Source organism: Falco rusticolus, chromosome 6 (genome assembly GCF_015220075.1).
Source record: "Falco rusticolus isolate bFalRus1 chromosome 6, bFalRus1.pri, whole genome shotgun sequence".
NCBI classification, from domain to species: domain Eukaryota; kingdom Metazoa; phylum Chordata; class Aves; order Falconiformes; family Falconidae; genus Falco; species Falco rusticolus.
In genome coordinates, this window is record NC_051192.1 from 6,934,823 (window position 1) to 7,223,180 (window position 288,358).

Genomic DNA, 288,358 nt, shown 5'->3' on the forward strand with positions numbered 1-288,358 from the left:
GGACAGGGACACTGGTCCTGCCTCTGCTCCCCTGCTGACACTGCTCTGTCCAGGAGAGCTGCTGGGGCAGACCAGCTCTCGGGTAGGGTCACCCTCATCACATTTACAAGCTACCTACAACAATTAGGAAGGAGCCCTCGATTTTCTACAGACAGTACAATTTTTTTGGTGAAACATAAGAGAAAGTGATTTCAAGCTACCCTGAGAGGTGGGAGGCACCTTATTTCTCAGGAAGGTGGCAACACCAATAGTGTGCAGGCAAAATCCTTGCAACTGGGAGCGAACTTGGGCTACTCATAAAAAAAGATGCATTTCCAACCAAGCTGTGAGTGTCAATGACTGATAAGTGCCAGGATGCACAGTCACCTCCCTCAGGCCAGAGCTAAAGCCCTTCTGCCACAGGCAGGTGGCAAGGAGACAGCATCTACTTCTGTAACACTCTCTGGGGATTCAACATACAAAGGTATCATCCATCTTAAAACTCCAAAGAAACAAGAGATTTTTTGGGGGAAGTCAAGTAAGTGATATATTGACCGTTCCCTAAACAAAACTCCCATTTTCTGAGGTTCTGAATTATGTACAGACATGCTTATTGAAACAATTCAACCCCAGTTATCATGGAGCCTTAATTGTAAGGATTTTAACCTACATCTTTCAGCCCTGTCTGTCTCCTCTCTCAGCTGTTAAATTGCTGTCATTCCCACTCCTCTTCCTTCCGTGTATTGTATAGGGGTAATCAGGTCATTTGAAAAAACCCTCATTTTTACTGAGAGCTGGCAAAGCATAAAACCTCTTCAAATGTATCAAAAGTAGGAAACACACTGATACTTGAAAATCAAAAGCTTTAAAAAAAAAACAAACCCCCAACTTTAAATTACACTCCTGAGGACCAGAGAGGATGAAGTCCTTTAAACGCATTAATCTTTTGGAATCAGTTTGCAGTTATTAAAACCATGCCTGACTGAAGGTTTTCTTCATAACACTGACTTATAGAGATACTATGCAGAATTCAATAACTTTATGTGCTTAGTTCAAAATGATGCTCTAAAGGGGGGGGGACGGGGACGGGACACCACAACAAAAACAACCCCAAAAAACCCACAACCCCTTCTCAAAACACAGACAAAACTGCCCCCAAAACACCAAATCCCCCAAAAATGTAAAGACAGGGAGTAGCCCACAGGCCTGGCTTTGGCTTTCTCTGACCCCTTGTCCTGGGGTCAGGATTTTGGAGGACTCACCAAACTGGCTGAAGAATATAATGAAGAATATATCAGAGACGATAAGAACTGGAAATCTCCACATTGAGATGAAAATATTCAAGTTGTTCAGGGGGGAGGGGAGCCCGGTGCTCCTTGAGGGCTACAATGCTCTAGATTTGCAGGCATCGCTGAGCATCGGTGCTTTGGGCAAAGGAGGGCTCTGCTGGCAGCACTGCTGGGGGGGTCCCAACCACAGCACTTCACCCCCCTTGGTGGGACACTCTCTGGGAGCAGGATGCATGAGTTCCCTTCGAGCAAATGATTTTCCTCAAACCTTCGTGAATACTTTAACCAACAAGCAAAAGATACTTTTTTGCTCCAACTGCAGCGTATGCCAAAGGCTGCTGGCTGCCTACAGCAGAAAATTCACGAGTGCAAGATGATGTTTCACTTTACCCTGCATGAAAGGTGTGCTGCAGCCCCCATCTCCCTCCTCAGCATTTCCTGGTAACTCCTTTAGGCAGACTGCCATGCAGTGTGATGCCGTTCTAGGTGCCATTTCCTATATACTGCAGAAGACACTAGATTCACAGTTTAAGCTCACACAAGGAAATATAGCATCCAAAATTGCAGTTCTGCAATAGTCAGTGTTCTGCAGTGAAGTGCTGGTAAAGACTTGATATGTCTAGGGCTCATGCCCTTGCCAAAAGATTATGAATACAGCCTGAATGAAAAGTCAAAAGTAACTATTTAATATGACTTTAAGCACTCTGAGCTAGGAAATATTTTATATACATATATTGGATATATTGTATTTGGTGGAATAGTAAAAAAAAAAAAATTATTTGTATCTCATGGCATTTAAAACCATGAAGTATTATAAAATAGTTCATCTGACAATAATTTTCTCCTGATAATTATATAATTATTCCCCCAGTGATTGATCAAAAGATAGAATTAGCTATGAATAATCCCTAAATAAGCTACCTTCAAAACATGTAACTGAAAATATATACGATCCAAAGCAGCTCATCGTAACTGAAAAGACAGAAATAAATGGGTTTAGAGAAGACAGAAATCTTCCATATTTTTTTTTTTTTTTGAAGATTAATTGTAGCATCTGGAACAGATTAAATATAACCCGATAAATTCTGAGATTAGGGAATTTAAAACCTTTCTTATTATAGACAACATATAATTTCATGAGTTAAGTTTTGGCTTTCTCTGTGTCCTTATAAAGCAATACCTGTTCAGTTTCAGTGAAATAAACTTTCATTTATAACAATAAGTATTACTTGAGATATCTACCATAGATTACTGTCTTTACTGCATATATGTACTTTAATCGTGTCCTGAATTTTCTAGGCAGAAGGAGAAATGAATTTGCCATACTAGGTAAGATGAATGAATGAAAAATAGGAAACTAGTGATTGTTGGTTATAATATTAATTTCTTGCACTGTGTTGTCTTTTAAGCTCCCCCCCCCCCCAAAAAAAAAAAAAGTGATAACAGTATAAAATTAATGCCCATAAACAAAAGCAAGAGCGGTAGGAGGTCATGTCAATTGTAAGCCTCGAAGTATTTATAAAAAAAGTGGTGTTATTATTGAACTAGGAACAACCTTACTGTAAATGGCTCATTTATTCTATAAAGTTGTTTCAACATGTTGTCTGTAACATGTAAAATCCCGGAAAATGTAACTTTACTTTGTATCTTGACATACATTCTGACGGCGAGTTCTGCAGGCACATCACAGAGTTTGGTAAAGTCTAATTTCCTATTTATATTTCTGTGGTTTTTTTTAATCCAGAGTAGGCTGTTACGAATGATATCTAAGGGAATGAAAAATGCCAGAGTTTTGCACAACTGTGGATACAGCAACACCACGATGTACCAGCTGGGTCCTGCAAGAGCAGGATTGGAATGTCATGCTCATGACCAGTGCCCTGCTGACACCCGCTACTGACACCTGAGCCCTCTGTAGTGTTTCTCATCCCAGAGATGTTTTCTGCCCCCTGATTCCTTCTGCTCTCCAGTTACAAATAAAATAATGCAATAACTTAGATGTGTTTATGTAATATCAGCACATAATAAGTCCTAACAAATAAAATCAAACAACGAAAAAAAACAAAACCTGCCCCAGAGGCAATATTTAGGCCAAGTTCATCCTTCATCAAAGTCCAGCAAAACAGTGGCTTAGTTTAAGTTTAAAAATGTTGTAATGTTATATAAACACATCTGAGTTAGCGAATTTTTAATTTGCAATTTGATATGGGAGAGCAGGAAAGATCAGTAGAAAGAAGAGAGTTTTATATATCAATTTTGTTTTAAGACCACAGTTTTCCCTTATTTGTACCCAGGGAGAAGCATGCAGTTGTTTTATTCCCATTTAATGAGAGCGAAAGGCGTAAATATGTTCCTCAGAAATTGAATTTGTAAAGTGAGAGGTTATTTGGTATCAATTGCTGTTGTATCAACAGAAGCAGAAAATAAATCGGCTGTCTTGATGACACATATGCAAAACATGGACCTAGAAGAGTTAAGTGGTTTTCAGTGAGAATGCTAAAAAAATACCCCAAAACCTAAAAAAAAAAAAAAAACCAAATAAAATGTCCAAATAAATCAAACATAGATGCTCTTCTAATTTGAAAAGGGTTACACAGGAATTCCCCCTTATGCTGAAGCTGAGTTCAGCACATATTTTGTTATTAATTCTGCTTAACCGTATCATGGCATAGGATTACGAGGGGAACTAACAGAGAACTTACTTGTCCAAGCAACTGTGCGTAAAGCACTGCATGTATCATGAAGGGACAGCTTCTCCTGAAGGGGACTAAGCAGGGGTAGTGAAGATGCAAGGCTGCAACTTGCACACACCACCCATGTACCAACCCTCAGCAGCCATACATACAGCCCAAAAGGCAGGAAAATAAATGTCTCCAGGGGTGCGTAAGATCACAGACCAACCTCCTGCTGCAGCACAACTCTGAATCGTGTTAGTGGGTGCAGTGTTTCTGTGATTGCTATGTAGTTGATTAGCTGGCAAAATCCAGTCTCTGCAGCCTGAAAACTCCAAAAGAGTCATCTTCTACTCAGCCTGGGCTTCCTGCTGGAATAACTCAGATGTGCTCTCTGGACACAGATAACAACATCGTTCACCTTTTGTAGTTTGAGGTGGCAGACCCTAATTAAAAATGCATTCTGGCTGTGCTCAGAATGTAGGTGTATTATATGAATGATAAAAACCAGGCCTTGTTATATATTCCCTTGACTTGGCTTTTCAGAGCCAAAGAAATTGTAAGAGAAGCTTGCAAATACTTCCATGGATTAAGGCAGTGCCGAGTAATTGGCGTAATTTAAAATCCAATATGGCTAATGTCAGCATGGTTTGCAGAGCACGCTGCTTTAAATTAAAAGGAATCCGGTGTATTACCACACTAAAGACTCTTAAGGGATGTTTATTCATCTTGCATCTACCTTTAAGCATAGCTATAAAGTTTGAGATTAACCAAGGTATGCAAAAGTATTTTATTACCTTTTTTAGTTCTAATGTCTAAGCTAATGAACAATAGCTATCTGATTTCATTTGGCCAAAAATCCATTGGTGGAACGGTAAGTGCACATGCCCCATAAAATCAATGCAAAGACCAAGGCTGACAGTCCATTTTGCGTTCCCTGTTCAACTAAAAATCCAGCAGCTTTAACAGTTACATGTTAATGGTTGGACTTGATGATCTTAAAGATCTTTCCAACCAAACCGATTCTATCATTCTATGTGCAAAGAGACTTCAGTTTGATGGTACTGAAGGTTAAAGACTGCTGTGACAACACAAACCTCAAGGTCAGTTAACACACTGACTGCACAGCCTGTCTAAGAAGTTGGGTAGATAGGTAGGCTGCTAACCTGAACTGAACTCTCTAATTATCCCAGATTCAGCAGTTCTAAGCCAGCAATGAGATGTTTATATGAGGCACATTACCTCAAGTGATTATACTGTAGATATAGCCATCAGTTTGTCATAGTCTGGTAGATAAAAACTCCACAGCTAATCCTGAAAATAGACCAATATGCATTTTACAGGATTCTTCATGATGCCACCGTTTTTATTTCCACCTTTCTAATTGAAAGCTAAGAAGGAAAAACTAGCAATTCAAAAATTTAAAGTTGATCTTTCAGATGAACTATACATGTAATTTTTTAATCAATTCTTTAGTTCTCTTTACCTTAAATATTAGTGGTACCAACAAAGAAGCTTGGCAAAATGGAACCAGCTCATCTCTAAAAAAAGATGAGATATAAGGATGTCCTCACCTAGGCAGGAACAACGCTGGCTGTAATTATCAATAGTTTCTGAGAGGATGGCACCTCTGAGGAGGCCACTGTACTGCTGCCACCCAGGCTCTCCTGATTGCTCTCCAGGATAGCTTTTATTCCTCCAAGGAGCTTCACACAAAGAGCATGGCAGGGAATTGTTGATTCAATGAACTCAAGTAGGAAACAAGGCTGAAAACAAGTCTAAGTACCTGAGGTCCCAATGACACCTTGGAAATGCAGGTTGGCTTTATGCACTTTGCAGTTCTGCATTATCTGCAGTACCAGCAGACGCTGCCCCTTACTGTCCCACCTCCAGACCTGACAGTGCTGCAGGAGTTTATGTTCCTCTTAAGATGTGTTTGCAGGTGGCAGAATGGGAGAATCGTTCTTGGTGGGCCAAGAAGAAACAGAAACGCACATTGCTGAGAGGAGACAAAAATGGATGAGTAGATATAGTGGGAACCAGGTATGAGGAGGAATCCAGCACTCTCTGGGGGCTCCGGCTTTGTCTGGAGTAAAATCTGCATAAAATTTATTATTGAGTTTTCTTAATTTCTGCAAAATCTGCAAGAGGTTATGTCACCCAGAATATCAGATCATTGACCCTTTCGGCACCTTTCGGCACCTTTCGGCATTAGTTTATGCTAAGCAAGAGGAAAATCAAGACAGTTCCCCACTTTCTTCCCTACTCCTCCAATGTCATTGTATGTCTTTGGCTCAGCTACTTTGATTAGGTGCTGCCATAATGTTTTATTTAGGGAAAAAATCATAGTAACGGATCAGAAGGTCCACAAATATAATTTAACTGCTATCTAAAGCAGATGAAAATACCGCAAGAAATTAATCTGGAAAGAAAAGTATATGTGACAGACTAATCTAATCACTGGTGCAACTAGCCTTAACTCCGGTTAAATAGAGATATGCTCTTTTGGGAACTGTCTTCTTGTTCCTGGAATATCTCTGCAAGCATAGAAAGATAGAAACTGACAATACCTTTCAAATGGCTTAATTTATATTAAAAAACCCAAACTCTAGCAACAACTTACAAATCGTCAGAAGCAAATGTCTTCACAGTCCCAGGGATTAGGACATAATGAAAATTATATTTTAAAGATTACAGCTATTGATCCCAAAGGAAAAACAAAAACAAAAGTTTCCCTTACTTATATATTTTTTAAAAAAAAAAATAATCTGATGTTTTACTTTTTTTTGGTCTGTGTTGCACACAGAATATTCAAGTTAGGATAGGTTACTGTGTGTAAGATTAAAAGAACTCAACAACAAACACCCCAAAAAACCAAACAGCCAAAACCAAAGCAGGGTGGTGATTTAGGAATAAGATACCAATGACTGCGTTAACTGTATTACCCAGTTATCTCTGTGGCTGACAGAATGGAAAAGATGGAAAATACAGCTGAAAACATGGATATCAATATTCCTCACAAAGGTCAACAGGTGCAGGGTCCCTGTTGCAAATGTTTTGATTGAGCACATGTTAATCCATTTAGCACATCTACATTAAAATGATAAAAAAGAAAAGTAGGAACAGGAATAGTAAAGCTAAGAAATGCTTTGAGCTTTGAAAGGCAGCCAGTGTTTTTCCTTAGCGTAAAAGGCAGAGCTGTGCTTTAAATGGGCATAACAATATAGATTTATAACTTTATCTTGAGCCCATCTCTGAAAATTTCTGGAGAAACTGAAGGTCTTGGTCTTAAAATCTCGTAAATTAGGAGGGTTTGTTGCATCATGTAAGTGCAGCATCCTTGGTCTGTGAGGAGAGCCTGAAAACGGCTCTCACAGAAATGGAGCAACCGGGGGATACAGTTTCATATTAAGCCCTCACAGAGGGTCTATGAAACTACCTTTGAGTGGGGGTAAAACAGACTGGTGAATAGTGATTGTCTCAAAAGATAAAATGGCATAGATGTAAAAATCATTATACAGATCTGAGAATGCATTTCCTAATGAGAATTAGGGTAATACGAGCAAATGTAGTAGTATATGACTCAACATTCTCTGGAGTTCTCTGGGAGTTCATAAATGATATTACTGTGTCCACCCTTCAAATCAGAAAACTGGGAAAAGAAAGTGAAATGTTCTTTCCTGTGCTGAGATCACCTTTGAAAACAAAAATGCATATGGAAGTAGATCTTATTGGAAAATGTCCCCACACACCCAAAAACATTTGAGGTCATGGCTGCATTTTTCTGTTCTTCATTAGCAGAGAAGTGGAATTTATTTTCTAAACATTATAAATAGGATACACTGACACATATTTACCAGAATATCTACTAACTCAAGATCTGGAGGTTTTATGTGAGAATACAATCAATTCAAACCATTGCTTGGCTGGTTTAAAGCAAAGACTGTCTCCTACATAGAATCATAAGATGAATCGCAGAACAGTTAGGGTTGGAAGGGACCTTTAAAGGTCATATAATCCAAGTCCCCTGTCATGGGCAGGGACATCTTTCACTAGATCAGGTTGCTCAAGGGCCCATCCAATCTGACCTTGCACACTTCCAAGGATGGAGCATCGACAGTTTCTCTGGGAATCTTGTTCCAGTGTCTCACCATCCCTTTTAGTTAAGGATTTCTTCCTTATATCTAATGAAAATCTATTTTCATTTTAAACCATTACCCCTTGTCCTATCATTATAAGCCCTGGGAAAAAGTCACTCTCCATCTTTCCTATACACTCCCCTTAAGTACTGAAACATCACAATGAAGTTTCCCTGAAGCCTTCTCTTCTCGAGGCTAAACCACCCCGGTATGAATGCCTTATTTTATTTTATTTCCTTATGAGGTGGACCAACTTCTTCGGATTCCTGTTGGTACTTTCTGAATCTGTGTTCTCCCTCCCTCCCCCTGCTTCCCCCCCCGAAAATTTCATTGAAACCAGTTTATTCTCTTTTTTTTTTTTTAAGTACAACATAGCCATCCATTCACTATCTCTAATCTTTGATACACTGCCTACATAGAATTAAAATCGTTCAGATTGATTTCCTTCTTTACTTAAAATATATATATATCTGTATGCATATTTAGGCTGAAAAAGGTTCTGAACTTTTATAAAAGATTCTTAGCATTTGAAGGTATTTAGCCCAAGCCAGCTCTGAAACACATTATATTAAGAATTCTTCGGTAGCCCTAGTGAAAATCATGGGTATAATTGAAGACCGCATAAGTAGAGAATGAATAATAATGGATTGACAGTAAGTTCAAAGAGTCTCAAGTACAGGTGATAAAGCACGGAAGATAAAAGCATGGAAGATGGAAGGAGCTTACTTTCACTACCTGAAGAAAGTTAGCGGACTAAGAGATAGCAATAGTCTTTTGGCAGACTGAATAAATGTGTTGTGCAGATTGACAAGGTAACAACTACAATATCATGTTGATGATACATTTATAAAGGTACGTTTTAGATATTGTTTCACTTTTAAGAGATGGGAAGCCACAGTTAGTATTTTGCTTATTTAAAAAGTGACCTTACTCCAACAGAAACAGCAAGAAATAGAACTGATATAAATGTAAAATATCCCTTGTTTAATTATTTATTTTTGCAAAAATATTACATTTCTTCTCCACCTCATCAAAGATTAAAATCTGGTGGAAGAAGACTTCTTAATGGCTGAGTGACTGGCAACAGCATTTGCAGCATATCAGAGATTTTTTCCAGACATATAATAAATTTTGAGTAGGGTGGAGGTTCCTTATGCCTCTCAATGGGTGAAAACTAAGCAACTTTCTCCATCATTCAGAGTATCTCCCTCCTGCATGCTCATGAGCAGCAGCTGAGCTCAATGAGAGTTCATCTATTTGCTCACCAGTTTCCTGAAGCTCTTCATCTGCTTCCACTGTGATGAATTCCCTTAACTTGTTCCCTTTCAGACTGACTAGGAAGGGACCGACAGAATGGCATAGGCTTTATTTTTAAAGGAAAGCAATTTACAGAGGAAACTTCATGCAGAACAAAAGAGACTACTTCAGTGTTACAAGGCATGCAGGAGTGAACAGAAAAGAATACCACATGCTATTTGCAGCTGCACAACAAAAATGTCATAAACACTACTGGCAGTATCGCTTAATGGGCAGGTCTCTAAACATGGTAACATTTTGGCAATGCATTGTTCAGGCTGATCCATCTGGGAGTAATATTTCAAGTTGTCCTCTAGGGACTAGGTCTTTTTACAAACATATGGCTTCTTCAGCATAATAGAAATTTCTATGAAGATAATGTTTATATGGGAAGTAAAAAAACTTTTCCTAGAAATTAGTCGGAACATGAGGAATTAATTCTCACAGAAACAAAGAACAAGCACAATCCCTTGCCTCAACGCTTTTCGTCCTTCCTCAGGAGTGTCGGTGCTTCAGGAACCCCCTTCTACAACAGAACACAATACTGGACATGTTTCTTTACTTATGTGATAAGTGATCAGTTCATAGCCAAAAAATATTACAATATTGCTATGGGAAAGGCAGCACTAGAAGTGATGGAGAACAGCATCTAGCAATCAATCAACATGTCTACAATAAAACAAGAAGTGCTTTGTGTTTGCAAACCCTATTGTTTACTAGATAGAGTATTATGATCCATATTTAGAAAAGTCTCTAAACAATGCCTGATTAAGAGTTTTGATGTATGTTCTACTGTTTTACTATTTCAGCCTTTGTAACAGGAAATAGTTTATTAAAAACTAAATAAATCATACATTTAGAAAGACCAATCCTGATTGTAGAGATCAGGAAGGACCCTGGCCATAGTATTGTTACTGTTTGGGGTTTAATGTTACACCAGAATTTACTTCTCAACTATTAAAATGGAATAATGAAATCATATTGTCATTACACCTCTGTACTTTCATGTTACAGGATTTTTGAGCTATAGCAATCTCTCTTGTATTGGCTGCTAACTTGCTCTGATGCAATCTGCTGTAAGAAGTCACACTCCAAACAGATCACACATCCGTCCTGTTGATTTTGTAGAATTTCTTCCTTGCAATACTGATCTATGACAATTATTAAACTCCTTTAAAATCATATTGAAGCTTAGAGCATATCCACTCCTCCCGCTTGTCATATACCTCTGTGGAGGGCTAAGCATAGCAACAGATACCTTGATACAGACATCTGCACCTGTGGATAAGAGAGCGCCGTGCTTGCCTTCAGACAGCTGCGCTCTCAAGTCCTTGCCTGCTGAACTCCAATCTGAGCTGCCAGTCTCCCACAGTTTATCCATGCTTCCTATCCAGTCATTATCAGAAGTTGTAGATGATAGCCACCCGTACTGTTCTGAGATTAACAATATCATATAAATGTTCTGCTTCCTTGGTCTATTAATTTGTGAAGCAAGGTATAAGTCCATTCAGTCCCTGTCAGCCAGATGCCCATGTTTTTCTGAGGTGTGTTTGCATACATAAAAGCACTGTTTGTGCTTGGTATTTTTGGATCAAAAATAGATAAGGTGGACTATTGTGACACCCCTGCTTTTCATACATCTGCACAAAGGTGAGAAATGAAGGAATGTACAGATTTTCCTAGTGTAATACTGCTGCTGCTACTCAGCTCCCTGTAAACGGGGCAGAAAAATCCTGGTTTCACATCCCTCCCATGGGTGCACATCTTAGAAATCATGTACTTCGCTCTGACCCAATCCTCACTTAAAACTGAATTTACAGCCATTACCAACGACTAGTTAGTTTGGTATTCTGAAGAAGGAAACCTCTCAGAAATAGGTTAATTTATTCTAAAAAAGAAATATCTAAAACTTCTTGTTGAATGTTTAATCTTCAGACACTTCCAGAAACCCATAAACTAATGACTCTTTCAAACAATTGTCATTAAGATAGTGTTATTACATCTGCCTTATAAAAAAAAGGCATAATCAATTTTAATTTTTTAAATCATTTTAATAATTTTAAAATTTAATGAATGAAAAGTAAAGACCTGGCTACTATTTGGCATGTGCTTTCCATCTATGACAACAAGCACATAAAGGTGGGAAATATAAATCTATGTGTATAGCTCACCAACAGCCAGACCACCAAAAAATGCTGAAGAGAAAGCAGTACTGAAACCAAAACATTAAAGTCTCATTTATTCTATCTGCTGTTATGCAGAAGAATGTTTGCTGTTCTTCTGAAAATTGATGTAACTAGATAGCTCACAGAACAATTCATTCCTAGATAAAAGAAGTCACTAGTTTATTTATATCACACTATATGAAAAATTCAGAGTAAATAATAATAATTAAAAAACCAAAAGCATTTTAAAACTTAAAAAATTGCAAAAAATTATATTCTTATTATGTTTAACTTTAAGTCAGTTTGTGATGATAGAGAATGCACAGATTATCACTAAAATGAAAATATGTGCTATTACATTTAATCATAAATCTCAAGAAAAAAAAGATGTTTCCATTCATATTAATTGTATACAATACTATTAAACTAAAAACAAACAAACAAAACATACTGCATGTACATATAAAACTCTGAATACAATGTCCAGCCTTTTTTAATTATTAAGATAATAGGAAAGAAGTCACCTGGTTTTCTGTGTTTTCATTATCTTATGCTTATTTAAGCCTCACGAAAGTGGAACAATAGAATTCCACTAGTTTTAAACTTGTAGTCATGAAGGCAAGTACAACAAATAAAAGAAACAAATGCATACATACATAAATATACAGATCAGGAAAGAAATCCCTTTGGCTTAATCTGCAGGGAACTTTCTAAATCTGATACGTAAGAAATATATAACCCCCAAATTTGGGATCTTTACAGGAGAAACTGAACTGGAAAATCAAAGCTGTATTATTTGTGTATACTGTAAGTATCCTAAATGGAAAAGGACTGAGTAAGAAGAAACCAACCAAGAATAGTCTGTTTTTCTCAAATACCTGACTCACAATCCTCTTGGTCCTTGCACTGAAATAATGGAGACTCCTCGCTACCTCATGAAGATACAGTCAGTTTGTATACAATTCTTTAAAGCAATGACTTAGAGGGATTTATAGACAGTGAAAGTAAGTTTGAGATCGGATCACTATGGTAGAAAAACCCAGACTCCCTAGAAGCAGAGGCTTAAATTCTGGCAGGCTCACCTCATCCTTTCATCTTTCAGAGGCAGATTAAATTCTGTGTAGTTTAGCATATAGGGGTCCTCCACAGGACTTTTAAAAGATGAAGTCCTATATCCTCTGTGTTGTTAAATATAACATCTTTTCTCTCCCTCCCCACCCCACCTCCTAGAAATAAGTTGCAGCAACTTCAAATCATTTTTCTAAATATATTCCTCTTCTCTAGGCAGCTCCCTACCTTCTTGTCTTGAAGGTTTTGAAGCTTTATTTCCTTGATTCTCTACTTTAGTATAAGTGATAGACACTCTCCTGTAGAATTGCTCTACTCCATGGGCAGCGTTAGCAGAAATCAGGGCCCAGAATGCAGATATTTCTTCCCAGTTCAATATGTGCTCTTTTCCTTCATTTACATTGCCAAAGCTAATCAGACTCACTGAAATAACTGAAATAAAATTTTTAAACCATCTTTAAAAAGAGGAAGAAACTTCAGCAAATATTCCACTAATTATTGACCACCTTCAATGAATCCCTATATGTACTGAGAAACGGTCAAGCAAATTAATGACAGTGGCTACTACAGAGCTTGAGCTTAAATTTTTAGAATTAAAACTGTCGATACATATTAAAAGCAGTAATCATCGTACATGAGTGCACTAGGGATCTAATTCAGGTATTTAATGACATCTAATGCATTGCACAACCCTATATATTTTTGGTAGCTACTTGGTAAAGTTTGTCCCAAAGGCCTCCTCAGCAATTACAGATAACCAAAAAATCGCTAATAGAACCACTGGTCATGCAACACATGTTGGCTAGAGAGAAAAAGGGATATATGGATTGGTACTCCTTAGGTTTCTGAGTTTTCCCCAATTAAAAAGAAGAGTAGTAAGAAAATGGATTTGTCAGTACTTTAATCTTTCTTAATCGTGACTGTGTTTTAGGCATATAATCCAAGTAGTCCCCAAAAGACAGATGCATAAAGAAGATGGATAATAATGACTAGTCAACCTTGGCTGCCATTTAGAGGAAAAGGGATCTCTACAGATGCATGCATGGATCTGAAGCAAAAATGCAGCTCATCTAAAAGTCACTGGCTCACACAAACAAAAGACCAGAAACCTAAAGGTCCACATCCTCTCCCTGAGACACACTAGGTAATACTTGGGTATATAGAATGCAACGTTTTCGATGGAGAGAGAAATAAAATGATATAGTATATTACAGTCAATCTTCAGCTTGATGTTCCCCATATGAAAAAAACACAACTGACACAAAGCACCTGTTTCTTTCCTCAAGGGCCTTTTGGTACACCTAGTTCTTATTAACCATGCAATGTCCACTAATGTTTCAGAAGGGAAGAAACAGTTTTAAAATTTATTCAGAGTAACACAGCCTGAAGATCTAGCTCAGTACTTTTGATGGCAGAAATTATATCCATTTAATACAAATGCCACTGACAATTTGCATGTCAAAACGTTGCTTCTCAAGTTTGCTTTCACAAGTCACTCAAGCTGGTAAATGCCACCCAACGAGTAGCCCAATACATCTTTTTCAGCCTGCTTGAGCCTCTTCAAAACCCTTCGCACAGTCACACCGGGGCTGCAATAACCTTAGATGAGTAGTACAGGATGGTGCCTAGAGCTCCCCTGAAAATCAGAAATCATGCTGAAAAGTCCTCTCTTGCAAGCTGTGTTGCCTGCAGCTCTGTCACCTAGCGATCACGTAGGAAATGGTCAATGATTACACACCAGACTTTGAGACCGTGGTCGTCAGACCCCACAGCTATCGCATAGCAGTGGAAAAATCTATGAGGCAAATGTTAAAAAGCGAGCACAAACTGAAACAAATCTTGAAAATGCTTGGGAAAACTGCCAGTTACAAACAGAAATACAGGGCATGGGGGTTACTGAGTCCAAGTCCTTGTCACCATGCCACAGTATGCTCTGCTTTCAGTTGTACTTCTCTATCTTTCCCAAGAGCTGCAATACCATCTTGGGCATCCCTTGGCCCACAGTGTGACACTGCAGATTTTCTGTGCTGTTGTTGAAAATACTTTTCAGTTCGCTTTAAGATAAGCATCAAAGCAACAACAATTCTTTTAATTAATTAAATGAATTATTTAATTAATTACTTTTGAGAAAACTGAAATTGAAGAATTCATGGTGAATCATTCATTTTACACCTAGGAAAAAATCACTCATAAGCTCCACTCCTTAGTATCAGACTGTCAACATAGTCAACCTGTTAATATAAATAACATAAGGGATGGAATATCTTCCACTTAAGACTATAGAGGCATACTATGAATTTCTGCTTTTCTATTAATCACTAGGATAAGTTTTACAAATGCATCAACAATGTAATTACAGGTTGCAGTGAATGTGACTCTTAACTCTTCTCCCATGCACACTGTACCAGTGCATGCTGCGAGCCTACGTTAGGACCTGCTTCATTTGTTCTGAAACAACGAGATTCATTCAAGGTCACCTATTCAAAATCCTCACTGAACAGAGATCCAAGAAAGATTTTAAAATGCTTTGAACATCGAGGAATCTTTTTTTTTTGTCACATACAAACAACTGTATTAAGTTAGATTTAAATCAATACAGGGACTGACGTTAAGAGTCGCTACACCTTAGGGAATCAGCCCTTGGCACCTTACTTGGTAGGATCAGCTCTGCAATAGTATCCAAAAAACACATGGGCATTTTTCAGAAGATATCCACTGGAAAGAAAGCATAACCTTTGAATTCACCCAGCACCAGGCAAATCAGCAGTGACCATCTTGCTAGAGCTAACTGTGAACCCCTCTAGCTTTCATGCACAAGCGATACACTGTGCCCAAGAACTGAATATAAAGCTCAGTTTTATAATGACTTACTCTTCTGATGTCTAAAATAGAAAAAGCTTGAAAAATCCTAGGGAAAAAGTATAAACGCAGCTTTTTTGTTTGGATCATTTCTTTTCCTCCTACACTCTCTGCTTCAAAGCAACATTGATTACTACTGCAGCTGGACTGACACCTCCACTATGATAGCTTTTATTACTTGTATTTTGATAGCAGCCACAAACACATCAGACACAATACACTCCCCAGAAAACTCCCAGGCTAAGTAAGAAAACAAGAAAGAGATACCTAACATATTTATAAAATACAGTATGTTTTACATTACATATGTGTGTTAAAAACAATTTTATATGTTTGAACCTTGAAGTATACCTGACTTTAGTACTGCAATCTTTCACTTATTCACTACAGTGTTCAAAACAATAATAATAAAAAAGGAGATATTTCAAAACAGTGCTATAGCATCATGAGATGCTATATAATATGAAAGGCACAAATGTGAGATAAGATTGTTGCTCAGAGCAATGCAACTGAAAAAGCAGACCAAGCAAGATGTTATCATACGTAAAAAAGGTTGAAAATACTCTGTAATGAAACTTTTGGACCTTTCAGAATTAAAAGATTTTCATTTCCACATTAACTGTCCATTTGAAAGGTGATTTTATAAATTACATTGAAACAACAGGTATGGTGGACTTGCAACTATGCTCTCCTGTGACTTGTACTCCAAATAAAACATGTGAATCTAGTGCCTTGGTGTTATTCAGAGCATGGCTGGGTGGCAACTCTGGGTGTTTGAAGACAGAGCACGACAAGTGCACAACTAGTCAAACAGACACATTTGCAAACTCCGAACAAAGCCTCATCTCAAAACCTTGCAGTTCCTTGTTAAACTCCAGTTAGCTCACAGCTTTAGCTATGAACCTCTATGACAACTATATCTGGACACCTCAGCAAGATCCTCAGATTATATCACTACAATAATGACTAGAAAGTCCTCCTTAAGTCCTTGCACGTGAGAGGTTACAAAGAGAACATAACCATCGCCTCCTATTACCGTGGCTCTGGAGAAGAGTAGGCACTGTGAGGGTGACACAGCTGCAGGAAGAGCTGGGAAAAGGGACCAAGTGACTGCTGCCCTCCCAGCCCACCTCTCCACTGTGTGCTACCAACCTGAACTACTCCAAGGGATTTTTTTCCTTTGTTATGACTAAGCAGTCAGCCTTAAGAGTAGGACCTGAACTACCTTGGCATGTTGCAATATACAAAATACAAGCACACATTTACCTACAGACAGATGGACTTCCGTTGCACACAACTTTCAGATTTTTAATGAGGAGCTACCTTTTTGCTCAGCCTACCACAAACCATCTGTCATGGTTTAACCCCAGGCAGCAACTAAGCAAGACAGAGCAATTTGGTCACTGCCCCACTCCCCCAGTGGGATAAGGAGGACAATGGGGAAGAAAAAGGTAAAACCCATGGGCTGAGATAACAGTTTAATAACTGAAACAAAGTAAAATATATTACTACTACTACTACTAATGAAAAGGGAGATAACAAAGAAAGAGAGAGGGGAATAAAAGCCAAGAAAGACAAGGGATGCACTATACAATTGCTCACCACCTGCTGACCAACACCCAGTCAGTCCCCAGTCCCCGAGCAGCGATCAGCCACTCCTGGCCAGCTGCCCCCAGTCTATATACTGGGCATGATGCTCTATGGTATGGCATAGCCCTTTGGTTAGTTCAGATCACCTGTCCTGGCCCTGCTGCCTCCCATCTCCTTGTGTGCCTGCTCACTGGCAGAGCCTGGGAAACTGGAAAGTCCTTGACTTGGGGTAAGCACGGCTTGGCAACAGCTAAACCATCAGTGTGTTACCAATATTACTGTCATATTAAATTGAAAATACAGCACTATACCAGCTACTAGGTAGAAAATTAACTCTATCCCAGATGAACCACGACACCATCCCAGCCAGAGAGCTAAACAACATACATGGTGATATATGTATTTATATTTATTAAAATCATAAAATTATTCTCCATTAACTTTAAAGTTGGTGGAAAGGGATAGGAGACAAGAAAGAAAAAAAAAATCAATCATGGTGTAATTTAATTGCAGAATCATACAACAGTTTGGGTTGGAAGAGATCTTAAAGATCATCTAGTTCCAACCCCCTGCCATGGGCAGGGACACCTGCCACTAGACCAGGTTGCTCACAGCCCCATCCAGCCTGGCCTTGAGCACTGCCAGAACTTCTCTGGACAGCCTGTTAACAGTGTCTCACCACTTTCACAGTAAAAAATTTCTTCCCGATATCTAATCTAAATCTACCCTTTTTCAGTTTAAAGCCACTACCCTTTGTCCTACCATTACATACCCTTATAAAAAGCTCTTCTCTTAGCTTTCTTGATCCCCCCCCACCCGAAGGATGCTTTAAGGTCCCCCTGCCTCACTGGAGCCTTCTCCAGGCTGAACAACTCCAACACTGCCAGCCTGTCTTCATAGGAGAGGTGCTCCAGCCCTCTGATCATCTTCATGGCCAATTCCTTACCCTCATTATTTTGAATAAATTTCAGAGTCATAGAAAACAGCTGGGCTGGAAGAGACCTTTAAAGGTCATGCAGTGAAAGCCCCCTGCAAAGAGCAGGGATATCTTCAAATAGATCAGGTTACTCAGAGCCCCATCCAGCCTGGCCTTGAATAGATCCAGGGATGGGGCACCTACCACCTCTCTGGGCAACCTGGTCCTGTGTTTCATCACCCTCATCGTAACAAATTTCTTCCTAACATCTAGTCTCAATCTACCTTCTTTTAGTTTAAAACAATTACCCCCTTGTCATATCACTACCTGCCCTTGTCAAAAGTCCCTCTCCTGCTTTCCTGTTGGCCCCTGTAGGTACTGGCAGGCTGCTATAAGGTCCCCTGGAGCCTTTTCTTCTCCAGGCTGAACAACCCCAACTCTCTCAGCCTGTCTCCACAGCAGAGGTGATTCAACCCTCTGATCACTTTTGTGGCTCTCTGCTGGACTCACTCCAACAGATCTGTATCCTTATGTTGGTGGCCCCAGAGCTGGACGCAGCACTCCAGGTGGGGTCTCACCAGAGCAGAGGGACAGAACCACCTCCCTCAACCTGCTGGTCACGCTGCTGTTGATGCAGCCCAGGATACAGTTGGCTTTCTGGGCTGCACACCGCTGGCTCATTTCCAGCTTTTCATCCACCAGTACTCCCATTTGGAGAAAGTGAAAAACAGTATAGAAAAACTCCGATCAGTTCCTACTCGCCACAGTACAGCATTTGGTACTTCATTACAGAGTTTATTACCTCTATTATTTAATCACCATTTACAGTAGGAAGAAAAGCTAGTTTTAAAACAGACAAATAATACTAGAGGGGAAAAATTCTTATAAAGCAGAAAGGAAAAAGAAATGTTTCATAATGAAACTGTAAACTTAGTTAAGCCTTAATGAAAATTTTAGAAAATACAGAAGTAATTTCTTTAGACTTTTTTGACTAAGCATTCTTACTTTTTTCATATAAAATTTAGATTCTGAGTCTCAGCTTTGATTTTGTACTACTTTTTTCCCCCTCAAGGTTTATTCAGTCTAGCATGAAACTCTCAGGTCAACAAAGTTTTTATTCAATGCAGCATTATTTTTAATTACTATTGCCTTTTGAAAGTACTCTTTAAGAAAAAAAAATAAACATTTTATAAATTAGGGGGAAATTTGTGCATGCCTTCTTTCTTTTTCATATTTCAATATTGTTAACATTTAGCTGTAAAGATTTTTTTTCCTCATGGAAAAAATACTCTATCACTTGAAATTAATTTGTATGAAACACAAAGCTTGTGCTTCATATAATCCCCTTAAATGGGGATTAATTTGAAGTTAGTGACTGGTTTAAAGCTGAGTTTAAAGTAGAAATAAACATTGCACATGGGACTGACCTGCTTCTATTATAAAACCTGCTTCAGCTTCTGTAAGCTTGTATGTGCTCAGACTGTTTCTACAGAAACCCTTATTGCAAAGCTGTCAATATTAGAGGAGCTTGACACTACAGATTTACTGCCTTCCATGCTGTTAAGAACAATAACCTGATTTAGTTCAGCCTGGATGGTCTCTTGTCATGGAGTGAAAAAGGAAGTGGAATAAATCACCCTTACAATTAGGTCGTTCACTGAGGTTTTCCAATACTATCCTAGTCACCCTTCTCCTGGAAGTCATCTTCATATGACTTAAAGTGGAATGTCATTATCAGGTTCCCATATGAAACTGAATAGGCATAAATTTATGGCAAGAAAAGAAAGGAAAACATGTACACCAGCAAATCACATGCACACGCAAGTATGACCTTAAAACCGTAGATACACAAAATACACACACATGCATGTACGCATGTATGCATGCATGTACAGCATATCCTCTTTGCCTCCAAGTTACATTTATAAAGTAAGGAGACTAATGGTTCTCTTGCTTGTGTTGCAGCTCCTACTCAACAGTTACCCCTGTGAACATACTGGAAGAAGCAAGCTGCACGGTTTGGATGAGCAGACCCTAAAATATTCCAACAGAAGAAAGCCTCACGCTAACTGGTTTTGATGCAAAACAACAGGCTGGTTAAGAGTCTCAGGTCAACTATGAGTTTGATTAAGTTGAACATGCGTGACACAGCGATGGTAATCTTCTGTCATACACTGATGCTCAGAGAGTTAGTCACCAGGAATAAAGCAGTCAGAAATGAAGAAAGGTAGACAAATAAAACTATACTGATCTACTGAACAGAAGGGCTTGGAACGCAAAATGGGAAAAAAATCACTCTTGTTATAATGACAATACTTTTAATTATACATATTCAGTGAAAAATAAACTATTAAAAGACAGAGTAAAATACTTCCAATTAATGGAAGTAAGGTAATGTTGAAACTTAAATGAAGTATTTTTCCCTTGAGGGTTTTACTGTACTATATTATTTAGCTTAATCCAACTTAAATTATAAACAGAATGGTTTTGTAAGCCCCCAGAGAAACGTATTTTATTTATAATGTATTTCCTTTGAAGTGGTTATGGAAATCATGTTCTTCCTGAAGTCTGTATCTCACATACCACCTACTGCTGCAAACTAGTCAGTCCTCAAAAGTTAGACATGATCAGTCTTGTGAAGTACAGTACATGAAACCCCAAGATTTTTTTAAAATGCCAGAGGAAATACAAATTTGTAATTCCAAAACCTGATAGCCTTCCCTCCATAAAAAGGTATGGAAAGATCTTTGTTGATTAAAAAAAAAGTGGTTTTTTTTCAGAGGGAATGGAACTCAGCCATAATCACTCCACTTGGCTTTTCAATGTATCTAATGAAAGAAGAAATTTGTACACTATACCCTAGAGGGACTTTCAGCTGAGAATAAGTATATTTTGTAAACTTAAATTTAAGTATGTAAATATTTCCATCTTTCATTTAAATCACAAATCCTCCAAAAAATTAATTCTAGTACAAAAAGTACACTTTCTTTCAGGATGCGAGTTACAAATGACCAGTTTGCTTTTATCCTCCAAGTAATTAGTCTATTTACAAATATGTAAGAAACTATGAATGAATAAATTGAACCCCAGTCTACGTGGTCTCCTTACCATCAATAGGTACTGCATAGACTCAGTTAAATAACTAGGAACAAGAGGAAATTGTCTCCAGAAAATTAATTTTCGTTATTGATCTTATTTTTAAAGCACAATAGTACCCTATCTTTATGGATGAACCAATAACTCAACAAACCAGCCACAGATATACAATTGTCTAAGCTGTGATGTTTCTGAAATAATGTCAGGCCAGGTCACTTCAAAGGGACTAGGAAAATAAGCACTGTAAGATTTGGCTGATTGTGCAACTGCTTACGCCATGAACTCATGACAGCCGCAGTCACTAATTACGTATGCTTTGAACCGGTTGTTCTTTTTGTCAAAGCTACTCTTCTACTCTAACCTACTACCAAAATCTATAAATAAAAGAACAGATAAATAAATAAAAATGCAAGTTCTTATTAGCTTTGGATTAAGAGCTTGAATAATTTTTCAAGAGATAAGGTATAGGAGCAAATATTTCTGCGTCACTACTGTATAAAAAAACCCACCAGTGCCCTGGAGTTAAACTTCTGTTTGAGATAGCAGATTCTGTCAATATCACAGCTACAGATGGATACTTAAATGCAGAAAAAAAAAAGAAAAAAAAAAAAATCACATTTATGAGTATTTAAAAAATACAAATAAATTTTAACACTTTTTTAAAAATAAATAATCAACATAAATATACTGCTGTAAAACATTCTAAGAATGGCCATTTCCTCTGGCTCTTCTTAGATCAGACATCATCTAGTTCCTCCTTGAAAGTTACAGCAATTGTGTTAGAATTTGCGTTTTGTACTAGAGAGCCGACCTGTACCACAACCTTTGCAAACATCTATATTTTGCTAAAAGCTACCAAAGCAAAAGCATTACTTGTGTTAAATGACAAATGCATGTCATAGTGACCATCACTCTTGCATTTTGAAGAGGAAAGATTTTAAGATTCTGACAGCCCGAACAGCTTAGCTAATGTACCTTTGCTATGCAAAATGATGATGTTCTTCTTGACTAATGTAATGTGTTCAGATGAACTGACAAATTCTGTTTAATGCGCTGAACATTTGTGGGCAGTAAAGCACATTATTATTTCTTCATACATATAATCCCTTAAGAGGTAGCATGACAGTGCAGTGTAAATCTAAAGCAAACCATTAGATTTACTTGCATGAATGGCTTTGTTCTTGTTAACTTGGTATCAAGAAGAAAAAAGAAAAAAAAAAGATAATTTAATTTCTGTCTTTCTGAAAACTTTGTTACTATATTGCAAGGATTATAGGTTTTGGTGCTTTAACCTCTTACTTTTTTGCTCACTGTTTCCCCACTGCCACATCAGGGTCTAAATGGCAAATGTTTATATAAGGAAAGAGATGTGGACTGTAATAAAATTTGCAGAAGTTAATCATATGAATTCATGTATTTTTTTTTTCCTTTTAGGCCAAAACTGAATACAGTTCACTTCCAATTCCTTTGGGGTACTCTGAATTTTGGCACCAATTTAAAAATGTCCTGCCAAGGAATAGCTGTGCCACTGGTATCTGCAGAAAAGGATTCTCCTCAGACTTGATATCGTCTCCAGCATGATAAATGTCTTTTGGGATTGTTTTCCTGCCCATCAGTTACGACTGGGGAAGATTTTTGATACAACAGGGAACATGAATCTTTTCTCCAGTTCAGAGCTAGTAACCCACTTCTGAATTGAGACAATTTGCTTTTAACTACTAAACCAGAAAATTTGTTTTCAGTATTTTATTAATAGAAAATCTGTCATCTGAAAAAAAAACCCCAACAAACAAAAAAAAACCCAACAAACCCACAACCTTTCACCTTATACAAAATACCTGAAAAAAAATCTAAGTAAAGTTGGAATATGGCCAACACATAATGAAAGGCAACACCAACTGTGACTGAATATGGCCAGCTGTGTAACAGCATGCAAGATACCATGTCCTAATTTCAGGATATGAAAGCAGGAGTCAGCATTGTTTCAGGATTCATCTGAGGCACCTTTGGTAGTATTGAAGCCATAAAGATCCAGCCAGCATGAAAATGATTTCCTGAGACGGCTTGGTTAGAAGCTTTCTCCAGATAGAACTGAGTGACTGAAATCTCAGGGCACTCCAGAAACAATCACAATAAGCTGTCAGCGCCACAGTCCCCAAAGCAAGTATGTGAGGAGAGCTGTTTTCTGCGTAAGGAGAGTATGTCAGCATGTGTAAATACAGGTCATTTTAAACCACTGCTATATTTCCATGTTTATAGTTCACTTCCACAAAATTAGAAATGCAAACCAAGGTGGAAGTTTTACAGAAATGTGTGAGGAACATAAAAGAAAGAACAACTGTAACACAGACATAAACGCTGCAGCCTACCGACTCATAAATTATTTTAAATGCCACTGCAACTGAGACATAAACCAGCATAACATACAAGGGAGAAAGTAGTAAAATGATAATGAATGCTGGCAATTTAATCAGAACAATTTACTTCTTTCCCTAGGTTTACTCTCACAGAGGGAAATGACTTGTTGAAACTAAACCCAGCCAGCATATCAAACTCAGAAGGGAAACCACACTTTTCAAGAAATTGAATTCAAATTGTTGGATTCTCACTTCTGCTATAGAAAGACTGAATTATTCTGCAGGGAAATCCTGGAGGTAGAATATTGGCTGCATTTTTTTATTTTTTCTGAAACTCATAGAAAACTTGAAGGTTTGTGCAGAAGCTCGTGGTGATCAACAAGAATAACCTGAAGGCATCTTTCTCCTGATTACCAGTACCATGCCACTGCACTACTCTTCTTAAAGACAAGCATAGGGGTTCATTCACGTAAACCTGTTCAGCCTACCTCTTACAGGGTAGGTCTTATTCTGCTGGCTGCGTAGCTGTAATAACAAAAAGCTCAAGATTTGCCAACTGCTTGAGAATTTATTCAATATCTCTGCCACATTTTATGTCTAAGCTGAAATGTGCGCCGCTGCAGCTGCTGTTAAGAGTTAGCTCAGGTACACCTACAGGAATGACAGGCATCACAGTGTTCCCAGAACCCTCAAAAACTTAAAATTGATGTGACAAGGAGACCAAACACATCGTGACATATGACGGTCTACACTTGTGTGCCTGTTGATGATAAAACACATTGCAAAGTTGGAGGGCCTTAATAAATGATTTTGTAGTCCATGAATTACAAAAGGCCATGACTTCACAAAGTGAGCACTGTTGCCAAAAATCAGCTGTTCCCTGTTATGCTTGGAAAGATGTAAGTGACTATATATGTTTCTTTGAAGTTTACCTACATGGTCCAGTGAGGAACATCAAAGTGGCTAGTTGGATCAGGCACTGTGTAGCTCTGTGAACTTCTCTTTTGGAAACAAAACTGGTAGTATGTCAGCATGTAGGCTGTGAACAAAACAAAAGAGAGAAGAAAAACTATTAAAATAGGTTATGGACACACGGGGGAGGCACAGCCATACAAGCCAAAGGCCTCCTTTGGACCAAGAGAAGGCAAAAACTATTAATACTTTCTATTGCTAAATATTTTATTCTTTTTAATCTTAGAGACCTAGCCGAAAATAGAACAATTAAACTGTGCATGTATCACAAATCTGGAGAAGTGGTACTGACAAGCCTTTGGGCTGCTCACACCTACCCCCAAAGGGCTACGCATGATTTTTCAAACCCAGTGACCAAATTGGAATGAGGGTAACAGTTTCTCCAAGACAGCACACATAAGTCTGCAGCTGAGTCAGCAAGGGAGCTTTGCTGGCTTGTGCCTGGAAATTGGCACCTCTGGGCAGAGAGAGAGATGGGATGCTGAGTTTGCCCAGACACCAGAAGCAGCTCAACAGTCTCTCAAGCTAACCAATTTAGAAAGCTGGTTTGGAATATTAATTTTCATATAAAAAATGTAAAAAGCTAGAAAAATAAAAACCCCTAACGTATTCCATACATTACATTTTCAGCTGCATTTAATATACTGTTGCTTTTAAAAGTTGACACAACTACAGAGGAAGCAAAAATAATAATAAAAACCTAAACAACACACTTTCCTCTGCAAAAATGGTAAACTACTAAAGCCAGAAGTGTAGGAGACTGATTAACCACTGACTACCATGTTCCCTTTCATTATATATAATTAGAGCCAAGTGGAACCATGTGCCCTCACTCATTTATTGCCTGCCATTGCAGCCTAAGGCTTCAAGACCCCTCTGAATAACAAACGCAGAAGAGTGATGCTGAATCAACAGATGCTCCATGTGTTTGCTCAGTGTCTCAGCCTTTATCAGCATGCCGAAGGATTTCACTCCCAGGTGTTATAACAAGAAGCAGCTGACCAGAGAAGGGAACTGACTGGCTATGCTGGATGCACAGTTTCCTGGGGGACAAAAAACCCCCAACAAAACAAACAAACAAACAAACAAACAAACAAACAAACCCAACCAAAAACCAACCAACAAACACACACACAAAACCCTGAAACTGAAAAACCCAAACCCACAACAACAACAAGGCTGAGATTATTAACAGAACTAGACTGAGATTATATTCCAGTTCATTTGCAGAACGGAAGAAAATACACATTTACTACCCAACACAGCACTTATAAGACAGCTCTGATACATCATGAAGCAGGAAAGTCTCTCCCTCCTCTGGTAAAACGCTCTCTTGGAAGACAGCCATGCCCTCTGTTAACCCTGCACAGCCAAGAAGCACAATGCATCAGAGCAGAGGCAAACCTTACACCAAATGAAGACAAGAGAGGCTGTATTTGCAAGAATGAGTGGAATGGAAGCAAGATCAGATGAAATACAGCCAGGAAGGAAGGAATACAGATTATTTGTTTTAGAAAGAGTGCCATGCAGTTCTTAACTGGAAGGAGCCTGGACACATCAGTGGCAAACTGTCATAAGAGCAGACATTGATACCCTTCTCCACCCAGGCCAACATTTAGGTGAGATACAATCACTCCAAACCCAGTTCCTGAAGCGTTTTTTTTTTGCTAGGCATTTCTTTGCTGAGCCATTACACTGCTACTCAAACTCTGTTTCTGCCACTGCTCCCAGACCCACAATGCAGAGGACGTGCAGCACCCTTAAGGAAACATGTCTGCACCGAAGGTCACCAGCAAAGAAAGCAAAACTCAGAGGCAAGGAGCAGCCACGGAGCTCACGTGCATCATTTAACCACCTCCCACATGGAAAGAGCTTTCACTCTAAAGCGATGCAGGTCTGTACAGGTGTTGCGGAGCCTTTGGTGGCAGAGCTCAATCTTGTGGATCAGGAAAGATGGTTCCAGACTTTTCAAAATAGCAGCTCTGGTTTCAATACTTCAGTGATGTGGCAGTGAATCTACACCTTAGTCATTCACTCTTCTATTAAACTACAACTTGCACAGCATGTGCTGGCTATTGTTGAATTGAAGTTCTAAAAGGTCCTTGGTGGAAATCTTATGTATGGTCACCCATGAAACAACAATGAGAATTAGACTTAGAAACACTTTAAAAATTAATAGTTCAATTACTTTTTTTTATATAGAAAATAGAAAGGATGAAAAGCATTACTCATTCACACTATCAATGCAGAAAAATAATTTTTAAAAATCTGCTTCATTGCCAAAGCCAGTTTTAAGTCACTTTTAAGACTGCAAATTCCTCCTTTTAGTTGAGGAATTACAGCTTCTGACAATTAAAACTGGAATTTTAATAATGTTTAATAATTTCCCTCTTATCAAGTTATTATGTTTTTAGCTTGAAATAAACTAACTCATTATTAAATTAGCTTTTCAAGCTATTCTCAATAAAGAAATTTTTTCCCAGTAATTTTCTACTATATTTTAATTTTATGGCATTACTATCAAGAATCCAGTTTTACTCCCCCAACAATGCAGGTTGTGACTCATAACTTTGGAATTCATTGCCCTAATTTACAATAAACAAAGACTCCTCAAATAAGCTTGTGCTGTTTGTATATTCAGCTACAAAACTAATAAACTCTACCCTCTATGAAAAGCAATCAAAATCTGTTGGCAATTCAGCTTGTGCGTCCATTTGAAGCAAACACGTCAAAGTTTTATCCCCACACATCTTTCCATCTTGGTCCAATTTGATTCTTTCAGAAAAGAAAGAAAGATTGTTATCTGACAGAAAGCATTTGGAAGTAGATGCTTATATGTTAATAAGAGGGTGGACCTGTAATACACATCATAAAATGTGGTTGCTAACATCTTAAATACCCAGGATAAAATCATGGAAGGTTGATTTGGATTTTACACCTGGAAAACAACGGTTTGAACTGTTCTGAGTTGATATAGTTCATTATTCCTCTATTCCTTCAGGGGCGCTTGTCCAAAAAAAAAACAAACCCCAAAACCAACCAAAACCCAAAAAACCCAGGCTGAAGATGAACCTGCACTTGGAAATTGAGTTCCTGTATATCATGAAGTAGGTTTCTCACAATCAGAAATAAATTTCACAGACTAGTAAAACTATGTGTATGATAAGATGGATATTTCACCTGAGTGTTTATCAACAGGTCAAGGTGACTTTATGGGACCTTTTTTTTTTTAAATGAACTTTGGGCAATTTTGGTCTTGCCCTGAGGAAAGAAAAAAAATTGGAGAGACGTAGTTACATATTTGTACTTTCTTGCCAAAATGATCCATGCCAAAATTAAATCAACACTGTACAAATCACGCTTATCATCCTCAAAAATGCCTATAGGTTTACCTTACACAGATGAAAGGCATTTTAATAGTTTTATGGCTATAACCCTGATGACTTCACAAAATCAGATAAAAGGCATATTGTAATATCAGCCTTGCAGTTTCTATTTCCAATGGACTTTAAAGGGCAGAGAATCTTTTGATTCTTGAGTTTCAGGTACAAAAAAGGCTGCAAGCTGAAAGAGGTGTCTCTGCCTTGCATGTCTTTCACTAGATCTCATTAGACAGAGGTTAAAATCATTCTGGACCAAGACAAGATCAAAGCTGGATGGTAAGAGACTGCAACTGCAATGTATATACACTGAAAAGCACCCCTGCACTGATACGAGGAAAACATGCCACACCTAGCTCAAAACAGCATTGCTTGCTGGGAACATGTTTTTTGTTGTTTATTTATTTTCACATTCTTAAGAGTTCGTTTTTTACCTTAAGGAAAGAGTCCATTCATAAAAAGAGATTTTTCTTGTACGACTGACAAAAAGAATCAAGCCAGTTTCCAAGCACAAGCTGCCAACTCAACTCAAGCCAGCACAGGTCAAAAGTAGGTAAGAGATCTGCAAAGTTGAGGTACTACAGAACTGTACAGCTTTCTGATTAGATAGCTCAAAAATGAGCACTATCAGTATAGTAATCATGGCTCATGCATTTAGAAGAATATATGGTAGAATAAGAAAAACACATTAAAAATAGAACTCTTTTTTAAAAAAAAAACCAAAAGTGAAACAAAATTGTTTACAATTTTTTCTGGAAATGTACTGGAGAAGTATTTTCAGGGTTTTTTGGGGTTGTTTTTTTTTTTTTTTTTTTTTGCCAATGTCTTTGTGAACTCACTTCTTGAAGTTTGGAGGCTAGACCTGTCAAATGGAGTTTAAAAGAAGCACAAGATCAATTTAAGTTCCATGTTTGTTATGGAAGTAATATTTAAAATGCTGAATCGCTTGATGTGCTCAAAGACCTCATTGCAATCACTGGCTATCAGTGGTCCCCTTCACACAATCTGAAACAATGGGATCACCATCTATAGCCCAATAAACATGTTAATATTGCATTTTGCGTTGAACTGCTTCAAAAGGCTACATTAAGAAAGAACAGTTCTAGAACACCCTATACATTAAATGGAAGAAGAAGGCACAGTCTCATTCTAGGAACTTGGACTTAAAAGACAAATTGATGCCCTGTGTCTGCTCTAAACAGTAGCGACAAAGAAAGTTCTTCCTGTATTGTGCAAATGTCAACTAAGTCACCACTGAACTGTATCATCTTCTGCGTTTCTGAGGTTGTAGCAGAAATTCCATAAGGCCAAAATAAAAGGACAAATTTAGTGTCAGACAACGGTTTGTTCAATTTATTCAACTTGTATTTTTAGAGGATGACTGAAAATTATAATTATAAAAATAATCCAGTTTAACTGAGATAAAAATTAATTATTAACATATTGAATTTAGACAATGTTCTCAAAAAAGAGGTGTCAATTCATAGTACTGGCTCAGCCAAATCTGTTTCAGCTGCTGAATAACTAGAAGGTTTAACTGTATTTTGAAATTCTGAGGAGTATGGTAAAACAAAATCAGGCTATTTCAGGTATGATTTTAATTTGGTAGTCTTATAGCTCAAAAATTGTTCAGCCTAGACATATCACATTTGTTTGACTCTAGAATCGTGACTTCAGTGTTTTATTGGCAAATTGAGTGGCTATTTTGGAAATAGATCTGCTCAGTGTAGAAGTGTTCAACTCAGTTCAGCTCATATACAAAGCATCTCATAAGTGTACTACAGTGTCTGAATACAGTAGCACAAGCAGTTAGGAAAAAGGAAAACATTCAGGAAAACACAATGACTAGAAGAGTACTTCAGTTTAATTGCTCTTTACCACTTACATATTCTATGTATCTGATATGTAATCACAAGGGCTTTTTAAAATCTGAGAAGTGATTAGAATCTCTCTTAGATTTTGATTCCTCTGGGTGCCTACTGAACGCCTGACTTCTAGCACATCTGTTTTTAAGAAAACAAAGATTATTTTTTTAAAACCAGTTTGTTAAATGTCATGTATAAATTTACATGACGTTGCAAGATTATCATGGCTAAACAGATGAAATCAGGAAGCTCACTTATTTGGTATACAGTTATCGGCATCAATAATCTAGGAAGTGATCCCACTAACTATAGATATCTTCACAGTTATAGGCATGTATCTCTGAGCTGTACAGACTGTGCAGTCAACACAGGAAAAGCTGCCATCAAAGGATGATTCAACAGAACTGATGTATTTCAGTTGTTGGCTCGAGGATGCGATGAAGTAAGCCTTAGAAGTAGCTCATGACTTCCATCCATTACACAGCACATTTAAATCTGGTTTGATGAATCCATCCCAATTGTTCGCTTCTCACGATCATAAATCAGTAACTGTAATAACTGTTTCTTGAAATCCCTTTCATCCACTGTTCAGACTATAAATATTCTGATCCATCCAGCCATTCAGGCTCCACTAAAGATATATACACATGGAAAAAACCCACATACTCTTTCTCACAGAAGTCAACCTTATCTGAAAAAAAAAAACCCCGTCCTGAGCAAACATACCACTCTGTTTCTTCCATACAGAGTTTCACTGTTAACAGTTAGTCAAAAGTTTTAAGCTATTCATGAGTCCCTTACAGACAGCCTTTTCTCCACCTATCACTGAAACTGAGAAAGATGTTTCCCCCTCTCATGGTTTTCAGTGTCACTGATTTCTCTAAACAACAACAATAACAAAAAAATCTCATAAACCAAAAGAAATTTCAATATTTCAGGAAATATTTGGCTGTGACATGTACACAAGATACATACCTGGTGTGTTAAGTCTGAGAGAGTAGAAAAGCGTAAGTAAAGTTTTGAATTATCATATGAGGCAGTGGAATGCAGTGCGATTAATATGCTGCTTTATAAGTTGGAAGCAGATGGACATTCCTGAAAAGGGATGGCAAGTCTGTTAATGGAAATGTGCTGCCTGTGCAGTGGGGTACCCAAGTAGGAGATGTCCCATAACTTGCTCCTTCCCAACTATGCCTGCTAGGCAAAGAGGAAAATCTCAATAATAATGAATTCCTTCCTAAACTCCATTTTGTATGAAGTATACACAAAATTACCCAACAATTGTCTTAATGAAACTTCTTATGAGAAATTATGGGGTTGATAAAGATGTTTATAAGCACAGAGAAGAGAGAAATTGTTGGCAAGAGGCAATAATCTCCCACACTCACCTACCAAAATCTACTCTCCTACGTCAAAAAAGTTAACAATATGTACACGCAAACCATAAACCACCCCCTAAATGAACCCAGACAGTGGCTGCAATGCAGCTTTTATATTCAAACATATAAAACTATGTCTCTGAGCAAACAAAAAAGGTCATGAAATATTAAATGTTCAGCTCCTTCCACACCCAAGAGCTACAGACACAACAGCTGCATTTGCATCTGCTGGAATTAGACTTCTGTATCCAAGAAGTTTTACTGAATCTATTTGTGGACCTGAAGAAATCACTTTTCGTTTTAAAATGTATTTTAAATTAAAGAGCAATTTTAAATCCTTACAGCTCAGAAAGGAACTGATCATTGTAAAACTGCCACAGGGTGAGGGCATGACCTGCGGCCAGGGCCACCTTGCCCACACACTGGCCAGGCCTGGCAGCCCTGCGGGACTGGCAGCCCGGCCGGCGGGCATCAGCTCCGGCCTGAATCCCAGTTCCCTGTACAGCGGGTGGCTTCCTGGGCCCAGGGCAGGACCCTGGCACACTCGATGGAGGCATCTGCACCATCTCCTGCCACTGTGGCTATCCCCTGGCACCCCAAGGGAGAGGCACAAATGGCGTCCCCGAGAAGGGGAGAGACATTCCTGCACACCTCAGGGACACAGCAAACGTGGTAGCGGTGGCATGAGCCACGTACAAATCTCACTTTGAATATGAAATAAATTGAGTGAACAGGGCTTGGGTTTACCTCTGCTGTGGGTGTGCGTGCCCAGGTGCCAGCGGGGGCTCTGTGAGGAGCGGCAGGGGCTGCCCCGGCTCCAGCGGCTCTGAGGTGCCACCGCAGGGCATGGCGGGGCCCGCAGCCGCACCTGGCTGCCTCACGGGAAGGGCAGCTCAGGACGGGCAACACACTTTATAACTTTTAAAAAATTGTGAGACGCAACAGTGTGAACAGCCCAGGGTGAGCAGGGTCACCCCGCAGCCCCGGGGGGGTCACAGCCACAGGACGTGCCCTGCAGGAGCTGCGGCCCGCGCAGGGCCCAGGCTGGAGCAGGGTCACGGGGCAGGGCAGGGCGGCCGCCCATGGAGGCCCCACAGCAGGGCAGGCAGCAGCGCCAGGGGGACGGGGCGGCACAGGGGAGCCGCCATGGGCTGAACACAGGCCTTGTCCCCGTCTCCCAGCAGCACCACAGAGGTGGCTGCAGCAGCTCAGCCATTCTGGTCCACAGCAGGGAGCCCTGAAGGGTTGCTCTTTGGGTGAACTAGGATCGAAACAAACTCCCACAGGCTACAGCTCCATACAGTGTGAAATGTCCAAGCTGTTGTGGGCAACAACCTCAGGCTTTAGCAGGATGCTTCTGCTACCTTGTAAAGGGAGTTCTGCATGGCCTGGCAGCCACTGCGCTCTCTGATGCCCATGTCCAAAGACACAGGTTGCCCATTTTGGATGCTGGTGCACAACAGGGAGATCTGCACTTCTGTATATGACAGCCTAACTCTACTTAAGCCCCAGGACTGTATATATATCTAGTAAAGTACCATTTACAGATGACAGCAACATCTAACATAACACAAACCAGTGTAGGAAAAGCTGCTGATTTTGACTTGTAAGTAAAATTTCTCATTGCTAAGGAATGCAACTTATCGCTCACTGCTTTTCTGTGGTGGTGTGAACAGCCATGAGGCATCAGGGCTGAGGAGCAAAAACGGAGAGAAGTGCTCACTGCAGGGACATACTACTGATCCCCTATGGGTGAGCATCACAAGGAAGCTCTGGAATTGCAAGATGCCTTTGCCCATGTCTGAAAATGTGCCAACCTCTGTAGATCACCTGCATTATGGCTTTCTGTGCAACTGAAGTTAAACATCTGTTACTAATTTTTTTAATCGAATTAGCATACAGAACTTCAGTATTGGAAAAAGCAGCTCAGCCATTTCTACCCTATCAGTATCTTGAATTTTGTTTGAATGTTTATACAAACTAAAAGATAACCAGTTTCGGCTGGTGGGGAGAAGGGACGAGGAAGCGAGGAAAGAAAAAAAAAAAAATATATATATCTGGAAGGAGAACAACCCTGACATGAAACCCTTATGTCATGCCACATTCTGTCATTAAATTGACAATTTAATCAACAAATCAGACTCCTAAAATTACAAAGTATATTATGTCACCCCAATGCCAATACTTTACTAAAACTAGACAGATGGCCCAGGAGAAATAAGCCAATGGCTTTCCTATCACCATTTAACTCTTCTGCTCAGATAATACAGGTTTGACTTTGCACAGGATTTATTTAATTCTGAGTATCGGAAAAAGCTTGCAACTGATTACTCCTGAGGGCAGTAGTAATCAACATTTGTTGGTGATATATGTTTGCTCAGGTGGGTTAATGTGAGAAAAAATACTGTAAATAACTCTGGAAGTATATAAACTCAGTTGGTGGTATATGAGATTAAGCTCTAATTGAGATGTTATCTATGAAAGGAACAGAATCACATATATCCTACCAGGACAGAGAGTAGGTGAGGACCAGAAGTTGTGTGCACTGTATGTAGGCTCTGACTTCCACAGTCAGTATCATAAGAACAGGCATAAGAACACTCCTGTGTCACAGTGCTGCTTGGCTATTCTGTGATTTTTCAGGTGATTACAGTAATGGAAGTGCTGTCATCTAGACAAAATGTAGAAGTAAACATTTCCCTTGAGAACTGAGAGCAACCCCAGTTGCATTTTCTAGCTGGGATAACCATGGGTTTTTTGCCTATACACATTTCCTTCTCTATTGCAATTTAAATCAACGAGCAGTAGTATTGTTTCTATACCTTCACAGTAGAAGTGATGTGCCCCAAAGCATAATAATTCTGGTTTTCCTGTATATACAGTTTTCAGAGTGATGCTTTGGGAAGCAAAGAAAACAATGGGGGTTTTTTTGATAGATGCTAAGAGCGGAGATGACTCTAGATTTTTAAATATTTAAGAAAACTAAGACACCTCAGAAACTGGGAAGAGGATTCATTATCTGTTTTCTTTCCCATTACAGGCAGAGGTGAAATTATAGTGAAAGCCCCTTTTCCTCCTCGAGGAAAGGTTAACTATATCAGACCAATCTCAAAGTGATGTGAACCAATGCTGCCCGCAATACTAAAGTTTTCAGGAACCTAGCTAGGTTCTGTGTAAAACAAACAAACAAACAAAACCAAACCAGACAAACACACACACACAAAAAAACCCCCACCAAAACCCAAACAAAACCAAAAAGATCTTTAAGCCAATAAACAAATCTGAAGGTAAGAAGAAAAGTCCCCAGGTTAGACTGGCAGGGACTGTTAGTTTTTATTTTATTATTGCCTTTCCCTGGAATACAGGATGCTGTGTATTCCCTACAAATATGTTTTATTTAATGTATTTTCTGCTTCTACAGGCACTTAGGCTCTTGGCAATAGCCTTCATTTCTTATACTCTGTTTCTGAGACATCCTATAATTGTGGTTTTTGACCTTTTATTGTAAGTCATAAGTTACATGTAAGGTCTTAAGTGGCCCCCCGGAGCATAAGAGCAAGATGTACTGTGAACCTTCTGAACTACACATTCACTAAATAATTGCAATGTTTGGGGATAATCCTTAAAAACACAGGTGCTTCCATTCCTATGGCACACAATCACATTACCTTTATGTTTCTGCTGAAGTAATGCAATTCCAGACTTAATAACAATATTAAATTGCCTAATTAATTTAGAAGCATTAAAGCACACCAAGATGTATTGAGACAATTAAAGATCTTTAGCAGCATTGCCTTATGACAGTTGCTGCCTCTGGAAGACGACATGTTAGCATACAATCAGCCCAAAGAAGGGCTCTCACTGGGACAAGATTTTAAAATTACTTCATAACAAAAATTCTATGATCATCTTCATGGGGTTCATGAGTCAAAAAAAGTCCTGATTTATTACAAGCTAACAATGAAATTACAGAAATTATGTATCTTGCTGACAACACAGAAAATGAGACAGAAAGCTCAGCTATTTTTCTAAATGCAGTAAGAGGAATTATGTCAAAGGCAGAGTTAAACCCCCCAAAGTCTGAGCTCAGGTAACAATCTTGCACTAGCATAATAAAATGCCAATGCAGAATACCCAACAGAACTTACTGTGTTGGGCTTTTTCTTGCAGAAAATGTGCCTGTATGGGTAACTTCTGAATTAATGGGTGTGGATTCCACCCAAAACTAAGTCAAGAGTCTGAATAAAAATCCCGCATTTTCCTTCACTAGTGATACAGTGAAGATCTGAAGATTTTCCAAGCCAGCAAATATCACCCTCTTTACAGCCATATGAAAGTGGTCTGAAAACCATTGATTGCTAAACTAAACGGCTAAAGCTTGTATGAAGGTCTGTCAGAGCAACATGGCTTACTCAGTAATTCCTACATTTCTACTTGGTTTGTTTGTCTATAGTTTAGTTAGCAACATTTCTGCTCAGAAATGCAAGCATCAAGGACATATAATGAGAAAATGAGTTTGATGTTAATTATTCCTGTGTATGACATTTTATGGTTTTCTATCATAACACCCCTAACCTTTCTAAACATACGCCAATGGAGAAATCAGTTGGCTTCATGATTCATAACTAAAGTTTGGCTTTGCCATGATCTCTACCAAGGACAGCATGTTGTTGAACTGAGCCCCAAAGCTGAGCTGAGAGCAAGGCATTACTCTACACATCTGCTCCAAATTCCTCCTTGTTTCAAAGATAATGCATCCCTTAACCATCCTTATCCATGGGAAAAAGACTGACCTTGTATTGAACGGATTATTCTGAGCACACAAAGCTACGCTACCACCCATTCAGCACCACTCTTTCAGCATGGGTCTTGGTGGTCCTGCAGACATCTTCCCCTCCACTGTACACCCTGGTACAGCATAGTTCAGCTCCAACAGGCATTAAGGCAGTACTTCATTCCCTCCTATTTTATTTTTTTTTTAAAAGTGCTGTCAGCCAAGCAAATATATTGCTTGCAGACAGCAACACTAGCTGTTCCAACTCTGAATGTTATCATATTCCTATAGCTATTCATCTCTTTAGAAAAGAAATTGCCTGTATGTGCTTTTTTCAGTTTAGGAATCAGGTCATAATCTCACTCTGCATTAAGTCAATAAAAGAAATCTAGCGTCAACCTGCATGAAGCAAATATAATGTAAAAAGAGAAGGAAGCATTCCTAGTTGCTCAATATTGGTCCTATTCTGGAAGAAAAGCTTGGCCAAGCACTAATGAAACTGCTTCTGATGTCATCTATTCATTTGAGTAGTACAGTTTTCTTATGGGGAGCTAATTTAACAGGAGTATCAGTTCAAACAATCGGATGGTTATACTTTAGTCATTTTCAAGGACAGTCTTTCTACCTTGCAGCAGATAAATAAATTTCATCTACAAAAATTTTTTCCCTACCGCATAACTTCAAAAAAGTGAACTTTTCAAAGCCCTGCTATCTGTATGGTTACACAGAGTAGCTCTTTCTCAGCCCAGCAAACACAAGGAACAGCTGGGACGGGAACATTTTAATAAGCCTGTAAATTCAAAAAGCAGTGTGAAATTATGAAAAGTGTGTTGATGCCTCAAACACTATTATATATGCATTAGATGTAAAAATGTCACTTATTAAAAAATATACCACTCTGTGCTCTGAAAGAGAAGAAAGCAGAGTAAGGAAATGTGATGCTTAAGAGTAAAGGCCCAACAATGCAAGCTCCCGTGTCAGGTAAGCCTTCAACCAGGTGGAATCGTCGCCTTTTTTCAGGCAGAAAGAGTGGCTGTTGCTTGTTTACTTGCAGATTTCAATGAGACACTTTTCAAAGCAATGTTAGCTGAAACAGAGATTTGCTCTGGTGCCGAGACTAGAATTTTATAATGGAAATGACTCTGACAATTGCTTTAACTTAAAAGAAGCTTATCTTTTCACAGCTGTCTAGCATTCAAATGACTTGGTAAACTCATGATACTCTCCTCAGTACATCAATGTACAACCAATCTGTGTCCATTTAAATATAACCCTTTCTCTAAGTTTTTATACTTTAATGGAGAAGAAGCATGTATCTTGTTTTGCGGTAAGGAGGAAATTCCGCTCTGAACAATAGTTTGTTTCTGGTCTTTTTAATGGTGCAACAGTACTTACTAAATGATAGGGCAAATTTGCTGGGCTTTACCCTAGTTTTTTCTCCCAAGTGTGAGATTCTAAAAAAACATCTTAAATACACATGAAGTTATTAGAAAAATAGCTTATCACCAACATACTCTGTTGCTCTGCAGTGATAGGTTATTGCCCATATCCTTGCCTGCCAGTAATCCCAATTAGTAATTAAAGCTGCTCCAACACGACTACACTACTCAACTGAATTCTCAACTCAAAAGGAAGAGATACAAGGAAAGAAGTCACTCCACTTTTGAATGCATCTTGCTCAAGATGAAGAATCCATGATGCTGGTATAATTTCTCAAAAAATCTATGCACAGCATTTATACTAATTCACTCTTAGACACTAAAGCTTTTAGGAGAAGAAAAAAACCCAAAACAAATAAACACCCAACTCAACTAAAAAAACCAACGAAGTATCGCCAGGAGCCAAGATTTTAGGGTGATCCCGAATTTGCATTGCACTCTTGGAAGGAATTTGTATGCTTTGCTGAAATAATGCTGCTGCACCAAGCACCCCGCTAGCCTCGGTGCCAACCAGTTTGTAGAGCACAGCAGTTCCCCTGGGCTCCTCACACAGACCAGCGAATCTCATGCGAGGATTAGTCCCTAAGTAACAAAGGAACCACACAGGTGGCTCCAAACCAAAGCCTCAAAGAGAAGTTTCCAGCTACACTTTTCTTTATTTCCCTTTTCTTGCCTTTCTTAAATATAGGCACAGTTTTCCCATAACTTATAGCACACGATCTATATACATCTATCTCTCTGTTTAAGAAACTAGTTTGCCGAATTCTCCTACAAGGATTGATAAAATGACAAGATTACTACATGCTCCATGGCAGCACATTCCAGAACATTGCACTGCAAGTCATATCAGAAAAACATGTTGAGCTGTAGCTCATTCACTAAAAGGAAATGAAATTTTTCTTCTTCCAGGGAACCACTACAATTTCTTATACCCAGATTAATTTGTATCTACTTTAATTTTCCAGCCACAGGATCAGAAGATCAGCTACTTCTCAATTCTGTATCTGTAAGAATTCAAGTCAAAATACAAAAAGCTTCAAAAAACCTTTTAACAAATACATTACATCAAGAGTAAAATACAGATACAGATCTAGTGATAAAACAAAACACACCAAAAAAAAGATGATTAAATTCTAATTTGTTACAACACCTCAACTGATGCTGAGGACTGTTTTTTTCCACTCAACAGAGAAAAGTCTAACTGAAATCTTGTAAGAATTTTAATAATGAAAAGCCTTATTTGCTGTAACACAGAAGTCCTTTTACTTGTTCAGAAATTTGAAAAATAGCAAATTCCTACCTGAGGTTGACATATCTTCAAATACATTATAGCAAGGAAACGAAAAAAGGACAATTAGAAAATGGTCTAATTCCTCCTAATGCAATATCTGTAATTTCTCTTATTTCATCTTTTTACTTGTAACAATAAATCCCAAGTTCCTCTTTAAAAGAAGGTATTCTTACATCAATGTACTGTCTATGTTGACATTTTCAAGATTACTTGAAGTTCTTTTTATTGCCAAAGCAATTCAAAGAATCCAGCAGATGCAGCCTGTTCGATTCAGGTTATTTCTTCAAAGAGAATCCAAGTAGATGTTAAAAGTATTCCAGGTTTATATGCTTACTCAAATTGGAATGATTTATTTTTTAGCTTTCAGATATTTAGTTATAATCAGGTATCAATTCATGCAGAAAAATACTACATTGTGAAAAAAAGTAAAAGCCTTTTGGAAAATAGTTGTTGAAGTGTGATGTGGGTTTGGTTTCATCTCCACATTTTTACACTTTTTTTTCTTTTTTTTTCTTTTTTCTTTTTTTTCTTTTTTAACGTGATATCTAAACTTCCTCAAATTTTATGTTCTGGTTTTCTTTTTTTCCTGACAAATAGTTATCAAGACAACAATCTTGATTATCTATGACAATAATCAATGACAAAAACCAGAAACCAGGTATTTTACAAATAACTGTCAAGTCCACTTGTGTGGTTAGATAACGATTTAATTTAATTGTCAAAATATATGCTCTCTATTTTTAGGTTTCCTGTTACCATTGTTAACATAGTAGGCTGGTACATGTTTTGAAATCTTGAATATTAAGCATTATATTTACTTGAAGCTGAAACTCCATATCATTGAGAAAATACTCTTGAGTTGTACTTAGCGGTAAATATTTTCCTTCGGAATGCCTGAAAGCCCACTAGGCTATAAAGAGCCCCTGATTACCTATTTGCAAAATAGAACCTGCAGCCTAAGAACACCTACCAAAAAAAAAAAAAAAAATCACATAGACAAAAGTCACATAAAGCATATTTTTGTTTCCAATTTAAAATCAAAATATCTACTTGTTCTTTCCCTTTGCCTCCACTTTGTGCCTTGTAGCTCCCAAGCTTTGTGAAATTATTTGCCACAACTCAGCTGTTTTGGCTTTTCACATGCTGATGTGAAACACAGCAGCCATCACAACAGACTACCCACAGCTGTCCACTCGCCTTATGATTATGCAGCACATTCAATTTACACCATATGTTTGTACTTTCTAACTGTATAATAATCTGCATCTTTGGACTCTGTGGCAAGATATAACGTGCAGATCATTTCACATCTGAAGGGCACTTGGAGGGGACACCACATTTAAGAGGCCAGGAAGCCACTTCATTATGAGAACAGCTCAGAAGTTCTTCCAGTGCATCTAGCCCAGCTGCCTGAGGAGCCCATCAAGAACCAGATGTTACAAAATATCTCACAAGCACTTGCCATTTGCATCCTGTGATTGCCATCCAAGAAGGAAAAAAGGTGGAGGAACCATCTGATGTGACAGCATAGCTGGCAACCCCTGCAGAGCTGTATCCTGATCAAATGATTTACAAGAGTGTTTGAAGTAACAGATGAGTATTAACGGGTAATTAATGATGGACAGCATGTTTGCTAACAAAACATAAACATTTTTAGCCAGGAAAATACAGATTGAGTTATTTATTTAATCTTCCCAATTAGTTACAATTTTGCAATAACATAAATTTAACTTGCTTGTTACCACAGCAAGATACACATAGCTAAATTCTGGGACGTTATGAATAGCTTGGATGGCAAATGTGATGGGAGTAATTTATTTTTCATTTGCATTAGTCTTGTATTTTATTTTGCAAAATTAACAGTTGGGGTTTTTTTCTTTCATTTGTGCCTGGGGATACATACCTGTATGGTTCACAAGATCCATTACGTGGTTTACAAGTAGGTAATAAATGAATAGTGAAATGGACAGATTAATAATGTAATTTAAAAACTCAAGACAACTTTTTGTTCAACTATCAGAAATAATAACTATAAATGTGCACATGCATTAAAGGACACTTCATAAACTATATTATATTCAGGTTATTTTGTGTACTTTATAAGGTTTGTTGAAACCTAACAAAAGTATGTTTTTCTAGGGAGCTGCTTCTGAATTCTACGGTTCATAGATCCAAAATAAGCAGCTGGCATAAAATTACTTTAAATTCATTAACCATGTGATCCCCTCATACATTCATGTTTCTGACAGGAGCATCTACTGCAGAAAGCAAAGCTTAGAGTAAGAAAATATCCTAGAGAGTAATGAGTAAATTATTGTCTACCCTGTGTGGAAATGGTACTTTTTTTTTTACTTTTTGTTTGTTTGTTTCACCAAGTAAGTTTCAAACTGGACAAATTAAATTGAACTAAACTTCTATAGGAGATTGTACTAACTGGATCTTAATACTACTCTGGCTGTAATCTCTGGTCTGCTCTTCTTGCCTCTGTAACTGCCCTGAACATCATCAGATGAGAGACAGTAATCACAAAGAAGCTAAGCACAGCATATTATCTGTCCTCGGAGCATCACTAAAGCAGAAGCATCCTCTGTTAGCTACTCTTACACAGTATCTGCTGTGTATTACCTCTAGCAGATGCAGACCAAAGAAAGGTCATTGCCTCAAAGGGTAGTAGAGATGAATGGAGAAATGGAGACAGGCAGTTATAAGAAAAGCCAGCAGCCTGACCACACTTTGCCTTGGGTGATTTGTCTTGTATAAGTTCCCAGAAATATATACGGAACTCAGAGGAAGAGACAGTCCATAACCCATGCACTCTTCTTGAACCAGCATTCCCATTCAGTATTTTACTCCTCATCCTTAAAACAATCAGATAACTTTCCCTTTGAATTGTGACTTCAAAGCAATCAAAGTTTGGATCCAAAAAAGTTTTCTGATTATATACTTAACCTAATAAAAAGTAGCACACAGGATGATTTACAAAGTATTCTCCTATAAGGGATGACAATTTCTTTGGAATCTTTCCTGTCCCAAGCATCCCTGGGATGATCATTAAACCTTGGCAGTTTAAAGACTACCTCTACGTATTTATCAAATCCTACTCCAGCTCCTACAGGATAAGATGAAAGGATAGCATTACTAGCCAGGCTCAAAAGTTATGGCAGTTTCAAATGCAGTGCACTTAACTTGATGACAGAATTTTATTTTATTCTAAATAGAATTTTGAGTGTTTTTTCATGCTGTTGTTGTGGGGTTTGTTCTTTTTTTTTTCTTTTTCCCCTCCTTAAAGTAGGATAAGAAGTCATAAAACACTGTAAGTAAATGGAAGAGGGCAGTGTTTTCTAAAGAGACAGCTGCAATGGTCCAGTAGCTATATGAACAAAAAGGAATATTATAAAATGCATTGGAGGAAAAAAAAACCCACACCTCTCCAGTTTTTTTACAAGAGTCAACACAAAACATAGGTGACTTCTACATGCACTGTAACTGATGACCAAAACCTGGCTTTTATTCTCAAAAGAACCACCACTACCTCAAAAAAACCCCCAAAAAACCCCCAACAAACCAACACCCCCCAGCCTCCTGCCCTCCCACCCCAGGTTCTATAGGCGTTTGCTTGCAGTATTACAAGCTACCTCAGCCTTTGCTGAGAAATGTGTTTTAGCTTCAGATCCAACATTTCCTCGCTGCAGTTCTTTGGTTTTTCTTCCCGAGAGCAAGTAGGTCTCTCCTGTGAGGATGCTTACACTAAACTCATGACCAATGTGGCTGCTGACTACCCCACTGTGGTAAGGCAAAGTGGCAAAACACTCCCCTTTTCCTCCCAAAATTACATAGGATATAATATTCAAAGAACACTTTGAAAAGAAAAGCAAGCAGCAGCCTGAACCCCACTATATCAGATTTCATGCTACATTTAGGAGGGGGGTGTGTGTCTTGATACCCCTCTTGATGATCTTTTTTTCACAACAAGTAGTAACTGAACTGCTACATCAGCATCACAGTAGTTTGGAAGTTTCAGATGTTTAAATGTTGTGTTCTGAATTCTTTTGCCACAGTCTATTTTGTTGCTTTATACTTTAAATTTTGTATTCTGAACAGGGCTTTGCATGGGGATTTTGGAGGTTGAATCATGTGGAAGCACAGACAAGTAAACACCATAAAAAAGCTGGAGACAGTTTGCAAACAGCAATCTCAGAACAAGAAAAACCAAACATATTACTTTCATTCCCAGACAGCTTCCACTGCCAGGTGCCCTCAGAAGGGCAAGAGGTGGCCTCTAACCAGGTCACGGTATGGAGACCCACCACCATGGTGTCCAAGGGAGCAAGGGCAGAGCAGAGCTCTCCTTTGACTTCCGGTAGGGAGTAGAAAGGACACTTAGAATCTGGACCTACTTCAAAAAGATGCCCTATCAGTACCAGAGAGAGAGAGACAGAGAGAAGGAAATGCACCAACTGTGCTCTAATTTACTTTTCCAGTTATTATAAAGTATGATATAAAGCTGAAAAGTATGGTAAGGAGGGCATGAACCTGGTGATGAGGCACAGTAAGTTGTGACCTTCAACTATGAAAACCTGTAAAGAAAAAACATGTGAATCAGTGTTAATTGAAGCACAGGAAAGAGAAAAGCAAGTCCAAGAACTGTGGAATTTATTCAGGGATATTTACAGATTAGTAATATTTTATAATATAACAGTTGAATAGAAAATTAGGTATGTTATTTGCTTTCACACACTTTAAAAAAAAATAATTACAAAAAAAACCAAACCAAAAACAACAATGAAGAAAGGAAACTAAAACAACCCAAACACTCGATTCCTGGGATAATTTTTTTTCAGCCTTGCTTGGGAAATAAATAATAAAGACAAGGGAATACAATTCAAGTTACAAGTAACGTATCTACTTCCTCAGTTAATAACTAATTATGATGAGATATTTAACTTTCCAAGAATATTCATATATTCACAAAAAAATGAAAGTTACTATATCTTAGCCAGGAAAGGATCTTTCAGCAAGAGCAAAACACCCAAGTGGATCAGAAAAAAATACCAGGTGTCACTAAAACGTCTAAGGAGATTTCTTTCTAAAGAAAGTTACAAAAATCAAATGCGTTGGTCTGAAAAAAAGGTTACTGAAGAATCTGAGATAAGTAGAAAGCTCTGAACAAGCCAATCACCTAGCTGATGCTCTTCCTTAGTCTTCTGACATTTCTCTTCTCGTTTTAGGCCACAGATTTGTACAACCATGCCCTTGGCTAAGTATTTACAGTTTTATTTACAAACATGAAAATAAAATAAATCTAAGCCTCATAGCTATAGATGAACAGCAGTCCAACGCATAAAAAGATAATGTTACATCTCATTTTCTATTTTCTCATTTTCAAAGCCAGCTCCGTGATTTTTTTTTGAGGGGGGCTACTTCATCATTCTGATTAGACTTGGGCAATCCTGGAAGATTTAAGGTAACACACTTTAAGGAGTTCACAGAAAGAAAACCACCAGTGAAAGGAAAACTGTTTGAAGCCTGACTTGGCTAGAGGAAGGAAGAATCTGCTTCTAAACAGAGGATAAACATAGAAAAGAACATCTTACATCCCATCCTGAAAAGCATGTCTGCTGATAGGAACAGTGCTTACGTGGACAGCAAGGTAACACCTTTAGTAATTGCTAACAACCATGGTGAGGTTAAGGAACAAAACTGGGAAAGTATGTTAAGCCTACTCAGTTCTTTTTTAGCTATTGCCAGCCTTTTGGGTGATAGCACTGCTGGAAAGCAAAAATACATTTTTTTTCTGCAAACAGACTAAAGAAAAAAATGTATTATTCTTTGTGCAACTTTAGTATTACTTCCATTGAGAGACGCCTATTAGAGCTGGAAGCTCCACACCACTATAAAGATGACTAGGATTTGGTAATCTATCAAGCAGAAGAATGTCTACAGAAGCATCAATTATCTATAACCTTGTTTAGTTTTATTTTGGTTTGGGTTTGGGGTTTTTTTCATATTTTACTTAAGATTTAGGCGCTCTGATCTGCTCTAAGTGGTCAGGTTAGATGATGAATACTTCAGGTAGCTTCAGTGCAGTACACTCCATATCTGAATGGCTGCAAAATAAAACTCATCAACAAAGTTAAGCCAGAATAAACTTTCTGACAAACTCCTCCTTCCCAAAGACCTTTCAGCATCTGAACTAGACAGTACTGTCAGTACTCTCTCACCATCACTCTTGTGAATTTTCTTCTATTCTAGATAATTAAGTCTCTTGTACAAACCAAACCAAAACTTTTTCCAGTCAAATCCTGAGTAAGCAGCAAGGCAAATCCTGTGCAAAAATGCTTGTAATTCACATTTATCTCAAATGCTATTTCCAGAAGAAACCAACATTCAAACTCCGCAATTTCAATGTAAATTAAGACTCTTCAAGCATAAGAAATGTCAGAAATTTTGTTTTGACACAAACAAGTCTACTTCTGATATCAGTGGACTGAATTGTTTGCATTTAAAGCAAACTAAAGCACTTAACCAGAAGATACCAGTGACATGACTGATTCCTATTGGAAACTGATATGATGTTACTGAGCACTTCAGTTGATACTATTGCTACAACTGTTTTTTGATGAAAATGACTTGATTTTTAATTCCTAGCATCAGCTTTTCAAACCATTTCAAATATTATGGAAAAGAGATTACTTCCTCCAGTGCCTGACTGGCTCATATTAAGTCTCTTTAAGTTCCACAGCACTACGCATGTCAAGAAGCATGCTAGAAAATTACCATCTCCTTTTACAAGATTTTATAAAGGTGAAATGCATGCTCAGTTACAGATTCTGGCAGTGCACACCATTTGGTCTAATTCCAGTTCTCCAGAACGCAGAACGTGACAAGTAGCAGCTTCTCCATTTTTCCGCAGAATAACAGTAACCATTGAACTTTGCAGGAAAAAGGTATGATGGTAACTTGTTTTCTGAAGTGGGATCAACAAAAAAATGTCAGCTCCAATAGATACAAATAGACAGCAAAATATTGAAATGAACCTAAGAAATACATGGCACTGACACAACTGCATTAGCACCCAGCCATTACTCCCTCCAACAGGCATAAACTATTTTTCTCTTTTATATTCCATGCAAGACTGTTACTTGGCTTTCTGAGCTTTGTGTTTGATGCTGACTTTTGCTACGCAACCAACTGCACAAATTGTGACATGCTTATTACTGGACTAGAACTGTCTTAGGCTAATGTGTTTAACCTTCTGCTTTCAATTCCGTGTGTGTCTCTCTGCTTTTACACGCTGGCTATACTGTTCTGATGTACTGTGATATACAGAAGGATAACAATGGTAGAAACTCCCTATCACACGGGTTAATAAGTTTGAACAGAATGAACAAAAAGAGGTTTGCCTCTTGGTGCAGATTATACCTGTATTTCTGGGTGATCCTGAAAGGCACAAATCTATTATTAATGACTATGAAAGTACAACCTGAGATGCTGAATACAGAAACACCTCAATACAATAATAGAATTTATAGATATTTTTTTTCTTTATAAAAAGAAAGTGCTAATTCCTGGTACTTAAGGTATTAACATTTTTATGAGCACTGCAAAGCTCTGAAGTGTATCATTCACTTCCACTTTTGCCGGTACTGCTCCACACCTGAAGCCAGTTTTCTGTCAGTTTGGATTAAGAGCCGCTTTACCATTAAATGGCAGCAGCAGAGTCATTTACAATGTGACAGCTACATCTTTTATCAGGAGAAACATACTCAGAGCATTTAACCAGTTTTTAAATTCATACACACTATTCTAGGGTGAACTACAAAATGCTTCTGAATGATGCTTTAAATCTTGTGACTTATTTTGCTTTTGTCACATGGAGGTTATAACAGGTAAGCAATCTCTCTGGATATGTGCAGAAAGATTTAAAGTACAGCTTGTGATGTAAAACATTAGACAACCTCTTTGCAATCTCCTTTCTTCCTTTTTTTATCTCTCTCAAGAAAAAAAAGATGGATCAGTTTTCCAATCTGTTTCACCACATAGCTGCACAAACAGTTCTGCGGTAACACAGGAACGTGTGACAGGCAGAAAATACCAGGCTTCAGCATAGCTGGATATCTGTACTGTGAAACCCAAGATTAATACTGCTTTGAAGTTGTTGGTGCTGCTGAGACCGCAGAGTATCCTTGCCTTCACGTGACATTACTGGAGACGAATTATTCACAGTTCTTAAAGTTCAACATCTATCTCTGCAGAAACTGAGACCGCACAATTAAGAAACAACGCAGAACCTTCTCACTCAGATCTATCCTTTCTTTACTGTAGAAGCAATATTACTATTAGCACGGTTATTAACTAGTGTTAATAAGTCATATTGACACTGCAGAACCATCGTATCCACAGAAGATGGAAATGGATAGGAAATAGTTAGCAACTGCCTAATTGTTGTTCATGATTAGATACAGAAGAGAATCCAATTTAAACTCTTAAATCCCAGGATGAGGTAGACGTAACATCAGTTGGAAGAGATCTCTATTTTAAGAAACTATAGATATATTTCACTAGAATTATTAAACACCTGAGTTTATGTGGGCTTCACCAGGAGAATTTCCATAAGAAGCATGATAGACAATTTTTTACAACTGGGAAAATAATTTGTGCATGATGCTTTCTGGATGAATCTAATGTAAATCAACTTTTCCTTTTAAACCAGAAGGAATAAGCCAATACTCTTGTTTAATCAACGAACACCACGAACTTCACACCTTTGCCACAAGGCAAAAGATTTTTTGAGCTAAATTGTGAAGCACTGCATTTGATACAGTGCCCTGTGGAAATTTAGAAAGACGGTATCTGAAAACCATCATGAACATTAATTCTGAAAATTTACCCAGGATATTTCCCAAATGATAAGTGAGTCTTTTTTTCTTGTCTTGATCACTTTTATTGGACACTAAATGCCAGGCTCGGCCCTGTTGACTTGTTGAGTGCAAACACTGAATGCCATATACATGCACAAAGCAAAGAAATAGTCATTTTGAGAAGAGTTTTAGAAGCTTTTCTCTGAGTTTCATACACATAGATAATGACAAGTAAGCTCAATAGCTGAGAGGGGATGAAAAAAACATCTACTCTGTTCAAAACTAATCTAACAGAATCGTCCTGCACATATTATGTATGAAAGATTATGACAGATTGTTGAGTTAAAAGCTTTTATTGCCGTGAGATTGGACTGCATGCATCACTTGCTGATGGAAAAATATCGCAGGAATGATGAGAATCACATCAAAAAGTACATTCAGCTCTTTACATCACCTTAAATTCCATGGTCATTTTCTTTGCCTTTGCCTCCTCATTTTAAAAAGAATGAACGGTAATGGTTACTATAGCAGTAATACTGTACTATATATGTTTCCCCCCACCCCCAACCAGAAATATCCCAAAACTTTCCTTAATAGCTGGTTAGGAAATTTCTAGTTCATATTTTACTCTTTGAACTTGAAACTAGCATAACTGTTACATCAGCCAGAATAAATCAAAGCAAGTCAGAGGCCTGGTCTAAGAGCTGAATTGGGTCTTGGCTGCTTCTGAGCATAACTACGGATGGAAAGTACTTACGTACGTCCCCTCAGCGTTGCAGCAAATCTCATACACGCCTCTGGATTAAGCATTTAAAAACATCAACTACATGGCTTGTGTAATATGTTCACAGGTAGCACAGTTGCTAAAATAATTTGAATCTATCCAACTGTACTAGATACAAGTATTTAATAATGCAGCATTACCTTCAGAACAGCCTATTTAATAGCATACATTACCTAAAAAACAGAATGCATTCTAAATACATCTTTTTAATAACTTTCAAAGTTGTGAACAATTGCAGTTCAGTAAGTCACTCTTGTCCTACTGGTTTGATCTATATAAAACCTAATTAATATTCAATGTTTCACTGATTATTGTTGCATTCAATGGTTACCTTAACCCTTGCTACAACTGTGGAACATAATACATATTATGGACATAACTCACACATAAGACTATACTTTATAATGATATGCTGGTAAAAAAGTATGTCAGATCACAGCATTTTTTTTAATAAGAAAACTATTCATTCTCCCTTTCAGTGCAATTAAACAAAAAGGGTATACTTGAAAATCTATCAAGGTTCTAATTAACTTGACTGTCTTCTTTCAGGTTCTATGAAAGGAAACATACTAAATTGCAAACTCAGTAAATTAACATGGATCATTAAAAATATCTGCTAAATTCCTCAAATCCAAAAGCCATCATTTTACGCTTCAACTAAATTGAAATTTGAGCATTCCAAGTTGGTGGTAACTTCTGCCTTGTCAAGTCTTGGCAAGATTCAAAACAAAACCAAAAAATATGGCACCAAGAACTGCTCACGTATTAAAAAGAGAACAACATTTATTCACATGACTATATCCTGGCAAAATTCTTTTGAGCCTTCTGTTGGAGCAAAACACACATTTCTGATAGACAAAATAAAACTGGTCTATTAAATATTTTTATATCAGCCATGCTTAGCAAAAAATCTTTGACTGCAGCTAAGTTACTGAAATTTTAAATCTGCCACGTATCATTTCAATTAGATAAAAATTTGGAGAGTAGCTAAGCCTTTTTTTTTTTTTTTTTTTTTTTTTTCCCCTTTTCTTTTCAATCTTGACTGCTTATATGCTGGCTGTGCCAACAGAGTGGATAATGGGAGAGAAATGCTCTGTAAGAAAAGAACAAAAACCCCAAACTATATTGAATAGCTTCCACTTTCTATTTGTTGGCAGGAGGACGTGAGGAAAGGGTGCCTTAACCAAAAGGTGACAGAATAACTCCTTAAAACTAGACAATGGATTTCTTCTATCTAATAGAAATTGAAGGCTTAGTTTGAAAACACCTCACTATTTACGCAATTCTGTTTGGGTAAGGAATTTACTAACTACTCTTCACACTTATCTCTGATTTTCCACGTAGTGGTGGTTATATTTCAAGCTCTTAATGCTGCTCTAATATTTCTTCATGTGTAATTGTACTGCAAGGTTACATATCTCTAACAATGTGCAAATCCCTGTTAATGATGAAAACATTCTAAGAGGTTACATATCTGTGACAATGTGCAAATTACTATTAATGATGAAAACAGTCAAAGATGTGAAGAATTCCCCAACAGTAATCTCGGCAAAGAGAAAACTCGGCAAAAGAGAATTATCCAAAAATCATCGCCATCCAAAATGCTTCCTAGAAGCAATTTTCCATTTTGTTAGAGCTGGGAAAACCCTGAAGCTGTAAGCACAAGTAAGACTCAAAAGTATCATTCCCCACCTTGATGCTGTTTTGCTGTTGACATCCCTCCCTGACCTCCTAAATGAGGCACCTGACCAATTACCCCTGTGCTGTCACTGGTCCCCCTTCTGTCCACCCAGTGCTCACGTTTGGTTGTGCAAGAGGAAAAACAGACGAGATAGGAAGAGCTATGAGTTTTGGGAACAGCTGCGAAAGTCAATTATATTTGGAAACACAGAGAATAGTAAGTGGGACTACCCCTTTGATAGGACGTACGCTGTGCTCTCGGTGCACCTCAGGACCGCCATACTTTGAAATGACAGCTCTTCCATCTGCCTGAACTTTCAATGAACTAAAACAGGGAGTTCATGTATTTTATATCTCTTTTTATATATACACATAGGACCTAAAGATACCATAAAAGTTACAGTATAAATCAGATGTCACCACTTGTCATCTTTAATATCGGCGTTGCTTTACCGAAACAGAGCAACCTGCTTGACAATGACAGCTGATCTTCCCTTACGGCATGACTTCCATTTACTTTGCCCCTTCCTCTTTTCCGCCACTTTCACTCACTTTAATTTTATTCCCATTGGCCAGAAAGAGCACTCTAATAAAACTCAGGTAACCTGTGCTTCACGTTTAGCAAAGCCAGCAGGAGCCCCTGCAGTGAGCCAGAGGGTGCTGGGGAAGAACCAGCAGATGAGGAGCCTGGGGATGCCAGAGCAGTCCCCACTGCCGCTGCTGCCACACCACAGCAAATTAATCCCGTGGTGAGCCGGTGCAGTTTACTTTTTGATCTCTTGACATTAGTCACACCTCACTGTCACACCCACTGCTGACTACAAGGAATTAACATGAAAGGCTCCGCAGCATATATTGTATACTTACACCCAACAGCTAGATGTGACATGTTAATACTCTTACGTACAAAGAAGAAAAAAAAAAAAAAACAACACTCAGAAGGCAAAAAGACAGAACATAAATTCATACCAACTTCAGGGCAGTCAGTGAGCTTACATCATCTCAAGAGTTCAAAAGGAAGAGTTTGGAGTCCTGCCTGGTATTTTTTTAAGACTGAAATTCACTCTGGCTAATATCAGACCAGTGTAAATTCTGAGGAAGCCCACTGAATAAATATATATATCAGCATAACACAGACTAGAAACCTATTTCAGGATCTTCCTGCACTGGCTATGGAGACAGAAATGAAAATCACAGAATGGTCAGGGTTGGAAGGGACCTCTGGAGATCATCTAGTCCATCCTCCCTGCTAAAGCAGGGTCTCCTAGAGCAGGTGGTGCAGAATTATGTCCAGGTGGGTTTTGAATGTCTGCAGAGGAGACTGCACAGCCTCCCTGGGCAGCCTGTGCCAGGGCTCTGACACCCTCAGGGTAAAGAAGTTCTTCCTCATATTCAGGTGGAACTGCCTGTGTTGCAGTTTGTGCCCGTTGCCCCTTGTCCTGTCGCTTGGCATCAGTGAAAAGAGCCTGGCCCGTCGTCTTAGCACTTCACCCTTAAGGTATTTCTAGACCTTGATAAGATCCCCCTCAGCCTTCTCCTCTCCAGGCTGAACAGGCCCAGCTCCCTCAGCCTCTCCTCATGAGGCAGACGCTCCAGGCCCCTCATCACCTCCGTAGCCCTCCGCCGGACCCTGCCCAGCAGTTCCCAGTCTCCCTTGACCTGGGGAGCCCAGCCCTGGACACGGCGCCCCAGGTGCGGCCTCCCCAGGGCAGAGCCGAGGGGCAGGATCACCTCCCTGCCCCTGCTGGCCACGCTCCCCCTCACGCACCCCGGGGTCCCGCTGGCCCCTTGGCCACCAGGGCTCACTGCTGGCTCACGGGCAACTTGCTGCCCACCAGAACCCCCAGGTCCCCTCCGCAGAGCTGCCCCCCAGCAGGTCAGCCCCAGCCCGTACTGGTGCGTGGGGCTGCTCCTCCCCAGGGGCAGGACCCTGCTCTTGCCTGTGCTGAACCCCACGAGGTTCCTCTCCGCCAGCTCTCCAGCCTGCCCAGGCCTCGCTGAAGGGCGGCGCAGCCTTCGGGTGTATCGGCCGCTCCCCCCGGCTTCGTGTCACCTGCTGAGGGCTTGCTGCACAGGCTTTCAACTTAATTTTTTTTTTTTGCTAATACCATCATTTAGCATGTCATATCTAAATGTCACTTTTTGTTCATACAAACGTCACCCAGAATGTTCATTTAAATACTTTTTGTGTAATTTCAGCAGCCTTAAGTTTTTAGAAAGGTCAAAACTGATAAGCAGAAGCACATACATTCTGTCTGCCCCGTTTACAGGTATTCTGCGAAAATACCAGATAGAGAATGTTGTCTTTGGTCCATAATATAAATAAGATGCCCCTGAGACAATGTTTAACGCAGACACGTGTTCTCACCAGTCCTCAGTGGGGATACCCATTTTTCCAACCAAAACTTAAAAAAGTAAAAAGCGCCAAATATTTTCACACTCCTTATTTACTAGCCTACTTAATTTCCTTATTAGAAATGAGGAAAAAAAAAGGCCCCATAGCTTCTACATTGAGTCTTCCTTTAAGTATTTTGACTTCTTCCTTTTCCAAACACATAGCGGTTTTTACAAATAAAGAAAAATTTAGATCATAGAAGGAAGTGCTTTGCTGAATTTCATCTGCCATGTCAAGTCCTCTTCTTTACATTTAATACATCTAAATACTGCAGGAATTATCTTTTTGCACTTTAAATCTGTAGTCTGAAAATAAGCCCAGAGTGTGGACTTGTATCCCAACAATGCATCCTTTGCAAATGCTGATAAACAGGCCACAAAGCACCGCAACAAATATTTCTAATCCTACATCTATTATATCAAAACTCCGATAAGAGGTTTTATAGTCTTTAATCCTGCATATCTCGAAACTTAGATAAGAGGTTTTGTTGTCTCCAAATACATACAGATATTTCAAGACTGATTACAATTTTAATTTGTCTTACAACAAGGCTTGAAACAATTGCTCCCATTATTGGTTTTCAGATAAATCCAAAATTTCAAACCAAAGACAACAGACAAAAGGAATAAAAGAATGTTTAAGATTTCAAAATGCATCATATTTCTTGTTTTCAAGACAACACTACTCTGAAGCCACAGAAATAAAGACTAGGAATCATATAGATTTTTAATATTAGCTTCAGAATATTTCTAAAATGAAAGGCTTCATAATGGGACATTCTTAATTTTAATAGGAAATGAATCTATCAATCAAAAAATTACATAAAAGACCTTTTGTTTTCTCTAACAAAATCAATTGCTAAAGTCATTCATCAAAGAGTTAAAGAGTTGGAGACAGAGAAAAGCTAATTCCGTTCTCTACTACATTAGCCTAAAACAAAATATCGTGGAGCAATATAAAAGAACAAAGTAAAAAAGAGGTAAGTAAGCCTAGATTACTACCAATGCTTCTGTGGTTTAGGGGTGGGTTGGTTTTTGGTTTTGTTTTTTTAATTATTATTTTTATTTTATTTTAAATTTGTTTAGTTTGCCTTTTGTTTGGTTGGATTTTTAATCTCTGTATTTTGCACGCTGATCATCAGCTAGCAATACCAAAAATATGCTACATTTGATTTTGGACTAACTTCCTATCAGGTGCTTTCTGCTTCATTGCTCAGTGGAGAGATTCAAAGTCACAAGTGGAGCATTTTGAGAAAGAGGTTACAGTGAATTAAACCCCATGAAATATACAGAATCTCCAAAGTCCTTTACTTACAATTTTGGCTTCTAAACTGTATTTTTCTTCCAGTGTAGTTCAACCACATGCATCTACTTTGCATGCACCAAGATGACTTTGAAACACAAACTGCAGATCAGGAGATTTGCTCCAAGGGTGAATTCTGAACTAAACTAAAACTCTTGGTAGAGCAAGAGTCACCAAAAGGACACAGTTTGTTTCTGTCAAACACCTTCCTCCTACAATTATTCTTGGGTTATGGAAATTGTAAACAAGCTAGCTGTATATATAGTCACATTAGACAGTTACTATAGTAGAGTGTGTGAGATTTAATATTTGCTTTTGACTCTGCTGAACTGCAGAGTCAAAATCCTTGCTGTTATGTGACTATAAGAATATAATTTATATTTGTATAAACTCGCCCACTGAAAGCTACTTGAGGAGCAATGAGAAAAGAACGATAGCTACTTCAACTGAAGACAGTTCAAATGAAACAGGGTTTCTTTTTTGGCAAGACAGCACAGTTACATTCCATGTCTTCTTCATTTCTTTCTAAAACTTGGAAGAAAAAAACCAAACAATGTATTCTAAGCTAAAAAGGCAGAACCTGTGTCTTTGGTTTAGATCTATGCATTCTTGGAACAATAAATGTTAACGCATCTCTGTAGGTGCATGAGAAAATTGGAATTATATCTTAACTATGCTCTGTTAAAGCCCCGTATTCAAGGTATATACTTAATACGTAGGCAGATGTTCAGTCTTTGTTCACTATAAGACTTTTATGGTGACACTGCCTCATATGAACTGAAGTTACAAGCTAGCGTACTGATGGCTTAAAACACTGAAGTAATAAACACAACACAAAAATGTTGATTCTTCAGCTGGATAGGACAGTGACGTTTGATTTTTCTCTTGAAGAAGGAGATATCTAACCAGCAGGTATACAATTCTGGAAGAGGCAAGATCCCCTGAATCTGCAACAAAAAACACATTGTCTCTGGAGTCCAAAGGAAGGCAACTGTAAAAACAGCCTGGCACCCTGTCAGGAAGGCAACGTTAAACATGTTCAATATGGGCTAATACTCTGAGTATGTTTAGCACAGATTTAAGATTCTTAAATCTTCAAGTTTGGTTTTGGTTTTTTTTGTTGTTCTTGTTGTTGTTCATGCAGCACTTGATCCTCGTTCCCATGTTTTCCTCTCTCCTGTCCTTCTTTTCTTCTGCGTAAATCAAGCAGACAAGCTTGACAAGCTTAGCTGAACTCTGAACCGATATAATTGCTGCGATAGGCTAAAACGCAGTAAGCAGCCTTGCTTCAGGCCAGGATCTCTAGGTATAAGTGACCAAACTATATTAAAGTCAGCTCAGGCGTGAGAGGGGTTCAGGAGCATAAAAGCTAAAGCATGCTCTCTTGTAACTGATAGCCTGTCCATGGCATTTCCCTCCTCTGTATGGAAAGCAAACTTTGGAGACAAACCTCTCCTTTCCATTTTCTCATCCCTTCACACTTTTTTCTAAGTGGTTAGGCCCTTTGGAAGAATAAATTTGAACAGCCATTTAAAAGGCTAAAAATCTATAAAGAAAATCTATATGGAAAAAATGCTGACACCAACATTGGCATTTCTTGTCTTTTGGAGATAACACTTTCTAACAAAATGAGTGCAGATCCATAAGGAAAGGAAAGTCTTAACTTCCGAATGTCAGGAATATAATCTTTGTTGTTTATCTTTTCTATTTTCACATGCCATTAACATAAATGGGGGATGTCTACATAGAAGGAGGGCAAATTCCTACATGCAACCAAACCAGCTTCACAATGAACAGTGATGTGATTTCTCAACTAGAAAATGATTCTAATACAATACTGAACTTTGTAGCTCCATATAATTTTCCTATATGGGTCATGAAAGGAGCTGATGGACTGATTAGCAAATGAGACAGGTCAAAAAGCCTAGCCTATTCTTTAAGGTAAGAAAAGGAAGAGACACAGGAGTCCTCACATATTTTTTTGCAGGCACCTGAAAAGGAATAAAATTGGCTTGTTTCAGACTAGCTGGACACATACTTTGAATTGTTCTTTCTCTCTCTTTGTAATAATCTCCTAATAACGTCAATTCCTAAAATAAAGACCTACTATAGCCTTACAATACAAAGGTTATGAATTGTAACTGTAAAACTATGTAAATTGTATATAATTTACTTTATATATGAAATATAAAGTTAATATCTTTATAATATAAAGACATAGTGTAGCTTTATAATTTTGTATAACTAGTATCTATAAAAATGAAGTAGAAATTTGAAGCATATTGGAGAAAGTTAACAGCAAGATGCATGCAGTTATGGCAGATGCTTGCATTTCCCACTGCTTGCTAAAAATTGTCAAATGGAAGTACAGGGACTTTTTTTCCGCTTTGTTTCTTTTGAGATTTCCATGGATACAACTGTTTTACTACAGCTGGTTAATTAATATAATGCTATAAAATTTTCTGAGGGTAAATACTACATGCAACTATCACTAGTTATTTATTACATAGCCAAATAAATTTTCTACAGAATATGTAAATATATAGATATATCTAAATATATGTATGTCACAAAAGCAAGAATTCGTAGCAGGATCGAATATAAGGAAAACAAAGAAAACTCTGCAGTGCAGAATAATGTTTCCCCAAAAGAGCAAATGTACTACAGCAGGTCACATGGACTGCTGAAAGTCAAAGGCTCAGTGATGACAGACACTATAAGCACCAGGCAAAACTTCAAAAGCACTATAAAAGGTCTAGATAAGAGCAGTTGTTCTGGAAAGCAAGCCTTTGTGTGTCCTTTGCCCTGGCGTAAATAACTCTGCAAACTAACAGCACAATCTGCTCTTTCTTCTGCCCTTACCGTTTGTTCTGCTCTTGCATAACCATGATAGGCACCTCAGCTCTGATGGGTGAGGTAGGGGAATTTTTTATTGAACAGAGGCAAAGAACAACATGAAAAGCAAAACAGATTTTAAAAAGGAATCTAAAGAAAGGTCAGAGGAAAAAAACTTGCAGGTTGGCTTCCCCCCCCCCCCAAGAAACAAACAGAACCAAAACCACCAAGACAATTCACATGAATTATGTTGCAGTGCAAGAAAAGTTAATGTCCTGGAATTATTAATCTCAAGCATTTTCCAGGACAAAAGAGGTTTGAAATACTGTGCTTTACAATAAATCATTATTCTCCTTGCTTACTTTCACACAGGTTTCTGTTATCTTAGAATCACTTCATTGCATTTTTCTTTCTTTGCTTCTTTTCTTATGTTTTTTATGCTGATTATACTTGCTACTACTGGGTTTGCTTACTTGAGTTATAGGTTAATCTTGCTAAAAAGCCAAGACAGTGAAGTTTGGTTCTGGCAACACAAAATTCTCCAAACATCTTATGTGTAAAAAAAAATAAAAAAAAATATGATTACCTTCTTTTGACATTTAAGAAACAAAGAAGTTTAAAGTGGAAGGCTTTTCTGCGAATCAGTACTTTTTGTTAAACGTAGTGAGGATCTCTAAAGGTATCACAGATATCTAAAATATCCCAGATATAAAGATATCTTTTCAGGTTAAGTTTGACAGAAGTTTGTAGAAGACATACAAGGTTTCTGAAAGTCGCAGTCTCACTCGCATTTTATCTGTAGGTCACACTCACAGGAAGTTAGTGGTGTATAAGGCTGTGGAGTGCAAAAAGACCAGAAGTGGGAAGAAGCCTCAGCACCGTAACACTAATCAGTAGTGGCATGTCTTATACGTAATAACTCACAACATCATTGCTCTATTTTTGAGATGCTTCTCCTTCTAGATCAGGAATCTAGTCAACTTACCCTTTCAAACCGACTGCTAAAGTAGCCATGAGATCATATAATTTTACTTCTACGAGTAACTGTTATACAATTAATGTAATTGGGTTTACACTGTTTTTCATCTCAACTTCAGATGAACTTCTCATGGAAACCAAAACTACCTTAAAACTCATACATCAATCAATACTAACTAGATAAGCAGCCTCTGGTATGCAATTCAACTTACTAGGTTTACATGAGTTATTCCATTAGGGACATTTTTTTTGTAATTAAACAATAGCCAATAGTTTATATATACTTTTAAAAATACAGTTATATGCTCAGATTAAATTCATATCGTCCACAGTTCAAAAATACATTATTGAAAACATCCCAAAATATTTTAAAGTAAAGATCTATGTTGACAGGATTAAAGGCTTTTTCTAATGCATTCTATCCAAATTTTAGTAGAAATCACTATTATTTTACTGAACAGTCATTAACATTGCCAGATGAATACAACCAAGTTAGTGTATATTTAATAAAAAATACAAGCTAACCAATACAAAATAAACTTTCCTTCTAGGGAAAAATCTCCAGCCAATCTTAGTCACTACATAGAAAAGCAAAGCTTTTCAAAATACCTTAATGAAGTAAATTGCAGATATTAAAAGTATCAGTCAACTTACTATAACTTATTAACAAAACTTACTGAAAAATACTCAAGAAGTATGCAGTCATATATGATGAAATTCTAGCAAAGTTAATAAGCTCTCAGTACTGATTTTTGTTTTTTTGTTTGTTTTTTATCACAATGTGCTAAGGTAACAGTGGGGATCCCACTGTGCAGTACACTATAAATACGCATAATATAAGAAGGTGGTAGCAATTCCTTGAACAAATTAAATGAAGTTAAAGCATCATGCATCTTTCCAACCTATTGGCTTCAATGTTTTAGTCAAAACACTCCATCAGCTGCAGAGAAAGTGGCCACATTTACTTATAGCTAACAAATACAGGAAAGTTTCATACCAATTGGAGACAAATACAAACTCCTCCATGATTCCTTAAATACCAAATCCAGTATTTTTCTTTTCTTCACCAATTACTGCTATAGAGCTCTATTTCTTCTCTATTAATTCAAAGTGCACCGGAAATACTAGCAGTGTCTTTGCAGGGTGAGAACAAGGGCAAAGACCCAGCCGAAGAGTGATGGGCAGGTTTCTCAAAGACTTTAGAGAACTTTTTTTAAGAATACTTCTGGTGGCATGCACAAATTTAAGTTTCAGTCGACCTTTTTTTGTGCTCACTGCACCACTACTACTGCTGCATTCTGTGTTTTTCCTGGTCACGACCACCTTTTGCTGCTTCTCTTGTGTGCTATCCTGCCCTCTTCTCCTTTTGCTCTGCCTTCTGGACATTTCTTATATTATCCTCTTAGCCCCTTCCTCCAAGCTCATTAAAGTCTAAAGACAAAGCAGACAGCTACTTCAGCAGCCACACAACAAACAGAAGAAAAAAAAATAATCTTTCTTCCATAACTTCAGTTGACACCAGGTTTACGGAACCAAACAGATCTTCAAAACCCCTGAGACAAGTCACTCACAGGGCAGCAAAAATAAAGCCGACCAATGGCCCTAAGTGGTGGGCACCCACACACATCTTGACTACAACACAGAGAAGGGACAGGCTCACAGTTACTAGATTAATGTAACTTGCCTCTGAGTACTGAGGTTAGGGACACAGAAGGCACTGCTCCTTCCGCAGTGTAGCAACTGCTCTCACACTTGAAAATCAGCTCTGACTCTATAGATTGTGCCATGATTTTCTCTTTGCTTGGTGTGTATGAATTACTACTAGGAAACGTCTTCTGGGTCACGGAGGGCCAAACCCCTTGAAGCTCACAGCAAATCCACAGTATTTTACTTGACTTTTCTAAACTACAAAATACAGAAATGTTGACAATCATCCACCTGTTTTTCCTCCGTATTTCCCTCTGGCCATTCACTAAGTGGACAGATGGATGCTGTTCAATAGCTCACTTACCCTCTGTCATTATACCCATAGAATAGATAATAGGTACACGGTACTAATGAGACCCTTAGAACAAAATATTAAATGTCAGTCACCCTTGGAAACATGTAGCAAATTAAAACTACTTTCATGTGTACAACACAGAATTACAAATTGATTTTGATGTAAGCAGAGTAAGATAAAAACCCTGTAACAGAAAGCAGGAGGATCTGGACTTTATAATCAAATAAAACACAGATGCAAGTTAGAAAAAATAAACCAGCTTGGTGACTCAGCTGCATCTCCTGGGTACTATTATGATGAATGAAGACGTCTGCTGGATCAGTACAGAGTTCTTACTCAGACACTCTCCCAAATCAAATTACAAGTCAAAACAACAGGGAGGCACCTCAGAATAGCCCATAGTCTGATGATCACAACGAACACCCAACCTACAGTGAGGTGTTTCGATTTCACTGTATCCTTTTACATTTAACTCCCCCTTTTCTGCCCACCCCAAGGATGTCTAGCAGGCAAGGGGTTCCTTCCACCAGCTGCTGTCCTGAGAGGCTCTTGGATCAGACATCACTGGAAGTATCCAAGATCAGGTTGGACGGAGCTTAGAGCAACCTGATCTAGTGAAGGATGTCCCTGCCCATAGCAGGGGGGTTGGACTAGGTGACCTTTTAAATGACCCTTCCAACCCTAACCATTCTGTGACTGTGATCTGTAGGAAATAATCCTACATGCACCCATACGTTGCCTGCCCTGATAAAGATTTGGCCTTTCATGTGACAAACACAGTTTCAGACTGCTACGCAGAGCCCCTGAAGGGTACTAATAAAGTCTCTGATTAGCATCGTCACCGCGTAGATGTTACAGTACACTTTTCTTGTAATAAACCAGAAGACAGCTGCGTGTATGCTCAGAACAACCAAATGTGCTTGGGGACAGATTCTCCACTACCCCAGAATTACACCCGTATGACTCCACTGAAATAAGACTGTGTTAAACAGAGTAGAGATGGACCTGGTTGTCTTTAACCCTCAGCTAGCCTTGTCACCCTGTATTTCTTTTATAGAGCTACTGGTGAGTGATCTAAGATGAAAATGTTTTCTTTCCCATCAAGGCAGCACAAAAATTACCAAGTCCTAGCAAGACTCATGTTGATAGTTTAAGAGGACTTCTATGGCTTGCATGCCCTATGCTATCACTGTTGAAAAGAGCATTTCACTGGGAATGCATGCATAGCTGCACTGCCAGGCTGAGAGGTCTGGAAAACCTGGTAGTTCTGAAATATTTTAAGCCACTTCCTCAGCCTTTCTAAAGAGGAGGAAAAAATTTAGCAGAACACTTTTCCTGAAGTGAAAAGAAGTGTTAATAGTCATAACATGTGCAAAACGAGGGCTTCTTAAAGAAAATAAAGGAATAAAATATCAGTTACTTCAAAGAGCACACCATGCTTTAATTTGAATTCTTCCTCTTATCAGCTGGAGTGATAGACTTGAGCTATGATACCATTACAGAAATGGACAATTTGAAAACTGCTACAGTTTTGGTATCAAAGCAGGAACTGTAGTATTCCTTCCATTCCCTGGCAACGCAGCCTGGAACAGTCAGACCTGAGATGAAATCATCACCTGCATTCAACGTATGTCTTCCTAAATTACCCACAATGAAATTATCGACTATAATGTACTCTCAGGATTACAACACATTGCGATGAAGTGCACAATGCTAGATTTGAAACACTAGCTATCAGCGCTAACTTTTCAGCAAACACCAGTTGTAAAGGGAAGGGAAGAGGGACCGTAGCAATAAACATCTTGCCTTCTTTGGAAATCACTGTAAAAACATAGTTTTCGTATATTTACAACTACTGTTAATCTGTTCAGCATGTTTCTAATTAAAATCTTCCCAGCAACCCAAAGCCCACACGTGCTTGAGTGAATTAGCACAAAGGATAAAATTATATGCAGATGAAAGTATCAAACCACAGAATTACCTGATTTTCCGCTTCTTAGGACTCAATGTCTCTCCTGAGGCATGAGCGCGTCTCTCTTAAATCTTAGTTTCAAGGTTTTCTTTCCACATTTATGGCTTCAGAACGAAGTAGTACGCTACTGGCCTTCTATTCCTTTCCTGCAACACTGTCCTTAAATATTTGGAGCCCAGGACATCAAAGGGAACTGTCACTCCCTCAAAATGACCCGGACTACTGAACATATTAGGGAAGCTCTCATCTGCTCGAAAGCTGGTCCTGCATGTTTGGATTTACATCCAGCAGCATTTGACTCAAAGTGCTTCACACTCACTTTTCAGCTTCCTAGGAAAAAAAGAAAGGATAAAAAAAAAAAAAAAACAAACAAAAAACACACACCCCCCATACCCTTAGAAATGCTCTTTATCTCCTGGGGTTTGAATGTACCTGTCTCCAGAGAGCAATCAGAGTCGATGCCGACATCACTAAGTGGCGTGGCACACAACAGCTGGCATGAGTAGCAGCACAGCGAGTGGGCACCTGCAGGCACCAGGGCCCCTGCTGCCCACCTGCCCCTGGCCAAGCCACCCTGCTCCTGCAGCCACCCCAGCAGCCTCTACCCTCCTTCAGGAGAGGGTGTGCTGCCAGCTCTGCCCACAAACACAAAGCAAGAGCCGCCAAAATACATCCTAAGAGGGAGTAGTTCTTTGAAAACATTATTTTAAGGGCTAAGAGAGACTTTTGTTCAGAGCTGCGAAGGGGGGTGAGCCCGGTCCATGTAAACAAAAACTCAGCCATGAGCACTGAGAGTAAAGAGATGTCCATTTGAAAGAGAAGTTTGGGTTTGGGGAATTTTAAAAGGCAAAGGTACTCCTCCCCGCCCCAGCACACCCCCCCTCCTGCCACGCTGCCCAGCTAAGAGGAGCCCATTCAGCCTGATCTAAACGAGGCGTAAGTCAGCATTTATGTCGCTGAGCACAGAGACTACGGTGCTTCAAACCAGCCGCTTTGATTCTCGTTCTTCAAAGAGAATGCTTTATTATAACATGTCTAAGGGAACACCCTCTACAGTGGCTAACTCAATTATTTCTTATAAAATGCAGGGACATCTGTCAGTCTAGGTATATTAGACGAAACAGGAGGGATTTCCCACACACACACATATTTCCACGGTTCCATCAGATCCCCTCTTTATAATGGCAAACAATTTTTTAAATCACAGTTTAAATGTGTATTGTGCTTCAAAAGTCTGCTTATCTGCATTAAAATATCTCTACGTTGAAAGAAACTTTTCTCCTTTAAGTCAAAAATTAAAACAAAAGTTAGAGGCAATTACACTAATTCCCTAATCTCTTTGGGGGAGATACAATGAACTTTCTTCTCCAACAAATAAAATACACTCAAATGAAAATAGCTTAAATTGCCTATTAACAGGCTGGCAATGGCACGCAATGGAAGTAACAAAAAGCTTTGTTGTGTACTACTTTACATATTTAAAGACACTTCATATGCATTAATTCTGCAAAGAAAATTCTGAGGAAACTAATAGAGAATTCCTAGTATGGTGTAAGGAACATTACAAGGAAGATGCAAAATCACTGTCCCAGGACAGAGACAAAGTCTGGATACAAACTCCGGGTTAGAATTCATCCTTCAGCATCCTGAGATGCACAGGACCAATCACAATTTACAGGCCAGCGATGGGCACTTCACCTCCCCAGGCTCTGCAGCCACCAGCCTCAGGAGCCACACACGGCACAGCTTCTTGCTGGGAGGTGTTGAAGGTACCCGGGAGAGGGTAAGGGAGCCTGAAGAAAAGGAGCGTGTGTGTGATCGGGGGAATGGGAGAAGGTAATCATGCATCCTTGCTCTCCTTTGCCCGCAGGATGGAGAGTTGCCCCAGTAATTCGTTACCAGGTCTCCAGTGAGATCTTGGAAGTAAAATGTGCCTGCAGAGCCTGTTGGCTCCCGTTGTTGGAATAAGTTAAGTTCCACACAACAAGAACATAAGTTTGGTCTCATTTCTTCAAGCCTTGCTGAAGCCCTGAGGGCATGTTGCTTCCAGTGACTGGTTTTAAAATATGACACAGACCACTGGGAAACACGAGCTATAATTGATACGAAAAATGAGTGATACTAACCTACCTGCTTTTCTGGCCTGAAATGAGAGAGATCAGATTTATTGACTGGGACTTGCCACATCAGCTTAATTTTGGTAGCATGGGTAATTTCTCTAGATAAATTATTCTCACTGTATAGGCAATCAAAAGAGACCAAGCATCTAAAATTATGTAGTCAACTAGACCATTCCCACCTGTCTCAGTCAACCCAATCTTCCAAGTAAGAAATAAGATTAAGAGAGTGATTAGTTTGTACTGTTTGTTCTTATAAAAAAAAAAAAACAACACCAAACCAAAACAAAAAACACCAACACACACAACCAAAAAAAACCTCAAAAACAACCCTCACCAAAAAAACCCACCAGTCTTGTCATCTCAGTGACAGCATTTAACATAGACACGATGTGCAAGGTGGTTTGTCTTCAAACCAGTTGGGCAATATGATGCCTCAATAAAATTAATATACATTCACCACCACCAAGTTTAAAAATCAAAATTGGCCCTGTGTGTGAGTGGTGACCAAGTTTAAAAATCAGAACTGGCCCTGTGTGTGTCTGAGTGGTGTCTAAAATGTTTTCCAGTGAGGGTGGGGAAAGTACCTCTGGTTCATTTGAAATGAAATGAGGATATTGGTACAGCCTGAGAATTTGTATGATTTCAATACTCCCTCCTGGCTTCCATCTATGAATGATCCTCATATTCATTTAGAATGCAAATAAGGATATTTTCTATGTGCAACAGGACTTTTTATTGATTAATTCACCGTTTTTTCAGTGTCCAGGAAGATGCCAGAATGAAGCCTGGATTGGTGGAAGCTAATAGAGAGCTATCCCACCTTTCCAAAAAACAGGATCTTGTTCTGTGCTTGTTATTCTGATCCTTCAGAAGTCATATTTAGGCATGAGAATTACACTGGTGAAAAAGCATGAAAGATACTGACAAGGCTGATTGTTAACACTAAATTAATGATTTTTTTAATTATTATTAAAAGTTTACTGTTCATCCCAGCTAAAACTTTTAAAGCTGCACTATTTCTCCCTGATGTTCATACCTTTAATAAGTAACTAGTCTCTCAGTATTTTATGAGCTGTGTTAATAGTTCTCTAAGGTGTTCTGCATAGTTACAGGCCAATGTTTCTTAAGCAGCATTACAAACCTACATCAGGCATACAATACATGTCTCAGTGTTCAGAAATGATGCAAGTAGATGATGGACTTCTCTGTCCCTTTTATTTCCTGCATAATTATCCCTACAATAAATTATTAATATGATCCAGCAGTTTATTGACTCGTCTGTGCACTCATTTTGGGATTGGAGATAAAATACTTTGAACAGTCCAATGCTGTAAGTCATTGTCATTGCCTAATGTGAAAATTTTGGTGAATTATTTCTCCTGACAGCCACACTGAGGAGGATAGGGAGCAATCTCAAAGACAAAAGATGAATATGCTTAGGTACTTCTGGGATTATCTTTGCCACATGACAAGTCAACATATTTTTCTTTTCGTACAGAGAATCTTGACACATTTTATCAGTGCAATACAGAAAACAGTATTGAAGCCACCAGCTTTGCAGGATCAGAAAGCACTCCCTGAGCTGCTGACCGGGGTTCCCGGTTACTGCAGCCACTTTATTACACAAGATCTGTAAACACGGTCAAGATGAGTAATTGTAAGGGCAAATCTTACTAATCATCTATTGAATAGTACTTTCAGAGCTTGTTACACTAGCAAACCAAACTGTGTATGTAATTAGTAAGAACCAAATAAACACCAGTAAAATACTGATATGATGATAAAGTCAACTCAAAATCTAGTGCTTTATTGCCTAGAAAGGAATAAAAATAGGCAATGCTTCAAATGAAAAACAAAATAAGCTTTTATTTTAAAAACTAACTCAAAACTATTTCAAGATACATCCAGGACGAGTGTGTGTCTGGATGTCTGAATAAATTGTCACAAATCTTATTCTAGATCTATCCTACAGAAGGGTACTCCCTTCTATACTTATATTACAATAAAAATATCTGTCCTGTATGGCATAGCTCTTCAAGTATCCAGAGAGGGAGATGAAAGTTAGGGATGGCATCCAGCTGAAAGTCAGCTTGGATGTCACAGCCTGGAGAGAAGTGCCCAGGCGCGACCACAACACTGACAAGGTGCCTGGATTAACAGAATAGACACCAGAAATCAATTAATAACCTCAATGACGAGAAAGGCAAAGGCCTCGAGAAGGATGTGGTGTTAGAGCTGATACACAGGCAATAGGAGAAAAGCCACTGCCCCTTTTCAAAGGAAATAATTTCTGAAAGGAAAGGTGGTGCTTGGCTGCCTGGCATATGCTTTTCATCTCTGGGATTCCAGAGGGAGCCTGCTGAAGATCAGAGCTAGGCTTGGGAGAGAAGTTACGCACACGCACACAAGCAAACACAGCAGGAGGGAAAGGAAAAACTGGCATGGAAGAGACCATTTGCTTTCAAACATCTTATAAAAAGCTGGACCAGGGAGACTGAAGAGGAGTTAAAAGATAATTTGGGGTTTGATTTTGTAGTGTGTGGTTGCAGCATTACCTTTGACAGATGAACAGGACTGCAGCAGAGGTGAGGGATCAGGAAAAGGTGAGAGAGAGCATCATTTGTACTCATCAGCCCAACCCTTCGGCGGTAGGAAGGCCAAAGGAGCTACTGGTTTTTGCTACAAGAATGCGATAGCAGGCTCCATGCCTCCGTCTGAGATTGACTTAATTTGTTGTAGCTCCCTTGCCCTCTCCTGGATACCTTCAGCACATGGCACCAAGCAGCTGTGCCTGAGGAAGGCATCTCCCAGGGCTTTGGGGGAGAGGCAGTGGGTGCCCCAGGGCAGCGTGTGGCTGCCCAAGGCAGGGGGCTGCAGAGCCCCAGGAGGTGAAAACCAAACCATGGCTGGCCCCACGCACCTCAGGGTAGGACAAATTTTAAGCCAGGGTTTGTATCCAGACTTCTTCTCTGACCTGGTACAGCATTTTTGCATCTCCCTCGTAGTTTCCCTTGCTCTATTGTAGAAATGGTCGACTGAGTTCCTCCAACTTTGCTTTTGAGAATTATTGTTACGGACTGTTGTTTTATATCCAAATCAGTACGGAAGGACAGGGACTTGACACCTGCAGGAGTTTCACAGAGCTGAATATTCTTTCCTCCTCACTCTTTTTCCCCGTGTACCTTAATCATACGGACACTTCTCCTTCTCGGTGTTTTCCAGAACAGGCTGCAGAATTGCTCTGTAATTAGTTCCCAGGTATCAAGTATTTCCTATACAGCCTCTCTGCTGTAACACTGACTTGTAAGAGACCTGGGCCATTTTCTGCATTGCTTGACAGCGATGGAAAGTTCAGGCAGGAGACTGGAGTGCTGCCATGCCTCCTTCCAGACAACTACTGCACCAGCTCTCCGTTTCTGAGCAATCCTCCACCACGGAATTAAGACGTTTTTGTGCTGGATGCCCGAGTTCCTGCTCAGTACCTCATTTAAGTGAGATCTATGAACTCAGCTCTATGTAATGTGAATGTGTACGTATGTCTATAATCAATTAAGGTAACAATTATGCACAGAGCTAAAAGTTTTGAACTCTTTGATCCTAAGCAAGCCTGAAAGTTTCCAAAATGCTTAGTCACAGGCAATATATTATCCTGATCAGAGCTGCAGACTGCAAGATTCTCATTAAAGATAGCATGCCATGAAAAGGCTTTATAAGCATTCACCACTTCATCAATACTTATTCTTCTGCAGCAGAAAATGACAAACTAGGATACAGCACTTTGTGAACAATTACAGGGAACTTATCAAAGGATAAAATAGTTTAATTCTAGATGTTGTTAGACTCTAACTGGCATTAGAGATATCTCCCTGTATTAGAGATTCTGCCTGTCTTCAAAGTGATTTATTATGAGAGATATTACACGGATTATTAAAATTACTTTCTCTCCCCTCCCTCCTCAACACCTGGTAGAGGACACATCCTCAGTATACAGAAATCAGAACAAGCTGCTGATACATTGTTAGAAACCTTGTACGCCTGTTATTCTCATAAGTGCGTGCAATGGAAGATATAAAACCACACAAGCCTGCAGAAAACAAAGGAAACTTTGAATGCCACTACTTAATGCTGTCTGTCCTTTTTGTGCTGCCTAGAACAATGTTATAATTATAGACTTTATTTTCTCCTTTGGTTGGGCTTACTTTTGGTTTAGATTTTAGTGCTATTTTATTGAACAAAAGGAAAAAAAACAAACTTAAAGCCCTGTAAAATAACTGCAGCACAAGGACTTGAACAAATACAGAACTACTTCTCAAAGGTTTGCATTTGGTCAGGCTCTCCAGCTTCACTGAGGTACCTCCTCGCCATCACATCTGCATGGCTATCAAGGAGCATTTGCACAGACCATTTCCAAATAAGTTATTCTAAGCACAGGAGACAGTTCATGATGCAATTTGCTGGGAAGAGTTAGCCAAATATCCTTCCCAAAGCACCCAGCGTCACAAGCAGCCTCGGGGCTATCTTTCCAGGACAGGCACAAGGGGACCCTGGCTATGACCATGCATTTAGATGGCCACACAGTATGATAATCTGCTCCTACCGGACTAGAGGCTTTGCCCAGTGGTCACCAAGGAAGGATGTCCCCTGGGGGCAGCCCTCTTCCCTCCGAGGGACAACCCTTTCCCTGCCATCAGCCCCATCCTCCCTGGGCTCAGCACGCTGTCCTGCTATGGCCAGAGAAACCCCAGAGATGCTCCAGATGATTCAGCAAGATGCTTTCATAAGCATCGTCCCCTCCGATTTGGCAGCACAGGTTGAGGCATGTATGGAGCAATGGAAGGATTTAGCTGGATTTTAAAGCAAATTCAGAAAAGACACAGAAGTGACACAAGCTAATCGAGCGGAAGCACAAACTGCTTTCTGACATCATTATTCCGTGGTTGCTGAGCTCCTTCAGAGGGAGCTCAGTGGAAAACACATCTGAAGCCTGTCATTATGCTCCATAAAAAGAAGGCAATTGGCAATCCTCCCAATCAGTCTTGTGTAGGATTACTTACATCCACAAACATCGGCTTACTCTCTCAAAAGCATACCCTTTAATGGTAATAAATCTTAACTTTTCAAATCACAATCATCAATACAACAAGAAAAAGGTGATTATTTCCATATATTATCTAAAATGACTATTGCAGTACCATGTATCCTGAAATACCTTGTAGGGTGTTCGAGGGTAGTTCAGTAAAAAAAAAAATAATTAAAAATATGTTAGTACCACAGTACTAGAGTGAGTTACAATGGCTTGTGACACAGAGCAGCTTTTGACTATGGGCAGCGATAAACCCACTTAGCAAACACATACTACTAGTGAAGACAGAGCTATGCTCTACGTAGTCACACTTCATTGCTACCTTGAAAGACATCACTTTGCACACTATTCCACATCACTACATTACATCACTATTCTGCAAGGATTTTGCCGTTTAGAAAGCTCTTAATCTCCATCACAATTAAACATGAAACTTTGTTTCCTCTTTGAAATATGTGAGCTTTGCTTTCTACCAAGGTAGCAGTGCATACCTTCCAGATTTTAATCAAAGCAACAGCACTTGCTACCAGAAGTGGAAGAAACCTGCTGATTTAATTGACTATTTTGCTTTTCAAATCTTAAAGGAGGATTTTTGTTCTCTTAGCTCTGAGGTCTTTGTCTCTCCATCTCACAGGTTTCACGTGGTCCTCCACAAGTAGGACATGCCTCATCTCTCTGCCTCCTGGAGGTGCTGGTAGCCAGAGGAACCCAGCAACACCCGGTTGGGACCAGGATGCTGAGCAGAGGCAATGCCAGAAGCCAGGGAGGGTGGGGGGCCTCACCCTTGGACATTTTCAAAATCTGAGTGCCCAAGGCTCAGGGCACAGCCCAGTCAAAGCATGAAGTCAGCCCTGATTTAAGCAGTGGACTGAAGAAGGTACCTCCAGAGGCCCTTTCCACCATAAAGTTGCCTTTGCTGGATTTTTGTGGGGGTTTTTGTTTTGCTTGTTTGTTTTGTGTGTTGTTTTTTTTTTTTTCTTTCCTCTCAAAGTGCAAAGGTCTGAGCATAATATCAGCTCTTTTTGTTTTCTGCATACTTCTATGTCAACTTCTCTTCATGCTGAGTGTAATAGCTTTTAAGGACTATTTAAATATTGTCTCAACAGCATACAGGAAGATCTCCCTAGACACAAGAATGTGTTTCGCTGTTAACCTCCTAACCTGTAGATTTTGGCAAGCACAGAAGTCCCATATATCTATCAAGCAGCATAATGTCCAATAAATACCTTTTGGGACCTTTTGCCTATTTTAGGTTTTGGACCACTTTTCGTCATCCTTTATTTTTATTGGCACTCTACAATAAAAGTTTTCCTGCAAGATCACTGGAGTTCACATACATGACTTTTTTTTTTTCCTAAATCAGTGAAAATAAAAAAAAAATGTAGAGAGAAAGGATTTGATCTCTGCTGAAAAAAGGAACGGGGCGGGGGGGAAGACAAGTAACAGGCTTCAGAATTACTTTGGAGAAATAAGTATGATTGGCAAGTACATAATGTTGCAGGGGATAGAAAAAAAACCCACAAAACCTGGCTTAACAGTTTTTATTTCACTACCTACAATATCTGAAGAGAGGCAAACTGTATGCTCTGTTTATTTTCATTCACCATAAGCACTTTGCACTTAGCAGATGCCAGCATATGTTTTCACTAGAAACACACAATTAAACTTGCTTAGAAATAACCAACTGCAGTACGTAGGGGAATAAACAGTGTCGAGCCCCTTCACGCTAGCTCACAGGCAGCGGAGCCACCCAGCAGGGCAATCTATCAGCTACAGTAGCCAAGGCAAGTTTAGGAAAGCAAAATGTTTGTATGGAAGTTCATTTGAGGACTGAGCTATTACTGTGAAAGGGGGGAAAATAGCCCCCATCACAGAACAAAACCCATCTGTGATTCTTAAACAGAGAACCCGCTGCAAGCCCTCTGAATTGCTCCTGTATTTTCAGTATTATTTATACCTCTCCATCACCACAGTTGAGACTGCAGATATTTTTTTTTCGTTTGGTTGAGGGTGTTTTTAAGAAAATCCCCAGCACTCTAGACGTTCAGCTGTGGCCCTCTACCATGTTGCATTCTGCAACTCCCAGCCCTTTTGTTTACATGTTTTGGCTTTCATATTTGTAAGCTTTACTAGCTCCATACATTCCATTTTATTTTTATCCTACACCCATTATTTCACCTTCTGTCATCAAGCCAAGAGATTCCCCTCAGGGGACTGGAAAGCCACTTGCCCCTCTTCCATGCTTTATTGACCCAGTACACACAATTCCTGAATTTTGCTTGTGCAGCATTTTAAATGCCCCCCCCCCCGAGATTCCTGAGCACCAGAGCGAACTTGTTCAGCCCAGTCAGACTTGAAAGAGGCCAGCACTGGCAAGCATAAGGGAAAAAATATCCTCTGGAAACCAAATGTGTGTAACAATTTATATAAAACTAGCTGACTGGGGGGGGGAGGGAAAAAAAAAAAAAAAAAAAAAAAAGAGCAGGAGTACACCAGACAACGCAGCAACAGAACCAGCCATCCAGAGTTCAGCGATCAATGAAAAAAAAATAACCGTACACTAGTTAACTTCACTTTTCTGTCTCTTGGTACCTTATCCAAAGCAAAATAACCCAGAATTTAGTTCAAATGAAAACAATTTTTAAAAAGTGTATTTCAATTATCTCCAAAAGGAAGAAGTTCTGTCACAGAAATTGATAGAAAAATAGAATACACATCAAATTACATGTTGAAGTCTTATTTACCAAATAAGAACTGTCAAAATGCATGTCTGAACTATATCACACTTTATGTCACTATAACCATGGAAAAAACCCACATAAACTGCTTCGCTAACAAGGACCCTGGAATGCCTCTGTGGTCTGATGAGAATAAAAAAAAAAGAGAATGGAGATCTCCTACCTGCCTGCCTCTGCTTCCTCAGCAGCAATAATGTACTCTATGAGCAGATTAAACCACAATTTCCATTTATTTTACATTAGCGTGAAGGCGTTTAAAGCCCTTATAATGGGAAAGAAGGTTAAGTTAACGCCATCTTCAATGACGTGTGAAAAGACAAGAGCAGCAGGAACAAGTTTGAACACAGTGATGAGCAAATTAACTGACCAATTAATTAGCCACAAAACGCCACATGTTTGAAGACCACCTAAAAAAGCATCACACCACGGGTGCTGCTTCTTTTGCACTTGTATTTGCTAGGAGCTTGAGCCACCCTCCATGAAAGGAAGGTATTTTCCAAATCCTTACAGCACTGCAACACTTCCTATAGAGTTAATCCAGATTTATCCCGGGCAGGAGAAGACTATACATTAAAGCAGCACGCACTTAGGGCTCAGCCCTGCAACGTGTTGAGTGCTCTGGCCCCCAGCCACCAGAGCACTTAGGCACATGTTTTATTTTAAACACATGGGCAGTTCCGCTGAAATTCAGAGAGAAAGTCACAATATGGAAAGAGCCAGATTACGCCCTGAAAATGTGAAGCTATATTAAAAACAAGAGGAAAGCACAATTTAAAACCAACGCAATCATGTCACTATGTCAGGTGAATCTATCCGAGCAGACAAGTTGTTCTACAGCACATTAACAAGGTCAGGGAGGTCTCTCAGCCCGCTCACGGCTGAGGTACGCTCTGAAATGGGCCAAGCATGAGAAAATGATTTCACGGGAAGTACTGCGAGCATTGGGAGGGAAGTTCAGCAACATCATTCACTGCCACCAAAACCAAAAAGCGCGGCAGAAAGCCAAACCCGAAGGATGCCCTCAAATCTCGTCCGGCGGACAGGGTTCTGCGCCGTGAAGGACTTGTGCACCCTTCATGAAGTTGTTCAAGCTTACAATGCCTTTTAACGGCTACCCAGGTCTGGCAAATTTCTTTCCATTTTGACAGTGACACAAGCAATAGAACCGCATGAATTATTTCCCTGAAAATGCTATTAACATTTCAGCGTTAAAATTGCACTCTGTCAAGCTGCAAACAAAAAAAACCAAAAAAACAAAAAAAGTTGCATTTCCAGAGTCTGGAAAATTTCTGTAGACTGTGTTGTAGCATAGCATTATAAAAAAAAAGGTCAAGATCACTTCTATGTGTGCCTAAATATTAATTTACCTTTCAAATGAGAAAAACGAAAGTTTTATTGTATCCTATTATGATCAGATATTCTGAAATACGCACCTTCCATTAACACAGCAATTTTATTTGAAAATAAGTATTAATTTCAAGATCATAAATTAACGTTAGCATATTTTATACCTCTTGCTCAAATACATGTGAAACAACTTAATTTTGGTTCCATACTCTAATCTGTATCTTGAATGACAACCTCCACACTGGTTATCAGCCTAGACGCATGAGATAATAAATAACCCCCGTGCTTCAAGAAGTATTTCATAATGCAAAATGTCACAGCTCTGTAAAGCAGTGCTAGCGTACCTTAGCCAACACTTACCAATGACATTTTAAAACTTTAGAGAGAAGGAACTTTAAGCTAAGAGATCAACAACATACTGATCTTGATTTTCAGCACATTAAACTGTAATGCCTCCATCACTGCAGCTGAGAGAAATCTTTCACTGGTTTCAGTCACTGCTAGTGCACACAATATCTCTGCCTTGTCCCTCACCAAAATTCTCATTTGTTTTACCAGGTGTGGTGGGAAACAGTGATTAAGAAACTTGGTTCGAGGCTTTGGGCTCCTGGATGAAAGTACCAAGTAACATGCATCTGAGCCACAGGTTGCACAGACCACTTGGATCTACACAGTGGAGCCTAAAGCTTTGCAGCTGAGATGAAAGGTTGGGACAGGATCCTGAGAAGAAAGCTCCAGACGGCAGATCATGCCGGTCCTTGGGACAGCAATTCTCCCACCTAGCCGAGCTGGAGTTGGGGGGCAGACCCACTGTCCCAGGATCGGGCAGAAGGCAGGAAAAACAATCACAGATTCATACAAGCATTTAGGTTGGAAAAGACCTCTAAGATCATCAGGTTCAACTGTTAACCCAGGACTGCCAAGCTCACCACTAAGCCATGTCCCTGAGCACTGCATCCATGTGTCTTTTAAACACCTCCAGGGACGGCAATTGCACCACCTCCCTGGGCAGCCTGCTCCAACGCTTCACCACACTTTCCGTGAAGAAATTTTCCCAATACCCAACCTAAACCTCCCCCGGCGCAACCTGAGGCCGTTTCCTCTCGTCCTGTCGCTCGTTATCCGGGAGAAGAGACCGACCCCCCCTGCCTACGGCCCCTGTCAGGTGGCTGCGGAGAGCGATCAGGCCCCCCCTGAGCCCCCTCCTCTCCAGGCCAACCCCCCCAGGTCCCTCAGCCGCCCCTCACAAGGCTGGTGCCCCAGCCCCTGCCCCAGCCCCCTGCCCGGCTCTGGACACGCTCCAGCCCCTCCACGTCCCCCTGCAGTGAGGGGCCCAAAGCTGAACACAGGGGTCCAGGGGCGGCCTCACCGGTGCCCAGCGCAGGGGGACGGGCACTGCCCTGGTCCTGCTGGCCACGCTGTGTCTGCTACAAGCCAGGATGCTGCTGGCCGCCTTGGCCACCTGGGCACACTGCTGGCTCCTGTTCAGCCGGCTCCTGACCAGCACCCCCAGGCCCTTTCCCACCAGGCAGTTCCCAGCCCCCTGCCCCAGCCTGTAGCGCTGTGTGGGGTTGCTGTGACCCACGTGCAGGACCCGGCACTGAGCCTGGCTGACCCTCATACAGTGTGCCTTGTCCCATCAGTCCAGCCTGCCCAGCTCCCCCTGCAGAGCCTCCTGCCCTCAGGCAGATCAGCACTCCTGCCCAACATGGTGGTGTCTGCAGACTTACTGAGGGTAAGCTCTGCATTGCCTGACCTGCTGGGAAAGAAAGTGCTGCCATAAAGTAACCTCAGGGCATGTAAGTACAGCCTCCAGATCTGAGAAAGAACACAGCAAAGTCAGAGGGAATAATTTGTTTGTGCCCCATCAACATAAAAGAAAAGCTAATGAGTAAATTAATGAATTGTGTCTATGGATTGCATTCAGCTGGCAGTCTCATGCTACAGAGGAATCATCTTTTGCCGTGGCTGTAGGAGTGGCTGGAGTTCAGAAAGCTGACAAATCTCTGAGTGGGAGAACAGAGACTTCAGGATAAAAACGAGTTTTAAATGTTCCAGAGTCTGAGAAAATAATGGGAGGAGGAAGGGAGGACTTAAAGACAAAACACAGTCAAAAAATGAAGAGAAAGAGAACAACTTCTTCATGTGTTCAGCTGAACAATTAAATGCAGGAATAGCTCAGGAGAAGGGAACTGTCTGCACAAGAAAGGACAGGCATGAGCAGGAAGGTGATGCTTGTCAACACATGAAGGTTTTTGTTAGATGCAAGAGTGGTTCAAAGCTGCAATAAAAGGCATGTTTTCAAAAATATATTTTAACATCTTGATTTAAACATCTAGATTTGTTCATCTTTTTGTGCTAAGACTCTTGTAACGTACCTCTGAGGTGCTGAAACATTCCCAGCCATTCCCGTGACTCCGGCAGTTGCAATGCACACTGTTCAGGAGGATGATTTCAATCTATTTCCCCAGTGCTGTGAGACCTCTGTTTATAACCTCCTTTCTGGCCCTACCCCGTAGTGCTTAAGTCTATCAGTTATCATCAACACAACAAATTAGATTACTGAGCACTGATAGCCTGTAGAAAAAGACTCGGTTCGAGGTACCACGCTATCGGTTCTGCTCTTCCTGATGCCAGTAGCTGCTCTGTAAAAATAAAAAAGCTGCAGCTAGGAAGTTCGTATTTGCTTGTTTTAAGGGGGTTCCCATATGGATAAACACCATTCTTCAGCCATGATTAGATTGAGCTGACAATAAATCAGTCCTGTTATATTGCTATGCCGCCATGTCTCACTGATGTCTGATAAATTCCTGAAGCAGTTACACTTCTAAAAGCCAGCCTGTGAACCACTGGTTGTATATGTATGGATATATATGGATGCGTATGTATGGATTCAAGTTGATCTTCAGCTACCAAGGTGCTCAACAGCAAAGGGTAATATGATCCATTTAATATATTTATCAAACTCATTATTTATATTTCAGAGTCGCACAGTCCAACAGCCCTAACGATTAAGAGTTTCCCTTCTAACTCCTCGACTACATTTATACATAGTTTATACCATTTGGTCCTGTGTAAAAATTACTCTTCCATTTAACGAGGGTTGGTCTTCGTTATTCTTTCTCAAGGATAATGACAATGAGAGAAAAACAAAACAAAAACCCCACCCCAGAACAGTACCAGCACCTCAATAAAAGCAAAAAAACACTTTGAGAAGCAACTGGTGGCAACAAAGAAAGCAATAATCACTTTGAATCCATAAATAAATCCATCAGTAAAGCAGTAAAACACATCCTGCAATCTCTTTCACAGGCAAGTAGAAACAAGTGCAGTAGTGACCAAAACAGCCTGTATAAAAGCAGAGACACAGATAAAGGAGAGACATAAGTAATCAGATTTAATTCATGTACTCCTACAGAACTAAGTATATACTGAATAGGTCCATAAAAAAAAAAAAAAAACAAAAAAACCACCACACAAACAAACAAAAACCAAAACAAAACAACAAAGCAAACAAAGCAACAACAAAACCAAAACCAAAAAAAAGGGTAACTTTCTGTTTTATTCAAGCCCACTCAACCTCATTTGGACATCAATTCAATCACTATTTTGCCAAATCGCTAAATAAAAATAGCAAACAAACCCAAGCCCAATCAGAACTGACAAAGCATATTTAAAGTAACTATCCACTGGTACCACTGAAAATTTTGCCCCTTTCCCACCAAAACTGTAGGACTCTGAATGAACTGAGGAGCGAGCGACACAAGCCCTCAGGGGCTGCTAGCAAACAGGGGGACGGGAGCCGCAAAGCAGTGCCAAGCCTGGACAACATCCCCTCTGCACTACACCTGCCTGGGAAACTAGCCCAGGCACCTGGTGCAGAAAGCCAGGATACAAATCATGCCTTCAGAGCACCCTTTAACCTCTTTTGTTGGAGCACTGCATTCAGCTACACTGGCATTGCAGGGCTCAGGACTTGTTCTCCATGTCCTGCTATGCCTGCTGGGTGACACAGCTGTACCTGCCACTGCACGGCAGCCTGGGAACAGATTTTGGGCAGGCAAGCCTGCAGACAGCTAATCCTGACCTCGGAAGAAAAGCAAGGAGATGGTGGGCTAAGGAAAAACGACCATGTCAGCTTCATAGCAGATGCACGGTGAAACCAAGAAGTTTTGTTTTGCTAGTGCTGGGACAGGCAGAGATTTTAGTGCATGCGGACACAAGTAAATGCTAGATATATCGTATCATACCTTCCACTACACATTGCTGTATTTCCTTCTGCAAGCAATATGAGAACAGTTCATTTCCAGAAATAAAGGACACATCCAAACTGATTTTCAACGGACCAACTGTCCAAAAGACCTTACCTAAGGTTAATAATTGCTCTCCTGACCACAGTAAAAGATCACTATCCTAAATCAGAGTAGGCATGTCTGAAAACCAAATCATAAGGAACATATTTACAGATTTTTACTAAAGAAAAAGCTGAATAGCTGCATAATTCAAAAACATCTCCACATTCCACTTGATCTATATTTGATGAATTTACAGATTGTAAATTTGACACACAGCCGGTTTCTCCCATTTAGTCCTGAAAATCACTCCTGTACCTCTCAATATTACTCCACATACTTTTTACTGTTCAAATTACCTGGAATCCATGTTGAAGCACAAAAAAGTTGATAAAAACACCACCACTCTGGGCCAGATTAACTAAGCAGAGTTAATCAGAGCAGTCTGCGCATTGGAACAAGTAGATTATAAAACAGAGATAAGTAAATATGCATAGTCAACTGCTTTGATTGTGTTCTGTATGACCCACAAGATGTGTCTAGAAAAGACTCACAGCCCGAAAAACAATAAACAGAGAGCTCAGACAGCTAATTAATACTGCTAATTTAACTTGTACCTTAACACACCACTTACTGTCGTCTGCACTCCGTCAAGGAGTAGATGGGGAAAGTTCTCAAGCATTGCTAGTAAATAATTTTCATTTTGCCCTTTCCCTCATAAATGAAACTCCACCGTGACAGAAGCTGCTTGACCTACTTTCTGAGGACGGGATTTCCAACGAGGCACTCTGACCCTCAGAGACAAGTAACAGAAAGCCTTGAACGGCAGAAACTGTCCGACTTCCAAACAAAGGTCAATTTATTTCAAAGTACATGTGCACTTTTTGTTTCTCTCTTTGCAATGTCCTTCCACTTCCATCTCCCCCTGCCCCCCATTATTCCAGTTTTCTGCTGTTGTCTTTATTATATATTATATTATTTATAATATATATTGCATATATACACTATATATAATAGTATATATGTTTATAATATATAAAATAGATTGTATATTATATATTGATATATATTATTTTTATATATGTATATTCTTTGTAACTCCAATATATGTAAGAGCATACCAACTAGGTACTAAACTGACTTGCTGGCCTATTCCCACCATGTCACAGATCTCTTAAATTAACCTCACCTGTTCTTTTCCTGGATTACGACTTTTAATTTATCCATATACTCTATAAGTAGAGGACAAGCCCCATAGATTCACTGAAAAGATAATGCTGGTTTATCACTCATCATGGTACACCACAAGATAATGGTTTCCCCAAATGCTCAGGGATCTGTGGAACTTTAAGGGACAGCAAAAGAGCTCTGACAAACTTTATGTGGGTATCAGAGAAGTGAAGTAACCTACTGGAAAAGTCTGCTTCTCTAACTTGTAAATAGTTTTCTTAACTGCACTATTTTACTTCTAAACAGCAAGTCCTAAAGTCATAAAACGACACTCTGCCATGGGGCATCCTTTTGAAATCTCAATGTTAGCTATGCCTATGCAACTACAGTTTTAAGATGGCCAGCTGTGTTTTAGCCTTGCCTTTCGTTTCCCTGAATGCCTGTCCCTTCCATTTTCCTCCACTTGAAACCCTCTGAAATGACGACAGCCCTTTCCTAATGAGCTTCTGCTGGGGCACAGCTACCGCCGTCCTCTCAGTTGAGTCAGGGGAGTATGATCTCTGCAGAAATGAAGTGGGTTCCAGCCAAGAGATGCTCATGTATTTGGGAGCAAAATTCTTTTGTCACAGTAAAGGAATTTTGAAGCTCTAACTTCTTATGCTTAGTGCAATTCCTCACATAAACTGGGTGGCCATCCATGAAGACCCACAGGTAACAGCAGTCATGGATAATGGGGTAGTGACACTGGGATCCCTACCCCTACATTAAATGGCCCGGAAAAGTGAAGGTTTATTGTTTTTAATTGGCATAACACAAAATTCCCCTTTGGCAAAAACCAACATAGTTTTAAAAATTAATTTATTGGAAAGGCAGCATGGATTTAGTTAGTGGGGAGACAAAATATTCACAGAACTTAACCTTATTTTGGGATGCCGGAAAATTTAACATGAGGTCAGGAAACTCACAAAACCCCCTCAATTTTCAAAAATTTCTTAGAATCTCCCAGTTCCTAAGAACTAGTGGGGACAGGCAAAATATTACTGGAAGTTGGTGCACCTATGCTGCCTGGGGATCAGAGACTGGGAGAAGGGAAAGGGGGAGCACGTTCAGCTTCAGTGCAGAATGAGCCCTTCTCAAGTTGATGGTCCAGTGCTGTTCCTGGCCGGCACGGCCAACCATGCCATCACAAAAACATTTCTTCATTTAGTTGATTTTTCACGTATCACATCATGAAACTAAAATCTTAAGGATTAACTAATGTATTTGAAAAAATAATATATAGTTCATCAAGTTTGAGAAGTGTCCAATTGTTCCAACAATTTATTCAGACTGAGCACAGACAGCTTTTTAAGTGCATTGTATCACACATGTTCAACAAGTTAAAGCACTCTTAGCAACAGCATAACCAGATTATGACAAACATTGTGTACGTTAATATTGGTGTCTTTGGCTTTCTTCTACACAACTACAGGGAGAGGAGAGGAAGAAGAAAAGCGAGAGTGCTTTATTCCAGTCCTTTCGATAGTTAGGAGCTTATCAGTAATCAGACACCTTATAATCATGAAATCAATCCAAAGTTCATAGAACACTAGAAGCAAAAATAAAAGTCAAACATAATCAAGAACTCTGTCAACAACTATATGGCTCACAGAAACGTAGTATAAAAGCAGTTGTGCAAAATACAATTTACAAGCAAGGTTTATAGCTTTCTTTAAACAAACCAAATAGAGAGGAAATCAATGTTAGCAGTCTCATAATACTCAGTGAAGTGACGATAATATGACAGCATTATTTATCCTCTGAAATAACAATGACTCTTCAGGAACAGCTGAATTAGCTCTTATCTTATAAACAGCTCAGGATTATAGACATACATAATGGCAGAGGATGCATGCAGCCCTCCCATGGATAACATCAGTTACAAGCTTTTTCTTTCTTTCATCTGTCACCCAGAAAAGGCTAGGAGCACTGGACGGCGTCACCCCACGTGGAGTCACCACGTCCATTCTGCCCACAGAAATTGAGTCACCCCTTCCTAAAGCCACATCCTTTTATAAATGGCCAAAGGTTCTCTGTCCCTCTTGTCCAGCTGGGTTACACCCAAAAACAATGAACAAAAGTTCCTACTTGTGCAAGAACATTGTTTCTTCCTTTCTTTTTTAATAAGATTATCTACAATGTTAATATCCTTTAAAAGGATTTAAATAGTGTCCTCTACATACAGTCCAAGGCTCTATTTATGGGTTTATTTGAAAAAGCTCTTCCTTACCGTGCAAAGGAACTTCTTGTAAAAAAAAAAAAAAATCTAATTTGATTTGTTTATTCTCAGGTTCTAGTTCTTCTGATTTTAAAACTCTGTATTAGATCTTTAACAAACATGGCGAGCTTGTGCTTGAATCAGATCAGGTATGTAAATTTTCCAAACAAATGCAACAGAAGAGTATTCCTGCCCATGGCTGACTGACATTCAGAACTACATCATGTGCACTGCTATTTTACAACCTTACCTGGAGTTAACACAAAGCTGAGTTGCACTGCAATTTCAGTTACCTCCAAACTTCTTTTGGCAAGAACAATCCCTTGACAGTAACTAGCACCATTCTTTAGAGAGAGACCTGATTTTCTAACACCAACACCTGCATTCATTTAATCTGAGCTTTTCAAACTCATTGGCATCACCTGTTGTAGATACTAATGTGTTGCTTTAGGTTCTTGTTGGAAAGGTTATTTGAGGCCTCAGTTCTCACAGGATTCACCACTTTGAGGCAGATCCTTCAAGTCCTTCCACTCCCCTGAGTGCAGTCACACCCACAAATCCTCTCTCTCAACAGTCTTTAGCTGCTCTTTGATAGCTATGTAGCTAGGCAGCCTATAAAGCAATTAAATTATTTTCCTAACATGAAAAATGCTCCCTCTATTTTCTAATGTAGTAAAGCCAAAATATCAACAGTCTTTCAGGCAGAAAAAGTGAACCATGAGATATTTAAATACCTCTTACATGTTACTGTGGTGTCACCTGTTTCTAAGAGGATTTTTTTTTTTCCAGACATTTGAAGCGAAATCACCTGGAGGAGGGAACACAGCAGCTGCTCAACTGTGCCAAGCAACAAAACAGCTTAGAGGAAGAATTAGAGAACCGCAGACTATATAACTGAAATGCAGCAAGAAGGTTATTATGCAAGATGTAAAACAACTGAAATCTGGTCAGCACAACCCCAAATGGCACGTTTTCTATTAGTAGAAATGGTTGAAACTTTGCTGTTATTTTTTATCCAAAAGTTTTCAGCTTTAATGCATGGCATTGATTAATTATCACTATACAAAAAGGTGTTGTGTAACACAGAGTCAAGCCATTAACTTCACATGGCTGAAGATGAAACTCAGACTGTAAGTATTAAGTCCTGAATAAAGCTATATATTCTCCAGTGGGAATTAATTTCCACACCACTAAAATGTCCACGTTACTGTGGTGAAATGCTAACTATAACAGAGCACCACGATACTCATTTCACTTTGGGCAGAAAATGAATACTGTCCGATCTGTGGAAAACTACACATGTAAACATGTTAAACTGGTAAAGCTCTTGCCAAAGAGAGGACATAGCAAAGACAGTAGATAAAAGCTACTGTAATGAGTAAACATAGGCAAGACTCTAGTTTGACGCCATGCTGAAGCATCCCTGTATTTCCATAGTTGATCCTGTGTTGGGCAAAATAGTCTAACAGAGGCAGAGATTTTCAGTAGTTCAGTTAGTACAGGCAACATGGAAGGCAACGAGAGCACAAGCTTGTCCAAAATAGAAAAAACAGTAAAAACAAATTAAAAAAACCCACAAAAACACAGTAAGATGGACTAAGATTTTTGAAAAAAGAGGTGACGCAGGAGTCAATATAGAGAAGTTGCACAAACCAGTTAAATGAGTATCATTGACAGACATTACTCTTCCAGTAACAAATAGAAAAAGTAGAAAATGGTTCAAAACCATCTCGCTTGTCCTGACTTTTTTTTTTTTCCAAACTCCTAATTTTAATGAAGTTAACAGTCTGCTCTCTATATAAAAACAGTATTACATACACAGCCAACTTCAGAGGGTAATAGATCCCCTTCTAAGATAAGTATCCAAGATCGATGTGGGAGAGGAATTGCATTCTGGAGATGCCTGCATCTTCCCATTGACAACTGAGAAATACCAGATGAATCCTATCTTTACTATAAAGATCTGTGTAATAAGAGATGCACAGTAATGGCTTCAGAACACGGATAAAGCATGCAATTTACCAAAAAAAAAAAAAAGTTTAAGTTTTATTTTAAAGGAAAGAAATTACTTTCCAAGTTTGCTTATCTCTCACACGAGGACGATCCTCTTTCCCCCCCCCCCCCCCCCCCCCCCAAACGACTTCTTTTTAGTGTCTCTGGATAATTTAAACTATTATTTCACCTTTTGATATATGTGCATGTTATGTCTATATGCATACACCACACAAAAAAAGACATCAGTTAATGACACAGGGCAAATTAACATTGAGATATAACAGCATATACTAAAATTTTTAGAATAATAAATATCGTGTCTCACTAAGCCAGAAGTACCAATTATTCAAAATCAGTATTCTGATTTACCTAAATTATTATTTCCTTAATAATAGCACGGAAAATCACTCCTTTTGATACTAAATCTATTCACTACAACATTTAAGCAAATAATATAGCAGAAAAAATTAAAATTTGCTGAGAGAAATGCTTACCAACAGAAATTTATAGCCCAAATTAGTGCTACAAACCGCTGTAAAATGCACTCAATTCACATAAAATGCAGCCAGAAGACATGTTTATGTAAAGCTGTAGAAAACAGTATAATACAAAGAGAAAAAAACAAGAGGAAAGCTGATAAGGGGAAGTGTTACCTGGTTTTACGAAAAGCAGATGTTAAACCTAACAGGGAAGGATATTAAAGATTAAGTAGCTGTTGTCAAAAGCAACTCCACAGAAGACGTTCCTTGAAGTTTTGAGGATTTTGTGCTGGTTTACTCAAACTTTGTTATTTTTCTGGTAAAAAAGGGTATCAAATACCATTTCAGCATAACCAGAGCGTCTGAAAAGCTGAACATTATCTACAAACAGTAGTTACTCTAGCAGAAAGTATGACAGATCTACTTATAAAAAACTGCACTGCTCCAGTTTTCTAGCAACAGGTCTGATCTCAATGAGATAATTCTATCCAAGCTAACAAACTGCCAATAACTAGAAGCTTTTAAAAAAGAAAAAAAAAAAATCTTATCTACATTTCTGAATAAATTCACTGGGATTTAATACAGAACTCATCTAAAAGCAATGAATGCAGAATTGAACTGTGGATGCCTGCTGTAACAGCATGAATTAAACTTATGAATCTCATTCCTCCCCTTCTAAACACTTCATTAGTCCTTTAAAAAGCCCAGATTTTGTTTCCCTGAACTGAGAAATGTAAATTGCTTTTCAGAAGCTATATCTTTTCTCCTAGTCTCCTCATTCTCCCATTTTTCCTATTGCTGATGCTGCCTACAAGAATAATCAAAGTTAGAGGAGATACAGATACTGTTTGCATCTGATCAGCTGGAAATCACAGAACCACAGTGATTCCTACCTGTTTTCTAGATTACGTTTTGTGACGCTACTTTTCAAATTAGTCTTAAAATGATATGCTTAATTACGCCACGTGTTCTCATAACAATCCTCTGCTATTTAGGTGAATTACACAGTAACATTGGTATGTTGAAAAAAATTAAAAATAAAATGAAAAATTTATTCATACTTCAATGTAAAGATAAATTTCAGTGGTCTGTATTGTTCAACAGTTTCATCTGTTGACCTGCTGGTTGCCAAAGAGGTCCCACTGGCAAATACGCAACTGATAGTAAATTAAGGGGAGTGCTGATACGGCTGATGACAGTCACTCTAGCTGGAAAGACCTTTATCCTCTTGGTGTTTGGGCCAACAGAAACCTCATGACGTTCCCCAGGTGCCAAGGTGGGTTTGTGGTACAGAATAAGCCCTGGTGTGAGTAGGGACCAGAAGCAGTGGGGATGGGCAAGGGCAGAGCTGCAGCTGGCTTGTCCGGGTGATGGTCCTGCCTCGAGGGGGAGGAACACGAGGGCCTTACAGCCAACATGTCCCTGGGCTTCATAAATACTCATGGGTATTCCAGTTACTTAGGTGATTGGGGGGAGGGAGTAATTCAGTCTTTGTTAAACTGCTTTTTAGAAAAATATTATTTACTCTATCAAAGGCTTTCTTTCCTCTCCCACAGTTGGGCCTACGTAGCTTTTAAATATCTTAATATTATCTTGTTTATTTCAGAATTATACTCACATAAAAACTTAGTTCCAACATATATATTTATGTAACATAAAACTCCAAAAGCTCCGAAATAATAAGCATTCAGAAAGGAACTTTGCTGGCTTACTATGAAAGGACAAAGAAAACATTACAGATCACTCAAAGCAGCATTTTTTTCTTCAATCTCTCTCTTTTTTTTTTTTTTTTTCCCCCCCCCAGAAGACCCCGTTGAATCCTTTCTGTGAGAAACTCTGGGAGTTATCAATCTCAGGCTTCTCAGGGATACAGGACGTACCACCTGACTCCAGCAGCCAACGTCCACCAAACAAGAGATAGACATATTCAGTTTTTCTTAAAAAGAAACAAAGTTCCCTTTTCTAAGCATATTTTTGGGTGACTGATCTTATTTGAATAGGAAGCATTTCACATATTTTCTCAGGCTAGGTATCCAGAATTAAAACTGTGTAATTAATTACACTGTAAAGCAGGGTGCGGTGTAAGCAGGCAGGAGAGGTGACACCACAGGCAGTGATGACAATGCCACCTCCTGCCAGCCCAGCCACCCTGAGAACTATGAGAACACCTGGCAGCAGATCTAACACTTACAGATGCTGAAGTAACCAAAATTCTGAGGTGAAGAATCAAAATACAGCAATCGTCGTGTCCTATGTCATAGAAAAGAGCTTCCCCAAAACTCACCTGTCACCACCAACCAAGAGGAGCCGTGAGGACGTAACTGCTGCATCTCCTCACCTACAGACTGGTACACCAGTGATGCTGGCCAGACCACCTGGACATATATTTCAGTGCTATGAGCATGCCAGTGTGAGAACAGAAACAGGTAAAATCAGCTTGATTATGGATTATCGAAAAATAGAGCCACCTTTCCCTTCAGAAAGACCTCTCACTGAGTTACCTGCACTAATTTCCTGCAGCTCAACAAGGTCTACCTTTGAGGGGAGGAGCTGGTGCTACAGGGGCACCGGAGGCAGTTGATTACTGGGATGGCTCTCCTAGACTTCACAACATTTAAACCCTTCCAGCTTTCCAGGATCTTCCCCTATCAAAATGGTGAAGGGTTGGATAGTTCTGCCCTGCATCTTGGTTTTCCATTTGAAACTTTACCTTCATAACAGGACAATAGAAAAACAAACAAACAAAAAAAACAAAACCAAAAAACCCAGATCTGAAGCACTTGCAGTATATTCTTATACCACTAATTGTTATTGAGAAAAACTAACAAAACAAACTAGATTAACATTCTAAGGACAAAACCAAATAGTTTACTAGTATTTGCATGTTGCTTTTTTTTTTTTTTTCACCCTAGTAAAACCCAAGCCTTTAGCTGTTTGTAGAAAATGGCTGCCATTGCTTTTTTATAGTAGCACAGTAGAAAGGCTAAAAATTAAATATTAATTCACTGAATATATTTTCAACCAAGTTTGCTGGAGCTTTAAACCCAGCACTTTAAGAAACTGGTGCAGCTAAAGAGTATAGAATTTAACCACAACAATAATGTTACCACGGAGCCTCTTCTCATTCCAAGCACCTTTACTCAATCACTATATTTTTAAAAAATGCAAAAAAGCCCAGAGAGGTAGTTACATGGCTCAAATAATTTAACAACTCAGAAGAAAACTATGCACAAATTCAAACCTATAGAAAGTGAAAATACATTCCTGTCTCCATTCAAATAAAAAAATTGCTTGCAGCAGTTCATTTGAAGCCAAATCCTATCACACTCACATTAGAAGGACGCTCTTTAAGAGGAAATAAAACGAGGCACTGATCCATTGACTAGCACATCAATCAGGACACACCGATAGAGAATCATTAGTCAAGATTCCCTACTAATAGAAAATGATTAGTAGGCAGCAAATCAGCAGTAATGCCTCTTAAGTTACTGAACCCTCTTTTAGCCAATGTCTAACTCTGAAGCTAGTTTCTCTGCACCTTCTGAAGCTTTTGTGGCATAATTTATTCAAGAATTGACATAGTGCTGCCCTTCTGGATCACAATATAAGCTTGAAAATGAAGTACAGAGAAGTGCGTGGAAATGAAAGTAAAAGGGCAAAGGGGAGCTCTTATTTTATTTGAATGTATTGAGGCACCATTAAAAACCTCGTTTAAATTCACCCAAACCAGAAATTTTCAAGAAAAACACTAACCGTTATTCTTTTGTTTCTGTTTATTAGCTGCAGGCATCTCAGTTCAGGATCTCTCTCAGCAGGATTGTGATTACTTCCATAAAGAATCCATGCTTCATTTTGATTCTTTCAGTGTACCTGCTATGCCATTAATTCGGGCTCCCAAATGGAGCTGACGATGCGTTTCAGAAAGCCTTGCTAGCAGGTGGCAAAGCGGGATGGACCCAGATTCACTGAAATATCTGTGTGAACTCTGACGGAGCAATGCCCTAAGCAAAATCAGTAGCAGTCTAGAGAACCCTGAATTTCCACAATAAGGAGAAAGCAGTACAAATAAAAAAAAAAAAAGGTATTGTTTTTAACACTTATTAGCGATGATTTCCAGTTAAAATGGAGCACTTCAGTTACTATCTCCACACTGCGGTGAGCCATTAAAAGCCATTCAAAGAGGTTGAAACAAGAGTTGAGAAGCAGAAGCATCCAAAAAGCAAGCTTTCCATTACCTAGTGTCAGTACAGCAGGGTCAGTACATGGGGTTTGATAGTTTTGAGTTGAGAAAATCAACTACTTTCTGTAGCAAGGGTAGAAAATCCTCTAGGTTTCACATCATGCATGGTGACATTCAGTTTACTTCCTGATGTTCACCTCAGCTTTAATCTGGTTAGAAAGCAGCAGTGGGGTAAATCACTGGGGTTTGAGAGCCTATGCCAGTCTTGACCGGATACAATAGTGAAGGGGGGATGAAGATGCCCTTCCACACAAACATCATCTTTGCTTGAAGAGTTTGACTGCAAAGAGGAACAATTCTGACAAATAAAGACTGCCAAAGCAAGCAGAGTGGGTTTTGAATTATCAGGGTAACATAAAACGACATTTCTTAAACAATTTCAGATGTGACCATTTTTTTTTTCCCCCACTTTTTGGGGGGGGTGGGTTTTGGGGGCTTTTTGTTGGTTTTTTGTTTTTGGTCACAAAGGAAACACTGGCCTGGATCCAGTTCTCAACCTGGTGGACACAGGGAATAATTGCAGTAAAATGTGGTGTGGCAGACCTTTGGAAAAGCAGACAAACTCCTGCAGTGTTTACACATTTGGGACAGACATTCTTTTCCCTGTTTAAAGAAGTTAGTTCTTCCACCAGACCTGTCACAAAGCCCTTATTTCATCATGAATCATGCACATTCAGGATGCAAAAACAGGCTCAGAAATGTATGGCACATTGCTGATAAGGATGAGGAGAAAAGAAAAGGTCAAGTCTTTGAAGCAGGTCGGCTAATTCGGCAAATAAAAAGCCTGGTTAGGGAACAACACAGAACTCTATGAATACCCGGGGAACTGCCTCGCAGAATCAACAGGTGCTAGATAACCCACCAAACAATATTTTGTTTATTTTTTTTCTCAATAGTTTGCTAGTGGAAACAAGTGAGATGATGTTTTCTTTGCTATTTATCTGGCTCCCTTATTTCAGGATTGAATGGTTAGTACCTGGGAGAGACAGTATTTGAAAGGCAAAGCTAGCTGAAATTGGTAACAGAGAGACAGGCAGAAGATGCCCTCTGAAGGATGAAAAAGATGCGCTTATGTCTGTGCATTTCACTGTGTAAATACCTGCTTTCACCAAAAATAATAGTAGCCAGTTTTGCTGATAAATATCTCTATGTATTTACATGGGATATTTAAACATATCTTTCCATTACCAAGGGCAAACGCGCTTCTGGAAACTGTATTGCCTCTGTCTTAGTTCATCACACTAGTTAAGCATATCATAAGAATGGCTTTGACTAACGTCATTAATTTGCCTCTTCTATTCTCAGTGCTTGCATCCCATCTTTTCTCACTACTTCTGTGTACCTCTAAGGACTCCAAAATCTGGAACAGGAATAGAAAAGGAAGGATACCTTCCATGCTGTCATGTCACATCCTTTCTAACTTGAACCCGAGACACAGACTTAAGGTAACAAACATTTAGAGACAGACTTAAACAACAGCTTAGCAACTATTCCAGAAAAAAACTCAGTACCATTCACAAACAAACTTTTGTGTAAGAGCAATCCACCTCAAAAATCCTTAAAAAGCAAAAGAATGAGAGAGTGAGGATTTTAACCTCAAATGCTTAACCTGATATTTGGACAGGAGACTGGGCTGCTATTTCTGGTGTGTTAAAGAGCAGTCAGTGGAACATTTTGATATCCAAATTTGGTTTGTCAATGTGTTTAGCCAAATGAACAACTAGTTCTTTGGATCTCATTATTGCATGTCTGGAGACTGTAAATCAGAAGTGATAGTTCAGTTACACTATGAGGAGCCTTGCTGTTAATATTATTGTTTATACAATACTTAACATTGCTCACGGATACTATAATCAGATTAATTGTAGGCACAAAACATAGCAGCAGTGCAAAAATAAAACCGAAAACTTTCTAAATATTTCCTCCAATATTTCTTTCCCCTGCATTTTGAATTATATTTGTAACATAGTTATAGTTATTTTGTTCTTAAATATGTTGTGGTGTGTGTCATACCAAAAAGAACATTTGGCTGGAATCTAATTGGAACTAAGACAATCTGCAAGGAGATGAGGATGCTTTCAAGCTGAAAGAAAAGATAACATTTCAAGCTACGTTATCAGGACTTTTGCACAGCTCTAAAATCACCCAAAAGAGACAAAAGTTTAATACAGTTATTTTTTTTTAACTTAAGTTTTGTGAAAATCCTCAAACAGCTTACGAAAAAGCATTGGGTTTAATGTATTCAGTAAAAGAACTCTAGGCTAGTCCTTATGGAAAAACATCGGGAACGACATCCAATGCGGGTCACTGCAAACTTTTAGTTCCTTCTCTGAAGTCAAGCATTTAATAGGTATGTACAGGAACAAAACTTACCATGGACAAGGAAGAGAAGCACATATCATGTTTCAAATGACTGTAAATCATCCAACCGGTAGCCCACTATACCATATGCCGATGAAAGACTTTGCCATAACCATCAAGATCTTCAAAGAAACAAACAAAGAACAAAACACACAAAAGATAATCAGACATTGAAACAGTAAAACCTGAGTGTTCCTTATTTAAAATACAATTTACACTCCTCTTTAAAGCGTACTTTTAAAAAGACAGTTAGAAAAGAGACTTTTGCACATCATTGCCATGCAGCAAGAGCTTCTCTTACAACCACTGCAATGCATTTTGCTCAGATACTTCATTTGAGTACTTTTTGCAGGTTTTTATTGGCTTTTAGCTGGATTTTCAGGATTCAAATATTTTTTTAAAAAATTATCGTCATTTAATTACGATAGTTTTATAGATTTAATAGATAATTTAATAGATTTATACATCAGCATTCTACTCAAAATTTTCAAGCACTATATATATATATACTCCTTTTTGTTTCTTTTATGCAGGACTTCCCAGTGCACATTGCACCACTGTGTAACACCAACACACCAAAATTAACGCCCAAGTTGCACGCCGGGGAAGAGCACGCGTGTGAGCGGGCAGCTGGCTGCCAGTGCAGCCCGGCACACGTGTCAGCAGGCAGCTGACCATGCCAACACCTCTAACAGAAGGACGCTGCTTAACTGGGGTTAGGAGCGCACGCAGCACGAGGAACACCCATCATCACACCAACCAGCAAGGTATTCCTACCAATTCGTTGGTCCTATACAAAGCTCATTTGAGGATCTGATCTCAAAGTTGTCTTTTTAAACACAGGCAATGGGCAGAAAGGCAAAAGAGGTGGGTGCCAGGCCAAGTGCCTGTACAGCACTGAGGTAAAAGTCAATGAAGTTTAACTGAATAATATATGATGTCAGCAATTATCAGTCATCTTGTTTTTTCCTTGATAATCCTTAGTGGGGCTTCTCAATTTTTTTCATTTTTTATATTTTCTTTTTTTTTTTTTTAGACAACTGTTCTCTCGTGGTTCCTCAATTCCTAGAAAATGCAGCAAAAAACCTGAAACTCTGGCTCACACTGAAAATTTGAGAAATTTGTCTTTGGGTGTGGTTTTTTTTTAGGTTTTGTTTTGGTGTTGGTTTTTGGTTTTGTTTTTGTTTTCTTTTCTCAAAGCAAAAAAGAGATGGGAGAGTTCTACCATTTTTGAAACATGCCATTTCAATAGTTTTGTATTCAAGTATCTCCTCTCAAAAGAGTCTTTTTTTGTCTCAGTTATATTTAATGTCAAATCTTAAGTTAAAAGAAAGTCAGGACTAAAGTGAAAGCGTGATACGAGCATGGTGGTTTCTTTCTCATGAAAGGTTTTAAAGGCGGGGAGTTCCAAAACATGCTTTTCATCAGATAAAGACTGAGATTTCAAAGATCTCTCTGAAGTGACATTTTACATTTTTCATAGAACTGCACAGACCTTAAAAGCTACGGAATTGATTTTCTTTTCACCTTTAATGAGCAAAGCTTAGGTAAAATGAATAAAATTTTCTGACCATTTCCCACAGACTATCTTTGCCTGCATCAATCACACTCTTTTGCCACCCTCTGTTGAAATCCTACATCTAAACTCAGTTAATAGCTTATGTGCAGCTACATGACCCTTGCAAGCCTTTAACCTTTCTGTTCTGCATTTCTTCTCTAAAAACCCATTAGAAATGCTGAATTACAGGCTCAGCCAAGTGATACATAAGTTTATGAAAACTGGATGGGTAGAAAAATGTCATCACACAAATCTGCTACAATCAACTCTTACCCAGGTTAATTTTACAGGGAAAATAAATTCTTAATTGTCTTCAACATTAGAATATTTTATCATGGTGGAGACTTGCCTGAAACTCAAAACAAATATGCTTAGGAAAATGCATTCTACTCAGGTACAATAGTTTTTGATGTGTGTTCTTCTAAATACTTTTGTACTCATTTTCTAATGCCCTTTCCAAGGACAAAAATTACCCATTTTCAAGTATAATCGGGCTTTGTTCAGACAATCTGCAACGTTCAAGAGATCCTACACCAGGCTGCTTGCTACTGCTACAACTCATGTCTCCACTATCAGCACAAGGGAACAGGAGTGGGGAACTGGTCCAATTCAAAAATAACTTGTCAAAAACTTTTTTTTTTTTTTAATAAAAAAAAAGGTAGGTTTGTTTTCCACACTAGGTTCACCACTTGCCTACAAAACCCACAACACTGGTGTAATGAATGGGGTAGCGCACGTATAGGCACAGAGAGAAGAAGATAAACTGCTTAACCTGCCACTGCTACTACTGAAATGCATGTCAAACTACACCCTTGTTTTGAAAAATATTTTAACAGTGAAGACAGTATTTAGATGAATACATTAATATTTTAACACCATATTGCAAGTTTACAGCTTTGGTATGTCAATGTATTATGCAGTACAAACTTCTAAAATTTAAGGCTTTTTAAAGACAAAATTAAATTCAAATAAAACGTGAAAAAAGTCGGACAGAATTGACATGATATTTGGGATCTTTTACAGGATATTCTCTTTTCCCCACAGTCTGCAAGAACAAACATCTTTATGATAAGCTCTTCCAGTAATTATTTAAAGTGATCGATTTCTTGTTTTATTCAAATTACTTTCTTTTCATCATTTCCAGCTCTGAACTTATGAAAGGGCATCAGTCTGGCCCTGCCAAGACAGTGAGGTGGGTAATCAGATAATTACTTTTTTCCCTACATTGCTCCTTGAACAGGTTTAGACTTCATTAAATTACTTCCTTCCAGGTCAAAAAAAAAAAAAAACCCCAAACAAAACAAAAAAAAAAAAACCACAAACCACAAAACCAACCCGGGGGTAACCACCAAACCAACCACACAGCAAGAAAACCACACACACACAAAAAACCCCAAACCAACAAAAAAACCCCCAATAAAAAGTATAGGGAAAAAAAAGTTAGAGTTTTAGGGGGTTTTTTTTATATATTTAAGGAAACTGTAAGGAGAAAATTTTCCACTCTCCCAGTTCTTTCCTTTAAAAATATAAAATTAATGTGAGAACTCCAAGAGTGTTGTTTTGTTGTTTGTTTTTTTTTTTTTTATATTGGCATATATTCCCCTTTCCACTAAAGCAGGATCTTCCCCAAAATTTTCATAGACTTCCAATATTCTTCTTTGCAGTGTGAGAAGCTGCAGAATGTAGAAAGTCATCAAGTCATCAGCAGGGCCTGGGCAGGTAACTGCTGCAGTCACATTATAATTTCTGAATAACTACACCTTTATTTAAGTGATTACACTGTCTTAACTCAAGGTAAACTTGTGGTTAAAGCAAATGCACTCTATTTAATATGTCAATAGACTAGTTACATACACATGATCAGTCACTGGGTCTCAAATGCAAGAGAATTGACTCACTGCTGCAAAGTGCGAAGTTACGAAAAGGTTTTAGCCGAAGTCCCTGACCGTCACTCGATAATGCGACTGAGGGCTCTGCCTTGCAGGACTAGATTCCCTAGCTGCTCTTAAGGATGCTTTAGTGACCAACTTAAGAAGCTGGAAATGGTGTTTACACATTCTGCTGACTGCCTTAATCCCTCAAGACGATATCTGCAGAGCCAAAACAATACAAGTTTTGGCCTTCCTGTGGTATTTTGACTGCCCATAAAATTAAAAGCCATAAAAATACTTTGATGTTTTCAAATACTTTAAGAATATAAAAGAACAATAAACCTTGCAAGGATTAACATCCTTATATTTTTTTCGAGTACACACAAAACCAAATAAAGTAGTATTCACATTACAGAGGCTTTTTAAGGAAGCTACTAAATATTAGTGAAAGTTACAAAACACCTGAAATGCAAACAACTAAGAATCTGCTCATCGTAGCCAGAGCCTTGATCTTTCCCAGCACTCCAGTGGCACAAGTAGACAGTTAAGAGTTCATTTATGACTTTACTGCTGGACACAAAAATCTGGTTGAAATTACAGTCACATGTACAACTACATGAAAAAGAGTGGCCCCTGTGCATCCCCGTGATACTGGGACCACATATCCCTGCAGCCAGCCCTCACAAGGTCACCAGTGTCCCAGTACGGGCGCAGGGATGGGCACCAGTAACCACCTCCAATATGAAGGGCAGCCTGCTCTGAGAGGTTCTAAGGTCAGTAGGATACAAAAAGACTTGGATGATCTCTGAGGATGAAGTTAAAATTTATCCCAGATTCACACCTCAGAAATGCGGATATGTTTTTAGACTGTATATATGTCTCTACCATCTCCCCAAAAGCCAGTCTAAAAAATCACAATTTCATGAGGGTCCTGTGCAGAGATACGTGTGTCCAGGTGGCACATGAACCAGCAACTGATTTCATTAATTAGAAAAGTTGCTTTGAAGGAAGTGAACATTGTTGACAGTAGTAGTTTGCAATTATTGTTCTCTATCAAAACCTAAGCTGTCATTTAAATAAAGTCAAAGTTGTTTTGTGTTTGTTTTTGGTTTGTTGTTTTTTTTTTTTCCAAACAAGCAACCTGCACTGAAAGCTAATTAGAAACTACAAGTATTTTGCATATTGCATAGCCGCTGAAAGACTCATTTTGAATTGCTAACTGCAAATGGCTCAGCTTGTACAGACAAAACCCAGAGTCACTTGCACACCCTTTACAGTCAGGTTACACAAGCCTGTCCCAGCCTTGCTCACCTGCAAGGGCAGAGTGGCACGTGGTCATTCACTCCATGACTGCCTCTGCTACAACGCGTGCATCCCTCAGAGACAAAATACCTATTTAGTATCCAATACGTATGTAGATGTTGGATACCTAACTTTTTGCTCAAAGTGTTTCACAGAGGAGAACATTCTGTGTACCTCAAATTCTAAACTCAGTTCTTGATCCTCATTCTTGCTTTTTTTCAATGAGTCAATCCCACAGTTACTACCTGGTACAACATAACAAAAAGAAAACACAAAACCCCAACGAAAAAGTAGCTGCCAGCTACACATTGTGCAAACCAGCACAGACACACTGTAAATGCATACAAGCGCTACTAAAGAGCTTTCATGATAAAACACTCAACGTACAGCTTGTTTTAAATCATTTACTATATTCAGGCTGATTATTATTTATATATATATGTTCGGGGGGTGGGAGGGTGGGGTGTATTTGAATTAAAACCTCCCATTAGGTTTGGTTATGCTAACATTTGCACCAGTGACATGCTAAATATCAGTTGATTATTATAACACACTGAAGAATAACAATATATTGTTTACAGCAGGAAGAGAAACTGGATGCATTTGTCCCCTTATAATGAACAAAACTGGATCATATCCAAACGGCCAAACATTTTGACCCCTGGCAACTATTGTAACTGTTGTTTTAATCAAACTTTGTTTAATGTTATGAATATGCAATATTTTAAAATTATGGAGTAGCACATTATTGCTTGAAACTCTTGTTTGTTTTAACAGTTAGACCTTATAACCACAGTGTCTAATGAGTACTGATAAAGTGCTTTTTAGTCCTTATAAAAACTCTACTAGCCACTGACCTATTTTCAAAGTGTAACCAATTCAACTTACACTTACAACAAAAAAAATCTACTACTCAGCTGAAGAATACTATTTTCCACCAAAATGCAATTTTCCAAAGAGAAAAAGATGTCCAAAAAAAATAAATCTAATGAAGCTGCATTCAGAGCACTGTTAATTAAAAGTGCATCTGGCAGCATGTACTGTTCAAAAAAAAAAAAAAAAAATCCCACAAAAACAAACACCAAACCTGAATTTTCACAAATAAGTGGCTCATACTAACTTTTCAAACAACAGATTTTCAGTCTCAGGAAGGAAGGACTGTTTACCTGCAATCTCTGAACAGTGAATACTGCTTCTGGTAGAGCAAGTTGAACTGTGAAACATAATTTACACTTCCATCTTTCTTTACTTTTTTCTCTATAATGAACCCCCACCTTACTAAATCCTCATCCAGTGCTTGCAATGAATTTAAAGGTTATTTGCCACAATGCTGCAATGCTGTATGTAAAATTATTTATGATTTTATTGTAATTTAAACTAAAAATTCTAGTAACAAATTACCGATGACCAGTGTCAATTTGGTTTGAAATTTAGGTAGGACTCCATGTAGTCACTACATACACAGTGGTATCTGTTTTTTCTTTTGCGTACTTTCAAGGAGTAGTTGGGTTAATATTTTGCTCTTGATTTCCCATTCAAACCATGGTCTTCATTTAGGCTATTTATTTCATATCTGCATGAAGTCTTGCAAACCTAAGTCCATATTTGTCTGCATACTTATTTTAAGATGCTTGTGGGGAAAAATACCATTTTGCTGCTGTAAGAGAACAGAACAGAGAAATTAACATGTCAGTTTATATTAAGAGGTTCTGCATATCACTTCTTGTACGCACGGTAATAAACTGTGCATTTAATACCATCTGAGTATAATTTTTAAGAGCTGTGTAATATTAAAAAGACTTCCCTCCTAAATCAGTCCATGAACTTCCCTTGTCACTCACTCTCTTCCATTAGCAGGACATCAGGCAAAGAACCAGGGCTAATGCGTTTCCTGCGAGAGCTCTGTTCTGAGCAAATACCTAATGAGGACGTGACGGTCACTCGCTCTCCAGCGCTGTGGTGCATGTCCTTCCTATGATGCAAGATTAACTTTCACGGCAATATACAGACTCTCACAGATTCTTGACCAACAGCCATCAGGAAAAACCGTGCTCTTCCCCTGTCAACTTACCTATTTTTTTCTTTTTACACTAGAGGAATAGCGTTAGATTTCTTTTCCACCTTGCAGAAATAGGGTTGACCCACCAGAATACTTTTACCATATGAGCAACAGAAAGGAAATGTCACATGTCAAAATACTGCTTCTCAACACATTTAGACTCTCTGAACTGCTGTTGATAGTGCTTGGCAAAGTAAGCGTTTGTATCTTCATATCCTATAAAACACATAATATTTTGGGGAACTACAGAAGTTCCTGCGCAGTCTGTTGTGCTACACAACAGTTAAAACCAAACCAAAAACTTTTTCTGTACTGTTATTTTATCACCTTTCGCCTGTGTGAGATATGAATAAAGAAGAAGGGCAATGAATAAAGTAGAACTGATGGTTTGAGCAGATATTCTACCATCTAGCAATAACACTTCAAAAAAACCCCAAACAAACAAACAAAAAACCCACACAAAAAAAACACACACCCAACAACAAACCACCAAGCTAAGAACAAAAGAAAATTACTCTTTCTCTAAGAAATCCTTCTCTAAGAATCCTTATCCGGGACTGTGGATGGAGCCTGAGAGCAGAACACGGTTGCCTTGGCCTGCTTACCCTCACACAGCAGCCATGTGGTTGTGCTTAGCATGTGCCCGCAGAACTAATCCTTTAATGAACTGGTGTTAATTAACAATAAAACTAAATATGCCAGCCATATCATCACTCGTGGAAAAAATAAATAAAGCCTGAAATATCACCTATATTATATTGTAATAAAACCTGCCTAAGAGAAATGAGGTTGGAACAGCTTCATGGCACCTCTTCCTCAACACACATCAACACCAGCAATGTGGATGTGGACCCAGGAGCGAGGGGGGTGACAGACTGCTTTTACCTCCTCAGAAAGGTCATTCGCCCTCCTTATCACTGGTAGACAGGACATGCAACTTGGTGCAGCAAATACGCACCAAACACGCTTATTAGGATTAAAAATAAAAAACCAACCCGGGTTTTTTGGGAGCAATGATAAAATTTAAGATGTAGAGGAAAGAAAGCAGCCATTTCGGAGTCTGTGGATTACAGGATGAAGTCCCACTATACAAGGTAATTAAAGCAGTCAGTAACTGGCCATTATGCAGTGCACAGACTGATGTTAATCATGACCTTATAAATAAAACTGTTCAACTGTCTTTCCATTCATGGCCTTCATATTAGTTGCGCCGGTTGTCTTCACCTAGCAACTTCTGACGCTACGTGTCTGTCTGGTGTTCATTAGTTCCGATTCCCTTATGGTCATATACTTGGGTGCTCTAAAGCCTTCCTCTGGACCCCCTGATCTCACTTAGTGTTTTCTTCTACAGATGTAGGTGTGAAATGCTAATTCCTAACCCCCGCCCCCAACCTCCCAAAAAATACAATGAGAAGGAAAGAAAAGTTGCACTTCAGAATGGAAAATAACTCATCTGCATCACTGAAACTCAAAAAAACGCAGTAGGGGTGGCGTAAGAAAGCAGCTTATTGCAAAACAGAAAAATTTCAGGACTACTGACAAGACAAACTGCCCCGGTATTTTTCCTTTCCAAAACACAGAAGGTAGTCAAATATGTTCCCAAAACTTCACATCCTGCTCTGCTGACTGACAATAAGAGAGGTACTGAGCTCTCAAGTCTGGGCATTGGTGCTGCTTTCTGCTGAGCCATACCAGCAGGTGAAGCACAGCCAGCATGGATGCACTTACAGTGGTAGTGTCAAGCATCAGCCAAAACCCCTCAGGGAACCTTACAGGCAGACAGAGGTCCACGCTAGAAACATACAGGCACTTCTCAAAGGATGCAGAAGACAGCACCAGAAAAAATATTTTTTAAAACACGATTGGAAAGAGCTTGAAAAGTGTTGATGCTCTACCTCACCCACCTTGTACCTGGATGAGTTACTGAACATTTGAAGTGTTGCTTTACCCTGAATCTTGCTAGTGATGCTCTAAGTGATTCACAGGCTGCCTGTTTGGAGTGGCAGGTTTGGGGAGAGCAAAGGTTAGAACCTCAAATCAGGAATTATAGGAGCCAGGAAAATTACTCTCTCCCTCTTGGGGAAAGGAGTCAGTTGGCTCATTTGTCAGAGCTTTTCCCTCTGAGGGACCAAAAAACTAATGGAGATACCAGAGGCATAGTGAGCAAATTGCAAGAAGAATTGTATTGGAGGTAGCATCCTAGAAGTAGGAGGAAAATCACAAAAGATGGGAAGAAAGTAGAGTTAGAAAGTTTCATTACATTTATTTTTCTGTAAAAAAAACCTGTATAGCAAGATCTCTAAGTAACAAGTAATTTTGCTATAATGAATAAGACAAACAATGTTCAGAAGGCTTTGAGGTAACAGAATATTCGGTTCACAATATATGCAGCTCTTTAAATTGCGAAGCAAATTAGTTCAGCAGATGTCTTCTGTTATTACAGCATAAGTACATATTGTACAAACCCCAGAGAGTCAAATTATATTACTGATTTTTATACAGGTGATAAACCTCAACGTTTAAAAACCTATTTTTACTACTGTTTTAGTATAATTCTTACTGTAACTTAACCCTAGGCAACAAAAAAAGAGGAGGAAAAAACTCCCAGCTCAGCAACCTTTTCCCTCAAAATTAACACTGCTTCCCTGACCAAGATGTCAGCCAAATCTGAATATTCTTTCTCTATATTACTCTTGCTCTGTGCTATTATAGTGCCTAGGAAGGTTCTTTTTTGGGGGGGAAATAAAAAGAGACAGGCACTCTTTGTTTATATCTTATTAACAGCAAAAATAAGATAAAGAATTCTGATACTACAAGGATGTACTGTACTTTGCTATGCGGTAGCTTTATTGGTAATAATTATAAGTTACACACAAAAATCATTAAAGAGAGATTAAAGGCTTATGCTAAACCTATAAAAACTATGAGCTAAAGGCTAACCATCAGATATTAGAAAAGCTTCCAAAAGGCAAGCAAGGACAAGCTATACATGGAGGGATAATCACTTCATAAACTTCAAGTAGATGTCTGAAGAACTGTATCATTCTTCTTGTGCTTCATTAGAATAGGAATTAGACATAGAAATGGAAAGAGAAATCGTAGTTTTCAGTCCTGATAAACTTCTGTAAAACACCATCCTCTGCTTTATCCTGTACCTTTTCTGTAGATGAAGCAAGTACAAATGCTTGTCTGTAAGAGACAGCAATATAAGTACAGTCAGAACAAAATAACTCCTGTACCTCTCTTCTCAGTGGGTAACTTTGCTAATTCAACCAGTTGGTAGGCTTCTATGCCAATGGACCTTTTCTGCATCCAAAGATCCAGAAAGAATGCTTTAGTCATTGCAAATTTATACTTTGAGGAAACCCTAAAAAACCCAGCCCAAATGCTGACTTTATTTCCGCGGTAACCAGGCTTGAAGAGTTCAGCATGTGGCCCACATGCTCCGTACCATCCCTGTGAGCGCAGCAGCAAAGCCTCGCTCCTCCTGCTATGGACGGGCCGGCAGATTTCCACCTGCATCAAGGATGTCAGGCAGTGTGGGAAGAAATCTGTTTGAACGGTAAGCATTGCTACGTGCTGTCACACGTATTCACCCACACTATCCTGCCTTTCCCTCTACCCTCTGAAACAGGCGACTGTTGAAGGGGAAGAACAGAAACATTCAACACTTGCTGTCAGCTAACAGTTAACTCAGAGGAGAATGATTTCAAGGCTGGTTAAGGCTTAAAAGACAGATTACACTTTTTCTGCTTTCTGTTTCAACATCTCATAATGAAACAATCAGAATTATTCAATAGAACATAAAGATAGATAGATGTTTTCATTAAAACACAATACTCTTCTATGGTCACAACTTTATCCCTCTGTCCTTCTTATTCATGACCATTATCCCACACTACCCACAGAACCATGCAGCTTTATAACTGTGCTTCATACAAAATAACAGGATAATTGTGATCTTAACAAATCCTACAAGAGTACAAAACCGTGATCCTGTATTGCAACTGGTAGCAAAAGGGTAAAGGGGGGGGGGGAGGTGGGAAGCAGCTATGATTGTTTTACCCTGGTGGAATATTAGGAAGTATTTATTTCATTTAAACAAATACAATTTATTTTCTCTCCCCCTCTCTCTCTTTTTTTACAGATCTGATTGTGTGTAACATGTGATCTCTATTTCATTCAGGCACATTCCAGAGCACATGGCATCCTGGAACTTGCAACTTCTAAAAAACTTCAAAATTTTAAGACATGTTTTTTGCTTAAGAGCCATCCTTTTCACATAGAAGATGCTTAACCATATTGCTTTCTCAGATCTAAGCTTTTTAAAATATTAGAGGCTTTTGAAAAACTACTCTGGGTTTTGAACACACTCAAAACAGATTTGTAAGTTTGTTTCCACAGTATAAGTTATAAGGGAGGATGGGGGGACATGTATTTTACTCAGGTTTGTGTTTTGTAGCATTTGTCTTTAAGAAAGACTGGAGGCCTTGTTAAAAAAAATAATTCTGATAACCAAGAATGCCTTATAAGTGTTTCATTTTCATTAGTATTTTGCTACCACTGTTGTTTTTAATAAAAAGATTATGTTATTCCCAGGCAATCTTCACAGAAAGCCTGTGTTCATTCACTTTGCAATTTGCTTTTTTAAAAAAGCAAATTGCAAAGTCATGTAAACTACAGGAAATCAAGATTTCAAATACTACAGCATTCTATACGATACATCTATAATGCAAAAATAAAACAACATAGAAGGGGGGCATCAAATTCAACCCTATTCTCCACTGTAAATGATTAGAAACATATATCTTAAATTCCTATTAATCTTCTAGGTACTCACGGAACGTCCATTGCTATGGTGTCAAAATTTGAGTTCAGTAGCAAATTTCAAACATTTAAAATAATAGAAACACTGCACTAAGCTTAGCAAGCTTTTAACCAAAATGTGCAATGCATAGCTGCAAGAAATTAAAGCACTGACTGAGTTCAAATCTTCTGATTTCTCCATCCAAATCTTATTTGCATATACTGCAAATGTGACAAAACTATGACAAAATGAGAGAAAACATAGATTACGTTATGGTAAAATAAGTTTAAGGGTAGGCTTAATACTTTTTACTGACAGCGATCATGACTTCACTGGACAGGTGTTTTTTTTAGTTTTAAAACCTGTAGTTCAAAATCAGACAGATTAAAGTATATGAGAGATAGAGTAAAACAAGTCTTGAGTGACACAATTGATGCCTCAGAAGGGACTATTTGGCTGTATTTAAAAAAAAGAAAACCACAAAACCACAAAACAAACAAACAAAAAAAAAAAACAACCCACAAACGCAAGGAGTATTCTACAGTAGAAAACTCCTAACTTGAAGTGGTAGATTTCTTAGTTGCACCAGTATCTTCATCAAACAATGTACCAGTTATACAGAGAAACAGAAGAGCTGAAGATTGTATGTTCCTTAAAAAAAAAACACCAACAACAGCAACAACAACAAAAACCCCACACACAACACCCCAAACCCAACACCAAACCAAATCATTTGTTTTTAAAGCAAATCAGCCATGAATCAATGAAAACAGTGAGATGCTCAACCATCCTGAACAAAGCTGATGAGGAAGTAGATACCAAACCCCTAACAACCCTGGGGTGATGTCTGAGACTGGCTTCTCCAGGTAAAAAAAGCAAAAGACAAAAAGAGAGGGGGAAATACATTTTGCCTATGTGGAGTTTAGTTGCAAGATACCTGGATGTAATCAATAAAGATCAATACCATCCACACCTGTAATTCCAACAGTACTTGACAATTCTGACAGGGTGAGCTCTGGAACACACTGACTTCTCCCTCCAAGCAGAGTTAACCAGCAGTTCCTCAGACACTCTGGTGACAAGGAACTGTGCTTGTATTTTAGATAATGACCATGATAAATCAACAAACATTAACGACCATCTCTGTCCAGGCAAAACAAACTATTTTACTTGTAACAGATTTTGTTTCTCAAGAAGTTTCTAAAAGACAGTAAATGTAAATGTATGATTTTAATCTCATCTTGTGGAATTTGTGCTTAAGTTCACTTTGTACATCTAGCCAAACTAAAGATTTTCCTGCCCAGTGACCTGAAAACATTTAATTCTCCCAAAGATGCTAACATCTTCCTTTACAAAACAGGGCACAGGCCACCAAAGTAAGACAGCTGAAGACCTACTAATAAGAAATAGAGGCTTATACATTTTATTGCATAGAAAATAGGAACTACATCATAACTTCTCCATATTGCAGTTGCTTCTCCCCCAGTAAAATTTACACATGGATGGTTTGTTTGTTTTGTTTTCAGGCTTTTCCCTTCCTTAGTTCTTTCTCATGCTTGAAACAGCTTTTCTGGCTTTTTAAACGCATTGCCTTTTCAGAAACTTGTAGGAACATAAGGGTACTGCACGGCCTCAGAAATGAGTCCAGTGACCTCAGCCTGTCACTTCCAACAGTGGCCAAAAGCAAATGTTCAGGCAGCAACATAAGCCACCACCAAGCATACCCCACCTTTTTTCCAGCCTCCAGACACCTGACAAAATCACTGAGCCCCATGTGGTGGTGGCTTCTGTGTATGGTATTATCTCCATCTCCTAAAATCCCTCTGCAATTCTTTACAGTTCCCCTCGCTATCCCAAATAGGTTTACACTATCAGCAAACTTTGCCACTCAGAGGATTTGATTAAGTATGTTCACCAGAATGAGCAGTTCTAATGTCAGGTTAATCAATTTTTGTAATATCAGATACAATGAAGTTGTCATAATACAAAATGAAGAAACACCCTCTTTACACGGTGGCGGGGTTTTTTTCCCCAGTTTTCAGTAAAAACTCTCCAAAATGGAATGCAGATATGAATACCCAAATTGTGAGGTTTCCATGAGTTTCAGGATGAATAGGTAAACAGACACTGGTAATGAAAGAATGCCTAGAGAAAGCTGGGAAACACTCGGCATTTATCTGTTTTGCCTTGTATCCATCCCACCTGCTGGCACCAGACACATCTGCAGTTCTGTTCTAGCACTGCCCTTTTTGAATTGTGTCCATCCTGAGAGAGGAGGATAGGAAGATGGAGACGGCATAAGACAGGAAAGAAATCCCCTCTTTGCTTACAGAGCAAACTGTTTTAAATTCCAGATCTAATTGAACATCCTTATATTGGGGGGGGGGGGAAGGTGTTTTATACACTAGTCTATAAAGCAGCCAAAGGGAACAGCAGTATTTTAGTAACGGATGATTTTTATGTGCAAGGACGTGAGAAAGGTATGCAACTGAGCTTAAAAAGCACATTTTTATTCTTCTGTAAGAAAACAAGTCACAAAAGAAAAAGAACATTGCTGTGAAGGAAGAAGAATGGTCTGTTACTATTCTCCTATGTACAGAGAGTTTATTGACTAGATATTAGATATTGAGAGAGGGGAAGATCTATCTCTACACTAAGCTCTACCCAAAACTACATGTCCCCAGGGCTGGATGGATGACCTGCAGAATGCTCTTCATCTTACCCCATCACAGCCATCCTGGCAGTCTCTGTCAGCAATCTAAACAAAGCATCCAGTGGCATGTCTGGTGGTAGCAGAGCTCATCCATGTGACAGCCTTCCCAAGCCAGATGATCTTCGCCTTCCCAGTGAGATCTGGAGAAATTTTGTATTTCCAGTGGAGGCAGAATGGCTCCAAGCAAATGTCCTGCAGGAGCAGAGTCGCACATGGGCATCAGGAAGGAGTAGGACTGACTGGGGGTGTCAGATGGCAGAAACCTTTATCCATGTCTGGAAGTTTTTCTCAGCTTTTCTACTCTAATATTTCAAGGAGAACAAAGCATTTGAGAACTGAAATAAGCAAGTTAACTTTCTTAAAATCTGAAAATTATTGCAACACAAAAAAGAACATCTTCAAACTTGTATCAATGCATATTGGATATTGTATGGGACACTTCTTGTTTTCCAGGGTTGGTAAACCTTCAGCTGACCTGCTTTTCAAGATACCGTGTACAACCTCTACAGTGGCTCATTCTGCAAGAAATTAACTCCTGTTTTGGCACAACTCAGGAAAACAAAATTAATTAGGCAGTTGTGTTACTTCTTGCAGAACTGCCTCTTGGACCTCCCCATAAGCTACTGAATACACAGCTTACTACAGCTGCATCATGTCCATGTGCCCATAAATATGCAGAAAGTGTTAAGAGGAATACAAACAAATAAATGCCAAATCCCTAGCTGGGAATCTGTAGCCTAACTTTTCAATTCATAGGCATCTCCCTGATTTCTAAAGAGCTAATATCTCCTCAAACTAAGGGACCCAAAAGATTAGCACCCTGAAGGAAGGCCACAGAAAATGCAAGCATGGATACAAAGGCACAGGAAGCAACGGCGTGGTAAGAGGGAAGGAGAATTACAAAAAGAAAGGCCGTGAACAATATCTAATCACATTTTGTGTTCATCTCAACAGCTCTTTGAATTCAGGAAAGTAAAAACCAGTGCACGCTTCAGGGTGAAGGGAAGGAGAGGAGGCTGCTACTGAAATGGAATGTCATTCTCTGTTCGACACAGAGACAGAAACGGTCACCTCATCCCCCTGTTGGCAACTGTTTTGAACAAGACACACAGCACTACCATGGAAGGTAGAAATGACTTAAAGCTCTGGAGATCAACACCTCACTACTTGTATGGTATTTACAGGGGAATGCTGCCAAGACATTGACCTCCAACAAAGCCGAGAGTGTGTGAATCGTGATGTTCAGCATAATCCCCTCGTAAAATCTGATGGTGAGTCACCAGGCACAAACAGTTTCCTGCTCGTTTTGCAACCAAGGAGGAGGCAGGAAAGGGATGAATGAATGAATAAATGGTTTGTGTATTTCTCTGCTCCGAAATGCTGGCTCTGAAGAGGATACAGGCAGAGGGAAGGCAGGAGTGGTATGAGCATGGGTATCACATATGGAAAAGGGTAAAGGAAAGGGTCACAGAGAGAAGAAACAAACCTAAGATGCAGTCCAGGCAGGAAGAATAATGCCTTTTAAAGAGAGACTGAGTCTCAGACATATTTTCAGTTTAAGCATTGCTCATCATTCTTAGGCCTGAATGACTAATGTCTGTCTTCTCCATTGCAGAGCTTTTACAATCTTTCTTCCCTAAAAGATAAGTACTTTCTAAAGCGTAGCATCATAGTGAGCACTGAAAAAAGCATCTTCTTCAATTATTACAAATACTCCAGGTTTCCAGATAAAAGTATTTAAATGATCCTGTATATCATAAAGGGCTTTACGAAATAAATGGCTGGACAGACAACTCCAGTTGTACATACCCATAAATCAACAATGATAATAAAAAAAGTAATCTGTGTTTACTAAAATAATCAAAAAGTCTATAAAATCCTTTAAACTTTCATTTTAAGGTACAAAGAGGACCTACCAGGTATCCACGTACAAAGCCACCTTCAATAACATGCAAGAAAGTGAGTCTTGTGAAGAATGATTTTACCCTATGAATAATTCAAAGGCAAAAATTTTCCTTACAATTTGTGCCCGGTAGGGAGCTACAGCCATACAATTTCCTATGAAGTGTGCTAACTAACATCTCCCAGGTAACTTAGCTATTTTTCAGTTCATTGCTTGGCTAGAGATACCCAAATTAAATTTGGACGTGTTACGCCCTTGGAGTCACCTGTTTATACCAGGAGAGTGTCAGGAACAGATCTACTTCCAAGGATAGCAGTGTCAGCAGATGCTGTTGTGATTATGGTACCAGAGTGACTTTCACCAGGAAGATGGTCTACTCCTGTTTCAACACACCATTCCTGCAAGGGCTTGAGAAAGTGCCTTAACCATTTCATGCTCCAGCCTTGAAGAGGATTCAGGTGTGTGAACACCATATAAGTTATAGAAATTATATCGAGAACCTCATTTAATCAAGTTGCACCCAGATTCAGATTCATCAAATCTCTCTAAAAGGGAACCCCATTTTTTTTTTAAAACATGTATTTTGGCTTCTGAGAAAGGTGAAAATTTAAATTAATATTTTTAAATCTTTATTACTGCTTCATGCTGTAAATGTGTTGGTCAGTTCTGAAGTACTTAAAATGCTTTGGCATGTAGCCAAATAATATGAAAAATGAGACTTCATTTATGTATTTTTCCTTTCTCAATTGTCAAAATGCAGGTTTTTTATGGTTTATCATTTTCTGGGAATGGCCAGTTTTACTAGTCACAGATAACTACAAAATAGCCACATGAGCTTTCTGAATTCCCTTGTGCTCCATAAAAGGCAATTAAAATAAAACTTCATGTTAAGATGTCTTTATCTCATCAGATGCATGGATGATTCATTTCTGCTTTATTACTTTGATGTCCAACTGGAATAAACTAGGTTGAGGATGCAGAAAGAGCTAAAGGAAATGAAGCAAAAAATGGGCAAAGGAGGGGAGCAAAGGGACCCAACACTTCCATCTCAGAAATGCAGATGGATGTTAGAGGGACAGGAAGTCTTCACGTATCAAATCATCTTTAACTTTCCATGATTTTGCCACAAAGCCACAGGAAGGAGACCTGAGCTCCAGGGACAGAAAGTCAAGAAAAGTTAAGACTGCTGTGCTCCATTCCAGTACAGGAACTTACGGTGCTTCCAGGTGCCTTTGCATAACCATGGCAATTTAGGGTGGAGGAGCTGAAGTCACAGTTAAGAATTCAAAGACTAAAAGTAAGGGTAAAAATTATTTTGCAATCTTATTTTGCAATAGAAAACAATATGAGTTTGGGGAAAAGTTCATTCAGTGAACCTGTGTCTCTGCCTACCAAGGCAGAAAGGTGCTCCAAGGCATGTATATTCCTCCAGATTTGTATAAGTGATGTGACAATCCAGAATTACTTTTAAAAATGCTTATTAAAAAATAACAGATCATAAATCTTAAAAGAAAAGAAAAACCTAAAGGTGGATCTCATTTGCAAAAATCCCACATATCATATTAATTGCTGCATTATCTGACCAGCATTTTTATTACTACTTTGTACTCTGCTATTTGTAAAGCAGCAATTAAACATCGTGGATCCATTTTCGCTCATTCTTGAAAACAGCTACAGCCACCAATAATCTTTGAGGTACAGTTATTGGCGGTACACAACAGGGGGTTCAGCCTTACAACCACAGGATAACAGATGGAGCTTTCTGCATTTTTGCTGTTTAATGCTGCATTTCATATCTATTTTATTTTGAAGCATCTTGCTTTGTAGAAACCTTTTCTTCTTTTGTCCTCGTCTATTTTCTCCCCCATTTTCTGTTGTGTGTAATAAATTACAGTTCTTCTTGCACAGATTTATGCCATTAGACTTGTCTCTATACTGCAATATAAAAATATTAGTAATAGGAAAAGAATCTAAATTTGTCGGAAGTTTTCTAAATAATCTACTGACAGGCATAAATCAACTACACCAGTCTCTAAAACTTGTTCTTTGAACCACTAACCATTCAATAATGGGATACTGGGACACTGTCAATATCCCATACAACAAACATTATTTGTTCCCTAGAAGTTACAATGTGAAGTCCAAAAGCAAGGTTTCCCTTTATAAAAAAAACAAACAAACAAACAAAAAAACCCACCCACTATAAATTACATTGCACTTTCCGAAAATCTTCAGGAATGAATCTCAGGCAGGGAATGAGGATCAAATATTAATTAGCTTCCTCAAAATCCCCTTACCAGTTGGTGGCAGAGGTAGGGATACAGGGAGCTTCCCCCTCAATCTGGTGCCAATCACCTGGACTACACCAATCAGTGTCTTAAATTATTCTGTACTTGTATTCTTGTTATAGTACATGTCACTGAGGTGTGGGGCAACCAGGAAACTAAATAAAGGACATTGTTAAAACACACTGTGCAGCTTACACATAAAACTCAGAATCCTCAGGATTACTATGACTACTGTTATTGGTACCGCTCAGAATTTGTAAGGTTTTTCGGGTTTTTTTTTTTCTTCTAATGCAGAAAGAGACTGGTCTGTGGTAAAAGCGTAACAGCACTATTATTAATGGAGGGATTCGTAGCAGAAGAAAGCCCTCCATGTCACTCATTCCTAAACCAAGTCTTCAGATAAGGACTAAAAATACACTCTTTGTTTCAGACCTTCAACATGCATTTCACTCTAGGTTTATGTTAGCCTTTGTGAACATAAACCGTGGCTCTGGAGCAGCAGCTGTGGGGGTGAGCCCCCACTGACACTGCAGATGACAGCAAAGCACCCAGCATGAAAAAACATCCAAAGAGGGATCTTTTGTTTTGTCGTGCCTTCCCCAGGACCATGCCCTGCCCATGGCTTCCACCCAGTGAGCCCTGCCAGCCTTGGTCATCCCAGATCTGCAAGGCACCCCCAGCATCACACCTAGACGCCCAGGCACCTCATCACCCAGCCAGGGGTCCACTCAGAAAGTTTTGTTCTTGTCTTTAGGCCTGAGCACCTAGGGAAAAGAGGTGCATGAAGTGCGTGGATGTGGCTAGGGTGACATGCGGACCCAGAAACTAACCATTTCTCCCAGGTCCTACAGCGTAAGGCTATATCTGTCTTACCAACGAATACTCACAGTTAGCTGCTTTTGAAAGAAAACTGGAGAAGCTGCCTGATGGGGCAGGAGGGGACTAGAAGCCACAGAAGAAGCCGGAGTAGGGGGCTTCTTTAGCAATAGCCACCTGTTGCCCCCGTGACACAGGAAAGGCCGGCTGGCCATACAGATGGGATATGGCCACAAAATACACTTAGTAGAGCACGCTGATGGGAAAAACAGAACTAACAAGCAGCCAGTTAAAAATATGGGGGTATGTCAGGGGATATGTCAGTGTTAAAGACATAAGCAACATTAGCAAAGCCAGTTTAAAAATATTTGCAAAGCAGAGAGAGAAAAGCCCGCCACACTTATTGAAATAAATGGTGCTGTCTCCCTTCTGACACAAGCCACGACAGGTAAAAGCCCTAAAAGCATCTTGCAGTAAACTAGCCATTGCCCAGAGACTTACTCATCTGCTAGAAAATGCCACCGCTCAACAGATAGCAGACGGGTCGGAACTGGAACGGTTTCTTTATGATGACATTTCAGCTGTCAGTTCACAGCAACCGAAGCATAACGCATGCACAGAGCGCTGCTGCAGAGAGGCTGCCCACCCGCTCTGACCACAAGGTGACCCTTACCTTACGTGTCCTTTCTGAAGAAACAGTATGGACTTTCCCCACCTCCTCCCAAAAGGAACTGACATGTATTTATTCATTTCTTTAGAACATTGCCCATCAAACACACTGTTGCAATGCATTCAGAAAGTCTTTCATTTTACTATCGCTTGATTTCACATTAAATGTGCATACTGTCCCAAACCACACTTGTGATTGCTTGGTTTATACTACTAGACCAGCTCAGCCCATCAAATGTATTAAAGCCATACCCCCTCCTGCTTCGGTCCTTGCGGAAGGTTTCTAACTGCTTCTTCCACACAAAGTGCAGGGAGGACAGAAGAGAAGATGAAAAGAGGTTTAAGTGCAACCACCCCCATCCCCCCCAAAACCCCACAACCAAACAACAAAAAAACCCCACGTCCTAATAATTCCTAGCAGAAACATCTTTAAAATGACATTTTCTTTCCCTGATGTAGGTATTTGTCTGCTAGGAACTTTGAGAAGACTCTGAAATCTGTAATTCACACAAGCCACCACCGCGTACACCGACATAAGGCAGAGCAGGACAGGAAGCACGTGACTGGATGCATAAGGATAAGAAGAAAGTTTTGAACCCATACATCCCTCACTGGAAAGCGTCCCTATACTCGTATTTTCTTGCAAATTGTTTCCCAAAAGACAAAGCACATAGGCTTGGCAAAGCAGGTAAGGGTGAGACCAGCTGCACAAAGCCCAGAACAAGGACTCCACCAAAGGGCAGAAGGACTGAGAAAGTGCATCCATCTTCTATCAAGACCAAATGAAGACTTTTAATCTTTCGTTTCCTCGCTGGAACAAAACCACAATTTTGAAAGTGCTTTCTTAAAAGCAATCTTTTTGGTTTTCACCCAGTGCTAGCAACAATCCCTTACAACATTTATACCAAGTGTCAGCTCCAAGCATTTGAAAGCTGTAGATCATATCAGATGTTTGCCTTTAAATGGCAAATTGCTGATTCATTCCTGACCCACCATGCTCAATGTTCACATCCCCTCTTAATTATAGCCCAACCCTTTTGTTTCTCCCCTGCTCTTTCTTAAATAAACTTAAATTAATTGTCCATTAGATATAATAAGTGTTGAGGATAATACTGCAGCGTGTTTCAACTGCTTTCATAAATCAAAGGAAAGAATGATGCTTCTTTATCTTCTTAAAAGATTTTTTTATGTCTGTGTTATTGTTTTACTTCTACAATTAGCCTACCAATTAATTTTCCCATTTAAATGTGCCTTACAACTAACCAAACGCTAAAGATTAAATATGTATGTTATTACTGAACCACTATAAATTGAAACTTTAGTTTCCAAATTTCAAAATAGATAGGCAGAAAAAAAAAATCATTTAGAATACTTTCAAACAACCCACTGATGATATATACTATTTTAAAAATATAAATAGTTGCCTGTACCATTTTGAATTCTACAGAAAGCTTTATTCTCTTTAGAAGTACTTTCCATATAGAGGGAATATCTCAAAACTCAGTGCTAGGAAAATGCTGTAAGAATCAAAAGATAAAGTTGTCCAACAGGGGGGAAAAAAAAGCAATTAATTTCAATACAGATTTAAAAGCAAACTACCAAACGTGGAAAAAAGAAAATTATGAAGCACAGTTCACTGTTTTCTGGTTTACCTGCCTTTAAAATTTTTGATAAGCCAGATTTAAGTTTTCAAACAATTTTATAATCCAAGTCATGTAATTACCCTATGTATATAAAAGACCAGGATAAACTCTATTGGTGTGGATCTGAAATGGAACTTCTAGGTTAATTTCCTCTGAGAAGCTGCCAGTTCATGCTTGTCAAAAACAGGTAATAAAGCAACATGCACTAAGTAGGCAGTAAGTAGGAACCAACAGGGAATTTGCCTCAAAACCACGCCACCGATCAGAAACAAACACCAATGCATATGCAGCCAGAGGTGGATAAAAGAACTGAAACACCGAAGCAGAACAAAATTATTCTTTCATTCAAAGAAAACACTAAAGCCATGTAAGAAGTAACAGATGCTCTTTTGTTCTTTAAAGAAACTGATTTACATAGAATCAAATTAGCTTTATTATTTATTTTCTTTTAGTTGCATTTGAAGAGGAGCTAGATGACTGGCACTGCGCTCACTGCCTTCTAACTAAATACCACTTCTCTGCACAGAGGAGGAAAATTGGAAATACCATGCCACAAATCCTGCTGCATGACTGGTTTTGTAGAACAGGGGAAGGTGTGGGACCAAGAGTAGATCTCTTAATGACAGAAATATCAAAGAGTCATTAACAATTCGATTTTTATTTTATTCAGATCGAAATTCATAGAAATTCAAATATATAACCTGGATAGGGGCAGCTTTTAGCTTTTTACCTGTTACTAGATTTTATCAACATAGAATCTGCCTGCTATCAATGAAGAACAGCATCTAAAAATGACTATTTTGTCAATCTACCTAAGCAGTCAGATTTCTAAGATAGCTGTGCTCCTTAGAGATGCCTTGATTCTCAGCAAAGTTGCTAGTTACTACAAAAGTTTTAAAATATAACCAATTATTTTACGGCAACATATTTTGCAAAGCCAAAATATTGTTCCTTGAGGGTAAAAAGAAAAAAAAAAAAAGCAGAGCTGACAAAGAGTGAGGCTTAAGCAAGTCAATCCCAAGGCTACTGGCTTTGAACACTCCCACAGGGAAATAATATCAAACATCAAAGTTGTGTGTAGAAGAGCTTGCATCATCCTTTGAACTTGGTTTTTTGGTTTTTTTTTTTCTTAACTTTGTTACATCTTTTCAGCTTTGTCAACCTGCTATAATTCCTGTTTCATAAAATTGATAACATTGCAACTAGCGCTCAACTTGGCACTTTATTAATCAGAGCAAAGCACTCTTTAATCTCCACACTTAGGTTTGTGTCAATGATCTTTCTGTTTCGTCTTTGATAATTAAAGGAAGATTAGGAGGATTGTCTTCTTTTGGTATACGGTTCTTCTAGAAGCTTTGCAGTTTAAATTTCATAGAGAATGGGTTTAACTGAATACATGGAAGTAAATTGGTGAAAATACATTATTTTTAATTTTCCTGGCATATGAACAATTGCCATCCTTCTCCCATTCAGGACACATGAAGATTTATGAACCATCTTTGTCTGAACTGCAATTTGGAAGAAAGGACTCATAATTACCACAGCTTTCAAAGTAGCTATATTAATCCAAACTGAGTAAAGGCTCAACACTAAACGGTACTACTACAGTAGTTTACTACAGCAAGGAGATGGAAAATATGCCACGTGTTAACAAAGTCTAATATTTAACATTCTTTTAAAAATAAATGTTATTTTAAACACAGAAGAGCCTCTTAAAAGTAGTTATGTGGGAATAAGAAAGTTCTGCTGGTTTGAGCAAATTTATAGAAACACTACAACTAATACTTTTTTCCTGTTTTTCCTCTCATTAAAATAATTTTACCACAATCTGATGATCATTAGAATTTTAATTCTCTCTCAGGTGGGCACATAACACAAATCCTGCTGTCCACCATTCCACAGTAACTGAAGAAACTTCCACAAGAGAACTCTCCTATTTCAGTTTTCTGGTAAATGTTAATTGTCATATATTAAATCAAAACCAAAACAACCAAAACTTTTTGACATTGAATAGCTTTAGAGATCAACTATGAAATACTGTATTCTCTACTAAACTCATTAGTTTCAAAATTAAGTCAGATCAGTAATGACCTAAAGCTAGATGAAATACGGATCACAATTTTTATGTCAAGTGTTCACAGAAAAGGAAAAAAAAAAAGTTCTATAGCACAAATACCCAAAGCACTGTGAATTTTATTTTGAAGAGGCGCTTCCACACTGGTCCAGCCCTCGCTGTATTGATCAAGGGAAGCTCTATGTGACAAAGGCAGCACTAAAGTTAAATTTAACTTTACCAGAACTGACCTCGAGAAGGTGAACCCTGCTAAAGTACATCCACTGGGCAATGCCAAGTTTGACATCAAACACTACTTTTTCCTAATTATTTCAGCAGCCTTGGAACTTTTAATACACATCTACATCTTCAGTAAATAAAAGTATTTCAATACTTTTTCTCTCCTTCTCCAAATGAATTTCATTACAAAAATTCCCTAAATTGCCCCAAACGGTAGTCTTTACAGGAACTGTTCTTCTCTGAAGAGGGATAACAATTTCATCCCATCCTGAAAGCCATCCCAGTTTCCATGGTCCTTCCCATCCACACTCCCCTTACACTTAACATGAACTTAAGCAGCTGCTCTAATGACTTAGGGTAAAAATATTTTTAACGTATGTATAGATGCTATCCATCAATGCTGGCTCTGTTTATACTCAGCCAGCTAGCTTAATTAAGTGGTAAGCCATTACAAAGGTAGAAAGTTGACGAGATTCACCAGAAGTACATACAGAAATGTCATGTAGAACTGCAGTGAAGTAGACGGGTGATATAAGAGATGCTGATTGGCAAGAGGTTTTGGCATGAAAACATTTTCTCCTGCTAATGGTATAATTCAAATTATCTGGCTGCATTAAAAAGAGGCAGAAGCTAGTGTCTAAAACGATGAAGCTACTGAAACTATAATAAAGATTTGCATTTATGAGCAGAACCATTAGATAATGCTACATGCCATAAATTAGTCTGCCCTTAATACAGCACTTGGAAAGGCAAGACTTATGATCTACCACCCTTTTTATGGCCTGGCTTGAGCTGTTTCGGTCTCCATCATATACATCATATACCTTCCCAGGGGATGCACACAGACTACTGCCATTGGGCCCTGCATACATAGCATGACAGTTATCATCGTTTCTCCAATACATTCCTTAGGATGAAAGATTCTTTGGTATGAGCATGGGTGTGATATCAAGCCTCTACTACTTTTAGGGAAACAGTTATCTTGCTTTAAGTTTGTTACTTCTAGTTGCTGTCAAGTTAGAAAATACGGCTCTCGCTCACTCCTCAGTACATTGAAAAGACACCCAAAATATCGTTTCCTACTATCTCTGGCTTACCCAACATGTTTTGCTTCACATTGAGAAGCTGTCCTTTGCCCACTACAATGCCACAATCTGAATGAACAGCAGATTTCCTCTGTTCCTCCAGATAGGCCATCCCTAAGCAACTTTGGACCATAACAGAGAAGGAAATACTGAGAAAAACATTATCTGACCCTGCAGTTTGGCAGCACATGAAGATTATCGGGGCACCTGACCACAATCGCCCCAACTGGCACGTTGACAAGGGATTATTAGGCAGCCTACACTGTCTCAACCACACACCCGTTATAATAAGAGATACGCTGCTTGCTGCCACGTGTAGAATGCCACTTTATGGCACCATGGGGCTGTCACATAATACATAAACATTTGCACATGGCTTAAGTTGGGAAGTTTTTCAATACTTAAACAGCAGATTATAGGGTCAATAAATCCTGGATATATTTTCCTGAGCTGCACCATGACATCAAATCGTGCCAGCTGGAACTGTCTAGCAACTTTTCTAAATGTTAAGGGCAAAAATTAAATGTAAGTTTTGAGAAAGGAAAGATGGGTTTCTCATCTGAAGTTATGGCTAGAAGGCAAATCTGATTAAACCTAAATCATGAAGAATCTTGAAAGAATTTATTTTGCATTTTTAAAGAAATATTCACAACTATATCAAGTTAATGAAACATTACAAGAAATCTGAAATTTAAAATAAAAGGGAAAAAAACATCAAGATTTTAGTCTACTTTTCTAAGAAGCTGGCCCAAAGCCACATAAAATGTGTGTTACATCTTCTCAGTGTTGTGGATCTTCTTGAGGATGATAATTTTAGCCTTTGGTCTCTTGGCTCCGGTTCTAGATCATAAATCTAGGATTAACACAATGTAAATATATTAAAAAATCCATATAGTGTCAAAAACATTTGTAGCTTTATCCAGTCAAATACACACTTACACGTCTCCTAGAAAATGTAATATGTAGAACTACGTATTTGAATTTACCTTGTTAGTCTCTTCTATCAGAGTAAGAAATACGATTTGACTGACGGCCCCTCAGCTGTTTCTTATGCTGGTCGAAAAGATACATCTTAAAGCAGGATTTTAAGTAGATAGCAAGAAACACAGAAGAAGAAAACTAGGAAAAGGTACAATTACTAAGGTGTTTTTGTTTGGTTTACTTTCAGGCACACAGTACTGTTGCACACTTCCAAAAACCCACTGATGTATATGCACATGCTCTTAATGATACCAAAAAAAAAAAAAAACCAAAAAAACCAACCAAAAAACCAGAGAACAATTTTGAATGCTTAATTATTTCTCACAGAATGATAACTGGAAAGTGTCCTGAACTGTATGGAAATCCAAAGGCCCAAAGTCGCTGAAATTGAGTTGAATCGAAAGCGCCAGGTCACTAATGTGAAGGCGGCAGTTTAGTTAATATTAGTGCAACACTCCAATTAGCACTGCTGAGAAACAGCATTTAACCTGCACAGAGCACACATCTGACAAGGCTACACTGCTTATTCAAGGTTAACTCAATTATTTCACATGGCAGAACACCGTGCACATATAGATGTACCAGGAGTGCTGCAGAACAGGGAGGCGGCCATAACAATAGTATTTTTACTACCTGTCTTTGAGAAAGTCACATGTCACTTCCTATAACTATATTGTAAATTATTTTTCTCTTTAGTCCTGATGTTTAGTAGACAATCAAGGTAAAAGATAGCCCAGCTAAACCGATAAATAGAAAAAATACCATTTTCTGGCATTTTCCAGAAGCAAGGAACCCATTTGCAATGAACACTAATCTGTTCTGATGTACAGAAACTCTAAGCATAAAATTCAGCCAGCCGTAAGCCGTATCTCCCCTCCTGGAGACCTTGCTGTGGGCTTGGAAAAATCTTAGGACTAAATTGATATTTTGCCACTGCTTTAGGATGGTACTCACCATTGGTCCCAGAGGGATCAGGCAAATGGTGCTTTGAGGAGTACAGGCTCAGCGCCAAACACTAATCCTTATTTAACAGCGTTCATTTCACTCTTCTGTCTCATGTGTGAGTTGCCTTGCGTATACAAAATTAGACTTTGAGTCACTTGAGCTATTTGCTGAGAAGAACCCAAGCCTGTGGAATTAGAACTGAGAGTGCATTTCTCATCGGGTTTATGGTTTTTCTGAGAAACCAGGAGCAAGGAGCTAGAAATGGTGATTTCTTTTTCTCTTTGTCTTATTGACTGTTCAATAATGTAATGAAAGTTGGTTTTTTTTTTCTTTTTAATTCTCGCCCCAACCTTTGCTTTAGTCTTTCTGAAGAAAGCCACAGCTCCTGACACTGCTGCGTTCTTGTCAGACTGCTCCCTTCAAACTGGCAAAGTTCTCTCAGCCCAGGTGTTTAAAACAAAACATTTAGGCTCAGTCAGTTTCCACTTTCCAAAGATTCTCACAGTTTGCCTGTTTTCAGGCAAATCTCTAACCAGCTTTAAACAGTGTGCATGTCTATACAGTGGGCTCCTCAAACTGTACTCGAGCATGATGTCAGGTGTTAAATAATAAAATTATGGAATTAAATAATACATCAAAGCCAGGAAGAAGTATTAAGATGAAAGGCAAAGAAGACATGTTTTTTCAAGTCATATTTGGAAAGAAATTTCACTAGGAAATCAATTTGATGAGGCATTACATACAAAAGAAGTTAGAAGGGAGGGGGACACCCCCCATTTCAACCTGCAGAAGTATATGCCATTGAGAACAGAAATACAGAGAAGTGCAAAAAGAAAGCAGAGGGGAAAAAGGTTTCTTAAACCAAATCAAAAGAACCCTACTACACAGAAGCAGAAGTACTATTTTCAGGATTCCTGTTTGCACGTTTATGCTCCACGGGAGAGTGCTGGCAGCTGCATCTCGCGCATACTGGAACAGAAAGTTTTGAGCTCTTGCAGGAAGCTGCTGAGGAAGCAAAGGCAGCCAGGCCAGCAGCCACTTCCCACTTCCCCAGCAGAATAGAAGGGATGCGTTTCCAGACCCTCTCCCGAGAGACGGCCGGTTCACTGGTGCTGACTGGGTAGCAGGATGCTGCTGCCTCAGATGGAGATGGGACAGAGCTCATTCAGCATATGGCACCACTTCTCACAAATTTTCTTTCAAATAGCCCACAGTTTCACAACTGATGGGGGTGTGCTAACCGACTGCAGCGAGGCAACCCTTTTTTATCTAAAGAAAAGTGGCAACATACCAAAACAAAACCCAGAGTGAACCTTAACTAAGAATTTGCAGCAGAAGTACCAAACTGAGTTTGGAAATCATCTTGCCCAGAACTATTTTTTTTCTTTTCCTTGTTATTTAATTAAAAAAAAAATAAGATAAAGGTAATCTGTACAAGAAAGTCACAGAAATCTAAGCAGAGTTGAGTATCATCTGAATAAGTTACATGACAATAAAGTAGGGACATAAATACAATTGAGTCAGAAAAACTTCTTTCAAAAATGTATCTGGGAGACAAGATTTTTGGAAATGATGAAGCTGACGCACAGCAAGACTGAAAATCACAGCAGACATTTTGCAGAGTGTATCGCACACTAGTCCACGTCCTTCCTCACACATATGCCCATCTTGCAAATGAAATTCAGCTAGATTTTATGTGCCAAGAACATACTGTGATCATAGAAGGGAAACAAAAGGTAAATCAATCCCTTTCTACAGCACTCAAAGATACAGAACTGTAATTAAAAAAGAAAGAGACAGCTGTCAATCATAAATAGTCGAAGTCTTTCTAACCAGAAATATCCATTTGTTGGCACGGATACTTGGCAAGAATGCTTCCATTTTGACACTACTTTCTCCAAGGTAAGTTTCTCAGATACCGTATAAACTCCAATCCCTTTGGTGGCCAGAACAAGAGACTGAAACACCTGTTAAAAATATAACAACGGGTATACCTGTACCCCAAAAGTACTAGCCTCAGCATCACTGCAAAAACACTTTCTAGGAGGAAAAAAAAAAAAAACACAAAAAAAAAACCACACCACACAAACAGCCAGGCACGAGTGTGGGTCCCACTTGACATGACATATCTTGTGCATTACTAGGTGACAGAAAAGGGTTACCCTAGATCTAATTTTCCTCAGACAAAAGGAAAAATTGGGGGGGCGGGGGGAGAAACAACACACAAACTAATAAACCATTCAAAGTGCAAAGGTTTTTTAGACACTTTGCTGTGGAAAACAGTTCAAAGGGATAAGCAAATGGATGAATGGGATTGTCCTGGGGTAAAATGAGATGGCCATTCCTGCAAAAGGAAACTTCTCATATTTGAGAAGAAAAAAGACATATGGAAGGCAAGAGGATGTTTACAGTAGCTGCTAAGGCTCTAAATAAGAACTGTGGTATCTTTTAGTACTTAGTTTATTGTTGTGAATGGCAAAACCACAAAGAACTGCTGCTTTTATGAGTGACACTCACAGTTTCTTATTTCAAACATTAAAAAAAAAACCCACACACCAGTGATCTACGGCTAAAATTTGTGTCTTTTAAATTAAAACCCCACACCAGCTAAATAAGCACCATGTATGGCTTCCTGCTCCATTTGTATTTTCAGAGAACAACAAAGAATGATCAGCTCTCCTTGGAAGAGCATCTAAGAATTAACATTTTCTGAAATAAGACCCTTGATAAAGAGAATGAAAATAATGTTATTACAGATAGTGTGGGTGAAACATAACTTCAAGCCCAGTCTCTGCATATGCATTGTGCACAGAATAAGAAACCTCAAATGATTAATGCATCTACATTCAGCCTTAAACTCACTGTTTCTACTAATACCACAATACTTCTGACCTAACTTCATTTTCACATACGTCTGTACAACACTGTAACAGCCACAAATGGTTAGATGCATTATCATATTTACACCCGGGTTCACATAGTAAGTAAACTTACAGAATGGCACTGATTCATGCATTCAAATCCATGCCGGATTATCACCCACATCTCCTACAGGTGATAATTCCCAATAATGATGCAATCAGTACTGGTATCCTACTTAAATATTGTATGTGTTCTGGCATCATATATAATATAATATTTATATTATTAATAAGAATACCATTGGAGTATGTAAAAGAAAACAATCTGACCAAGAGAGAAAAAAAGTAATTGTTTTTTTCTTTTTTTGAGGGGGAAAAAAAAAATAACCGTTCCCATTTTTGGCTGTGGTATCTCTTTGAGAATAAAAAAATCATGTCTGTCCCAGCTGTCTGAAGGAATGTATCCACATGATGCTGTCCAAATTTATATTATTTTAGTCTAAATAGTATGTTTCCTTTTCCTTACTTTCCTTATAAGCATCTGAAATCATATGCCTTTAGTCACTTGAGCCATTTTTTCCTAGACATTATCTACTGCAGTGATGTCGCCACCACAATCCTGAAACTGCAGGTTTGAGCTGAGAATGTGTGTATTTCATATATATATATGTAATTTATTTTAAATGTAATAATAATAATTTAGGGTACCTGCCCAACTGGACATAATTTTTCTCATCTTTGACTGCAAGATGAATTCACCTACGCTGTTTACAGTGAATCTCTGCCATAAGTAACGACAGACTTAGATGCTCCAAACCCCACAATATTTAGCCACCTTGTATGACAGCTCCCCTGCCTCACCGGAGTGCAACAGAGCTGCAGTGTTTCATATATGAAGGTTTTTATTACCAAAACATAGCCCTGCAAATTAAAAGGTACTGCTTAAGACTGACAAATCCAGTTAATGTCTTTCAATTGTACAGACTCGAATGCAGTCCTGCCTTGGAACACCTTGAAGTTGACACCCCTGGGATGTGAAAAGCTGAAAAGCACTGGGTTTCTCCAGGCAGAGGCAGGTCTTATCCCCAGGCCACAGGGATCACCGGCAGGCAGGCAGGCAGAATGGGGAGCTGGCATGCTGTCAGCCCTGTCTATACTAGGGGTTGTCAGGACTCCCTCGAAGCCAAAAAAAAAAAAAAAAACCAAACAAACTAGGGTCTGGCTGAACCTAAGCCAAGCTAGAATTAAAACCAAGAAGCCCTCTAAATGGGAAAAAAAAATAATTCCTAAAAAAGCCAAAAAGAAAAAATGGCAAACTCAGGAAGAAAAGAAGCAAAGAGTAAAGGGATGGGGAGCAGGAAAGAGTGAAAAAAAGTAGGGGGGGCAGCATGCAACCTGGTCACACAGTGGAAGGAACCGGAGCGGGGCTGCCTGCCAAACTCCTGCGCACCTCTGCTGCAAAACGTGCGCTGACACTAGGGAAGAGGGATAAGGAACTGGCTCTCTGTGAGCATCCAGGCTTTGCTCACCATCACAGGAGACAAGAGGCACCTGCCCAAACGTCCTTGGAACTGCTCCTCCCGCTTGCATACCCACCCCCCCCAACCCCACCGCCACCCCCTTTGCAAAGAGTGCAATAACAGGAACAGTATGACCTGCAGAAATTAAGAGGGCTGCCAACTGTAATCAGCCTTTAAAAGCACCTGAATTTCCTATAGCCTTGCACTCACTGCACCGTCCCAGGGAGGAAATACCTTTCAGGCAGAGGAAGGAACTGAGCCCAAATTACAGAATTACTTTATAAAAAGAAGACAATTACTTAATCTGTGGCAGTTTTCTTAACACATCCTTCCTTTTCTGTTGCTTTTTTTGTAACCAGAAAGATAATTATTCACATTAGCTTTATAAAGCTCTTCTAAAATACCAATGGCTTCCTTAAAGAGACAACAGCTTGGTTGTAGATGGGGGAAAGGCAACCACAGAGCATACACTAGGTCTTCCTTCTTTGCTTAACATTAGAATAATCAACGTGCATTTAAAATACATCTCTGTCATAAAACATTCCCCATGACTGACCATAAAACTCCTTTTATTATACAAAAAGGAAAAGAGTTACTTAGTCACAGGTTACTCTTTACTTGTTCTTAGGCACAGTAAGTTAAAATATTAATCATAGCTGCTAATTTTAGTACAAAAAAAAAAGAATATTTTTCTTTCTGAATAAAAGCAAAACCAGCAAGGAAATAAACTACTGAAAGTCTTGTTGGTGAAAGGTTAAGGTTGCCATCCATGGCACAGGCCCTTTCAAATACCTCATTTAATGATAACAGAAAAATATATCCAGAAAACAAAGTTTACGACCAGAAAGCCATTTAACACTACTCTTTTTTAATAATACTATAATAATGACCATAATATTCATAACCACCTACAGTCACCCATTTAGATCAGTCTTTGGATGACGATATTCCTTTGTCAGAAATATTTGTCACCAAGAGATTTCATTATGGAGAAAAATCAAACTTAATTTCTATTTAGTCATATAAATTTACCTATTTGCATTAACAAAAGGATAATTTTGGACGTAATGGTAACAAAACTCTTTAGTGCCTTCTATCACAGAAGAAAATACAACAGTCTAAATATTCAGCTATTGAAATTTCTGAATTGCCCAACTGCATGGGCAGTCTCTGGAATTTACTGGGGGGAGGGGCAGCAAATACAAAACCTTTCCCCAGAAAAACAACCCTAAACCCACACTTCAGATGAAGAGAGAGAACTGCGTGAAGTGCATGCAGTGAAGCATTCTAACCCATATGAGCAAAAGTGGTAAATCAGGTGGGCTGAAAAATGGCAGGGCACAGAACAGTGATGCAAGAATGACCCCCCCGATGAGACACTGCCACCTGAGATAAGACAGAGAAGCTTTTAAAAGTCTGTCCTCTGCACAGGTATCACTGCCTTCCTGTGTATTTTAACTGGGAAGACAACTGGTGCAATTTACACCATCACACTGCTTGTAACATTTCCTCTTTTAAGTAATCAGCTCACCAGCACCAGCTACTCTTACAGGAACGACCTGCGAGATGCCATCTACCCTCTTGGCTCTTCCTCTTCTCTCTTTGTAAATTTGTAGATACTTGTCTCGTTAGCAAGACTTCAATGTCTCCATCATTAACAGCTGCAGCTGGCTTCAACATTTTCTGATATCTATAATTATACTTTGCATCATTAGAAAACAATGTTACAAGTACAGTATAAGTGAGAAAGCATCAGGATTCGTCACCAACAAATGAAAGGCTGATCTGTTTTGCTTTGCGAGTTCAGATAACAAGCCATGCTTAACTGGTTCATTACATAGACGTGCATAATAAAGCTGTAAAACTAAATGAATTGCCAATACAAGACTAAACATTTTGTATTTACCCTAGATGATGGCATTCAAACAAGACGACTGCGTTGCAATGCAGATTTAGTAATTAATGCTAAGTATTTAATATTATGAGAAAGTATCTATATTTTATAAGCCCTGAGTAACGTGCGCAACTGTGAAACAATGCATTCGTTAATAGGCCATGTACCAACCAAAATGAGTTACCCAAGTTTAACGTTATAGTTTAAAGGATCCAGTCCAAAAAGATGAATACATAGTGGAAACTCAGGAAAGGCTGATGAAAATGCTGTTTTTCATGGCTCCAGGGATTCAAATGGTGGCACAAAAATGGGATGATTTGTGCCTGTATTTCTCCTCATGAACAGTTCAGCTTAGTATTTTCTTTTTGCTTCAAACAATCTCAAGAAATACATTAAAATAAATTTAATGTGGTAGGACAAACGGTAGTGATGTGCTGAGCAAGCTTTTATGTACTTCAGCCTTGACCTGCAATATCCCTGACACTCATACCAACTGAAGCAGAAAAGGACAATTATTCTGCATTATGCTTTATTATGGGACAGAAATTTAAGAAAAGACCTAGTTAAGACTGCCAAAATTATTTTAAGCCTGCCTCATAATGGCCTTGAATGCAGATTTTAGAGACAGAAGATTCAGTACATGAATATACTCTTTCAGCAAAACTCCCAAACGGTGACAAAAAGGACAATGACAAGGTTATTAGAATTGCAAATACAAATAAGAATTGTATAGTTTATGTATAAGCAAGAATATCTTAGATAATTTTGTGAATGTATGACAGGCACTCAAAGTGGAAAGTTTTCTAAACATGTAATTTATTCATTGATCACAGTGCCTTAAAACAAATCTAATGAAAAGATGACTCTAGGAGAAATTCCTATTAAAATGACGGACAACATGAAGGAAGACCATGAATTAGAGATATACCAAACAACTACATTCAAAAATTATTTCAAAAATGAAGAAATGCCATGGAAAGATATATTGATACTTGAAGACATCAGAATCCCTGGAAAGATACATAAAGGACAGAAAAGGGCAGCACATGGGATTGAGATTTTAAGCTTAGGGAACACTCAGAGGTCCTTTATAGAAATATAAAAGAAAGATTAGGTTGAACAGCAGGCCTATTTCTTAGAAACACTTTTAAAAAGGCATGTGACTACCTAGTTACATGGCTAAACCCCTGGCTGGTCTTATAAGAAATCTCATAAGAGAAGCAATGTAAGAAAGTTGCACAAAAAAATTGATTTTTCCATTCTTCCACAAAATTTAGATGTGAAATTTTAACTAGTTAAGGAGGAAATATATGATAAGCTGGTGTATTTATGAGTTAATTAAATAAACTGGGAAAACTGTCCATTACAACTTGTTCCTGAAAATCTGTGGAATGCGATACTAAGAATACAATCAAATGATAAAATAATAGTTACCACCTGGTTGTCTTCATGCAGATGTGAAGGAGAATGTGTTTGCGGGTATTTTTATCTTTGAGAATGTGATCAATTTGATGTCCAATTTTAAGAGTTAAAGTAATTCTACTAAAAAGGATCAAATTTAATCCAGTACTTTATTCATAATTGAAAAAAATCTTTCAAATGATGGGCTGCTGCTCCAGGAAGTACATACGGGCTACTATATATACATACTGAGAAATCTCTGACAACACATGATCCAGCATTCTTTACAGCGTGGAAGAAAACCTAATTTTTAGTAAAATGTTAGTGCTTTAGCAAGTATTAATAGACAAGAAAAGTTGCCAATATGTAGCTTCAAAGTCAGGCAATATTTATTTCATATGGATTTGCTAGTATGATAATATGTAAAAAGAATGCTAACAGCAGCTACAAACTGGTACTTCTCACTAGCAAATTCCAACAACTACCTTTAAAAAACATTACAAGGTCTGTCCAAGAAGTACTCTACCACTTGGAATTCAGCAACACTTCCAGAAGACTGAAAGCAAGCTACGGTATGTTTGGCAAGGGTAATGAGCAAACTAAAAAACTGCAGTTATTATGAATTTACAACAGAAACAGTGATAACAATCAAAAGTGGTAACGGAAGTGAATACAGTTGATGTTTACTCACGATGAGGTTTTGGAACATTACTTTTGTCAAACATAAGATTATAGACTTGGTTAAGTATATTGCCACTGTAACTTTGCTTTTATTGAGACCGGGTACAACACAGTATCTTGATTAAGAAACTAATGCAACATAAAAAAAGCATCACTTTCACTGAATTACTTATATACCTGAATTCAGAAAATATGCTACAATTAGTCCTAGTAGGTATTCGGAAGTTTCCATTTCACTGTTTTCTTTTCCAACTTGCTTTGTCAGCCATAAGAAGCCAGGTTTTTATCACTTGCTTAATGACTAAAGAGGAAAAAAATAAAATGTTATAAAATAGTAGTTCATGATGAGGTACTTCTTGATATCAGAAGTATTTCTCTCTTGAAATAGGTTTTAAGCACCTATTAATCTTTAAATTTTTGCCATAGTCTCTCTACCTCATATCCATGTTACAGGCGGAGTCCTACTCGGATTTGTGATGTCCCAATACCACTATGAAAATAAACACATTAAAGACTACAAGTGGAACTGCTGGCTACTGCATCACTTTGATCAACTTTTGTTCTAACTTTTTTAAAGTGAATGTTTCTTCTAAATACAAATATTGTGGTTATGTAATACTGGCCAACTTACCGGGGCAGCCTTAATGGAACCTAATGTTATAGAAGTCAGGCAACTTTACTCTTAAGAGCTTCTAACCAACCCTTCTGATACAGAAAACTAAGTATTAAGAATTTTACATGATCGGTTGGATTCTGAATGTTAGCATCCTGTAGGATGCATATAACACAAAGCGAATGAAAGCATGTGCTTTACACCAGGATACACTTATGTCTTCTCAAAATGCTAACAAGATAATATAAAAGCTTCTAAAAATTTCTGAAAAAGTATGAAAGGAAACAAAATTTTAATACAATTGGAAATAATGCCATTTGGCGGACATTTCCCTGTAATTCCAATTTAGACATCTCTTAGGTCAGGGAAACATGCACACTAACAATCTTCCACTCTCCAAGCTTAAGAAGAGTTTCTTCAATACTTTATACAACACTTAACTCGGCCAGATGTCATTTTCCAGTAATGCCAGAAGCCCTGACATGCACAACATAGAAAAGTAATGTTAAATGCCTTGCTCGCTTATTGTAATTTAACCTCGCCAGGTCAGATACATGTACAAAGAAGAGCCTCAAAATAAGTTGTTTTTATCTCAAAGGAAATTTAACAATTACTTTGCAACTTCCCAAAGCTGTACTACAGAGATACAGCTATTGTTCATTCTATGGGTTTATTACTTACACCTTGTTTAAAAGAGGTTTTAATATGGTAGAGATTCTCATTATTTTCTGTAGACTGGAAAAAATGTCACATAAATGTTGGTTTTAAAAAAAAAAATATTATGGGCTGACCACAACTGACAAAGTGCAGAGCTCTGAAAGTAAGACATCTGGTTCCTGAGACTGACACACTCATTCAGATTAAAAATAAAGAGAAGATTATGAAAAATCTGGTCCCTGATTCAATAAAGTGTTCAAGTATGTCTAGCTTTACATATTCAAGTTATCCTACTAAAGCTAATGGAATTACTCACTTAAATTATCTGTATGCTCATAGACGATGCCAAAGAAGAGACTGAAAGCGACTTCAGGGAGAAAAAGTAAGGCAAAGCATTTCAGGGGGTCAGACCACACCTTGCATTGAGGAGAAGCTCCACGAGTCCCTGTGGATTTAAGAAGTTTGCTGCTGCCCGGCTCCCCTGCTTTCAGATAAGCAACACACCCCACCAGTGCAATGATCATTGCCAATATCGCCTAACAGACGGTCCAACGGCCTCACCGAGGGATAAAAAGCAGCAGAGGTTTGAAAAGGAAGCTGGAGAGACAAGTTGTTAAGAGACTCCAAGATTTCTTTCCTTGGGAGGACCAACAAGTTGCAGACACTAATTTTCTATATATTTCAGGATATATCAAAACCAAGATTTACCAACATCGGACACTTCTTGCACAGCTTTTTCTCCTTAGGGAAAGTAAAACATACATGTGAACAACTTGAAGAGTTAAGGTACGACCAATTGCTAAGGGAGAATTCAAATCACTGAAGAAACATGTTAAAAGCAGCCTACCAGGAAAAGAAATGTTAGAAAATAAATTAGCCAGATTGCTACTGTAAAGTTATTCAAGGCTGCAGAATTAAGTTATTACTATTCCTGTTTCTAATGTGGTAACATTTCTGTATGTTAAAAAAAAATGTTGTGCAACAGAAATAAGATAGTTTAGAAACATTTAAATAACTTGAATTTTTTGATTGAAATAATAAATATTGCTTGATATTTCAGATAAACTGTTCAATTTTCATTTATTAAACTAACTGACAAGTTTGAAAGGACCTCCTCTTGAAAATTAACTAAAAAATAAAATAAAATAAAAATCAAGCTATATTGTGTTACAGAAAATGCAGTTCAAGGAAGTTGAAATTAATCTTGGGAGGCCATCATCAAACATGTTATTGAACTATAATAAAATTCATAGCCATATTCAAAGAAGGAACTATCTTGAATTAGGTTAGGCAGAAATTAATTTTCATTTTTTCATCTACACTTTCCAGCAAAGTTGAAACATAGCAATCAAAAAAAAACCAGGAAATAACGTTCAGCCATAAATTATTTCAGTGGAAAGAATTAAACAGCTCCCAAGAGCACAAAGGCAGGAAAATCAACAACAAAAGGAAAAAGAAATACTTCAAGGAAAACATGGAATTGTCTTAAACTATTTTCAACCGCTGAAATGAAATTAGCTGACATTGACTCAAACTGATGTCAAACAGGGCCATCATTTCCAATTCCCTTAATCTACAAAGAGAAACTTCAGTAATTCAAATGTTGCTATTTTTACTGATTTTATTCATTCTATTATAATTTGCAACTAACAGATAACACAAGCATCGAGAAGCTCTACTCTGCTTATACTGCTTGTTCAGCTGTTGCCCACTATTTTCTATTACTACAAAGTAAAATTATGATACATATTGAGGCAATATGAACTAACTTATCTAACAATACAGCTCTTGAACGTTCCCTTTTTTTAGTTGGTTGCTTTATACAAGTATTAAGAAAGGTTGACAAAAAAAGTATTTGTTGGCCATCAATATTGCTTACTCTGATACTTAAAACCTTAGGAGTCCCTCAGTACCCAGCTTCCAGGTAGCCTAAGTGTCCTTTGAATTTAATAGCTGAAAATCGTCATTTTCTTCAGTTTAGCACCTGTGCTCCCTTTCTTCCTATATATACATTCACATCTTCCACCTGTTTCTAACCTCCTTGTAATAAAATACATAAAACATAGATTTTTCCTTTCTCAGTTCATCTTTAAAAAAAAAAAACCTTTTCATTACGTTCCTCATTAATGAACTTATGAAAGCACCAAGTGTAAACAAGCAGCAACTATGCTGTCCCAGCCTGCTTCTTGACAGCTGCTAAAATGACACAATTCATTTCCTTCAATCAAGATAAATGAAGGAACAGATTCATTGAAAGGAGGTAAAATGAAAAGCCATAAGGATATTCCTTTTTTGGAATGTAGTATAAGTGAGGCTTTAGCTTTTTCTTTTTACAATTAATATCAAATATCATAAAACACTTTAAAGTGACAGAACTTGCCACTCTAATCTTATGGATGTGTTATCTCATTTACTAGCAAATCGGCTAACAGAGTCAATAAACTTACAAACACTGTCTGCTATAATCAAATATTAACCAGCCCCCTTCAAGGTTTGTCTTCGTGACTGATGACTTAGTCTTTAAGTTATGATGTGAAGTTTACCCAGGCTGTATTACCTAATAATAGAAAGCAATTCAGTTTAATAAAACGGGAGGAGAAGGATATTTTTGAAGGAAGGCATTTGAAAGATGATGTTCAGGACTCACACCTTGCTGTGTTGTTGGTGTGAATCCCACAGCCTGCTGTATTAGGAACTACAGAAGTCTTCACTGGAAGAATAGAAAATACAATTGTGAAAGGTAAAAATAAACACTTAGTTACACAGAAAGGCACTGGAACATATTCAGAGTCACAACAAACCCAGGACTCCAAATCATGACACTTAAATTTTGTACAAATGAGTAAGATGACAACTTTTAGAAATATGGTTGCTGATCATAGAGTTAATAGATACACACAACTTGCAAACTGCATTCAGAAATACAACAGTATTTCTTCACTCTATTCCCTATGGCATACAACATTTCGTGTCTACATTTCCATACGTGGGCTGTAGAGCCTTTTCCCCCCGACAGCAGCGCAGGCACGAGGCAGCCCTGCCTGCCACTCGGCCGCCACAGCGCTCGAGCCAATTCAAGCATCTGGGGCTGGCAGGGGGCGGGGGGCAGGCAGTGATCCGGGGCAGGGAAGTGATAAAGGTTGACAACATCTCTGTAAAAATGTCTATTCTTAGCCTCCAGCCGTGCCTTATTGTAGGCCATTGCACAGTCCTGCCAGCCATTCTGCATCACCACCGAGGTGGCCGCGCATGGGGACAAGCAGGATGCGGTAAGTGCCAGGTGAGCCATCAAGGAACTTCCGAGAGGAATGACCCCAAACCTTTCACTCACAGACACACACACAGAGTCCCAGCCTGCCTGCCTTTGACTACAGAGAAAAAGCCTGCAGTGGCAGAGGGCTCAAACCATCACAACCAGATAGTAGCACACGGAAATATCGTATGTACTACCATTTCCCAGGCAAAGCCTGCCACCATTAGGGACACTAGCCAGCTCCAGCTGAAAGTAAACAAGTACTTCTCCATTGAGACCTGTCACATTTTACACTAGCCGTGGAAGACCAGATCATGGAGAACTGAACATAAGCAAAAAATCAGCAAGATGTGTTTTACATTCACATTTTTGAATAGAACCTACAAAAGTATTCTTTCCTTGAATATATTAATGAAAATTCATTTACATTTTTCTCTGTTGAAGCCTCATTTATAATTGCCACTTTAATGACACCAAACATCAGGGAGATAAGTGGATTCAGGAAAAGAAAACAAACGTTACTACAGCTTCTCCTCTTCAAATTACATACTACAGTTTCCAGTGGTTGTGTGCTGGGAATGAGGACTCACATCTGCACATGCTTCTCCTTACTGCTGCGGCATTCTGGGACTCAAAAGTCATCAGGGTAATACTGAAAGGAACTCGCTTCTTCCACATTTTTTTTTAAGCTTTTCTCAAAAATTTTTTTTCTTTTTTTTAATTTTTTTCCCTCCAAGAATTACTCTGTCTATAGAAGGAAAACCATGTTTCAAGTCACCTGCGTATAGTGTTCAGACTTAAAGGGTAGATTCTTCTGCCATCTAATCCCACTATCCCGAAACCAAGTACAGGTCAACACACGGTAAAAATCAGCATTCATTAAGGAAACTTCATTTCAAACAAATGTTCAGAGTTTATCTAAACTCTGAAAGTTTCTTGTGTGTTATGTAATCACACTAATACCATCAGTCTAATTGGCTTCTGTTACCTACAAATTTAAGGGAAGACTGCATTTTTGTTTTAACTTCTCAGGTTTACTTTTGGGTTTGGTTTGTCACTTGGTGTTTGGTTTTGTGGTTTTTTTAAAATACAGATTTCACATCTTAATCTGACAGAGTAAGAAACCTAGGTACATGATGTTTATATAGTCAATGAGTACCTGTGAATAAGGGAACAGAACAGAACAGAGAAACTGAAGTCAGAAGAGGCCTCTGGAGATGCCTAGTCCACCCTCCCCTCTCAAGTAAGGTCAGCTAAAGCAGATAGTCCAGGACCATGTCCAGTAAGGTTTTGAATATCTCCAGGGATGGAGGGGCCAGCCACCATCACAGTAATGTTTCTTGATGTTCAGACAGGAGCTCCAGTGTTGTAGTTTGTGCCCATCGCCTCTTGCCCTGTCACAGGGCACCACTGAAAAGGCTCCATCTTCTTCATTCCCTCCATTCAGGTACTTGTCCACACTGATGAGATCCCCCTGAGCCTTCTCCTCTCCAGGCTAAACAGGCCCAGCTCTCTCAGCCTCTCTTCATAGAGGAGATGCTCCAGCCCCCTCATTGTCTTTGTGGCCCTGTGCTGGACTTGCTCCAATATGTCCACATCTCTCGTACTGGGGAACTCAGAAATGAACCCAACACTGCTGGTGTGGACTCACCAGTACCAAGCAAAGGGGAAGAATCACCTCCCTCAACCCACAGGCAACACTTCTCTTCACGCAGCTCAGGAAGCCATTTCCTCATATTCTATTCAGTTCAGACTAGAACTGAAGGTCTCCTGGCTCCTTGAGACCAACCACAAGGGCTCAAAAGTTCCTCAGATAAAGCAAACAAAAATAAAAAGAATTTGTCTCTGCAATGGACCATGCAGGTCTTGGTACTTGACCTACTAAAATATCTTTTGGCTACTCACTCCCACCTGCACTTGAATTAGGCATGGTCCAGCTATACCCTGTGGAAAATTATATGCCAGTGTGATAATGACTGATGCTACAGACCAACTGGAACTGTCTCCCGTGTATAAACTAACTGTATGCAAATGGAGGAAAGGAGGGGTAATGAGAAAATGCAACACTTTAGCCTGGTGGCTGGATTAGTCACTTGGGAAATGAGACATCTGGTTCCAGTCCCTGCTCCCCTGAATGTTTAATTTTGTATACAGAGCAGCACAACAGACCTTATTTCTGAGTTATTTCTAGCCTGGTTAACAAAGCATTTTCTTCAGAGAGGGGAGATAGGTGTTCAAGTGTCCTTAGATAAAAAAAGTGAGTTGAATCTGAGTCTACTAAGGCTAGCAAGATCACCCCCATCAGCAGGCTAACAGTTTAGCGTATCATCAAAAGAGGTACCCAGCCACTTTGTTCCTTCCCTGTTTCACCACTTTTATAATATATATTATTTATATAACTATTAAAAAAAAAACAAAACAACAAACACCCGACCCTAATTCCTCTTCTTCAGATGAATGTCATATTTGACATTTTTTCCAGCAGTAATTTTGAAATTTGACCTCTTCCAAACTGAGTGTGTTTGGTTTATTCATAGGAAGAGGGTCATTATATAGCTTTGGTATTTACTTATCCATTATGTTGAATCATTGGTGGACTTAATAGGATGAGCAGGAGGGACTTCCCCTTCCTGAACACTACCCTGCCTCCTACAAGCCCCTGAGTCTGACACACACCTTTCCCTGCAGCGCCTGCCCATCCTGCCTGAAACCTTGGATTAAAGCTGGTTGGTGGTGGTGCAAAATTAGACTTGCACCCAGATATCAAAGCCTATCTGCTAGCTCTTTACACATGGCAATGAACAGGAGAGCTTGCTTCCATGCAACCTGCAATTTCCTAGAATAAAATGTAAAGAAAAAAAGAATATGTAGAGAAAATAATAGGAGTATATGCTGTTGCATCAGATCAAAAATTTATGGTAAATGCTTCAAGCCTAATATTACGTGAAGTATGAGGTATAAAAAGTAATAAATCAGGGCACTTGATACAATTAAAAAATAATGTCTTTACGAACAGGCCATACATCAACAGAAACAATTTTTTAAAAATGCATATATAGTACACAGGCAGCATCTTCTTTCAGAATTATATGATTACGCATTTTATGTAGAATAAATGGTTCCGTGAAGTCTGATTCTTTCAGCTTTAAAAACCAGCACAATGAAAACCCACTTTTTCAGCCAGAGAAATGAATATTTAGGGCAAGTCTCTTCCCAAGAAACAGTCAATCACGCCTTAAAATTTTAAAACTGGCCTAAGAGATTCTGGCAGCCAAATCCCATTAAAATTTACAGGCATTTGCCACTTAACCCTGAAGCATACCATCTGTAACCGCAGCAGCGGCCCCATGTCCTCGGGGGAGGCGAAAGGCTGGGATGATGGCAGTGCAGCCACCCACGGTTCCTCCCAGCGCTTTGTGGGTGATCGCACCCACACACAGCACCTTCCTGAAAAGCATTTCACATGATCAGTTGAGGAGAAATGGGAAAGGTGACTTTTTAAATAAAAATAAAAAAGAAAGTATCTAGGTGAACTGTCGAGCCTGATGTTGACAGTGGTGATAAACAAAGCCTCTAGATAAGAAGGAAGTTTCTTATAAAATCAGACATACATTGACAAGTTAAAATTATTTTGGGTAATAGCATCCTCTAAAGATTTTGGATGCATGTTCACTTTTAATTCTTACTAATATTCTCAACAAGTTGTATTTTTACACCAAAGCCAGAATTAAGAGAAACAAGAGTTTATCGCTGGCCCAGGCAGGGCTTGATGACACCATCTAAAAGGCTGCTTAAGCCACAGAGGAAATTTCTTCTTGGCGCCTGTATGTGATTCAAATGCAGTGCACAAGGTAACCTTTCCTCACAGCAGTGAATAAGCAGGGGGGGAAAAGCATGCCCCAGCCCCCTCCCAGCACATATGCACAAAGGCTGTCTCTGCTGAGCTGCTACCACAGGAGCAATTTTTAAGTCAGTCACATCAAAACCTCTGCAGTATCCATCAAGGAATGTTATGGATGAACTCATTTTTGGTTTGTTTTCTCCCTGCCTAATTCCCACTTTAGATCATGTCCTTATATCACCTTATGCTTTCTGCACAGGAGCTGGGGCAGGGGCTGGGGCACCAGCCTTGTGAGGGGCGGCTGAGGGACCTGGGGGGGTTGGCCTGGAGAGGAGGGGGCTCAGGGGGGGCCTGATCGCTCTCTGCAGCCACCTGACAGGGGCCGTAGGCAGGGGGGGTCGGTCTCTTCTCCCGGATAACGAGCAACAGGACAAGAGGAAATGGCCTCATGTTGCACAAGGGGAGGTTTGGTTGGGTATTGGGAAAATTTCCTCATGGAAAGGGTTGTCAGGCACTGGAACAGGCTGTCCAGGGAGGTGGCGAAATCACCATCCCTGAAGGTGTTTAAAAAACATGTAGATGTGGTGCTCAGGGAGATGGTTTACTGATGGACTTTGCAGTCCTGGGCTAACAGTTGAACCTGATGATCTTAGAGGTCTTTTCCAACCTAAATGATTGTATGATTCTACCACCATCCGCAACACTAAATTCAATGGAAAACAACAAAGTAAAAGCCACGTTTATAAATTATAATCACTTCTGTGATGTAGAGATGGACTACATTAGATATTGTCATAAACATAGTTTTACAGCTTCACATAGATTGGCTGTTTTGCCTTTTCATTAGGTACTGATACTGTACCAGAATTAACAGCTAGGGGAAAGGGTTAAGAAGTTAGAAAAGTAGTCAGATAATAGGCATCTCCCCAGGGTATTCACCAAAAATCTCTTTTATAGGTAAAATATTACAAATAAATGTTTATACTTTCTAAGAATTATAAAAAAATCACCAACCAACCAATTGAAACAAACAAACAAAAAAATACCACCAGCCACACCTAAAAACCCCACAAAACAAAACCAATAATAAAAAAATAATCCTTATTTCCTTCATACAGTGAAATGAAGGTCTGGTAAATCCCTCACCATTTCACTTAATCTTAACATTATCTATAGACACCGTAAAAATTTTATAGGTATTTGTCCAGACACTGACACATCTTTACTATGTCAACAAGCTACATATTATAACAGATTATTTTTTTTATACATACTGTTTGGACTGAAAAAGTCCACTGGCTAATATGAGGGGGAAAAAAAAAAAAAAAGAAAAAGAAAAAAGTAATTACATTTCCTAGTACTCGTGTTTGGCCTTTCCCAGGGGGTGGGGGTGGTTGGGGTGGGGGGTGTGTGTGTGTACATATTCAGTAATTTTGCAACACTTAAAGTCAATGTTACAAACCCAGACCTCCTTAACAATAATGCCTTTAAATAGTGATTTAGATATGAAAGAAACTACAGCAATGGCAAAAAACCCTTGCTTGCCAGGCCAGTGTGTCAAGAGTTTTTAACAGCTCCCTAGTGCCTTAACCCTTTTCTTGCTCCCCACGTAAGACACACTGTTTCCCTGCTGTCTTGTTTTCTAGCACTACCAGGCCTTTCTTACCTGAGGGTCTTCATAATAATTTAGCATACAGGGAGAAGCTGAAATGCAAGAGGAATAAGAACCCTGGGGGAAATTAATTTGAAACCTGAATGTTATGCAATAGGACTACCGAACAGCCAATATCATTGTAAACCAAATAAAAGCATCATTAAGTATAAAAATGGAACCATACATAAATAAGTATATTTCCATCCCACCCATGCTAGCATAGCTGAAGCTCGTCTCCACTAGAGATGTGGCTGGAAAACTCCTACAGAGAGGTCAGAGCAAAAAAAAGGAGCAAAATGATGGGAGAATTTGCTTTCAAAAAAAAATTACACATGCACAGAAATATGCCAGCTTAGACAAACGTAAACATATCCTAAAGTCATCTCAGTGCAAGAAGAAAACTTTTCATTTAAGTACTGTTGGTTTAATACTGATGATAACGAGATAAAACAAAGTAATGAAAAAAGATGGGGTTTCTTTTCTTTAATTCTTCTGAAAGGATAAAATCATAAGATAAGCAGTGAAAAAACCAAACTTTATGCATGTATATGTCAAAGTACAGTACATAAGGGGGATTCCGAACTAGATGGCAGATGCCCTGGGTCAGTTCCTCAGTGTTTCCACATTGATGACACAAGCTGCAGTCCACACTTTTGTCAGAACAAGGCAGGGGAGAGGGCAGGAATGGAAGTCAGTGATAAATCTACAAAATGTATTCACATTCAGAAACACCGACAGTAAACTTGACCTTGTGCAACAGTTTTTAAGGAGAAGAAAAAACAAGATATTCTTGCTTTATACTGTAATAAAAAATGTCAAGCTCTTACTGCAAAGTCCACTTTGAGATCTCCACACCTATACTTAGGTGTCTATAGGTATGTTAAATAAAATAGATATTGAAAAGCCATTTCTGTTGCCTAACTGTTGGTATGTGGTATTACCTAACACATCCTAAGGCAAGTGAAACAACTTCCAGGGCTTTCAGAGATGGTCTGGATCACAGGCAGCCTCACACCCTCCTATGGACACACCGATATAAAGACAGACAGACTCAATACCAGAAAGCCAATCTGTCTACATTACGCTTTCAAAGTCTTTTAGTCTTCCACGTTTGTCAGATTCAGAGGTTTTTGTAAGCATTATGTAATAAATGCATAAAGCCTTTCTACAAGGCTCATTAGTATTTTGCCAAATGGCAATAAAGCATCAAGCTGTCCTTTCAGTTCAGTCTTCCACTGACAGAGAAGCTACCAAGAGAGGTCAAGTAGTATCAATTTATATCTGAATTACAGCTTAAAGAGCCGCAGACACATTGTACAAATCATTTCAGCTAACCTTCACCAGAAATAGCAAAATAGTAGTATTTTCTAATGAAACTTCAAATCAGCAGTGATTGCTCTCAGATAACTTGCAATTTCCCAGATAATTCATCACTGTGCCCAGCTCCAAACACTAAAGAGTAGCAGCTTTCTCAATTACACATCATTGCTTGCTATTTTCTTTTGTTGGTTGTTTGGGGTTTTTTGGTGTGTTGGTTTCCCTGATTATTACCTGATATTCAGCACTAGGGACTTTGCATAACTTTTCATGCAAAAAACCTTCAATGTAATATTAATAACTACTAAATTAATATAAGACAATGTGTTACCATAGCTAAATAGTCCATTTTTAATTATGTAAGAGCCTCTCTATAAACTAGAAAATATTTCTTTTAAAAACAGTTTGCAGTACTACTATAACTTTGCTACAGTAATCAAAAAAAAACATCGTAACTCTAACATGCTTTCAGACAAAGTAGATCCACTAGGTTAGAAATGTTTAAATCTTATTATGGTAATTTCTAAGTTTTCATGTGACTTTTTTTTTTAATCAGTATTCTCTGCAACTTTTTGTTCCATTGAAAACTAATGGGAGGCTCATTCTGGAAATAAAGAAAGCATAGGATTGGATTAGCATTTAAGTGTTAAATAGGGTATACAGTTGAGAAAAGTTTACAGAATTGCAAGTGCAATTGCTCCATGCTGCTGCTTCAGGAAAAGATGAGGGGAAAAAATATGAAAAACAGAAGAAGGAAAAATATAAGTAAATAGTTAATAAGAGTAACATTTGCACTGCTATCTGCTAGCAGGCTTAAGAGTAGTGCCTCCTCCTGCTCCTACTTCCCCACTTATTTAGAACTATACTACTATCTAGATTTTTCCAAATGCCAACACTTAGTTTCCACGGGCATTATTCCCACCCACTTTAGTGCCTTCTACAGGCGTTAAACCAAACCTGAACGCTGCAGGAAATTCTTTGAAAACAGACTGCACAGCACACAGGACCTTGAAACCAATGCCATCACACCACAGACGCACAAAACACAAAGTTGTAACCAAGAAATGCAGCCAGCTGGGAAGAACAGAAAACACGAAGTGTGGATCATAGTACAATCAACTCCGCATAGCGGAGCTGGCATTTCTCTTGTGCTCCTACATATACTCGAAATAAAAGCATGAGTGTTTAATACCATTTGCTGTAAGTGAGGGGAGCTTCTACAGACAAAAGGGCTACACTACTTACAAATATCTTTTTTTTTTTTTCTTCATTTATGAGATGAATTAAGTCTGTAAGTGTTTTAGCTAAATAGTTTATAACTTCAAATTATGCTGAATTTGGTGGCCCAGAATACCTGATGGCATGTGCCCTCATGGGGAGCACTTTGCCATATGGTGTCCAGCACAAGAAGTCAGCTGCGTGCAAGTGTAGCATCCCTCTCCTCCCAAGATCTGGGCTGAGAGCTCATAATGAACAGGAAATGCATCAGGTTGAGCAACCAAAGGAGGAAATGTTTTAAAAAAGAAGAGGTTACCCTGTGTTTTGTCAAACAGCTTTCAGTGAAAAAAAAAAAAGGTAGAAAGAGGAAAACCTTAACTCCAAATACTTACATCAGATGTTTCAAATTGATTCTACCTGCTCTATGCTTATATGAAATGAAATTATACTTGACACTTTTTTTTTTTTTAAAGGAACAGATGTTCACAGGAGTTATACCCATATCATGTCGGAAGTATATATCTTAATGAAAATATTATATAAAAACAGACTGGATTGTGATGTTCTACGGCTTTTGTAGCTGGAGTGCAGACAACATCTGTTCCTTTATTTAAACAGAAATACTTCTTCCCTGCCCTCAACCCCCCAATTTTTCAGCACTGCAAATTATCCTGGGACTGGAAGTTCAGATTCAGTTTTTCCTTCACAGCTTACCTATCACCACCAAAGCCACCAATACTACAGGCCAAATCATTCACTCAGCTGCACCTGTTCAGCCTGAGCAAAGCTGAAGCATAAATTCACTGACTTCCGACACAGTACGTTTGTACAACGTAGAAGATTAAACACTCAAAGCTGTGTGTGAGATTGTACTGGCTCTCTTAATTTATTTCATTTTGTGGCTGTTCATCTGTTATTGCAGGACAGGAGTATATTTTACAGGGTTATTCAATACTGTTTGCAATAGCACTGAATTTTAAATACAGTATTTAATATTTGTCCATCCATTAAGTATAGGAACAAGAAGATAAGACTGACTTTCATCTACTTCCTTTCTTAGATGGTAGGTTTGATGGTGCACCAACAAAAAAATTTAATGTAACCACTTCAAGCAAATATGCTTAAAAATATTAACGTTTTTCAGTCTGCAAGGAGAAAGTAAATCATACTGTCATGAGTTCCCTTAATTTATTTGTATAGCAGAATTGTAAATGCAGCAGAAAACAGCTTACTGTAATATAAACAAAGCCTTGCACGCAGCGTTAACAGGCAGGACAAGTTTATTTAATACAACATATTACACTAAGTCATCATCGCTACCTTCAGTTTATACTTCTATGGTAACAAACTGTTATAATAAACAGAACCCTTGTGTTAAAATCCAATACAAAGTAGCAGCTCTGATCTTATTCAAATGTTACATATTGTTTAGCTCTTTACTTTGTAGTTTTACTTACTAAAATTAGAATTATTTTGGTTATTGGAAATGATAATTTAGTTTATCTATACTAATAGTTCAGTTTAATCCAGGGTGGGCAGGAAAAGCAATGAAGCAAATAGCAATATCAGCCATCACACCAAGAAAGGCAGCGGCTGCAGGCAGGGACCTACAGGCTGCCTGGGCAGGGGAAGGCTGAGCAGAGGGGGAGGCGCCAGAGCTGGGCACCCCAAGGTGTCAAGTGGCTGCCCTGCCATCTGCTGCCAGGTGTCATCACCAGGAGGAACCACTAACCACCTGGCATGCCCAGCCTGCTTAGTAAACACATCTCAGGTGCGATCACCGATCAGCACAGCTCTGCTCCTGCAGGCACACACACACACACACCCGCCCCAGCCACCCCAACACAGGTGGTGGGTCAGCATTTACACACAGGTGCAGCCAAAAGGGAGTTTTCACCAGGGAACCAGAGTGACCACTACAGCCTAACAGACCCTGGCATGAAAGAAAACGTCCAAACCCTTCAACTGTAGGTATTACTTCCAAATTACCAGCCCTGGAGACCACAAATGAGCAACACTGCACCAGGCAGGGGCTCATGTACTGGCATGTCCCTGCCTCCCACCCTTCCCATAGGGCTCAAGAGAGCTTTTCCCAGGCCCTTCCCCCTCTCCCCTGGCTGCTCTCACCATACTCTGGATATGCCTGAAGGTGATTGCAGCAATCAGGGCACCACTGATAACACCTTGGTGGGGGGATGGTGCAGAAAGCAAGCTGCCCAAAAAGTGAAGAGTAACTCCAGCCCTCTGGGTTACAGGAGAGGCAGTCAACTAACCAAAACCATGTGAATGAGTAAAGATCGCGGCTGCAGCAGAGGTGGACAGATGGAGGAGAGGACCAGCCACCTGCTGGGTTTCCCCATACCCCAGCCACCTCCCCCCTGCCCAGGCACCCTGCAGCAGTTTGCAGCCAGGGCTGAGCCAGAGCACCAGGTAGAGATCAGCGGCTCAGCCCTCGCCTGGGGCTGGCAGAAGGAAATGAAAGTGTCCCTTCTCCAACACCATCTATGAGGACACAGTTTTAACTGCACAGCAGCATACCTCTCAAGTATTATCTCACAAATAGCAAAACAGAGCCAATTATCTTGTTTATATTTGTCTTGTGTTTTTAAACTATTTCACAGTTTCATTCTCAAAATATGATGGCTTTCTTGACGGCAGATAACACCTTTTTAGTAGAGAGAATGTATGGTTCATGCACACCTGGTTATTGCACATAGCCTGGTGCAGAAGAAAGCCTCATTCTTTAAAGTCAGACAGGCTTGTTTTGGAGTTTTCAATTGATATTTTTTTCCAAATAATATATTTCTTCAGAGGGAACTGCAAAATTTTAGTCCGTAATCAGACAAAAATAAAAGTTGTTAGTGATCGCTTTCTCATCAAGAGGGAACGTATACCTCTCCTAATTTTCTGTGAAGTATTTACAGGAAGTGCTGACCAGCAAATCAAAGATGGTTGTAACACAAATCCTGTTTCTATGTATTGTACAGTATGTACAGGACAGATATGTTTTTTCTTGGGGAAACAGCCCAGGACACAAACGGTCCCTACATCTCTCAGGGCAGCTCTCTCCCTCTCTTTGAAGCAGTTTACACGTGTCACTGGAGTCACTGTGTGGAAAAAGCAGAAGCAAGGGAAAACTTTAATCATGTTAATTATATAACATGGACAACATAATGAATGCCACCTTGGACTTTCAGAAAATTGGCTATGTCTTATTAAGCTTAATGATAAAAAGAATTATCTTTTTATCACTCTTCTCTGCAACCAACCTTCTCTGAACCAGAAAAGTTCACCAGCTGCTACAGAGAGATCAACATACAGCAGGTGCAGTGGTACAACTTCAGCTTGCAGTGCCCAGAACAACCAACACTAGTGCTTGCTTTTACTCCAGAAATGGTTGATAAGCACCAAACAGGTTGCTTACCCCACATCTGTCAGTGTATGTCAATAAAACTCATGTTGCAGGAGAGCAGGGAATTGTCACAGCAATCCTTTACTTGAAGCTTCTCAAAAAACAGAGTATGGCTACTCAGGTGGTTTTTAAAGAGGCGAAAAAGTTAGCAGTATTACAAAGTAGCAAAACAGCCTAATAGCTATGGTCTCACATAGCGGCCCAGCTGTACTACAGACCTCAAAAACAGTTCAACAGCGCTTGTTGAGAATAATCTGTGGAGTTTCGATAAACTGATTTTAAGTCAGTACTTCCTAGAGTGTTTCATACTATCTCAATACACTTTTGTTTTTCTATTTCCTTAACAGTGAACATTCAACCAGTATTGTGCATTGTTGCCACAAAGGCATGCAAAACTAGAAAAAAAAAAAAAGTATCATAGAGTTCCAGTATCCCCATTGCCAGGGAATAACAGAACTGCTCTTGGTTGCAGACATTGCAAAACTTTGTGCAAAAAAAGTCAAACTTTCAAGAGACACTGGGACTAGAGGGTAATTACAGATACAAACACCATACCACTGGGTAAATAAGATCCTGAACTTGCAGCTTGTCAATAGAAAAGTATACTCCCTTATTGTCTAGTACATACAGTCACCATGTTTGTATAGAAAGATGTTTTCCTTATTTTTTCCTAGGAGGCAAGGCAAGGAGCCCTAGATACCTTGCTCTTGTGGAGACAAGTTAGCCTCCTTTATCATACTTCAGGTAATCAAATGCATTTGGACGCTGTTGTCTCCAGCTTTTTAGAGAAAGGGCAAAATATTACAGGTTTGTTATATTTCTGTAAGTTTCAGCATGAAAAAGGAAGCACTTAAATTTTGCTCTTGCATTAGAACTGCAGTCCCAAGTAATCAAGTTTATCTGCAACAGGAGCTCTGACAACATCTTTCATAAAAAAAAAATCTACTGAAAAGACACTTCTCCAAAATAACAAAACCAATTCATCTTTAATTCCTTTTTTCTTTGCATGCTCACCTGCCAGCACTTTTCATCCATTTATAACAAAACTATTTTTGGGATAGGACCCAGTATCTGGACATGGACCTAAACTTATCAGGTATTTGCAAAGGTCCCCAGAACATTCTACAGATGATGTGGTAAATAATTTTTTTACATGCGGTTTAAAAATGAAGCTATGCTAACCTAACAACCAGGCCCAGAAAAGTAATAAAGGAGTTAGACATTTGTTTTGACAAAAAAAAATGCTGCTTCTTAAAACACCCTCCTGAAGAAAGAACTGATTGTTGCCCTTCCACTATCACATAAAAGTCTTATATTTTCCATAAACACATTTGTGCTAAATGCTTGGGACAATGAGCAGCTGAAACATAATTACAAAGGAATTAGTCCTGCAAAGGGTGCAATGCATCCATAGCCTTGTTTCTCAGGGAGGGTGCTGTGCAGCTCCAAGAGCACAGGGAGAAAGCAAAACAAGCAAATCCTTTTTGCAACCACTAACAAGCTTTTTCCGTGCCTCACTGAAACCCAAAGGCTGCCCTTAAACAGGCTCTGTGAAAGACGCACTGTATCCGTGGCTGGTGCTTCTACAGCGCGTTCATGAGGTTCCTTTCCAAGGAAGGATCAAAGCCCCCCTTCCCTGTTGTGCTGCCCCGTTCTCCCCAAATACAAGCTCATGCGAGGAGTTTGGCCTAAAACAAGCCCCATGCCAGCCTTGCTTACCTCAGTTTCCACTACATGCCCAACAGGATCGCCAAACTAAGCTACTCACAGAAACTCAAGTTAAAGAAAGAAAGTAAAGGTTTTAACTAAACAATTCTCCCAAAATCAGAAAACCATACAATATACTTTGTGATCAGTTCTCGACTTTCAATCCTGATTTAAGTGAAACAAGAACACCAAACACACAGCTGTAACACACACACACACTAGTTTGGAAAAAGTCAGCCAACCATACAGGTCACAGATCACTTGTACAGCTTTCCAGGTTCAAGGATTTACTTTTATCAGGATAGTGACTGTACCTATTTTGTTTAAACAGTCAACACCACTAAGTTGTTGCTATGACTACAAGGCAATCTCCTTTGTTAGTCACACAAACAATTTTAAACCAGTCTTCATTGTTCAGTTTCTAAAGGCCCTTAAAAATCTGTGCCTTACCACTTACTCAAATACATAGAAGAACGTAACCAAAATGTACAATCAACTGTGGTCCCTAAAATGAACAGCAGGGCTCCTATTGGCCACAGTCAGTCCCATTTATCTTACCTGCTATGGCATGAAGGGAAGGTGGCTGTTACTGGAAATAACGTATGAGGAAGAAAACACAGTCTTAACAAGATTAAAAGCAATGACTTAGAGCTTAATTTTAAGATCTTGCTAACTTTGTGCTTCCTGCCCTTCTTTTTTCTATGGTTACAATACCAGAGGAAAGACTCCTGTGCTATATTAAAGTACTGACTTGGGAACAATCATTCCCAAATTGTGGTTCCAGCTCCAATACTCACATTCTGCAGCAGGGCAATTCAATTAACCTTCCTCTGTATTTGCTTACCTTCCTGTGTAATGGGGATAATATCTGCAGAAAAGGGCTCTATAAAGCTTAATCTTTATAAAGGTCTTAAGATGAAATGGAAGTGTGCCATACAAAATAAAGCATGCACAAATAAAAAGTGCATAAATAAGCCACTTTATACTAGAGCTAGCTGGAAAAAAACTACAATCAAGCAATTATGCACCAGAGAATGCTGTTTTATTGAAATCAAAATGCTTTGCAAAAATCGCATTCACCGTGCTGGCATTTGATTTCAAAAGATTTCTTTTTTGACAGTTTTTGAAGTGTGTGTGTGGGTTCATTTGTAATCTGAATTAAAAAAAAAAAGGAAAAAAAAAGCCACCCAATATTTCAAAGTACTCCATAAAATGGCTTTTATTTCTAATATTTATTTTTTAAATACTGATATGCATTATATACTTGGGAAATTTTTCCTCAAAAACTTTTAACTTTCCTTTAAAACCCTTTGTTTTCTTCCAAAGTAACTTTTGAATAAAGTTCTTTATAATCTGAACACATAAAATACTTAAAGTTTAAGTGTTAACAACAAAATTTTCAATTACATGCTGCCACAACTTTGAGTAGGAATCAGGGGGAGGGCCAACAAGGCAGATATCCTGGTGGGAGTCCGTTGTAGACCACCCAACCTGGATGAAGAGACAGATGAAACATTCTACAAGCAGCTGGGAGAAGTCTCAAGATTGCTAGCCTTTGTCCTCCTGGGGGACTTCAACCTACCAGATGTCCGCTGGAAACACAACACAGCAGAGAGGAAACAGTCTGGGAGGTTCCTGGAGTGTGTGGAAGATAATTCCCTGGCACAGCTGGTCGGTGAGCCAGCCAGGGGAGATGTCCTGCTGGACCTGCTGTTTTCAAACAGCAAAGGACTGGTGGGTGATGTGGTGGTCAGAGGATGTCTTGGGCATAGCAATCATGAGATGATAACGAGTTTTCTGGTTTTGGAGAGGTAAGGAGAGGGGTCACCAGAACTGCTACCTTGGACTTCCAAGGAACTGACTTTGGCCTGTTTAAGAGCCTGGCTGACAGAGTCCCTTGGGAGATAGCCCTGAAGGGCCAAGGGGTCCAGGAAGGCTGGACATTCTTCAAGAAGGTAGTCTTAAAAGGGTGTAAGAGCAGGCTGTCCCCATGTGCCAAAAGACAAGCTGGTGGGGAAGACCACCGGCCTGGCTGAACAGAGAGCTTTGGCTGGAACTCAGGGAAAAAGGAGAGCTTACCAGCTTTGGAAGAAGGGGCAGGCAACTCTGGAGGACTGTAAGGATGTCATAAGGTTATGCAGGGCGAAGATTCGAAAGTCAAAAGCCCAGCTAGAACTCAGGCTGGCCACTACCATAAGAGATAACAACAAATGTTTTTACAAATATGTTAGAAACAAACGGATGCCCAAGAATAGCCTCCATCCTTTATTGGATGTGGTGGGGAACATTGCCACAAAGGATGAGGAAAAGGCTGAGGTACTTTAACGCTTTCTTTGCCTCATTCTTTAATAGCAAGACCCGTTACCCTCAGGGCACTCAGCTCCCTCAGCTGGAAGCCAGGGACGAGGAGGAGCAGAATGGAGTCCCCACAGTCCAGGAGGAAACTGTTAGTGACCTGCTGCTCCACTTAAACATGCAGAAGTCTGCGGGACTGGATGGGATCCACTGAGGGTACTGAGGGAGCTGGACAAACCACTCCATTGTTTATCGGCAGGCCTGGCAAACTGGAGAGGTCCCAGAAGAATGGAAATTAGCTAATGTAATGCTCATCTACAGGAAGGGCAGGAAGGAGGAGCTGGGGAACTGCAGGCCTGTCAGCCTGACCTCGGTGCCAGGAGCAGATCAGCCTGAGCCATCACGTGGCATGTGCAGGACAACCGGGAGATCAGGCCCAGCCAGCATGGGGCTATGAAAGGCAGGTCCTGCTTGAAAAGCCTGATCCCCTTCTATGACAAGATGACCCACTTAGTAGATGAGGGAAAGGCTGTGGATGTTGTCTGTTGGACCTTAGACACTGTTACCCACAGCATTCTCCTGGTAGAAAATGGCTGCTCATGGCTCGGATGGGTGTTATCTATGCTGGGCAAAAACCTGGCTGGATGGCCAAGTCTGAAGAGTGGTGATGAATGGAGTTACATCCCACTGGTGGCCACTCACAAGTGGTGTTCCCCAGGGCTCAGTGCTGGGGCCAGACCTGTTTAATCTCTTTATCAACAATCTGGAAGAGGAAATCAAGTGCACCCTCATAAGTTTTCAGATGATGCCAAGTTGGCAGGAGTGTTGATCTGCCTGAGGGCAGGAGGCTCTGTAGAGGGGTCTGGACAGGCTGTACCGAAGGGCCGAGGCCAGTTGTATGAGGGTCAGCCAGGCTCAGTGCCGGGTCCTGCACGTGGGTCACAGCAACCCCACACAGCACTACAGGCTGGGGCAGGGGGCTGGGAACCGCCTCGTGGGAAAGGGCCTGGGGGTGCTGGTCAGGAGCCGGCTGAACAGGAGCCAGCAGTGTGCCCAGGTGGCCAAGGCGGCCAGCAGCATCCTGGCTTGCAGCAGACACGGCGTGGCCAGCAGGACCAGGGCAGTGCCCGTCCCCCTGCGCTGGGCACCGGTGAGGCCGCCCCTGGACCCCTGTGTTCAGCTTTGGGCCCCTCACTGCAGGGGGACGTGGAGGGGCTGGAGCGTGTCCAGAGCCGGGCAGGGGGCTGGGGCAGGGGCTGGGGCACCAGCCTTGTGAGGGGCGGCTGAGGGACCTGGGGGGGTTGGCCTGGAGAGGAGGGGGCTCAGGGGGGGCCTGATCGCTCTCCGCAGCCGCCTGACAGGGGCCGTAGGCAGAGGGGGGGGCAGTCTCTTCTCCTAGATAACAAGTGGGTTAACAGTTGAATTCAGTGATCTTAAAGGTCTTTTCCAACCTAAGTGATTCTATAATTTTAACTTGATATGACTCCTCTAAAGTCAGTGTGTGTCTTTATATTTAATTAAAACTATTCTTAATAAGCTTTAAAATATTTTCACTATATATTAGGAAATTGTTCATTAAATTTAACACACTTATGAATCCAAAGAACTTGATGTTGAATTAAGCCCTATTCCCCAGGTTAGAGTTAGTGGCTTTTTATTTTACATTCTTTCTAAAAATACTATGTAACCTGAATTCACACTAAATATTGTAAATTTTTCTGCCTCTGTAGATCATTAATTTTTCTGAAAAATAGCCTTTGGAAATCTAACTACTATAGTAAGTTTTACTAATCCCCAGGGGCCCCCCCTCCACCCCCCCTAGTTATTTTTTTCTATAGATACAAACTGAATTGGGTGTAAGGAAGAGAGACAGTGAAGCCTTATGAAGTCCTTCACAAATTATACAGAGTTATATCAGACTTCTGCAACCCATCATATTTTTGTTTTTACTGAAATATGCATGATTATTGCACCCTGAAGCGCACTTAAAAATATAATGATATATGGGTTTGCAATAGAGTTCCTCCACAGGGGACACCTATTTTAAGCAAGATGCTTAACCAATCTGCTTTTTCCTATCATTTAGCAAAGATTTGTATGCTTGGTCTGTTGTGGTAGTTAGGCCCAGATCAACAAATGGGCTAGAAGAAATACAGTTACACAGGCTGAGAGGAGCAGCCTTCAAATATCCTGCCTCGTCCCTGAGTCCCAATGGGGTTTAGATTTTCACAAGTGTCCTTAAATGCCAAACCTGTGATTCCCTACATGCCTTATTTGTCCTTTAACGTCAAGAGAGTCTCCTGTCTTAACTCCGCACAGATCTTCAAACTGTCCACCAGACTGAGTTCTCCCAATACCTTACAAGCACCTACATGCTTCTTTTAATTGGGGTGGGGGTTGAGGGTTGGTGAAGAAAAAAGAAAGCGCAGGTTGGATGGAGACAGAGAAGAGAGGTGATAGAGTGATACCCCATCCCAACTAAAGGAATTGCCTGACACTACATGAGGGTCCCTCAGGCAGGGATGGGTACCAAGCTTTCCCCTTTCTCCTATATGTAAGCACACTGAGGGGCTCAATCAAATGCTTGCCTGCTCCTAATTACAGAAGTCTTACTCTCAAGATCTCAACAGCTGCTACTTCCATTCCAGTGTAGGATGGAAAGGTTTGAGGGTCTTTAAAATTTAATTTCAGCTACAAAGTTTGAAGAATGCAAAAACCTCCAATCATTACTTGTAACACAACAGAAGTACCCACCTATTTCCAAACAACCCAACAGCTGCTTCCATGCCATAAACACATGAGACTCATCAATAAAAGACCCATCAAATCCTTTTAGTGAAAATATGAATTAAAACTGGTTTGAATTAAATTTTTGGCATCACCTGCACACACACATCTACCTACCGTTTAGGATTGTATTTAGTCTAACAAGATGCACTTTAAGCCATGCAAAAGTAAATTTTAAAGATTTAAAAATTTAATCTTAAACAAAGTTTCCTTACAGACACAGGCCACTCCAACTATTTAAATCAAGTACACAAAGCTTTATTTTCTAATTATCCAAGATCAGTGACTCAGGAGATCAACATGTTCTCCAAGGTAGAAACACTCTGCATGACAGAGTTTAAAAAAAAAAAAAAAAACAAACCAAACAAAAAAAACCCACACAACAAAAAAGTTATTCGAAGTCCAAAAGCAATTCCAAAAGACCTTTGACATAAATTTGCCTCCTCATAGCTTACTCAGATGCTGCATGTCTGGTAACACACAGTCACCAACCAAGTGCATGTTTTCCGCTCCTTCCATACTCAAGGGAAAAAAAAAAAAAAAAAAAAAGAGCTCAGCTGAACTATAGTAACTCACTAAGACACAGTACTTGGGCCAAATATTTGGGTCCTACAAAGCAGTAAAATCTAATTTATTTTTTTGTTTAATAAACATTGTTATTTTGCCACCTGCTCAATTAGATCAGAAGACCAACAAGAAAATAAAAGTTCCTCACTCTTGCCAGGAAGCATGACTGGATGGAAAGGTTTAGGGAGATGTAATCGCCAACACTAATGAATTAATGAATACCCTTCAGGCTATTTTTAAAAATCAATATTAAGCACTAGTCATGTTTTTAACACAACAATCCAGAGTTTGCTTTTTGTTTGGTTCTGCTTACCCTCTCCAACACAGACAGACCTTGCTATTCCTGGAGATTAAGTCTGTATCCTTCTACTCAGCACCAACAGATGATCAGGCTTCTCTTACCAGACATCCAGAAATGCAGGCTCAAGAGTCTGTTAAGCAACTGTTTGGTTTTGTGATCCTCTGGAAAGCAGGACATGCACACATGTCCAAAAACTTAGAACCTACCCAGAAGCCCCAATAGCCAGCATGCACAAACTGAGGTCAAAACATTTTATTTCCCTTTCCTTTAACAAGGCTAAAATAAGATCCATATTAAGAATTCCAATTTTTTATGAATAAGACATTATTAAGCTATAAAATAAAACATCACGATTTTGTAATAAATTTCAGTTTCTACAATTGGGAGATAATTTTGAAACAACAGCTATTATTTAAAGCAAATGTAGGTCAGAAGCCTTCTTCACAAAACTCAGTAAGAAGCCAGGAGAAATCTACATGGAATTATTAATTTTATTGTCAAGAGGCACAGATCAGCTGCAGAGTTCCCTTGCAATAAGCACTTCTGGGCACACAGCACCACCAACTCCTACCCTGTTTGCCTGCTGCAGTCATTACAAGACATCTTACTATTGCTTTGGTTTGGCCTTTTCTAAAAATGAAATCGTAAATGCAACCTCCTTTCCTCATACCCTCATACCTAGGGAGAAATTTCAGTGGTAATGATATAAGTAGTAATGAAATTCATCAATACCTTATTTTTCTGTTGACTTCTGCTGGTGATTTTTGGAACACAGCCAATGTAGCCAACATCTTCCCTGCTACTTCAGGAGAGCAGAAGGAACTTCCAGTTTGCCTCTTGCCCTTTTCCCAGATAACACAAATGTGAACTTGTGAAAGTTGGATGGTGTGGCAAAGTTCCAATACTTTTTCTTCTACTGGAGAGCTGGAAAATTATTGGTGCTTCTGTGATTCATACCAAGGAGGTATACATCAACTTTTACCAAACAATTTAGATACACATTGTTTCTGACGCTGCAACTGTATTCATAGCTTTGTGTCTTATATTTGCATGCCTCAGACAGCACTTTTACTAAGTGGTGACAGAGTAATGCAGAGATAGACCCCCTGGGACGAAACTGCAATGCCGCTGTCAAACCACAGGCACAGGAAGGCGGACCTCATGAAGGAGGGAACGGGTCCTGTGTGCACTGCTGAGAACTCAGCCTCCAGACAGCCTCACAGCAGCAGCACAGCAGGGACTGACTCTGGAAAACCTCTGGTCACAAAAAAAAAAAAAAAAAAAACCACACACACAACCACGTGACCTTATATGCAACTTTTCCTGATCAGAGCACCATCCTAATGCATCCATATTTCCCTCTACAGTGAAGCTGAAGACATTTAATACTTCTTCTGCTTGGCTGCCCTGTTATCCCCCAGCCCCTTCCTACGGTCTAGGACTGCTGGATTTTGAAATAGCCCTTTCACCATTACATGCATATCGTTTGTAGCTATGAACGTTTAACCGAATGGATCTTTGGTCACGGTACATTTATTATTTTACTTTTTCTCTGTGGTGCAATGTCACTGAATTCATTCAATTGGGTTGGGTTTTTTTGTTTCTTTGTTTTAAAATTTACTTTTATATGAAACATTCTTACTTACAGAATCAGATGTCACCAGATAGTAGTCTTCCGATACTTAAAGGGGGCCCTACAAGAATGCTGGAGAGGGACTTTTTACAAGGGCATGTAATGATAGGACAAGGGGTAATGGCTTTAAACTGAAAGAAGGTAGATTTAGAGTAGACATTAGGAAGAAGTTCTTTACTGTGAGGGTGGCGAGACCCTATTAACAGGCTGCCCAGAGAAGTTCTGGAAGCCCCATCCCTGGCAGTGTCCAAGGCCAGGCTGGATGGGGCTGTGAGCAACCTGGTCTAGTGGCAGGTGTCCCTGCCCATGGCAGCGGGGTTGGAACTAGATGGTCTTTAAAGGTCCTTTGCAACCCAGACTGGTCTATGATTTATGAAAATAGAGAAGGGACTAGGTAGGCTTCTGATGTTTTCTCCAGCATTAAACTGCTGTATATATTCACACTATTGCTGTCTCCACCTGCTTTCAGCTACCAAGTGTACTGCTTTCTCTGTCAACTACAAATGTGATTTAGCTACTACACCACCTAGCTTTTACTTATGCTCACATATGAGTAGGTTTTACCTTCAATTGTTACAATTTTGGCTATCTAACAATTTCAGTGTCAAATATACAAGCAACATCCATGTTCCATCATGCTCAAGGAAATTAGTCCAGCTAGGGGATGTAGTAGTTTATTAAACAAATAGTTTTGCAGGATATATATACTTCTGGGGTTTTTTCCCCCCCCCCCCCGGTACATTATGTTCTTTCCTGTTCAGTTTTGTGAGAAGCATAACCATCCTACAAATTCAGTCTCTCTGTCAAAAGAGAAAAATACTGCTTATGCCAGTAGGCGTGCCTCTCTGCTCCATGCTTTGCACTGCTCCTTACAAGCAAACTGTTTGCATCGTGGAGATTCCTCTGAAGACTTTTTCCCTTGCCTTGCTTCCATTTGTTTCTTTGAGTTAGATGCTATATACGTTTTGGATTTGAAGTCAGATAATGCCATTATGTCAGAAATCTATTGTTGTTGTCAGAAATCTAGAATATTCTTACTGTACTCTCCCCCTAAATGGAGACTGGGATTTCCTTTTTTCAGACTGGTTCTCTGACATCACCACATTCAGGCATCACCACAGAGGTTGTACTCTGATGCTTTGCTATCCCATTTTTTATCAGTTTCAAATACACAAAGTCAAGCAGATCTCCGAGGCTTACGTGAAGCTAATAGCACAAATATTTTGACTGCTATTTTACTCATATTTCTGTAATAAACTGACATATTATTTGTTGTTCTCTCCTTAATTGCACACAAGCAAACAGCTATTGGCTTACAAAACACAAATAGATACCACCTTCCTGAAGATGTTCCCTTTCAGTAATTCTACTTGTCTTTATGAAGCAGCATATGGCTGAAAGCACTATGTGATGAAAAAGTAGGGCTAAAGTTTCAAAAAAGTTATTTTTTTACTGAAATCCATTACTATTCTGTTTATAGATAGAGCCGCCTATTTTGTTTCAGCACTTCTATTACTAAGAATTCTTTAATATAGCAAGCAGGATGAGGAGGAGAGGGGAGACATGCCCACAAAGTTCTAATAAGAAAATGCTTAGTGCACAGGGGCAGGACTACTGCATATGCTATTACAGTTTTCATAATAAACGCTCATCCCACACTGTTCGTTTCATATGGTGGATCAGTAGGACATGAACACACGATCTTTTACATCTCTCTCTGCCTCCATGGTAATGGAGAAGCTGCAAGAGGAATAGACAGTGCGGCTGGCTGTACCATGGACTCCTGAAGATGCTCATAGTTAGCAGCTAGCATAGGATTTTATTTTTTTTTCTTCCCCTTAAGACAACCTTTCTGCCCACACTTTGCTGTGCCACAGAAAACATTTGTAACATTGTTTGTATTACCCCAGGACAATGGCAGCCTCAATATCGTACTTCCCGAGTTACTTGCTCACCTCTGAAGCAAAAGTGTGCCCTACTAAGGATGTCAGATGTAAACAGATTCCGCTGAATACATATTTTGCACATTCATGCCAGAAGTATTATGAGATCAAAGTGTGATAAACAGCTGAGATCTGAACCATTTCAAACGCTCGCTAAAATGACTGAGTATAGCATTAAATATATACAAAATGCTAGTTATGTCCACATTAAAAATGACACCAGAGGCTTGGATCAACAGGGATTGTGAACTGCCTAGACCAAGCAACCACAGTTTTCAGAAGAGAGACAAGAGCACCCAGTCTCCTGGCTCCCAGCCCATCCCACCTTCTATTTACTAAAAGCTTTTATGCTAAGGAGGGAATGAATTACCTCCCCCCATTTTTTTAAATGACAGTATATCACCATAGATAAGTGACACTTAGCATAACAACCAGGCCAACAATATTTTGTTACTTTTTGGTTTGGAGCCAAGGACAGAATAAGTGAGAAAGCAGAGATGCCACCTGCAGGTATGCAACAAATACGGGAAAATAAAGAGTTGATAGCAGCTGCAGCAGCACCACAGACCTAAAGATTTTGAAGTCACAAATAGAAGATTTGCAGAGACAGTCAAGTACAGATCAACTGGGTTCTACGAAGTTCATGGGAGTAGCAAATGTTTGGGAGGTGGGAGCATCCTGCAGTTCAAAGCACCTTCACAGAACTCAAGTGGAAACTTTAGTTTCAAAGCTGTTTTACTTAGGAGGAATGCAGAGTACTTCAGAAAGTTCTGAGACTTTTGATATTCTGCCTTACTACCATTCAAATCCATGACAGAAAATTTTGTTCAACATCTCACCATGCAAGAACTTTAAGAAATTCATGGTACAGTCAAACAGTCAGTCAGCCAGAAGAAAAAGAAAAAAAAAAAAAAGCAAGCAACAAAAAAAAGCACATAAAAGACCCAAGACAATGGTTAGCAGGAAAAGATTTAACAGAAGATAATACAAAAATAAGTTCTTTGTCCACACACATGTACTGACCTCAGGAAATGCACTGTATGTGAGGTAGAAGAGAAAAAAAATATTCTAAATTTCAAAATCCAGTGGAAGACTACTTTCAATAAATAAAGATTTTCCTGGACTAAAGCCAGCCAAACAAACAGCTCACAGAGATTAATAGGACAGTGGTAGAACAAACCATGATGTGCACACTGGCACACAAACCCTCCCTTCCACAGGGTGGAAGGGTATAAAAAAGAAGAGTACTAATAATACTGCTGTGTGATCAGTGCTAAATGTTAACAGCCTCAATCGTCTGTCTTTTAACGTAACAGGATTTCTATTGTACTAACACATTCAAAACAGCTACTGAATTAATGTTACCTGAATTAATTTTTGATTCCTTAGTTTTAGAAAATAACTTGAATGATATAACGGAGACAGAACTGACAGCTGCATTTTGATGTTTTCTTTTCAGTTGTCCAGAGGCCACCCATCTATTCTGCTGAATAGGACACTGATGCAGGTAAAGAGAGGTTTTCCTCTTGAAGAGCTCAATCTCTCTCTCTCATTAGAGAAATTGTAAGGAGGTGGCCCTTCCCACCTGTTCGGGGTTGAATGAAGAGTCCCTGGCAGTATTTGTGCACATGCAGTGGGGAAAATAAAGGTATCACTTGGGGATACAGACGAAGATAGATCTCCCTCTACTCTGCGGCTCCCATTTAAGGTTGTTGTGATGAGGAGAAGGACCAGCAGTGGTTTGGAAAGTTTAACTATGAAAACCAACGCAAAACCCCACACAACTACCACTAATAACCAACATTATTGAAAGAATCTTTAGGCGTGTAGTTTACTGCTAGGGTAATACCAGAAGCAACTGAAACATCAGCATTTTTAATTAAATCTCATTAGTTGTTTGTTGTTTTTATACATATCTATATTTTTTTTGTGGTCTTAAAGCACAAGGGTTCTTTACTGAATCATCTTTAAGTGAACAGAAATTTAAGCCTTACACAACTTGAATCCTTACTTAAGCATTACTATACAAATCAATCATAGTTTCTTGGAAGGAAACTTTAATAACCAGAAGATGTTAAATTTAGTGTAAGCTGAAAGAGTGATTCCCCCAGAGCTCTCCCAAACAACTAGCATACCAAGGTTAATGTGCCATTACCTTCAACTCTTCTGAACAGTGGCAACAGGCATTTAGACTAGTGTCTTCATTAAGTCTTCCTTTGTATTACCATTCAATGAAAAAAAATCAAACACTATAGAGAGGTATTTCTGCAACACAATTTGTTAAAATAGGAGAAAAGGGGCACATGAATTTCGGAAGATGCATTTTATTGGTTTGAAATGTCATCTGAAAAATGTTTCCTCACATTAAATGGCACTTTTCAGGTTTCTGTTCTAACAGTTGAAGTTAGCACAAAACCAAAATGCACTACAAAGTAAATTCTGAGAGCATAATTTCCATGAGATATTACTTTATAAGAAATACTCTGAGTAATTCCCTTTAATGAGAAGTACTCAAAAGGCTTATTAAACAATAGTGAATGTCACTTTTTAGAAACATCTCAGTGCATATTGTGCAGACAAAAATGCAAATTTTTACCGTTTCTGAAAAACGCTTTTTAATAATGCTCAAATAGGAGGATTTTTAGTATCATTTTCAAGATATAAAGCCAAGGCAAAAAAGAAATACAGACTTAAACTGAATCAAAGTTTTCCAGATGAGGGTGTATTTTTTTTTTTTCTATTTTGTGACAACAGTAGCAATTGTTCTATAGAATTCAACCATGTGTCATGAGGACATAATCAGAATGTAAGTGGTCTGTGACCAGACAGATACTGGAGGCACTATCTTTTAGTGTGTCCAATACTGATGCTAACCAATGCACTGCAACTAGACTACATTTTAACCCCAACTACCTTGTAAGGCCATCATACAACCTCTCTGTAGACAAATCAATCGAAGAATGGTTTGGGTTGGAAAGGACCTTTAAAGGTCATCTACTCACTTTCCCTTGCAATGAGCAGGGAGATCGTCAACTAGATCAAGTTGCTCAGAGCCCCATCCAATCTGACCTTGAACTTTTCAAGGGATGGGGCATCTACCACCTCTCTGGCCAACTTGTTCCAATGTTTCACCACCCTCATCGTAAAAAATATATTCTTTAAATCTAGATTGAATATACCCTCTTTTAATTTAAAACCATTACCCCTTGTCCTACCACAAGAATAGTCAATTTAACTGTAAAACATCAAGAATGTCCCTTTGAGGTATAAGAGCACTTAATCAAACTTAAGGTCAGAAGATACTATATCTTCACAGAAATATTCTTTTCTGTTCTGTAGCTTGTAAATCTCATTTTAATAATTTAATCTGCTGTATTTAACTCTGCCACTGCTAACTTGCCAGAGCACAGTTGCCAGCACAGCACGGAGGCGTGATGAAGGAGTGCTGGGGGTTGGAGAACATTCACAGATTCTGGTAACTTGTCCCTGCTCATGCTAAAATCAGGACCTTGATCTCAGTCATCCTGCATCTGTCTGTAGCATTTGAGCAGAGAATGCTTTAATCCTTGGCTTTCTATCCTCAAAATTCCTTTGTGCTATTATGGTGTTAACTTCCAATCTTTGATTTGGTTAGCAAACTGAGCTCTGAATTTATTTATTTTTTTTCAGAGGCATTTCTCCTAACTCCTTGTTCACGTGTTCTTTTCAATCCTTTTTCTTCCTCTTTCCCTAACACTTCTTTTCAATGCAAATACCAAAAGGCTATGCTGCCTAGGGTCAGCCTCAACAATTTGCACCAGTTTTCATATATAAATATATACACACACTGCTGTGTATATATTCCTATATATATATATATATATTTGCATACTCTCACATAGATATAATGAAAATAAGCATATCACAAGCATTTTCTTCTACAGCACCACCTAGGGGACATGATCTCAGGTATTGGCCTTTTTGAAGTCCAAGTGTTTCAGCCTGTGATTCCCAGCCCTATGACCGGGGTCTGACTTACTCGATTTTAGGAAGGGGTTGCTTCAACTGTCTAACTCCTTTGATTTCAGTCATAGTTGTTCACTGTTTTGATAAAGCATGTATACAGCACAATCACCAATGATTTCATCTTTGTTTTTAGATCATTAACAAAAATTATTTTAAGCTCTGAAGAGATGGACAGGCTTCTTTTTGAAGAGCCACTTTTGAGATGGCAGCCTATTCTTAATAAATTTAGTATATGCTTTACTGATAACGCAAGTTAGTGCAATAAAGTGATGAGCACATTCCCAACTTCCATTCTTCCATTCCGGGACTGCTTAAGTATTTTGTATTAGGACTCACTAGAAATAATGCATAACCTGTCCTGGAAGCAAGGAACAGAAACCGTTCCCTCCCTTCTCAACAAGGGCCAAGGGACTGCAAAAGCTGTGCTGCTTCTGCGGCCTTCCAGTCGGGACAGGTAAGGTACCTCCCAGCAAAGGAACAGCTTTCAACGTTTCAGGCTGTTACAGGGGACTGATCTTACATCTGTCTTCCTCAAGCAGGTGATGTGATCCTCAGGCTCCTCACATGGTTTCCCTTTGTGTGACCTTCCTTCCTTTCTGGGCTGACTTCCCAGCGCCAGCCTCAGCCAGCTCTTTCTGAGCCCTTATCAGGGCAGGCAGAAATCTCAGGGGTGACCAGGGCCATGTAAAGCTTTGGTGAGTCTAAAGGAGTGAAAGGAAGAAATGCTCTACTTCAATTTACAGAGAAAGGCCAACAATCAGAAACCTTCCTAGTGCTTTTGTTTTCCCTCCAGTTCATACTCATTCACTGCAGACAACATTTTTTTGTTTTTATTCCTCCCTTGCTAAACCACTTAGTACTAAGCAAGTACACAGCCTTCCACATGTTTCACTTTCCCCTGTATCATGGTGAAAAAAAATTAGATTATCAAGATATTTTAAGTGTCTGCCACTTAACAAGCAAGGTATAAATTTCTTTAGACAGAGATCCTGAATTCTGTCCGAGCTGCACTTTAGGTGCTCATTTCTTCTGACACATACAGTTTCTCACTGAAGACTGAAAATGTTGACATAAAGCAGAATTATTCAAATGAGCAGTAACATTAAAATACATTTGGGTGTGTGAGGGTCTGCACACCCACCCCACCCCCTCCAAGCTGAAAGCTAAGCCCCATATCTTGCAGACTTTCTATTAGCGTGCCTTAAGTACTCTACAAAGGCAAAGAGTGAACTAATTGAACTAGTTACAGTTGAATTAATTCCAGTATGAATTTAAAAACCAAAAAAAGAAGAACTAGCTTCTGCAAAATAAGCAGTTTTATAGAAGATGGCAGAGATGTTTGACTTTGGGTCAGCTTTAATATCTGAACAAGGCAGGAGTCAACACATGCTAACAGTGGCCACGCATTATACAGATAAAAGCCAGTATGAAAAAAACGCAGCAACTCTTACAACGTACCACAATTATTCGGACAGCGATTAAAATGTCAATCTCAACTAAACCGACCTCATTCATTTCAGTTTTTCCTGATCAAACATGCTTATTTCTTCCTCTACAAAATTTCAGAATAAGTTACAAATTTAGTTTATTCCAAGTAGTATTTCAGACCAAGCAAGCTGACTAGATTTCTATTACACAATGAACACAACTGGAGACACTAAAGAAACAAGTAAAAATTAAAAGTAACTCCTTTCCCTTCTACCCAATAAATGAAACCTCTTCTAAAGGTATCTTTAAAAGATCACCCACAAATTGAAAATATCGCTTCAAAAATTACTTCTAAAAGCACTGAATTTCAACATATTTTCAAGCAAACTTGCTATCTTTTGATACAAGCACCTTCAGAGGTAGTTCTAGATGTTGGCTATGGTATTAGTGAAGGCTTCGCTTCTAATCAGTATTTTCAAGTTTTCCAATGAATATCTGAAACTGGCATAATGATTTAATATTTCAAAGTTAATTAAGCCAATAAGCTAAAAGCATAACTTTCTAAAATATTTTTGTTCTTATTTTTCAAATATAGAGGAAAAATATGTCTTTTAAACGTATTGTATTCTATTTGTCAAAAATTACATTCAGCTTTTCTAGTAATGGGAATATATATTTTAAATGAAATATTCGGTTTGAAACTAACCACCTTTTCAAGAAAAAACATTGAAAATTAAGAACAAAGTACACTAACAATTAATTTTAGATGTGTGTACATATGAGCAGATTACCATATGGCGATGTAACCTTTGTTTATGCTTTCAATAGAACAAACAAAAATAGCCTACCATAGCCAAGGAGGAAAAACAACGGCACTCATCAATTAAAAACATCTTCTAGCAAAACAACTATCAATATAAAGTAACAAAACAAGGGAGATGGGTACAGGTGAGGGAATGTTGAGGAAAAACCTCAAGGTCTTTGCTAGTGTGCATTAAGAAATGATACCACCTATCCAAAGCCAGTTTCATCTAGTCTTAAGAAGAAAGATAATAGCATATATAAATTGGACAGAAATATCTCACAGACTTTACCTCACCTGTGAATTATTTTTTTAAAACCAGCATTTTTTTTTAAGATATATGAAAACTTGAATGCTTTCATAGCATTCCAGAGTGTTTAATAAATTCATATAGATATGCAAGAAGTTGTACAGTAAAAATAAGCTAGGTACTTCACACCATGCAAAAAGATGCAACAAGTTCTCAGATGTCATAAACATAAGCTTTGGTAGGGCAACAAGAAAATACAGGTTGCACTAGGTAGATATTTGAGTGGAAGCAAGCAGTGTACACGTAATGGTATCTTTATGGAAATCAGCACTCGTGGATGTCAGTACCACACCAAAACCCCATGAGCCTGTTAGTGAGAACCATCACACAGGTGGAAACTTTGAGCTATTTGTAACCAGATATCTGATGTCATTTGCAGAGACCAGCCTTAACCCTGGACTAGCAGCAAAACTTCATTTTAGACAACTGTACCATGCCTGCAGTTTAAATGCATTGCCACCTATCCTAAACTGTCATATACCCTATGTGTAGATTTTTACATGTCCTGTGTATTGCCTCAGAGAATGCTGTGCCTCAGGAGCAAGTGAGGTGATCCTTGTAGTCTTTAAAGGTTCAGCTCTAGCAGAAAGCTTTATGCTTCAACCATAGCCAGTCTGCTCACAGCAACAGCATTCCTCCTACCTGCTACCATTTCATCTCAACTTATTACTAAACTAGCATAAATACGCTTATACTATAATTTAGCCCAGTTTGGGAAATACAACAAGGTACAGAAACAAAGGATTACCCATGCCATTTGTTTCATAGACAAACCTTATTGCAATGACAATACTATCAATAATTTCTCAAGTATGTATCAGTACACAATATTTGTCAATATTTGACAGTATTTGTTGAGACATGTTCTGCACAGTAAGTATATTGCTCAGATTACATGGTGCTTCATTTTTGCTCCAACTCAAATTGGTTTCTGTTAAGAATGAAAATAAACATTGTTTAAACCAGCTACGCAAAACAAAAGAATCATTCTACTGTTCACAAAAATAATTTAAGCCAATAAATCTTTAGCTCACCTGGTGCTACTTTTCACTTTTCTAAATGGTAATTAAAATAGAACTTGGAAGAAACAAGAGAATGAAGGAGAAAAGCTCCATGCCACAGAAAATTCAAACCATGTTAAGGTGGGAGTACCTTCCAAAAATTGAGTATTTTGATTCAGGCTGTTCTAGTACTGATAGTACAGCCCTAGGCTCAAAACATACTAAACTTTAATCCAGGTATTCTTGCCTTGTAGTCCATTATGGCTTCAGAGATCAACACAGCAAAGTAAAAAGGTGACTTTTGAAAAGATAAACACTTCTCTGAGGCTAATTTAGCATGATGTTAAGACAGAACTAAAAAACCCACAACCAAACCTAAACACCCCACCATTCCTCTCAGTTCTTGTGCAGATGCGCAAAACTGAAAGATTTAAGCAGTTGGAGCTGCACTAACAATGCTCATACACATGGATAGTAAGAACCACTAGCTTTACCTCTCACGGTGGTTTTTATACAAGTATCAGGAAGATTCAGTCCAACATCATAAATTTAACTGGACCCTGTTTCTATAGAGTTGAACTCATTAATTCCTATTGGTTCTTACAGAGGAAGAATTCAGCATATTTTCCTTTAGCATGCTGCTGGGAAAGGACTGGGCACAATATTTGAATCTAGTCCAGCTTAATTCATTTTGGTTAAGCACCTGATGGTCAAAACCATGTTTAACTTATTTCTCACAGATCTACACTGGCACCCCAGAAAAGGCTATTCAGTATCCGAAGTGACAAATTGGGATCGTTATGAGCTCCATATGATTGGTTTTACAACTCTCTTACCATTGATTAGTATCTCTAGTTGGCTGTTATCTCTGTAGCTGAGCAGCATACCAAACTTGACATGCAATTGCAGGTACCTTATCTTCAGTTAAATGCAAATCAAAAATAGGAGTTGAGAAGAGGCATACCAGTAGTTACAACTGATATTTTGACAGTGAGTACAAAAGCAACATACTACACAAATTTGAAAATATAAACAAAAGGATATGTTTATAACATAATAGCACCTAAAGAGAGCTTTGGGTGAGACTACAGTTTTTCTACACCCTAGATGTACAAAGTATCTAGAGGAGACCAAAAGGCAGGTGAAGGAAAGATGACGCATAACACCGTAGGCAGTTACCATTTTTTAGTCAAATGCTTTTCTCATTATTGGGTTCCTACCACAGAAGCCCACAGAGACTTTGAATGAAAGAGTAAAGGGTTCCAGCTCCTCAGTCTTCTCAGACAAACATTTACCCCCTCCTGCTACCTCAAGGAAATCCTAACGGTGTCTTGCAGTCATACTCATATCTGAAAGAAGCAATGAAGCTACAATGAAGTCTTACAAAAGCAGTTTGTAACCCCAAAATTGAACTTCAACTTGAAAGCTGTTTCAGTTTACATTTAAACTCTGTTTCACCCACGAAAGTTTCCATTTGTTGCTTAAAATAGCAAAGACAGAACATTTTTGTTTACTTCCACACAAGAACAAATTCCCTAAGATATCAAGGCAATGAAGAATATATGTACATGGGAGTGCTGAACAACTACTGCGATCAAATTATTCAAGTACTTTGTATATGGAATGAGGTATAGCAGGGAAAGTTTTCTGTTACATTTTCGCCTTAATGAATGCAAATTTCATATTCTTGCAAACATATAAAAAAATAAGGAAATTATCTAAGAAATGTAAGAACTGTACTTAAATTAACCTATAAGTACGCATGCATGCCCAGACTACTTAGTCTTGACTCATTCCATCATTTTAAATGTAATTATGTAGGACTCGGTGAAAAGAGCTCTCTTCCACCTACTCCCATGTGCTCGTCACTGCAAGAAAGCTATCATCTGGTCCTATGAGCAAAAAACCTCTCACATAACTGTCTGTGACAACAAGAAGGGAATCTTGAGCTTCTGAAGACATACTACATCTATGCACATGTAATTAAAACTGCAGAAAAGAGCAGTCATCATTTATGGAAGCTCCTGTCAGACTCCTGCAATCCTGGAACAAGAAGTATGCATTGCAGGACTGAACTTACATACATGTATGTTTATGTATTTAGCCATTACTCCTGAAAGAAGGTACCAGTAAACAAACAACTTCCAAGAACATAACCTCTACTAAGATAACATGTGAAGGGTTTGGGGTTGGGTTGTTTGTGGTGGTTTTTTTTGGTTTTTTTTGGGTTTTTTTTGTTTGTTTTTTTTTTTTTATGTGAGTTTGTCAGCAAATAATTTAGTTTACGCCTTGAAGTGACTCAACTTTTAATCCTCTCACATTGTTTCTTATATAAACACACAAGAAACTCAGAATTATAAATCTTTTGCCTTTAAATAAAACTGTGAAGCCAACAGATTTAATTAATTTGGGGGGATTAAACCTGAATTACTACTATTCAAAATTTTTTTTCTGGCAAAACAGAGACCAAATTGAATCATATTCTGTCAAACAAATACGTTACACCCAACCAGCTCGGAAAAGGCATGTAAATACAGGCTTAGGTTTGAAATAAGAGCCCATGCGCAGGATTTACAATTGTCACTCAGGCCAAACAAGATTCTCAGGGGCAGCAAAGAATCAAACTTGTGGGTTCAAACACACACTTCTGACTTCTCAAGAACACATTTAAGTTTGAGACTATACTATTGTCCTTGGCAGGGCTTCTTCCAAAGGCTTTGAAGGATTAACAGGAACATGGTACACAGAGACTGTCAGTCCCAGCTGTGCTCCTGCCCTTGCTGCACAGACCACCCAGCTACTCCTGAGGTAGCTCCAGGATTTCTGCATTTGATAGTTAAATGCTTTCAGGCAAAGTGATGGTAACTTCAGATCCCCTGAAAACACCAGGACAAAGCATGACGCTTGGAGGGCTGCTCAATGGCCTGCATGGTGACAGCAGGGCTACAGGACAGCCATCTCACAAGCCACTCGGATGAAAACTCTTCCCTTTGTGAGACACAGGCACTGGCCCCTCCCACTGAAGCTATAGCATGTGATATGAAACATATGGAGAAAGAAAACATCTGACATGCAATTAGGACAGAAAGAGTGGTGTGTGCTAAGGAAGAGGAATGTGACAGCAAGGCTGCAGTTCTTGCTCAAGTGGATGCTACCTGGGCTACACAAGATGTAACCATGACCTGCAAGCAATGAAAACCAGAAGAACTAGATGTTCAAAACTCCTTAGAACAAACGACATAATGCTATCTTGTATGGTGAATGAATGACCTATGCTAAGATAATGATATCCCCCTTCTTACCCAATGATGCTCCTACTACAGTAATGAGTTCTGTGGATGTACAGGCATTGAGCTAGGCTGCTTTAAGCACTTTTGGTCCAAAGTCTTCTCTTGAGAACACTTTTTTTGCCTGATCAGCTCATCTCTTGACCTGCAAAGATGTTCCACACTGCCCTTGGGCTAAAGAGCAAATCTACACAACCCAAAGAAAATCTGTCACTTCACTTGCGGAGAAAGCATAACAGCTCTTAAAGTATCTGTTTCGTTTCCTTTTCAGTATTCAACCTGACTGCTTTCTACAATTTAAAGTAATCTCATAGCAGAAACTCTTCCATTTGCCCCAAAAGGGGATTAGGACTTCTTGGAAATATTTTTAAAATAAACAGTTTCCTTACCCTGTTTAAACAATGACTGTTTAAGCCAGAGTCAAAATGACTCAGAGGAGTTGTACTTGTCATTGTACAATATTCAGCATGATCTACAATGTGACCATGCAGCAATGACCTATATTAATCATGGGCCAAAGCGTAATTAAGGTAAAATTAATGGCCTGTGATGGTCTGGCAACTGATGTCCATGTTCTCACCTTTTCTGTTGGCTTGCCAGACTACTGCACTTCTGGTGAAGAACTCTTCTGCAACTGGGGCCGAGCACAGGAATCCCTTTTGCACAGGCAGACTCATAAACAGACAAAAAAAAAAAAAAAAATGGACTCAACTTGTTTGAGCATACACAGGAATTCTTTCCACGCTGCTTACAGCATAAACTGTTTGGCAGAAGACCACTGACTAATCTACCTAATTCAAAACTGCCCTATTGTCTCTATGATCAAAATGAGCGAGAAAATTGTCTGCTGATATATTATCCTTGAGTAAGGGAGAAAACATTTCACTTCTGATCTATTTGATTTAAAACACCATGTCTTTGTATAAAGAAAGCCTACAGTCTTCCAGTATGGACCCTAATTCTGCCTTTCTTCCCCTGTACAAGAGCTCCCAAATGCCTTAATCCACAATCACGCATGCCCACTTTTTTTTTTTTTTCTCCAACATACATTATTTGCTTCTCTCCTGTGACATACTGATGGTTCTGATTGCAGTTCACATTAATGGTGAAGCACCTGCTACACTGACACATAACAGTACTGGCTTACATTTGTCATTGAAGAATTTTTCAGCAACCCACTTCAGGGAAACTGTTCCCTACCACAGCCTTATAGTTTAGTGAGAAATATACTGCAGCCTTAGAAATAAAAAAAAAAAAAAATAAAAAAAAAAAAAAAAAGAGCATCAAGCACAAAAGCTTTAACAGATGGCTGGGAAACTGGAAACCCACTTCCAAACTACTTCCTCTAGCTGAACACCTGGAAAAAACATCATAATTTGTCCCATCCTGTGGCAAATATCCCATGAAATTAACTAACCCTGAATAAAGCAATTTTTTGGGGGGTGGGACAGAGAAGCTTTTTATTAAAGCAGATTAGCAGTTCCATTTTTCAGAGGGCAAAAAATAAAACCCTTTGCATAAATGAGTCATTAGTAACCAGCAGTTTACAAACTCACAAGCATATCAAGATTCAAGTGCATCCTACCATGATGGAGTCACATTAAAATTATATACAAAGACTTCCAAAAGCCAAACCTTGACATTTCTCCCTCATTGCGAGGTGTCTGTGTGAACGCTTATGTATGTTCAAGACAGGAATACACTGTAATGAACTATTTCACCACCACTTCCATTATCTCATGCCTGCCATAGCCTCCAGGCTCCCAGTCCCTCACTTCGAGGCAACTTCTACATTCTCCTGGAAACAAGAAGTATCTACCTAGACTTTCAAGCTGTAATAGTAATGCTGAAGTTTTAAAGCATTGGCTGCTTCAAATCCATGAATGACAGAAACAACCTTCCCCAACTCCTCCCCATTAACTAGAGTTATTATTAAGCTTTAAACCCTTCTGGGTGGCCAGCCTGTTTCTGCAATCAGGTAACTGTCCCCACCACCCTACTCTGAATTTTGACTAAACAGAAATAACACGAACAGCAAAAGGGAACTCCCATAGCACTAACTCAGTGAAAATTACACAGTATTGTGTCCATCTGCTGTCTAAGCTGAAGGGTTTAAAAGTTTTCTGAGGCGGTAATATAGCTGTTTTGGAACTGCAGAGACCTATTGGTCATGCCTGAAAAAAAGTCAAGTTACCTTGACTGTAGCTAGCTGACTAATTTTTACAGGCTTTGTCAGAAAACTTATTCCTCAGTCCACAGTTATTTCTCTCAAGTTTTTGTACTGAAGTTATTATGCAGTAAAGTTGCTTTGTAGCATATAAACTTTTGTGCATTTAAGCTCAACTCTCATTACAATTTCAAGGAACTCCTGAAATATAAGATTGGCACTAAAAGTTTTTACATATCACCATGGGAATTCACAAATCACTACTTACACTTTCCACCCTCACCCCCACCCCACCCCCAGTATGGAAACTGCAACACTCAGCTGACATTTTCTGTAACTTTCATCTCAAAGATCAACAAACAATACAGAAGCAACACAAACTTGTAAGACACCAAAGGTGTGCAAAAGGAAAACAAAGCAGCTGGTACACAGTCTGTCTACATAGTGCATTTTTATATTATTCCTCCCCCCACCCCCCCACCAAGAGGCCTAAAAAAGCTTCAGCTACAGCTATTTTAAATCCTCAGGGCTGGCAGAACATAGAGTGCACATAGTAGGTGTTCCGTGCAAAGCTGGAGATGACTTTAGAGGAGCTATGAACTGGCATAAGTAAATAGGAGCTAATGGAACATTGCTAATTCATACCCACCCAGATGTTAGCCCATGTTTCTTTACACTACGCTCTTCAGGACAAAATGTTGCAATACATCATTTCTACAGCTGTTTGCACACCATATTTGAAATTACAAAAGTAAAACTAGCCTTTCAGTCAAACGTACAATGCAAATTCAACCTTATATCCTCCAGCCGACTCATGAATAATTTCCACATTTTAATGACCTTTTCTTTGCCCAAATTAGACACTTTAGTTAAATTTATATGACCATCACTTTAGATAAAGTTCAGAAGATTAAGAAATACTCAGTAACTATTTTGCAAACGTAGCTGACCGTGCAAAGCTTTAACATACAATCATTTATCCAGTTTAAAGCATTCTGCACTACATTACTGCTGATGCCATTTTCACATATTTACGTGATATCCCAGTGACATCCATGATAACAGCTCAAGTGCACGTAACATTTCACTACATCCAGACAATGAAGATTTAGCAAGCAAGGTAAGACTGGCTACTAAATAGTGCAGTCTAGCAATCTATTAATACCATTGAAACACCAAGTTAAAGCCATTGAAAACTGCTTGACTGATAAAAATCACTAGATGCTCATCTTTTTGCTCCAATATAGACATTCAGCTCTCAGTCAGCATTCTTTCTGTCTACATTTTGCTGAAAAGATAAAATGGCAAAACATCACAAATCTATAATCAATCACATTCCTATTACAGCAATACTGGATCAAGGACTTTTCACTCTTCAGACTCAGAATGGAACTTTCTTGCCTTCACACACACAATACAATTGGGGTTTAATATGTAAAACTTCAACTCTGTTCCACACATGCTGTTTCACTCAAGTTTCCTCAAGGAGTCATGTGTTTTGCACACCTGAGATCTATTAACATGCACAATCAAAACCAAAAATTCCTACCTGAAGCTGTGGATAACAACCTCTATTCTTATGATTTTGACCTTAATTAGCTATTTAGAATATCTGTTTCAGTTCCATGGAACTACTTCCAGTTCAAAACTGAAAGTCTTTTTTAACGCATATAGATATATATACACACATACCACTGCAATAGAACCAAACTTGTAAATAACACGCAAACAAGAATATTTGGAATAATTATATAGCTAACCAGCAGAGGGGAAAAAAGGAGAATAGAAATTCAGAAGGGAAATAATAATCCTCAAATGAAGGGTTCTAGGCTGTCTGTTACTCTGAACTAGGATCAGAGGAAGAGTATTACTTAAGCATATCGTCACGTGAAAATAACTATGCATACTATAGCTTTAATCTCATTTAAATTAATGTCATTTAACTGCTGCAAATAGTTTAGGGATATTTATTTCAATTTATTTTGCTTAAGTTGATTAGGACAGTCCTTGAAGTATGTCTTGTACATGTACACTCCACACCGCTACCCAAAAAAGAGCAACTGGCCAAGAATTTCCAGACTTTGTATTTCTGTTTCATTTTAACTAGGGGAGGGCAATACCTTTGGTAGAAGAAAATGGGAGGATTTTTGAACCACTGCTACTGGAAAACTACAGAAAAATTTTATAAATAAAATCCACGGGTAAAACTGTGCAGAAAAAACTCTATACTTTTCCTTGTCCAAACTTAAAAAAAAAAAAGCGGGGGGGGGAGGAAAGTGAAATACAGACCAAACTGAAAATTTGCCCAAATCCAAAACAAACAAAAAAAACCAACCAGCCTTTAGCTTAATAGTGCTAGGTGTCACACCACACCGTTAAGGAAGATGGAAACACAGCCAGATGATGTATACATGCAGTCATCAAATTTATGAACACTTCTTCTATATTGCCTCCTCTTAATGTTTTACCTTTTCAGGTTTAACTTTCTGCATGAGCTAACCAGGCATGATGAGTGAACATTTCCTGCACCTATTCATTACTCTTAATCATTAATAATCCAAGACAGTTGGCATCGGAGTTCGAGGGAGTGAGGAAGTGTTGGCACTAAAGTTTTCTAGTACATACGGTCAGGCTCTAGCATAACTTACCAGCTGAACCACTAGAATTCTCAAATTTCTCACAGAAATGCTTCTTTTTAAAGGACTATTTTGGAAAACAGTACAGTAACTAAATTCCATTCCCTAAACTGTCAATACTAACCTGGAACTAGCCATGAGTTTGGTGCATGACTTTCTATAATCCATACAGAAATTAAATTAACAATTTAATATGTAAATTCAATCCAGTTGCCAATGAAACCACAAAGCCTTGCACTTGTTCTCAGTGAGGTCAGGAGCAGCAGCATTATCATTGGAAAAACCCAGCAAAAGGCCACCAAAAGTTATTTTTTTTATATAGTAAAAAAATAAACGCATAATGAAGGAAAATAGGGGCTAAACCAAAAGCTAACACCACCACAGTTTCAAACACACTGTCAATTAAAAAAAAAATCTGAATAATTGAAAGGAACAATCTTGAAATTGAGGGGGTTTTGGTATTATTAACATTAAGATTCAGAAACACTCTTCTTATGACATTGCAACGCCCAATTCCAACTCCAATACAGAAAGCAGGATCAAAGTCATACAAGTCACACAACCACAAAAGGCTACAACACAAGCGTTCTCAGTATTCAACTGTACCTGTCATATAAATCAATACATAATGCAAATAAATTCCCACCCATCCCATTACGAGGAGCCATATCAAGGAAATATCCCCACCTTTAAAAAAACCCAAAAGGATTAGGTTTTGTGGGTTTTGTTTGTTTTTTTGGTTTTTTAAAGGAACTTTTGCTCTCCATAATAGCTATAAGAATAGTTATGACAATGAAATGTTAAGAGAAACAGAAGCAAAACTGTACAGCTGATGGAAAATGAGTGCCTTATTCCTAGAAGCAAACCAACATATCAAGTTAAATAAGTTGATGAGATCTGACACAGAGAAAGATAATGGTCACCCACATGACTCATTGTACCATGGAAAGTTTCAAACTGCTACAAGGATAAGATCTCTGCATGCTAATATTGGCAGATTGCTAGATTTTTTTAGCTACATTAAAAAGTAATCGGTATGTTATGAATTGTTTTGATTTCAATACTTTCTTCTTGGAAACAAAAGTATCTGATCACATTTATTTTTGAACCTCCATTTTCTTAACTTGCAAATATAACAGCGAGTTAGAATTGTGTATGTGTGATAATGTTGTGGTAAATAAATTACACTGAAATTTTTTAGGCCTGAACATCTTCAGCTGTATCCTGGATCTTAATGGATCCCCTGATCATTGCTGTCAGCCTACAAGAGTCACATAACCTTCAGTCTCCTGTTTCAGGCATTTAAAAGTTTGATTTTACCAAACTGATAATTCAGGAGCTGCTCCTGGAAGCTCACATCAGCAACAGATTTGATCACAAGTTCCCTGAAAAGCTTCAGCATGTAATGTTTCACAAAGGTCCTGGACTCCGAGTACCTATTCACTGAACCACATTTACGGATGACGGACTCAACATACACTTACTTAAATGAGCAGCTGAAAGTCCTACATTCTTTTTTTTCAACCTGATTCAAGAAAGTGTTTAGTACAAATCTACAAAACTAAATCCATGCTCACTTAGCATTCCTGAAGAGAAAGTCTTTCCAGAATTACGATTTTCATTTTAGAACTTAATATTGTCTGCTTCCCTGTCTCCTCCCCAAACAACAACATACAGTAGTAAGAATCATACTATCCATTCAGCTTCAATATTTTATTCACAGATGGCAATACATTATGCTGAATGCAGAAGTTGATATGACAAATGACGTTTTTCTTCCCTAAACTGGGTGGAAATGTAAATAGCTTTAAAACTCTCCTTGCTGCTTGTAAAAATGTGCTTTTAATGATGGATCACTTGGGTTGTGCTTATGAGAAACATAGCTCATATAAAATATGATCTTCAGAATCATAGTAATGAAAATCAGATTTGAATGAACACTTTCATTAACTTTTTAGCAGTAAAATAAACATCAAAAAATCTTTCATCACTGGGTATGAAACTAAAACTTTGATAGCAGCACAAAAACCCAAACTTATCAGTTCCCAAAGAGTTTGGACATTAAAGAAAGAATCACAGCAGTTTTGTGTCTGAATTCATACAAATTTGTAGCTTAAAGTTCTATCCATGAGATCTAGCTCAAGCTGGAAGCATTCAAACTAACATAATTGCAAAAGAAAACCAGAAATTTCTGGACAGACTGCAGCAGAAAGCGATCATGTCTTGGGCAGTCTTTAAAGACCAACTGAAAGGTTTCTATGCATTAAAGAAAAAGACACCAAAAGCGGATTTGATGCCCTACCATTTTTCAAGGATGAGCAAATATATTGCTCTTTTTATAAACCTTCTGTGATGGGTTGCCCCTGGCTGGATGCCAGGTGTTCACCAAAGCCACTCTATTAGTCCTACTCCTCAACTGGACATGGAAGTAAAAAAATGTAAGGAAGGGCTCATGAATGGACATAAGGACAGGGGGAGATCACATGCCAATTACCATCACAGACAAGACAGACTCAAGTTGGGGAAGAATTCATTTAATTTATTCCCAATCAAATCAGAGTAGGATAATGCAAAAAACAAACAAACACACACACACAAACCACCAACCGAATTTTAAAAACACCTTCCCCCTACCCTTCCCTTCTTCCTAGGCTAAACTTTTGTCCTGATTTTCTCTGCCTCCTCCACCACAGTAACACAGAGGGATGAGGAACGGGGTTTGCAGTCAGTTTATCACACATTGTCTCTGCCACTACTTCCTCTGCAGTGGGAGGACGCCTCACACTCTTCCCCTCCTCCCTGAGGTCCCTGTCACAGGCTGCAGTGCTTCACTAACTGCTCCAGCGTGGGTCCTTTCCATGGGGTGCAGTCCTTCAGGAACAGACTGCGCCAGTGTGGGTCCCAACAGGGTCACAACTTCTGCCAGCAAACCTGCTCCAGCCTGGGCTCCTCTCCCCATAGAGAGGTCGTGCCAGGAGTCAGTTCCAGCACAGGCTTCCCATGGGGACACAGCCTCCTTTGGGCACATCCACCTGCTCTGGTCCTCCACGGGCTGCAGGTGCTATCTGCTCCATCATTAACCTCCATGGGCTGCAGTGGCACAGCCTGTCTCACCATAGTCTTCATGGGAATATCCGCTCTGGCCCCTCAAGCACCTCCTGCCCTCCTTCTGCACTGCCCTTGGCATCTGCAGAGTTGTTGCTCTCACATATTCTCATGCCACTCTTCAGCTGCTATTGCTGTATGGCACAGTAACTGTTTCCCCTTCTTCAATATGCTGTTCCAGAGGTTCTGCCATGGTTGCTGGTTGGCTTGTCCTCGCCCAGCGGTGGGTCTGACTTGGAGCCAGCTGGCACTGGCTCTATCAGCCAAAGGGGAAGCTTCTAGCAGCTTCTCACAGATGCCACCCCTGTAACCCCGCCACTACCAAAACTTTGCCACACAAACCCAATACACCTTTTTTAATCTTGCTTGCACATTTGTGCCTCTTAAGCATTCCCTTTGGCAAACAAACACAGCTTTCATTGAGTTGAGTGAGAATGAAAATTACTGACTCAGTAGTGAACAGTATAAACACCGTCTGCTGCTTCTGAGAAGTACAGTTCATCTTCGCCTTCCATGTAATTGCTTTCACAAAACTACTGGCTTGGGTTTTTTTTAAGTGCCGATATGGAATGGGAGGAAAACTAATAGTCACTCATATTTTTATTTAAGAGTCCTGGTAGGCACTATGCTATTTAAGTGAAAGATGAATGTATTACTGAAAAGGAAAAACCTGCCAATCTGACACACATATGCCTGTCTATCAATAACAAAGTCAAGCACCATCTTAAGTTTTGTTGATATATTCCCTTATCACACTGCAGTTTAAGATAAAGGAAAAGAACTAATACATTTGCCCACCACATCATCACTAGCCAGTAGCTACTGAACTGCAATTTCCAGAAACGGAGCTACAATTCTCATTGCTTTTCTATTTGTATTAGTTCTCTTTGCATTGTACAGCATTTTAAAAAAACTATTTGCTACTGCACAACCCTTTACCCCTACAGCTGTAGTCCTACAAGTTTCTCTTCCACACACACAAAGGTTAGCCCATTCAACTGTCTGCTTCAATGTAGACCTCCTTTCTTTCAACAGGATTTGTTCTAAAGTCATTCTTTGTTAGCTTTTTTACACTGCATCCAGACACTAGAGATCATTTTTTTTCCATCTTCCAGAGAAAATCTGTGTCCTTTCTCTTAAAAGTGAACTTTTCCGTCTCGTTCCACAGGAAATCCAAAATAATTTTATATAAAAAAGTACCCAGAAAAAGAACACAAAGACATCTGAAGTAAGCAACACTATCCTCCACCAAGCCTCCTTACTAAATTTAACCCCCCCTGGATTTACCTCGGCAGCTCTAGATCCAAGATGGGACTCCAATTCTTTTTTTCCAGTCCTCTTTAAGAGGCACTTTGTTAAAGTGACTTTACTTTGCTTGTTCTCTATTTATTGGGAGATGCTTTCTGCAATAGGTATTTTAGAAAGATATTTACTTCATAAATATTCCAGGGATCATTTCTCTTCCACGAATCCTGAAAGTAAAACACACTCAGCATTTCTTCGCTACAGCATTTTGTAATGCTCTTTTAGGTTTTATTACAAAATTTTCTTTAAGATTTCCCAGTTAACAAAGCCAAATCACTATGCCAATAAAAGGAACAACCAAGAGCTACAACTTTAAGAGAGATTTCTAGCTTTGACTGCTTGAAAATTATAACCTTGACATTATACAAAGGGCTCCAGAGGGCTCTCCAAAAAGAGGTGTTGTGACAAGAGAAAGCTGCAGAGCTGTGGCCTTGCATGCAATTGCGTTTTCAATATTTGCCTTCTACCAATTATTATTTGCAAAGTTAACAGTGTGTTGGATGGTGGGGGCACTATGTATACGGAAACATACATTAATAACACCCAAAAGAGCCAGTCTTGACATCTAGTGAAGCACTATGCCTTTGACTATCCTCTTAGTTTCCTTAATTTACAGTTATCTTGTTCTTACCCTTCACCTGTCCTTATGCTCCTTTCTCACACAGCCTTCCTCCACTGCAATCAACAACCTCAGAAACTTAGCTCCCCCTAAAAACGTATGTTTTCACTACCTCAAATTCTACCACAGACAAGAACACCAATCATGGACTCATAGTCCAAGGCAGCTGCATTTCATTGCACTGTTCCTCAGATATTTGGCATATGCACATCTGTTACATGTCCTGATTTGTGTGCGTATATACGGATAACTTTCCTTGTCTCCCTGTTATCAAGAAAGATGGCAATGTAAAATGCAAACAGCAATCCATTTTGATGAAAGAGAGAAGGATGCTTAAGCTGAAAAAGAAAAGTAGAGATAAAGCACTACCTAATTCTGACTTCATTAATTTGGACTGTTTGTTGTCCAGCTAATCCCAAAGCCTATTTGGGTTTTTCCTGCACATCCACTGTCAGTGCCGAAGGACAGACATACTATGAGAGAAGATGTAGCAATTTATATTGAAATATCATTATCAGAGATAAAAATCTGCAGAGTGTTCCACAGGGTGATGTATTTTATCTCTGAGGAGACACAGTGTACTGCAATTATTTTGTTAGAAGCAAGTATGCACCTTTGTTCAGCAACTGGAGAGGATTAATAAAGAGATAATTCTGAAAATGTTAAACTTCTGTTCTTCCATGACAGTTTTGAGTGTGTGCATTACTCCCCTTCTTTTTAAAAGAAAGTTCCTTAATCCTTTGAATAGTTCTTACTATTGTGCTTATTACACATCGAGATTGAATTCTCCTACTAATTGTCTGCAGTGAAGTTCAAAAGGATTTGTTGCTATAGCAATACCTCATGTTGATTCAGAAATTAATGATAAAAGAAGTGACAATTAGTACTATTAATTTTTACTAGAGAAACATGGGAGAGTGCTAAAAGGCTGCTGGCCAAAGAAAGCAGTAAGATTTTGCATAGGTGACCAATACAGAGCTTGCAGCTATAAAAACCAATCATAATGGATATTTCATGCTTCAGTATGTGCAGCATGAATGTTGCTGCCTTAATATCCCGAGACAGACCCAGCCTCCGTTGTGTTTCAGGAAGTCCTACGCGAGCACAGGGCTGTGTCTCCTTTCATACATAACAGCACCCTGTGGGACAAGCTCCCCTACGTTAGTCTAAGGAAGGGGAATTTAATTTTTCCCTATAGACTTGACACTTATTTCAGGGTTTTGCAGACCTTTCTTTTGCATTTTTAGTGAATGCAAGTACGTCGCTTCAAGATAATGACCTGCTTGCTCTCATTCCTGAGTAACAGCCATGAAGCCAGTATGTGTTTTCCAGGTCATATGAAACCCAAAGTAGTAATTAATATTCTACCACTAGGACTGCTATTATCTCACCAAATTATTTGGGTTTGTTGCAGCCCAGTACCTTCTACAAAACATTTAAGGTTTTAGAAAGAATGGTCTTGACTTACTATTTCAATCCTATCAAGGATAGCATTGCTCCACATAACTGTTTATAATGCAAGGCTGAAGAAACGGAAATGCTTTCCTTCTTCACTAGGTACTTAGTAAGATTTTTTAAAAGTATGCTTTGACAGCCTTAATAATGTATTTTCTGCTATTTGAAACCTGAGCAATTACTGAAGGCAATAAATTTACTTATTTCATAATGAAGTGATGGAGTTGTAGGCTAGTGGCAGTTTGCCCCTCAGAGCTATTTTATAAATCCTTGTGGATGATACATAGCATTTTTTCCCCTTCAAAACTGTCAGGGTTATTTCCGTTAGATGCTACAGATAATACGTCAGACCCTCGTGCAGGAATGTTGGAAAGATTTATCAAAACCCATGAAACCTAGATGCTGGAGGGGCTTTTTCCTACTTAAGAGAAGGAGAGGCAGGAATGATGTGGCTGCAGGACAATGCATGTTGTCACTACACTATAGACTTGACCTGGAAAGTGGTCCCTTTACATCTCACATGAAACTCTAAGGCCCATGAAAAGCCCTTGGGCTCTAGTACACCTGATGTTGTTCAGATAAGGTAGTAATGGACAGAACTGTTAACGGTACACATGAACACAGAGCTAAGCAGGCAAGCAACGTCACACAAGACACCCCAGCCAACCACAGGCATTGAGATTACATCATTTTCTTTAACACAAGTGAGGCACATCAGAGACTTGCCCTAAAAACTCCAAGCATTTCTATGTTAATCCCATCCCCCCTCAAGCTCTCAGTCCTCTATGAACTTAAATGTAAGAGGGAAACGTCTGACTTTCTGTATTATAAGCTTTTGCATGTCACGGTTAACCTTGTTCCATGGGGATATACTGAGAATGCAGAAGGACAGATTATCATCTACACACACTGAGAGATTATCCTTACACGTCATCACACTGCCATCTCATTCAGAGGGAGAAACAAAAAAAAAAAAAATCTATCAGAAATACTCATTATAGAGCACAATGCCATCAACTGTTGAATGTAATAATCCTGAATCCCTGTGCCCGTCCCACCAATCACTTTCACTACCCTGACAAGAGCTTGATACAAACTTGCAGAGCAGCCCCAAACTCCTGGAGATCAATACGAGACGTAACACTCAGAACAGAGAGGGGACAAATTATCAGATGGTTGGTCTGCAGAGAGCTCTGTGATACTGTGACTACACTGCTGTATTACATCCAGCTAAATGAACAGAAACCTGAATTTGCTTGCAGGGAAGTTTTCTAAATTAAACAGTGAGGGTTTTGTTTACCTTTCCTCCTCTGTTTCTCTGCTTTCATTCTAAAGTTGGAGTAATAACATTGACTGCATTTTCGAATCATAGCCAGGAAAGCATTTTCCCACAATCCATACTCTAGCTGTATTATTAAATATTTCTCTGTAACCATCTTAATCAAGATTAATTTACAGAAGTATCAAACTGCCTCTAGCTCTTATTTGAGCAACTGAGTATTTATCATTCATAATACAAATTAAATCTTTCAGGTTTGTTTTTCCAAAACTTTCCCAACCATAGAAAAGACCTTGCCTTCAGTTTGCAAACTTTTCATGAGAAAATTCACTTAAGCCTACCTTCCTTTACACTAATTGATGCCTCCACCATGAAGCCACATACTCTGAATAGGCAAGAGGGTTAATCTTCCATGCTCTTCTATTTTACACGCAGTAATTTCAATAATTTACATTCAGGATAATGGCTTTTCCTTGCCCTCACTGAATCTCTTAGCCAGGCTTGCACACAGAAGACTGTGTTCCGATGGCACACAACCAAGGTACAAGGAGTAGAAAGTGTCGCAGCACGCTCTTGTCCTCTCTTAAAACAAAAACAAGACAAACAACTCCTGAGCATGAAGTCCCAAACTAAATATAGCATGTCAGGCTTACACTAGATTAATTTCTTCTGTTCTGCACCCCAACACCATCAGAAACATACCCCTATGTATATTCTAGAACGCTTTGTCAGACGGACTGAAAGGCACAGTTCATGGGTTTAGAGGTGTAGTTCATACACACACTCCCAGCATCTCTAAGCGACAGTTTCACACATTGCAGCAGCCGTGCAGTCTAGCAAAACTGATGTTTTTCTATTGAAGAAAGGCACAGAATGAAGTCACGGGGGATGCAGCAACACTGTTGAATGAATTTGCAAAACAGACTGCTTTTAGTGTTACACAGACTTTTCCATTTTCATTCCAAGCTTACAGATCCATTTAAACATCTGTTACATATGCACAAACTAAGGTACTTAAATATGATAGAAATGGTATTGCATATCCTCTCCCACATATTCTTGTCCATATTGCTCCTTATTTTAAAGCCTAATTATACGTCTTCACTAAATGAAAAGTTGCCACTACAGTAAAGGACACTAATAATATTAGTAAACTGTTCTATCATCTTACGTACTAAACTCAACAACCATGCATGTACACACACTGAGCAGCGCTTCCACTGCCTTCAAATATCTTGTAGATGCTTTATCTCATCCTCAGAGTATACTTCTCCTTAATGGCAAACCAGCCATAATATGATAGTGGGGAAAATTAATTAAGGTCATCCAGATCACTTCAAACTTTCTTCTAGTGTCAAGCACCTTCTGCACTCCTTCCCCTTCCTTTTCGAGTCACATAACACTGCATAAGCACAGTAAATGCCAGGACAAAGTACGCATTTAGGCTTTCTGTGTGCTAAAATCAAGACTGAGGGAGGAGGGAAGGTATGAAAACAAGAACTATAATGTTGCAGTATTTATGTAGGAAAGATTTCCACCTTAGTCATCACAAGATTTTTCTTTAACATTTGAGGACCCTGAAAACATTCATAGCACTAAGACTAAAATCCAAATACTAATGCAAGAAAGGAAGGCTGAATAGTTTGAAAGCAGCAACTTTAGCTTTAGAATGAAGAGTGCCCTAAGTGTGACAATTCTTTAGACCAGCTTACAAATTAACCAAGACATTGTAATCCCTAACAGTAACACTCAGAACTTTCAGTTAAGACACCATTGAGCACTATGCTTGTGAAGTTTCATAAGGTCACGGTTGGCTTTCACCATGAAAACTTCCGAGACTGCTGCTCTGAAAGATACTGGTAAGATGTTTGATGTAGACTATATTACTACAAGATTAAATTTAAATTTCTTTCAGTAATAGAAATAAAAATGGATTGTACTTGACGATACACAGATGTACAATATAAAGTATGCATTCGGCTCCCTCCAGAAAGTTACTATTCATCTTCTTCAGAAGGACTTGAATCTGCACCTCACAACAGTTTCTGTAATAAATGAGGTTCTATTTCCTTTCACATTTCATTCAAAAAGATACCAAACTCAATTTCTGGATTTGGCGGCAAAGTGCAGCTCATAGAACAAAAAAAGAAAACTTGCAACCTGTTTTGATATAGCTGGCAGCAAGTCAGGTGAATTTCATACTAGATTATCCCTGGAGGATTTCACTGCTTGCTATTAAAATCTAGCAAAACTGCTACATCCAAAAGAGTCCAAGAGAATGGTTTTCAGTGTTTCAGTTCAAGTCTTGTTCCCTAAAGCTGAAGTTACCCTGTTAACACGCACATGGCACCAAAGCAAAAACATGGTACTTTGAATGAGATTCAGCACTGGCAAATCTAATCGTCATACTGCTCTACGGGGCAGTAAGATAAATGTAAAAGCTCCCGGTAAAAAACCAGATCTATTAAAAAATAAAGGGAAATTAACATTTTTAAAAGCACATAAAACATGAAAACTTTTTAGGCCACAAAACATCAGAAAACCCTGCAACGCTTCTTCCATGCCATGAAGAACTGCTGCTGTAAGAGCGACCGGCTTGCTTCCATGCTGACACACATTTCTGAAAGCCACCGAACCAGGCTTCCATTCTGGAAAACGCACTGTTAACCTACTACAGTCCTGGTCCAACACAAGCAAGCAAAAAACACTGACAGATTAAATATACAGAAGCAGATGAAATAAAATCAATACGTCATTCACCAACTTTGAGGTGTATAGGTATGCAAATAAAAAAAAAGTATAAACATTTCAGTCAATGTAGGGTATAAGCACAGGAAAAATATATCGCTTGGGCAAAAACATCCTCAGGACATATCCCAGCTTTTGTTTGCATTTTTTTTTTTTAAGTTTCTCGACGTGTGTCAGCAATGTTACAGTTCTTCTGTCTGTGGCTGCTTCTATATATGGTCAGCGCAGATATTTGCTGGGTTTTGCATTTTTCCATAAAGTAATCCCAGACAATCAAAAGCCTGTTAATCAGTAAGAAAACCCACAGCAGCTGATCCATCGCCCTGCACGCCTGAGCCCATCTAGGTCCCGCTGCCCCGAGACTTTCCAACACAGCGAAGGGCACACGGCTCGCTCTGGTTTTAAGTAAATTCTTGGGCTCTGCTGCTTCAGACAGCCCGGTGGGTGCGCCAGCCCGCGGACTCCTTCCCAAACTCCAGCTGCACGACAGTCCGCACCCCGGCACACCGCCCCGAGGAACCTCGCTTGATCCCGAACGGAGGAGACACCGCGCCGGTGCCCGGGGACGATGCGGGGGCAGCGGCCGGCCGGGGCGGGGGAGAGCACCGCGCACTGCTGCGCCCTCCCGCACCGCCCGGCGGGACAAGCCCGGCAGCCGGCGGCACGTCGAGCCGCGCTCCGGGTCTCCCGGGGCGCGCCGTGCTGCGCGGTGCCCGCTCCCACCGGCCCCACAGAGGGGCGAGCCCCCGGGCGCGCACGGCGGGGCGGCCGGTCCCTCGCCGCTCCAGGGGCGCAGCAGCCGCCGGCAGCGGCCGCTCCTCCGAGTCCCGCGGAGAGAGGGACGGCCCCGCCGCGGTCCGCGGAGCCCCCCGGCGGCCGCCGCCCCAAGCGCAGCCCCCCGCCCCGGGCGGACGGGGAGCGGCAGGCGGGGGGCCCCGCGGCTCCTCAAGCCGCCCCACCGCAGAGACCGTCCCCGCAACTTTCCCCGCGGGGATCCCCGCTGCGCTGCCGGACCGGGCGGTCCCGCACGTCGCTCCCCGCCGCCGGCACCCCACGCACAAGCGAGCAAAGCCAAACAAAAGCCCCAAGGACCCGGCGCTTCCCCTTCCTACCTGCCCGCTGCCCGGCGACCACGCGCCGCCCGCTCCGCTCCGCTCCGCGCCGAGCGCTCCCCGCGGCGCCCAGGTGGCGTTAGGAGCGCGCTTCCCACGGGCGGCGCGCCCCCGGCGGCCGGCACATCCCCCGCCGGGCGCCGCCGGGAGGAGGGCGCTCCGCACCCGCCCGCACCGCCGCCGCCACACCTGTGCCCGGGCAGCGGCGCCGCCTCCTTCAGTCTCGCCCCCTGGGCGGGCGGGGGCGCACCCGCACCCCTCGCCCCGCGCCCGCCGCCGCCCTCCCCATGCAGTCGCCGCACGAGGGGCACCCGGCCGCCGCCGCCCGCCGCGCCGCGCCGCTCATTGGCCCGCCGGCCGCTGACCTCACGGGGCCCGGCCCCGCCCCCCCCGCCCCCCGCCCCCGGCCTGAGCGGGTGCCCCGGGGCGGCCCCGCGGGGAGCGTGGCGGCAGCGGGCGGCGGCGGCACCTCGGAGGCGCGATGCCGGGCGGTCCGGCGCGCCCCTGCCCCGGGGGCCTGCTGCGGGGGGCGGCGGGGCGCGGGCGGGCGGCGGCCCTGGCCTCGGTGGGGCAGCGGGGTCGCAGCAGCGGTTTGCAGTAAACACCCCCTGCCCTCGCAAACTGCCCGCCGAGTAGGAAGGACTCACGGAAAACGAGGTTACGCGGGGAAGGCTTCCATTAGCCTGCCACGGCTGCTTCTCTCTCTCTTTTCTTTTTTCTTTTTTTTTTTTTTTTGGTTTGGGGTGTGTGTGTGTGTTTATTTTTATTGCTCTTAATTGAGACGTATGAGCAGCTATTACTTGCAGATTGCGGTCCTATTTGTGGAAAGTAAATAATTTTTCGTTGTATATTGAATGTGCCTCTTCATGGGGCATATAGCATCAACCAAGTCACGTATCATCATATAGCTCCGTAATATATGTTAATTTGGTATTGATTCATTACTAGCAATCTTTCAAAAGACCTGCTTAAAATATTCTCCACGATCAGCTCATCAGGCTATGCTATGAACTGACAGAAAGCCAAGTAATGTATTAATGCATGCTTATGCACAATTAAAACAGGTTGAACCAGAAGAATGTAGGAAAAGTTTTGCCTTTTAAAAGAACCTATAAATGTATGAGACAAATTATTCCAGTAAACCGAGGTGCCCCACACTTCCATGTTTCTTACTTCCATGTTTTTTCAGTTACAAAAGACAAATAAATTTAAGTTGAAGTCATTCAACACAGAGAAAGTTCAAATTTAGCACTTGCTTTTGCAGTCCGTGTTACTTGCTGTAAAGTTGCTGTGGTGTGAGGGAGCAGGGTGTGTTCTGTTTGCCTGTGAGTGTATTTCTTGGTTACATGTAAGAGAAAAGTTCACAGGCTGGTGCTCCGGAAAATATGAACAAAACAACAGTCTACACTTTGGAAGGCTCTGATTCTCTATTAATTTCATAAAGTAATATTATTTCAATTATCTACTGCCTTCAGAAAGAAATTGTAAAAACTTGGGGTCCATCTCGCACCGTATGCATTCAGTAAAGAAGGATTACCTGCTTGTTGGAGGTCCTGCTACCGAAACACGGCCAGCCCTGGGTGGCAGTTCTTCACGCTCCACACCACTGGTGCCAGCCAGGTACCACAGCCACTCACACAGGGTGCTGCGTCCTACACTCTGATGCCAGGATTTTCACAGAAGATGCCTCAGGTTCTTTAGTGACAAGCAGTCATGAGCAGAGCCTGTGAAAGAAAACATAAAATTTGGAGTACTATATTTTCAGTGCTTAAAAATAAAAATTACAAATCTACAGGGTTTCAATTAATCTAATAAGTAATTCATAACACTAAAAATACCTGTGGGATGAAAAAGAAAAAAAAATCATTATATGTGAAAAGATCAAGAGTTTTTGGTGTGCAAAGATTCCTCTGTTCTGGAGCTCTGCATATGTTTGCTTTACTGCCCATCTATGCTCTTCCTTTTACCTTGCATCTAAAAATAGCGTCAGAAAGAGCTGCTCCCTGTAACACTAGGCTGGGGTTTCAGAGCAGCTGAGAGCCCCCGTGACTGAGCTGTCTCCGGTGACCCTTCAGGGTGTGGTTGTCCTTGGAGTTCCTGCACCCCAGCTGCCACAGGCTCAGCGGCTCAGCACCCCTGCGTGTCAGGGATGAGGTCACAGGACGCACGCTTGGTTTTTAAGATTATAGTAGTAGTAGTAGTGCATTTCTTTTTATGCCATTGAAGCTGTAACTAAAAAAATATGAAAAAAAAAAAATCCTAGATAATTTGACTGAATTTTCCCCTTTGTCTCTCGTATTAGCTGTTACAGTTCTTAAGGGCTTCCCAGTTGCGAGCACACAAAATACGGCCATGGTGATCTCTGGCTGAAGTGGATAATATACTAACCCACAGACCATTCATATCAGGGGTGGGGGGTGGAGGAATTCCCAAATGGTAAATCACAGCATGATTAGACCAGGGTCAAAATGTATAGCTTTGTATCTACCGTAACTGCATTTATGCAGAATGTATTTCAGAAAACTTTTTTTTTTTTTTTTTTTTTTTTTTTTAAAGATCCAAAGCAAGCTTAAGATCTGCTTGGCTTTGAATTTCCCTTAATTTAAGACATGTATCAATACTTTATAAATCAGGGGCCAGTTGCCTAGTACAATTGTGTACCATAAATACATTTAACCTTGAGTCATGCAAAATGAGCCTTTAACGCAAGTGTATACACATTAAAATCATTGATCCTAGAAAACACATATTGGATAAAGCCTTATATAAAGAAGTTAAGTTTCAGGGCAGCCAAGGAACTGTTTAGGGAAGCCCGATGTAGGAGAATAAATTTTGCAGTGACACTGCTAAATAATACCCTTTATGTAAAATATGCATTGAATTTAACAAGATAGCTGAGCAGAGACCAGAGGTTCAAACCTGCATAGTGCAGCTCCTATGTATAAGCCTCTAGGGTCTTTACAATATATTCTGAAGAAGGGACAGAGGTGAAGATTAATAAGAAGACTTGTTTTATTTGATTTTTTAAGTAGGAAAATTACTTGATTATCTCTCATGAGGTATCTAAGGGAATAGGAATCAAATCTGGCATCAGAAGTTGCACATCTCTCGATGTCTTGATTTGTTTCTCCTCTCAATGAATGGCATAAAACTTAACTGCTGAGTAGGATGCCATGGAGGATCAAGACCAAGTCACCAGGAACATGCCAGCCCTCACAGAGGACAGCACTGTGAGAAAGGTGGGGACACTGAATTGAGCAACATGCAGTTGGAAGACTGGACAAACTGATGCACAACACACACTTTTTGTTGAGGACCACTGAGCCTGCAACCTCATCCTTGTTGATGCTGAGACTGCATCCCTTGCCTCCTGTGATTTTCATACCTGTGTGAATGCCACTGCTATTCCCAGAATCTGTGCAGTCATCCTCTGGATGCTCTGTGGTTGTGTATTTGCAGGTAAGATCCAAACAAGCTCATTAAGAAATCAACTCAGTTATCTATGTTGAGTTGAAGTTATCCTTGCAGGACCTTCTTGGGCAACACCACTTCCTCAGCCTTGTCGTCATTTATCACATGGAATCAGGAATCACATAGTTTCATTCAGAAGTTCAGATGATTAAGATAATTTTTTATATTTTGCTCTTTCCATTTTTGCTCCTCTGGAACAGCAGAACATGTCTGTAATAGTTAGGAACTTCTATTTTTAAGCCATTTTTTTTTTCTGAATGCTTTATACCCATTTGTCTTGTGTGACCTCGTCGTGAGCTAGCTCACCGTTCTCCTGATTTAAGATCTTTATGATATGTCTCCCCCCCCAAGTTTTGCTAGGCTAAACCTGTGCCTTTCTACTCCTGTTTTTTAACATGGGTCCTCATCTCTTCTCTTCTGCTTATCCAAGCTGCATTTGTGCATCATCTTTATTTTTTGAGTTGTTTCTTTTAATATGGGTGAAATCTATATTTTACACAATGTGCTGAATACGACCAGTTAGAAAGAGCTCAGAAGTGGTGAGTGCTCTGGACTGTAAGCTGTTCCACCACACCATCACATTGCTGGCTCGTAGTTACCCTCTGGCCAAACAGTATGGACAAGTATTTCTTTTGCTGCTTTTGTTTCCAGGTGATAACTCCCAGCTCATGGCAGAAATTCCTGTATTTAGCTCCTACGTGTATTATCCTATTTTGCCTCACTGTATTTCTCACTTTATGCCTTATTGTGACCTTATGGTTACTCCATTTTTTTTCTTCTGATACCAGATACTTGTCAGTCAGTATGGGCAGTACCTCTGAAGATCGTCTCACCAATAGCCTCAGCTGGCAGATCCCCCTCCCTTTGGCCAAGGCTGAGCAACTGCTGCTCCCTGAGGAATTTCACCAGCAGCATGCATCTGGCCCAATGGTTTGTCAGCACAACACATCTCATTGTCTCCCTTTTGGCCCGTGCCTTACTGTATTGACATTCTTGTACTAATCCTCATCCTCTTCAGCTTAACTAACAATTCCCCATGTGTCACTGTGCCAAAAGCTTTACTGAGCTCCAAATAGATCAAATCTGCAGAATTACCCTTGTCAAGAAAATCATTTATCTTGTCTAAAAGAAGGGATCAAGTTGGTCTGGCACAATCTACTCACACTGCATTTTATCTGATTTCCTATCATGTAAATCCATGCAAACCACACACCACTCCATCAAGTCAGATGATCCTTGTAGTGCAAGCAAAATCAAAATCCTGTTAATGGCTGATGGTCATGCTTGCACTACAGCCAACCACTAAGCACATTTGAAAAAACAAGACACAATTTGTGGAGTTTTCTACTGTTGAATATTTCTAAAAGAGTATGATTTCATCCAAGTTTCATAATGGTTTCAGAGAATGTCCAACAAGGATGACTGGTTCACAATTTTCCAAAGTGATAGATTATTTCAAACAGCATTTGATGTAATGTCTAACTGTTTGTGAGAAAAACATATACAAGCAGAAAAGTGTGTTCACATGGAGCCTTCTCTACATGAAACTGGCCTAGTCAAGACTGAAATTCAAGTTCTAGGCCTATTATTTGTTAACATAACAATTTGATTTTTGTAACATTTTGATTTCACATAATGGGGAACTCTTCTGAAACAATCAATCCTTTCAAGACCTTTGTAAACTTAATATCATTCTTCTCAAATTTTGAAACAGATGCAATAGCAATAGCAGATCTAACAATGCGGTATATAGAAATGAAGTTGTCTTTCTTAATGTAATACAACAACAACATGTATACACCACCTTCATCTTCCAGTGCCTGCTAATGCCCAGCATAAGTATAGATTGAGTATACGCTCCCTGTAACAGCAGCTTGTCTCTTTTAAAGCCAGATTTTTTCTATAGGTCATTTTCTGTGTTATGATTTCCCCTATGCTTTTACCTTGCTTGTTTTTAGCTTCCACCTCTTTCTGTGCTGAGGGAACCGCCTCCTAAGGGTGCCCTGGCTCAGCCTGGGCAGGACAATGTGCAGGACAGGTGAGGGGAACCGCATGACAAGAGACTCCAGTGGGCTCAAAGGGGTGGTTGGGCTGTAGAGCTGGAAGTGGGGAAATCTGTGGCAGCCAGTGGGCTCCTTGCCCAAGCAGAGGGACCCACAAGAGTTGCTGTTCTCAGGCAGGCTATGTCACCAAAACACAAACCAACACACAGGCTAGCTCTGCGTGGAGCCCAACAGCTTTACAACAGGATCCAGTGTTTCCTTTTCTTTTTTTATGTGTGTGTTTGGGTTTTTTTCTCCTCTACTTTTAATTTTCCATGACAGTTTTACACTGCTGCTCATTTCTTGAGTTACAGAAATTCTGCTAAGTGGACCTTTTTCTCATAATGACACCCATATCCCTGCAGAGGCCTTAGCTCCTGTCTGTAATTATTGTTCAGGGTCAAAAGAAAAGACAAGGAAAAAGAAGCATAGTGAAGAGGATTGTGAAGACTTTCTTGAGGAAAGGTGTTGTGACTGTTTTACACAGCAACTAGAAGCATTTGCAGGTACGGTGAAGGAAAGTTTTGCGATCAAAGTAGCAATCAGCAACCGGAAAGACATTTTGATAGATACACTTTTCAAGGGGCCAAACTTCATATTCTCTCAGGGAATATGATCCGGAACATCTTCAGTACATATAAATATTTGAAGTTAGGAGGGGAAAACAAAAATGGTTTGATATTTGATATTTGCCTTGGAGACAAAATGAAATTTCTGAAATGCTAGCAGCTGTAATTATTTTAACTTCTAGGAAACTTTTCAGAGTTGCTAAAGAGATAATAAGGGATATATCAAGCCTCCTAGACTGCACAGAACAATGAAGCACACAAAATAAAGATGACAGGTTTAACAAGGTAGGAAGACTCTCAGCGCCAATGTAGAAATGCAAAAAGCAGATCAGCGCTAGAGTCCCAAATCATCTCCTGTTGCAAAGTGAGTATACACAGGCTACTTACAAAATAAATTATGCGCTCAAAGCTGACAAAGGCTTGCTGTTCCCAAGCAAAACACTTCTTTTTAGCATGTAGTCTCATCAAGGCACTTCTCTGTTAGTCAGACTATAAAAGGTACAGATCTGATGCATCATTATCAGTTGGAGCGTGCTTAAACATTTCTGGTTACTGCAGATTGAGAGCAATTTAATCCTGCTGCAGAATAAAAAAATACAGAGTTGAAAAAATAGAATGTCACCGTAGTAAAAGACAGATCAGTAACTCTGTTATGACTCAGTAGTTCACGATAAATTATTTAAACTGCTTGTGTTCAAGAATGACCTTTCAGCCATCACAAGACAAGAAAAATATTTTCTTTTTTTAACCTCTACAATTCAAATCCCACTCCTTCTTTCAGAATCAGGTGACCAAAACATGGGCACTTGCTCATTAATCTCAGACTTTGAAGTGCTGAGGCACCATCAATCAGACGTGGATGGTGACACAACAACGGAGAAATCGGGACAGGGTTGGCTGGGCCAAAATCAGAGGCAGATCATGTTGCTTGGCGTCATTTTCTAAGCATTTATGACCAAATATTTTAAACTGATAAAAATCTTTCCCATTATTCAGGTTGGTAAGGTTCAAGTCTTGAAGGACGTATTTTAATTGCTTCTAAGTTGTAAGAACAGACATTAGGTAAGTGTTATTCCAGCAGAACATCCAAAGCGCATCGGAAATGTGTAGGCCAAGTTCTGTTACCTCAGAGTACCTAGATAGCCACATCTCCCTAAAATCTGTTTAATGTACTTCAGGTACATGCTTGTAAAATGTGTCAAACTTGTACATTTAGGACTCTGTTTACCTGTTGTGTCAGGTGTGCGTGCCCAGGTGCCAGCGGGGGCTCTGTGAGGAGCGGCAGGGGCTGCCCCGGCTCCAGCGGCTCTGAGGTGCCACCGCAGGGCATGGCGGGGCCCGCAGCCGCACCTGGCTGCCTCACGGGAAGGGCAGCTCAGGACGGGCAACACGCTTTATAACTTTTAAAAAATTGTGAGACGCAACAGTGTGAACAGCCCAGGGTGAGCAGGGTCACCCCGCAGCCCCGGGGGGGTCACAGCCACAGGACGTGCCCTGCAGGAGCTGCGGCCCGCGCAGGGCCCAGGCTGGAGCAGGGTCACGGGGCAGGGCAGGGCGGCCGCCCATGGAGGCCCCACAGCAGGGCAGGCAGCAGCGCCAGGGGGACGGGGTGGCACAGGGGAGCCGCCATGGGCTGAACTCCCCATCCCCATTCCCCTGCACTGCCCGGGGTTGCGGAGAAGGCAGAGGAGCTGGAATGGGAGTGAAGCTGGGCCCAGGAAAAAGGGGTTAGGGGTGGGGGGAAGGTGTTTTAGTTTTGGGCTTTTTTTCTCACCATCCAACTCTGTCCCTAATAAAAATAATAAATAATAATAAAATAATAAATAATAAAAAATAAAATAAAGAATAATAAAATTCATTTTCACCAAGTCAAGTCTGTTTTGCCTGTGAGGGTGATTGGTGAGTGATCTCTGTCCTGACCTGCAAGCTTTTTGTTTTATTTTCTCCTCCTTTCCTCTTGAGGAGCGGGACTGAGAGCAGCTGGGTGGGTGTCTGGCAGCTGACCAAGGCTAACCCATCATGTCTCTATAGGTGAACTTACACATGCTGCTGGGGATCTATGTGGACAGCCACTTGTGATATTGTGTACGTACTATATGGGGAAAAGCCAGCACATCTACTGGCTTGTTTGATGCTGTTTTGGAAAACACCTTGACAGAATGAAGTTCATTAGTTTGGGGGAGACCAGAAGTTGTCTGATCATGAGTAGAGACCCGTTCACCTATCCTTAGTATCTCCACACCCAAGTTACTTCTTCTGTTTAAGCCAACATGAATTTAATTTTTGACAGGTTTTAAAAACATGAAATGGTGTTTCTGCTATGGTGAGTTAAAAGGGTTTTGTGTTTGGTTGGGTTTTTGGTTTTGGGTTGTTTTTTTTTTTCCCAGAGATAGCTTTCTCACTAATGGAAATTGATTGAGTCCAGTTCTCATATAGAGAACACTGAGGAAATTCTTCAATGGAGTATCAAATGAGCTGGAAAAGATACTTCTTCACATTGCTACAGAGACAGATCAGCACTGTGCCAATTCATGCAACTGCACCTTTAGGCTGCAGGTAATGTTTTTTGATCATTGACCTGGAAATTTTTCAGAGAGTATGTGTTTGCTACTCCTTATAAGAAATAACTGACTTTCCATTATTTTTGTTAGAAACAATGAAAAAACCTATAGAAGTGTTTTGAAAGTGTAGTGACTTGCACAGAAATTGGGAGGAGGAGAAAAGACTTTAGAGAAATCAGTTTGGAAGGTGTAGCAAAGTAAGTGTAAGCATAGCAAGTCTGTGGTTATGTGGCTGCAATGTTAGCCAGTATTTCAATACTTTGGCAAAGTGTTCTGTAATAACATCAGATTAGTTATCAAAACATGGAAACTCTTCACATAAGTACCCAGAACATGGTACATGAAAGTATATAAATATGATTTTTAAAAAATGACTCATTTCCAAAGCCTTAAGGTTGATATGCACAGATCTTGAAGGGTATATAACTTTGATAACAATAAATAATACCGGCTATTTAGCACTCATATATATTTCCATGGTATCATAATAGCATGGTAGTGCTGTGAGTGGTGATGCTGGACTCTGAAGGGGACTCAAGTCTGACTTTAGTAAGTAAGCTTTGGTAAATACTACCAGTTATGAGTAGATGAGAATCTGAGAGTGATAGTGAGGAAGGGAAAAGAATGTAGAAAAGTGCAAACCTGGTTTAATCCATGTATCCATGAATTAAGTAGAGAGTGATGGGAAAGTTGCTTGTATATATTTCCAAAGCCTGAGGCCAAGCTGTGGCAAAACACAGGAAATATTAATTGGCTGTTAATGTTCATTGCTTGCCCTTCCCAATATTCAATGCTCTTGTGCAGTATCCCTTTTCAAATCAGTGAGTATATTGCTGATTGCTGGGAAGCTGAGGCCTGAGTGGAAGTTTGTGCCTTCCTAAAATGAGTACCGTGGAACGCGTGAGACAAATTCATACAGTTTCAAGAAATATTAACGGAGTACATCTGGCACTGCATCTTAGCTTCTCCATCACAGAAGCCAAAGCAGAGATTCAAGGAAGAGAAATGTACCACCTGGCCACCTGCAATTCCTGTTCTCTTTCTTTCAGAGCAGAGCAGTTTGCAAAACAAACTGGGAGGCAGAAATCCCAATCTGGGGATGCCTTTTTCTTTCCCCCAGAGGCTTTCTGCAGGCTCCTGTGTTTTGCCCTCCCCTGCCCAGGAGCATACAAGTGAGCGTATAAGGAGGACTGGAGCCTGTATGGTGTGCTTTCACTGTACACCAGCTGTCTGTTATTCAAGAAATGTTGTAAAACATCTCAGGGAGTCTATGACTAACAGTTTCAGTAACAATCCAGAAACAGGCAATAGAGCAGGAGTAAATTAGCAGCCACCTGGCAGCACCAAAGTGAAGTGGGAAGAGCCTGTGTTTAAAACCCCAAGCCTTCTCCAATCCACATAATTCACATTCATCACTCACTGTAGAAAAGCAGGCACTTAACTGTTTGATTCTCCAAGTGCAAAGCCAAAGCAAGGCAAATCTTTTCATATGCTTTGTAGTACCAGCTGCTGTAGTGTCCTTTTACAGCTAATTAAAAACACATGATTTTCCAATTCACTCAATACAGGAAAATGTGTATTTCTGTGCCATATCACTTCAATAGAGCATGTCATGCTGCAGACTAGAGAGCAATAAGTACAGTCCTGCTGAGATCAGAAACAAATGAAGACAATAATGGTTAACCTTCATCATCAGAGGTCTATCAAATTCTCACAGAAGTCCCCTGAAGTGTAGTTAGGTGCCATCTCTGCAGCAAAATCCCTGCAGTTCAGCAGTGTAGGAAAAGCATTTGGCAGCTTCCCCAAAATCCTTACATTCAAGTGGAAATTATCCATAGGGAAAGGTTGATCTGTACAGCTGAAATTGTTTCCAAGGGCCTCTGCAAAATGCTTGCTCCTGGGCTTGGGCTGTCAGGAGAAACACCAGTCTCTTGAAAGGTAAGATGGAAAGATGCAAGGGCAGGGGAGGCCATTTTTTTTCCGTGATACCCTGGATTGTAATGTATTACTATTTGTGATCTATTTTGAGGGCTCTGAATAAATAAGGCAACATTAACAACCTGCAAGTGCCCATGTTCCACTCTTCTGAATTTGAGGTATAATTAATTTTATGGGAATTATGCAGTCAAAAGGTTCACAAATCAAGTTGTTGGTTTTTTTTAAAACAGCTTTCAACATGAGGCTAATTATCTGCTTCAGAGTCAGTAGAAGATTTTCCATATTTTTGCTATGTTCATATTCATATCCATATGCAAAAGTCATGCCCATAAAAAAAATATATTCTTCTGGGGTATTCCAGAAGATATTTTAGTCAGTTAAGATAATTGATCAAGCAACTCAGAAATTTAAAAAGCACTTTGCACTAATGCAGAATAAGATTCAGGTAGAGGGTGCAGCACATTGTATAATAAAAAAACAAATTAAGCTGGAATTTTCTCTCTCTCTTTCTCTTTTTTTTTTTTAGTTCACTCTGCACGTTATGATTATGACTGAACCTAACTTCCATCTTCCCACACTTTTCCTCATGGTGACATCTTCTCAAAGTTGGATGTGCAACTTTTTCTAGAAATTATTTATGGCAAGGTAATACAGGTAGGTACAAGAGAAGAGTTTATTTCCTCTTTTTTTTTTTAACTCCTGAGCATTTTAAAAGTGCAAGCAAATGATTATGCCAACACTGAAATGGATTTATTCCATGCTGGTGTTAAACATGAATCATACTAACATGGAGGATTCTATTATATATATTTTGTAAATATTGGGTTTCATCATTGTGTGAAGCCAAGGCCTAAAATGTACATATTTATACTGATAAGCATGCATATGTTCATAGAGTTCATGATCAGTTAAAGAGCAAGGAACAAACTACAGATTTACATATTAGTAGACTGTGATTGCTAGATATGGAAAGCTAATAGGAAAAGTCAAAACATGAAGTTGTTGGATTAACTGCTTTGATTAACTTCCTTCTCTTTTGTGTTCAGAATTTTTATAAAAAAGGAAACACAGACCCTTTCAGAAACATTTGAGAAGGCCCTCAGGAAAGCAAATCCTGGATCCTGAGGTAGTAGCAGGAATAATGAAATTTTACTGTTTGTAGAAAAATTATTTTCAAGGACTCTGTACCTTTTAGCCTGTAGTTCTGCCACTGCAATATTATGGCCTTAACTGTAAATGGAAACATTAGGATTTAGTGTAATATAGCCTCTTATCTTTTGGCACAGCAAGAATATTGTGTATTGACTTAAGTGAAAAATGACTGGACAACCTCTGACTTTGTAGCACATCCAAAGAGCTTCTGTCAGTACAAGTTATACCCCACAAACACACCCAAATCAATCCGATTCAAGAGCAATGTATTAGTGCTGTACGTTGTGCACTGTGTAGTTCCATAGGTCTATGAAAGTACTTCTGAAAACCTGTAAGCCTGCTAAAGATCAAGGTGCAGATCCCACAGAAAACATAAAGGAAGCAACTACAAAAGGATGAGCCTATGAAGGGCAGCATTTTTATATCAACTGCCTTAATACAGAGTTTCATGAGCAGGTGTTCAGAGCAGGCTGCACTCGTGGCATTTGTCCCAGCTGTACTTCTACTGCTACCATATTATTTAATGTTCATTCATTTAGTCAGCCTATAGGTAAACAGTATAAGATTATATAAATATAGTATAAAATATCCTTCAGTGAGAATATAAATAATTAAAAGCTTAGCAAATGTGAGAAAAAATTACAGGCAGCATACACTTCATTTTAGTTACCATTATAGGAAATTACATGATAGGGAAACATTCAAACATGACATGTTTCAGATGTAAGAAATGAGCGAGGATAGAAACCACAAAGGTAGTTTAAGTATCTTATCTTTATATACATATGGTTATCTTTTTATATTAAAGATAGGGATTTATTTACTCTAAAAAGATTAATTTTATTTTAGTACCTATTAAATTCTTATTGTAGTATGGTGTCTCTCTGGCCTTGAAGCTATGTTCAAACTGAGATTTTTCTGAGATTTTTCCATCTGTACATACCCCCAGACCTTTGTAGTCTAACCTCTGAACATAGATAAAGTTTTCTTTCTTTCATGGGATAGTAATATTTTTTACATTCTTTGGAAAAAATATCTAATTTTAAATGTAAAACTTTTTACATGTTTCCTTCTCATTTATAATTTACATACTCATAAATTTTGTAAGTCACCTTTATTATATCTTTGCTTGTTATGCTGTTCTTTATTTGCCACATTACGTTTTTAAGTCGTATAGTAATTTTATGTCATGCATCCAGCTGATGCTCAGCACTACCCATCACATTATAAATTCAGAGATTTATCTGACTTTATTGGGAAACTATTCTTGGATTTTCCTCCTGACTTGTACCCCAGGACCCAATAGAAGCCATATTACGTGAGTTAACCATCTTTAAATGGGTTAAAGAATGTCTAATATGGGACAGAGTGTATCATAAAGCCGTTATTTACTTTTTTTTTTTCAGAAATGTTACTTTACAGTCTCTTACTGAAATTAAAGAAAAGTATCAGTAGCGATAGGCTGAATCTTAGGATTAAGCTTGGCACTCAGAACAGAAATCAAAGCTCAGAAATGTTATCAGGAGTGTTTTCCTTCAATTTCTTAACTTTATACTATACCAAAATGGATGGATGGATAGACAGACAGACAGATATAGAAAAAAAAAATCCCAAACCAACCAAATAACCCCCAAACCCCCTTGAGTCTGGTCTTGAAAAAATACCATAATTTTTCATATCTGTATATACCAAGGAATTGTTAAAAAGCACAAAAGCTTGTGTGGCCAGGAATTCGTATGTTGTCATTCAGTGCTGTCGGTGCTGGGCATGGGCCAGGGAGGTAATGCTGGAGCACATTTGTTGGTTAGCAAGCAGTCAAGCAAGTTCAGAGATGTCATCATAGCATTTAAGATTCTTGGACAGCCATTAAGTGACCACCTGTAAATAGATACTAAAAAAGCCTCCCAACAACTCTCCTATGGACACCAGTTTGCAATTCATAAGGAAAACATCCAGTGTTGAAACAAGGTGTTCATTTTTGTTAACAAACATTGTGAAGGGCTACTTTTGAAAACTCAGCAACATCCATTTCAGGGCTATAATCCTCATGCTGAAAAAGTGTGTTCAAATAACTTGAGTATCCAGTTGCAAGTATGTAAAAGTTTTTCTTTACTCTTTTAAATAATGCCTTTTCCTAAAAAGTCTATTGTTTCTATTATCTAAATAATTACTCATTTACATCATTATAACTGCAGTAATAACAGTAATAATATGAAGTTTCATCTAAACTATGCCAAGCCTTAATCTATTGTGCATAGAAATGGCCAACTAATATTCTCAACGTCAAGATTGTTCAGAAAAAGCTCAACTGAAAGGTTAATAATTTTTATAATAAACAATTTTTTTTAATGAACACATGATTCATTATTTTTGTACATCACAGAATATGGAACTCTTGACCTATTTGTCATGCAGGGTTTTAAAAGTAGCAGCTTGGGGAAGAGACATACTATTTCAAATAGCAGAGATAATTGGTCGGGTCACAGATGCCTGATTGGGCTTGTGTCCTTTCAATTTCAAAAGTTTATTATTCAATAATCAAAGGTAACATTTAATGACAAATAAAGAGAAGACATTTAAGAAACCAACAGCACAAACCTGTGCTATTTCTAATGAATGTAATTGCTCTAGATAAGTTAATTTACATAGTTTATATAGAACTATTGAAGATTTATCCTCTTCTCCAATAACTTAATCTTTCTTCACTGCTTTGTCCTTTCTTCTGTTTATATCTTCCCAAAGTAAGTGTAAAATATTAAATTAGAAAAGCAACAAATCATATCCACTTACCTGTACATGACTACACAAGACAGGCAGGCATCAAGCTCACTGTCATCTAGGATTTTCTCTACATGAGAAAGGTGTAACTGTAGATGTGGCCATGAAATTACAGCTGACCTAGTCTGAATCCAGTAGAAGCGATGACGAGCACAGTGAGACAACAAGCAGAATTACTTTAGAGGTGTTATAAATTACTGTCTGTGGGGTTTTTATGTGTCAAGGGTGTAAAAGCAGAGTGAAAGCTGGGAACCTTCTCTTTCTCAAGATCTAAGCTCCATCTTAGTGAAACTGGGAAAATATTAAGGCAACTGCAATGTAGCTCTGTCAAAGCCAAATCAGCTGCTTGAAAATGACATGTGCCCTCAGGAGGGATGTGTGAACAGCTAGCACCAAAAACCATCTCATCTTATATTAATAAAATGAAACCAATTCATTGCCATGTGAACATCCAGGAATCTGGAAAGTGAAAGAACCAAGGACTTAGCTTTGGAGGGGAAATAAATGTGTGTTGAAACTGAGAAATTGGTAACATTGCCTTCATCAGGAAATCATGGAGTAAGAAAGGTATTTCAGAGAAACTCTTTGGAAATGCTGTGAATTATGTGTTGGACAAAACTAATTCTGTTCATAGACCTTTAGTGTTTACTCTGTACTTATCCTATGACTGTGACATCTTAGACATCTTAGCCAGTTTTATGTTCTTTATGGTAAAGGATTCCATCCCAGGCTCCGGAGGTCTCTGTCTATACCTTGCATGCATTTTGTTCCAAGCTGTGCCGGTTAACCCTATGGACACTGTGGAGTATTCAACAGGTCCTTATCAGATGCATGTCATTATATGTGCTACAGCCTGAACAAATCCAGGAATAATTCCATCTTGTTGTCAGCTGAGCAGACATACTCCATCACTACCTTGCCAGTTTATATATGAGATAGTAGGAGCTGTGTGAGAAAGCAATGAACAATTATTTGGAATAATTAAAAGGAAAGGGATTAAGATAAATGAATGTTATTGAAGGAATCATGGATTGACTTGCTGCTAAGAGGAAACTATTTTAGCACTGTATATTCTTAGAAGGTATGTTAAGGATGCATCTGAGTGTATTGCCATGCTATGGAGGAGAGACTGCAGAGAAACAGAAGGAACTTTCAGCAGGAGCATGTCACATACTCCAAAACTGCTGGGTCTGTCTCATTCAGCCCACCTGGGCAGCTGAAAGCCACATCCTTCTGGGCACTGAAACTCTTGTTTCATTATATATAGATGAGTAGTCATATGAGTAGCCAACATAATGATGTTGTTGGCCAAATTTGCTCTGTGCTTTTCTACTGAAACTTAATTTTGATGGGAAGATGTGTATCTTGACAAAGGTTGCTGTGGAAAGTGCTTGTCTTCCTTGAAAATATTCCTTGAAAATCCTTGACAGGAAATGGAAATTAATAACTTGATTTGGAATGTTTAACTTTTTTTTTTTTTTATGTAAGTTTTCAGCATTTTTTTTTACTTAAAATGTTTTGTGGTTTGGTGTTTGTTTCCAAAACAATTCAATGGAAGGAATCTTTTTTATAGGCATTTTCCACAAGAAAACCAGTACATTATTATGCCAAACCCAACAGAGAAGTCAAGACACTAACTGAAGGTCATGTTGTAGGTCAAGGGCAGAACTGGGAATAAAATTCCTACCTATCAATCTATTCCTCTAAATATGAGCTTTTCATTTCCAGGTACTCTGAAATCTTTCCTTCCACCTACGTGTCATTTTTTAACTTCAAGTCCTGTTTGGAATCTGACAAACATACTCTGTTCCCAGTTTTTTGTGAACTCACATAATTTATCTTCACAATTTGCCATTCGCTGTAGGCTATAGTACAATTTTCATAGTAAGTGTCTCCTCTGGTCACTCTGACCTCACTGAAGAAATTCTGGGAAATGCTGCTTGATATCTTTTGCTGTATCCTGTACCAAATCATATTAAAATCATACAATCATTTATTCCCGTGAATATATTTAAGATGCTCTTCAGGATCTGCATTCTGTGTTAGTACTGGAACACACAAAAGCTTGCTTGTTTCACTGAGAATAGGGAAGTTATACTTGAAGATGTTATTTTATGAAATCTGAGCGTGACAAAATAAACTTCCTTGTATTACTGCTATTGTGGAAGAATTTAAGTCATTGTAAATATGGAGTGCGTCTGAGTATTTGAGGTCACAAAACCCTGCATATGTCTCTGTATAAGTTATACAATGCCTAATGTACACTTGGAGCCATTTATCATTAATGGCTGGTCTTTTTTAATATAAGCTGTGTTGGTCTTAACAGAGGTCCTCACCTTTGGAATGAAAGCGATGAGTCCTGGGAATTTGAATGCTGAACTGTCCTGGGCAGCAAGCAATTAGTATTTTAACATTTATGGGAAGACAGCTGCCAATATCACTTACCTGGTATTACTAAGGCAGCAATATTACAATAAAGCAAAAAAGAAGAAATAAAGAAAAATTAGAAAAGAAAATAAAGAAATAAGAAGAAAATAAATAAACAAAGAAAATTGCTATTTGCTTTACCGGCACGAAAACAAAGCAAGCTACATGGAGGGAGGCCAAATGGTTACTTACGAGTAATACAGGAGGCAGCGTGTACGGCTGACGCTGGGAGCACCAAAGCAAGTCCTCGCAGAGGGGCATGCATGTTGTCCGAGCCAACTGCAAAACCAAGGCCTGACTCTAACCTGTCACACATATTAGGCAAAGATTAGGAGTTTGAACCACTCATCTAACTTGCCCATGTTAGAATAAAAATCAAGAATCAACAGGAAAAAACCTAGAGTGCTGAAAAAAATTACACCTGGACATAGGGGAGAGGGAGGAAAAGGAAGTTGTATAAAGGAGAAGTGAGACTGTTCTCCCAAACCCCGGCTAATCCGCCTCACTAGGATGAAACAAAAGCTTTCAAAAGTGCATTAGCTTCATTTTAAAAGCAAACAGAAAAGCAGAAATCTTCCTGGTGTAATAAAAACTTCATAAACAAGTTGTCGTAATAAATCAGGGCATTGTTCATTTGAAGAATATGCTCTTTTGAAGAATACTTCTTCCAAAGAAAAATGCCAATAGTAGTTATACTTCTCAAAGAACTACAGATGGAAATATGTCTGAGATTTCAGCTTTTATTGTGTTTTGTCCAGAGACTAAAGCAGGTCCTTTTTTTATGAAGTGTGAGAAATAATTGGCTTACAGCCTGATAGTGAAGAATTAGGATGATACTTGAATTTGTCTCTTTGATTTGGCTCAGAAAAAGTAAGGATTTAAGTCTAGCTCTCCCGATCTCCCCAAAGAAGCAAGCTATGGCTTTCTCTCTGTTTCTTTTTTTTGCTTTGGAATGTTGGGGGTTTTTTGATAGTTTTTTTCCCCTCTTTTTTTTCTGGTTCAGAATAGGAGTCCTCTTACAAGTTCAGATGCTTTTAGAGCTCTAGGTCTTCCACGTACACAGTACCCAATAAGAAAAGCAGTTATTGAATTTTCCCTTTAAAGCTCTATGGTTTGCTAACAGTAGGTAAAAATTGAGTGAAAAGGAAATCTATCAGGGACTGGACCAATAAATTGCTTTTCATACTGAGGGTAACTTAATTCATGCTCAGAGAGTGTCTTTGCTCAGACAGAGCGTCTGTTCTACAGGCAGACACAGCCGAACAGACAACGTTTGTTGCACAAATTGTTCTGGGGAGCACAGCACAGTTATATACAGCTTTTCTCTTCATGGGTGTGCACGCAGACACACATGCTCACAAGCACACATGTATACATGAATATTATATACATTTTGTGCAGACCATATATGAAGTTATAGTATACCGGTGCTGCAATTGTATTTTACCAACACTGCACTTAATAGAGTGTATAGGGAAAGTTGCAGCCTTACAGAGTTCTGTGAAATATTACACTTCAAGGAACAGACAGAGATATTGCATGATTTCCTGTGATCTCTCCGGAATTCGAAATGGGCATGATTGTAGGGATACATTTTAGTTTATCACACAGTTCTTTTCTCCCTGAAAACAATAACTTTCAGATGGGATGGTTTTGATGGCAGCCTTTATGTCAGCATAAGAGACGCACCAGAATACAATACCAAGGAGGATGTGTCCTGGGGTCGGTGAATTTCACCACTCCATCCTAACTAGAAAGCCAACTTTTTTTTTTTCTGTGTTAATAAGAAAAAATGTCTTCTGTGTTCTAGTTCTTACTAAAGTCAGGCATTATCATTTCTAGCCATAAGTTGGAGACCTGTAAAGTTCTGCTGTAGTTTAAAGATCAAGAAAATGCTTAAAGCCCCCCACACACACCACAAGAAGCTGGATGGTGCTGTACCTTGCTTCTTAACTCTTTTCAGTCTTGTTTTCCACAGTGTCTCAACAATCTAGTCTGCAATAAAATGTCAGATGCAGATAGCATTTAAAATTAAATTTGGTGTTTTTTCTTTTAAAAGAGTGAGTGGACGTGAAACAGTCTCTTGCCCATTACTGAACACATAACATTTGTTTGGTTATACTCCTTTGCTCACCAAAATGCTTTGAAAACCTGTGTTTGTTTATCGTGCTGAAACTGCATTCAATAAATATCCATCTTAAGAGCATTTTGGTACAGTTAATGAGGGCAGAATTCACAAAATAATCTGTATTCACATATAGTGGTGAGCTAGGTTATCTCCTTGTGAAAGATAAGATTCAGGAAAGGAATTAGTCAAACCATCGACTGTGAATACTGTGTATTATCAGGACTTGTGATAGTAAGAGCAATGCAGGTGGAACAAGAGAGGTGCAGGCTTTGCATTTAATAGAAAAGGGCACTTTTGCCTTCATAAAGCTAAAGTCAGCTGAGTATAACAAAAGCATTTCTAAGGAGTAATTGTTGTAACAGTAAGCGAAATAGGAAGTCCGCTATTCCATAAAACTCACAAACAATGACAAAACTAGAAGGCTGTTGCTACAGCAGCTTGAGTGCCCAGCTACATTTTGGTAGGAGAGCACGGGTCCACGGCTGTCCCTGTGCAGGACTGCCTCTGGACCTGCACCAGCTGAAGAGCAAAGGGATGGAGCCATTAAGCAAAGACTGTTTATTTCTAATGAATGTTCTTGCTGATTAGACAGATGATTATGTCTGTCTGCTGGCAAGAACGCCGGTTCCTGCATATTTCATATTTAGGAATACTTATATTTCTTTCAGAATTTTGCAAATCTCCAAACTTCCCATAGTCAAATTTAGTTTGATTAAACACAACTTGAATTTTACCTAAAAAGGAAAACTTTCAGTGATACATTCATATTTTTTGGTTACTTCTTCTCACCAAAGTACAAAAATGCTTCAGTAGTTACTGGCTGCAGTGTTATTAGGAACAATAATTACTAATTCTATATCAATTACTTTAGTAATAGTACTGTTACTATAGTTATAGAATCAGATGAATTTTTTATAAACCTTTAATATTTGTTTATGGGTGCAAATAACTTTCTAGTTGTGGCTAATACTGTTTGCAATTGCATCACAGAACCAGCCCACATCTTTCAGTAATGAGATGAGGTGTACTATTTGCCAGAGATGTTTTCCTTTGCTGATGACTTGCTAACTTTCCTAAATGATAAACAGAAATTATGCAAGCTTTGATTAGACCTATCAGCTTTCTAAAGAAACTATTAAAAAGCAAATTACACACAAGACTGATGATAGCATCATAGAAGTAGTGTGCGCTGTTGAAAGAAGATATTTTCTGAAATCTGCAATTATGTATGTGGCTGGAAATATTCCCAAGTAAACTTCAGTTTTGTAGCTCATCTTTCATAGATGTCATTAACATAAGTGTATATTTTTAATAATTATCAAGAGAATATCTGAATTTATTTCCACAGCTGAGTAAATAAGGAGGGCTTTCCTGGTAACTGTTGCAGGACTAAGTTCATATTTACCATTATATCGATATAATATTAGTCAAACAGTGCTTCAGAGTAAGAACAGCTGTAAGAATAACTTTTTTCTAAAAATCAAGTGATTTTCCTGTTTCAGACATCTTCAGTTGAAGCAATTGAGCTAGTTAGTTAGATAAACGTGACAAATAATCATACCAGCCTATCTGCTGTGGCTTTGGTATGTTCTGCAGCTCTGTTTCTGCTGCCCTGATGTTACTGAAAATCTGCTTCACTTGATTATTATGCAAGTATTCTGGAGAGATTTAGTTCTGTCTCATAAAATTATTAGTCTGGCTTTAACTACGCTGCTTTCATTAAGGTCAAAGGAAATGATGACTTATGTTTCTAATAAGGCTTAGGATAGGAGACTGTGTCCCTAGCCTGGGAAATTCTCCAAGAATCTCAAGACTCTTTCTACTCTACCTGAGCAGAAATGTTTAATTGTTTAAAAAAAAAAAAAAAAAGAAAAAAACAAACCACCAAAGCTCACCACAAAAAAGATTTTTCAGGAAGGATATTTCAGCCTGCCCTTTGATTTGTCAGGAATCAAGAAGCTATAGCATTTCCCTGTTAGAAAGAATGCTCCTGAAATTTGGACTACATGTGTGTGCAGAGTAACGTCTGAGCAGGTTGTCTCTCCAGTTATGCACTGTGAATGTAAGAAAATAATCTATTTGCCCTGACCAAGCATTCAGCTGCTTCCTCAGTGTATGCAACCTCCATTAGCTGAGACCAGGACCCAATTTAACTTTTATTGTATCAGATAAAGGTATTGTACCTTCCTTCTGATGGAACCCTTTTAAGTGTGATTGAGAGTGCTTATTTCTTAGCCAGGAATTAGGTCAGTAGACTGAAGGAGGAAACCCGTCATCTTGACAGTCTTAAAAACTCCTTTTGTAACATTTTTCATCTATTTTCTGTTCTGTGAAGGAAAAACAAAACCTCAAAGAAATCTGAATGGGAGGAAACTCTCTCCCAGAACATGAAAAAAGCTGTGGGTTCATGGATGCTCATCCTTAGCAGAGCTTTATTTAGATATAAATTACCCTTTCTCCAGATTTTTAAGTGAATTTACTCTCTCTGGAAGTCTTCTTCATTTGATTTGTTCTTCATGATTATATTCATTAATCTACAGAAAATCTGTCACACATATTTTTCAAATGCATTGTTTTTATAGTCAAAGTAACTATGTTGAATCCTCAAATTAGCAGTCAAAGTACCCTCTTAAATGCTCTTAAAGCCAACTGTATTCCAAGAAATGACTGTGGAAGTGGAATTGCAGATTCCACTATCATTTTCTCTCTGAGATTTGCAGATAAAATTTAGTTTCCATTTACAAGGAGAGAGTAACCTTCTTTCTCAATGTCCTGTTCAACAACCCCCAGATGAATACTGAAATCAGACTGGGCTCTTTCTGACTCCCTGGTCTCCAGCCTCAACTTCTGCAATGAGAGCCCGGAGGAAGGACTGATACGGAGGAAAGACTGGGATACAGCTCAGCCCCAGATATGTTTGCTGGCACTTTCAGTACACTGCCCTTCCCAAAGGAGAACCAAACCCCAGTCCTATTGGGTTTCTGATATTTAATTGACTGCTTTTAGGCACTAAGTCTTCAGAGCAGAAACCATACAAATCTACAGGGATACTTTCAGACAAAATGAATTTTGAAATAATGGCTTTTCATCCACTTAAGTCATTGTTTTGAGTGAACATTGAACATATTTAAAACTGGACATGTGAGTCAAAACCAGTGCAAAGTGGGGTCCATTGTAAGCTTTGCATTTGCTGTTTGTGTGGGAGTTAGGTTTCTTGATAAAGTTTGCAGGACAACTTGTTTTACAGGTACAGGAAGTTAAAATATAGCAGTGAAATAAACAACACGAGTAAAATCCAGACACAGGCAGGGGAATGAAAGTATTTAAACATTTCAGGCTCACTGGTAAAGAAGGATTTGCAGGAAAATGGTAGAAATTTGGGAACAAAGACTAGTCAGGACTCAACCTTGACTATGTGGCATGATGTGCAAGCCGAGCTGTGTATGTGCTGTGTAGGAGTGTTCCTTGAGGTAACCCAAAAGGTGAAAGTACAGCTCATGCACATTCACATGGGTATGAGTGTTGAGGGAACGTACTGTTGCCAAACAAACTAGGTTCTGTTATCAATGGAAATTAGAAGTTTGTTTAATAACAGTGTATCATATTGACTTTAAACGTCTTCAAATAGTTTGGTCTTCTATGTTATTTTATTTCACAAAGCAAAAGAGCTGACAGTCTTCATTGCACAATATAAAAATTGCTTCATTATGTTCTGTGCTGGTTTTAGCTGGGATAGAGTTAATTTTCTTCATAGCAGCTAGGATGGGGCTGTGTTTTGGGTTTGTGCTGGAAACAGTGTTGATAATGCAGGGATGCTTTGGTTGCTGCTGAGCAGGGCTGACACAGCTGCTCCTCACCCCACCCCACCAGTGAGTGGGCTGGGGGGCACAGGGAGCTGGGAGGGGACACAGCCGGGACAGCTGACCACAGCTGACCCCAGGGGTATCCCCTACCAAATGATGTCACGCTCAGCATATAAAGCTGGGGGCAGAAGAAGAAAGGAGGGGACACACACACACATTCAGAGTGATGGCGTTTGTCTTCCCAAGCCATCATTAGGCGTGACGGAGCCCTGCTGTCCCGGGGATGGCTGAACGCCTCCCTGCCGATGGGGAGGGGTGAATGAATTCCTTATCTTGTTTTGCTTGTGCGCGTGGCTTTTGCTTTACCTATTAAACTGCCTTTATCTCAATCCACAAGTTTTCTTACTTTTACTCTTCTGATTCTCCCTGCCATCCCAAGTTGCCAGCTGGGGTAAACCACAACATGTTCAAATAGTATAATCCTTTTATGCATATGTATTTCTTGGGCTCATTATATTAGTGTTTTTCGGTAACCCTAAGCATGACCTGGAGAAAATATAAGATGTCCTTATCAGAAAAAATAGTAGATTACAAAAACTGGTAAAATGCTATATGTTCCTAAGGACAAAGCAACAAAACAACAACCAACCAACCAAACAAAACAAAACAGAACCCCAAAAGCCAAACACCAAACAGGTTTATCAGAGAGAAATGCGTTTTGGCATATATAAGTAAAAAGTCAGACATCTAGGAGCCAAATAATTTGCATAAAAATTCCTATTGCAGTGTTGAAGCCACAAAGGTGAACACAGTCCTCGGATGTTTGAGCTGAGAATTGCCAGGAAGGGTTAGGACATGACAATCCTGTGTCATCATGGTGAGGCTCCTACAGGGTGGGATTTTAGTTATGTTTGATTTTACCCACGCCTCGGAAAAGAATGCTGAAAGATTAGAAAAGTTCAGGAAAGAACTACAAAATTGATTTGAGGTCTAGAGAGAATTAAGAGACTCAGGGCAGTTAATTAGTCTAACACGTGATGTGATCATGGCCTTCAGAAGTACCTCTGTGGAGAGAAGACTTCCTATATTGACTTCTTTAATTTAGTAAAATAAGGATAATGAAATCCAATGCCTGGAAATTGAATTTAGACAAATTCAGAGTAGAAATTATATGCAATTTAGTAGTAAGAGTAAAAAACACTGTACCAATTTACCTAGAAAAATACAGGATTCTCCATCCTTTAAAGCCTTCTATCCAAAAGGTAGTCCTGTCCACAAGACATGCCGCAGCTTAAACAGAAGTTATGGTCTGTATATGTAAATTATCAAGGATCTTCTCCGGTCCTTATTAGTCAGACTAGGTGAAGTTCTGTAATAAAAATCACGAAAGCTGGAAGAAAAATCTTTTAAACTGATCTTGTCATTTGGGCTATAATTGCCCTCGTGTATGTGGGTGGACAGAAGGAGGGGGTATGCACTCTTGTCTGTATCGCTCTGGGGTTCTATATGTACCTGCTGCATAGGAAGCACTAAATGTGAAAAATACTGAGGTATTCCTTTTGTTATTATTATTGTTGTTGTAGTTTTGCCTTTATAACTTTTAAATATAAAAACATTCAGATGCAAAGAGGTGTTTTGTGATGATTAGGCTACACCCACAGACATAGAGCTTGACAGAGTCCCATATGGTATGCTGTTTTCATTTTATTTATATTTGCAGAGTTGGGTGCATTGTACTTATTTATTTCAGGAATGTAATTTTGGTGCTTAAATTTCTGTGGGTTATTTTTTTAAAGTATTTTTTAATATGACAGCTTGATAAACTGTGGAGAAGTGAATGCAGGAGTTTCACCTGCTCTTGGCCAAAAGAATAAACATTTGAAATTATCTGTAAAAGGCTACTGCTAGGGATTTGCTGTGTTTGTGTGAGAGAAGGAAAGCAGGCACAAGAGTCAGAAGTAGCCAATTAAGCACTGCCACCAGCAGACAGGGTCAGTGATGCCCAGTAAGTCAGCAAAAAATGTCATGAAAATGAAAATGAAAATACTGCCTGTTTATTCCTAAACCTGAAATATGAAATCTGTATATTCTGATCCTGAGGCTGTTAGCTTCTATGAAATTCTGTTTTCTAGGAGACAGCCCTAATGTTTTTAGGTTGGTTGTTTCTTCTGTGGGTGGTTTTTTTTTTATTATTTTTATTTTACTATTTGTTGGATGCTGTAGTACCCACCTTCCAGATACCCAATCCCCAAAGCAGGTCATTGGTCTCCAGGGGGAATGCTAAACTCTGATCTAAAAAACTTTCTTCAGTTAAGTAAGGCAACATCAAGAGCTATCCAGAAAGGACATTAAAGCCCCCTGACTCGGGGATTCATGGAGGTACTGCTGTCAACAGGAATATCAGCGGTGACTCCTGCCCTGAGAGCTGCTATCTCAATAGACAGAGCAGCAACCCCAAACTTGCAGCGACCTAGAAGAGAGTTGTTGCAGGAAAAGTGATTATTTATCCTTTTTTGTGCCAAAGCACAATGCCAAAACATTTTTGCAGAATGCTAGGGATTGAAGTTTGGTACTGTTTTCACCCTCAGGGTGCCCAGCCAACGTATCCTATTTTTAAGAGGATTTCGACAGGGTACACCTGTGTTAACGGCTTCATTTGGGCCAAGAGTGCACCTTCAAAGCAAATGTCCTCATCACCCTTTGTTATGCTTTGGATTCCAGTGTGGAACAGCTTGGAAGCACACAGACTGGTGTCCTGGGCAAAACTAAGACAAAGACCATCTTCAAGGAGCTTATTGACTGTGCTGTAACCACTGCCAGGCTCTCAGTCCAAGTCACAGGCTTTGTAGCGTGTCTTATCAGTCCCTCCTGCTGGAACCGTGACACAGTGTAGAAAGCAATGAAAGATTCAGAGAGCAAGGAAAGATTCAGAGAGCAAGGAAAGATCTGCAGCGCTAAAACCTAAAAGTATGAGAGGGAATATGGCTGTGCAAGCCCAGCCGATAGGCTTGGCTGCATTGGTTGCAGATCAGAAGTAGTTCTGGGAACAAATACTGAAACTTTTTTTTCTCTAGAAATTACTTAAAAACTCACACCTAACTTCTGTGAACTTCTTCCAAGGAGCACACCTTAGATGTGAATTCATGGATCCATGTTCCCTCTTGAACCATCCCTTCTAGGAGGGGTAGTGGTCATGTCCAACCCCTCCCTGAGAAGGGCATTCCATATGCAGGTCTGTATAAATTTTCTAACCGCTAGCAGAAACCGTGTCTATATTTTATGAGAGTCTGAGCTGAAAGCCCATTAGTGGGAACATCTTCGAACTTAGTTTCATCCCCCAGTTCACATGCTGTAAGACTACTTTATGATGGCAGGCCAAACCTTGGTAGATGGAGAAAATCAGGAAATTCACTTTTCTTGATCTGAACTAATATGTAAGTGTCAATACACCTTGAGTATGGACATACTTGCTTCTAAATTGGTCCAGGTGTTACCTAGAAGCTAGACACAGAGATGTTCAAATTGCAGCAGGTGTTTAGAGGAGCAAAAGTTTAGATGTTTGGCTAATTTCTTAATGCGGGATGCATAAATAAAATATGGATGTTTTAAAAATTAATAGCAAATTAAATCAGACTGCAATTCTGAATTTATGCATCTGAATTTTACTAAAATTTGTGCAAAATATGTCCTTTTTTAGGTCTTGCCTTTAACTTTATACAGGCAACAGCTTTAGTGGTGTTTAAATCCACAGAGCTGGCCACAGTGACCTTTCAGACAAATTTTGAGGAGACACTGGGTTACAACAAATAGAATCAGAAGGATTTAAGACACAAAACAGGAAAGAAAGGAGGGGGGGTGGGGGAAGGAAAGGGGCATGTAACAAATCTGCAGCGTATTTTATTATCTTCCCTTGAAAAAAAGGCTATTGCTGTTTCTTTTAGGGTTAGCATCCCACATGGGATTTAACATTTGAAGAGTTTGGTCTGCATAGTCCTTGGGAAATCCATGGTGTTGTTTTGGGCATTTCCCCCTAAAACAGGTAAATCAAAACCTTTATTAACATTTATTGTGAAAAAAGAATTTTTTCTCATCTGCCTCGAAGTTTAATCAGACACACCCCAACCAAAACCAAACACAATGAATAAAAATAAGGAATTTAACCTTTAAATGCACTTCTTTTGTTTTACTTTTTTGTTTATTTTTTGGGTGTTTTTTTTTTTTTTGAGATGTCTTGATATCAGCAATGGTGGGATGACTGATCATGACTTTGCCACCATAGTTCTGAACATGATCACCTTCCTTATCTGGACACATTTTTCATCTAAGAGCAGTTTCTTTGGGTATTAACTGTAATATTTTCAAATAATGTGTTAGCATGTCATTACATCATCCGCAGAAAAGGATGGCTTATTTCTTTTTGGCATTTTGGAAATATGGAAGATAAGGTGAGCCAGAAAGAGAGTCACCCAATAAACCATTCTTTTAAAATATTTACGTAACATATCTTGATATTTTTATGATAAAATCTTGATATTTCATAAAAGATGTCTCCTGTTAGTCCAACACTATCTTTTCACTCCATCCTTCAGCTATTTATAGACCAACATGCTTTTGCCATCCCACTCTTCTCAGCCATCTGTTAATCAAGGCGTATACTTTAGGACTTTTGTTTCATTCCATCCTTTCTTTTTCCCCAACTGGCCAATATCTTTAGCAAGTAAGCAAGCAAGCACACAGAAGCACAACAAAAGCAGGTGTGAAAAACTCAGAAAAGAAACGAATTAAATCCACTTCATGGTAAAGCAATGTAGTTCTGCTTCCACAGAGAATAAATCCATTGAAAATGTTGTTGCATGGGTGTTTTGGAGAGGTCCCTTCTGTGCCCCATGCTTCAGGATTTGCTGTTAAACCCTGAGGTGTTAGATCCTCATCCCAGAATGCCAGACCCTGGCAGCTCAGGGTAGGGTGGAACAGGCATTTGGTGAGTAGGTCTGTCCTTCTCAAATCTTTATCTGCCTGCTACGTCAGAGACCTGCTTGTTTTCTTTCTAATATTCATCAAAATTGAACTCTGTGAAGTATTTAAACTGAACCAGACAGCACAGGATGGAAAAAAGAGCTGGTGGGTGGGTTTCTGACCACTTTTGCTTTATGACTTAATGGCTATGGCCTATTCCAGGAGCTGTGGTATATTGTGGAGAACTGGGACAATTGTAATACCTAAATGTGACCTGCGAGTTGACATAAGTCACCAGGAATCTGTGGCACCACAAGTACATATGAAGTTGCACCTTTCCCTTGAGCTCTGAAAAGCCCCTGACAGTTGTGCATCCCCACCTGGGGGTCCCTTGCTTGCTTCAGCTCCTCATCCTTACAAACACTGGCTCAGCAAGGGAGACCTGAACCCAGGCTCACCAGTGAGCACCATGTGAAGGTAAAGATTAGAAATGAACAAAAGGAATTAAAATCTTGAGCTGCTTCTGGTCCTGTTCTGATCCCTCTGAATCAACCAAAAGCTCCCACGATTCCATTTCCAAAGGGCACTACATAAAAATACTTATAAGGCCTTGTACTGGAAGAAACCAAATCTTTTAGTGTCTCTCTGCACTGCTCCAGCACTCTTTTTAGGCAGTACCTCTCAGTGGCAGTAGGACTTTACTCATCTGCTTGAACCAAAAGACACAGTGCAGGAACAATGTAAACCGCTATTACTAGGCACAGGCCATTAGGCTTCCGCTGTGACAGTGAAGGAATGAAAAGGGCTGTAGATGAGTCCATGAAGTTAGACCAACTGTGCAACAGGAATAGCATTATTTTATTTAAACTTATAAATATTAATTCTGGAGAAAGGATATTGGGTGATTATAATTGCAGATGCTCTTCTGGTCAATATTTGACTGAAGAAAGCAATCAGTTCTTCCAGCAGCAGCAAGAAAATAATAAAATGAGTAATAATGAGTATAGACTTTTAAAATTTAAATTACCCTAACTTTGAAACAACTTACATATTTAAGGACAACACTTGAATGCTACCAACAGATTTGAAAGCATACTAAAATGCAACAAATGCATATGGCAAACTCCTTATCTTTTAATAGCAAAAATCATTTTTAACAATAAGACATTGAATTTGGTCATGTGGCCAGACAGAGCATCAGACTTCCTAATTTTAATTAAAGTTATAGTGGCTTCAAACTCAGAATCCATCACTTCCACCATTTCACCCTGGTAGGTAGTAGTATAATGTAGTTATTATTTTTGCCCTACATATGCAGCATCTTTGTCAAAATAATCGAATCTAAACTGAAATTAGAAATCTCACGTTGGGATGGATCAAATTAACCTGACAAAATCATTATGTGAGCATACTTTTTTTTATAAGTCTTCACAAACATGCTCTCTCTGAAGACAGAAAGCAGATGTCATGTGGACTGTAACTCCACTTGAAAGCCAACACTTCCCTCTTAAAATAGCTCAGCAAAGGCTATGCAGCCTTGACTATTGTTTACCTGGAGATGTATAGCAAATGTCATCACACCTACATCTATGTGTCTGCAGCTAGAACTGGAACCCACTGTCCTAGGTTAGACCTACTGCTTCTCTAGAAAAATACATAGTGATCTTCCACACAGAAGAAAGACACCAGTTTGCATCTTGAACAGCTTCCATTAGCCACTAGAAAACACTGATAGTGCAGTGGCTGCGACGTTACTTTGTTTCAGTGTAGAGACAGCTTTACAGAGCTTTTCAAGGCTTTGAAACCTAAATTCACACATCTTAGAAGCTTCAATGTCATCAGTACACAAAAATGGTGCCCTAATGCAGGGCTAACTGATAACAAAAGTATGTAAGTAAAATATAAGCTGCCTGTATCATCTCATTGCAATCAATATGAACATATTATTTAAAAAAATTTTCTGTTTGTAAAATTTGGGTCATCAAGAAGTGTTGCATAATATCAAAATCCTGTAAGATTTATTCTAACACACTCCAGGTTCTTCCTGACCCTTAATTTGGTTTTATTGTTTCCCTGAAAAATTACATTGAAAACTCCCATCTAGAAAGTTTGATCACAAGGAACACCTATCTATGTCCTGCTAGCATTTTTGGATATGTTTTGAACTGACAGCTACAGAGATGATTTCATACGTTGTCACAACTTTTACTGTGGCAGGGGAAAGTCATCAGCTGTTCTGTAGAAACACCATTATCACATCTCATCGCAGCTTTTGGAGACACAGCAAGCGCTTCATTTTCTCACTTCAGAAATTTGAGGTGATGATGCTAGATTGATACAGCTCATGTGCCAGAAGGGAATTAAAGCTGAAGAAACCTCAAAATGTGGGGCTCTACTGCTCAATGGCAAAAGTTAACAGCCAGGTGCCTTCCAAGGAGACATGGCTATCCTAGACATTTCCACCAGTCTTCTAGACCAAATCATTTTGATGGAGGAGAAGAGTTAAGGAGTGATGAGGCACACAGTTATATCAGCTTTATTGTCAGGACTGAGGAACCAGATTCATTAGGTGAAGCCTACGTGTTGGGTAGCTGGAGGTGGTCACCTTTTCAGGGCTGAGCTTCAGGCACAGCAGGACACAGGGCTGGAAAAGTTACTTTGGGCTTGTCCCAGTGTAAGAAGAGAAAGCACTTGGAAAATTCCTCACTTACTGAGATGCATTTTTTACAGTACTCAGAAAATCAAATTAAAACCCTGAGCTGGTGTGGGATCAGAGTATTTCAAGCAAGACAGGCTGTATTTTTCATTTTCCAAAACACACTCTTAATAAGGGAGAGGTGTAGCAGAAGTAAACTCATTACTTATTCCTTGGCTCAGAAGGAACTATTAAGAGTTGAATTTCTGCAGAAATCATGGAATTAAATTCAGATTTTTTTGGAGGCCACAGGGAAATCATAATTTTCTAAGGAGAATACTGAAAATAAGAATAGCGAATAGGATGAATAATTCTTTATTTCCTCTATGCAAGTTGATCAAATTCAGTAGCTGGTGGCCATATACAAGGAGGCCAGCAAAGATTTAAACTTACCTTTGAGTTGTGTATGATTTGCATGATTTTGAACAAATAACAAAAGAATTTAAGACAAGATTAAGTCTGGAAGAGTGTAATTAATAATGGAGACTCAAAAGAGTTCTGCAGAGTTGTAGAGGACAAGGGTGTACTATTCAAGCAAGAACTATGAAATACGAATTGCCAGGTACTAGGTCACTTCATTTTAGAAGGATGGTTTTCTGACTGCTGAACTAGAACAGAAATTTAAATTTTTATTTAAAATTTGTTAATATGCTAATTACTACAAAACTTATTCCACCAGTTCAGTGGAGTCAAATGAGTTGGGAGTCAAAGAGAAAAAGGTATCACAAAAGTACAGAAACAATTATGATCAAGTATGGCTCCCTCCCAGGCTCCCTACAGGCTTTCCTCCTATCAGAAAATTTAGGTTTAGGATAGGTAACTGCACTTTAGCCTGAATTATCTTTCCATGTAAAGGTTGCAGAGTCAGCCCGGGTCCACAGGGGAGAGCAGTTCTCCCCTTGCCTGCCCCCAAAGCTCCCTCTTTCCTCCCACCCTTCAGTCACAAACACCAAACCCCAAATTCTTTCAGGTTAAGGATGAAGGAGGATCTGTTCCTGTGTTCATTATTCCACATAAGTGGGAAGATGATTTGAGACAGCAAAAAGGCAAAGAAGGCAGGACAAACCATTTTTCTGACTACTTGCTTTGATAGATGGTATAATTAATAATTTGGTAGAAGGGATGTAGTGGTTAGCTAGCCAAAAGCACTAATGCTTTGGAAGAAACTATACATCCAAAATGAAAAGTGCATTTCATCTTGGGGACAGTTCAAGACTGCTTAATGCCATAAATAAAGATTCATTTTGTGTTTCTACTTTAAAACGTAGCTATCTTAAGAAGCACTGTCGTGGTTTACTGCAGCCGGCAGCTGAGTGCCATGCAGCTGCTCGCTCACTCCTCCCTGGTGGGATGGGAGAGAGAATTGGAAAAGTAAGAAAACTCATGGGTTCAGATGAAGACAATTTAGTTGGGAAAGCAAAAGCCACGCGCACAAGCAAAACAAGATAAGGAATTCATTCACCCCTCCCCATCGGCAGGGAGGCGTTCAGCCATCCCCGGGACAGCAGGGCTCCGTCACGCCTAATGATGGCTTGGGAAGACAAACGCCATCACTCTGAATGTGTGTGTGTGTCCCCTCCTTTCTTCTTCTGCCCCCAGCTTTATATGCTGAGCGTGACATCATTTGGTAGGGGATACCCCTGGGGTCAGCTGTGGTCAGCTGTCCGGGCTGTGTCCCCTCCCAGCTCCCTGTGCCCCCCAGCCCACTCACTGGTGGGGTGGGGTGAGGAGCAGCTGTGTCAGCCCTGCTCAGCAGCAACCAAAGCATCCCTGCATTATCAACACTGTTTCCAGCACAAACCCAAAACACAGCCCCATCCTAGCTGCTATGAAGAAAATTATCTCTACCCCAGCTAAAACCAGCACAAGCAATTAAAATCATCATAACCATCATTATATGATTTCTAGTAATGTTCCTGAATCGTTGTCATCACTGCTTACCTACAAAGAAGGCAGAAGAAAAGTTTAATTAATGAGAGTTTTTCTAACCCTTCAGTGTATCTAAAACTTAACTGGAGGTTGCAAATTGAAATTTGAGGGCAAGTACAGTCAAGCACGGCACTGTGTAACAAACGAGCCTGGCTGGGGAGCCAGTCAGTACAATACAGGAATGTGTTGGAGGAAGCTTTTGCAGATGTAGGAACGCTGGAAGTCAAGAATGTGCAAATAAATTGCACAGAAGGTCAAGAGAGATCAATGTAATTGCAGGCTTCTTTCCCCCCTCTACTTCATTGTAAAAAACAAACAAACAAACAAACAACAGGTTTATCAGGGAAAAATTTTGGTTTGATTTGTTTTTCCAGGTCAAGGATGCCTGTACCTAGTGAATGAGTCAAAAAGCATGAGACAGAATAGAGGTGGACACAAAACATGTCTAGTTAAACTAATTTATCTGTTTTCTTCATTGCAATTGATTTGGACATCAGAGGAACAAAAGAGAAAAAACTAAAATGAAGCTGATGGGAGTGAAGAACCTGGCTGTGGGGCTGCAGCACAGCTAAACTCAACAAAGACAGTAAAAATAAGTTAAAATGGGGAAGGAGCTGCTTGGTTCACCTTCCCTATGAACTTTCTAGTTTACTCTTAATCTGGAAAATTATGATCTTTTCTTTCACCAAAGCAAGCAGCAGCCGTCAGCCTTTTTGGGCCACAGATTGTTCTGGGTGAAGTGCTCAGCAGCTCTTGCCAAAGTGAAAAGTGGCTCTGTGTGGAGGGAAAGACATTCAGAAAATTCCTTGGTAGCCTCATGGTGTGGGCTGTCACGTAGGAAGGGTAGATTTTTACTCCCTACCATGTTCTAATAACTGCATGTGAAGGAAGTTCTTGAACAGGACTAGATGTTTCAGGAGCCTGACTAAATATAGTCTGTAATTTTTTTGCTTGCAGCATCCTATTTATATCTAAATGAAGCTAGTCAGGGGTGCAAGAAAGTTATTTGAAAGGCATCATGCATGACCATAATTGACCAGTTGGGGTTTTGCTATGCTTCAGCAAGGTTTAAAGACACAAAAGTAAGAGAAAATGAACAAATAATTAGTATTAATGGGACAAATTAGTCCTTTCCTTGGGAATTTCAACATAAATGCATTTCCCCACACAGGTCATTGTCAAGAGCTCTTCCTGCAGCAACTAATTCTCTTTAGACTTTTCAATGTTTTGCCTCAACATGGTGCAACAAATAGATGAAAAAGATGGAGATAGCTTATCAGAAGGGACACCTGTGTAAATAAACTGTTTCCAGTGCCCTACATTAATTGGGACCCATGATCACAGTCAGGACTTGCCCAGATAAGCATGAAAAATGACTTCTTGCACCCCTGTGGGTGATCCATGCAGTCCAAGGCTGAAACACACCAGTTCAACGTAGCGGAGAGAATGCTCTGCCACCACCACCTATGCTGTTCCTTTTACCAAGACTGCAGGGTTTTAATTGCCCATCCCCAGGAATTCTCTCAGTTCAAGATGCTCATTTATATTTTGACTGCCCTGTTGGCAGGACCCTTGTAAGGTGTTAAATGACGTTTAAATAATGTTGCTGGCAAATTGCTGGCAGGCTTGACTTATTACTAAGGCGTATGGATTTCAACTCATGAAAACTATGATGTGGGTGATCTCACTTCATTACCTTTGCTGGAGAGGAGTCTGTGTCATACTCTGAGTGATACAGTAATGCACTGGCACTATAAACTGGGGGAACAGAAGAGAAAATATTTTCCTTTTCTGATCACACAATGCATAAGATGTGAAATGTGTGCTGTGGATGATGAGCAGCATTAGGCTGTAGATTTGACACAGTGCACAGGATTGCACTGGAATCGTTGTGTTTCACCTTCTCCAGGCACTGACATAAATGACTCAAATGAGCAAGTGGTGTTCTATCTTTACTTAAATAAGGAAAAAAAAGAAGCTGCTGGAGTTTGGCAGGCACTAGAACTCCCATGTTAATAGGCTGTTTGCAGAAACTGCTTTTTTTCACAGAGTATTTAAATTTAAATTATCTTAAGTACTTTAGAAAGTTTCTTTTAACCTTATTTGTCCAAAATCTCAATCTTGGATAGTTATTCTGGCATTCATAAAATTAAGACAGCAGTCTTCATGAATATGAAAGCACATTCACTCACTTTTTCATCCTCTTATAAAAATCAGTTTGGTTGTTCTAAAACCACAGTCATCATCTCTGCATTGCATTTTCAAGTAGCTGAGAATGAATGAGAAGTGACCACAAAAATCCCATCATGTAAAATCCATCACATGTACTGCATTAGCTGTTCTTTATTAGGGGAACTTTTGGTAAGAAAAGAAGTGCTTGGGGTTGTTTTGTAGCATCAGCACCCAATTTAAGTAGGCAACTGGATGAAAATGGAAAGGCCTATGAGAAAGAAACAAAACCTCCAGACCTAAGACACCAAGTGAGGCTCTGCACTGGTGTGGCATGTACACGTCACAGTGTCCCCTCCTGGGCACAGACCACATAAATCCAGAGCAGACCTTAAATCACTTAAAAGCAGACTAATCACTTAAAAAGTGATTAGTTAGGAAAAAAGGGAAAATAATTATCCAAATCATATGAACTGAAAACTCAACTCACTGCCTAAAGCTCATTAGGAGAAAAAATTCAAACGGCATTTCCTTGCTAAATGACTGCCTCTAGTCCCACATGGGATGGGGGGAATGGCTGCTGCCACTGGAATAAACTGGTGAGATGGCTAAATGATAGGTGCATTAAAAAAATATTGTATTAAAAAATATTAAAAACCCCACCCTTAATATATGGCCTGAAGTACACATACAAGCAGCTACACAGCGGAGTTATATGTTATGAGTACCAAGCAGTTGACTGAACTTCCTTTGGCTTTACTAACAGTTTTTGAAAGGTCACGGAAAAATCCTTCTATAAAAGAGAAGGGCAGAGATATACACAGACACTTAGGTACCCCCGGTGTTTTAAGTTTTCAGAGTTGTCACATCTCACCGCATTACTGCCCTCAGCCCCACGGTGCTACACCGGCTGGCTGGGATTTTGCACCTACACCTGTGCTTTCCCCATGGAAGGAAAGAACCATAGGGCTGCCCCTCTGGTCCCCCCAGGCACTCGAGGTCTTGGTTGTCAAAACTGTTCACTGCTTCTCAGCTCCATGCAATCCATTCCTCTTCCCTATGATAGCTTTGCGGTGAAGCCTGGAAAAACGTTGCAGTCTCTTCTGCTCATGTGGGAGCTGTAGTTGCCTGCTTTATGCAATACGTCGGTCTCCATTGTGCAATGCCTGTCTAAAAATATATATGTAAAATAAATTCTGAAATTAATTATTTTAGTTTTCATTACCACTCTCGTCAAATATCTTTCTGCTTCTGACACTACAAAAGCATCCTTTTATAAAGAGACTGGATTTTGGATTGTTTAGATTTTGAGTTGCTTGGAAAAATTCAAAATTGTTTCCATGCTTCAAAGTTACATCTCTTATTTCATTTTTTGTTTTTCACTGTCAGAAATGGAAGTCAATAGCATAACACTAGTGTGTGTTAACACTGTTGAGATGTCCTACTTTGATTTTATTCTTAACATGGTTAAAGAGAGCTGCTACCTCACTGAAACATTTTATCTTATTTTTCAGACCAAACCCTTCCTTTTTGTTCTCTCAGATAATCCACTGTTTGGTTTTAATTGAAATGCAAACAAGAACTACTTCTGATTTAAAAAAATAAGATCCCCAAATACAAAAAAAAGTACTTTGACTAGTAAGTTATTATGACCTTTCACAAAGGGCAGAAATATGATGCCATATTTAATTTTTTTCAAGAGAATTAAATTTGAGAATTCAGAGAAAGCCAGCATGATAGTTCAAAACCTGTTCTGATGAAAAATTCCCAGCCATCTCTGTATGGGAGTAAACACCTATTAGCACTGCAAACACTTAGTCATTGTGACTGTATCATAGCTGTTGCTACAAATCACATCACAGCAAGGTGCCTTCTTTCAAAACTGCTATTTCCAGGTTTTGCTGCTCTTGTATTTCCTTTCTCTTTAAAGCCTCGATAAAAGACATTCCCACAGAATATAATTCGATTATTTAATCTCCTGCAATTATTTCCTTAATTAATCCTAATTGCATAAAAGATATGAAGTGTGGTTGTGGGCAAGGAAGAGCCATTGCAATACCCTTCCCCCATCCCATTCCTTGACTGCTGCGTTTTAAACACCCTACCAAAGCCAGGCTGGGCAGGAGGTTTGGAGTACCATTAGTCTTGCACTTAATGCAGACCTTCACACTCATTTGCAGCCTACTTGGTGCCAGTATGCTACATTTTGAGTGTGCTGCAATCATATTACCCAGGACATTTTAATTCACTTGATTTCCTTTCTTTTTCCACCCTTAGTGAGCATGCACATATGCATTTTATATGTGCATATGCACATATATGCACACACACATATAGCAAGCAACACACACGCATGCATACACGTGCGCACGCACACTCCTGTATCCCTCCAGCTCTCCTCCAATTATAAAATTATAATTGTATTTGCTGGCAGTGGGTGGTCTGCAGGATAAACATAGAATATATCTGCATATAAAGTGCCTTTGAGTCATTGATCTGTATGAGTCATTTAATCAAGAGGTGCACCAGCATGTGAGGGAATGTAAGCAACATTTTACAACAAACATATTTCATGTATTTATGTATTTATAAAATTCCAGTCTATAAGGAAAATGGCAAGAGAAAAGCCCTTTAATATACAGAGAATGATAAAGGCATAAGCAATAAGCAGCATAAATTTGTCCTTATTGCTTTTAAGAGAATTGTAAAAGTCCTGCCTGAAGAAAGAAATTATTATACCACAAGACTTTTGAGAAGTCTGTGTATGCAATGAATTGCAAAAGGCTACAGCAAAGCATTGCTAAGTGTGTTAACCGTGTGCACTCTCTGAATAAGAAAGTCTTGGCAGAACAAAAGGCTAAAGAGTTTGCACAAATGAAAAGGCTACATTCTTTGGGGGTGGGGGGGACATCAGCAGGTAGGCTTATGCTAAGAGCAAGACAGTCTGAACCTGGTCAGTAGGAGTGATGGAGGGGATGGGGTGTAGGCATGCTCCCCTTCCCCAGCCATTCTCCTCCCATCCCCAGGGACCAAGGGGACAGGAGGCAGCGCACTTGCTGCAGGAGGGGGCGGAGGACCTGCAGTGCGAGCAGAGAGGTGGGAACGAGATGCTGAGGGCTACTGAAGGGGAAAGAGAATGCAGGAGTGAGAAGGGAAGAGAGGAAAGGAGAGGAGCAGCGTCACAATATAAAGCACTGACACCTCAGGAGAGGACTTGGTTAGGTGCCAGGGAAAACTGTCAGAGGCTGGGAGGTGGGAAGGCATGGCACGAGTCAGGCACATGGGCTGTCCCTTGGTGTAGATGCTGTCAGTCTCTGGGTCCTGGCTTCCAGCCTCTTATAGTTGGGACCATTGCTTTCAAAAATTGTCTTCTGTTATTATGTATAAATAATATTTCATGTCTTCGAAAATATTTGATGGGAACTTTTGTCTCACAGCTGGTGAAAGAAGTTAGTGAAAAGTTAATCTGAGACGCGTTTGCAGCCCCTCAGAGAACTGTAATGGAAAGTCAACCTGAGATCTCACAAGATCTTGGTTTTGTTCTCAGCTTTTGGTTTTGTTCTTAATTCTTCCTGGGAAGTTATGAGAAGCAACTGTCTGCATGAGAGCTGCTGGGAAAGAGATTTGCCTGCATCTTGTGATGCAGCATGGACACTAGCATGGACTAGCATGGCTAGTTGAGGAGCAAACATTTGAGCTGTAAATAACTAGAGAAAGCTCTGAGCACCTTCAGAGAGGTCAGAAGGCTCGGAGGAAAGGAATACAGCTGTCAGTTAATTGAATTATGGAAAATATCAGGCTATTGTACAATGGAAGGGAAATCTGAGCTGCTCATGTCTTCTGTTTTAATAATTGTTCAAGACCAAAACATTACTGGAAAGAATGAGATGTGAAAAATGAGCTAGAAAGCAGCACAGAAAATATTATACCATCATTATAAGGATCAATTATAGGCTCTTCTTTGGAATATTTGGCTCGCTTCTTATCATTCTATCTCAGAAAAGGATATGACAGCAATAAAAGAGGTCCACAAACAGAGAAGCGGTGTTATTAGAATTATAGAAAGGGTACTTTATGGAAGGAAATTGAAATATTGTTTCATTTAGAGAGAAAATGAGTAAGAGGAGATATCCCATAAAGGTATGCCATAAGAAAATATAGACGGGGGCAAATAATATAAAGGGGGCAAATGTTATATTGCTCTCACCCTGAGCAGGAAAGCAACTAAGCAACTAAATCTAGTTAAGCTACAAAACAAACTCTGCTAACAAATATAAAGAACCTCAGTATCAGCAGTTCAGAAGGATTTACATGACTAGGTTCTTTTCATGCTTTAGCGTTTGGTGTGTTGTGGGTTTTTTCCCCCTAAAATCAGCTGCAGGCTCCTAGTTACATCATCCTGTGTGTTATAATAATTTGCTGTTTCCTTTTTTTAAAGACTCCTAGACTTTGATATGAAAAAGCTCACACTTTCTTGTTCCCATTCTTCCAGCTGCCTTTGTTGGGAAATCCGACTGTTCATCCAGTTAAAGAACAAGAGTCATGAAAAGCTCATAATCACAGTAAAAATACTTCATCATTTGTCATAATAAATGTTAAAATATTACTAATTATATGCTGCATAAAAGCCACTATTTATTTTGAATTGATAACAATTGTTGCTTACCCTCTTTTTCTCCTCTTTTCCCTCCAGGGATTTCAGTGTCAGAGGAGGCATTCCTGTGGATGAGTTATGAGGCACTTTGCCTTCTGGTCTTATCACATTCTCGACTTTGCCTCACCATTTAAGTTGCAGACACAAGTCTGAAAACATGAATAGTAGATGTATTGAAGTGTCACAAGTGATCAAGATTCTTCTTATTGAAACTTCAGTCTGTACACAGAGATCATTGGTAATATTTTTTGCAGCAATTTTTCTCTCATGTAAATGAACAAATTCCACATATATATATATATATATATATATACATATATATACAAACACACCTGTTTTCCAGCATTACCAGAATTCATTCTGGCTCTTGGTTTATTTGCCACAATACTGTTTATAAACTGTAACGCGCCCCCCCCCCCCCCCCAAAAAAAAAAAAAAATGCTATGCCATCATTTACTTGATCATATGAACTGAATTAAGTTGTCTTCAGAACTCAGTGTAATTTTAAATCTGACTTGACCAAGCACTTAGCAATTAGGTAGATGTCACCATTAGTTTATCCAGGGAGAACCTGGTAATTTGTATCTAGGGTTGGATGCTTGGATGGAAATGCTCAAAGATACTGCACCTAATTAGGTTTTCTGCACCTAATAATTTGGCAGATTCCTTCCTCTGGCAATATTTTGCGTGCGGCTAGTTCTGCTTTGTCCTGTGCGACAGGCAATACTTGGAGAGGTGATGGTTCAGTGCCTTCTGTGCTGATGTCCCTTCCCAGCGCAGAGAGCCCATGTCCCAGCTGGAGCTGTGCGGGACTGTGTAAGGGAGGGTAACAGAGCACACAGGCTATGTGCTGCTTCTGTGCCCTAAAGCCAGCAGGTACACAGAACTGCAAATATACCGCATTTTGGGTTTTTTTCTTATATGTGCAAGCCCAAAGCCTATGACCTGGGTGGTAGCAGTGACGCTTTCTTCGCTACTGTTTCATGGGTTGCTCCACATAGGAAGCAAACTGCACTTCTATACTGAGTCAGAAGGTCAACACTGCCATGCCAGTGGCACTGCCCTTCAGTGCCTTCCCCTCTCCTTTGTAAACCTCTTTCTGCTTTCTTCCAGGATGTTTCTCACATATTGAAAACTCTCCTCTCTCACTGGTCTGCATGGGTCTCTGTCCTTTAAATCTCTCCTCAAGAGGATTTAGACACAGACTTTTTTCACATTATTTCACACTGGTGACCTTGGATGCCTCACCCACACCTTAGGTTTTTGCAGTGCTGCTCGTAGATGAAAGCTGTCACCTAATGTCTACCAGATGCCAGGCAGAGGGTCACTGTAAAAGGAAGAAAAGAGTCTAGAAGGATGTTTTCCCACTCAGATAACACTGCACTCTTGATCTTGTGCTGATGGGCGATGTGTGGGGTTCACCTGGTCGAAGAGGTGCATTTAACTTGGACAGAAGACGTTTCCCACTTGCTGCATGTGGCCCTTACCCTGGCACGGGGGACTTTTTAGCTGTAGCTCAGCTCGGGAGTTTGGATCGGTGCTAGTGGAGCCTTTAGCAGCATTTTATTGTCCAACCATTGGCCACACTTGTTCACACCTCTCTAAAATCCAGGTTGTGGTGAACTCAATAAGCAACCCGTGTGGCAACTGACAGTAGATGCATCTGGGGGGTCGAGGTTTTCATGTTCGTGTTTTAGAGAACTTTTCAAAATGTCACTCCTGCTGGAGCTGTGACTTTCTCCCTGGAGACTGAACTCCATTTCCAGCTTGTCTTCCTTCTGTAAGTAGATCATGTAATTCTACATTTAATGAAAAAAAGTCTCTGAGATCGCTCCATAAGGCAAATTATTTACCCTTCCACCACTTGCTTTGCAAAGAACTGTAAATACAACACACAAATGGTGAATACTGCATGTGGGATTTGCTAATGGCTTTCACTGCAAGTATCTGATCAGCTGTCAGAAAGAAATATGAAGCTTTTTGGAACTACAGCTTGATTTATTTCAAGATAGTAAATTATATAAATAAATAATTTGAAATATTGATCTCTCTTTCTTTCCTATTAAAGTCAAATTTTCCACTGCTTTCACCAAGAGTGCTAGAGAGGCTGAAGCAAGGGAAGCATAATGTTTGACACTCCCCCAAACTATCAGGACTCGAAGACAAGCCATTTTCACACACCTTACTTCTCTACATCAAATGCAGAAAACATTAATAAGAGATATTTTTCTACCAAACAGTTAAGTAAGCTAGGAGGGAATTTAGATTCCAAACCAACCAAAAAGTAGTCCTTCATTGATTTATGTATCTTGACTTAAACTTGGGGTTGAACTAAGGGATTATAACATTCACTACAAGTATTTCGTGCAGGGACATTTTGACATGTATAATGAAAACAACACCCTCATTTCAGTCTTGGTAAGGGCTTTTCATCAAAACTTCCACAACAGCTGCCTGGAGCCCAACTCAATTACATGCCCAGAGCTGCTACAGTTTTACTTGACAATTGGTCTTTAATGAATGCACTGACTACTAAGAAGTGCATGATGCTGCTTTAAGTTTGCAGGAAATTTAAGCCACACAAAAGAAGAAGTACACTAAACTTCTTTGCAATGATTCTTTGTAAAAAAAATAAAATCCTTTGTCCTTTCCTCCCCCGAGTACATCCATGTCTCTTCCACCACTGTCCTGATTCTTTTTCATAACATGTTGATCTCTGTGTTTGCCTGAAAGACGTGGTTCTAATTCTAAGTTCTCTAAATATCAGTTATAATTTTCTGTCGCAGGCCACATCTCATTGAGTTAACTGAGTCACTGATCCCTCTGCTTCCAGAGGCAAACCTGTGCTGAATGGCTCCCAATACAGTAGTTTGTTCTGAAAATCCGGCCAGTTGTTTTGGTTAAATAGGAAAAGAGGCCACACATACTATGGCTGCCTGTAAGAGCAGAGAGATTGGACGCAACAATAAAGCAAGCTCTTTTGCTTCCTTTTAGTTTTGAAAACCTTTCCCTGGAGGTGATGAGCATTTTTCAGTCTAGTTCCAGAAACCATATAAAATACATTTCTAAACCAGCTCACAGCACTACCTCACTTTTAACTTATTCGTGTAACTACGCAGATGAAGATTAAAAGTAAAAATCAATTTGATTCACAAAACTGTTAGAAAAGCCCAGAACAGAATTAAATAGATGCACGTGAGGGTACATGAAAGGCTCTGATTTAACTTGTTTAAATTTAGTTAGAGATGGCACTAAACCGTATGAGCCCAACTAGCCACAGTGAATCCCTAAGAGTCCCTGTAGGGCTGTGAGATGAAAAAAGTCTGTGGGATACTTCTGCTACCTCCATTTCTTGGTCAAAGGGCATGTCATCCTTCATAAACAATACAATAAGAGCACCAGATTATTGCCAGGTGGGACATGACGGTGAAATCACATAGCACTCAAGTTGTGTTTTCTGCCGTGAAGGAAGAGCGGAGCAAGATTTTCCATCAACAGGTATGCTACGCAGCAGCAGTCCCCCTCCGAGGTGGCTGGGGACAGCCCCACAGTGCCCTGCGCAGCACATGCAGCATGTCCAGGTGTGTGCATCACAGTACCAAATTCCAGAAAATCTGTCATATAACAGTTTGAACAACATTGAGACCTTTTCTTGGTTTGGAAATGCACAATGCCAATGTATCGATGCATGTATTGTTTGCCTTATTTCATTAGCTGCATTTTCATTTGATATCCATTAACTTTTTTAATCAGAGAAACAGAGCAAAAGTCAAATGGATGTAGGAAACAATAAATGTTTATTGCAAGATATGAACTACAGCCACTTAGTCACCAAAGCAGCAGATAATCAATGGAAAGTACAAAATTTGCATTGGTAATCTGTGATGAATGAAAAGACTTTTCAGCACAAAATCCATTTGCGGTTAATTTAAATGCATGATTCATAAACTTTTAAAGTGTTTGTGGTCAAGGTCCACAATCGACCAGCGGTAGATACTTGAAAAATAAAAAAAAATAACTTGTAATCACATAGAAAGCAGTAAAGAGAGGGCATACCCTCACCAGATTTGTTCTTTGTACAGCTGTTCGAGCACATACACATACAAGCAGCGTCATGTTTCACTTAAAAAAAAAACAACCACCACAATCAAAAACAAAAAACCCCACCAACCAAACAAAACCCCCTTAGTATTTAATTTTCCACTTTGTCGCCTATTATTCTGCTACTATTAGCCTATTTAAAATATGAATGCCCTCTTTACTGAACAATTTTTCAGTCTTGTTTTGTTTTCAAAACAACGTAACAAAGTGAATCCATCTTATCACCCCTATGGGTCCACTGTTACCCAACTACTGAAACTTACACTCTACATAAAATGTAAACTCCAGTCCTTTTCCAACATCTCTATGGCTGAGCTGTGCCCAGTGATATTTCAGTTCTTCCTTCAGTGGGGCTGCCCTGAACAAATAAATCTCTAGTCTTATACCTCTTGACTTACAATATTTTGAATTTGCTGGACAGATGTCCTTACTTAGACGTATCTCAAAGTATGATGCTATGATTCAGCTCCTCCACTATGTCAGGTAAGCTAAAGCCATGCCGAAGAGATACAGACCCAGCTTCTACTGGCTGGAGTTAAGTGCTAGAACAGATTTTTATCAGTGTTGTATCTGAACATTTTAAAAAAATTCCTAAACCTTAGACCAATCTAAGTTAAAAAAAAACCAAACACCCAAAACTCTTTAAACAAACATATGACTCTGATATTATTAAACCACTCTTACTGTTGTATACATTTCCAAGAGCTCTTCAGCCTGTGGATCAAACTTTGACATCTATTTTTTCTCTGTCATGGCGTACTAGTCTTATGTTTGTCAAGCAGACCTTAAAAAAAAAAATCCAAAAAGAAAGTAAACCCCAGACGCTAGGAATCATGACATAGGTTCACACTCCAAGGAAGGGCTTAAGGGTTTTCAGAGAATAGAAACCCAATATTTTTTAGAAGAATTTATGACCATTTTGAAGTACTCAGGATGGACAATGAAAACACACTTCCCAGAACAGCTTCATTCATTTTTAACTAAGATTTTTTTTTTTAGCTCTCGAGGTGCAAAAATTGCCTATTTGATGCTTCCATCTGTCCAATAAACTGTTCCTTGTGAAATGTTTAAAGCAACTGAAAGTTAACTTTCAAAGCTAGGAAAAACAAGGAAAGCCTACTACTAGGCACTGCTGTTACAAGCCTTCAGTGGGCTCTCTGAGCCAAGTTTTACATTAATTCCACTTTAATTAGGAATCAATAATAAATATCATGTGTGGGAAAAATGTGTAGGAATAGGTTGGCTATGCTCACAGCTTTGACATAATTAATTTGGTCAGAACAGTGATTTCTTTGCCTTCTTGTCATGAAAATGTTTAGTCTTAGGAATTGTTCTGGTCAGACATTGTCTTGATCAGATCACCACATCATGTTTTCATCTTCAACACTGCTGAAATCCCACTGACTCCACAGGGAATTTTGTCAATATTCAATCCCCTTCACAATCAGGTCAATATCAATTTTGTCTTTACAATTTGACAGGTACCAACCTGCAAAAGCCCAATGTACTTTATGGCATTCAGGTTAATTTGCCTTGCAAACTTTGTAATTTTCAGGTTTAGCACAGGCCAGCATGAACGCTACCTACTTGTCTTAGCTTTGCACCATTTCATGTTGGAATTTTTGCTGAAAATCAGGTGAAGGTCAAGAAGCTGGATGCAGCTGCAGAGGTACAGCGAGGAAACAAGATCGGCAAAGCTGCCGTCCCCGTGCGTTGAGGGGAAGGCTGGGCTACCACCTGCCCTGTGGGGCTGGCCCGAAGAGGCAAGCCCAGGGGGCAGCCCTGACTCAATGCCTTGGCAAAACTCTGAGCCCCCTGAGGAAAAAAGAAGGAAAACCAGTGAAGTACCTTCCACGCAGGTTTTTCACAGATAACATAGGGATTCCAGTGGAACGGTTCCTCGGTAACTGCAGAGAGCTCAGAAAAGTTAAGAGTCAACTTCCAAGCTTTTGCTTTGCAGGACAGATGGGAAAGCTGGGTTGTAGTTGCATAGAAGAAACATCAAACCTGCAAATTCTGGCAAGGAAAGATAAATGACCCTGTCACATAGTGACCCTGTCAGTATAGCAGCAATGCTAGTGCAATGCTGGTCTTGCAGAAGAGAGAAAATAAATGTGTTTTATTCTAGATCTTATTTGGGAAGTTCAGCAACTTTTGAAAAATAAAACACCATTTGGGCTGAATTATATGATAGTTATTCTCTTCAAGATAACTTTCAGCAGTTAAAAAATAAAAAAAAGAATAATTTCATCTCCGCATCATTATGCATGTACTTATACACTAAAGTACATTTAAATGCACAGAAATTTTAAAAAAATAAAACTAAAAATCATGATTGCAGGTTGAAGGAAGTAAACAGGTTCTAAAATTTCACACCCAAGGGTGCATCTGCACAGTCATTTATTGCATGGACACATTTTTACTTCTGAAAGTAGAAGTAATTATGTTGTTATGGGGAGCATATGTAGTTATTTGTTAGATGATGGTTTTATTAGAAGCACCAAAGCTCTTGCTCTTTATATTTCAGCTAGTCTATGATAGCCTGTTTAACAGTGAATTTTCTTCAGACTTACAACTACTGCTTTCCTACTGAAGACAGCAAAACAAAGGAAATTTTTCTTGCTAGAAATATAAAGAATATTTTAAAATGGAAAATATTTGGACATTTCCTGAGAAAGGAGTTGGGTTTTCTAGATAAATTCACTATTCTGTTGGAAGAAATGTGGAAAAAAGATGTCGTATGGAATCTACTGATTACAAACTTCAAATAATTAATGATAGATATCTGCAGCTTTGGAAAATCAGATATATTTTGATGACACATTTGCAAATAGGATTTCCAGAGCACAGTTAGACAGATTGCCTGCCCAAATGAAAAGCGACATAATAAAGTCTAATTTGGCTAGTCTAGAAAGAAAGGTTATTCTTTTCCCTGCTGTTTATTTGTCACAAAACAAAAGCTGGGAGAATTTATTTTTTTGATCCAGGAAGTTTTTTATTTGGAGTGGTTCAGTCTCCTAATGACACGTCCATATTTTTCTATGAAGTATTCCATAAAATGGTTCACTATGTCAAAAATTTCTTTTAAAAAGAAAAGGGTTGATTGATAGGAAATTTTGACAGGAAACGTGACAATGTAGTAGCATTATTTACTGCATGATTTATAACAGCAATGTCAGACTTGTAGCTGTTTTAACTGAATTTCATATAAACACTTCCTCTCAACTGACTGATAGGTGAAGTGACAGATTACCTAGAACTCTTTGGAATTGTTAACATTTTTTCAATGAGATTTTTTTTTCCCAGATAAAAGAAATAATTGAAAAATAATATTATTTACAGCCTTGATTAAGTGTTTTCTCGTGCAATAGACACATACAAATACAACAGCAAATCCACATGTACTATTGCTAGGCTTATGCTGCATAAGAATCAATGTTAATTGATTGCCTCCAGCCTCCTCCGCTATACAGTTGCTGGGGTAACTGTGGGGGTAGTAATATGAGCAACGAAGAGCTTTGCATCAGCAGTTGGAAAATCAGTGCTTTTCAATCTCTTTCTGCACCTTCAGGAAGCATCTTTTCCCACTTGGGAAACATATTTCTGAAAAGAACTCCCCCAAAATATCCTAGGGATGATAGTATAGATAATCTTGCATTCACAAATTTTAATTGTGGTTTATGGTCTGAGAGGACTCCATAATTCACACTGTTTCGTCTGCCAAAACCATTGTATTATGAATGAAAGACATTATTTCCATCACCACCACGAGGATCTGCTCCCGTGGTTGCCAGTGCAATGCACCATGTGGCTGGTGGTACAAGTTTCAGCTGCAGAATCCTATAGCACACATTTGGTCACGGTAGTAACTAAAGGTGAAGCGATGAAGGAAGTTTTTAGGAGTTCACTAACTGACTCACTGTCCCTACTTAAATAATTGATAAGGATACAACAGTGACATTCCTTGCATACAGAATAGCTCTGGTGTCCTTCACAGCACCATCCGTCCCACCCCACTGTTCATCCACTCCTTCAAGTGGCAACTGTGGGCTGTTACAAGTCAAGCCACAAAAATCGTACAGGTTTCAGAGGAAAAGTGATTTCTCCTGCTTCATAGCTTCAAAGCTGACTTTGACTGAAGGGTCTCATTCTTACTGATGGTCTTGTGAGGGACTATGGCAGCCTGGCGCAGCTGCTGCCCCAGAGTGTGGGAAGCAGTCAGAAATATGATCTCGTGGAGAAACCCACCATCTGAGATACTGTAAATGTCCAGATAACCCTTAGACTAGTCCCAAACCATAAACTTCATCCGGGAAAATTTCACAGGACCGGCACTAAGAGCTATGATCAGAGCACGTGGCTAGTTTCTAGGTTTTCCCTCAAATTCATAGTCACCTTTTCTAGACAAGCATATGCTATTTAGCAAATACTTGGGAGCTCAGAATTCGGCATCGTCCCAGCCTTCTCCGCAGGCTCTTTTCGTACTGAGCATCAGGTCAGGTACCCACGCTCCGGGAGGAAGTGCCCCTAGCACCACCTTCTCGTGCAGTTATTGCCTTCCGAGCCCACCCTCCACCAGGCTTGGGGTTTGGGCATAAAGGAATGGTCCGGTATTCAAGGCAGCCAGAATGGAAGATCAGTGAATTGACAGATGTGAACTTCAATGTCCAGGAACAGTTTGGACACTTTCACTTAGTCCATCAACCTTTCTTTGCTAGATATGACAATCATTTGTTTTATATTTAAGTAGTGCACATGCCAGATTTTGCGGAGATAACTTTGAAAGTCAGAACAGCTTTTTCTACTGTGTGATTTCTGACACCTACTCAGTTTGATTTTGCCATATACGCACATAAGTTTGCCAGACAGGCAGCTGGTGTAAGGAATTACTTGTGTGGAAATACAAACAATTCTGCTCAATTGTTCTGCAGGCTGATTGTCCTTTGATCTTACGGTATAGTATTTTAGAGTCAGTCACCATCAAGCCGTGCTGGTTACAACTGTTGAATGAGGTACCTGGTGTTATTATGAAGTTCCCCATCATCTGTGTAAGCAAAAGGACATAATGAAAACGTGACCTGTGACATAAATAATGAGATGGAAGGCCAAATGACAACACTCAGTACTGCCTTGGAGAAAAACGTTTAAATTAAAACTAATGAATAAAGAGATAATAGAAGAAACACTTGGTACCAAAAATCACTGTAAGTAGGATAGGGAAAAGCTGGTATATTTGGGAATTATAAAGCCTGTGTGATACCAGGTACCCACTGGTACACTTTGTCAGTTTCCTAGACGGCAGATAAAAGATTGATCCTGGGTCACATCCCATCATAGCACGCAGTGGTTGAAGAGACGTTATTTAGGCCTGAGAATAACACAATTGATGGGAGGTGGGAATACTAGAAACAACTGGGACCATTTAACTGCTGCTGTACTGGGGATAATCTGCCCCCCATCCCCCATGTCACAGTGAGAACAAGACAGTGCTAGGTATGCATAGAGAAGGAAGACGAGCAACCAAGGTGTAAAAAAAAAAAGGAAGAAAAAAAAAAACGACCAATTGCCATGTAAAGCTATAATTGAAGACTTATTTTTATATCACTCAAAGAATGTCTGTCTTGAATAGGGCCTGAATTTCAGAGATTGAGAGGAGAACTGCAGTGACACTGCAGGTGTGGGGAAGACCAGCTCTCTATTCCTGAACAGCATCTCGCATCCCACTGTCCTACTTGACTTGGGTCTCCAATACAAATGAGTCACAGAAACTTTCAGGACAAGAACAGTTCTTTATTGAAAAAGTCACTTTCTTCCCACTCTGCATCCTTTCCTTCTGTCCTGTTCCATCAGTCTCTTTGACTTTCAGTTAGAAAATGCAGGGCCTTTCCTTCAAATGATACTCAGTTTTGAAAATCTGTAATATTTAACTGCAACTTAAAAGAAAAAAAAAAGTGTGTTTTCAAATGGATCACAAAGGAGGAGTCTGTCAGGCATTATCTGCAACCTTACACTGAACTGAAGGCTAAAAGAAGAGAAAAGCTTAGGTTTTAAACACATTTATTTTCCTTAGTATTTTGTCTTCCACCTGGGACACATGGATGATGCAGAGTACATACACACATGCTGTGGGAAGTGACAGCAATTGTTATTTTGTTCTTAGAAACACTAGTATAAAAATCATGAAATATGTGTAAGTAATACATTTGGGCTCCAAGGCATACTTTTTAATCTAGAAAGAACCAAATGCCAATTAAATGGAAGTGCAGATATTGCTGTGTTTCTCAACTTGCTAATGGTCTTATAAAATTTGTTTCTGCCGTGTTGACTTAAAGAGTGGATCAAGAATGAAAAAATCCACCATGCTACCATGACCTTTAGCAGGCAGTAACTGCTGAATTTCTCATCAATAATGTATCCAGGAAAAAAAATTCTCTTAATTAATCTATGATACAGCAATTTAGGTGCATATGAAAAGGGGAAAAATGTACAGTGAAAAGTCCAACATGATCAGTTATGTTGTTTTTTCTAGTGTGATAAGTCAGGTAACAAAATTGTTCAACAGTGATAAACAGCTGCTGTTAGCACACAAAATGACTGCAAGACAACCCTTTAAAGTTTAGCGTAATTAGCACAGTTCTGCCACTTTTAGGTACAGAAGCTGGTGAAAACTCAGTTTTGCAGAATTATTGTCGCTGTTTTCAAGCCCCTGTCCTAAAAATACTTTGGAGAAAAACCCTTGAGTCCATGTACCTGGCTAATATATGGGTATGAGGTTTTAAGCCCAGTAGGCAGCTCAGCCCCACACAGCTGCTTGCTCACTTCCCCCCCCCCAGGGGATCAGAAGAGAGAACGGGAAGAGTGAAAGTGAGAAAACTCATGGGTTGAGATAAACACAGTTTAATAGATAGATTAAAAACAACAACAACCCCCACCCCCCCCGAAACAGCCAACCAAACAAAAACAAATAAAAGGAAAAAAGAAAATGAGAAAAAAGGTGATGCAAAAATCCCCCAGTTACTCACCACCAAGCAGCTGATGCCCACCAGTCCCCCATCAGTGGAGCCACGGCCAGCCTCCTTCCTTCCCTCTCCAGTTTTACTGCTAGGCAGCATGTCATGTGGTACGGGATATCTCTGGGGTCAGTTGGGGTCAGCTGTCCTGGATATGTCCCCTCCCAAGGTCTCGCTCCCAAGGTCTCGTGCACCCCCAGCCTACTTGCTGGCGGGGCAGTGTGAGAAACAGTTATAAAAGGCCTTGACACTATGCAAATGCTTCTCAGTAATAACTGAAACATCGGTGTGTTATCAGCGCTGGTTTGGTCACAAATCCAGAGCAGCACCATGTGAGCTACCGTGAGGAAAATTAACTCTATCCCAGTGAAAACCAGTATATACATACCGGTTGTCTGCGTCATAAGATGCTCTGATAAATCCCTGCTTATGGTCTATTAGAGTTTCAGTTTCCTGTTCCCTAAAGCCAGTTGCCCCAATTTTCTCTTCACTTACAAAGTCTTGTTCAGGAGTGACTTTACGGAAGACCATGGCACAGAATGCAAAGCAAAATAAAGTTGGTGTATGACCAATTCAAGTGTCTTTGTTTCTCCAAAGATAAAGAAAAGAAAAAAGAAAATACCTAACCAAAATGTAGCTCTAATGCTTTTCTTGTGAAAACAGGAGTTAGCCTCCACCTTGCACCCCAAGAGCAGTAACAGTGACACTGAGGACATGAGATGGGCAGAGAGCTCTAAGAGACAACCTGTGTCTGAGCTCGCACAGCAGCCTGCATGACTGCTATTACTTTCATTCATTAGGGGCTTCATGTGATAACCCTAATCAATGGGACACTCTGTTCTTAAATGTGAAAGCCCCTTTGGTTACCAAGGGCACTAGCAGGAGTGAGGAAGCCGGTGCCGCTTTTGAAGGAGGTGGCTAGTTCTGGAGCCTCTGGAAGGACGGGGTGCCCAGCCCCAAAGGGGACTCGCCTTGGGCTGGGGAGGGGTGTCCACTGTCTGAATGACAGCTCAGCTGCTGGATGAACCTCCTCTTTTAGCTGCCTTTTAATATTAGCAAAATAACCCCCCCAAGCCACGTGAAGGCAATCTCTCTCATCTTTCAGTCAACTGTTTTCCCCCAACATAGGTGTGGAGTAACCCCTGGTGGCGTTGTCTTCTGGAAGAGTCATATGCAAAATCCGTGCATCCATGCTGATGTGAGGACAGCACACCAAAACTACAAAAAATGGAACTCTTTTCTTGGACAGTGAGTTTTTAATTTTCTTGTTCTGTTTCTGGAATACACTCAAGTTTGCATTATTAGTTTTTCCATATACACGTAGCCTGTCTCCATTTTCACGATTTCATTCAGAGGTTTCTAATTGGTGAGCACAGTAAATTGTAGGGATACAGAGGAGAGAGGGATGCATTTCCATTTTTCAGGGGAATGGAATAGCAAAGGTCAGCCTTGGTTAGAAGAGCCACAGGTAGATCCAGACCTCCTGTTAAAGGCACATGAAATTGTTTCAAGAGGGCAGGGAGATTTTTTAATGATATGATATTCAAGTTGCTGCAAGGTTGTCATTAAAAACAATGAGGGCTACTGATCTGGCAGTTGGCTAATATCCCTGATTGGATTGCTGTGATTTACTGAATCTTGAAACATTTGATGACAAGTTCTTCAGGGTTGTTTGTGGTTCGTTTGTTGTTTGTTTGTTTGTTTGTTTGTTTTAATGCCTTTACAATGTGAAATGATGTAACAGAGTGATTAAAAGCATCACACAAGGGTAGAAATGAAGTTTGTCATATTACAGTATCTAAATAAGAATATCTGCAACATATGTACGAAAATCCGGAGTTAAATCATAAATTTATATCAGTATTGGAAACACCTTGGTCCTAAAAGGTAGACATTTAGAAGTGAAATGTGTCTGTTCTTTGGCAGAAAAAATGCTTCAGTGATGCTAAAACTGCAGCAACAAACCCAGGCAGTCTTCAAATAATGTAAATATTTCCACTGAATTCAATGGGACGTCTCCTGCTGTTATGGTTTGTTCTAGAGCATCTCAAAGATCTAGGATGTTGGATAATATTATATCATGGAGAAATAACAGATAGTATAGTAAATGAAAACTGGGAGAATCTGTGGATAGCACAGCATGCTGAAAAAAACTTCCACTCTGTGACCTGTAGTGCTCCCAAGGGAGAGCAACCTTAATTTCTTCCGTTTCTTTGAGGTATAGTAGCTTCAGTGCATATTGGAGCACCATGTGATTGTAGTGCAGAGTGGACTAATGACGATTTCTGAATCTCTTCCAGAAGCAAATGGACTACTTTTTTAGAAGCAGCCCATCTCCACGTTGACCCAACATGCATGACAAAGTGCAGAGATGTGTATTTACAGAGTTATCGGGCTTTGGAGACAAAGATACAACTAATAGCCTCCAATGGTTCAAGTACATCATCATGGTATCTCACTATATATTGAATTTCATCCCTGCACAATGAATGGTAACTATTAGACATCATTGTTTTAACTGAGGTCAGCTGGTGTTACTGCAAAAGATAATTAACTTTTGCCACACAATTGTTTTTAATTTCCAAAAATAAACACTATGATTTGAACATTGTCATGTGATTTATAAAATACCCTATGAAGTTTTGGGGTTGGGTTTGATTTCTAAAGCTGGTTCCTAAAGTTGGGTTTGTGGTTTGTTTTGGGTTTTTTTTTCTCTCCAAAATGATTCTTCTCTTTAGGTAAAGCACGTCCAAAGCAAATATTTTGATAGCTATACAGAGCATTAGAAATAGCCCCGGTCACAAAGGGCACCAGGTCTGCTAGTAACAGCCTTGTATGTCTGAGTTTTGGAGTGAGCTGAGAAGAGCTGAAGACACATTTGGAAATTATTAAAAACTCCCCTCAGCATGCTCTGTCCTTTGTAGCATCCCACTGTGGGCTGTAAGCCAACACAGTGCAAATGCATCAACCTAAATGACCGTTTGTTTTAAATGTACTCTGATTTTTTGACCTTCATATTTTCCCTGTAGCTTTTCTATTCTTTGTATTAAATTTAGTGTGTTTATAACAGGACTTGCATACTGAAGTATCTTTGAGGACCTTGTGGAAGAGGTGTTAATAAATACTTGGGTTTTCTTTTCTTCTATAATCCTACCATGGATATTTTATTTATAACACAGAAACAGTCTGCAGGTCTTACGCAGCTTCAGTACTGTGTGTGAGATACTGCAGGGCTACAAAAAATGAGCTAGTCTTGTAGAAAATATACCATTAGGGATCTAAAAATTGAGAAGACTAACAGTACTTAAGATGCTTGTTCCGATTTCTCTTAGAGAGACAAAAGTGTGTCCTTGTTGGGAAGAGGCAGAAGATGAGAGCTACAGGCTTTCTCAGTTGATGGCGCTGGAACAATTTCAAGATACACGTGAAAGCTGGCGGTGGATAGATGGAAGGACAGTCTGAACCACTGAAAGGCTATCTGTTTTGGTTTCATACAGAATAAGGTTGACTGAGTCCATGCAACTATTCTGCATTGGGATATCACATCTAGTAGTTGGCCTGAAGCGAGAATTACCTAATTCCTGCTGCAAAGTTTAGGGACACCCAATGTTGTTTCCCAGGTGGACACTGAAGAGAGGGTTTGTGTTAAATGCCAGTGATTGTGGTGGGAGTGCTCCAGGGATCTGGTGACCTGAGTAGCCAGGACATCACTGTAACCGCCCTCTCTTGCAGCCAGTGTGACAGCAGTGTTTTTTTGATAAACAGAAAACAGCCTTACCTCCACTTATACCCCTTCTTAAAAAAAAAAAAAAATAAATCAGAATTTAATGAATCACAGAATCAGAATCACAGAATGGTTGGGGCTGGAAGGCATCTCTGGAGGTCCTAGTACCAGTCCCCTGCTAAAGCAGGTTCACCTAGAGCAGGTTGCAGAGGATCATGTCCAGGCTGGTTTTGAATGTCTCCAGAGAAGGAGATTCCACAGCCTCTCTGGGCAGTGAAGACTTGGTTGAACGTTTTGCTTCATCTTTTCTGACAGTAGCTGGATTACAGAGAAGACAAGAGCGTATCACCAGCTGTAGGCAGCTAACTAGATCCCTGTATGCTTGAGAGGCTGGTGGCTTTTGGATGGCAGGGCTGGGGTCCAGACCTGGCTCATGAGACGCCTGTATGATGGATCTGGTAAATGAATCTGTATGTAAGCACACAACTTTATTATACAAGGCCCCAGTTTGTTTAATTTGTGAAATCCTATTGAATCACAAACCCAGACAGTGTGACAAAATTCATAACACTACATTCATTTCTAACATTATTTATTTTATTAGATTTATTGTGACTGATTGCTATTTTCTGCGTGACTGTAGTCATATATGAAGATATATGAACTTATTTTCACTTATGGATATATCTCCATAGTGTGTTGGCTCATTGCAAGCAAAACAACTGTAACAAAAAATTATTCATAGACCTAGGAGACCCATTTAGCAAAGATCTCTCTGGAAAGAGGATCTTTGTGTGATATTTTTTGTCAGTTAGCCAACATGAGCTTGGATGGATTTCCAGTAGCATGGAGTTCAGCAGGAGACGTTTTGTGAATGGAACAGGTAAAATCATAATAGAATGTATCTTCTTGCTACCGGTTCTCATTTTCTTCCCCTTGCTTCATTGTTCCAAGTGTTTCCTTTTGTGTGATTTTCTAGTCACACTACCAAAAACCATAAGCTTCAGTATTTAATATTATGGATACTAAAAGACAATTCATTTGAATAGAATCAGAAAGCTACCAGCTGTTGTAAGCCTACTCATATCTTTAGCTACTCTTCCCAGTCTCCTTTGGTTGTTCAATCATGCAATTTGAACCGTTTGGTTCCACCAGTGTGTATCTATTTGCTTTGTTTCTTGAGTAACCTCCAGGGGTTTTTTTCCTCTAGAGGTGTAGTCTGAAAGTTAGGTTTAACAAATGTATCTTTTGGGTACAAATTTAATTTGGTAATTCCCTATCAAAACTTCAAGCCATTAGTGAGTTTCTGTACTCAGAAATGAACCTCTGAAATATTAAGACACTGAGGGCAAAGTATGATAAAAAGAGAGCTTCAAGTAAAAAAAAAAAAAAATCCCTTTCCTCTCTTTGTATTCAACTTATTGAATCAAGTGGAGAGGAAGTTACAGATTAATCAAATGAATATTCTCATGCAGTCCAAGGCAGTGAAACCAGTTCTGAGAGTTTTATATTATTTTTTTTAAGGGCATTAGTAGAGAACCTATTTCCTTTTTACCTATGTAAACCAGAAGATATCCAAAGTCCAGAAGGGTCAAAACTGTAAAAGGTTTGGCAATGGGCTATTGCTTACATTACTTACCTACTTAAAAGTTTTGCTTTTTAGTGAAAAAAGGTCCATACATTATTGTATGGATGTTGGGTCATCTAAGAATTTCAAGGTGGTGGGAGCCTATTAGCTACATATAGAAGAGAATGTAATTAAACACATTATGGCTGCTGATCCTTGACCCTCAGTACCGATCCTTTTTATGCTGTATTAAAACAAAGAGCATGTGTTTGCTATCCATCCAAAATCTACTGACTATGTAATACATGTTTCTCATAAAAATTCATCATAACTTTCAAAGTGAATTTAATTTATCTAACATTGGATTATAAATATGACGTGCAAAAGACCGTATTATGCCTTTTGGACACAGTGTCTAGCTGGTGTTTATCAATGCAAATATTTTTAAAAGCAAAAGCATTCATTTGATACCAGTTTGTTTTGTGATGGTTTTCATCTGCACTTTGTGGTGGAAATAGGAAACATTCCTAAAAGCGGTTCATATTTTGCCTTAATATATAACACAGTATCTTGCCATGCACCCATCCCAGTGCATGTACATATGTATAATATGCGATTCTGCCGTTCTTCCTCACCAGTATTACCTTACTGCCTGATCTTTTTGCACTGGAAGCAATGGGAATTCTGCTGTTGACCCTAGGCAAAGCAGCAGTCAAGTCCTTGCCCAGCAAGCAGTCCTATTGATTTTACGGCAGTCACTTGCAGGCCATGGTACCACTTGGCACATACCAGAATGCTAGACTGAAAATGTAGGTGCCCTTTTTTACATAAAGGAGTACAAGGAAGCACAGAAAACAAACTGTCTGAACCTCTCTCCTCAGACTGTTTTGACATCAAGGCCATTTCGAATATGAATAGATAGCTTTTCACTGTGAAATATGTTTTCTCTGGTATAATATATAAATATTTTTATCCAACAAAGGGAAAACCAGCAGTGGGAAAACTACTAGCTATTCTTAGGGCAAACTTAACTCACATGGCACAAGGTCATCTTTTATGGTCATTCTTTATGTGTGTGCTTATATCTTTTATTTATTCCATATGTGGTTTTTCTGTTTATGAAATGCCGTCTTCTTCATTGCCTGTACTCTCATTTGCTTCTTGATTCTATCTTGTTTCTTGTCTCCAGTTCTTTGGCATCTTTTATTTTGCTTTCCATTTCTTGAATGATTTTCTTAATTCCCTATATTTTTGTTATTTTTCTTACTCCTGTGCTCCCCCCTCTCTTGTTTGCTGAATCTTTCTCTTACATTGTCTTAGACACAATTTCATTTTCTCCTTCTTTTTCTCCTTTTTAATGACTGTTTTTTCCATCCCAATTGCTGCCCCTTTAAATCTGCTGTTCACTTTCTCATGTTGCACTAACTTTTATCTGGTCCACTTTTCTATTTTCCCTCCAATTCCACCTTCCCATTCCACCCTCATTTCATCTATTCTAGCTGTTGTCCTTGTCCATGCATTACCTTATTCTAACTTATTTTACATTCCACTACCAGTTTATTTCACTTGATCCTCTGGCATCTTGCTCTGTTTCCCAGAGGAACACGGAAGGTGAACCTGTCATTAAAATGGCACAATAGAGGCAGACAAGAGTTGATTAATTCCCTCCTACCTCCCTGCCATTCTTCTGCAATTGCTCTGCTCTGAGCCTGAGAAGTAGGACAGAGAGGTGGGAAGATATGAAATTACATTTTGAAGTGTGATCACTAATATGCTTCAGACTACATGCTTATTACAGTCTTGATTGCTTTTCTAATGGGGAGGCAGAACTCTGTAACAGAGAAATCGGGGCTGATAGGTTTTCCTGAATAGCTGAGGCTAAAATTCAGGTTTCATTACTATGAAAATAGTGTCAGAATATGTACACACATAACGTGATCCCAGTTCCAAAGAATTTACAACTAAAAAAAAAAACCACCCCAAAACCTAAACTAAAAGACTGGAGAATAAAATGGACATATGAGTTGAATGATTATTTGCATTAAGTTCTTATCCAGGCTTTATCTAGGGAGCTTATACTTTCCACAGTGAAAAATCTGTTAAAATGAAATGTATCAGTTCCAAGAAGCCAAGAAGCCCCTGTTTATTTTAGGTTGATAGCTGAGTTTTGGATAATTACCCAAATTGGATCAGAGTAGTAACTGTTTCAGGATTCTCCGGCCCTGGTAGAGATGGTTTTGGTAGAGTTTTTACATAGACAGTCAAGCTGAAGCAGCATGAGTTCACACAAAACAGTTTCTCGAGAACAAGTGTGGAAAAGGCAGCAAAATATTCTTTTACAAAGCAGGTCCACTAATAGATTTTGTATTCACTTGAACAGCTGAACTCATCGAAGATGTCAGTGGTGACCACTGGGTATCTTACTTCAGGAAAAAGAAGCGATCTGAAAGCCCACTCGCTGCTCCCTTACATGTCAGAATTAGTTTTGTCACTCCCGACGAAAACACGAAGCTTCTCTCTCATCCCTCAGCCCACATTTCAATATTGCTCATCCACCGTGAAGCCCTCTGGAAAATGTCAGTTGGGGAACTGATATTTCTGCCAAGGCTATAATCCTCACACACCACAGCTGCTGAAAACCACCGTTCGTGGTGCTGAGCCAATTATTTTCTGGGTGTCATGGCAACAAAGTAGAAGAGGAGCCCACTCCTCCCTGTGCCCCGAATCCCTGAAGGCACGATCCTTGGGCTGCCCTCGGGCTGACTTGGGAGATCCAAGCAGAATGCAAATGTGTTGAGTTAAACTACTCTCTGAAAAGCAGCAGGGGATGTTTAGCAACATCCAAAGTTTTAGTTTTGCATGGAATACTCTGCTGAATTTAGCCATATATCGGTGCTCTGGCCATGTAAACATTACTGTGTTTACTTTTCGCTCCGAGCCACGACGTGCTCCTCTATGCGTTACTTTGAAGCATGTTTAATTTCCACAACTGTATCAACCAGATTCCTTACAAACTGGGGCTATTTGCCAGCCCAAAGGTCTGCTTAGGACTTTTATTTAGGAGTCAAGAATGCATTGGTGTATGAGCTAAAGATGTTTCAATGAACTTATTAAAGGTGGTTTATTTCGCATAGTTTTGTTTTTATCTCTGGATTCTCCCTCATATCAACAGGTGTAATCAAATTATAATATATTTTTTAGAAATACAGATTCACTAATGGCAGGAGCCATGAGCTGGCCTCCCCTGATTGCCTACCACAGACCACAGAATCTCCCCATGCTGGCTCTGCCTTGAGCTTGGTACTTTTTTTGACTAAATCACATCTTCTGGGAAGGCATGAGGGGCTGAAAAGGTAAATCCAGTGCCAGAGTATGTGGTAGATTAAATGTATGAGTCTTTTACCTCCTAAGACTTAATTTAGGCTTTGATTCTGAAATACAAAATATGGCATTCTGCCTATATGACATTCATGTCACTCTCTCCAACAATTTATAAATGCATATAGGCAGGGTGGTGGACAGATTTTGTGGGCTCTGGATTTAGTATGCCATTGCCTTTAACTGAGCGACAGACAGACTTAGAAAGATGTTCAAGGCAGCTCACATATCATCAGGCTGTGTTATAGGAGTGAGGCTAACTTTGTAGTAAGAAAAGCTTTTGCTAGTTTAATATAGTATTCCTGGCCAGAATTCTGCAAACAGTTTTTTTGTTCCAGCAGTGGAATTAAGGGTCAGTTCAGCAGTGGAATTGAGGGAAAATAAAAAATTGTACCAGACAGAGAATCATTCTTCTGTTCTACATGCTGATGGGACATACACCATTCTCCATTAACATGAGTCAGTGCAGTACGTACTCTCAGGTGGCTGCATTTCCTCCTTCTCTTTTACAGGCATAGATTACATACCTTTAGTTCAGTTCTCATTCTTGCATAACTAAAATATTCATGGGCAATGAAGTTCTGTACTTTCTGAAATAGTACCAGATATTGTTTATTTGCATCAAAAAATATGGCAAGAAGTTGAAGAGTTTCATCTTAGAAGACTGTGTTGCTCAGGGTCTTTGAAGTACTCCCATCATTTCTGACATGTTTTTTTCTGACCTACAATAGAGATGACTCTCCTGCTAAATGAAAGGGTTTGTCCGTTAGGTGGTTGTTTAAGATCAGTTACATAGGGAGTCCACTTCATACTTTCCAACACTCAGTTACGGTCATTTTGCTCAAACATCAAGAAAGCATCCTCCCAGGCTGGGGCATGGTGTTGATAGTCCATGGACACAAACACATAGAAGCTTTCCCAAATTATAAGTACAGTAGCACTCATGAAACCAGGACAGAAACAAAGGCAGCAAAGGTAAATGGGTACCAGGTGGCAAACATCCAACCCTTGCTTTACTTCCTTTGTGTCCAAATACAGGTGACTGACAAATGTGGGTTGTGGTTTGGTTTTCATGTTTGGCTTTGGTTTTGGTTGGTTTTCCTAGCTGTATTGTATGTGGTGAATGGGAACAGGAATAAAGGAAGATGATTGTCAGTGATATTATCTTGCTGGATTTTGTCAGCCAGTCGGGGTGTAAGAGAAGGCTCTTGGTTCAGTGAGTGACCCACTGTGCCTTCAGATGTCCTCTGGTAGCTCTTGGTGTGTTCCACACTTTCAGCCAGGGAGATCTACCCTTAGCTACACTTTTTGGCAAATTTAGAGTAGTGCAGAGTCTGGTTTATTTCCATCTTTTACCCCAGACTTTTCCAGTATAATCCCTGTTTTACTTGGGAATGCAAATACCCATGTAGTTTTACAAGTAGACAGGATGGCAACAGCAACGTGATCTAATTTTGGGGTGTTTCAGCTAGAGTACTCAGCCCTGGATAAAAGCATCCATACCTTCTAAATCGTTCATACAATTGTTCAATTTGGTTTGCATGATCAAGAGTCCCTGAGCAGACTGAAAATTACAGCCTGCAAGGTGTAGTGGTGGAGAAAAATGCCTCTCCTATTGCTTAGCACGTCATTATTTCAGTGCTTTGAATTCCGTTTCAGAGAGAGCAAAGGGGCTTGCAAAGGCTATTTTCTTGTTTTGCATGTTTGAGCAAACCCTGATTTTCAGAAATTGCAATTTCCTCAGGAAAAAGCAAAAGTGAATTTTTTCATTTATAGCAGAGAGGTATTATCCTCTCCTAGGGAAATGTTCTTGAACAGTTTAGATTTTGACCTGCTCGTCATTTCACCTAAACATGTAGTAAAAGAATAACACCAATAATTATTTGGGAAAGCTACTGTTGGTTTATGCTCTCTGTGTTCCCTGGGATACTGGTGGTTTCTCTAAGCTGGTTTGCCTCACCTTTATTTCCAGAGTTTCCAGGTGTAAAAGGGCTTTTGAATTCACAATTTTGGGACCTGCCACCTCCTTATAGGCACTAGACCAGCAAGGGATATACAGTTTCTGAAAGGCCTGAAACAAATAGTTTGCAGCAGACTTGAGCTAAGGAGTGTTTTACAAGAGTGTGCTACAATTTCTTGATTTTAGACCTTTCTGGATCTGTAACATGCTAGAGCTGTACCTATAGGAGAAATTTTCTGCAGCACATCTGAGCTCCCACCTGTAATTTTGCATTCCAACCTTTGTTACCTTGTTTTCCTTGGAAGGTATTGCGTAAGGTTTCACTTACATACAAGCAATCTTTTGCTTATCTTTTACTTGGCGTTTTTATACCATCCCACTATGCCAGGAGGGAGAGCCTGTCAGACCTAGGCTCCAGCTCAGTATTAGAAAAAGGAAAGATTAGATGGAGCAGTTCGGAAAGGTACAGTAACACACTGATACACCTGCAATGATACACCTATCCGAGTTCTGCAACCCAATAAAGTTTTAGTGTGCTTAATCTTAGAAGTATGACCTAGGTAAAACTTAACTGCTTGATTTGTGAAAGCTGTGAATAATGTTTAATCTCCGTTTTGCTTCAGCATGTTTGTGTTTTTCCCCCTTCCAACACCTTTATTTTGAGCCTCATTCAATTCCAGTAAGCAAACATTTAACAAATCCTCAGATGAATTCTTAAGCTACATTTGTGATAAATCTGTAAGATTTTTATTTTTTTGACTTCAGAATTCTGTGGCTTAGAATCCATGAAATTGATGAAGTCTGATAACTTTAGCACAAACCTGACAGCATCCGATGATTTTTCAGGAAGTCTCAATTGCCTGTCTGTAAATCTTACCCTTCCTACATCCTTCGTTTTCTTTTCTAAGTCCATATTTTCAAAGGCAAGACTTCCAATCTGAAATCTAGAGCGTCAAAATCAAAACAAAATATTAAGTACATGGTTCTAAAGCTGGTGTCGTGATTTGAATGCAAATGTGAATATTTGAAAATAGGTGATATGAACATTTTGAAATGCCTCCTTTTTTTGGTTTGCTTATGTTCAAGGAAAGGAGAGAGTGATGATTGGAAGACTTATTAAATTCAACATAAAATTTTTTGTTAATTTGCTGCTATGAGCACTGCACTGGTCTAATTATTCATATTTCACACTGGGAAAAAACCCAACTGTTTCATTGCAGAAGGGGCTGGAGGTGGGTAATAAGTCAACAGTTTAACTTTCAGGGGGAAAGGCAGCATTCAGTAAGTGGAGGGTGGATTACTGCAGCACACAGCAGTGTCAGCGTGGTGACATTTATAGTGTGCCCTTTGTCCCTTGTCCAAGGGCTTGTGCTGAGGCTGTAGAGAGCAATACGGTATCAAACCAGCAATGGACTTGACTGTCTGCATGAAGATTTACTATGTCTTTTAAGGATTACAGGTCCCACTTTTGGTCCAAAAGCAGTTTAACACATGTGTGTTAACCAGAGCAAGGAATTGAACTTTGCTTGCCTGTGTTCCTGGTGAGTGATATAACTGCCAGATAACAGAGTAAATCATGCTTTCTCTATTTAGACAGATGAATATTTAGTTTATTGATATAAAGTAAATCAGCTTTAATAAAAGAAACTGAGAGATATGAAGCTTCTACCAAAATAACTCTTAGGGTGACTAATTAATGGGATTAACAACTCCATTATTGATGACCTAAGGTGTCTAGTATGTGCTCAAGAAGAAACCCAGCTCTCTTATATCATGGATGGATGCTCTGACTGCCAGAGTGGTTATCTGCTGTGAAAGACAGGATATTATCCTCACAGACTGTATTCTGAAGGCCAGAAAACTTATCAAGAAGTGGTTATATTGAAGTTGAAATATATAGCATCACAGAATTGTTTGGGTTGGAAAAGAACTTTGAGATCATCAAGTCCAACCATTAAGCCAGCACGGCCAAACCCATCACTAATCCATCTCCTCAAGTGCCACGTCACAGGTCTTATAAATACCTCCAGGGATGGTGACTCAATCACTTCCATGAGCAGCCTGTTCCAACCCTTCACCACCCTTCCTGTGAAGAAATCTCTCCTGATACCCAATGTAAACCTCCCCTGGCATAACTTGAGGCTGTTTCCTCTTACCCTATGGCTCTTCATCCGGGAGAAGAGACCGACCCCCCCTGCCTATAGGCCCTGTCACATGGCTGCGGAGAGCGATCAGGCCCCCCCTGAGACCCCTCCTCTCCAGGCCAACCCCCCCAGGTCCCTCAGCCGCCCCTCACAAGGCTGGTGCCCCAGCCCCTTCCCCAGCCCCCTGCCCGGCTCTGGACAGTTTTGCATGCATGTGTAGGCACATCCATACATAAAGTGCATGTATGGTTGCAGAAAGTGTTGTATTTGTTGACCATATTTTTAAATTAAAAGCTTTCTGCTAGGACATTTCTGACCAACTGAAATAGCAAGACAGCAAGACAGCAAAACAGCAAGACGATTCTGCCACCTGCATTTTACCAGAGCTCATATTTGATAATGTTTGACATCACTTTGCTTAAGTTTTCTTGATAAAGAAGTGAGATTTGGCTGCAGAACAGTATGGTATTAGATCTACCATGTCACAAAACAGGTCTTTATGTTTTCCAGTCAGTAGTTTTGTAATATGTTGTACTATGTGTTCAGAACATGTCAAGATTTTAAATCATTAGTATTGTTAGAAATGCGGTAAATGTTGTGATAACTAAAGCATGCTCTTATAGCAAGTATTATCATTAGAGTATCTAGACTGCACAGTGGTGGTTTGGTTCCTTGGGTGTAGGGAAACATTTATAACGCAGCTGTGAGGCAGTCAGTTTTGGAAAACCTGCCAGCTTAGAACTCCTCAAAGGAATAAAGAAACTTTCCACAAAGGCACGGGAACAAATCCTTTACTTACAGCAAATACCACAGTATCTTCACGCAGTAATTGCAAGGGATGTCATTTTTCAGGCTGGCATATGAAAATCCACAAAACAACAGACTGCATGCTGCTCAGTTATTCCATAGGGTAGGAATAAACTCACTATGCATTCAGGGACTTAAAAAGAAAAACAAAATCATACCTGTTGTTTAGGCTACGGTTAGCTCAGTGCTTTTAGTTGGCATTTGAACCATTACTTAGAATAAGAGAGAAAAGGAAAAAGAAAAGGTTTTGGCTTTTTTAAATGAAATTATAACAGCGAAAAAAAGTAAAACTGGCTTACCTGTGACAGATGTCTTCTCTGGCGTTTGTTTCATCCAATTTAGGCTTTGCAAAAGCCATGTCAGAGTGAGGGAACTGATGCCAAAGGTAGCCCATAGGTGCTGGAGTTTCCTTAACCTTCATTCAGAATTCAACAGACACTTAAGGGGAAAAAAAAGAAAACAGAAATTAGAAAAGACAAAAGAAATCATGAAAGGAAAAGTCACCATATAGCACTTAGATGTTTAAAGTTGTTGTGGTGTAATTAAGCAGCACCCAGATGTGATTATGTTGAGTTCATTGTCTACGCAATACAGTATTTCCATAATGACTTTATGGGACATTACATTTACATTGTCCTGTACTTTAATCTTAGAATGCACTGTCCCTGTTACCATCAACTAATACCATGGTATTATGAGAGTCAATGTCTATAAAGTCTCTCTACAACCATCCAGCTGGTTTTGGCTCTCAGTTCATCAGATATTAAACATTATAAAACCGTGCAGGATTGTTCACACCTTGAAGTCCAGCATTCTTTGTGCTTATGACTAAATGGGTCGTTTTATTCTTTGCTTCTTGTTAAGGGCAATAAACATTCTCTTTTACACCCAAATGCATTTTTTTTTTATAATGGTCTCTCTGTTCCTCTGACAGTGGCAGTTGTCATGACGAGAAAAAGCAGTGGGTGGGGTCCAGGTCATCTGCTGCTGGTCCAGATTTTCTGTCATGGTCCATTGCTAGGTAATTTATATTTTAATTTCCACGATCAAGGGAGGTGGATCCCTAAGGCTGCTGCATATTCAAGACTCTTACTCTACCAAATACAACTCCAGATGCAGCTTAGTCCTACCTAGGAAAAAAGACCTACGGACCCCAGATTTCAGAAACCTTGCCATGAAAAACAAACAGGTCACCAATGTCTCATCTTCCCCAGTAAGACTGAAACTGGGGGAGTTCTAGTAGATAAAGCTGAAGTTTATTTTTTGGCTCATACTTCAGATAGAGATCTACACCACTGAAAACTCACGTTTCAGTTAGAAACTCCAAGGTTATGCAATTGTGTTCATGATCTTCTTACGCACAAAGTTAATGAGACAGAAAGTTCCCTACCTTCTTAGCAAACAACAGAAATACCTGCCAGCAAACAAATATTTATTCAATTTTTTAAACAAACATTTATTCCATTACTAAAATCAATTTCTTAGCTAACTAGGATGCATCTCATTTTACACACATTCCCTTGTATAGCAAACATTGCTAAAAACTTGCAACATGGATAATTGAAACTGTTCTCCTGGATTTGGAAGGAGGAAGCCAAGGACATGCTTCAGCTGGAGCCATCCTGCTAAACGGTAGCTAACAGCAACCTGCTCGCCTCCATTCAGCTAGGACTTCCTTGACGAACTTGATCATGACCTGGCAAATAAACAGTCCTAGGCAGAGCTGAATTAAAAACACACCAGGTTTCAGCTGAATGAATTTTTTCTACCAAGATACGTTTATTTTTTTAGTGGCCTTCTGAGCTAGGGCACCTCTGTATAAACCATAATGAAAGATGTAAAGGCATTTTTACATAGCTAGTGGTGAGATTTTCCCAATCTCTGTGTTTACACAATAAGAGGTACAGAAGAGGATGAATTTTGCTCTGGTATTTATTACATCCCCTGTTGGAAGCATGCAACAAAAAGGCAGTAGAACTTAGATTTGTTTTTCAAATATGGTAAATCATTTGGGGGGGGGGGGATGGAATTTTGGAAGCAGTGTTTTGCAATAAAGCCCAAAATACTGCAGAAGGAATTTAGTCTGGTTTAGCTCACATCCCACACAGGACTTCTACTAGTACATAGGTGACAAAAGGTAAATGAGGGACAATGTGGACTCATTGCTCTACAAGATGTGGGACCTGGGTACACAGAACATGGAAAAGGCAGAAGTACCGAATGCCGCCTTTGCCTCAGCAACATGCCCTAGCACCAAGGAAAGGCTAACGGTATCCTGGGATGCGTTAGGAAGAGTATTGCCACCAGGATAAGGGAGGTGATCCTTCCCTGCTACTCAGTACTGGTGAAGCCATATCTGGAGGACTGTGTCCAGTCCTGGACTCCCCAGTACAAGAGAAACATGGATGTACTAGACAGAGTCCAATGAAGGGCCATCAAGTTGATGAAGGGACTAGAGCATCTCTGCTATGAAGAAAAGCTGAGCTGGTACTCTTTAGCTTGGAGAAGAGAAAGCTCAGAAGGGATCTCATCAATGCAATTAAATACCTGCTGGGAGGGCACAAAAAGGACAGAGCCAGGCTCTTCCCAGTGGTGCCCAGTGACAGGCTGAGAAGCAATGGGCACAAACTGAAACACAGGAGGTTCTGTTTGAACATCAGGAAACGCTTTATTAATGTGAGGGTGACTGAGCACTGGCACAGGTTGCCCAGAGAGGTTGTGGAGTCTCCATCCTTGGAGATATTCAAAAACCATCTGGACACGGTCCTGGGCAGCCTGCTTTAGGTGGTCTTGCTTGAGTAGTGGAGATGGACCAGATGACCTCCAAAGATCCCTTCCAGCCTCACCCTTTCTGTGATTTTGGGATCCCATTTGTAGCCTAGAGGTTCCCTGACTAGGGCAAGTGAGAGACATGCTTTCCTTCAAGCAAGTGAAAAAATTAGGGTGCATGCTTCTCATGTAACTTCAGAATTATTGTGCTTCCAAAGTTATGCCTTAGAGAATAAATTTGCCTTCATGATATTAGTAGGGAATAATTGTTTTCTCAAGTAATTCTTTCTCTCTAAATATCTGTATGAGGAACATGCTGACATCGATAATTTAATCTTTCACTTGCTTTCTAGTAGTCTGTACAGTGTAGTTACACAGTAGACCGTGAAATTAAGTTACCACTAGGTACAAAAGGGAAAACTGTCTGTGCTGTTATCACACAGTAAAGAGAGCTATCACATCACCTTTTTTTCTGCTCTAAACTTGAATTTAATCACAATCTAGAAAGTTCATGTTTTCTTGTATTTGTGAGTGGTTGCAATTAATGCAAGACCTGTATATTACAAATGCCTGTAAATCAGATGCCAGGACTGAATGAAAAAATTCTAGTTTTAAAAATCACAGCTTAGATATTAAATACCAGTTCCCTATAAGAACTGTTTGAAATGCCTTTTAAAGCATTTTGTGCATGTATTAGTGTATGGCAGGGGAGGAAGTAACAACTGTACAAAGTGGGTTGTGCATCAACATGGGCTAAATATAAAAAAAAAAGATGAAAAAAATGCTTTTCCCTTCCACCCTTTCATTCTCTGTAGCATTCTGCAACTTTTCTATAGATGAAGAATTAGTTGAAAGTAGGAAAATTTAAAAGGAAGTAAAGAGTACCCTTACAGTACCATAGTACACAGTATGAAACATTGGAAGGGGAGAAAGGGAATATTAAAAAAATACAGGAAAAGGAAAGATAACATTTATCAAATTGATTTTTTTTTCAAAGACAAAAATGTATGTGAAACAGTCTTCCCACAGGAAATTTTACATGGAAAATAGGGATATCCTCTAGGAATTAATCACTTTCTTCACTATTCAATATCTCAAGAATTATTTTCCCTAGAAAACCCTACATAATGCCTATGGCCAATTAACCTCATAACGTGTCTTTGTACATTTCCATTGTGGCATCTGTGTAATTCTGCAGGAAGTGCACTAGGAGCACTTCCCAATAGGGAACTGGAGCATATAGACAGGCCTGTGCACTTGAACAGTTAGCGAGATGTTTAGGCACACACCTGATGAAGGACCTGTGTCCTCTGTTGAGCCTGTAACTGTTGGGTGACCCTGTAAAAGGCATTAATTCCATCCTCTGACAGTATTTTTTTTTTTAATTTCACCCCCTTCTTTTTCTTTTGCTATTTATATATTCAGAGCAGCCAGAAAGTTTAAGTTTTTAGAAACAAACAAAACCAGACTTAATCCCCACCAGTGTACATTGTACAGTGTACATTCAAAAATTAATGAAAGTGGAATTCGATTCAGTAGCGTCGTGACCCGTGAAAATTAATTTACATTATTTGACAATTAAAGATAAATCTTAAAAAACCAAGCAGGTATACCTGTGGGGGTTTTGTAACCACAGAATTACATGATACTCTAAAAGGAAGCTTTAGAATGAGGAAATATGTCAGCCCTTGCTGAAAGGGCCTAGAAAAATTGAGCTATAGAAGGGAAAGAAAACAAGTAAATGAGATGGGATGACTCGCAACTAGACTAACAAGTGACTATTTTTCAATGGTTTTTAGGTCTTTGTTTGCTTGACTTACCCAGACAGATGTGATTGCTTTTTTGCTTCAGTATATGAGAGGTCTATGCCATCGCAGTCAGTTTATGAGTTTTATTCTGAAGATTGCCTAGTTGGCTGATGAATGTAGGATCTGTTTATACACTGACAAAGATGGAAAGAGGCTGAGTTTCTACAGGAGTAAGAAAACCTAGTCAAAGTTGTGTAACCTAAGTAAATGGTATACATATATATATATATATATACACACACGCATATACTTTAAGGTGCAGTGAAAGAAAATTAACTCATATATTTTGAAGTGTATTTACTTGCATACCATTATTAAAAAAAAAAAAAGGTAGCACTTTTACTAGTATTTTTAAAATGTGTGTTCAAAATGCATAAAATGTGAAATGCTGAAATCGGTTATTAGGGTACTGCGCGCTGCCCATTTTCCCTTCATCTTTCCTACTACACTGAAGTTAGACATGCTTCTGACCAAGGCAGTATGTGGGTATTTGATCCTCTATCCAAAAAAAAAGAGGGCTGGATTCTATGGTCTTCTACAGGCTTCTCTTAGTCCACTTCTTTCTGCATTTAAGTGGCACATAGGAGATAAACTACTAAGATGTACTTTTTGCAAATCAACCAGGAAAGACCTTTCCCTCATTTCAGATATTGTGATGGTTGTCCGTGAGGATCACTGGCATCAGACCAAGAAATGGTGGGGGGATGGGAGGGCCCGCTTGCCCGATATACGTATAGACAGACAGGAGCCTATACTGCGCACAGCAGCCTGACATCAGGTGCTTCACTGCTGCCCGATGGATCTGAAACATGTAAGTGTGTGGCCACACTCATTTCTGCCTGGTCCAGAAGCATCTTCAGAACCCAGTACCAATTTGCTAATTTAATCACGTGTCACTCAAACATTTATCACATGTTGTATTTTGCTAGAGCTTAGTTTTTCAGGAGTTTTGCTTACAAAGCTTAGAAGAATTTTTCCAAAGGATCATACACCTTACAAAGCCGAAGTTTAAAATTTCTTTCATGTACCAGCACAAATAAAATTTCACAACCCGCAACCAAGTGCATGTGTTTGTTTCCAAATGAGAAAAACAAACTAATAAACCAGGTAGTCATTGCTAATTAATTCTGTGGTAATTAGGAGAGTAACTGTAAAAGCTTTGTTCACTTGATTGCAGTGATTCTCTCTTCTCTTTTCAAAAGCACAGCCTGACACTTGGATCCAAATTGCTCACTAACACAGGCTTCTTCGTATCCTACTGGTCTGAAACCGTACTTTATCAGTCTCATTATTGACTTGTAGATCTGTTATAACTGAAAATCAATCTGAATATAAATCTTAGTCCTCAACAAGTTAAAATGGTAAGAAGGCTGAGAATTCTATCCCAGTTTTTCAATTCTTCTACATAACTCAATAAAGACCTGTAAAAACCCCCGAGTCTCCGAGTTTATCAGCAATGTTGGCAAGAGGAGGAGCTGAGGCTGAAATGGTTTAAGAAAACAAGGCCAGTGAATTAGGAAATGGTGTTAAGAACCTGTAAACAAATACATATTTTTATCATTTGTGTACTGGCCTAGTTGTGATGTTGCTCTATAGTTAACTGTATCATGTGCTATATAATTTTACAGCAGGAGAAAATGAATTTTCTCATGATGTCTTACTAAATCTTTAAGGAGAACAAAAAAAAAAAGCATGACATAGTACATGATCCTCTCTTATTCATCTTAGTGGAAAGTTAATTTTTAACCCCAGTTTTTTCAGTTTTAAGAGAGAAGTGGAATCACTAAAACACTGGACTTAGATTATCAATAGTAGAATTTCCTTTTTCTTCTATATTTATCTCTCCCCTTGCTGTGCAGTCACTTAAGCTTTTTTGTGTTACAGTTTCCCCAGCTGAAAAACTTACACACTTTCTACAGTGATCTTTGCTAGGGTTCCTGCTGTGGTTTTCTCCTCCTAAAAGTGAGTGAAGTCAGAGGTATTTTTTCTGAGCTGTTTGAAAACTCTCCAGCAAATTCCCTACTACTGGAGCAAACGATGACTATTCATCTTACGATATTTGGATGACACAGCAAAAGCTCTTGAGTGAAGAGGTAGGATGAAGCCTGCTGATCAAATTTACTAGAATGAATTCTATGCAACGAAAAGAGAATGAGTGATGTAGAGTCCTAGAAAATGAAATCGTTTGAAACCTGTGTACATCTCAACCACAGCAGAGCAAACTTGATTTTATCACCTTAGGAGGAACTAAGGGGGCTGAGCAATAAAATATTTTTCACACACATGCATGGCTTAAGATACTATGCCTTTGATTATTCAGCATGGATGAGATACTGCCAGGCTAATTATGCATTTCATCAGATATTGCCTAGCTTTCACCTATGGAAAAATAAATCTGTTGCTTTGCTGACTGGGATTCAGAACAGTAGTTTGCATGAAAGACCAGTCCATGTACAAAAGCTACACGAATTAATACAGATGTCTGATTTTATTGAGCTAGTATTTTTGACACTTGAGTATTTCAATACAAGTGGCAAGGTTGCTTTTCACACATCGTGGATTATACCATCTTATTTTGCAATAAACTGTTTAAATACAAAAGCCCTAACCATCTTTGAGATATAAGGTCAGTTGGAGTAATTAAGTTTTAATGGATAATTCCAAAAGACAGCAGTATTCAACTGTCTGAAAGCAATCCTTGCAAGGAAGTTTGTTTCCAGATAGCTTGACAATCTAACAACGAAAGTTCAGATTTTATTTTATTTTTTCCTTCACTTTTAATTTTCTTTAAAATGAGGGCAGATCTGGAAAAACAGTAAAAACCATCCAAAGGAAGAGAGATATATTTAAGAAACAATTCTGATAAAGAATCTATGTAAAATCACTAAATGTAAGATGTACAGTCTAAAAAATGTGACTGACAACATGTAATGGCACTTTAAATGTAAATTCACTATTGTAACCAGGGATAAAGCAGAACTGAGCAACCAGTAATCACACAGTTTGCTATTCTCATAGGTTTTTTTGTTTTGTTTGTTTGGTGCCTCTTGGTTGCTTTCTGTTTTAATCCATTTTAGTCAACTACCTACATTGATCAGTACAGAATTAACCTGCATGTGAAGCAAAAGGAAGAAACATTTTGGTAAAGCCTGAGATCTTCCTCTCCTCTACCTTCATTCCTGTTCCCTTCATTCTCTTCTCCCCTAAAACAGATGTGATATCTAAGAAGAGAGCCTAAGGAGCAGAAAAAGGATTGCTGGCAAATGGTTGGGACTTAGACGTCAAGATGTATTAGGGTCAACCGAGGAAAAGAAAAATCTAGATGAATTAGAAATTACAAAAGAGAGTATAAAATTCTGGAAGTCAAGGAAATAAGAAGCAGAATCAAAGGCTAAAACTGTAAACCAAGACTAAAACAATACTTCAGCTCAGCTTTCTGTCCGAGACTGATGGTGGAAGAAAGGGATAGCAGGACGGTGAGTGGGAAGAAGAGGATGAAACCAAGATGATCACAGCTGAGCTAGAAGCAAAAATCAAAGGCTACATCTGCACTGCAAAAGCAAGAAGGAGGCACACCACACATTCAAGATGTTAATTTCCTTAGTAACACCTGGACATCCTGTCCTGCTACTAAGCAATGAAATCGATACCATTCAGATAAACCAGACACGGTTCTTTGTCCTGAAGAGGTGGTCATACCAGCTCCAGCTTCTTAACCAAATTGGTCAGGTGGGTGAATATAGTGTGTTTTAAGTATGGACAAAAGAAAAGAAAATAACAAAATGTTGACACTTCAAGGCAGCTTACTCATTTAGTAACTCCAGAACAACTAAGGCCATCCCTGGCCAGCAGGAGAGAGCTGGGAACCTCCAATGGTTCAGGTTGCAAGATGCTTCACAGTATTTGACTGTTTCATCTTTTCTGTGTGGCTTTCTTCATCAACCAAATCTATGCTTTAGGCACTCAAATAGTCATTGTATGACCCAGCATTAAGCCTCTGATTTCAGTACCTCTTACCAAAACACAAAAATGCAGTTTCTTCATCTACATCCCAGGTAAGATCATCCTATTGCATTTCAGCCATTCCAGACAGATTTCTCACAGGCACCAAGGCTGTAATTCCCAGTAATAGGACATACTGGGGTTATACAATTGTGGATATTATACAGCTTATTTAAATAGCTACTTATGGCCTGAAACTCTGGGGTTTTTTGGCTAGGATGTGCAAATCTGTACAAAATTGCTTTGTCTTTACAACGATTTCTTTCAACAGCTTCCACAAAGAGGACCATGGGCTAAGTGCCAGCGCTCAGAAATCCAGCAGCTGATGCAGCAAACCGATCTTCATAGAATCATAGGATGGGTGTGCTTGAAAGTGACCTTAACAATAATCTAGTTCCAAACCCCATCCCAAGGGACACCTTCCACTAGACCAGGGTGCTCAAAGCCCCATCCAGCCTGGCCTTGGACACTGCCAGGGATGAGCATCCACAGCTGCTCTGGGCAGCCTGTTGCAGGCAGAGAATATTTTTTCCTCTGAGGAAATGCCCTAAGTGGAAAACATTTCTGGTTTTGCTACCAATGTGGTAACGAATGTAGACCAAGTAGTTTTGGGTCCACCAAAATTTTCTGCTCTTTCAATAGGTCTACCAGGCACCTTAGCAAGCCAAAGGAGAGAGTGCACTGGTCACGTCTGTGATCGCCTGCTGCCTGCATGCTTTCCTGACTCCATACCATGCTCTTTTCTACGCAGCAAATCTAGTAGCAATTTAGTGCTATATGGAGTTCATTAATAAGTAACAGATCTAGATTTATGATCTTTCAGAGGAAAACTTCAATTTCCTCTTGACTTCCTCCCTCACACAGCATATTGACATTAGAGGCATGAGAAAAAGAAATATACATCCCTTATCATATCTTTCTAAACCATGTGAAGATGACCGTGCTATAGTTTTCATGGAAACAAAAAGCAGTTGCAGCAAAGTTCAGTTTCCTTGGCAGCTGGGCAAAAAAAATAATCCTATTAGAAGCAATGACAAAACCCTTGTCTTTCATTTAACTACATGTTGTACACACTGTAGATACATTCTCAGAAAAAGTAGCATTTACAGATGAGCCTAACTCTGACAAACATGATTTCTGATCTACTCTTGCTCCTGTTTCTGTTCCTGGTGTGCTCAGGCTATGTGATACCTGAGGATGACAGAGACTGAAGAGCCTGTGAGGTCGTGGCAGCTTTGCACCACAGAGCAACTGGTAGCCTGCTCGCTCAGTCCGAGCAAAACAGTGGTGCCTTGCAAAGGGACGCTGCGATTTTCTATCTCCAAGCATAAACAAAAAATAAGATGAAAAATAGCACCTATTTGAGACATGCCAGTGTTCTTCCTCAAGGACGTTTATGTCTACTCTGCTTCTTGTAGGAGGCCAGAAGCACAGGACAGCCCAAAGCATAGCTCTGAAATGTGATAAAAGCCTGTGTGGGTCAGCAGTAATGACAGCCAGAAAAGCATGATATGCCCACCAGGTATTTTAGAATTGCCTGAGACTGTAAAACTTGAACAAAATCCTTCTGTATAAATCCTTTACACAGACTGAGAAAAACAAAAATGCAAAGAGTATAGAAAGTGCACTTTTTTTAGTGTTTTGGAAGTCAATATTGTACTTGAAAATAATTTTTAAACTTAAACATACAGTAGCCTAGAATCTGCAGCAGTTAGGAAAATAGTTGAATACAGGTTTTTTCTGCAAGTTGTTTTCACTGGTTGATCTCCACCTCTCAGTGAAGCCTTTTGAGCTATCATCAATAAAGTTCTAATTATTAAGATCCATTTAATCAGAAGAGCTACAACTAAGCCCTATTAGGAAATGAAACAACAGTAGTTCTAGCTCAGAACAGCAACAGGTCTTTCATTTTTATTAGTAGCTCTTCAAAGCCTCCATCTTTTGAGACAATTATCTTAATACAGTACTGAATGATTTAGACTCAAGGTTGACTTAATGTGACATTGGTTTGGTGGTTGTGGTTACACTGTTACAGCCACAGAGTGATATTTTACAGGAAAAGAAAAGGTAAATTCAGAAGGGGATGCCTGGGATGCCTAACTGATGTACAGTTTTAATGGAGTATGATACCTTCTAATTTCTGGAATGGCAAGAAATGTCATTGGTGTAACAGAAAAATGTCAACAAACATATGTGAAGCATGTGAGAAGAGATAAACTTCATCAGATTGATTAGCATTTATTCTTTACCACTGAGCTACATAGCTAATGGTTTTCCTGTTACTCTTCCAAGTTAAGGATGTGAAAATAATTGCTTTCTTTAGTTGGTTGATTGGTTGCTTGGCTGGCAAAATTTCAGCTCTCACCGACTCAAAACCAAGGAAGAAACTTTTTGACAAATCACAAATATTATTTTGGATTTGGGCATTAGCTTTATTAAAAGTTTTTACATTAAATTGAAAGAAATGTCAATTTCTTTGAAATGTCAGGAGAAAACATTAGAATACCACAATGAATAATCCAGAAAAACTAAAATAAATTAACTAATTTTCCATGTCACGGAATCTAACTCCCATCAGAAAACAGTTTAGTTAAAATCATTTTCCTATAACACATTCAAGTCAGAAATATTTTCTTAGGCATCTTAAGAGGCTTGACAACTCAGTTCAAATTTGTGTATCCACTTTCCCTGCTTTTGAACCAAAAATAGAGTTCAGAAAATCTTTTTGTTTAATGGAGTATGAAACTTCTCTTTATGCATAAAACTATCTTGAATAACTTCTTTGCAAAAATGTTAATAAATTAGCAAGATATAAGAATAAATGCAATCTGTAAAAGCATAATGCTCATAACGGGTATTTAAGGGCATTTAATTACCCCTGCTTTGGAAGCATGACCTTACATGCATTAGCTGTATCTGAATAACAGGTCCTATTGAACTCGGAGGCCCTATGTAATACTTTATTCTTTCTGCTTATGTTTTCCACCTCTGAAGTAAAACCAGATCATTTGTTAGAGAACCCCACTGGTCTGGTGGCCAGTCTGAGCAGCTGCAGGCTCCCCTCAGTTCCCCCTAACGTGGATGCTGCTGTGCTGGTTGCACCATCAAGCTTTGAAAAACCTGGACTGAGAGCACTGGTGCTGTACTTCTGGAAAGCACACCATGGGTGCTCAGCACAAGGGAAGGGCAAGCAAAGCCTGAGCGGCTTTGTGATGCTGGGCAGCTCTGGTAAGATGGTACAGCACCTGGTAGGAACTGGAGAGCTCACCCCTCTACATGATGAGCCAGCATCTCCTTTGCCGCTGTTGGGATGCCACGCTGCAGGGGCACCTCCTGCTGTCTTCAGCCTTCAGCAAGTGCCCGCAGTGCCCCACTTTGTGCCCCTGCTTTTGCCCACAGCAGGAGCTTGTAGCCTCTAACAGAGCCTGCAGAAGCCAAACAGTATCACTGCGGTGCATGCAGTGAGGATGCCTTGCTTCTACTTCAGTTTTAACAACTTCAGCAAAAAATATCTGTATCATTTCCACGACACTTTTGACATCTAGAGAGTTGAAGGCATCTCCATGGTAGACAAAGTACTGCTCACTGTTAAGACCTTCAGCAATCTAGACTTATCATTAAAAGAAAAAGACCCATAAAAAATACGTGGCTGCTCATATGACAAAAGTCAAGTGTCAATATTTAAATGGTTATATGTTTTAGTTACTTTGCTGCCAAACATCATTTTACTTGATATTTCTTGGTTTACAGTATGTGTGAGTCAGCTGTCATCGGGAACTCGTGCTGATCTGCAAACACAAGTAGACAATCTGCTAACAAAACAGAACGGATATGTAGATTGAAAATTATTTCTCTTTCATTTAAGGCCAAATTGGCTAATGCCAGCCTCCAAAATGGAAGGCGCATCAGTCAACAATATCGCTTACGATCGTTTATTAATTCAGACCTTGGTTATTCAAACAGAGTGAAACTGGCAGCATATCTATGGTTACACATACAGTGTTCATAATAAATTACAATGATTTTTTATTTAGTTTAAATAGCTATTTACACAATAAATTATTTATATAATCTGTAATATTAACAGTACAGTCATAGAAGTGCCAAATATTTTCCTGCAGAACTGTTTTTCTTTTTTTATTATTCTCCAAGGAAAGGAATCTTTTGGGTCCTCTTGATTTTAATCTCCTATAACTAAGGAAACTCGTATTTTGATGCTTCATTGAAGAAGACATTTTTTCACAACTTTGAACTTACCATCCTTCACAGAGTAAGATTCTTCCTAAGGAAAATGACAGAACCCGACATAATCTTATCATCCTGTGGCTATTACTCCTTAGGCGACGGCTTTTCCCTCATCAGAGTTGCAGAATTTCTTGACCTATCTTCACGCCTCGTATTTTCCCTTGAACCTGAGGGCATCTCTTTGCAACTTTTGAAGGCTCATCCCCAGGCTTTTTCACATAAAGATGTGAGAGGACTGAACTACATCCCCAAGTATTTCTCACTCATTTCAGAGAAGCCACCTCAGTAAGCCCACATTACCTACTCCTCCCTTTTGCAAGCCCACATCTTTATGCTCAGTCCTGTGATGCCCTTCCTGGGCCTCAGTGAAATGGATTGTTTAGGGGAATGCAATTAGCAGGGGCTGCTTGGGTGATCCCACGTGTGTGGGACACAGAAGGGCACTTGCCTGCTGGGCTGCATGGAGATGACAGGAGACAGGGCTGGCGATGGGAAACCTGGCCAGGAACAGAAAGACAGAGGGTGTTGTAAAGCTGTTCAGGCTCTGGGAGCAGGGAATGAGTCTCACAAGCAACGGGCTTGCTTTGTGCCCTCTTGCAAGTCCCATCTGCCTCACTCCTCTTTTCACCCTTTGGAAGAAATCACCCGTCTATCCTAAAACACTATTAAAATTCTGCACTCCTCGAGCTTCACGAAGGGACACCAGCACACTGCAGCCTGCCGTGTCTCCAGGAGAGCTGCAGAAATGGCTTCCACAGCCCCACACAGGACAGCAGGCAGAGGGCTGCGTCCCCTTCAAAGATCACCATTCCCACCAAACATGTCCTTCCCACACCATGAAGGACCTCAGCAACCAGAGATGCCCCTGTGGCCTTTGCAAGGAGAGATGGCAGGTGCTGGGGAGCAGGACCAAAGGCGGAGAAAGTGGGAGCTGGAGCAGTGCTCCAGTAAAAAGCTTTGGGGAGTGCTGTTGGGTCCAGTTCCCAACTGAACCCAACTCACATACACCAAAACTGCTCTGAGAACCAAACCACACAGCATAAACAAACCCTGAGGGTTTGCTTTACAGCTGTACACTGCACTGAACCAAATGACATGGTAGGCGCGGAGTGCATTGTTGGAGAAGAGAGACGGGGCAGCTCACATATGGGGTGTCCCTGCTCAGGAGTGCCCCTCACTCTCTCTTGACTCCACTGGGAGCTCGAGGCAACTGTGCTCTTAAAACAACAGATGCCTCAAAGGCAGACAGAAAAATGGGAATGTGCTGCAGACTCCTTTCTCCTTGCATTCCTGTTTTGTGTTGTTATTCACATGTGCTTCCCCCTGTACTCCCTTGATATAAAAATTCAAGACTGCAACTCCTGTCCATCTCCGAGCTTCAGAGTCCAGAGGGAAGTGTGGGAATAACAGTATATAGTAAAGGTGCAGCCTTGGTGCACACAAAAGGTGCCCAAGAACATCTTCAGAATCTGACACAAAATGAATAGTGTTTTTAAATATAGATATGCATTTTTTTATTTTTTAATTTTACACTACCAAGGTTATGTTCACACTTTCCAGAAACAGTGACTGAGACGCAGTGGATAATATAGCATTAGGATGGAGGAGCAATGGATCTCTGTTGAAACTTCCTTGGAAACGACTCCTTTATGAGTACTGCTAAGCAAAGGACATGGGGTGTCTGTTTTAAAGTTTTATTTCAGGAACATGTGAAAGGATAGAGAGCAAATTGGGAGCAAATCCCCTTAAGAAGTGCGATAAGGCATCTGTTACGGGTATAGGGAATGGTAGACAAAGCTCTCTGCTCATTGGGAAGTTAGAAGATCATCTTATCTTGTAAGGTCTCCTGTCTTTACTTCCAAGTTTCCAGTTTCTCACTCTTATTTAGCAATGAAAACCTTTCCCACTGGAGATTCACCAATTTCTTGTCTTACTCCCTTTTCCCTCCCTGCCTGTCACACTTTGGTTGTAGAGGTCAGGGAGAAAGACAGCTATTGCTGTGCTTCAGGTATTCAAGAATCATTCAGGTTCTTGCTAACAAGCTCACTAAGTCAACTTAGATAACACAGACCTGTAGACTCTGCTCTCACCCTTGATGGCTGCATAAAGGATTTTTCTTTGAACCTAAAAGCTGGAGGAGCCTTTTGCCAGCTTGATATCAGATATCAAATATCAATTTTAAGTAAGAGTTCTCATAACAGCTTGCAAAAGCAGGTAGAAACACCTTGTGACAGGAAATTTAGTTCTGTCGATGCATGTGTGTATGGGGTTGTGTGACTGAATGGGTGTGGAAAGGCTTTTGTTTGTTCTGTACATTGAATACAGCCGCTTTGTTCTTTTTGCTAAGCCTTTTATTTCCCTTTAATGTCTAAAACCCACCTGGAACATATGCATCTCATGTGGAATTATAAAACAGCTTGAGAAAAATAATTTTGTATCTTTACGATGGGTTTTGCAAGCAGAAGGCATGGCTTGTGTGCACTGAGGAAAACATACCCAATGATGACTTTGCTGTTAAGCAGTAAATTACTTCACCAGTTTGCTTGTGACTCTGGGGTTTTTTTGTAACACAACAGTATAATCGTGGGTCCAAATATGAGTACCTCCTTTGCAGTGAAGAGCTGTCATTATTATAAATGTATCCTCAGTTTGACCTTCTCATGTCTGCAACAGGTGGCTAATATTGACAGGTTCTAGTTAGTTTTTGGGAAAATGCATCACAAGTCTAAACTACGGTTATATTGCATTAGCTGGAGAGGTCAGAAATCTGTTTCATAAGAATTTCTCCAAGCTGATAAAAATTCCCTTATAAAGAAACATTTTCCACTGAATTCAGATATTTCATTGAGAAATAATGATACAGAAGTTTTTCTCAACTTTTCAGAATGGGATTGATGGGGCCATGAGTATTTTTAACTTCTTGATTTCCTGGCACCCAGTGTGCGGCATCTACAAAGGTGGTGGTAGGCGGAAGGATGTGAGTTACCCACACACAGAAGTGGACTCGCTACGAAAGGACAGACTTAATTAACTGGGGAGATATAGTAATTTTTGTAAGAAAATATAATATAATCAACATACTCCTGCTGAAGACTTCACCTCTTCAGATCATCATTTTCTAGCAGAAGACTATTTTCCTGAAAAATTTATGATTAGCTAATTTTTCCTACAAAAACTTAATAGCTTTGTAATTATAAAACCACTGCCAAGTATACCTTGAGCATGAATTTTTAAGAAGCTTGAGGTAGATAAAGGAATGTTACTTGGAAATGCAAACCTCAAGCCAGTTTTTGCTGCCTTTTCCTTTGTGCTATTTAAATATAGCTTAAAGACAGCTGAATTATTTCTCTCTCTGAAATGGAGGTAATATTGGATTAAAACTCCACGTTGAACTCATTGTGTGGGATCGAAATTATAGAAGTGAAAAATAAGACAGACTGGTTTCAGTTGTAGCTATGGAGAGGCTCCCCATGATTGTCCAAATAGATGAATAATTGTTTGAACCGTTTCCTGTGCTCAGCCGAAGCTCAAACACGAGGTAGAGTGGATAGAGGAGCAAACATTGGAAATGTAGAAGTGTTAACGCATTCTGAAAACAAATAGTGGTGCTGCAGAGCCTTCACTATTAATGGCTGTGCCATGCACACTTTATTAAGAGAAAAGATTGTCTCTGTTAGATAAGGTGTTATGGAAGTGCAGACATATGTCTCTGTTAATGGGCTTTTTGTACAAGTCTGATAGGGAAATAAATGTTCCATGCTCAGAGCACAGCCCTGGGTACTCGTACGAGACATGGTCAGACTAAAGACCTTGCTGGGTGAGGACTGGGCATCGCAGCGTTTGGAAGGCGATGAGCTGGGCTGCGGGGGGGAGGAAGGGGTGCTGCGGGAGGCACCGGGCATTCCCGGATGGACAAGGATGCCAGGCTGGAGCTCACACGCAGGAGCCTGCAGTGAGGAAGGATGTCACTGGAGGGCTGCAAGGGACAAAGAAGGGCAATTTGTGGTGGGCTCCTGGGGGTGGAGGAGCTCAGGGGTGTTTTGAAGTGCTAGAAGATGTGTTGGAGAGCTGGAGTTGCCCTTCCAAAAGCCCCCACCCCCACCATGCCCAGATTTTCCTGGCTTCTGGCAGTGTTTATAGGTGCCACAATGCCAAAACCAGTGTCAGTGTCTCATCCTCCTACAATGGGAAAAGAAAAAGTTGGGATGAAGGAAACAGGAGGGGGCTGCAAAGGGATTGCGCTGTTGCTGCCGGGGAGGCTGCCTGCATGGCAGGAGCTGTTTCTGCCCCTCTACCCAGGCTTTCCCTTCAGTGCCGAGAAGAAAAGCCTTGCCAGATCAGCCCTTTCCCTCTCCCTGTCCTCAGGTGCAGAGATATCCAACAGCATCCCACCCCGACTGGGAAGCCTGTGGGATAGACATCGAAGAGGGAACGCATCTGGCTTTGATTTAATAGATATTTCTCTACTAAAAATGGTTTAGGTATAGTTTATCCTTCCCTGCAGCAGGGACGGGGGCGTAACAGGCTACCCCTACCCCTGTATTTTCTGTGATTTTTCTTTCTGGGAAACATCCAGGCTATGATCCCACTTGGAGAATACAGAGAGTTTCTTCATTTCTTTTGTCAACAGCAGCAGGTGCTGAGGCGCTCTGTACCACATCGTGCCACTGAAAGCATCTCAGGCTTTTATCATTTCTCCTGCTAAGCTTCGGAAATGTATTGTGTTTTATACCTTGTCCTCTGATACGATTGAGCCAAAACATATGAATAGTGGCTTTGAATTTTTAAGAACGTGGCCTCTTGGCAGCAGTAGCGGGAGAGGATGAGGTGTCTGGAATGTCTCTCGCCCAAATTATTTACGTCTTAAGCAACTCCTCCGAGCAGCGCTCCCTGACTCACAGGCGCGGTTTGCTCTTGCCCTTTGATGCTGCATTGGAGAAAGTGGCCAGAGACACTCTCAGGTCATTCTTGGTGGCATTTGCAGACAGCTCAGGGAAGTTTATCCTGAGGAATGATCTGAGCTGGGGAAAAAAGTGTGAGTTGCTATGGCGAAGCCTGCTTCTCCCAGGTAAGGGTGTTATTTTTCACGCCACTGAAGACTGAAAATAAATATTTCTGTTGGATGTTTATTTCTTGAAGTCACATAACCATACAAGTTCTGGTCACGCTGATAATCATTATATCTAATCATCAAACATAATTTTTATTTCATATCTGTTATTCCATTTAGGCAAATACTAAGTTCCTGCTTGCTGTGGAAGGATTTGACCCTAAATTAAATATGCAAGAATTTGGAGATAGCCGAGTATTTATCCTGTGGCTCCTTTGGGAACCACCAATAAAAATTTCATCTTCTCCACATATAATCTTCTAAGAACACAGTGGATAAGCAAAGATTAACCACTTTGCCACTGCTTTGCTACCATAATTTGCTTTGCTGCTGCTATGATTTCTATCTGAAGTTGTACAATTCAAATGAGTATTAGCTACCAGTATGAAACTACAGCAGTATTGTTTTGCTGCTGCATAAAAGCAGTGCTTGAAAGGAATGAAATGATGATGGGCACAGACCTAATTGACCCAGATTTGTTCTGCAAGCCTGATGTTTAGTCTTATTCCATAAAAAGAAATTTGCACTACCACATGTGCGCTGTGACTACGCTATCAGTGTTGCAGGTGGTCGTGGCTACTGATGCTGAAGAGTAGGTAACAATTTCCCTGTCATAAATAATGATGATGTTTAAAATATTATTTTTTTTTTAATTCTTACAGCAGCATTGCTGAGAAATGAGCTCAGGAATACAGGAGGAACATGAACCAGTGTCCCTTGTCCTGAAAAGTGCCATGACTGCTTACTCCTTGGCTATTTTCTATACATCTTTTTCACTGTTTTTCTTTTTCATTTGATTGGAATTCCAGACTGAACCTTTTCCAGGAAAGGCTTTGTATGAAAAAAATGTTTAATTGAAAAATTCCTAACAAGCTTTACTGGACAGGCTTGGCAAAATAACACAGGTCATTTGGATTTGACATTCAATACAGTTTTTAATGTCAAATTAATTGTAAACCACAAAATCTCACTGTTACGTGCACTGAAAACTTTACCGTATTATTCCAGTTTAAATGATGTTAGATACATTTCTTCACTTTGGGAAGTAAGAAATTTAGTAGAATACAAACCAAATAAATTTTAAAAAATATTTAAGGTCTGTGTTGGGTTTGCACTAATTCCTATTGCCATTTTTGGGGTCTTATTGGAATCAAATTTACGGCTACTTGTAGGATCAACTAAAGAATATGTGTTGTTCTGGTCCCTTAAGTGATCTGTTTGCTGCTTACGTGGTGGAGACTTGAGTTATATTTAGGTGCTCCTTTCAGAGTCCAAAGACCCCAAAACAATGCGGGTGATTGTGACATGCAGGAAAATACAATCTAAGGGACCTGTCACGTGTTTTTCTTTCAGCAGCTCCTGAATACAAAGAAACAGGAGCTGATTTACACCACACCCTACCGTGGAAAAACAGACCTCCAAAGGATTTTATTCTCCAGTCAGAGAAGGGAAATACTGAGACTCCGTGGGCACCCCTGCACACGTGTCAGAAGGTGGACATGGACTTACTTCGCTTCTGCATTTTAAATTGCTTCAACCCGATCCAGCTGCCTGGGTGAGCGAAGCCCATGCTCAGCACCACCCTGCCTCAGGTCTGTAGCTCTGGAACCAGAGCTGACCTGTGCCTGGCCAGAGTGGGGAGCAGGTAGATGGGTTGGAGTCTCCCCACAAGTCTCCTTGCTATCAGCAGGGTGATTGAGAGCGGCATGCTCAAAGAGAGACCCACGGAGGTTTTCACCATCTCAGCAATAGTTTCGGCTTCATTTCCTGAGGCTTGTGGCAGCATCTAGAATACCATGGCTCTAACTTTAAGTATTAGGTATAGTAACACGTCATTTAACGTCTAATTTAACATATCCTTACAATAAATTATCTTGTTAAATAATGGTCTTTATTCATGTAGTTACTTATGGTTCTCAAAGACATTTTGTGCTAGTGAACTTTTTATTTTTAAAAAGGTTCAATTCCCTCCATTTTATTTATTCATTATCTCCAAACCATTTTTTATATAAGAAAAAGATATCAGCAATTATCCTTCAAAGCCCCATTTTTAGAGGAAGTCAATTATGCTGTACATTTAGTACCCAATTATTCTGTGTCTGTTCATACTGATGGCAATTCCTCATCCCAGGGTTTTTAGTAAAAATGTGTTTTGTAAAGCAATCTCTTTCTCCACGTCCTTTATAAATTAACCGCACAATGGCAGAAAGGAGCCTTTGGCCTTACACGTACTGCTGAGCATATCTGCGCTGCACCCAGCCACCACCGCGGCCCTCAAGGCAGAAGGGTGGCACGTAGAGCTCTCCATGGAAGAAGCTTAGAAACCGCACAGAGCCACGCGTGGGGTGACATCGGTAAGACAGGAAGGTGGGCAGGGGGCAGGGTGAGGGTAAGGTCTCTGTAGCACCAGACTCCTCCCAAACCCGTTTCCACTAACTGTCACCTCGAGCCTCGGGGAGGGGATGGTGGCTGGAAAGGCACAATGAGGATGGCAACACGAGCGTGGGCTTTGGCAGAGTGGTCAAACCAGGACCAAGACTGAACATGCCGTTGTCCGAAATCCAGAATCACTTTTAAGAGATAATTATCTGGATTTTATAGAGGAGTGAAAATATATTCATCTTGTGTGGTGTCAGAATCCATTACTAGAACTAATTAAATATATTTTCTTTGCCCTGTGTTTCTCTTCACATACCAGAATTTGCTCCTTTACAATGCAGAAGCCTTTTGCCCTTACATATGTGTTTAAAGAGGTACTTCCAAGTAGTTTAGACATTACATTTCAGCTAACTGGAATGAGTACATCTATATTTAAAACAAAGATCTGTCATTGTCATCCCAAAATAAAATAAGTAATAGCAAAACCATTAGCCACTGTCAAAGCCGTGACATGCAACACTGCAGCAGAGGTACTCCCTGAGCCACCACAGTTAACTCTTAGGAGCTGTACTACTGGTGAGTGGCTGTAACTGCCTTCAGCAGCAAGAAGCATGAGAGCCATCACTTCCAGATCAGCATTTAGTGCCGCTGGTGAAGAAAGGAGAGGGTCTTTTAAGATTAAGAGCTCGTGCTACACCTACCCGGTTTTGGATAGATACTTACCGGAAGCCTCAGAATTTCTCAGCTATATGATACAGCTTTTCTCCTCCTTGAATTTAGTTTCACTGTTGAACCAAAAACCCTTGCCCTAGCAACACAAGGTCTATAATCTCACTTGTATTCAGGTCAGAGTAAGAGTGACTGGGGTATAAACCGTTTGTAGGTGTCATGCTTGCTTTTTGCAAGGCAGGGGAATTTTTTACCCCATGTATCCCATCCCAGTGCAACTGTGACTCCTGAGCACAGCTGTGGCTGCGCACTTCATGGGCTGTCATGGGTAATTGTGATGAAGTTATGCTTTTAAATGACTCCAGAGTAGTTTTGTACTGCAAATTAAAAAAAAAAAAAAAGGCTGGAGAGAGCTTTTGTACTGGGCCCCTGCTTGCCTGGCCTCAGTATAAGCTTATTCCCCTCTTCTACTGCAGGTTCACATCAACTTGCTCTCTCCCAGGAGAAACTGAAGGTAGCTCCAAGGATGGATTCCAAGTGTTCCTAGGACTGAGCTTGGTTTGGTTCCCTAGACTCCTACAGCACTTCTCCAGGAAGCTTTGGAGCCTGCCGTACCTTCACACCAGACCCCAGGTGGGCTTCAGTGTCACCTCAGACATCTTACAAACTGTTGCAGCACTATCAAAACTAGTAGGCGGCAATAAGGCTTTTACCTACCCATACTAGGTTAACTTCAATAATTAGTTGCCATGCCTTGCCCTAGCACAGCCACCAATCCCCCAAAAGGTTTCTAAGGTTCATCTACTGTCCATGCTGCTTCCTCATACTCTTCAGAGCAGTCCCTCTGCTGCATCCTTCTCCTTGTCTCTCCTACCTCCAGGGCACTCACTCTCCTCCCTCTGTTCCTCCCACATCTCACTTCATTGGCCACTGCTCTCCCTTACCCCTTAGAGCTATTTAACTACCTAGCAGGAACCAGCCACAGCTGCACCTTATCCACATCAGCCAACCCACCGCCCCTGAAGCCAGCCCACAGCTGCCTGTTAATTAACCCAGCTTCATTCCTCACCAACAAACAAAAGTAACGGTTCTGGTTTAGGGCCACAGAGCACCAGAAGAAACCTAGGAGCAAGTGGAAGGAGCAGTCCATTCTGGACAGAGCTAGTCTTAGCGTGTGTCTTGACTGACAGTCACTAGCCCCTGTTTCTGTTATTTAGTAGAATAGGAGAGCAAATACCTCCATCTGTGAAAGTATTCCTGGAAGATGGTTACTGAAAGTATTAGGTTATAGATGGTATCAATTGCTGTCTGCAGAAGAAAACTTTGGTTTTAGGAAAGATATTTTATTTTTTTTTTCCTTAATATTTATTTCAGGAACATGAAGAAGATGTAATTTTTAAAAAATAAAAGTCTGTAAGTATCTTTAGGGTTCCCTGTTTTCCTCTTCTGGCTCAAATCAATGTCATCTTCTACCTAGGGGTTTTAAAATGAAAGACCGAAACACCTATCGCCTTTCTCTAGCTGACGAGCAAAGGCTGAGGCATCCAGCCATCGTTCCAGCCACAGGGACTGTGCTGAGCTCTCCATGGACACTTTGCTCACCCGGCTGAAATCTAGGGCTCCTTCAGCTGCACTAACCTTTTTGCTACCTAGTTAGCAAAAGTCAAGCTGTGAAGATGGTTCACGGAACCTGCTTCTGGGGCTTTGAAGCTGTGGGCATTGAGCCACCTGAGTCTAAATTTAGAAAACTGACAGCGCAACTCGGTTTCAAGCACAGCATCCTGTTAAGCAAGCTGACTTCTGGGGCTCCTGCTCCAAGGTCTCTGGGTGCATAATGGAATCCAGCACATACATGTCAGACATGAGAGTATTCAGTGCCTAAGTCCCTCTGAAAAAGAAACACACCTGGACTTTGAGTTAATAACACTTCCTGCAATATCATTAAATCCTCTAGAATACCAATCATGCAAATGCATAGCATGATTCAGACACAGCGTAGAGTAAAATTGATTTTAAAAATTCAGAAAAAAAGAATATTCACCATGTCATCATATTGGAGTAGCATACCCTGTTCATTCCACTCAATGACAGATGAAAATAAAGGCAGCTTTTTTCTTAAAGGACCTTTTATATACATATTATCTCCTTGGTTTTGGTTGTCTCAGATAACAACCTGCTAGGAATTACACTGCATAGTTCTTAAATACTTCATGCAAAACCAGTGTAAAAACAATGTGCAGTATGCATACTAATGCAAGTGTGGGTTAATAAATCTTAATCTTGTGTCTTAGAATGATATGATCATTGGAATGCAATATGTAAAACATTTTGGCTTGGAATACTAACAATATATATTACTTGATTTTTAAAAGACTACTTGTACAATTATTTTATGTTTATTCATTCAAGTCAACTTCCTTTCCAGTGGTAAAAAAGTATGGGTTTGGGTAGTATTTCAAATGCTATTAATCCTGTTACCATGGGTGCTGAAAAACATGTTTTCTGTTAGTATGGAAATGTTTGACTGGCTAATACCGCTGATCCAGGAACTTTGTCTCTTTGAATAGTTTAAAACCATCATCTTGAACAATCGCTGTTACACTCCATAGCAAAGGAATGGAAAGTAGTTGAGTACGTGCAACGTGTGTGCGTGTGTGTGTCTGTGTGCATGGTTACATGTAGTACTGGCATCCCTTACTGTGCTGCATGTGTGTGCACGTGTGTATAGCACAAAAGAGATCCAGTAAAACAATGACATTTCTTTTCCAGTTCTAGCTAAAGCTCAGGAGAGGGACAATAGCCATCAGCCCCAACAGTTACGCTACAGATTCCCTCCCAGGCCTCTCTGAAATAGTAGGCTGCTGTTAGATTTGGCCATTAGTAGATTTGTTTTTTTCATGCAGGAGAGCCCAATGGTATTATTGTTCTTCTAGATATTTTGATGGAAGGAGGTATTTGTCTCATCTTTTCTCTAGTTTTGAGACACAGAAGAATGATATCAAAGACACATTTTATTACACAATAAGCAAATAAAAATACAAAGCTTTTGTTCTGGTGCCTGTACGCCAAGCCAGTGTATATGTTGAAAAATAAACTAATATTTATTTAAGGTCTCTCCAAGGAGATAACTTCTTTCAAATCTAGTCACTTATGTAATGCCTAGAAATATTCTGCTTTTCTCAGAAATGGCCCAAATGACAAATACACATCAGATTTTTTGCAGGGATTTTAGTCAATGGAGATGGAGAAGGATAAAAAGACAGAAAGGCAAAGATGGATCTCGCTCTCTCCATGCGCTGCCCTTTCGGCAGCACAGGTCCCCGCAGGCACCCCATGTCCCCTGCCTTGCCTTGCCCTGCCATCACATCACATCCCATGCCCTGCAAACAGTCCCTGCAGCCAGGAACATGGAGCTCCTACTGTTATTCCTGCCTGAAACCAGTGCTTATGGTCTTTGTAAAGTGTTTTATGTCAACGGCTGAGAAATGCCTTGCAAGATGTAGCCATTGCTGCTCTTACACTTTGTAGTCACCAAGTTTTCAGCTCACGGGCTGCACAGAGAAGATGTGTTAGGTTAAACAGAATGCTTGTTAGCTCTGCAGTGAAGAGTTCTCCTTTTAATTTTACATCTCTTTGTACTTCACATTACAGTAGCTTATTGTAATTTTTTATACCACCTTTATAAAGATCCTTGATGCCATTTTTAGCATTCTCTTGAAATGAAAATTACGATATTTATTTCAAAGAGGTTATATTTTTTAAAAAATCATAATCCAAGAGATAAATCCATGAATTAAACTGAATGAATTTGTTAGATATAATTTTTCACCATAAAATTAACTAATAAAAAATAAAATACTTAGATTTATTTTGTCAAAATACCCTGCTTTTTTTTTCATGTTAAAACAATTAGCAGCATATTCTGTCTAGAAATTGAGTTATTTTCTTGGTAGTCTTTTAAATAAATCTGAAATGTTCTGCTTAAGATGGCTTTTTTTAACTGAACCAACTTCATGTTATTGACTCCAAAAAGCTATTTTCTATACCCAAATCATCTGAGGATTCACTTATACAGCCGTGATCAAGCAGAGGTGTTTCCAAACTGAGTGCTTTGAAAAAGTGTCACCTCTTGGTAACATAAATTCATTTATTAAAAAAATAAAAATCTACATATAGATAGTGGTAGGAAATCTATAGAATTCCAGGCTGAGAAGGCGTGTGCTTGGGCTAAAAGAAGAGTGAAACCCCCTGTCATTCCTGCCTGGCTGAGCTGTACATTGCAAATAGCACAGGAACGCCCTCACAAAACTCTTCTTGAGACAAATAAAATCTCTTTTCAGCAGAAAGAAAAATGCATTTGAGATCCACAGAAGCCTGGTCAGGTGACAAGGTATACTTTTGCACTTAGAGTTGTCATCAAATAGTATAAAACTAAGAAAGCAATAACTTGCCAGAAGGTGAAAAAGCTATGAGCGTGCCCCACACACCCATAGGCAAGGCCGCCTGGGGTGGAAAAGGGCTGACTTGGTGCAGGAATGTGCAGGGAGAAGAGAAGGCAGGTGGGCAGAGAAAGCCCCTAATTTTGAAGCATGGTGTGTGGTCCCAAAGGTTAGCGCAACAGGGACTGTCAACATGCCACGGGAATGCTAACGGGGCATTGAGGTTCCCTCACCCCAATGCCTTTTCAAGCAACGGTAGCAGGATAGTCATGACCTGTTGGTTCCTCTTGTTACCTATGTGAAAGGCCTATTGATCTTAAAATTGTGTCCAATATTGTCAGATTTTTGCCTCTGAAATGTGCAGGTGCTTTGTTTATTTCTTAAAGGTGGTCACGGTAATATGCTGGTAGTCAATATGTGCAAAATATCACCACTTTAAATTTTCAGAAGATCATTTCTTGGGCAAAAAAAGAAAATACAATGAAATTATCTTTGCCTACTACAAACACAGTTAATTTGATTTTTCTCTAGGAGCCCTTTCTTGCTCATTAATATGAATATTAGCACACAGGGATCCTTGCTACTCCTCTTCCACTGTCATTTATACTCATCAGAAGAAAATAAGACTACCTTATGACTTTTCTATCTCTTTGCTGGACTCTGACCATGGAGGTAGAAACAGGGCAAGAAAATGGAATTTCTCACCACTTCTGAGGCACTACTGCCAGCAGAGATCCGGCTTTGTGAGCAGAAACTTCCCTTTGAAGTCTCACGTTTGATGAGCTTGACCTTCCCCAGTGTGCGACCCTGTTCCCCCCGGCCCGAGGAGCGCAGGCAGGCAGGACCGCGCAGCCCTGCCCAAGGCAAAGCCAAGCCATCCCCAGGGGCGCAAAGGGCTGAGCTCTCACCCTGTGAAAGGCAAACAGAGCAGGATGGTGGCAGGCACCGTGCCCAGGCAGCCGGCACGGCCGGCGGGACTCGGGTTCAAGGTCTGCCCTTGGCTGGCTGGGCGAACCGCTTCCCCAAACAAGGGGGCTGCCCCCCGCCTGTGCCGCACCAAAGGCATCACCAGCAACAGGCTCAGGCTGTTTTGCAAAATTTAGCCTCAGAGGCTAAATCAGCATTATTATTTTTTTATTAATATTTTTAATTTTTTATGAAGAAGCACACAGAGATCAATACACAGCACAGCCAGCAGCCCAGTGCAAATGCCCGGGCAGAGTGAAGGAGAGGAGGGATTTTGGTGCAGACTTGCATTTTAATTAAATGCTTAGACCAGCCTAATATTCCAGCATGGCTTATTTTCTTTTTGACCCTCTTGGACCAAAGGAAAAAGTTTTCAGCTGATTCCTAAGACCTGTAGAGCTAACCCTGTTAAGTGCTTGTGGATCTGTGTAGGGAAAGCATCACGTGAGGACCTTATGCTGCAGCTGAATCAGAGTTTATGAGGCAATTCCATAAAGAGCCTTCCAATATGGTGAAGATGGACAGAGTTTATCACCCACTGAAAGCAATCCCACGCAGCAAGATGTCTTGTGGGCTGTATCCCCACAGCAGCTGTGATTTTCAGTGAGAGCAAATCCTGTCACAACTGCAGAAACTTCCCCCTGTCCGCCACCCCCTCTATCTGCCACCAGTGCTGGTGACTCTACTGGATGGTAGCTGAGAACAAGCTCTATTATGAGCATGTAAAATCTTTGGACAACTACCTAACCACTTCCTCTATCATGCAGTACTAACAAATTTCACACAGTTGCCATAAAACTTCACAGTATTCGTTATTACCCTAAGACCTAACCTCATGGAATCATGTTGTTTCCAGAAAGTTACAGCTTTGGAGTTTATGTGCCATGAGTAATTTGTTCCTTGGGGTTTCTGAGACAACCTTTAAGACCTGTGGTGAGCGTATTTTTCAGGCTGAAGGGTATTGAGATCATTACAAGGAGAATCCACAGCAGTTTGGGCACGCATCTGACAGAGGGTACCATATCTCCGGGGGGCTGGTCCAAGGGATGAGGGGGAGGGACACGGTCACACAGGCGGGGTGACAGCAAGCACCTAGAGGGTGCCCTCCGGGAGGGGATGGGATGCTGCAGTGCCCAGGGCAGCCTCACCCCCATTTCAAGGCAGCCCACCAATTTTTCCCCAATTTTCAAAACTTAAAAACAAGGTGGATTGCACCAATAACAGATACTTACACTTGTGTTTCCCCTTTATTTCTCTGTATGTATCAATAAAGGAACATGATTAACAACTACCCCAGCCATAGGTGGAGGGTGGAGGTATGCGCACTCACACCTCCAAGAACTCACTGAACGATGTGCAGTGACGCGATTATCAATCTTTAAACACCTCTGTGTCTTTTACTACATTAAAATGAACACAGCAAAATTTGATATACCAGCCAGGAGCCCTGGGGTTAACACAAGTCCCAGATATCTTGTACTTTTGAAAATGAGTATTTCTTTTCAAACTTGGTTTGGAAAAAAACCCAAGGCTTTGTTAACAAATAATTTGATTTATAGAAGAAGTAACTTGCTTAGTGCTGCAATACCATAAGGATTTATTCTGACCATCTTTCAGACATCTCTGATTTGTAGTACTGCTGTGTTGATGACATAGGTGCTCATACTTCTCTTATCTTCTTGCAACTATTCATTTTCTTTGCTACTTATGGTTCTTTTTAATATTTGTTGCTGCAGGCTTTTTTTCTTTTTACTTTGGTCATTTTTCTTTTCCTGTGTTTGGATTGCTGGTGGTGGTAGAGGCTGTACTATTTTGAGTCAAAATATTTTCCAGAGAGGCAAAAAATAGCCAGAAAATGCCAAAATTGCAAAGGAGAAAAAAAAAAAAAAGGGAAAGAAAATGCACAGCCCACTCCCCTCAGCCGTGACTTTTCAGCTCTCCAGGGTAATGAACTCTAGGGCTTCAACCCAGTGATGGACCACACACCTGCCACGTTTCAAAGGATTTTACTCTGCTATGACTCTCTCCTTGTAAGTGACAGAGACTTAAGGACTGGGATTCTCTGAGCTAGCTGTATTGAAGAGCTTCAGGAGGTTGTGGGGAAGCCAGGACCTTCACAGCTGAAACACCCACCCCAGGAAGCCACCCTGGGGGCTCCGGTGTGCTGCTGGCACTGCTGGGGTGATGCTGAGCACCCCAGGCACCCCCACTGCTTGATCCTGGCTCAAGGTGAGTGTGCACAGCCAGGTATCTGAAAGAAAGGCTCTAACGTGCCTCCTTCACTACTTTCTTTGGCGGAGAATAAGCCTCCCAAAGAGAAGGGCTGAAGCTTTACCTCCTGGCTTGTGCTCAGCACAGCATCCGGGGTGGGACGGCTCCTGGTCCTGTTCCCCCCGCCCCGGCTGCCTCTGGACCGACCCTGCAATAACCCATGGTCCTACTCCAGGAGTATTAAAGGCAGCCTAAACAGAGCCTAATTTTTTAGGCAGAATCCTTCCTTCCTTGCATCTTCCCCCTGCACTGCACTGTGTGTGCAGGCACACTGCAGGAGAGCATGCCCTTTGGAGGACTTAATTGCAATAAGAAAAAGTTAGAAATTAGTGTTTCAACTGTAAAGAAGTGTGGGAATTAAAAAAATAAAAAAATAATTAAAAAAATCCAGGCAGTGCAAAACAGAAACCTCAGTGTGCTGTTTAATCAGTGCTGGCAACTCGTACCTGCTTTATTGGTTTAAAGCACAACAGCCGGTCACAGGGTATTGTTTCAGCAGCTGGGCCGTGTGTTGGAGTGAAACTCTAAGGCCAAGGGAAGTGTAGCAACATTACAGGGAGAACTAGGAAGGAGATTATGAGCAAAGGATAAGGAGTTGGCTTTTATGAAGGAAATTTTGAAAGAGGCACAGGAGGGATCGGCCAAAAGAAATTCAGAGTGTATTAACCTGGGTCCTTAGATGACTGTGTCAAAAAAAGAGAATAAGAAAGAGAATTTAGCCTTTGAACTTGGAAAAGAGGGAACGAGAGTGTCAAAATGTAACCCAAGGTCGTGGGCAGTCCGTGGTAAAGGACATTTGAAGCAAAAAGGTGGACTCAAAAGGTGGAAAGGCATTCTTTAAACCTGACAATGGCCTTCAGAATAAACAAACAAATGACAGCTGGGATTGTCACCACTGAAATGAGAGTACCAGGTGATGTTGGCAGAGTGATTTTGTTAGCAGAGAAAGATGGGTGAAACTGCAAGAATGAAAAGAGAAGAGGAAAATCTAATCAGCTTGAAAGGATCCAGTATGAAACTCAGGGTGCTCAGGGGGCCTTTGGAGGCAAAATTAAAAATTTAAAGAGAAGAAAGAATTTAAAAAGCACAGAGCTATGGTTTAACCACTTATCAACATATTGTTTCTCATCAGGCTTAGCTGCTTCCTTGTCTGCTTAAGACGTACACCATCTCGGGGTGGGACTTCCACCCTTAACCTGAGCAAAGCAAAAGGGAGGGGAGAGAAGCAGGTGTGGGGGCACAGCTCTGCATGGGTGGATGCAGAGGAGGCTGGGGGTCCCCTGCTTGCTTATGCTGTTTCAGCGACCCCTGGGGATGTGTGCCTCCCCTGGCCCCTGCACAGCTCAGGGCAGGGACAGGCAAGGGCACAATGCAGAAGGGGAGGTGGAGAAGCCCCACAAACTTCTGGAATGAGACACCACAGTCAAGGAAGCCTTGGGGCCACACAGACATGTGTGGGTATTCAAGAGACAAACAGCTGGGTATTCCTTGTTCTCCAAAGCCACAGTGCTGAGGTTCAAAGCCTTCTTGCCTGCACTAGCTGAGCGGTGTGGGCTGGGGAAGATCCAACAGGGTATATGCCTATTATGCAGGCTATTGCAATTAGCTACTTTAAAACTTGCTTTAAAGTCATTCGATGCGTTGTGCTTTATAGGCCTCAGAATGCAAAGCAAACTTAATACTTTCTATCCAAAAGTAAAAAAAAAAAAACCAAACAAACAAAAAAAAAAAACAACCACCAAAAAAAAAGACTTTAACAATTCTTACAGTTATTTGTATAACCTTTTCAGAAATGCTCTGTTTTCTTTCTCTTTGCCTTTTGCTTACTTTGAGGTTTGTAGGTTTTGTTATCAGTAGTAACTTTGAAATGTAATAAGAAAGTAATTTTTAAGAAGCATACATGAAGTGTTTTACACTTTTGAAGAGCAAATTGTTAAAGCAAACTTTTATTTGAACAACATGAAGGGCTATCTCTTGTTAACAAAAGGTCAGCTTCGTCTATGGTGGCTTTAATGAAGATTTAAATGTCACAGTACCAGAGCCAGTGCTTGCTGCTAACCCAGCTTTTACTTTTGTTGTTGTTGTTGTTTGGCGCTGTTGTTTTGCAGTAGGAATGGAAGTATTTGTGTACGAGAAAGAGACCGTGGCTAATACTGTGGGTTAAATCCCAAGGCGGGTTCATTAGCCTGTTTGACCACGCTGTCACCATGGATGTTTACACTGACTGCAGCATGAGGAAGTGTAAGAGCTTAAAATGTATGTGTGTGTGTGTATATACATAGTTTCCCAACATCTTTGGGTGTCAGAAATAGGTCTAACTGATGCTAAGGTGACAGCTGCCCATTTTGGGAAAGGAACATGCTTGTCTCCCATCACCTGGATTGATCTTAATATCTGAAGAGCCTCATGTTCATGTGTAACCAAACATGAGAAATAAGAAATAAGAAAATGTAAATCTGGGACAAGATACTGTTAAAATGAGAATAAACTTTAAGCACTTTTTTTTTTTTTTTTTTTTTCCCTAGCTAGTATTTTAGAATATATTTAATAGATCATTCTCGGTCAATCCAATAACATATAATATTTTGAAAATTCAACTGATAAATAAAAAAATTGCTCTGTAGAACCTCTCTGCCAATCTGCTTAAGAAACAACTGTCCAGCTCATGATGTTATAAGAAAGTTTGAAAAAGAAATCCAAAACAAAGAAGAGATTAAACAGAAGGAAAGACAAACAAAGGGACCTACTTACTAAAGCTTGGACTTTTCATTCTGGCTGAAATTCCAATATTTTGAAGATTTTGTTTTCAGTGGGAATGAGGCCTAACAATATTTACATTTTCCATGGAAAAGGAATGTATTAAAATAATTTCTTTGGAAAAACAGGACCAAATCTTTCTGACACAACACAAAGTTTTCTCCCAAGCAGCCATGCTACAGGATCCACCAGCTGTTTGGGTGCATAGTCCCACAGCTGGCAGCCTCCCACCCACAGTGCTGGGAAGACCTTGGAGCCCTTTTGGTCAGGAGGGTCCCCGAGCCCTGCACTCCCTCCTCCATGGACAGTGCCTCCTGTGTATCCTCCACAAGTCCCGAGTGCCTTTGCACCTCCCGTCCCCTGAGCAGGGACACCCTGCCACCACAAACCATGTTGGCAGCTCAGCAAATTATCTGGACATCGGGCAGGTTTAGGAAGTGCTAGAGGGTTACAACTGGAAGGGCTAGAGGGTTACAACTGGAAGGGCTAGAAGGTTACAACTACTATACAAAATATTGTTATACACCAACCCTTGAGCATTTTTCTTTTGTGCCTGCTTATTGTTGCAAAAACACAGTCATATTAATCCTGGGATCACTATTATCTTGCTATAATTAACAGTAATATTTCCAGTAATTTTGTTGTAACTATTGCAACCAACTTCTCCCCTCATCAGACTTCAGACAGAGACTGTGTAGCTCGTCTGTGGCAACTCGGAGTTCGAGGTTCAATCAACAACACTCGCGTGAGCTGTACATTATAGACAGGAAGATTTTTGTTATTCTTACACAAAAATTTTTGAATTTTAGTGTTACTCTCTTTCCCAGGAGGGCCATTGATCTACCTTCTAAAATATACCCTTGAAGTACCATTTCAGCCTGTAAGATGGATTCTGAAATGTAAATAGATTGCATGTGTAAAATTTTGTTTTTCTGATAAAGTGGAAAGTATACATAATTTTGCTCTGCTGGTACGTTTATAAATGCATAGGGAACTTCCATTGCAAAGTCTTGAAGTGCAATTATTCTACAGAAAATTGTCTACCCACAGCATTCTCCCTTCCAAACTAGTCATCTGCAATGGTAGTAAGTTAAACATTTTCTGAAAATGTGTAAAACCTGAATGACAGCTCAGGTTAATAGTTGAGCGATATATTTCAGTGTGAAGGTTAGTCTTTTCCTCTCTCTGTTTTCTACCAATTCATTGCACAAACCTGACGTTATCTCTTTACATGGATCAGCCACTGCTGCTTTTTCATGACTTTTTCATAGTTTATTTTTCTACAGTTGTGTTTTGTGCCTGCACTGTCTTTTAATATTTTGCTAATTGCTAGTTGTTGAATAATAAATTGTAGCATTTGTACCTCATTTTCATAGTGCTTGATGTCATAAACCTTGGGGTTTTTTTAATGTTTTCATTTGGGGTTATGCTTGATGAAATGTAAAACTTGTCATTTTAACATTAAAAACTTTATGATCAAAGATATATCATACTTTTTTCAGGACAGACACTAATCGCAACTTTTCAACTGCATTGATGTGTAAAAGTTGGGGTGCCTACCCAATAATGTTATCTTCCTGTGATAAATAGTCTAAAATTGCTAAGAAGATGGTACTGGGGGTTAAAATTACTTCCACTGGTAAGCAGGCTAGAAGAGGACCTGACTATATAGAAAACTGAGTGGAACAGACTGTAAGACGGAGGAGCAAGCCCCGGGGGTGACAGTCTTGCAGTCGTGCAAAAGGTTCCCAGAGCAAGCCAGGTTGTTGGCTGGGGACCCCAGAGCAAGTGTTGCCCAGCACAGGCGAAGTCCAGAAGCAGGAGGGAGCTCAGCCTCCCCCCTCCCCGTCCAGGTCACAGCAGGGCTTACAAGGATGCAGCTCTGGCTTTTTAATCATCTCTTTTTGTCCCTGGGGCACACAAATACAACGCTTAGCTGAACGCCCAGTCCAGCCAGAATTTGTGTCCCCATTTGAAATTGCCCCTGGGCCATTCTCAGGGAAATGGTGCTCATGTTGTTTTTCTGGACTGAGCTCAGCAAGGATTTTCTCCCAAAACCATGGTCATTTTGGCCACGTTGACATGAAACGGCGCTGTCAGATGCAAAACACAGGAGAAAAGCTCTTGGCCCTATTTACTTTTCTCCCTAAAAATGGGCACAGTGTAGCTGCTTTGGCAGAACTGTTGCAGCTGGTATTAGAGTGGTTTTGAATCCCATCCACAGATTATCCCTCTGATTATTTGCTCTTTAAGACGCAGCTATGTGTATGAAGAATCATGCAGAGCTCTATTGCAGCTTTCCCTGGGTCTAGTCTCCCAGGAACGATTTTCTGGGCAACTACAAGGATCAGAATAAGACAGTGTTGTAGTAAGAAAAAAATAAAAGCAATGCTGCACTTATAATGAACATGACAAATCTCATCTAAAATTGGAGGTATGGAGATTAATACATGTTATCATTTTAAGATCTGGCCTAAGGCATCAGTAAATTTTTATAAGTGTTTAAAAAAAATTCTGAGAAGCCTTTGACCTCTGTGGTAGCTGTGGCTGTTTTTCATGGTTCTGCATCAGACCCTTCAATCACGGTCAGTGAGTCTCCTTTTGCATTCCTTTCATCCTGCAATCTTATCTGCAGTTTCATGACAGCAAGTTTGCACAGAGTGAAAACAAACAATCTAAATGAATATCCTAGTTTGGAACTATGCTTTATGGCAAAGAATGTGAAAGAATTCACTCTTAGGAGATGCACTGTAGAGCAAGAGGGATGCTCCCCATGATCCTGCCTTTTCACTCTTCTGCTCCAAGCTGGAGTTCTGCTCAAGTACTAGCATTAATGTGAAGTAAGTGACTGAACTGGGAAGTATCTAAAGCATACACGTATTACCGGTCATGCTAATCGGTACTGTTGCATCTCAGCTCGGGAGATTTTGACTCGAGTGAAGTATTATATATGGTTTCACATGGATGTGAATGGCTAGAAGTGGAAGAGCTATTCCTTTGCCTGCTTCTGGCTCCTTTTGCTTCTTTCTCTCCACTGGAAGGTGTGCACCGTGTAAACGTTGTTTTCCCAACAATTAAGTAAAGCAATAGATTCTTCACTAGATATATTGCTTAGATTCTTCACTAGATATATTGCTAACAATTAGTTGGCAGAAGATAGAAAACCTACGAGCTGTACTTCTGTGCGGGTCTGTTGGCCCTGTTTGTCTCAAAAAAAATAGCACCCCACAAATCATATACAAAGAGATAATGATCAGGCCATAACAAGGGCGTGTATAATCAAATTTCCACTTTCAGCCAGCGTACAAGACGGAGAGTTTGGACAGCCTTGTTTATTTAGTAACTTTGCCAGTAAGTGTAGCTAGGATAGAATTGTAGCTACCCAAACACAAGGAAAAAAAGCCATTAAGATAATTTTCTGGGCATTGTTGTTCCTGCTATTGGATAAGCAGGCGTTGGATCAGCTGGTTTCCAGCTTGTGGAGTCCTTTGTCCTGTGCAGGGGAGTGAAAATGTTAGAGAATTATTCCCACTGTCATTTAATGCTTTTCTTAACTTTCTGCAACATATGAAAGTTACATAAAGTGCCCTGCAAAGTTGCAAACAGTATGACTGTGTGCTGTTAGATACTCGCCTACGCTTCACAGGCAGGCAGATGTCCTGTTAGGATTTGTCTAAAGGCAGTTGCAATTACTCGCCTTGCATTTGTGATACAAAATATGTCTGACATTTCTCTCCCCAAGCTGCAGTGTCTGGCTTTGGAACTCTACTTCTTTACTGATAAGGAAAAAATAAGGCTGACACAAAACAAGACAAATGTGCCACTTCCTTCTACACTGATGGTAATAGAGCTTTCCTAGAAACTTTGCTGCTTCATAAAACCAATCTGGCTGCTCACAATAACACCCACCCCTTAATTAAAGACTTTCACCCAACAATGGGTAGGAAGATGCCAGATTAAAAAACAAACAAGCAAACAAAAAAAGGCCATGCTGTCTTCATAAGGCTGTTTTAAATTGAACTGACTAGTACACTCAACTTCAGGCAATTTCCCTCGGGTTTGTTCTCAGACAAACGGAGTTTCAATTACACCTTGTATACTGTAGGCAATATTCAGACTCTAAAGGTTTTCAAGATTGGGGATGGATTTTTTACTAATTTAAAAATGAAATGGTTCATCCAAGGACTTAGTCAACAGGAGCTTCTTTGCCTGTGCACGTAACTGCCGTTCCCCCATGGATGAATGACTTTATCCTTTGGAAGTGAAATTTGGACATTTAACTTTCCTTTCTGTTGGATTTACTTTGTGTGCATATATATACACATACACATGTGATTTCTTTGCTAACAAAGGACAGCTCTGCTATCTTTTGCCGAGTAACAAATAAACACTTTGAAGACAAATATGTCGTGTTGCTTTAGTGAATATCCACGCGTATGTATCGTTATATTAAACTCTATGAAATAGTCAACCTTCTATAAACTCAGCCCCACACAGCATTCTGTTATTTACATACCTTCCTGCCCATCACCTCACCGCGGTATAAAAAGCACAATGAAGTCAGCCTGATGTCCCTCACCTGCTGTGATGGGTGTTGAAGTTTGCACATGACAAGACTGCTCCTACACAAAATGTTACCGCTGTGCCCAGCTTTTCCCTTATTTATGTGTTAGTAAGCATGTAAGCAGGTCTTTGAGAACTAGATTAATTCAATTTGTATCAAATTTAAGAGACTCGGTGTCAGATTTTGCCTTGGTCTCCTGCTCTAAATTAATTTCAATGAGTCTGCATGCAAAGAGAACTTGACCTTTCAACGTCAACAGGAATTTTTCATTACTTTAGGAGGCACTAAATTAAACCAAAGTGACCAAAACTTGGCTAATTTTTCTGATGGTCTATATTCTGAGGGGTTTCTTGGCCAAGGCTATTTGGCATTTAAATCTTCAAAATTCATTCTGAGTGACCCAGAGACTCCGCATGTGAGAGAATTTAACCTTAACAGGATTAGAGAAGAAAGCATCCTGCTGTCAGTAATTTAAAAAATCTTTTAATGTAGCAGAAGTTTCAGTTATCTGGAGAAAACACAAATAAAATTCCATTATTAAAAAGGATAAAACCCCCACAAGTGCTATGGAAATTATAGACTAAAAATTCTGATGGCTACACTGACATATTTGTTGAGTGGACATGTGTCGAAAATAATTATAGATTTGGGTACATTTGGAAAGAACAATTTAATAACTGTGATATATTGGGGAATTAATAAACCAATTCAAGCCAATTTAAGTACCTGTACACTAAAATAAATGACTTGAAGGAAGGCAAATACATCTTTAGGAAATATGGTTTCTAGTAATTGTGGGCAAAAAATGATAGATTTTAGCATGTTCACTAAACTGAGGATAAGTAAAGTCTAGAAAATTAGAAGTAAAAATGTGAGAAAAAAATTGGATGACAAATGGAAGGCCTTTTTTTTTCTTCCCAATACAAACACTTAATGAACTGAAATCATATTTAAACCACTGCCTGTAGATAGATATTTACTGCAGTCACTAGGGGAACCTTCAAGGTGATCAGATTTCACGATGAAATCCCTAGGAGATGGGCTTTCAAAGAACTGCCAAAGCTCTTCCTTCAGTCAATGACACTTTCAAGATTGTGATCCAAGTGCAGTATCGTGAACTTCTGTATACATATTCAACTGCTCTTAGATAAATTATTTTGACTTTGAATTCAAGAGCATTTCCTATAGAGGTTTCTGACAGAGCATATGCAGGGAAAGCAGAAGCAATAGAAACAGCCAGTAAGTAGCTGCAGCATAAAGTACGTGAAAAGTGTCAGGTATACAGTAGCTCAGGAGAGGACAGATATTGGTGTAGGGAAAAGGGATATGGGCACATGGGTCTTTAATTCTATTCTGAGTGGGATCTCATGTTTTATGGCATTCACAGTCTTTTGTGAACAGTCAGCCAGCTCTGCCTCAAAACTCTCAAAATAGAGTTTAGAACTCAAAATAGTAAACTGCAAAAATTCCCTGCTTTTAATTTGGAAGGACCTGATTTCAGTTAAAAAAATTCAACACTAGAGACAGTAAAATAGTCTTACCTTGTGCTTTACAGTTAAATAGAATTTTGCAGATAGCTATGTAAGAACTTTATCCTCTTTTTAAAGCACCTAAATGTGACCCAGATTTGAATTGGAAGGTGTGTAAAGAAGGTTAGCCCAGTCTAATAAATCCTGTTGGAGAGGGAAATAATATTAGCATTGGCTTAGCACCATATTAATAAAAACACATGGCTTGTGGCCAACATGGACCATGGGAAAGCTGTGGAACACCATAAAAGAAGCCTAGAAAAGTAACCACACAGTGAGCAATCTCATAGGTGGGCACATGGATACTGTGCTCTATGCGTGGATGGTACACTACGGATACAGAAGTCTATCTGATCCTTGGCTGGTTTCTCTGGAAGAAGTTGCAAATTTTGCCAGTGTGTCAGGACCAAGGGCTAGGACAGGAGAAGACACACCATTTGTACAGGCAGCTTTCTAAGTGACACAAACCATAGCAGCCATTCCCAACTGCTGTCACCCATACACCAGCCTCAGCAAAAAGCTGTGCAGGAATCTGTACATAGTTTCTCTACTAGCTAATATTTTAAGTGATATGGAATTAACATAATGTGCTGTGGTCCCTGTATTACATTTATTAAAAAAATATTTTATCCTGTGAATTCCCTTGCTTTTGACTATTGCACCTTTTGAGAATTTTGGAATTTCAGTTACAGAAACGTTCATAAACTAAAGAATTATTTTATGTCAAGCAACTTGGTCAATATTTTCTTAACTGTGGAAAATCTTATCAATTGTATCGCAGTAGTTCAGTGTTTCACATGATTTCTAAATGCTTCTTGGCAAGATAATGGCTTCTGGTTCCTATCAACTGGCCTTACATGCCAGGAAAAGTCATCATGTTATGCCACCTAGAGGTATTCTTTCTGTCCTTTTGTGCTATATCATATATTATCTACATTATCTATGTCTTAATCACTCTTTGTTCTATTTTGCATGGTGATGCCTTAGTTGTATAGCAAACTCGACCATCACGACCATGTGAAGTTTAGCTGAGCTAGAAACAACAGTGCAGAAAAATTGCATATTCCTGTTTGCTACATCTGGTCTATAGACGAGAATGGAGATAACACTACTGTTCAGTACATCACCTTAACAAATCGGAAAAGCCCTCCAAGAACAGTCGTCACCTTTTCTCATTAACCTAAGCACATTTACTGAAATCAGAGAAGGCAAGCTGAAAGTGGAGATAACGGGAATTATTTTCCTCTCTTAAGTGACCCCAGCTTCACTGAGAGAACAAGTGAACAAATCTGTTCTAAAGAACCCTTCAGTCAACAGAAAAGTGAATTTTATGGTGGTTTAACAACCATTTCATAATCACTAAAGTTTACATTTAATGATCTTTATTATTCAGTGTTTATATAGAGATTGTATTCTCTGTTAAGGAAAAAACCCTTTCTGAATGGCAAAAGTTTATTGTGCAGTCAATACATAAGAAAGGAAATATAAAAAGGACATTCTACAAAACAAGAGTATCTAAAAATGAACAATGGTTTCCTGAAAATCTGCAGATGGTAAACAGGTGAGTACAAGTTCTCATCCAAGCATGTAAAAAAAGAGTAAAGGACCAGCTATTTTTTCCATTTGAATAGTCAGGAAATGACAACTACTTTTAGAATTTAGGGAGTACCTCCAAAGATAGTGAAGAGAGATTACCAGCTTTGGAAGAAAAAGATCTTTGCTCTTTGCACAGGAGAAGAGCAACAGCCTGTTCTTATTTTCAACTTGCAAGAAGGTTCAAAATTCAGATAATCACCTCCCGAGCCTGCAACCCAGCCACCCGCTTACCTGTTGTTCTGGCATCTGCCGCTTCCATGTTGGTCAGCAACCTCATGGCAGACTCAGGTAAAGTTCAGCTTATATGTTCCTGCACAAAAGTTTTAGATTTGAGAATCTGGCATTTCCAAACAACTTTGTAAAAAGGGAAAAAACCCTCTCACCCTGCTGCAGTAGTAGCAGTTTTTTCTTACTGTGATACATTTTCAAGCCTGATGTTGGATGAAAATGTGGCAGGACCACAAGAATTCCAGTCTGCCACTTAACCCTGGGATTTTTTTATATAGTCCACTGAAGAGGAAAGGAAGCTGAAATCAGAAGTTCAGAGCTTTGCTTACCAGTATTCGAGGAGAAAAGCTGAACAGGTAATAAATTAACTAGTATTTTCGGTTCACTTAGATATTCCTGCAGCTTGTGTAATATCCCTGAGGAGAATACTACTTCTGGTCTTCAGAAAATAAATTTATGAAAATGTGCAAACGTTCACTGGAAACGTTTTTTGTAGCTTTTTGCTATTTTAAATGGTGTTAGATAATAGCAATGATATTCACCTGGTTCTCTTTGCAGGAAGAGTATGAGAGTGCTACAACAAGAATACTTCTACCTAATTTGTTTTAAATATACTATCTTTTTTTTTTTTTTTTCCAAATACCTGTATGAGAAGATTCTAAAGAGCAGCTTCTGTGAATATTCATTCAGATAAGACCAAGGCAAAGATGTTCTCCTCAAGATGAAGGGCTCAGCCATGAAGAAGTTAAAGCTGGGAGCAAGAGCATACAGAAGCAAGTTCTACACCTAAAAGTGTCTGAATGTGCTCTTGGTTACTTTTAAAACTCTATACTCTTTCTTACCTAGAGGTTTTATCATAGAATATATATGTTTGCTTGCATGTTTTTTACCAGGTGTATGTACAGCTATTTAATTTTTAACCAAAGCTTAATTTTCCTTTGTTGTTTTTCTATGTGCTTTGGGTCTTATCTATCCTTTTGATTGCACAAACAGCACATGTTCAGCTTTTGTTGTTTGTCATGGATACGGAGGTAGTCAGCACTTGTCATGCTCTTGAGGACGATACGACACCTTGAAATGATCAGGTGTAAGAGTTTGCTGGTGCTGCTTCTTGATGTTACAGAGCTGAACACTAACGACTGAGGTCCATCAGCTGAAGAAGCAGTTACTCTCCTCCAAACTTCCATGGAAAACATTGTAATATTTCAGCTAATCACAGGCTTCACTAGGATTTAGTTTTCCTGGATGGTCCCCAGTACTAACTGGTGCCTACACCCAACAGCCACAGCCTTGTCCCTTGTTTTTGTGACATATTTCAGAGTGCTTCATGTGGCAACACCACAGGGTGTGTGGGTTGTCCCTTCAGCAGCATGAGGGCTGAGTGCCTGGGGTTGTGCTGGGACCCCACACAAGTTGTGGAGGCCATGAAAGCCCAAAGTAGGCACCACAATGAGTAGGAGCAGGTTGCTCATGGACAGTCCTGTGAAATCCTCTTAAATGCTCTCAGCATCCTGCAGAGCCGGCCAGGATGCCTACCTGCAAAGCCAGGTGTATTTTGAACAAGCAAATTCAAAACCTACAGCTCAAGGATAGTCATTATAATAACAGAAAACTGGAAATTGCCTCTGTTAAGTCCTCTTTTCCAACTTAACAGTGATCTTTGATGCTTTTGAAGCTTTATTGCTTAAAAGACAGAAAGACATAGCGAGAATGCCACCAGCCAAATGTGGCTTATAGAGCCAAAGCTGACTAAACAAAACCCTTCAGCAAAATATGGGAGGAACATGCCGTAAGCCAGAGCAAAGTGTGATCTGATTCATTGTGGTCTAGGTACTCCTTGGGTACATTTAATGAATTCATCTTTTTCCTGGAAGGAAGTTCAAAGTCCTGAATTCTGCAGGTATATATAAAAAAAAAAATAATAGAAATCTCCATATACATCCCTCAGATGTCAAAAGTGTCTTCTGGGTTTGGGGTTTTTTTAATTTTTTTTTAGTGAGATACTAATCTGTGTGCTTACTGGCAATTCAGCAGCCAACAACCAGCCAGATAATAAATCAGAGGGAGATTACGAAATCATTTGCTTTTCTGAAATGAACTTCAAGATTTCCTGTGAGCTATTGATGTTTTAACCAAGTTGCTTGCAATGAGAAAGAAAAGAACGTGGAAGACTAAAATACAGTCAGAACTGGCTCGTACTCCTGAAGCCGACAAACTCTTGCGAAAATCAACACCAGCTTCCTTCCAGCCATGGACATTGCTGACATCAAAGATCAGACCAAACCTTCTGAAAGTTGGAAATAAATGCATACAGCTTTGCATTTACAACTGTGGCTATGGCTTTGTGAAGGAATCCTTGGAGACATCACTTGTTTGGCACTAGGACCAGTTTGGTGCTCGCCAGAGACCAGAAGTGAAAGGTGCTGTCAGTCCTAAGACAAAGTTCATTCCAGAGATCTACAGATGCCAGAGGTCTGATCACTTCAGAGCGTCAACATTTTTCCACATTGATCCATCATTTAAACTTTAAACAGTCTTGGGCTTCCAGCAGCATCTTATAAACCCGTTCTGGTAAAAGAAATCAATACCTTGACTGTAAACTTTCAGGGGTAAACAATTTGAGCTCAGTGTGAAGGTTAGAATTCTTTTCATTGTCAGGTACGATGTGTTTCTTCAACTTTAAGACCAAATAAGAATAGTCTTATCACAGTATATAACTCGGTTGGCTTAGTGCCTCACTGATAGTACTAACAGATGTTTTATTGGAAGTTGCTTCCAAAATAAATAAATTATAAAAAAAAGTTTTATTAAGTGTTTCCATTTATTAAAATTCTGTAATTTTTGGAAGCCATAAAAGTGTTCATTTATTTTCTGAAGTTTGTATGCTAGATTCTTGAATGTTTTGAATAATATATATATATATATATAAAATATATGAAAGACAAATATTGTAATGGCATCCTTATTTGCTTTTAAAAAATATTTCTGTTAATTGGAAAAATATTGGCAGTGAATGTTAAAGTTCTCAGCAAAGCTGCGACATTTGATAAAGAATGATGTGGGGGTGAGCATGGAGGAAGCACATACATTTTCCACTGGGATGAGCTGTGTGGAAAAAGGCAGAAGAAGGGGTCTTAAAAAGTGGTATTTCAGACTGAGGTGTGGAATTATAAGAGCCTACTGAGTTACCCCCAGGTGATTCCACCATGCAAGCTGTCTACAGCTGCCCCAGTTACAAAGCAGAACCCCTCTGCTGGAATGGGTGGTGCTAGGTGCCTCCCACCTCACCCCATGGGCAGCTGCCCGGAGTGACCTGCTTAGGGCACAGCCCTGCTCCCAGGAGGACAAGGGATGGACGTGGGATGGCAGGTCACTTTGTTTTCGGGGGTGACAAAATTCCCCGTCCATAAAGGGGGCTAGTAGGAAAACAACCACTGACCCTTTCAGCTCTGTGTGCTCAAAAGAATGAGTTATTAAAAGGTTAAAAGTGTATTAACAGTAATCTTATTGTCTCTTTATGTGTGATTGAGCTCTCTGTTTCCTGAAGTCTTGTTATTAAAAGAACTATTTCCTTAATAGATTGTATTAGGTTACACAGCAAAGGTAAATTATGTTTTATATGCACTTTAACAGCACACGAAGACAAACGGGGCTGTACACAAAGTAAGAGTTAGATGTAGTTAAAACTTCTGAGTGTAAACAATTCTGTAGAAATAATTAGTCATTAAGAGGTTTCCTGTGATTTTGAATGTGTCAAAATGCTAGTTTCAGCTTCACTGGCAGTCTTCCAGACCAGACTAGCACTGAGCTAGCAACACGCACTTAATGCTTAACATAGCATATGTACCTTAAGAATCGATTCTCGTCGCGACTTTTTAAGGCAATTAGTTCATAGCAAATTAGAACATGAATTGCCTTACATCTTTTTTTTAAACAAGTTCTTGCAAGATTCAAATGTAAATCAAAAGCATCAGAGAGGTTTCATAACTGGGAATGAGAAAAGCATGATAAAAACTCGGACCCTCGCTTATCAATACCATCACATACATGTCTTGGAAACTCTATTGTCACATAATGCTTCCGTAAGCACTAGGGTTTAAAAAAGGTGCTATCAGAGAAGGAGAGGGAGGATTCTGACAGAATTGGAGTAAAACCCCAGTTTTGTGGTTTAGTGGATGCCCTGCACAGGGGAAGTTATCCTTCTGATGTGTACCCTTGACAGAACGAATGAATCCATTCCAGGGTGATCCATGTGGACAATGGAAGATGTAGTGAGCTGGAATGTGTACATTTCTTGCCAGGAAGGTGAGGAACAGTGTGGGAAAAGTCATCTTTTTAAAAAGAGAGAATTACTTTCGTGGCAGTCATTTGCAGGATATCACTTACTGACACACAGAAGATATGCTGCAGTAGGATAAAATACGTTATGAACCACTCAGGGCACACTGATTTTGAGCAAACATTTGGGGTAAAACTCTCTGCCGCTGCAAACAGAATCTGTTAATTTTGATGTGAATTTGAGCAGTTGCACCAGGAAAAGAATGTGGCTTCATATTTACTCGATTCTCCCTAGGGAATAATCTGAAAATAAACATTAGCTTTTCCTAACCCCAAGTCAAAGGAAGAAGGAACAGGTATAAAATCTACATTTGGCAATTCCACTCTTCCTTATATTCCCTTACCATGTGTGTTTTGTAGTTACTTCTCCTCTGACTTGAAAAACATATTTTTGATTATACTACGCCAGAGACGGGCAGATACATTTGACACATATAAATTATCCATTTAGAAACAGCGCTTCTGAAGTAATTGCTTAAATGGAGTTTAAGCTTAAATGTCAGTATAACGTTCACCACATATTTATCTGATCTTTTTTCAGTGTGTCATCCAAAAAGTTCTTTCAAGGTCAATTTATTTCCATGTTAGTTAAGTTTTGCCGATGTTGACTGTAAAAGGATTTTTTGTTGTTATTTTTTGGTGTGGTTTTCTTTTTCCTTGTTTTTGGTTTTTTGTTTTTTTTTTTTTTTTTTTTTTTTATATTATTCTAGTGAACAGACACTTTTACCTAACCTGGTCATTTTTGAGTTTGAAACTCCTGAGATGGCTCAGGAAGAGGCAATTGGATCAGGCTTTCTACCACCACCGCTATGAATAGGGAACCCCCTAATATGCCCTGCACTTCTGGGGGTAAAGATCACTTACCCCACCAGGGAAAACACCAAATCCTCAGCCCTATTCTGCCTTTTCAGACACTCAGACTTCTTCATTTGCTTGAGAGGAGCTTTACAGACTTCTAGTATGGTTGGGATCCTCCTCACCGCCTTCCACTGCGCACTGAGTGACAACCTTTTCAAGAAGATAAAGTAGATTATTTTGGTCAACCAGCGGGTAGAGCCATCCCTGTGTGTTAATGAGGACCTCCTGAAAATAGAAGTACACAGGGTATTTGTAATCAATCAGTCCTCTCCTTCTGACCACAGTAAGTAAAGGTTAAAGACAGATACATTCCTTAGAATTGTTTAGGTGAGAAGGTTAATTAATTACTACATAAACATGGTCAAGGTATGAGAAAACTTAATGATAACTGAGTTTGGCAGCCTTTTATTCAGAGAAATTAGAAAATTGTGTTTTCCATGCAATACTAATCCAAAACAATATGATTGGATTGCCAAGACAGGTTGTGTATGATAGTATGTAGCAGGACTTCAGCCATGGGCCATAAGGAGATCCTGAAGTTCTGCTGACAGAGGTGTGATGAGATATCAGTTGGGTTTCAGCAGTATGTTTGTGTCTGAGAAAAACAGAAGAGACAGTAAAAAAAACAGCAAAAATGACCTGAAATGAATCTCAGACATAGTCTTTGAAAAATATGGATTATAAAATATTGGAATAAGGAGCA

General features: G+C 39.5%; 1 long non-coding RNA gene across 1 annotated transcript; it reads right to left on the minus strand.

Moving 5' to 3' along the window:
* Positions 1–24,368: 24,368 nt before the first annotated feature.
* Positions 24,369–179,447, minus strand: LOC119150530. Its single transcript, XR_005105103.1, has 3 exons — positions 179,165–179,447; positions 89,430–89,539; positions 24,369–24,465 (listed from the first exon to the last, which is right to left on the minus strand). It is a non-coding gene; the product is annotated as an uncharacterized LOC119150530 (long non-coding RNA).
* Between the last annotated feature and the right edge of the window lie 108,911 nt (positions 179,448–288,358).